Source organism: Nomascus leucogenys, chromosome 1a (genome assembly GCF_006542625.1).
Source record: "Nomascus leucogenys isolate Asia chromosome 1a, Asia_NLE_v1, whole genome shotgun sequence".
Lineage (NCBI taxonomy): Eukaryota > Metazoa > Chordata > Mammalia > Primates > Hylobatidae > Nomascus > Nomascus leucogenys.
Window position 1 is genome coordinate 84,218,724 of NC_044381.1, and position 246,627 is coordinate 84,465,350.

Here is a 246,627-nt window from a genome sequence, read left to right on the forward strand (position 1 = left end):
CATATAAATTATACCTCAATAGGCCGAGCTCAGTGGCTCACGCCTGTAATCCCAGCACTTTGGGAGGCCGAGGTGGGCAGATCACTTGAGGTCAGAGTTAGAGACCAGCCTGGCCAACATGGTGAAATCCTGTCTCTATTAAAAACACAAAAAAATTAACTGGGCATGGTGGCGGGTGCCTGTAATCCCAGCTACTAGGGAGGCTGAGATAGGAGAATTGCTTGAACCTGGAGGCAGAGGTTGCAGTGAGCCGAGATCATGCCACTGTACTCCAGCCTGGGTGACAGGGTGAGACTGTGTCTTAAAAAAAGAAAAAAAATTAACTTCATAATTTGTGTCTGTAGTACTTATCACACATTAGATTATCTGGTGGTTTTAAAAATATGTCTACAAATGCTTTATTCTCCTCCCTTCAAGGGATGGAGCCTATTCCTTCCTTTGGGTACAGATTGGACTTAGCGACTTGCTTCTAGACAATAAGATGGCAGTGGTGGTGTGTGGTTTTGGAGACTAGGTCATAAAACAGCCCATGGTTTCTGTCTTTGTTGCTCCGTCTCTTAAGTCATTTGCCCTGGTGGAAGCCAGCTGTCACATCCTTAGATCATTTGCCCTGGGGGAAACCAGCTGTTCCTTATGACAAGAAACAGAGGCCAAGTCTTACGACAAGGAACAAGGCCAAATGACAAGGACAGAGACCTCTAGCTAACAGACATGTGAGTGAGACTCCTGGAAGCAGATCCTTTAGTTCCAGTCATGCTTTCAGGTGACTGCAGTCCAGAGCCGACATCCTGCTTGTAACCTCAGAGCCACCCAGCTAAGCTGCTTCTGGCTTCCTGACCTGCAGCAAGGGAGAAATTACATTTGCATGTAATTTTGTATCACAAAATCTCATTTATCTCTACTTCTACTATTAAAAGAGCTTGTCCTTCTGTGTATATTTTAGATGAGAACTTATGAAATGTTGACTAAAGTGCTGAACACCCTTGGAAATCGCTCAATTTTCTTCATTAAAGTGAATTCTCACATTTTACCAAGATCCTAGGTATATTCATAGCCTATATTCAGTCTAAACTTAAAAGGAAAAAAAAAATCAGTGCATTTTTATGCCTGTTGCCATACTGTTCTCAGCTCTCCAGTGTGCTGAGCTGAGATAACAAGGCTTAGGAGACTTGTTTGCTGTTCTGCTTTCCTGCATTTGCTTGAAGTGTTACCCAGAGGCCATGAGGCCTGAAAGCTTTCAGTCTAAATACTTATTTAGTCAGGTCCTGGCACCAGCTACAGATTTACACAGCTAAAAATTTAAAACCATTTATATTCCCAAATATGGTTTTAAAAATTCTTCTAAAATTATTCTGGAAAATAGAAAAAAAAGAAAACAGTATCTATTTTCTCCAAGAGCCCTAAAAGGGATCCACTGTGTTGTTCCCATGTCTCCCATTCCACCAACACATTTTTTTTTATTATATTTTATTTTTTTGGAGATATAATCTCACTCTGTCACCCAGGCGGGAGTGCAGTGGTGCAATCGCACCTCACTGCAACCTTTGCCTCCCAGGTTCAAGTGATTCTCCTGCCTCAGCCTCCCAAGTAGCTGGGACTACAGGCATGCGCCACCACGCCCGGCTAAATTTTGTATTTTTTGTAGAGACAGGGTTTTACCATGTTGCCCAGGCTGGTCATGAACTCATGAGTTCAGGCAATCTGCCCACCTTGGCTTCCCAACACACTTTTAAAAACCTGGTGGAATACCAATACCTATTCCAATTCTGCCATAGTCTATCACATGAGAAGGTAGGGCTTTTCCGTGAGAAAGGAATTTGCAAAGCCTCAGATATCTGCTTCTACTGACAGGTTTCACAAGTTTCTAGTTAGCACTACCTCCTGTACCTGATCTGTAATTTCCATCTGAAACTCCCTTCCTCTGGCTGACTTCCCCCAGTCTGTCTCATGACAGGTGGGAAGAAACCTAGTGCAACAATCCAGGCAAAAGATGATGATGGCCTGGAGTAGGGTGGTAGCAGTGGGGATGGGGAGAAGTGGTTAGATTCTGGATATATTTTGAAGGTAGATAAACAGGATTTCCTGATAGGTTGAATGTGCCATGTGAAAGAACACCTGGATAACTGGAAACTGTGTCAAAATCAATAGTTCTGCCATGTAAAATTTGCAATACTCATTAGAAATCTAAATCAAGATTCCGGCGGATAGTTGAATACAGGATTCTGGAATTTAGGGCAGAAGTTCAGACTAAAGATAAATTTGGAGTAAACAGTATATAGATGAAATTTGAAGCCATGAGACCAGATGAAAGGGAGTGAGTGACAAAGAACATCATGATAAAAATAAAGACAAATAGTTAATACATACTATGTCCAGCACTGTTCTAAGCAGTCATATATAAATTCAGTTTGTCTTCACAAGCACTGTAGGAGGTAGCTACTTTTATTATACTCATTTTATAAATAAGGAAGCTGAATTTCAGAGAAATTAACTGACTTCTAATCAGACAGCTAGCAAGTGACAGAGCTGGGATTCAAACCCAGGCAAAGAGAGAAGTAAAATATTCCATTTTAGAGCTTTGGGACACTCCAAATATTAGCATACAAAGAGATAAATAAGAGCCAGCAAAGGGTTCTGAGGAGGAGGTTCCAGTGAGATGGGAAGGGAAGTAAGAATGGTGTTTCAGAAGCCCAGAGAAGAAAATGGAGAAAATTATCAGCTTCATCAGATACTGCAGACAGGTCACATAAGATGACTGAAAACTGACTTTTGCATTTAACGAAGTGGCTGAAATCAGTGACTTTACATGTCAAGTTGAGTGAGTTCAAGAGAGAATATAGGAGAAGAGACATTAGAGTTCCACTCTTTGCTTGTTTGTTTTGAAACAGAATCTCACTCTGTCCCCCAGGCTGGAGTGCAGTGGTGCGATCTCGGCTCACTGCAACCTCCTCCCACTGGGTTCAAGCAATTCTCCTGCCTCAGCCTCCCTAGTAGCTGGGATTATAGGCTTGCACTACCAAGCCCAGCTAATTTTTGTATTTTTCATAGAGATGGGGTTTTGCCATGTTGGCCAGGCTGGTCTCGAACTCCTGACCTCAGGTGATCCACCCGCCTCAGCCTCCCAAAGTGCTGGGCTAACAGGCGGGAGCCACTGCACCCGGCCTGCAGTTCCACACTTTAAAGTTCAGGCCAGGTGCGGTGACTCATGCCTGTAATCCCAGCAATTTAGGAGGCTGAGATGGGTGGATCACCTGAGGTCAGGAGCTGGAGACCAGCCTGGCCAACATGGCAAAACCCCGCCTCTACTAAAAATACAAAAATTTTCTGAGCGTGGTGGCACGCACCTGTAATCACAGCTACTAGGGAGGCTGAGACAGGAGAATCTCTGGAACCCAGCAGGGAGAGGTTGCAGTGAGCTGAGATCATGCCACTGCATGCCAGCCTGGGTGACAAGAGCAAAACTCCGTCTCAAAAAAAAAAAAAAGTTCAAGCCAGATACCATCCAGACCCAGTCAGTCACAGGTATTCACATGTAAATATTAATTAAAGTAGCACTGAAATTTTTCACACAAAACAAAAGTGTGATTGGGAGCTTGGTGAGGAAAAGATATAGGTAATTTTATAGCCCATTTCAAGCAGAACAAACTTCGTCTCCTCTTTCTTAACATTTGGGCTTGATCTTTCCTTCATTATAAATTTTTCCGAGCCCTAAATTTACCTACCTCCTCTCTCGGAAATAAAATTTCTCAGGGCCAGGTGCGGTGGCTCACGCTTGTAATCCCAGCACTTTGGGAGGCCGAGGCGGGGGGATCATGAGGTTAGGAGATCGAGACAATCCTGGCTAACACAGTGAAACCCCATCTCTACTAAAAATACAAAAAATTAACCAGGCATGGTGGCAGTGGCCTGTAGTCCCAGCTACTCAGGAGGCTGAGGCAGCAGAATGGCGTGAACCCACGATGCAGAGCTTGCAGTGAGTCGAGATCGCGCCACTGCACTCCAGCCTGGGTGACAGAGTGAGACTCCATCTCAAAAAAAAAAAAAATTCTCATGGACCCTGTTTTATTCTTGACACATCTCCAGACTGGCAAAGGACCACCCAGATGGGTACAAATAAAAGAATCATAAATGATTGACATTCTAAATATTGAATATCCTACCCTGAGGCTTTCGTTGACTCTTGTTTCCATATTAAGCTCATGCTTCTTTTCTCTGTTTATATCACTCAGTCATTCACATTAGAAAAAGTTTTATGTGTATCTTTTTAAGATTTTTAAGTTAAATTGATAAAAATTAGATATATTTATGACAAACATAGTATTCTGAAATATGTTTACATCGTGGAATGGCTAAATCAAGCTAATTAACATTACCTGCATACCATTTGTTTTGTGGTGAGAACATTTAAAATCTAGTCTCTTAAGTATACTAAAGTATACTATACATTGTTATTAACTATATACTCACCATGTTTTACAAATAGAGCTCTTGAACTTATTCCTCCTAACTGAAATTTTGTATCCTTTGACCAACATCTCCCCACTCCTCCCCCTAACTCATGTCTATTTTTTTTTTTTTTTTTTTTTTTTTGAGATGGAGTCTTGCTCTGTGCCCCAGGCTGGAGTGCAGTGGCGCGATCTCGGCTCACTGCAAGCTCCGCCTCCCGGGTTCACGCCATTCTCCTGCCTCAGCCTCCCGAGTAGCTGGGACTACAGGCGCCCGCCAACACACCCGGCTAATTTTTTGTATTTTTAGTAGAGACGGGGTTTCACTGTGTTAGCCAGGATGGTCTCCATCTCCTGACCTCGTGATCCTCCCGCCTCGGCCTCCCAAAGTGCTGGGATTACAGGCTTGAGCCACCGCGCCCGGCCTCATGTCTATTTTTTTAAAGCCATGTATAAGATCTTGATTTTTCCTCTTATTGTGAGTACTTTCAGAGCAGTTTATTCACTGTTCCCACCCGCACCTTCATTAGATAGTAAAGCTCCTCCTGGTATAAGACCTTTTCTTTCTTTGAGTCTAGCACACTTAATGTTCATTCACCACGCTTTTCCTTGTATTTTATTTGTCTTATCGTGTCCTTTTTCCTACCTTTCCTGTTCCTCTAGGATAAGGACTGTCACACAGATTTCAGTGCCTACAGCACAATGCTTAGCCCATGAAATCAGTGAATATTTGTTAAAGTCAATTAGGTTGAATAATACTGACCTGTACTGAATTACACTGATGCAGACAGTGGGACCTTCCATTCCATATGACAACTGTATAATGTTCTTAGCTTAGGGATATACTATATTTAGCTAGATTTATGAAAGTTTAAATTCTGCTATAAAACATCTACATAAGAATAACCCAATTGAATTAGAAAAGTTCATTGTTTGTTGGCTTGCTTTTTGTTATTTTATTATTTTATTTTAGATATTTGGCCAGGCACGGTGGCTCATGCCTGTAATCCCAGCACTTTGGGAGGCCAAGGTGGGCAAATCATTTTAGGTCAGGGGTTCGAGACCAGCCTGGCCAACATGGTGAAACCCTGTCTTTACTAAAAATTCAAAAAAATTAGCCGGGCGTGGTGGCAGGTGCCTGTAATCCCAGCTACTGGGGGGCTGAGGCAGGAAAACCACTTGAACCCGGGAGGCGGAGGTTGCAGTGAGCCAAGATCACACCACTGCACTCCAGCCTGGGTGACTGAGCAAGACTCCATCTCAAAAAAAAATATATATATATATATATATTTATTTACTAGTATTACTATTCATATGTAATTTTTGTTTCATAATTTCTCTTTTATCTGAGTCAGTGAGTATTCTGCTTTTATTATACATTATCTCTGATCATCTGGTTCATACAATTATGTGATTAGGCTACTAATTCACTTATGAAAATTCTAAGTACTAATTCACTGAGGTACTAGTGAAAGCCAAGTTATGAAAACTATACTAGTGAAGACCTGATTTTCACTAGTACAAAGAGGAGATATAATGGCCTTAGTTAAGGCTACATAATTTGATATATAATATGGAATAATAAATCTTGAAAACCAAAATTTCAGACCTTTTTACAAGTGGCTGAAATGCAACATGAATATGTTTCCCCCAAAACTTTTTTTTTTTAAATTTTTAGGGAAAGGGGTCTTGCTGTGTTGCCCAGGTTGGACTTGAATTCCTGGGCTCAAACAATCCTCCCATCTTAGCCCCCTGATTAGCTGGGCCTACAGGCACACTCCACCATGACTGGCTTCCCAAAACTTTTTAATGAAATAAAATAGTGTGGTATTTTATTACATAAACATTTAATAAGGGATATTGACAGACAATGGGCTAAGCAGATGACAAGATGAGGGAGAAGGCAGGGTATTTACTATGGTGACTGTCCACCTTACTCCTGGTTTTACAGTTAGGCTTTCACTACTCACCCATAATATTTAGTTACACATTTGTTAGAGTGACTCAGCAGGTGAACTGCTTTCTGACAAGGATGAACAGCCCTTCTGACAGGGGGGTTTAAACCACATATTATCCATTTCATTCTATTTTGGGGGGAATATTATATTCTCTTAACCTCCTATGCTATCTATGTTAGACTGTATATGCAGAGGCTACCAGAATCCTAAAACTAGGAGGAAAAAAGGAGTAGTTAGCCCTTTTACATTATAGATGAGAAAATTTAGGCCCAGGAAGCTTGTCACACATTTAAACCACAGAACTAGCTAGCAGCAAAGCTAAAACTTAAATCTAATTACCGTGCCTCCAGTTTCTATACCTTTCACTCTTTTAGCTACCCTTCAGTTTTTGCATATACACCAGTAATTTGTATGACTTGGAGATTCTGGGATTGGCTCAATTCACCAGAAAATATATTTCTTTTTTCTTTTCTTTCTCTTTTTTCTTTTTTCTTTTGAGACATGGTCTTGCTCTGTTGCTCAGACTAGAGCGCAGTGACACAATCACAGCTCACTGCAGCCTAGATCTCCTAGGCTCAAGGGATCCTCCCACCTCAGCTTCCCAAGTAGCTAGGACTACAGGAGCATACCACCACACCTAGCTAATTGTTAAATTTTTTTGTAGAGACGGGATCTCCCCATGTTGCCCAGGCTAATTTTGAATTCTTGGGCTTAAGCAATCCTCCCGCTTTGGCATCCCAAACTGTCGGGATCACAGGTGTGAGTCACTGCACCTGACCCACTAGAGAGTAGATTTGTTATTTGCTGTAGGATCTGCCCTCTTTTAACATGAAAATATCTTTAGGAGGTAAAATAATAACTTTTTTTTTGAGAAAGTGTCTCACTCTATTACCCAGGCTGGAGTGCAGTGGTGTGATCTCAGCTCACTGCAGCTTCGACCTCCCAGGCTTAGATGATCCTCCTGCCTCAGCCTCCCAAGTAGCTGGGACTATAAGCACACATCATCATGCCCAGCTAATTTTGTATTTTTTTGTAGAGATGGGTTTTTGCCATGTTGCCAAGGCTGGTCTTGAACTCCTGGGCTCAAGGGATCCATACACCTTGGCATCCCAAAGTGCTGGGATTACAGCTGTAAGACACCATGCCAGGCCATAACAACTAACATTTTTATAGCACTTCTTTTCCTGAAAAAAAAAATGCCCTTCTGAATTGTTACAGCACTTTAAAAAGGAATTTCACATATTTTGAGATAAGCAGCTGGTCTGCTATCTCACACTCATACTAATAATCATTTTATTAGGGTGGGGTCCTGTATGGGAATCTAAGCAGCTGAGGAAGCAAGGCTAGGTACTTGGCGGGTTCATTTGGGTGGAGGCTTTTTTTGTGTGTTTTTTGTTGTTTTGTAAAACTGCCTGGGGTCAAGAGATAGGAAGTTACGGATAAAGATATACTATCTTTCCAAAGAGGTCATTTCTTTGAACAGCTAGATCTGCAGTCCTTACCTGAAGATGATTTTGCCCATCCCTCCCCATGACCTTTGTCTGGAGACATTTTTGATTGTCACATTGGGGAGGGTGATGCTACTGGCACCTAGTGGGTAGAGGCTGGGGATGCTCCTAAACATCCTATGATGCACAGGACAGTCCCCACAAGAATTATCCAGCCCAAATGTCAATAGTGCCAAAGACGAGAAATTATAAGCTAGAGAAAGAAGAATTCATTGATGAGCTGGAGGAAGCTTCTTGAATTGTTATTTATATATATTTAAGAACTTAGAGGCCGAGCACGGTGGCTCACGCCTGTAATCCTAGCACTTTGGAAGGCTGAGAAAGGTGGATCACCTGAGGTCAGGTGTTCAAGACCAGCTTGGCCAATGTGGCGAAACCCCGTCTCTACTAACAATACAAAAATTAGCCAGGCGTGGTGGCGGGCACCTGTAATCCCAGATACTGGGGAGGCGGAGGGAGGAGTATCGCTTGAACCCGGGGAGCAGAGGTTGCAGTGAGCCAAGATTGCGCCACTTTACTCCAGCCTGGACAAAAGAGCGAAACTCCGTCTCAAACAAAAACAAAAACAAAAGAACTTAGAAAAGGAAGTAAGTCACACACAGTAACCGTTTTTTCTTTTGGGGTATGGCTAATAGTTTCTAGGAATCCTGGAGACTTTATCTGGATTTCAGTTAGGCATTTCACCAGTTCTCATGGCATCTTTGTGGAGAAATATGGGCCAAGAAGACAGTTTGGTTGTGTCGTCCATCTGTATTCGAAGCCTACTGAGAAATTTTTGATGGCAGGAGCATTAAGGTCTTTAGTGGCATGCAGCAGAGTTCTGTCCTTGGCTCTGTCTTATTAAACACTTGGACAGAATGCTCATCAGATTTGAGAAGGATAACAAATCTGGGAAGGGTAGGCATCCCCAAAGATCTTCACCACCTGGAACAACGGTTTGCTTCGTTCAGGCCATCAGTGTCCTTAGTGAGGGACACTAACAACCCATAGGCTGTCCAGAGGAGAGTAATGGGGAAGAATGTGAAAGAACTTGAAAATCAGGACCTGAGGACATTGCGAGATGGAAAAACACGGTGGGACAAAATGAGGAAAACTGAGAGAAATGGAAATGGCATATATGAAGGCTTTGAGGGAGGACTGTGCCCCTAGGGGAAACTGTGCCCCGGGGCTGGAGTCACAGGCATATTTTGGTCTCATAGAAGGAGAGGTCGATTAACAAACCTTGCAAGTGTTCAAAGGTGGAAAGGGCTTCCTCGGAAGGTACTGTCAAGACAGAGACCATCCGAGGGCTTTTATTGCAAGTGTCGAGAAACACTTGCTGGTATTTCTCCTTAGAACGTACTCCAATCTGCTCTGACTTCCGCCCGCACCCGCCTGAGTCCTGCCCCATTCCAAGGGTGGCACATCCAGGTCCCGAGGGCGCCAGCCATGCCCAGGGCATGGGCTGGTCTGCGTAACTCTGTCCCTTCGGGAGACTTCTGGGAAATAGTTCTAGTCCTTGCCATCCTTGCTTTCTGGTTTTCAGAAGTCAGTGCAGCTGCTGGCTTTATGGAGTCTTCTGCGGGACACTGCACACATCCAGGTGTTTACGTAATTTTTTTAAAAAAACAAATGTTAGATTGTGTGACTAACTTGACAGGACATGAGGAATCTCTTCAAGAGGAATCAGATTTTCTTCAGGAGCCGTCATCCAGAGACAAGAGCCAAGGGACGTAGAAACCCAGGGAAGCCTCGCGTCCCCACAAAGCCCGCCGGCCAAACCCCGAAGCGGCTCCACAGTGCCAGCTAGCCCCGAGCAGTACGCGTTTTAGACTTAGAGGCGCGCGACTGCGCGCACCCGGCGGGAGCTGCGGAGACGACCAATGAGCGGGCGCTCTCTCCGCGCCGGCTCGGGATTGGGCAAGCCGCGCCAGCCTCTCACGGGCGGGGTGGGACTGGGATCCGCGCGCCCACTGCGCCAGAGTCCCGGGGGCGCGTGCGCGGTCTCGCGGCGGCCGCAGGGGCCGGTCTCGCGCGGTCTGGAAGTGGAGTTGCTGGCGGCTGTGGCGGTGACGGCGGCGACGGAGGAGGCTGGCGGTGGGGCGGGGGCGGGGACTAAGGATTCTGAGGTAGGGAGTCGGGAGTTTCTGGATTCTTTATCCGGTATTTCAAGGGCCGCCGGAGGGCTGTCGCTTCTGCAGTGCTTAAGCGCGGCCGGGGCGGGAGGCTCCGCGGAGCCGAGGCGCCGAGGTAAGAGGCGGATCGGCGGCGGCTGGGCTGTGGAGATCTTAATCAACAGGTCCCCGGGAGCGCGGCGGGGGAGGGGCGGGCGGGCTCCCCTTCCCCCACACGCCGCGCAAACTCCGGCCAGCGGGAGACCCCTGGCAGCCAGGCGGGCTTCCTCAGGCGCGGGAGCTGCGGCCGTGGAGGGCGTGAGCCCAACCTTTGTCCCTCGGAGCAACGCTGCCTGCGCGGTGCCCGCTCCTTTTGCTTGGCTGGGCATGCACCTTGGCGCGGGCCACAGCCAGCCGGGCCCGAGGTGCAGGGGGCGCGGCGGGGAGTCGTCTGCCCCCTGCGCCCCCGCTCCGAGGTCGCGACGCGCGGGACTCCCTCCCGGCCGGGTCTGGGAAATCGGCGAGGGAACGCTTTCCATTAGAAGTCAGAATGTAGTCAGCGTTCCTCTGCCTGACTCAGCTGCTGGTATTCTGCTGCTCATTGCGTTCTTAAACACGCAAACAGTTCCTGCTTCCTTGTGACCACTTTTAAAGAAAAGCCTAGTTTTGTTCATGGTTTCTGATAATTTAAGGTTGCACGTTGAACTTTGAAGCCTGTAAATTGTTATAACCTACGTTTAATGAAGGTTGCTTTAAACGATCTTTGTAGTAAATTATGTAACTTTCTAATGATCATAACTCACCTTCTGTTGATTGACATACAGTAATGTGTACGGAATGTAGGTTTCGGTCGAAAGGTTTTTCTTGGCAGTTTATGCTAAAATTAAAATCTGATGACTAGGAAGTTTTTAGATGTAGTGTGGAGTGTGTGTTTTGTCTCCACACTCGTTTAGAATAGTAAGAATTTAGATTTGGAAAGTCAGTTGAACAAAAATTTTGAAATTTTGATTTGACTGACGCAGTGAAAGGTGTTAATATTTCTGATTTTTAAAAAAAGCAATATCATGTTTTAATGATAGTTTACTAATTATGCTTTTGGATTATACCAGAAGTTAATAACCTGTTAAATTATGCAATAGGAACAAATGACGTGTTGGTTATTGGTGTCTTTGAAGTATTGGTGGTAATGAAACTTATTAAATAAGCTTCCTTGAATTAACTACCGATTTTTTTTTTTTTACTAGATCCGTGTGGACATAGCGTATTGTGGATAGGTTTTATAGGCTTTCTATTTGCAGCAGGATGAGCTATTAAACTATAATGTAAGAGATTTGTAGATACAACAGGCAAAAATAGGAAAAGCAATTCATTATTTTATCTTTAAAAATCGAGTAAATTTTACCATGTACCTGAATTACTTTTGGCTAGACGGACTTGAACTTGACAAATTAAGGTGGATTGATTAACATTAACTTGTTTTAGAATGTTAAAACGGGAGAGAATATATAAGTTCTACCTGAGGGTGACCCAAGTCAGTACAGTGGGTTTAGCTTTTACATGATCTTGAATTATGATTTTGATTAAAAATCTCATCACAGGGGCACGTGTTTTCAGGATCTCCTGAGGGCTGTGTCATGGAAAAAATTTTAAAAATAAAATTTTATCACCCATTCCAAGAAATTTGATCAATTTTATATAATATTATACTGAAATGCCCTATTTCTCTGATATTTTCTGATTTCAGAGTGTCGAGAAAAAAATAGTATCTTGACATATGTGCTTATATAGAATATAATTGTCTTTTCTTTCTTTCTTTTTTTTTTTTTTTTGTGAGACAGAGTCTCGCTCTTGCCCAGGCTGGAGTGCAGTGGCACGATCTTGGCTCACTGCAGTCTCCACTTCCCGGGTTCAAGTGATTCTTCTGCCCTCAGCCTCCCGACTAGCTGGGACTACAGGTGCTCGCCACCACACCTGGCTAATTTTTGTATTTTTAGTAGAGATGGGGTTTCACCATGTTGGCCAGGCTGGCCTCGAACTCCTGACCTCAGGTGATCCACCCGACTCGGCCTCCCAAAATGTTGGGATTACCGTCGTGAGCCACCGCCAGAATATAATTTTTTTTTTTTTTTTTTTTTGAGACAGAGTCTTGCTCTGTCGCCCAGGCTGGAGTGCAGTGGTCCAATCTCGGCTTACTGCAAGCTCTGCCTCCCGGGTTCACGCTATTCTCCTGCCTCAGCCTCCCGAGAAGCTGGGACTACAGGCGCCCGCCACCACGCCCGCTAATTTTTTGTATTTTTTTTTTAGTAGAGACGGGTTTTCACCGTGTTAGGCAGGATGGTCTCAATCTCCTGACCTTGTGATCCACCCGCCTCGCCCTCCCAAAGTGCTGGGATTACAGGCGTGAGCCACCACGCCCGGCCCTTATATTTTTTGATCATATACTTACTGAATCGTAGGATCGTTGAGTTGGAAGTAATCTTACTGGTTATATAGTCTAACCTCTTCATTTTCCACGAAAAAGAAAGTGAGGCTTGCAGGAGTTAAGTAATCCGTAGTCTGACTGCTAGTTAGTGACAGACTTGGAACTACATGAATGCTAAAATGCTGTTCTCCATATTCTAAGCTTCCATATTCTAAGTTCAGTGCTCTTCTCAGGATGTCTTATTGTTAAATAAACCAATAAGTTGCCTTCTCCAAGTCACTTAACTGGCAGGATTCTTTCTGTCATGCATTTTTTCCCTTTTCTTTTTTAGTAACTACTAACTGCAATTCATTCCTCTACTGAAGAATTTTCAGTTTTCTAATATTTCAAACAATGTTTAATGAATATCTTTGTGCATGTCTTCTTGAGCGCATGTGTGGACGCTTTCCTAGAATGTATGTATACCTACCTATAAGTGGAATTGCTGATAATAGGTTGATAAGCGTTTTCAACATTACTAGCTACAGCCAAATTACCCTTTTTAATGCTGTAACCATTTACATTCCTGCAAACAGTATGAGTGACAGTGGCTTCACATCCTTGCCCACACTTGGCATTGTAAGATTTTAAAATTTTTGCTAATCTGGTGGATGAGAAATGATATAATTGCTTCCTTTCTTTAAAAAATATTTAACTCTAATTTACATGAAATGAAATTAACTCTTTTCATTGTACAGTTCCAACTCAGAGAGCTGTGCAACTACCACAATCAAGATAAAGAACAGTTCCATCACCTATCCATTCACCAGTTGAAGGACATTTGAGTTGTTTTCAGGTTTTTGTGACTGAATAAAGTGGCTGTAAATCTTTGCAAATAGGTTTTTGTGTAAACCTAAGTTTTTGTTTCTCTTAAGTAGATGGAATATGGTAGATATAGTCTAATTTTATCTTAAAATAAAAAAAAGACCTATCTGTGGTAGACAGAATAAAGGTCTTCAAAGATATCCTAATCCCTGGAACCTGTGAATATGTTTGCTTACTTGGCAAAGACTTATTAAGGTTGCTAATCAGATGACGTTAGGGAGATTATTGTGGATTATTCAGGTGGTCCCAGTGTATCACACAATCTTTAAAAAAGGAAAGAGAGGCAGAAGAGTAGAGTCAGGAAAAAAAAGATGCAACAATGGTCAGAGAAGCGCAAAGTTGCTGGCTTTGAAGATGGAGGAGAGTAGGCCACAAACTAAGGAATATGAGTGGTCTCTAGAATCTTGAAGAGGCTCCAGAAAAGAAAGCAGCCCTGCCAGTAATTTTAGCCAAGGGAGACATATGCCAGATTTCTAACCTATAGGACTGTAAAATAATTTCTGTTGTTTTAAGCCACTAAATTTGTGGCAATTTGTTACGTTGGCATAGGAAACTAATACACTGTCAAGCTGTGTTTGAAGTGGCTGAACCACTTTGCATTTCCACCAGCAATATATGAGAGGTCCAGTTGCTTTACATTCCTATCAGCACTTGGTATGGTCAGTCTTTAGATTTAGCCATTTTAAAAGTATCTCGTTGGGATTTTTCTTTGCATTTCCTCCATGACTGAGGATGTTGAGCATCTTTTCATGTGCTTATTTGCCATCTGTTTATCTTTGGTAAAGTGTCTGAACCTTTTGCCTATTTTTAAATTGGATTATTTTCTTATTGCTGAATTTATTATTATCTTATTATTTTTTCCTTTTTTTTTTTTAGGGATGGGGTCTCACTATGTTTCCCAGGCTGGTCTCAGAACTCCTGGGCTCAAGTGATTCTCCTGCCTCAGCCTCCCAAAGTGTTGGGATTACACGCATGAGCCACTGCCCCAAAAGTTTTTTATAGTCCTTTATCTTTGTCAGATAAGTGATTTATGAAGGTTTTCTTCCACTCTGGCTTGCCTTTTCATCCTCATAACTTCTATACTTCATTACTTTTGAAGTATAGAATTTTAAATTTTGAGAAAGTCCAAATTATTAATTTTTAAAATTTGAATATTATATCTAAGAACTCTTTGCTCAATCCATGGTCAGAGAGATTTTTCTCCTATTTTTTTTCTAAGTTTTATATTGTAATTTTATTTTTAGATCTATGTTCCATTTTGAGTTTATTTTTGTATAAAATGAGAGAAGTACAGGTTGTTTCACTTATTTATTTGTCCAGTTCCATGACCATTTGTTTAAAACATGATCTTTTTCCCATTGTATTCCCCTTGTCTCTTTGTCAAAAGCTATTTGACTACATTTGTTTGGGTTTGTTTATGGACTCTTGAATTGATCTATTTTGTCTATCCTTTTTATTTTTTATTTTTATTTTATTTTATTTACATTTTTATTTTTTATTTAGAGACAGGGTCTCTCTCTGTCTCTCAGGCTGGAGTGCAGTGGTGTGATCTCTGCTCACTGCAGCCTTGGCCTCCCAGGTTCAAGCAATCCTCCTAAGTAGCTGGGACCACAGGCGTGCCACCACACTTGGCTGATTTTTAAAACTATTTGTAGAGATGAGGTCTTGGCTATGTTGCCCAGGCTGTATTATTTAAAAAATTTTTCAGACAGGGTCTCACTCTGTCACCCAGGCTGGAGTACAGTGGTGTGAATATGGCTCACTGCAGCCTCAACCTTCAGGACTCAAGCCATCCTCCCACTTTTCCCAGTGGCTGGTACTATAGGTACATGCCACCATGCCAGGCCAATTTTTAAAATTTTTTGTAGAGAGAAGATCTCCCTACGTTGCCCAAGCTGGTCTTGAGCAGCTGAGCACAAGGGATCCTTCCACCTCAACCTCCAAAAGTGCTAGGATTACAGGTGTTAGCCACTGAGCCTGGCCTACTATAGCTTTTTTTTGTTTTTGTTTTTGTTTGAGATGAAGTCTTGCTCTATTGCCAGGCTGGAGTGCAGTGGTACGTTATCAGCTCACTGCAACTTCCGCCTCCAGGGTTCAAGTGATTCTCCTGCCTCAGCCTCCCAAGTAGCTGGGATTATAAGCACAAACCACCACGCCCAGCTAATTTTTGTATTTTTAGTAGAGGCGGGGTTTCACCGTGTTGGCCAGGATGGTCTTGATCTCCTGACCTCATGATCTGCTTGCCCCGGCTTCCCAAAGTGCTGGGATTACAGGCGTGAGCCACTGCACCCGGCCTGCTATAGCATTAAAATAAGTCTTCACATTAGGTAATGTGACTCTTCCACTGTATTCTTTCTCAAAATTGTTATGGCTATTTTTAGTTCCTTTGCTTTCTGTATGGTATTTAGAATCATCTTAATAATTCATACATTCTGTTGGGATTTTGATTGAGATTGTGTTTAATTTAGAGATCAACCTGAAGATAATTGACATCTTAATAATTTGAGTCTTCTAATCTATGAACATGCTATTTCTTTCCATTTATGTGAATATTGTAGTTTTCAATATGCAGATCTTGCAAATACTTTATTAAGTCTATACCTAATTATTTTAATTTTTTGGTCCTATTGTAAATGGTAATCTAAAAAAATCAGATTCCAATTGATCACTGATAGTATATAGAAATTAATTTTTGTATATTGACTGTTTCCTGACTTTCTGCTAAACTCCCTTATTAGCTCTAGGAGCTTTTTTATTTTAGTAATTTTTTTTGAAATTTTCTAAGTAGACAGTCATGCTCAAAACTTTTCTTTCCTTCTAGTCTGTATGCCTTTTATTTCTTTTCCTTAACTTACTATATTGGCTTGGCTAGGACTTCCACTGAGGTGTCAAATAGGAGAGATGAGAAGTAGCATCTTTATCTTGTTCACTTTTTTTTTTTTTTTTTTTTTTTTTTTTTTAAGATAGGGTCTCACTCTATCCCCAGACTAAAGTGTAGTGGTGCAGCAAGGCTCACGGCAGCCTCAACTTTCTGGGCTCAGTTGATTCTCCCATCTCAGCCTCTTGAGTAGCTGGGACCCACTGTGAGTGCCACCATGCCCAGCTAATTTTTTGTATTTTTAGTAGAGACAGGGCTTCACCATGTTGCAGGCTGGTCTCGAATTCCTGGGCTCAAGCGATCTGCCCACGTCAGCCTCCCAAAGTGCTGGGATTACAGGCAAGAGTCACAGTGCCTGGCCTCTTGCTCAGTTTCTTAAAGAAAAAGTATTCAGTTTTTCACCTTTAAAATATATTAGCTGTAGGTCATTTTGTGCATTCTCTTAAGGAGGTTAAGGAGGTTGTCTTCTGTTCCTAGGTTACTGAGGGTTTGTTTTTTAAATCATGAATGGACGTTGAATTTTATCGTATGCCTTTTCTGCGTGTATTGAGAAGATTGTGTGAACTTTTTTCTTTAATCTGTTATTATGGTGAATTACACTGATTTTTCAAATGTTGAACCACATTTGCATGTTTCTGGGACTATGGGGTTATTTTAAACAAAAATCATTTTGGATTTTTTAAAACTAATATACATTAACATTTATTCTTAAAAATGAAGGAGCAATGTCACATGCCTGTAGCCCCAGCCAATTGGGAGGCTGAGGTGGGAGGGTTGCTTGAGCCCAGGAGTTTGAGTCCAGCCTGAGCAACATAACAAGATCTCTTAAAAAAAAAAAAAAAAAGAAACCAAATATAAGATTTTGTGAACTAAAATACTTAATGAAGTCAGTAGAGGCAAGGTATTCATTAACAGTTACCTACCTACATTTTACATTTTAGTAGGACTTAAATTTTCTTGATTTATTCTAGAGTTTGTATATTGGAGGACTCTTATTTAAAATTACTAAATGAGAGCTGGGTATGGTGGTTCATGCTGTAGTCCCAGCTACTCAGGAGGCTGAAATGAGAGAATTGCTTGAACACAGGTGGCTGCAGTGCTCTCTGATCACACCTTTGAAATAGCCACTGCACTTCAGCCTGGGCAACACAGTGAGACCTGTTCTCTAAAAAAGTTTTTTTGAAAATTAGTAATAAAGAAAATGTTATTTGTGTCATTGTAACCAAACATTCCCCATTCTGGGTAGTTTAAGATAAGTTGTTTAAATGGACTTGGAGAAGTTAGGCATGGTGGTTTGCGCCTGTCATCCCAGCTACTCAGGAGGCTGAGGCAGGAGGATTGCATGAGCTCAGTTCTAGACCAGCCTGGGTGACAGAGCGAGACGAGTGAATGAATGGATAGTGAATTGTATTTTGAATGAAGATAAAATGATATGATTTGGAGGTTTTTACTTAGAATGAAAACCATGAATTAGAAAAAAAAAAAGCAGGCTGGGCGTGGTGGCTCACGCCTGTAATCCCAGTACTTTGGGAAGCCGAGGTGGGTGGATCACGAAGTCAGGAGATCGAGACTTTCCTGGCTAACATGGTGAAACCCCCGTCTCTACTAAAAATACAAAAAATTAGCCAGGTGTGGTGGCGGGCGCCTGTAGTCCCAGCTACTCGTGAGGCTGAGGCAGGAGAATGGCGTGAACCTGGGAGGCGGAGCTTGCGATGAGCCGAGATCCCCCCACTGCGCTGCAGCCTGGGCGACAGAGCAAGACTCTGTCTCAAAAAAAAAAGAAAAGAAAAAAGAAAAGCAAACTCCTTCTTCATACCAGAAAATCAAATATAGACTCCTGGTTAATCACATAAATGTTCAGCTTAAAGTACAGAGTAGAATGATTTCAGTGAATTTTTTTTTTTTTTTTTTTTTTTAAGTGGTAAGGCCTCACTCTGTTGACTAGGCTGGACTTGAACTCCTGGGCAGAAGTGATCCTCCTGCCTCAGTCTCCTCACTAACTGGGACTATAGACACATGCCACTCACACCTGGCTCCGTTAATGTATTAAATCAAAAAGTGTGAAGTGAAATAAAAAACAAAATGCTAGTAAGAAAAAGCCAGGTGCCATTTTGTTTTGAACCGAGTATGTTCCTTCATGAGAAATATGGGTGCATGACACATGCTCATTAAATATATTTTGAATTGTGAGATTTTTTTCCTTCATCAATTCAAGCTGCAGAGGCAGTTTATTTTTTATTTTAGTTAATTAATTATTTTATTTAGAGACGGGATCTTGCCCTGTCACCCAAGCTGGAGTACAGTGGTGTGATCATACCTCACTGCAGCCTCAAACTCCTAGGCTCAAGTAACTCTCCTACTTTAGCCTCCCAAGTCATTGGGATTACTGGTGGGAGTCACTGCACCTGGCCAGAAAACAGCTTAATTATGAAACAGTAACTTCATAATCAAGCTTTATAATTTTGTTGTTTTTATAAATTTGGGCTAATTATGATATAACATTATAAAAATTAAAACATTTGGCTTTCTGTCTCATATAATTTTATAGTTTCTTCTTCAGTTAATAGTCTCAAAGACCCTCAAAGACGTTGAAATTTTGAGGCCTCCAGGGTTCTTGGCATTTTGCTTCTTTAAGGCAGGGGTCAACAACTTTCTGCAAGTATTTTAGCTTCGTGGGCCATATTGTATCTGTTGCAAGTAGTACTCAGTTCTGCTGTTAGAGTGGCAGAGGTAGCCAAACAAATGAGCATGACTTTTCCAATAAAACTTTACTTATAAAAATAAGGTGTGCCTGATTTGACCTCTGGACTTAGTTTACATACCAACATTTTTATTTTTATTTTTTGAGATAGAGATGGGGTCTCACTATGCTCAGGCTGGTCTCGAACTCCATGACTCAAGTGATCCTCCCAAGTTGGCCTCCTAAGGTACTGGGATTACAGGCATGAGCCATCACGCCTGGCCTACATACCAATTTTGTTGTTGTTGTTGTTGTTGTTGTTTTTTGAGACCAAGTCTCACTCTGTCCCCCAGGCTGGAGTGCAATGGCATGATCTCGGCTCGCTGCAACCTCTGCCTCCTGGGTTCAAGTTATTTTCCCGCCTCAGCCTCCCGAGTAGCTGGGATTACAGGCACCCGCTATCATGCCCGGCTAATTTTCGTATTTTTGTGGAGACGGGGCTTCACCATGTTGGCCAGGCTGGTCTTGAACTCCTAACCTCAGGTGATTTGCCCATTTCGGCCTCCCAAAGTGCTGGGATTACAAGTGTGGGCCACCACGCTTGGCCTCATACCAATGTTTTAAGGCAAAAAATCAGTAGGAGAAATGACAGTAATTATAGTAATGTAGTAAAAGGAGCCTTGGGGTATTTATTTCATGCTGTAATTCTAGGCCAAGCCTCACTTTTCTCACCTGTGACATGTAGCCACCTTGAAAGATGATTGAAAAAATTAAGATAAGATATGGAAAGCACCCAGCAAAATATCTGACACATAGCAAATACTTAATAAATATTCATTTATTCACTTTTTGTTTCAAGACTGCACAGTGCTTTGTCACAAACCAACAGATGTGAAATAATTAAGGAGAGTCAGGTTTTTACAGTTTGTAGTATATCTAATAAGTTCAAATATTAGAAATTTTAATTACGTGTTTATAGTTATCTTTTGAGTTATGCTTTTTTGATATAAATCATAATTACTTGGCTTCACAATTTGAGAAACTTCACACAAAAAGTTGAGGATTTTGTGTCAAAACATTATATTTTGAGAGTTTTACATTGTCACAGAAAAGGTTTGAGAATGTCACTTAAAATACATTATTTTGTTTTGATGTAAGAAGTAGGCAATCTGTATTTTGCTTGTGTGTTTTAGAAGTGCCTTTAAGACTGCATTCATTTAACATGATTGCTTCCTATGAATGTAGTGAGCTAGGTGCTCTGCTAGGACTTGGTTGTACTTAGAGTATCCATATTTAGATACTCATTTTTGTGTTATGTTTGAAATGTAAGTAACGCTTCAGAAAGTCTTTTTTCTGAGTTTCTATCAAGATAAAGCTGTTCTATTTTGTTTTTTATGAAGCTGGTTGAGATCACTAGAGCCATTTTATGGCACACAAATGGGTCACATCCTACAACTTGAAAACCACTGATGTAGATAGATGAAAGTAACCCCTCTCCAAGAGGCTGTGTTCATAATTTCATTTAAAATTCAGCCACCCACTCTTCCTTCCTCTAGGAACGTTCCATACCCTCCTATTGGCAATTAAGTTTTAGTTCTTAAAATTTTAGGAAAGTATGCATTAACAATTTATTCTTTTTTTGTAACTCATCTGTAAGTTATTGAGGGCTGTGACTACTGTTTGATGTTCATTTATGCTCAGAATTACTAGACACTCAAATATTTACTGACCCAAAAAATCTGGAAGAAAATAAGTTATGCGTTAAACAGTGGTTCTGTCTTAGTACTGGAAATCACATTGCCTCACATTGAAAACGGTATAAACTCCAGTTTATGTGTACTGGACACGCAGATTTAACTGTCTAATATTAAACAAAAAAATCTAGTATTAAACAGGTTGTTTTGTGACTCTGATAGTCATCTGGGCCCTTCCTCTGAAACACACACACTGTTCATACAATATGCAGGGATTCATGGAAATAAGGTCATGAACCCCAGATACAAGTCTCTGATCCAGGTGATTCATCGACTTTACAAATGACCTGCCAATGTTTTTCACGATAATGATTTGCATAAGGATAATCAGTACATACTTAGAGTTAATGAAAATAAATTTCATAGTTTTTATAGGCATCTTAAAGGAATCTTATCCTTCTGTATTTTATACCTTATCCTTTTATACTTAAAATTTGTAGCAAGACCAAATCACAATACTTTCTGCTTTCCCCTCTTATCCAGAATTGTATCCCTTGCTGTGTCTCTTAATGTGTTATGCCATATGCTGTATCCTTTGTATGTATTTCTTAAATACTAACAACTACATTTCAAGTTCTTTGTCAGCATTCTGCTTTTTACAAATGAGGAAATTGAGACTCAGAGAGATTAAATATTTTATCCATAGTCCTATTATAAGTGATAGAAAGGAGTTGAATTCATTTTATTTGATCCCAAAGCCCTTGGCTTTTCTGCTTTGTCTATAATATAGCCTGCCTTAAGACTTATTTTAACATTGTCTTTTTGGTAAGATTAGAAACTTTTTGATGAAAGCCATTTTCCCCTTTACCTAGTGTTTAAAAATGTACATGAGGCTGGCACAGTGGCTCACGCCTGAAATCCCAGTATTTTGGAGGCCGAGGCAAGAGAACCGCTTGAGCCCAGGAGTTTGAGACCAACCTAGGCCACATAGCGGGACCCTGTCTCTACAAAAAATACAAAAATTAGCTGGACTTGGTGGTGTGTGCCTGTGGTCCCAGCTACTCGCGAGGCTAAAGTGAGAGGATTTCTTGAGCGTGGGAGGTTGAGGCTGCAGTGAACCATGATGGCCCCATTGCACTCCAGCCTGGGCAACAGAACGAGAACCTGTCTCAAAAAAAAAAGTAGTTGAATTAAAGTGAAGAACTTTGAGCCTGTAAGTTGTAAATAAGCTCCTTAAGGGTAGGGTAGGGGGTTGTATCTTTTTGTCTTAGTGTGTCAGCCCTTAATGTGGCTGCGATACAATAAGAAATATATATTTGGTCTTTGTCCCTGATAACTGACCTAGAGCTTCTAAATCCCTCGAGATTTTCTTAAGCATAAAAGTGATAAGAGAGTCTTTTGTTTGAATGAGGGTTATAAGAGCATCTTTTGTTTCAGTGAGTCAACTCTTGGCAGGCCCCTATAATAGCTTCAGGTTAGGGGGCTGGTTGCCGGAAAGATCAAGGCATGGGGCCCCACCTTCAACCTCTGGGAAGGCAAAGAGGGGCTAGAGATAGCCAGTCACCAATGGCCAGTAATTTAATCATGCCCATCTAATGAAACTCCTAAATGACAGTGTTTGGAGAGATTCTGGGTTGGTGAATATTTCAAGGTGCTGGGAGACTGGTTTGACTGGAGAAGGCATGGAAGCTCCACCCCACCTGCCTAAAGCTTGCTCTTTGCATCTCTTCCATTTGGCTATTCCTGAGTTGTATCCTTTATAATAAACCAGTAATAGTAAGTAAAGTGCCTTTCTGAGTTCTGGGGCCATTCAAGCAAATTATTTTTATTTATTTATTTATTTTTTTTTAGAGACAGGGTCTTGCTCTGTCACCCAGGCTGGAGTGCCGTGGCATGATCATAGCTCACTGCAGCCTTCAACTCCTGGGCTCAAATAGGCGTGCACCACCATGCCCAGCTAATTTTATTTTTATTTTTTGTAGAGATGAGGTCTTGCTGAGCTGCCCAGGCTGGTCTTAAACTCCTGGTCTCCAGCAATCCTCCAGCCTTGGCCTCCCAAAGTGCTGGTATTACGGGAGTGAGCCACCGTGCTCAGCATTTAGCAAACTATTGAACCTGAGGAGGGGGTCATGGGAACCCCTGTTGAATAGCTGGGTGGTGTGAAGTACAGGAGGCCCAAAACTTGTGGCTGGCATCTGAAGTCGGGGCAGTCTTTTGGGACTGAGCCATTAGCTTGTGGGATCTGATTCTAACTCCAGGTAGATAGTGTCAGAATGGAATTGAATTGTAGGACACCCAGTCGGTGTCCAGAGAATTGGTGTGAGGAAAAGACCCACACATTTGATGTCAGCAGTGTTGAGAATGAAAAAAAGCTCGGAATGGCACATAGTAGATGCTTGGTTTCAGTTTATACTTTTATCATTTATTTGTTTAAACTTTAGCCTTGCTGTGAGCTAAATATTAGAGACTGTTCTGTTCTAGTCATCTCCCATAAACAGATAATTTGACATTTGAAACACAATTTCATTTATTCTAGGTTGGCCATAAATGTGTTTACTGGGAGGAAATCTAACACTTTCACGTGTTCTTGATTAGCTTTTTCTACAAAGATGTAACCATAAATGTATTAATTTGCTGATGACTTTTTCTTGTTTTTCCATAGGCACATACTGACAGGCTTTACAGTGCAGTTACAGTACTATCACTGACTTACAGTACTTTTACAGATTATAGAGTCAAATGTCTTCAGAAATACTCTCTTGACTTGTGTGTGACAATGAAAAAGTTAACTTATCAAAGCCTAATTCCTTATCTGCAGAATGGGGATGCTTAATTCAGTAGGTTTTATTTTGAGGATTGAGATGGTACATCAAGAATGGTAGGCATGGTGTTAGTATATACAGTATTAAGCACTCTTTCAGTGTTAGATAAGAGATAGGAGTTGTGTGACTTGGTTGTTATAGTCTGAGTTAATGATGAATAATTATAATTGTATGTTGAGGTCGGCTTTCTAATCTCTGAAATAATAGTGAAAGTCAAATGAGAGAAAACAATTTGTTGTCCTAAACAGTTTACTTATATAGTGAGATTAAGTTCTGTTCAGCTTTATCAGTTTCTCTATTTGACTCAAGAATTACTCTGGGGTGTTTTTCAGTAGGTTGTTTTCACTACACATTTTTAAATAGGCTTTTAAAATGACGTAGTTAGGCCAGGCGCAGCAGCTTATGCCTGTAATCCCAGCACTTTGGGAGACTGAGGCAAGAGGACTGCTTGAGCCCAGGAGTTCCAGACCTGCCTGGACAACATAGTGGGACCCTGTACCTACAAAAAATACAAAAAAATTAGCTGGGTTTGTATTCCTGTAGCCCCAGCTACTTGGGAGGCTGAGGTGGGAGGATTACCTAAGCCCAGGAAGTCAAGGCTGTGGTGAACCATGATTGTGCTGCTGCTCTTCATTCTGGGCAACAGTGAGACCCTGTCTCAAAAAGAAAAAAAAAAAAGACATCATTTCCAGAGTTCAGTTTCATTATGGTGATTCAAAATCTTAGGCTTGGATAGAGCATTTGTTTACTGATATCAGTGTGTTTGTGTTAATATTTTGTTTTCCTTTTTTTTTTTTTCCATTTTGAGTAATGGATGTCTTTTGTGTCTTTTTGGGGCCTTATATTCTTTCCCCCCCTTACAAGTTTTTTTTTAGGATGCTCTTCTTCTACAAGTAACTCCTGTGACATTTTCTACAGTTCTAGTGTGGCATTTACCAAATAGCACTGTATTGGTTTTTTATTTGTTTACTTATCTGATATCTATACTAGATTTTAAGTTTCTTTTTGTTTTTTTTTTTTTGTTTTTTTTTTAGATTTTAAGTTTCTTAAGGATAAGGATTCTGCCTCGGCAGCCTTTTTCTTGACAATGACTATCCAAGTTTTTGGTACCAAGTGGGTACTTGCCTTGTTGAATGAAAAGGTAGTTTTAGCTTAACTCTTTTTCCTGTTAGATTTGCAGTATAGTTATCTTATAGATTGACCTTTTATTCTTATTTCTTGTTTATAAGAATATCCTCATATGCTTTCCTCCCCTGTAAGACTGTCTTGTCAAAATCAGAGCATTACTCATACCCTCAGTCAGCAGTACTACCATAATAAAAGTTAATTGTACTCTAAACCTGTTGACATTTGTATTCTCATTAGCCTTCCTTTCTTATCAGATTTTTCTTTTTTCCTTTTCTACTGATAACAGTCTTACTTGTCCTGAAATACTCTCTATTGTCACTGCTTCAGTTTAATTTATAGATAGCACCAGATATGAGTCCTTATTAGTTCTGATAACTCTGAAATGGTTATTTGGTATTTCTTCAGTGACAAGCAACCTATCCCCCCACCCGCCTTTAATGGCCAGTGTTTTTGATTTGCATACCAATAAGCGATCTAGGTAGAGGTAATTATCTACTAATTTGCTAACCTTTGGAACATACTTTTTTCTCTAGTGAGCTGTAAATCACTTGAAGTTAGAAGTTGGAATTTCTGGCCGGGCGCAGTGGCTCACGCCTGTAATCCCAGCACTTTGGGAGGCCGAGGCGGGCAGATCACGAGGTCAAGAGATCGAGACCATCCTAGCCAACATGGTGAAACCCCTTCTCTACTAAAAATACAAAAATTAGCTGGGTGTGATGGCGCACGCCTGTAGTCCCAGCTCACGAGGCTGAGGCAGGAGAATCACTTGAACCTGGGAGGCGGAGGTTGCAGTGAGCCGAGATCATGCCACTGCACTCCAGCCTGGCGACAGAGCGAGACTCCATCTCTCAAAAAAAAAAAAGTTCGAATCTCTTAGAATGCTTTTTTAGAAGCCTAACACTTCAGACACATTTTTCAGGGAAGGTAATTGATTAAGGGAATGGAGAAAATCTGCATGGAGTACATTGAGAGCAAAGCAATAGCCATGTGAGTTTGGTAATTAGGATTCTTTGAGTTTGTCATTGTGAGTTATTTACATGATGAAAGAATAAATGTAATCAGAACCATGAACTTGACATATTTGAAAGTATTAGAGATCCCTTTTGGAATTTTTCATATAATTAATGCTTTTATTCCTTTGGTAAACTGCTTTCTTACATATTAAAATTAAAAATGTAATATATATTTTATTTGTGTGGTAGAGGAATTCCTAAATACTAAAGAGCCATGACCCTAATGATTGCATAAGTGATTTATTTAGAAATTCTTATTGTTGCACTGCTTATGAAATTGCTTGGGGCTTGAGAGATAACACTTCGATTACTTTTCTTGATTTAAAGGTTCCAGAACTCTTGAAAAGTTTTGTTCCTGCTATTTTGTTTTGTTTTGTTTTGTTTTTGAGACGGAGTCTCGCTCTGTCGCCCAGGCTGTAGTGCAACAGTGCAATCTGGGCTCACTGCAACCTCTGCTGCCACCCACCGGGGTTCAAACAGTTCTGCCTCAGCCTCCCTAGTAGCTGGGATTGCAGGCACCTGCCACTACACCCGGCTAATTTTGTATTTTTAGTAGAGACGGGGTTTCACCATGTTGGCCAGGCTGATCTGGAACTCCTGACCTCAAGTGATCCACATACTTTGGCCTCCATAGTGCTGGGATTACAGACAGTTGTGAGCCTCTGTGCCCGGCCAACTGACTTTAATAAGTAATTGTAATTTAAAGTTTCAATATTTGTTTGTTTTCAGAAAAGTAATATCTTTGTGTTTTTTCCTCAGATTATAAAAGCAACGCATACTTTTTTTGTGTGAATATTTTGTAAGATATCCAAATAGTATAGAGGTGGAAAGTGGGGACTATTTGGTCTATTATCCTCATTTTTCAGAGATATTAGTTGAAAACAATATTGTATATATTCTTCTGAATATTTTGTTAATAACTTTATAAACATGTCTTCTATGTATATTTGTAAAAATGGGATGATAGATAAACACTGTTCTGAAGCTTGCCTTTTTCACTTGCCTTTGTTTCGTGTCAGTTCATAAAGAGCTTCATGCTCTAGTAGTCACATTAAAAAGTAGAAAGATCAGACTAGTCTGGGTATTATATATTTTAAAAAAACAGGTGAAAAGAAACCATGAAATTAATTTTAACAGTGTATTTTATTTAATACAATAAAGGTATATCAAAATTATTACCATTTCAACATGTAGTAAATATAAATAAATGAGATACTTTATATCCTTTTTTCTTTTTCTTTTTTTGTTTTTTGAGATTGAGTCTCGCTCTGTTGCCCAGGCTGTTGTGCAATGGTGTGATCTTGGCTCATTGCAACCTTTGCCTCCCAGATTCAAGTGATTCTCGTGCCTCAGCCTCCCAAGTAGCTGGGATTACAGTCACGTGCCACCACACCTGACTAATTTTTGTATTTTAGTAGAGACAGGGTTTCACCTTGTTGGCCAAGCTGATCTCGAACTCCTGACTTCAAATGATCTGCCTGCCTCAGCCTCCCAAAATGCTGGGATTACAGGCGTGAGCCACCGGCCTGGCCTACATGTTTTTTTTAATACTGAATCTTTGAAATTCATTGTATGTTTTATACTCACGGCATATCTCAATTAGAATAAATTTTCATTAGAAATACTTGAACTGTATTTAGATTTTATTAAGTTTACAGCTGAAAAAGTAGTTTCACTTACCCAAATTGTTCCAAAAATATGTGCAAGTTTTCTAATAATGGATGGAATATGTTTTTAAATTTAAATTAATTAAAATTAAATAAAACTTAAAATTCAGTTACTCTAGCCACATTTCAAGTGCTCACTATCCACGTGTGGCTGGTATCTTTCTTGTTTGACAGTGTAGCTTTAACAGCTTCACAGTATTCCATTATATGGATTTTACTACAATTTATTCAGTTTTTCTACTGATGGGCATTTAGGCACCCCCATACTCTACTTTTGGAGTTTGGAGCATTCTGAATTTTGGATATTTAGATTAGGGATACTCTACCCATATAAATAATGTGACAGTGGACATCCTTATAGAAATAGATAGTATAGGATAAATTTCTGGACGAGGGATAAAGGTTTGTTTATTTATTTATTTATTTGTTTTTGAGATGGAGTCTTGCTGTTGTTGGCCCGGGCTGGAGTGCAATGGCACAATCTCGGCTCACTGCAACTTCCGCCTCCTGGGTTCCAGCAATTCTCCTGCCTCTGCCTCCCGAGCAGCTGAGATTACAGGCGCTCACCACCACACCCGGATAATTTTTGTATTTTTAGTAGAGACGAGGTTTCACCGTGTTGGCCAGGCTGGTCTCAAACTCCTGACCTCAGCTGATCCACCCGCCCTCGGCCTCCCAAAGTGCTGGGATTACAGGCATGAGCCACCACGCCCAGCCACCGCGCCCAGCCCAAAGGTTTATTTTTAAATTTTGGTAGATAATGCAAAATTACCTTTCAAAAACATTATACTGTTTTATAGAGTCAGCAATACACAATGTCTGTTTTTCTGTGTCGTTCCCAACACTGGACTTCATTGTTTACTTACACAGATACACATAACCTTATACCAAAAAAACAAACAAAAAATCCCTTATGCCAAAGTAGCAATTTTTATGTATTTATGCTATGGTGTTTTTTTCCCCTACTCTAATTGGAAGAAAAGGGTCACTCTTACTGTAAATATTTCCTTGGGGAGAACAACAAAAAGGCAAAACCAGAAGTCATTAGAAGCTGTGAGAAATTTAGGTTGGAGGCAAAGAAGCAAAAGAATATGTGATCCTCAAATGGATGTAATCTGCCCTGGTGCCAAGTAGATCAAGGTATCAAAAAATTTACCTCCTTCTACCTTTTCTCAGGAAGTTATTGGAGGACTCCCAGGAAGAGAGGAGTAGATGAAGAAAGAGGAGAGAGGTGAGGGGAATTTCCCACGGTCAGGATGAAGGAATGATGATGGCTCTAGTGCTAGCTACACATTTAGAGAGTTTAGTTGGAACATGGTTCTGTCAGATTCCATCCAGGAAACAATGGCAAAATCATCCCCAGCAATGGAAGAGAGTTTAATGAAAGGCCTGCTCTCAAAGTTATGGGCAGGGATAAGTGAATAAACAAGGGATGGTGAAGCACCCCAAGGCTTAACAGCAAGAAGCCCACTAAACCTAGGACTGAGGGAGCAAGAGAGAGAGTTGATACTGGAATTTACCAGAGCTGTAGCTATATAACTGGGGCCACCTGATGTGAATTGTGACCTTAGAGGAACATAACCTATGCTAAACAATAAGAAGAAGCCAAAAGAATACAGAACCCATCCAATCTTTCCTTCTTCCCCAGTGGTTAATTTCCATCGACTGGAAGCTGGAGGACAAGAGAATATAGGTAATGCAATCTATAGAGTCAGCCTTCTAGGACATGGAGCAGACGGAGAAGGATGATGGGTGGATGTGGGCAGAAAGAAAAAAATCTAACAGAGTAAGTAGGAGGACGAAGGGTTCCAGAAACTATTGACACACACACACACGCACACACACACTTGAAACTGATAGGTTACCTGATTTGTTTGAATGTATACATTTAAAAATATATTGATTCTTTTACCAAAGAATGTGGGCATTGTGAACCCAAAATATCTGACAGGTCTCAGTCAATTTAGAAAGTTTATTTTGCCAAGGCTAAGGACGTGGCTGTGACACAGCCTCAGGAGGTCCTGACGACAGGTGCCCAAGGTGATCAGGGTACAGCTTTTTTTTAATACATTTTAGGGAGACATGAGACATCAATATGTACCTTGGTTTGATCCGGTAAGGCGGAACAACTTGAGGCGGGGGCTTTCAGTTGATAAGAGTTAGCGGGGGTCATAAGTAGGTAAGAGACAAATGGTTGCATTTCTTCGAGTCCTTGATCAGTCTTTCACTGAATACACGGTTTAGTCTGGCCCAGTAAATCTTCATTTTTACATAAACCATAGGGCAGAGGAAGCAATCAGATACACATTTGTCTCAGGTGAACCTCAGAGGGATGACTGAGTTCTGTCTATCCTTTATCCACAAGGAATTTCCTTGTGGGCATATGGTGAGGGAGCTATGTAGCTTTTTATCCTTGTAGCTGTCTTATTTAGGAAAAAACCAGGAGACAGGTTTGTCTGACATAGTTCCCAGCTTGACTTTTCCCTTGGCTTAGTGGTTTTGGGGTCCTGATACTTACTTTGCTTTCACAGGATGTATTAGTGATTTAAATAAAAAGTGAGACACAACTTGTGGAGAGAGGGAATGTACTATGAGAGAGAGCTAAATATTCATCTTCCATAATAAATGCTCAACAGATAACTAAAAAAAAAAGAAATGGCATGTATGTATATATAGAACATACACACGTATTTTATATATGTATATATGTATGTATATATAACATACAGCCTATTTCTATACACGTCACTAGAAATATGAAGGTAAGTTTAAGAAGAAACTGAAGAGTTAAAAGTGGTCTCTAGGCAGAACTCAGGTAGAGGAGGTGAGACATTGAATTGTTCTTCATATTTGGTTTAATGGAACTGTTTGCTTTTTAAAAAAATTATACACACATAATTTTGTGTTACACAACTATATGTACAACACATATGCAACACAAAAGTTGTATATTAGGGGCCCCTTATATGGAGTGTGTAAAAACATTGCTGTCACCAAGGTAGTGATTATTTGCATCATTTCTTAACTACTTCATTCTGATTGTCACTAAATAATTTGGGAAAAATCTCTCTCCTCTTGAGTTATTAAATGTTTGGCAATAGGTAGGTGTGGTTTTTCTCTTCCTGTCTTATCTAGTATTTAAATATTCAAATTTAATGCAGCACGTATTGAGTTTCTAATATGAGCATACATAGATAGCAGTGTGCAGGGTTCTCAGAGCCACTACCAGTGGATTGGAAGTCTATAGAATATTTGCAGTCTAGTTGAGAAGATAAGGTACTCATCCATAAAAATTTGATAATAGGCCAGGCACCGTGACTCACTCCTGTTAATTCTAGCACTTTGGGAGCCCAAGGTGGGTGGATCGCATGAGCTCAGGAGTTCGAGACCAGTCTGGGCAACGTGGCGAAACCCCATCTCTACCACAAATACAAAAGCTTAGCCGGCTATGGTGGTGGGTGCCTGTAGTCCCAGCTACTTGGGGGGTTGAGGCAGGAGGATTGCTTAAACCTGGGAGGTCGAGGTTGCAGTGAACCAAGTTGCGCCACTGTACTACAGCCTCGGTGACAAAGTGAGACATTGTCTTAAAAATAAAATTAATGCGGCAGGTATTGAGTTTCTGATATGAACATAAATAGCACTGTACAGGGCTCTCAGAGCCACTACCAGTAGATTGGAGTTCTGTAGAATATTTACAGTCTAGTTGGGAAGATAAGGTACTCATATTAATACATGAATATTTGATAAAAGGGCAGGCCTGGTGGCTCATGCCTGAAAGTCCAACACTTTGGGAGACCAAAGCGGGAGGATCACTTGAGCCCATGAGTTCACGAGACCAGCCTGGGCAACATGGTGAAACCTCGTATCTACAAAAATAGAAAAATTAGCTGGGCATGATGGCGTGTGCCTGTAGTCCCAGCTACTTGGGAGGCTGAACGTGGTAGGATTGCTTCAGCCTGGGAAGTAGAGGTTGCAGTAGGCTGAAATTGCACTATTGCACTCCAGTCTGGGCCACAGAGTCAGACCCTATCTCTAAAAAAAAAAAAAAAAAATTGATAATAGATGGCAGTGCCAGGCAGAACAGATTAGCAGCAAAATAAGCAGTACAGAAAATAAGTGCTTTAAGGGTTGATTACTGGCTGGCTGTGGTGGATCAGGCCGTAATCCCAGCACTTTGGGAGGCTAAGGTGGGTGGATTGCCTGAGCTCAGGAGTTCGAGACCAGCCTGGGCAACATGACAAAACCCCATCTCTCTCTCTCTTTTTTTTTTTTAAAGAGTTATTAAGTTAGAGCCATCAATATATCCCTCTGGGGCTTGAGCTGTTCATAGCAGTAGGGAAAAGATTTTGATGAGGATAGGTAGGAGGCTAGGCATGGAACCTTAAATTTTCATGGTTTGTTTCAGACTGCCTTGATATTTGTGTTTTGTTGTATGTTTCTGTATTTTGAGACAGAGTCTTACTCTGTTGCCCAGGCTGGAGTGTCGTGGTGTGATCACAGCTCACTTCAGCCTTGACCTTCCCAGGCTCAGGTGATCCTCTTGCCTCAGCCTCCCAAGTAGCTGGGACTATAGGCACACGCCACCACAACTGCCTGTATTTTGTACTTTATGTAGAAATGGGGTCTCACTGTCTTGCCCAGGCTGGTCTTGAACTCCTGGACTCAAGTGATCCACCCGCCTCGGCCTCCCAAAGTGCTGGGATTACAGGCATGAGCCACCATGCCCAGCCGTCAGACTGCCTTGATACCGTTAACTCCTTAATAACAAAGTAATAGTTCTTAATAAGTTATTTTGTTATGCATTACTTGCTTTAATCATTCTTTTTTTTTTTTTTTTTTTTTTTGAGATGGAGTCTTGCTTTGTCTCCCAAGCTGGAGTGCAGTGGTGCGATCTCTGCTCACTGCAAGCTCTGCCTCCCGGGTTCACACCATTCTCCTGCCTCAGCCTCCTGAGTAGCTGGGACTACAGGCACCCGCCACTACGCCTGGCTAAGTTTTTGTATTTTTAGTAGAGACGGGGTTTCACTGTGTTAGCCAGGATGGTCTCGATCTCCTGACCTTGTGATCCGCCCGCCTCAGCCTCCCAAAGTGCTGGCATTACAGGCATGAGCCACCGCGCCCGGCCTGCTTTAATCATTCCCTTCTTTTTTTAAGGAAATATGTTTGGATGATTTTAACCTTCTTTTGAGATGGAGTCTCACTCTGTTTCCCAGGCTAGAGTGCAGTGGTGTGATCTCTGCTCACTGCAACCTCCCATCTCCCGGGTTCAAGTGATTTTCCTGCCTCACCCTCCCGAGTAGCGGGGACTACAGGCGCGTGCCACCAGGCCTGGCTAATTTTTGTATTTTTAGTAGAGACAGGCTTTCACTATGTTGGTCAGGCTGGTCTCGAACTGCTGACCTCAAGTGATCCGCCTGCCTCAGCTTCCCAAAGTGCTGGGATTACAGATGTGAGCCACTGTGCCTGGCCAATTTTAACTTTTAACATTGTCATAAATGGTACCCTGGATGTTCTATATATGTATATATAACATAAACATATGCCCTATTTCTTTACATGTATACCCTATTTCTGTTTGCTATATTTTAATTTTTACTTTAGCCCAAAGTGAATGAAAGTAAAAAATAATGGACTACTTTTAAGTAAGTAAGGCCAGGCTGGGGGCAGTGGCTCACACCTGTAATCCTAGCACTTTGGGAGGCCAAGGCGGGCGGATCACTTGAGGTTAGGACTTTGAGACCAGCCTGGCCAACATGGTGAAACCCCGTCTCTACTAAAAATATAAAAAATCAGCCAGGTGTAGTGTTGGGCGCCTGTAATCCCAGTTACCCAAGAGGCTGAGGCAGGAGAATTGCGTGAACTCAGGAGGCAGAGGTTGCAGTGAACCAAGATTGAGCCACTGCACTCCAGCTTGGGCAACAGAGCAAGACGGTCTCTAAATAAATAAATGAATGCTTGCATGCATGCCGGCTCATGCCTGTAATCCCAGTGCCCTGAGAGGCTGAGGTAGGAGGATCCCTTTGCCCAGGAATTTGAGACCAGCCTGGGCAACATAGGAAGACTCCATCTATATAAAAAATAAAATAAAATTAGCCAGGCATGGTGCCATGCACCTGTAGTCCCAGCTACTTGGGAGGCTGAAGCAGGAGGATTGCTTGAGCCCAGGAGTTTGAGGCTGCAGTGAGCTATGATTGTGCTCCATCTAAGTAAAAAAAAAAAAAAAAAAAAAAAAAAAAAATATATATATATATATATATATATATATATATGTATGTATTTTGTAAATGTATTTGTCTTAAGGTTCTTCTACTTTAACTTTCTGTTTATTATTTCTTCGTTCTACCAGAATTTATAGTTTTTCCAGTCTTGGAAACATTGTCCGCAAGAGAGAGATTTAAACAGAAACTATTACTCTTCCTCATTTATTTAAAAGAAAGTATTAGTTTAATAGAAGAATGACCAGAACCCAGCCTCTTATGCATCTCTCTGATAAGTGATACTCTGTTCTTAGAATGAATTTTAGGTTTAAGCACCAGCTGTCCATCTTCCAGCAATCCATATTGATTTAACTGTATTTGTAAAATTATGAATGAGGACATTCCTCTACGGCCATACCACCCTGACTGTGCCTGATCTTGTCTGATCTTGGAAGCTAAGCAGGGTCAGGCCTGGTTAGTACTTGGATGGGAGGACCTTCATGGTAAGAAGGCACAACTCTCCTCTCTCCCAATAAGTAGTTCTTTGGTCAAAGAGATTAAAAAGATTTTCATTCAAAAAATATTTGTATATAGCACAATATATTTTGTATGTTACGAACTCATCAAATATGAGTTACAAACTCTGCCTCGGGGGCTTGCAATTAATAAACATTCTGATTTCAAGGTAGACAATAAATGCTACAGCAAAGGCGTAGGTTAAGTACTCTAGAAGGGTCGTTTGTAGAGGAGAGAGAGGGCAGGCAAAATTAAGATTTCATAGGATACTTGATGGAAGAGGAAAATCTTAACAGATAAAAACCTGAAGAGAGGATTTTTTTCTTGGTATAAGAATATGTCAAAAGTTTAATGACAAAATATAAGCAATATGTCAAAGTTTAATGACAAAATATAAGCAGTACACAAAATAAGTGCTGTAAGAGTTGACTATTAATAAACTTCCTTTGGGAATGTGGACACTTCCCAAAGGAGGTGGGAAATTGCAGGGCTTATATGGGAAACAGCAACTAGTTTGATTCAGAAGACGGGAGGGAGAAAGAAAGTGGGAAAAGTATTCTAGGACTAAGTCAAGTGGAGCCATATGAATGTCAGGCTAAGGTGTTCTACAGAATAGTTATTAAAATGTCCTGGAGTCAGACAGACTCCAGGCCCTAGCTGTGCCATTTAGCTTTTGACATTGAACAAGTTATTTATTTTGCTAAGTTAAGGTACAAAATTGAACAAGGAGACTGTTGTGAGGGTTAAATGAGATAATGTATGTCACGTGCTTAGCATAGTGAATGAATGGTACATAGTAAATTCTCAGTAAACAATAGCTTAAAGAAAAGACAACAAAAACTTGAAAAGGGACACTGTTGTGGTGGTAGGAGTGCTTCAGGAAAGTTAATCTGGCAATACTGTGTAAAATGATTGGCAACTAGAAAGACAGGTTGGAGAGAAACTCATAGAAAAGTTAAGATGCTCATAGAAAAACCCATGCAAGAGATAATGTATATTATGATTTAAGGTAGTGGCATGAGAAGGGAGAAGCTAAGAATGTGAGATACAGAGGTAGAATTGATGGGAGTTGGTGTAGTTATAAGTATATTTAGGGATATTACAGTTACGATTTTGAAAATACTTAAATTTTACCCCAGGAGGATAGCTAATTTGTATAACAGGAGTTAGTTATATTTTTAGGATATTCATTTTTAAGCTATAAATAAATACTATTAAAAACAGTTTGTCAAGTTATGACATGTGGCTCACTTTGCCAGCACATACTGAAATTGGAGCAATGCAGAATAGAGAATAAAATTTTTTATATTGTAGGAAGCTGGAATGTTGGTAGCCTAGTATCACTTTACATATGTAGTAGGAAAATTCACACACATATCTACTGTTTCTCTACTTGATTGCCTTTGCTGCTTGGTAAACTGAGTTTTTTTAGGTACTTTGAGCAATAGATATCTTGTTACCACAATCAGGTACTAAAATAAACTTGTAGTCTGTTAGCACATGTAACAGTGAAATTAATGATTGTGTTAAAATTTATTTTACGAAGCAGTCAATTGAAGGAAAAAGATAAATTTTCTCTGAGCATATTTTAAAGGCAAAAAAATGATGTGATTTTGAAGGAAGCATGTAGTCAGTATGGTATCTTACAGACATGTAACTTAACACAGCACTGTGGATGCACATTAGGATTTACCCATCTGAATTTTAGTTAATGTTCTATTGCTTCTAGCTATATGACAACTTCAGTGCCTACATATGTGGAAAACAGATATCTGACCTGTCTACCTTTCAGGGAAATTGTAGAGATCAAATGAGATAATATACTTGAAATCGGCTGTAAAAACAAAAACATTTTACAAATATAAGATATAAGTATGTAAATTATTTATAAATTTGCCCTTCTAGCCTATCCCTTTTGTGTCCTATCTAGCAGTTAACAACCTGCTAAAACTCCCAGTATAAATGCAATAATTAAAAAATAGAATTTATCGTCTCTTTTCCAATTCTTACCTCTATCCCCGCCTCGAATCCAGAGACCTTATTCTATGCATTTTCCTATTTTAAGGTTCCATAATTCTCCCAGACTCAGTTGACATACTCAGTATTTTAAAATTCTGTTTGGCTCCTGGTCTCCAAATCCCGTGAAATCATTCTTTATAATAACCGTTGTTTGAAGTGATCACTTTTCATTCCTTCTGCTACTTCCCTTTATCCTGACATGTGTAAAGTATTAAAACATTGTCTTTATTGGCCACTTCACTTACGTTGTCCCCTAGTCAACTCTGGTTACAGTATAGAGTAGACTTAGCTTTCAGAAAATCTGTTTTGTTCTTTTCTAACTCAGAAACCTTTAGTCTCCCATTATTTGCAGGAGAAAATTCAAACAATTTAACTTAGCATTCAGAGTCAACTCTGTCTTTATCTTCTATCTCTTACGGTGGCTCTGTTTCTTAACTAGACTGGTCTTATTCTCCAACTAGGCCATATATATTCTTCATTATTAGCCATATACGGCAAAACCATATTGCAGATAATTTTAAACCACATGTTTAAAAACCCATTTCTAGCCAGTTTGAAAATGTTATAAATTACCTTTTATCCTAGTGCCTTTAAAAAAAACTTTCCTAGCCTTTTAGATACATTTAATCTTTTATTGCTAAGGAGTTGAAGGTGATAATAGAGCAGTTCAGGTAACCAACCATTTGATATCCTTGATACTCCTTGGCTTCTAACCAGTTTCTGCCATGAGTGTGCAGTCTTGAATATTTCCAAAGGCCTTCAATTTTGTGTTTATTAGGAGCAAATAGGGAATTTTCTATTGATGAAAAATGAAACACTTTTTACTTCAGGAAATGTTATGTATAATATGTAGGGTCCCTAATTTGTCTAACTGAAAAGAAAAGAATCATGATGCTCTCTTGTCCTCCTCCCACCCCTCTTTATATTGCAAGGTAAACAGGAATATTCAGATTTGTAAAGGAAAATGGTGAAGTATGCAGTCCCCTTGTGCCCTGGGAGTACTTAAGGTCAGAGCTCAACTTTAGGGATAAAAAAGCAAGAAGAGACTATTAGGTATTTGAATCTGCAAATATACTTCATAGAATTTCATTGTTTAAAAGAGAATCTCTATGAACAAGTGAAGGAAAATCTTACGAAGGTACCCTTCAAAACACTGAACTAAGAATCTTTAAAGATTTTCCCTCTCTTCTCTTAGTATAGGAAAAGACTAAAGAAAAATAATGGCAAGAGTTAAGAGCTTCTGTTCTGATGTCATACAGACTTGGTGTGTGTTTTGGCTCTACCACTTAGATTTCTGACCTCGAAAAGCAACTTAACCTCTCCCTATTTGTTTTTCTCATTTGTAAACTGATGATAACTTTGAGGAGTTGGAAGGATTAAGTGAGAAGATATATGGGAAACTCCTTGGCACTGTGTCTGGCAAGTAGTGTTGCTGCTTTTACTTCTACTGTGACCTCCTCCATCACTGCTTACTCAACCATTTAAATGATTGTTCTGCTCTTGTCCTCTGTAAAATAGGGATAGTAATTTTTTTTATTTTTTTAGAGATGTGGTCTCACTGTATTGCCCAGGCTGGTGTACACTATTCACAGGTATGATGATAGCCCCGCTATAGCCGTGAACTCCTGGGCTTAAGTGATCCTCCCACCTCGGGCTCCCATGCAAGCACCTGGGACTACAGGTGCATGCCATAGCACCCGGCAATAATTCCTTTAAATGAACATACAAGGATGGTGTAAGGATTAGATGATGTCATGGACATGCAACCATATGTACAAGAGTACCTGTTACAATTGTAGGATGTTTATTTTAAAGTGTTTGTTAGGCCAAATACTGTTTTTTAAAACCTGTCTCCTCGTTTGTCATTGGGGATGATAGTGGTATTGAAATTTGTAGAATTGTTTAAAGATTAAGTATATTTAACATTCATAGCACAGTGTTGAGTACATAGCGAGAATCAGTAAATATTAATAGTATTAGCTATGATCACTAAATATGTTTTGGCTATACCTTTTTTTTTTTGTCTTGCCTTGTTTGGACCACTCTTGATGTAACTATTTATCATTTTATATGCATGTTTTGTCTTTCCAGCTAGATTGTAAGCTGTTGATAGTGGGGGAATGAATCACGTATTAGAATACTAAAAATGTTTACTTTCCTACTCAGGCCCCAATATTTGTGTAAAGCAATTGACAGTACTTTTTATTCCATTTGCTCTCTTACTATTCTGTTGGTAATCATTACCTTGTTGAATTTCTCATTTTTCTTTTAATCTTTGTCATTGTTTGTATAATCTTGGTAAGTGATTTACATTTTCTGGACCTTCCTTTATCGTTTGTAAAATAATAGAAATAATGGAAAATAATGCATCACATCAGAGTTTTGCTGTATTTTTTTAAACATTTAAGTCAGCAGAACTTTTTTTATTGAGCTTTAGAAAGATAAAAGATAAAAAGATGACCCTTGAAGTCCCTTTCTGAGCATTTTGGAAAGCACTGGATTAAATGATGTGAAAACACTGGATTAAATGATGTGAAATAATTTTAGCTTCAGTATTAGTTATTTGGAAACCACCAGTACTTGAAAAAAAAAGTTGAGACACAGTAAGCTAAAATATTCCTCTCAGATGGTTAACAAGGAAGCTTGCTAAAGGTTTGCATGTGTGGGAAATGTACTGAATGAGTGAATGCTTCAAATTTTGAGTTATGTTAGAGAATATTAGTTAATATTTCAGTGTTTCTTTGTCTAATGAGGGTTTCTCGGCTTTGGTATTATTGACATTTTGAATGGAATAATTCTTTGTCGTGGGAGGGCTGTCCTGTGCATGTTTAACAGCATCCCTGCCTCTACTAAGCAGATGACAGTAGATGTCCGCCCTCCCTGCTGAGTCATGGCAGTCAAAGTTGTATCTAGACATTTTCAGATTTCCCTGGGGATGAGGAGCGGTAGAAGACAATATCACCCTTGGTTGAGAACCATTGGCATCCAAAAATGTTTAGAAGAGTCAAGGTATTATTTGGAAATAAATCTGCCTTTTTTATTTTTAGCTCTTAATACTCTGTGTTTTTAAAATTAGGAATTGACAGTTTGTAATTATGTATATTTATGGGGTAGAAAGTGGTGTTATGACTCATGAATACAAAATTGAATAATTAAATCAGGCTAGTTAACATATTACCTTAAATAGTAGCCTTTTTTTTGTGGTGAGAACTTTTGAAATTTACTCTCTTGGCAGTTTTGAAATGTATAATACTCTATTATTGACTGTATTCACCATGCTATGTAGTAGATCTCAAAAAACAAACATATTCCTGTCTAACTGAAATTTTGTATCATCTCCCCATTCCCCACCCCAGCCTCTGTAAACACCGTGCTACCCACTGCTTCTGTGAGTTCAATTGTTTTAGATTCCTCATGTGTGAAAACTTGCAGTATTTATCTTTCTGTGCCTGGCTTATTTCACTTAGAATAATGTTTTTCAGGTCGGGAGGGGTGACTCACGCCTATAATCCCAGCACTTTGGGAGGCCGAGGCAGGTGGATCACGAGGTCAGGAGTTCAAAACCAGCCTGGCCAAAGTGGTGAAACCCCATCTCTACTAAAAATACAAAATTAGGCCAGGCGCGGTGGCTCACGCCTGTAATCGCAGCACTTTGGGAGGTTGAGGCGGGCGGATCATGAGGTCAAGAGATCAAGACCATCCTGGCCAACATGATGAAACCCTGTCTCTACTAAAAATACAAAAATTATCTGGGCATGGTGGCACATGCCTATAGTCCCAGCTACTCGGGAGGCTGAGGCAGGAGAATCGTTTGAACCCGAGAGGCGGAGGTTGCAGTGAGCCACTTCGTGCCACTGCACTCCAGTCTGGTGACAGAGCGAGACTCTGTCTCAAAAAAAAAAACCAAAAAATTAGCCAGGTGTGGTGGCAAGCACCTGTAATCCCAGCTACTCAGGAGGCTAAGGCAGAAGAATCGCTTGAACCTGGGAGGCAGAGATTGCAGTGAGTCGAGATCGCACCACCGCACTCCAGCCTGGGTGACAAGAGTGAGACTCCATCTCAAAAAAATAAATAAATAAATAAAATAAATAAATGATGTTTTCAGTTCCATTCATATTGTTGCAAATGATGGATTTTCTTCTTTATAAAGGCTAAATAGTATTCCATGATATATGTGTGTATGCACACACATTCTACATTTTCTTTATCCATTCATCTGTTGATGGACACTTAGGTTGATTTCATAATTTGACTATTGTGAATGTGAACATGAGAATGCAGACATCTCTTCAACAAACTGATTTCAAATCTTTTGGGTAAATACCCAGAAGTGAGATTGCTGGATTATAGGATAATTTTATTTTTAATTTTTTTCTCTCCTATTTATTTACTTATTTATTTTTTATTATTTTAAGTTCCAGAGTACATGTACAGGATGTGCAGGTTTGTTATATAGGTAAATGTGTGCCATGGTGGTTTGCTGCACCTATTTTTTGTTTTTTTGAGGAACCTCCATAGAGTTTTCCATATGGCTATGCTAATTTATATTCCCATCAACAACATACAGGGTCCCTTTTCGCCATACTCTTGCCAACATGTCTTTTTGATAGTAGCCATTCTGATAGATGCGAGATGATATCTTATCATGGTTTTAATTTGCATTTCCCTAATGATGAGTGATGTCGAACATTTTTTCATATATCTATTGGCTATTTGCATATCTTAACTTTTTTTTCGTGACATAGCCTCAGGAGGTTCTGAGAACATGTGCCCCCATTTGTATATCTTTTGAGAAATGCTTTCTCAGTTCTCTAGTCCGTTTTTAAATTGAGTTTTTTGTTTCTTGCAATTGAGTTGTTTGAGTGCCATTTATGCAGCTGGTCTTTCATATCTGTGGGCTTGGAAATCCATGGATTCAACCAACCATGAGAAAAAAACTGTACAAAAAATAAAAAGTAATACAAATTTTAAAAATATAGCATAACAGCTATTTATATAGCATTTATATTGTGTTAGATATTATAAATGAAGATGATTTAAAGTATATGGGAGAACGTCGATAGGTTATATGCAAATACTTTGCCTTTTTTTTTTTTGAGACAGAATCTTGCTCTGTCACCCAAGCTGGAGTGCAGTGGCACAATCTTGGCTCACTGCAACCTCTGCCGCCTGGGTTAAGCAATTCTGCCTCAGCCTCCTGAATAGCTGGGATTATAGGTGCATGCCACCATGCTTAGCTAATTCTTGTATTTTTAGTAGAGACGGGGTTTTACCATGTTGGTCAGGCTGGTCTCAAACTCCTGACTTTGTGATCCGCCCGCCTCAGCCTCCCAAAGTGCTGGGATTACAGGCGTGAGCCACTGCACCCGGCCTACCTTGCCATTTTTAACAAGAGACTTGAGCATCTGCAGATTTTGATACGCATGAGAGTCCTGGAACCAATTCCCCTGTGGGTGCTGGCAGGATGACTGTATTTTAGATATTAACCTCTTATCAGATGTATGGCTTGCAGATATTTTCTCCCAATCCATAGGTCGTCTCAGCACACTTTTTTTTTTTGTGGGGGGAGGGGGAAGGGGTCTCACTCTGTCACCCAGGTTGGAGTGCAGTGGCTTGATTTCTGCTCATTGCAACCTCCATCTCCCAGGCTCAAGCAATCCTCTCACCTTCACTTCTTGAAAAGCTGGGACCACGGATGCGTGCCACCACACCCAGCTAATTTTTTTATATTTTTGGTGGATACGGGGTTTCACCATGTTGGCCAGGCTGGTCCTGAACTCCTGAGCTCAGGTGATCCACCCACCTCGACCTCCCAAAGTGCCTGGATTACAGGCATGAGCCACCATGCCCAGCCTGGCATACTGTTAATTGTTTCTTTTGCTGTACAGGAGCTTTTTAGTTCGATGTAATCTCATTCGTCTATTTTTGCCTTTGTTGCCTGTGCTTTTGGGGTCAAATTCAAAAAAATCGTTGCCCAGACCCATGTTGTGTTATTTTTTCATGTGTTTTCTTGTAGCAGTTTTGCACTTTCTGATCTCATGTTTAAGTTTTTGAATCCATTTTGAGTTGATTTTTGTACTGTAAATGGTATGAGTAAAGGTCCATTTTCATTGTTCTGCATGTAGATATCCAGTTTGGAAATAAATTTTTAATAAAATTTGTAAGTGAATATTTTAGGATCTAGATGGTTAGTAAATTGTAAATGCAACAGTGTTTTTTTCCAGCTCTTTTGTCCATATTACCTTGTTTTAATTTTTATCCCAAAGCCATTGTATGGCCTAGAATCATGGGGTGAGAATAGGAAGTTATAAACTAAATCTTTCAGTTACAGATGTGTTATATATATGCTTTTTGCCAGAAATGCAAAAGCTGTTAAGTCTCTTCAAGTTGACATCTGAGAAAGATGTATCTTCTAAGCTAATGATACTGCCTTATTGATATCCAACAGAATTGTCAGGAATCATATTTTTTTTTCCATCCATGAGGGCAGATGATTTATATGGTTTTAAGTTATAATATATGTTACTCTTTATTCCCCTTTGAAATCTTACTGGGTTTTTACTTTGAAGATTTTTTAAATTGGGATTTTGCTTCCATTCCTTACAAATTTTGTCTGGTATAGTATATTCTAAATACAGTTTGTTTTTAAGCTACGAAAATAGCAGTTGTTTCTTTGGAATGCAATTATCTGGATGACAAATGAAGGTACTTCGATCAGAAACCTAAACCATGAACTATGTGGAATTTTAGAAACGCCTTTTATTATAGGAATTGTTAGGGTGTTCTACTAAACAGTAAACCCAGAACCTGGGCATGGTGACTCATGCCTATAATCTCAGTGATTCGGGAGGCTGAGATGGGAGGACTCTTGAGCCAAGGAGTTCAAGACCAGACTGGGCAACATACTGAGACTCTGTCCCTAAGAAAACAAACAAAAAGTAGCTGGGCATGGTGGCATGTGCCTGTAGTCCCAGCTACACAGGAGGCTGAGGTGGGAGGGTTGCATGAGCCAGGAGTTTGAGGCTATAGTGAGCTATGATTATGCCATTGCACTCCAGCCTGGGCAACAGAGTGGGACCCTATCCCTATTTAAAAGAAAAATTAAAAAGCCAGTGCAGTGGCTCATGCCTGTAATCCCAGCACTTTGGGAGGCCAAGGTAGATGGATCACCTGAGGTCAGAAGTTCAAGACCAGCCTGGCCAACATGGTAAAACCCTGTCTCTACTAAAAATACAAAAATTAGCCGGGTGCAGTGACACACGCCTGTAATCCCAGCTGCTCTGGAGGCTGAGGCATGAGAATCACTTGAACCAGGTAAGTGGCAGTTGCAGCGAGCCAAAATCGCGCCACTGCACTCCAGCCTGGGTGACAGAGTGAGACTCCATCTCAAAAAAAACAAAAGAAGAAAGAAAAAAGAAGTAAACCCAGGACATTTGCACTTGGTCTTGTAATTTAAAGGACTTTATCTGTCCATTAAAAAACTTTTTAAATCTGTAAAAATACTATTTATTTTTTGTAAAGACAAGGTCTCACTATGTTGCCAAGACTGGTCTCAAACTCCTGGTCTCAGTGATACTCCTGTCTCTGCTTCCCAAAGTGTTGGGATTACAAGTGTAAACTGCCATCCCTGGTGTAAAAACTTCTTTTATATTGTGCCCATTGAGTTAAACAAGTTCAGTTTACTTTGAATATATGTTTAAAATTAAATAAATATATATTTATTTAAAAGTCTTTTTAGTTCTGTAATGTAAGAACTCATTTTTCAGTTAGATCTTGGGGACTTTATTTTTAAGTTGTGCCTTTTTTACTGAATAATAATTTCAGAGCTAATCCACTGCATGAGTAACTCAAATATTTCAATTTTTTTTGAGGAGTCTCACTCTGTTGCCCTGTCTGAAGTGCAGTGGCATGATCTCAGCTCACTGCAGCCTCTGCCTCCCAGGTTCAAGCAATTCTCATGCCTCAGCCTGCCGAGTATCTGGGATTACAGGTGTCTCTCACCACGCCTGGCTAATTTTTGTATTTTTAGTAGAGACAGGGTTTCACCGTGTTGGCCAGGCTGGTCTCAAATTGCTGACCTCAAGTGATCCACGCGCCTCAGCCTCCCAAAGTGTTGGGATTACAGGCGTGAGCCCCATTGCCCAGCTGAAATATTTCACTTTTGACTTGTGTTTACTTAGTTTTGGACATAGCTAAGTTTCTTCTGTAAAGATAGGTCATTCATTGTTGGAAACTTAAATTCATACAAGAAGTGAAACAGTTATCAAGTAAATAGAGTCTTTGATGTCAGTATACGACTTGTTTTTGGAATATACAGTTATCTTTTAAAAAAACTTCGTTTCTTGGCCGGGCACAGTGGCTCACGCCTGTAATCCCAGCACTTTGGGAGGCCAAGGTGGACAGATCACTTGAGCCTAGGAGTTTGAGACCAGCCTGGGCAACATGGTGAATCCCTATCTCTACTAAAAATACAAAATTAGCCAGGCGTGGTGGCCCATTCCTGTACCCACCTACTCAGGAGGCTGAAGTGGGAAGATCACTTGAGCCTGGGGAGGCAGAGTTTGCAGTGAGCCAAGATTGTGCCACTGCACTCCAGCCTGGCTCACAGAGCAAGACCCTGTCTCAAACAAACAAACAAATAAATAAATAAATAAACAAATAAAAATAAATGTGGTTTCTTTGAGATATAATTTACATGCAACAAGATGTCATTTTAAGTGTATAATTTGAGGTTTTGTTTTCTTTTAAAATCAGCTGAATAGGTATAACTTCAATTAAAATTCAGTTTTTTGTTTTTTTGTTTTTTTAAATGAGACGGAATTTCACTCTTGTCGCCCAGGCTGGAGTGCAATGGCACAATCTTGGCTCACTGCAGCCTCCGCCTACCAGGTTCAAGCAATTCTCCTGCCTCACCCTCCCAAGTAGCTGGGATTACAGGCATGCACCACCATGCCTGGCTAATTTTTGTATTATTAGTAGAGATGGGGGTTTCACCATGTTGGCCAGGCTGGTCTCGAACTGCTGAGCTCGGGTGATCCACCCACCTTGGCCTCCCAAAGTGCTGGGATTACAGGCATGAGCCACTGCACCCAGCAAAATTCAGTAATTTTAAGTGTTCAATTTAATGAATTTTCAAAATGGGTTTATTGAGGTATAATTTATATTTTATAAGATTTAGGTTTTATGGGGACAGTTTAAATTTTAGTAAATTTATGTAGCCATGCAGACTATCACTGAAATCTAATATTAGGACGCTTTTATCACATGAAAAAATTTCCTCCTTGCCTTTTTCAGTCAGAATCTGCTTCCATCTCCAGGAAACTACCAAACTGCTTTTTGTAATACCACTAGTTTTGCATTTTCCAGAAATTTTGCACAAATGGAATCATACTCTTGTGTCTGGCATTGTGTTTTTGAGACTGTCTGTGTTGTTGGATATTCAGTAGTTTGTCCTTTCTTATTGCATTTTTTATCCATTTTATTTCATTTTATCCATTGTATTCCATTTTTTGTTCATTCCCAGCTGAAGGATAATGTATGGTTTTAGACTATTATTAATATTGCTCCTATGCATACTCATTACAAATCTTTCTTTGTGATTTTTACAGATAAAAATATGTTTATTTCTTTCTCTTGTGTGGACTATCTCAGTCATATGGAAACTGTATGTTTAACTTTTTAAGAAACTGCCAGACTCTACAATTTTACGTTCTCATCAGCATTGTATAGGGGTTCCCCTTCCTTCACATTCTCTCCAGTGCTTAATATTGTCACTTTTTAATTTTAGCCATTTTCTTGTTTGTAGTGTTATTTCATTGTGTATTTTTTAAACAGCATTATTGAGATAGAACTCTCATACGATACAATTCATCTGTTACCAGAAGGGGGTCCCCCCGATCCAGATCCCAGAGAGGGTTCTTGGATCTTGCATGAGAAAGAATTTGGGGCAAGTCCATAGAGTAAAGTGAAAGCCAAGTTTATTATGACAGTAAAGGAATGAAAGAATGGCTACTCCATAGGCAGAACACCGACATGTTACTTCTTGATTATATGCTAAGCAAGGTGTGGATTCATGAGTTTTCCGGGGGAAAGGGATGGGCAATTCGCAGAACTGAGGGTTCCTCCCCTTTTTAGACCATATAGGGTAACTTCCTGACATTGCCATGGCATTTGTAAACTGTCTTGGCACTGGCAGGAGCGTCTTTTAGCATGCTAACGCATTATAATTAGCATATAATGAGCAGTGAGCACAACCAGAGGTCGGGATTTGCCTGGCTTCTTTACCCCAACCTGTTTTGTCAGCAGGGCCTTTGTGACCTGACTTTGTGCTGACCTCCCATCTCATCCTGTGACTTAGAATGCCTAACCTCCTGGGAATGCAGCTCAGTACGTCTCAGCCTTATTTTACCCAGCCCCTATTCAAGATGGAGTTGCTCTTGTTCAAACGCCTCTGACACATCCCTTTCAAGTGTGCAAATTCAATGGATTTTAGTATATTTAGAGTTGTACAACCATCACCACAATTAATTTGCATCATTCCCCAAGAGAAACCTGCATGTCTTGGCCATAATTCTCCCACCCATTCACCCCCAGTTTTAAGCAACCATTGATCTACTTTTTGTCTCTCTATATTTGCCTCTTCTGGATATTTCATAAATAGAATCATACAGTATATGGTCCTTTGCTGCTGGCTTCTTTAAATCCTGTTTGTAGGGTTGATCTATGTTGTAGCATGTATCACTACTTCATTTTTATTTTCCAATAATGTTTCATATAGGATTATACAAGTTTTAATAAATTCATCCGTTGAACATTTGGATTTTTTCTACTTTTTTTGCTATTATGAATATTTTTGTACAAGTTTTTTTGCGTGTGTGTGTAGATGTATGTTTTTATTTCTCTTGGTTTATACCTAGGAGTAGAATTGCTGATATGGTAACCCTATGTTTAGCCTTTTGAGGAATTGCCAGACTGTTTACAATGTGTTATTGGAAAGTTTCCATTTGACATTCCTAACAGCACTAATATACAACAACATAGATTTTTAAATTGATATCCATTGGATACAGGGGTCATGGTGCATTTTTATGATGTCTTACTAAGAAATCCTAGCTATCTGCAGACAGAATTGCTTATCATATTGAATTAGTCTTTCTCTTCCTCCTTTACCCCCTCAAAAACACTGCAGACATTTACATTTGATCAATTGTCTCATTTTTCTTTTTTATAGAATAAGAAAGCCTGAGTTGTGTGAAAAACTGGAGAAGAGAAACTAAAAGGACAGTAGAAAAGGTTTTTCCAGTTTGCATAATGTAAGTTCTTTTCACTTTTCTTGGCTTGAATCCTGCGTTAGCTGACAAAGCTGTTTCTATGGAAACAAATAGTTTAACCTCTTAGAATGTCAGAGGAATGCTGATCACTTAAAATGAGACTTCCCAGCTGCTGGTCAAAGGGCATTACTTGCTGGAGAAAGAGGGGAAGGATGAATTCAAAAAATTCTAGAGTTCTGGACACTAGACTGAACATGTTTATGCATATGAAGTATAGCTCTTCTATTTTACTCTGCCTAAAAATTAAGATACTGGTAATATAGGAAATTGGATTTCTGCTCACCTGTCTTGATTCTCAGCTCTTAAACAAACCATTCTATTTGTTGGTACCCTTTTCAGTGGGCCTGTACCCTTTAGGCTATTTCAGTCCCTCCAGTCTCAATCATTTGTGCTTGTTGTGAAGCTTATTTAGCTTCCCTTTGCCCCCTTCTCCCGCATCTAAAACTCATTTCTCCCTTACTAGTTTGAGGTTAGCATTGAAACAGCTTCGGCATGCCAGCCTGAAAATTTTTCTTGCTTTGTGGACTATGTAAAGATTTTTGTATGTGTTCGTTTTCTGGCAGGGATGGGAACAGGGATTCTGATGAGGATTTGAAATGTAGTCCTTTGAAGCTTTCTTTCTTTTTTTTTTTTTTAACTTATAATTGGAAAGTTGAGAAGAAAAGAATTAGGGCCAGTAACTGGTAACTCTGCTGTCTTCATAAGATGGCCTGTTATTTACACACGATGAGGTAGTTCTCTAGTTCAGTCATTTACCAGCTTCTGAATTGTCAAAGGACTTTTTTTTAAGAGAGGGAGAGTGCAATTGCTTTGGTCTGGGAGGACTTTTTCACTTTTATGATGTGTATAGACTACATGTATGGGCTAGAGTATTTGTGGAGTGCCTGCTTAAAAATTATAATCTAAATGCTAAAACTATAGGATACAGTATAATGTTTTTTTAAATTCTGGAAGAACTTTAGGATCTTTCATTGCCTTCATTAAATTAACTTGTGAGCATTATAGAGTTTTTGGAGTGTTAAATGGTGAAGTAATTATTTAACAAGGTAGTATGGAAGATTTCTTGTAGAACTGGGGACTTGAGGGAGATCTTGAAGGTAGAAATCAATGGAAAAGTAGTTCACCAGTCATTTGGGCAGAAAGATGGGATAGACACAAATGAGGAAGGTAAATTAGAAAGCTCATGCAGGCAAGTAGTAAAAGATATAGCTAGAAATCTTGGATTCATTTTTTGAGTTTGGACTTTATTCTCCCGGTAGTGTGAAAGCCATCAGAAGTTCTGAACAGAGGAGTGGTTTGCTCATATACTTAATTAAGCAAACACTTAGCAGGTATCACGGCTATAGAGGTCAACAAGACAGATCCCTGCCAATTAGATAATTTACCTGTGTGATCTACAGTTACCTTGAAATTAATGTGTCTAAACCCATATTTCCCTTTACTTCTGATTCTCCTATATTTTCCAATGTGTCTAAACCCATATTTCCCTTTACTTCTGATTTTCTTATATTCTCCATCATAATTAGTGACATTGTCATCTACCTAATAAGCCAGGGATAGTGGTTAAGAGTGATGGTTCTGGAGTTACACTGCCTAGGTTCATATTCCGAAGCCTTCTGTTGTTTGGCCTTCTGCTGGGCAATGTTACGGATCCAGAGATGGGTCAGCCTGGTTCCTGGCTTCAAGGAGCTTCTAGTCTAATGAGATAGAAAGGCAGAGATAAAAATAGCAGTAGTCCAACTTGATCAAGAATGTGACAGGGATTATAGGATTCCAGAGGACAATGTATTTGAGCTCAGACTTAAAAGAGTAGGCAAAGATTAGATCCTAGGCAGTCTGATTCTGGAGGCTGTTCTCTTAAACATGCCATCTTGGGCGACTGGATGGATATAGTAACAGTTAGAATTGAAAATGGGGAGAGGATTAAAGAGAATAGGAGGAGATTAAAGGGAGATATGAGTTTAATTTTGGACATATTTCTAGATTCTTGTGGGAAATTCTGATAGATAGAATAATGGTCAGCTGGGCGCGGTGGCTCACGCCTGTAATCCCAGCACTTTGGGAGGCCGAGGCTGGCGGATCACAAGGTCAGGAGTTTGAGACCAGCCTGGCCAACACGGTGAAGCCTCGTCTCTACTAAAAATACAAAAATTAGCTAGGCGTGGTGGTGGGTGCCTGTAATCTCAGCTCAGGAGGCTGAGGCAGGAGAATCGTTTGAACCTGGGAAGTGGAGTTTGCAGTGAGCCAGAATCATGCCGTTGCACTCAAACTGGACGACAGAGTCTCAAAAAAAAAAAAAGAATAATGTTCAAGGATCTTGTCTCAATAACCATAGTATCTAGCCAGGGGTAAATAATTAAATTTGCGTACATATCACTCCTCTTTTTTAAATCTTTGATGATTCTCCTATTCTATGGAATTAAGGATTTGTATTTAAGACCTTTAATAAGATGGACCCAATCAAACTTTCTAGTCATATCTTCCACTACTCTCTTGACTATTTTAGTTCAACTAGCCTTATTTGTACTTTCCCCTCACATCTTTCATCGTCCCACCTTTGGTTCATATGGCCCCTTTCTTATTTCTCCATCTTGTCTTTAAGGCCTACTTCCAACCTCGTTTTTCATCTACAAAATGGGCATATTTGGATCTACTTCTGGAGTTGTAATGAGGAATAAATGAGTGAATACTATGTGAAGTGCTTGCAGTGTTGGCTGGCACATAAAGAAGTGCTCAGTAAATGTTAGCTATAGTTGGAGTTGTTACTACTACTACCACTATTCCTACTCCTACGACTTCTTTCTCCTCCTCCTCCTTAAACTCTTTCTCTTATTCACTTTTTGCCCTCCTATATGAAATAGATACTAAGTTCTACTGATTCTGTAATCTACATATTGCTTTTTTTTTTGAGACAGAGTCTTGCGCTGTCTCCCAGGTTGGAGTGCAGTGGCACGTTCTTGGCTCACTACAACCTCTGCCTCCTGGGTTCAAGTGATTCTCATGCCTCAGCTTCCCGAGTAGCTGGGACTACAGGCACAAGCCACCATGCCTGGATAATTTTTAAATTTTTTGCATGTTTTTGTAGAGGTGGGATATCAGCATATTGCCCAGGCTGGTCTCAAACTGCTAGTCTTAAGTGATCCACAGCCTCAGCCTCCCCAAATGCTGGAATTACAGGCGTGAGCCACCACGCCTGGCCTGTAACCTTCCTATTTCTTGAATACAACTTCTTCATTCTCACTGTCTTAGTTGAGGACCCCATTTCTAATAGGTGCTTTCAGTCTGTTCTCATTGCCACCCTTCAGTCAGCCCTCTACACTTCAATAGGAGTGATATTTCTTTTTTTTTTTTTTTATACTTTGAGTTCTAGGGTACATGTGCACAACATGCAGGTTGGTTACATATGTATGCATGTGCCATGTTGGTGTGCTGCACCCATTAACTCGTCATTTACATTAGGTATATCTCCTAATGCTATCGCTCCCCGCTCCCACCTCCCCAACCCCACGACAGGCCCTGATGTGTGATGTTCCCCACCCTGTGTCCAAGTGTTCTCATTTTTCAATTCCCACCTATGAGTGAGAACATGCAGTGTTTGGTTTTCTGTCCTTGTGATAATTTGCTCAGAATGGTGGTTTCCAGCTTCATCCTTGTCCCTACAAAGGACATGAACTCATCCTTTTTTATGGCTGCATAGTATTCCATGGTGTATATGTGCCACATTTTCTTAATCCAATCTATCATTGATGGACATTTGGGTTGGTTCCAAGTCTTTGCTATTGTGAATAGTGCCGCAGTCAACATACGTGTGCATGTGTCTTTAGAGCAGCATGATTTATAATCCTTTGGGTATATACCCAGTAATGGGATGGCTGGGTCAAATGGTATTTCTGGTTCTAGATCCTTGAGGAATTGCCACACTGTCTTCCATAATGGTTGAACTAGTTTACAGTCCCACCAACAGTGTAAAAGTGTTCCTATTTCTCCACATCCTCTCCAGCACCTGTTGTTTCCGACTTTTTAATGATCGCCATTCTAACTGGTATGAGATGGTATCTCATTGTGGTTTTGATTTGCATTTCTTTGATGGCCAGTGATGATGAGCATTTTTTCATGTGTCTGTTGGCTGCATGAATGTCTTCTTTTGAGAAGTGTCTGTTCATATCCTTCGCCCACTTTTTGATGGGGTTGTTTGATTTTTTTCTTGTAAATTTGTTTAAGTTCTTTGTAGATTCTGGATATTAGCCCTTTGTCAGATGGGTAGATGGTAAAAATTTTCTCCCATTCTGTTGGTTGCCTGTTCACTCTGATGGTAGTTTCTTTTGCTGTGCTGAAGCTCTTTAGTTTAATTAGATCCCATTTGTCAATTCTGGCTTTTGTTGCCATTGCTTTTGGTGTTTTAGTCATGAAGTCCTTGCCCATGCCTATGTCCTGAATAGTATTGCCTAGGTTTTCTTCTAGGGTTTTTATGGTTTTAGGTCTAACATGTAAGTCTTTAATCCATCTTGAATTAATTTTTGTATAAGGTGTAAGGAAGGGATCCAGTTTCAGCTTTCTACATATGGCTAGCCAGTTTTCCCAGCACCGTTTATTAAATAGGGCATCCTTTCCCCATTTCTTGTTTTTGTCAGATTTGTTGAAGATCAGATGGTTGTAGATGTGTGCTATTATTTCTGAGGGCTCTGTTCTGTTCCAGTGGTCTATATCTCTGTTTTGGTACCAGTACCATGCTGTTTTGATTACTGTAGCCTTGTAGTATAGTTTGAAGTCAGATAGGGTGATGCCTTCAGCTTTATTCTTTTGGCTTAGGATTGTCTTGGCAATGCAGGCTCTTTTTTGGTTCCATATGAACTTTAAAGTAGTTTTTTCCAATTCTGTGAAGAAAGTCATTGGTAGCTTGATGGGGATGGCATTGAATCTATAAATTACCTTAGGCAGTATGGCCATTTTCACAATATTGATTCTTCCCATCCATGAGCATGGAATGTTCTTCCATTTGTTTGTGTCCTCCTTTATTTGGTTGAGCAGTGGTTTGTAGTTCTCCTTGAAGAGGTCCTTCACATCCCTTGTAAGTTGGATTCCTAGGTATTTTATTCTCTTTGAAGCAATTGTGAATGGGAGTTCACTCATGATTTGGCTGTTTGTCTGTTATTGGTGTGTAGGAATACTTGTGATTTTTGCACATTGATTTTGTATCCTGAGACTTTGCTGAAGTTGCTTATCAGCTTAAGGAGATTTTGGGCTGAGACAATGGGGTTTTCTAAATAGACAATCATGTCATCTGCAAACAGGGACAATTTGACTTCCTCTTTTCCTAATTGAATACCCTTTATTTCCTTCTCCTGCCCGATTGCCCTGGCCAAAACTTCCAGCACTATGTTGAATAGGAGTGGTGAGAGAGGGCATCCCTGTCTTGTGCCAGTTTTCAAAGGGAATGCTTCCAGTTTTTGCCCATTCGGTATGATATTGGCTGTGGATTTGTCATAAATAGCTCTTATTATTTTGAGATACATTCCATCAATACCTAGTTTATTGAGAGTTTTTAGCGTGAAGGATTGTTGAATTTTGTTAAAGGCCTTTTCTGCATCTATTGATATAATCATGTGGTTTTTGTGTTTGGTTCTGTTTATATGCTGGATTATGTTTATTGATTTGCGTATGTTGAACCAGCCTTGCATCCCAGGGATGAAGCCAACTTGATCGTGGTGGATAAGCTTTTCGATGTGCTGCTGGATTTGGTTTGCCAGTATTTTACTGAGGATTTTCGCATCCATGTTCATCAGGGCTGTTGGCCTAAAATTCTCTTTTTTGGTTGTGTCTCTGCCAGGCTTTGGTATCAGGATGATGCTGGCCTCATAAAATGAGTTAGGGAGGATTCCCTCTTTTTCTGTTGCTTGGAATAGTTTCAGAAGGAATGGTACCATCTCCTCTTTTTACCTCTGGTAGAATTCAGCTGTGAATCCATCTGGTCCTGGACTTTTTTTGGTTGGTAGGCTATTAATTATTGCCTCAATTTCAGAGCTATTATTGGTCTATTCAGGGATTCAACTTCTTCCTGGTTTAGTCTTGGGAGGGTGTATGTGTCCAGGAATTTATCCATTTCTTCTAGATTTTCTAGTTTATTTGCATAGAGGTGTTTATAGTATTCTCTGATGGTAGTTTGTATTTCTGTGGGATCGGTGATGATATCCCCTTTATCATTTTTTATTGCATCTATTTGATTCTTCTCTTTTTTCTTCATTAGTCTTGCTAGTAGTCTATCAATTTTGTTGATCTTTTCAAAAAATCAGCTGCTGGATTCATTGATTTTTTGAAGGGTTTTTTGTGTCTCTATCCAATAGGAGTGATATTTGTATAAAAATGAATGTGATCCTGTCATCCTCTGCTTAAAACCTTTTAATTATTCTTACTATTTTCAGGGTAAAGATCTAAAACTCTTCTCAGTATGGCTTCCTGCTTGTCTTTCCAGTTTTTTCATTATTCATGTACAGCATGTTCCCATTGTCCCATTCAGCTTTATTGTATTCTATTCTGTTTTCTGAAAGTGCCATTCTGTCATACTCTTCCTTCCTATTGGTCATGTGAGCCTGTCTGCCTGGAATAGACCTTTCTACTATCTGGCTAATTTTTAGTTGCCCGTTGAAATCTAGCTCAAAGAAATGTATCCTTATGTTTTGAGTGTTTCCTATCACCTTTTACCACAGACCAAGTTTTATAGTTCATTGTGACATTCCAAGTTGAGTTGAACAGATGTTTATTGGGCATTTCTTATGATATGTATTAGGCTAAGCACTGGAGCTATAAAAGTAAGACATGACTCCTGTCTCTAACAAATTTAGAATCTGTTGAGGAGATTGAGGAAAAATAATCATTTATTTTCTTTGCTTTCTCTCCCAGTAGACTGAACATTCCTGGGGAGATAACCAAAATGAAATTTAAAGCAGATTACTACCAGGTTATAGAAATTTTTCTGAGAGCAAAGATTGGATCCAGATATATAAGTATCATAGTAAATAGTACAAGCATGAGAATTTTGACCTGGATGACCTGGATGACCTGGCCCTGTCTCTCTTGCATGACTTCTAATTTTCCCTCATAATGTAGTGAATATGGACACAGATATAGAGCTTTTAAGCTGAGTTTTAAATTTCAGATCATAATTTATATATATATTAGTTAAAAACACATCATTTAATATTAAATTTGATTTTTAATATCCAGTAATTGTTATAGAGAGGGTTGAGAGTTTTAATTTTCTGAAAATACTAAATCCACTCCTGGATTTTAAAAATTAAGCATAGCACTGTAGTAACTCCTACATAATTTTTCTGCTTACTTGTAATGAAAACATTTAAAAAGCTGAATTTGCATTTGCATATAATCAGTGCCTAAAATAACTTAAGAATTGCCTAACATAAATCAAATAGCTGTCATGTTAATGAAAATGAAGGCAATCTAATGGTAAATAAGGTGCTTACGTGTAGATCACAGTTAGAAAGAAGACAAAATTTGGATGAAAGACAGAAAAATCTACCAAAAATTTTGTGCAAATGTAGTTTTAATAATAGCTCATGTAACTGGCATCCATTTTCCTGATTGTTGGACTAATGGTTTTCCTGATAGCCTAGTTGGGTTTGTATTAAGCATTTTGTCTTCTCTCCCTGTTTGCATTATGACCCAAGATGTTTGAGAAAAGATTGGCTGGTATTAGGAATATTATCTGAAAACCTGGCTTTTGCTTAGTTGGCATTGTGCTCTAACCAACTTGTTTACTAAAATGATGCCCAACTCAAGGAGGTAGTAGGTTTATTATTGTAAATATTATTGCTCTTGAGTGGAAAAAAAAGGCTAATTAGATTTAATATGTGGGTTTACACGTATGTAAACAACTTGCCTATGTATGCCTGAGAAATAGCTTGATGAAAAGCCAGAGTTATCTGGTAAAATATTTTTATTTTCTAAAATATGTTGAAAGATTTTTAAAATAGAATCAAATTAATACTGGTAATTAATGTAAGTATACATTAACTCATGTGAAACTCAGAACAGTCAGTCCTGTGAATAAAGCTTCCAAGTGAATCTAAGGGTCAAAGAAAGAAAATGACTGGTCTTAAGTCATAAAACTAGAGGATTAAAAGTTGAATTTTCTTATCTACCTGTTTACTGTGATCTTTTTGCTGTACAGTATGACTCTCAAAAGTTTTTGAGTGGTAACAGATACTACCGTTTTCTCTAAGTGAATCCTTGTAATTCTTGTAGAGTTAACCCCAATTCTTTTTTTTTTTTTTTTTTTTTTTTTGAGATGGAGTCTCGCTCTGTCACCCAGGCTGGAGTGCAGTGGTGTGATCTCAGCTCACAGCGGCCTCTGCCTCCCAGGTTCAAGCGATTCTCCTGCCTCAGCCTTCTGAATAGCTGGGATTACAGGCGCCTGCCACCACACCTGGCTAATTTTTGTATTTTTCTTAGTAGAGACGGGGTTTTGCCATGTTGGCCAGGTCTCGAACTCCCGACCTCAGGTGATCTGCCTGCCTTGGCCTCCCAAAGTGCTGGGATTACAGGCGTGAGCCACTGCACCCTGCCCAATTCTTTTTTTTTTTTTTTTTTTCAGTGGGACCAGTTATAAAGACTGATAACCCATGTAATCCTTGTCTCAATGTAGTTTTGTCTTGTAGCTGCCTCAGCTGCTAATTGAAGTTTCTTATTCGTTGGCCATGTTCTTCATCTCAAAAACTCCTAAAGATGAATTAATTATCCCCCAGAATACTGCTTGTATTTCAAGTGATGTACAAACAAGGCTGCTATATGCCAAATCAGTTGATCATTCATCAATTTCTTTAGCAGTTATTCTTTAGCAGTAAGTTATTTCAATCCCATGTTAATTGTTGAGCATAAAGTACAGTGTTGAGACAACTACTAAAAGATGATTAAAACACCTTTTATGTTTGAAGCAAGCAACATGTTCTCTACCAAACTAGTACCCCAAACTTTACTTTCCTACTTTGCTAAACTTTCCAGTACTGTATATCATTTTTCTTAGCTTTAAAATTGAATAGTATGTTTCACATTTTTGGAAGGGGACTTTTTGGGGGAGAGGGGGAATCTTGATTTCCTCACCATTACCTGTAAAGTGAAAGTACTTAATCTACTTAGCAAAATAATATTATATACTTACTATTTTCTATGTTGTATGGAGATTAGAAGTGGGCTGTGTAAAAACCTGCTTTTATATTGTAATTCTTATACTTTTTTTTCCCCCATCTTTCCCCTTAGATTTCCTTCATGGATACTTTTTCATAGCATTATTATGTGATGTGAGAAGTTTTTTTTTTTTTTGAAGTAACATGGATTTTATACTACAGAATCAAGAGAATTGGCTTATGGGAAAAATTGATTTATAAAAAGTGGTACAGGTTTTTATAGATAACCATGACAACATCCCATATGAATGGGCATGTTACAGAGGAATCAGACAGCGAAGTAAAAAATGTTGATCTTGCATCACCAGAGGAACATCAGAAGCACCGAGAGATGGCTGTTGACTGCCCTGGAGATTTGGGCACCAGAATGATGCCAATACGTCGAAGTGCACAGTTGGAGCGTATTCGGCAACAACAGGAAGACATGAGGCGTAGGAGAGAGGAAGAAGGGAAAAAGCAAGAACTTGACCTTAATTCTTCCATGAGACTTAAGAAACTAGCCCAAATTCCTCCAAAGACCGGAATAGATAACCCTATGTTTGATACAGAGGAAGGAATTGTCTTAGAAAGTCCTCATTATGCTGTGAAAATATTAGGTAAGTAAAAATAGAGGTATAACAGAAAACATTTTGCTTTAATTTGTCTGTGCCTTATAATGTATATGGGAAGGAAGAGGGTTTAAGAGAATATAAGTAATGACAGTTTGAATTCCAGACTAAGATCCTTTGTTTTCTTGGAAACGCCGTATAACTATTGTTTACTGTTATCAACATAGAGCTAAAAGCATGCGGCTTAAATGTTAAGTCACTATAACATGTTTTTTTAGATATTAAAGAGTTCTGCATGGACCCTAACATTTAAAGCCTTGAAATTTACCTTTTATATCAAACCACAAACTTTATGCAAAATACTAAAAAACAATTTTCAGATTTTGAATTTCTGATTTCCTGAAAGTTTGTAAAATAGTAATGAAATTAGTAACGACAGTTTAAATTCTTCAATTTTTTAAATTAATGATTGTCAATAAAAAGAACTGGTATTGTTCATATGGTATCATAAACATAAAATAATGGTATTTTCTATATCCCCAAATTCTGTTCTGTGGGGAAAAAAAAAAAAAGTCCTATGAGATATAAGTAGATACAACCAAACCAAAAGAATTCTGTGACCAAATGGATTTTGAGAACTCTGGGCTAAATAAGTTAAATAGCTTCTTATCACGGGACTTCTCATATCTGTTAGAATTTACTAGGCATTGTGAATCTACAAGAGAGATTGATATCAAATGCATGTTTCCAAACTTAGAATATTTAATCATTGAATTTACTGCCTGCCCTTCTTGCACGTGCACATACACCCAAGTGCTCACTGAACTAGTGTTAGGAGAGCATTTTATTTTTTGGTGGTTTGCTATTTTTTAGGTGTGAAAAAAGATATATTTCTACTTTTTTGTAGAACGAGAAAGTTTTTATTGTCATTGTCATCATTTTGCCATTCATTTAAGGGTCTGTTGAGCCTGTACTAAGTGTTTTAGCAAACATCGTTCATGTAATAAAATAATCCTGTTAACAGTACTCTGTAATCTCCATTTTCGAGATAAAGAAATTGAACCTTAGTTAAACAACTTTTTAAAGACACCAGTGGTAGAGCCAAGTTTGAATTTGCCAGATTGGATATTGACGTACTGCACAAAATGGAAGGTTTGAATGGAAACCGGTATCCAGCCTGCACTTCACTCACCAGGCCAGAGCTGTGGCTACCCACAATAGAGAACCTTTTTCTAATTTGGCCAAAGGTACCATGTATATGCCAGATTTGTTTCTCATTAAGTCTCTTTATTCCAACTCTGGAGCAATTTCTTTCTTTCTTTTTTTATTTATTTATTTATTTTTGAGGTGGAGTCTTGCTCTGTTGCCCAGGCTGGAGTGCAGTGGTGCAGTCTCGGCTCAATGCAATCTCCGCCTTTCCAGGTTCAAGCAATTCTCCTGTCTCAGCCTCCCGAGTGGCTGGGATTACAGACATGTGCCACCACACCCAGCTAATTTTTGTATTTTTAGTAGAGTCGGGGTTTCACCATGTTGGTCTGGCTGGTCTTCAACTCCTGACCTCATGATCTGCCCTCCTCGGCCTCCTAAAGTGCTGGGATTACAGGTGTGAGCCACCGTGCCCGTCTCAAGTCTGGAGCAGTTTCTACTACATCATGTCATCTTCTTTTCTTTGTTATACATTTTTATTCAGGATCCACATTTCATATGTATGTACGTGCTTCTCTGTGTTTTAAGAAATCATAGATATGTGTTCAGTCATAGTGAAGTCTGCTAAATTCCTGCCTTCAGATATTTTAATTACAGTGAAAGCTAAAAGATTACATTTTAAAAATACATTTATGTGAAAGAATTTTATGCTCTTTTTTCCTGAGGGTTTTATTAGAGTAAAAATACTTCATTCCTGATTGCTTCTTACTAGCCTTCATTTCCCACCACTCTATTATTATTTATTTATTAAAATATTCTGAAAATATTTTAGTGGAGAAAGTTTGTTATATCCAGTGCAAACCTGGATTGATTCTTCTGTTTTTCTGTTTACATTCCCTTAAGATTAATGTATTTGTCCATTTGGTTTACTTAGAATCAGGTGTAAGTATCCATCTGATAGGTAATATTCATGTAATCACAGTAAAGAAACAAATATAGCTTCAGCCGGATTCACTTAGTAAGAGAACAGTTGTGAGTTCATGGTTTTGTTTGTTTTGCCTAAGCACACAAAATTGGACATCATTTCTCTTAAATTTTTTTTTTTTTTTTGCTCTTCCTGTTTCTGTTTGTATGTTCTATTGCTGACTTTTTTACAAATTCAGATTAAAGGATACCTCTATTCCAATGTGTAATCTGCTGTGGTTTTTAAAAGTACCTATGTGTGGTCCTTGAATTTAAGGCAGTTTTATGTATTTTATTTTAAAGTAATTTGAAATGTCATAACAGGTATTTGTAATTCATTTCTTGGATAAGAAAAGATGTATTTTGAGAAATAAATGATATATTTTATGTTAATATAGTCAACACAAATATCTGTTATGTAAGAATCATGAGAAATTAGCATAAGGTATAGTTTGCTATTGTCAGTCATAGCCTCAGGTTTTTAAGTTTTTGTTTAAAATGAAGTGTAATAGCTTTTTGCCAAACTTTTTTTTCTTGTTCATAATCTGCTAACACATCAAACTGTAAGAGAAGTACTCCCTGAACATTGTGTGTGTCTCCTTGCTAGTATTTGATTAATACCCATATGACAGGAGACAACTTGTCAGCCTTTTTCACATCTAGAAACAGCAACCTTGTTTTAAATGAGGGAAGAATGGGCAACTGATTTATTTCTTTGAGAGGAAGCCTTCAGTTTCTAAACAATACATCATCATTTATCTGTGAGTAGACAAAGTATTCTTTTAAGAATCAAAAATATGATTGGCAAGATTAAGTAATTGGGTGGTTTTTAATGAAAAGCATTTGTAAATTTGACAATGTATGATAATAAAAGTACAGGGATGGAATTGATAGAAAATACTCAGAAAGGATGAACTGAATTTTCTTGTTTAAAAGCAGTTAGAATTTTTTTGAAAGATAAGAAATAGTGATATGGGAACTAGATTTCAAATGAATAATTAGTATTATAAATGGTAAAAAAAATTGATATTAGGGAGGCTTTCCTTAAAATTGGCATTAGTTTTTAAAGCTTGCTTTGTTACAAATATTATTCTCTTTGTTCTCTTTCATAATCAGAGCAAACTACCTTGTGAGAGAAATCCTCGGAAAAGAAAATAATGCAGGTTAGAGTGGGTTAAGCTAGAGCAGGGTAATTTTCATATATTTCTGTATTATAGATTTCACTGTTTTTGTGTTCTCAGATAAGTAATTTTGGGCCAGGGATGTGGACAAGGAAATATATAGATAGAATACTTGAATAAACTAGGGATGACTGCCATCTATCATATATGTGACTATAAAATTGTTGTCTTTGAAGCAGTGTCAGGAAAGGGAACATACACACACCCGTATATATCTGTGGTGAGCTGTTTAGTGGTTAATGAAAAGACTCCTGGAATTTGTGATTAGGGGCTTTCTAATCTATGAGATACTATTAGTGTGAAGAAGGAAAAACACACCATGGGGAAGAAAACTGGGATGAATAAAGCTAAAGAACAAAATATTTTCATAGAATTAATAGCATTGTTTCAGTCTTAATTAGTGTCTGCATATTTTTTGTCAGATGGCTCTGGATATTCAAACTATTAAGTCAAAAGATTATTGACATTTTAAAGTAAAATAGCTCTTTCAGATTTCATTCTGGCATTTAACTGACTTTTGATTGATCATGGGGCATACTGGAATTTTGTCTGATTTTAAACTTTTTAAAGGTTGGCTTTAAGATAAAGTTTATTTCAAGCCAACAGACAAAATCCCAGTGCCAGTAAGTCTTGAGTCTTAGTTCAGCCTGTTTCTGAGAAGTTGATTATTTTTACTATCAAATTTTTGTTTAGCTATTGTTACAGATATTTCCAAATAAATGTTATTAGCCATTCCTTCAGGGAATTTTTTTTACCTTCCTGGAATTGAAATAATTAAATCTGTTGTTGCTAGATTTAATGTTTGAAGTGTTGGGATCATTTGAGAATTCTGTGATTTAGTCAAGTTGCTAAAATTAGACCTAAAGATGTAAAAATTCATTAGAGTATATGTATAGTAATGTAGATTTTGTTTATTAAATACACATAATTCTATAGAAAAGTAACTGCTACATCATTTAGTCATTGACACAATACGTTAAAACTTCATTCCACTTATTAAGCAGTAGTAGGTTTTAAAACTTATTTCTGCCTGCAAAGATTTGCTTCGTTGTCTTACAGCACATTCAGAAATGTATGCAGTAGCTGCATATTGGAAAGTGCAGGGATATTAGAGTCAAAACTGAGTTTAAATACTTTTTAATGTCACTAAATTGCACTATTGACTTTGGGCATGTTACTTAATTTTTCTGAGCCTCGGTTTCAAGATTTTCTTGAGGACCAAATGAAAAAAGCATTTGAGTAAATGGCACACTACAGGTTTGAATGAAATTTAATTTTTGTGAGAACCAGAAGCTACAGAGAGATCATCTAACCCTGTAGTCCATAAAATTAATTTGTGGATCTTAACTACTAATTTCTTATTTCATTTTTAAAATAACAGCTTTATTAAGATATAATTCACATACCATAAAATTTTGTCTTTTAAACTGTAGAATTCATTAGTTTTTAGTATACTCACAAGGTTGTGCAGGCAGGCATGGTGGTTCACGCCCGTATTAGTAGCACCTTTGGAGGCCAAGGCAGGAAGATCTCTTGAGCCCAGGAGTTTGAGACCAGCTTGGGCAACATAGACCCTATGTCTTAAAAACAAACAAACAAAAAAAACAAAAAAAAAAGCTGGGCATGGTGGCATGCTTCTGTAGTCCCAGCATACTAGGGAGGCTGAGGCAGGAGGATTTTTTGAGCCCAGAAGATCGAGGCTGCAGTGCTAAAAAAAAAACCAAGGTTGTGCAACCATCTCTACTATATAATTCCAAAGTATGTACCCATTAATGGTCACTCCCTATTCTTTCCATCACCTGGCCCCTGACAGCCACGAATATACTTTCTGTCTTTTTGGATTTGCTTATTCTAGACATTTTATATGAATGAAATTACATAACATAGGCTCTTTTGTGACTGGCCTCTTTTCACTTACCATTATGTTTTCAGGGTTCATCCATATTGTACCATGAATCAGTACTTCATTTCTTTTTTATGGATGAATTAATATTCCACTGTACAAATATACCACATCTTGTTTTTCCATTCATCTAGGTTAAAAAAATTTTATTTTTATTTTTATTTTTTTGTAGAGATGGGGTCTTACTATGTTGCCCAGGCTGGTCTTGACCTCCCGGTCTCAAGTGATCCTCCCACCTTGGCCTTCCAAAGTGTTAGGATTAGAGGCATGAGCCACCACAATTTTAATTCCATAGGTAGATATACTGGAAACAGATGTAATTTCCTCCTACTTAGTAATATTAAGTTCCCCATCTGAGTATCATATTTGACCCTACAGTTTAGAGGAAAAGAAATCTTAAAAGTTTCAGAAAAAAAGTCATGAAGTTGGTTGGACTTGAAATTTCTGAGGACAGGTTAAAAGAATCAGAATTATTTACACAATGAAATGGAGAAGCTTAATGCTGAGTATAGGTCCCTAGAAGCTATCTGTTTTCATATGGGGCAAATGAGAATAATATATAAAAATAAATGATGCCAATCCAGATGGAGATTCCTTAGGTAATTTTTTGTTTTTTTTTTTCTGAGACAGGGTCTCACTCTGTCATCCAGGCTAGAGTGCAGTGGTGTGATACTGGGTCACTGCAACCTCCACCACCCAGGTTCAAGTGATTCTCCTGCCTCGGCCTCCCAAGTAGCTGGGACTACAGGAGCATGCCGCCATACCTGGTTAATTTTTGTATTTTTTTAGTAGAGATGGAGTTTCGCCATGTTGGCCAGGCTGGTCTCAAACTCCTGACTTCATGTGATCCACCTGCCTCAGCCTCCCAAAGTGCTGGGATCACAGGCATGAGCCACCATCGCACGTGGCCGACTTTTTATAAGTCTTTATAAAAAAGACTTTTTTCCCTGTCATCATTCTCTGAACAATACAACAGCTATTTACATTGTATTAAGTATTACAAGTAATCTAGAGCTAATTTTAGGTAACTGGAGGATGTGTATACCTTACATGCAAATACTCCACCATTTTATGTAAGGGACTTGAGCATCTGCAGATTTTTCTGTCTGTGGGACGTCTTGGAACCAATCTCCCACTGATACCGAGGGACAACTATATATATAAAATAAGGAAGATTAAACATATATATGTTTAAAAGGAAGACTAAAGTTGTTTTGATTTGGGGCAGGAAAGATAGCGAACCTCAAGAATCAACTGAAGAACTGTTAAAATCTATTTAAAAATTTAACTGCTGTTCAAATTGTGGGATACAAAATAAGTTCAGTCAGTGTCAGAAGAGAGCTGACAAAAAGGCACATTGGGAAGATTTTTTTTCCTTTTTTTTTTTTTTTTGAGACAGAGTCTGTCTCTGTCGCCCAAGCTGGAGTGCAGTGGCACTATCTCGGCTCACTGCAAGAGCTCTGCCTCCCAGGTTCACGCCATTCTCCTGGCTCAGCCTCCCGAGTATCTGGGACTACAGGTGCCCGCCACCACGCCCGGCTAATTTTTTTGTATTTTTAGTAGAGACGGGGTTTCACCATGTTCGCCAGGATGGTCTCCATCTCCTGACCTCATGATCCGCCCACCTCGGTCTCCCAAAGTGCTGGGATTACAGGCGTGAGCCACCGTGCCCGGCCTCCCTGTCTTTTTTATACTGCCTTTGACTGTGTAAGTCCTAGTATGTGCTCTAAGTTTTTCCTAGACTCATTTACAGGTTTAATTTTAGTCAAAATCTCAACAGGACTTTTCTTTTTGGAAGACTAGGAAAGAGGGAATGGGAGGTAACGAAAAAGTGACTTATAACTAATTTACAATAGTCAAGAAACTTTTAAAGATCAGGTACTTGTCATATTAATATGAACAAACATTATAATGCTACTCTAATAAAACAGTATAGTTCTGATAGACCAGTGAAATAAAGACAGACTCTGATATGTGTAAGAATTTGGTGGCATTGTTAATCAGTGGAAAAGGAATTATTATTTGATGAGGTCTCACTCAGTTGCCCAGGCTAGAGTGCAGTAGCGTGATCATGGCCCCAGTGGATTCTCCCACCTCAGCCTCATGAGTAGCTGGGACTAAGGCGCATGCCACAATGCCTGGCTAATATTTTGTATTTTTAAAAATTATTGTTATTTTAAAAAGAGACAGGATCTCACCATGTTGCCCAGGCTGGTCTCGAACGCCTGAGCTCAAGCAATCTGTCCACCTCAGCCTCCCAAAGTGCTGGGAACACGGGCATGAGCCACTGTGCCTAGACATTTTTTATTATTTCTTTAGTAGAGACGGGGCTTCACCATATTGCCCAGGCTGGTCTCGACCTCCTGGACTCAAGCAATCCACCCGCTTCAGCTTCCCAAAGTGCTGGGGTTACAGACCTGAGCCACTGCGCCTGGCCAGGAATGATTATTTAATAAATGGTACTAGAATCATTGGTTATTTGGAAGAAAAAGTTAAATTTTTTCAGATCTATGCCAAAATAAATTCTAGATGAATTAAAATTAAATAGAAGTTAAATAAAGTAGAAATTATAAGAAGCTAGAAGAAATCTAGATAAATATTTTTTAATGACCTACAAGAAGTTTATAAGTATACAAACAGTGAAAGAAATCACACAGGAAAAGCGGGGGGATCAGAGTTGACAAATTCTATAATAAGAGCAACCACAAATATAATTAAGAGGTAAATGGAAATATTGGAAAACGATTCCCAACAAATATGACAGAGTATATGCGCATGCGCATGTACACTCACACAGCCTATTTGGGAGCAGGGAAGAGACTACCAGTGCTTTTTTTTTTTTTTTTTTTTTTTTTTTTTGAGATGGAGTCTTGCTCTGTTGCCCAGGCTAGAGTGCAATGGTGTGATCTCGGCTCACTGCAACCTCCGCCTCCTGGGTTCAAGTGATTCTCCTGTCTCGCCTCCCGAGTAGCTGGGATTACAGGCGCCCGCCACTGTGCCCGGTTCTCCTGCCTCACCTCCCAAGTAGCTAGGATTACAGGTGCCCGCCACTGCACCCAGCTAATTTTTGTATTTTTAATAGAGACAGGGTTTCACCATCTTGGCCAGGCTGGTCTCGAACTCCTGACCGCATGATCTACCCGTCTGGGCCTCCCAGAGTGCTGGGATTACAAGGCGTGAGCCACTGTGTCCGGCCTACCAGTGCTTCTTAACCATTTTGGAATAACATTTTCCAGAAAAATGCCTGTGCTATTTATGCACACTAACAGGCAGACACAATGCACATACATATGCCCACAACTTTCAATACAACTTAGGAGACTCACATATTCATTAGAGTTTTATAGACCACAAAAGAAGTGCCTGGTAAATGTGAATAAACCTCAACTTCCTTACTAGTCAAATAAATGGAAAATTTTTAAAAATAATAATATCAAATATTGCTGAAAATATTGCTAATGGAATGCAAATTAGTAAAGCCTCCCTAGAAAAGCTGTTTGACTTTTTAAAAAATGTCAGAATCTTATCTAAAAGTTCTATTTCTGGGACTTACCTTATGAAGACATCAGAATCTCAGACAAATTTGTATGTAGCACTGATTATTATGTACTGAAATGCTTGTTTTTATGGTAGCAAAAAATTGGAAGCAATCTAAATGTTCAACTTTAGTTTAATGGTTACTATAAATTATGGTTTAGCCATGTAATAGAATATCATGGAATCATTAAATATTTAAAAAGACTAGTGATATGGGAAAACATTTACAATGTACTGTTAAAAAGGAAATAGGATGTTAAGAAAAAAATATTTTTAGGTGATGGGATTATTGGTGGTTTTAAATTTCTTTATTTTTTGCATTCCTCCCCCCACTTGTTTTTATATTGAATGTGTATTATTTTTATAATTAAAACACCTTTGTAAAAATGCAAGTTATTCTGTTGTGTAATTTTTTAAAAAGTTTTACTTAAAAACCTATGAAATGACCGTGATTGACAATAATATATGCAGAATTTGGTATTTTTCTGAAAACTTAAATTGTTAACTGGTTCAAAGAAATGTTCTCTGAAAATGCATGTTGAATTAATACTGAAACAGTTAACTTTTGGATACCTTTTCTTCTTCTACTAGAAATAGAAGACTTGTTTTCTTCACTTAAACATATCCAACATACTTTGGTAGATTCTCAGAGCCAGCAGGATATTTCACTGCTTTTACAACTTGTTCAAAATAAGGATTTCCAGAATGCATTTAAGATACACAATGCCATCACAGTACACATGAACAAGGCCAGTCCTCCATTTCCTCTTATCTCCAACGCACAAGATCTTGCTCAAGAGGTATGTATTCTAAACATCTTGTTGATGTCTACAAGGTAATTAGTGGCAGGAAGGCAGGATTATTGGAAAACACTAATGTGACTATAAGATTTGTTTGAATTAATTACTGTTAATTACATGTTAATAATGTATTGTGACAGATTACTACATGCATTTTATCCTAAAAAAAGTTTACTTCAGAGTCAGAACATTGTTTCATGAAGTTAATTTTTTATATAAAATCATAAATTTGGATAGTAACAAATATTTGAATTACTAGAGAGCAATTTTTTAATGTTTTTAGTATAGTTTTATGAATTTTAAGCATTATACCTTATAAACTGAGATAGTGAATACTGATGAGATATAATTATAACTGATAATCAGGTATTATATAACTCCTAAGATTTATTATGTCTAGGTATTTTGAAGTTTTCCTCCTATAAAAACTGTAGACATTTCAAATTATTAAATCTTAATATACTGTGGGAGTTTTTATTGTTAACATGATGACTTAAATTCTTGTTTCTGATGCTAACCGATGTTCAGTGTTTGATCTGTTATGCAAACATCGTTTAAATTTAAGATTTAAAAAGGGTATAAACAAACTCTTCTGTTTTGGGGAGTAGACAGTCTCTCATTATTCTAGCGTTTTAAGTTATTTTGGTATTATTAGAATGAATAATTCTGGAATCCCATGAAGTGAATGTATTTCATTGAATGCCAACATGAGCAGAAAATGGGCTATTGGGGAGGGAGGACATCTAGAGCTACAGAACCTATAAAATAGGTTAGAAGGTACTTTGTTGATTAGCACATAATTGTCCCCAAGGGAGATATTTTTCTCACTTGTCATATCTTCTTATGGTTTAAATGGTTTTCTGAAATTTCTTAAAATTACTTTTCTTACAGAGATTGAAATAGCGGTACCTTGATCTTACACTATTCACACACATAGGCAATTCTGGACTCACTTCCAGGATAGAAGGAAAAGACGAGTACCAATATATTTGGTAAAAATATGACATATTTGAGAGCACACAGGCAAGTGAAGCTGGTTTCAAATCCAGTTGGAAAGAATACAAAATAAATCATTATAATCATTCCTGTCCCTGTTAGGAGGAAGGTTTGTCCAGCTGGCTACTGGGTCCTTGTTTTGCTAAATACAACAATGGGTGAAGAAGAGAGTGAGAGAAGCAAGACAGATCACAATTGCTCCAATTGAAAAAAGCTGACACACACAATGGAAAGGTGGGAAGAAGGGAGAAAAGAAACAACTTAGCTTAAAGGGTTTTAGGAGTTGAGAAAAGCAAAGAACTAGAAGTGGCTTAAAGAGTAAATGCCTTGGGAAGAAAGAAGTCGTTAAAAAGGACTTTTAAAAAAATCAATTTTGAATATTAGTTTTAGGATAGTTCACATATTCACATATGTGAATATAGGATAGTTCACTATTGTAAAAGTCCGTATAAAGGAGATTTTCTGAAAGTTTGCTTTCACATCCTTACAGTAACTATAGTGTCTTCAGTGATAGAACGTGAATGGTTTCCCCTGGAGTGTGCATGACTGTGAAGTTGCCCTTTCAGTACATTATACTTGTGAAAAAAGCACATAGAACTCAACGAGGAGAGGAGTGTTAAATCTGATAACAAAATCGTAAAGGTTAAATGGACCCATTGCCTTTATTTTACAGCTGGAAAAAAATATCAGCAATCGCCAGTCCAACTCCCCTGTTTCACATTCTGAATATTGAGGCCTAGTGAGGTTAAGTTTAAAAAAAAAATCTCAAGAAATTTAGTGAAACACTCAGAAGTATTCTTTGTTTACATGGCTTAAAATATCAGTTAAACATTAGGTATCATATAATAATAAAGCCTATGAAAACCTCAACTTTTAAGGTCTAGATTAAATCTTTGATGATCTAGCATATTTACTAATAAATACAAACCAAATTTCTTAGATATTATAGTGCTTTTTTTTTTTTTTTGAGATGGAGTCTTGCACTGTTGCCCAGGCTGGAGTGCAGTGGCACGATCTCGGCTCACTGCAAGCTCCGCCTCCTGGGTTCACGCCATTCTCCTGCCTCAGCCTCTGGAGTAGCTGGGGCTACAGGTGCCCGCCACCACACCCAGCTAATTTTTTGTGCTTTTAGTAGAGATGGGGTTTCACCGTGTTAGCCAGGATGGTCTCGATCTCCTGACCTCGTGATCCACCCAACTCGGCCTCCCAAAGTGCTGGAATTACAGGCGTGAGCCACTGTGCCTGGCCCTAGGATATTATAGTTCTTTTATAAAGAAAATTTAGAACTTGGACTTCATTAGATGAACTTATAAACACCTTTAAGAGTAAAAATGAAAGCCAACACACTGAGAAATGGTATTTGATTTTGAGATATTGAAGTGTGTGTGTGTGTGTGTGTGTGTGTGTGTGTGTAAATATATGACAAAAACTTGTCTATGAAATATATAAAGAACTCTTGTTGGCCGGGTGTGTTCTGTAATCCCAGCACTTTGGGAGGCTCACGCCTGTAATCCCAGCATTTTGGGAGGCCAAGGCGGGTGGATCATTTGAGGTCAGGAGTTCAAGACCAGCCTGGCCAGCATGGTGAAACCCGGTCTCTACTAAAAAAAAAAAAAAAACAAAAACAAAAATTAGCTGGCTGTAGTGGTGTGCACCTGTAATTCTAGCTGCTTGGGAGGCTGAGGCAGGAGAATCACTTGAACCCGGGAGGCGAAGGTTGCAGTGAGCTGAGATTGCACCACTGCATTCCAGTCTGGGTGACAGAGTAAGACCCTGTCTTTAAAAAAAAAAAAAAAAAAAAAAGACTTGGAAATTAATAAGAAAAGAGACTACTCAGTTAAAAAAAAATTGACAAAGAACAGTCACTTCACAAAAAAGAGGAAATCCAAATGGCCAATAGCAATGAAAAGATACTAGGCATCATTAGCCAACAGAGAAATGCAAATTAAAACATAATGAGATACTGTTACACTGACACCAGAATGACAATGATTACAATTTAAAAGACTGTCAGTATTGTTTGTGAACTTACGAAACAACTGAAACTCTCATCCATCACTGGTGGAGTATAAATTGGTACTACCACTTTGGAAAAATGTTTGGCAGTATCTGCTAAAGCTAATGTACCTATATACTGTGACCCAGCAATTTCACTTGTAGGTATATAGCCAAGAGAAATGAAAATGTATCCACAGAAAAGCTTAAAAACAGATGTTCATAGCAACCAGATAATAGAAACTGAAAAAAACCTAGATGTTTATCAACCTGTGAAAGTTGAATTAGGCTTTTGCTGTGGAGGAACAATGAGTAAACAATTACAGTCCAATGAGAAGTGCTATGATGGCAGTATGAGAAGAGTGCCAACAGCACCGAGATATGCCTCATTCTGTTTTGGGAGGATGGGAAGGATGAGGGGAATGATGGGAAGAAGGAAAAAACAGAAGGAAATTTAATTTGCTGAGTCTTGAGGGGTGACCGGGAATATACCAGGAAGCGTAAGAAAGAGGAAAAGGCATTCCATGCTCAAAGGGTACAGAAGTGGTAGTGAGAGAGAAAGCCTGGCATATTTCTTGAATGCTAAGTAAGTATAGGACTTAATGTTAAAAGATGGTGTCCAGAGGCCAGGTGCAGTGGCTCACGCCTGTAATCCCAGCATTTTGGGAGGCCAAGGCGGGCAGATCACGAGGTCAGGAGATTGAGACCATCCTGGCTAACACGGTGAAACCCTGTCTCTACTAAAAATACAAAAAAATTAGCTGGGTGTGGTGGTACTCAGGAGGCTGAGGCAGGAGAATGGCATGAACCCGGGGAGGCGGAGCTTGCAGTGAGCCGAGATTGTGCCACTGCTCTCCAGCCTGGGCAACAGAGTGAGACTCTGTCTCAAAAAAAAAAAAAAAAAAAAAAAAAGATGGTGTCTAGATCCTGCAGGCCATTAATAAATTTAAATTTATCTTATGATGGATTACTTTGGTAAATATTTAAAATATTTTAAAAGAATTAATAGGTGAAAGGAGAAAACCATATGATCTTTGTTTTGAGAGAGTCTCGCTCTGTCACCCAGGCTGCTGTGCAGTGGCATAATTACGGCTCACTGCAACCTCAACCTCCTGGGTTCAAGCAGTCCTCCCACCTCAGCCTCCTGAGTAGCTGGAACTCAAACTCCTGGGCTCAAACAATCCTTCCATCTCAGCCTCCCAGAGTACTGGGATTACAGGCGTGAGCCACAGCACCTGGCCTCCTATGATCATTTTGATGCAGAGAAGGCATCTGAAAAAAATTCAGTATTTTTTCTTTGTTGATAGAAATTCTTAGAAAGCCAGGCACATTATTTTAACTTGATAATAGTCAAAAATAATACCAGATGTGTGACAAAGCACTTTGGGGGAAAAAAATGGGGAAAAAAAAGAAAAAGAATAATACCAGAAACCAATAGCATCTTCCTTAATGGTGAAACACCCACACATTGCCATTTAAGTCTTGAATGGGATAAAGAAACTCTAGATGCCCACCACTAGTATTCAACATTTTTTGGCAGTACCAGTCAGTGCAATAAAACAGGAAGAAGTAATGAATTATGAAGTTGTATAGGAACAGGGAAAATATGAATTAATTTATACAGATGTACACACATATCTCATTTAAACTGCATGTAAGAGGTAATGGAAGAATTAATAAACTATTAAAAAGGCTATCTCTGGGTGTTAGATAAATAGGTAATTTTACTAGTTTTTTTGTGTTTCTCAAATTTAACAGGAAAAGGTCACTTCATAAAACATTTAAAACAAGAAATTTATTCTCTACATGATTGCGAATCTACTGAAGAATTTTAAACATATCTATATAAACAGGCTTCTAATTTAAAGTATTACTTTGATAACATTGTGGAAAGTCGGTGGAAACATAGAGTAATGTGGAGGCTATTGTAATTGTCCAGATGTAAAATTTTGAATAGCAGTTGCACGTGGATTATAGAAATATTTAAATAGAAAATTAATAGGACATAGTGTCTCTACGTGGGTAATAAAGGTAAAGGAGACATCAAGGATGACTTCCTACCCTCTCTTCCTTTCATTGAATTCATTAAATATTTCAGTGCTGTTTGTCAGACATTCTGCCAATAGCCAGATATGAAGCTGAGTAAGATACAATTTTATCTTCATTGAGCTCAGTCTAGTGGGGAAATAGCCCTATTGATAATTTTAAATCGAATGTGTTCAGTCTTATGAGTACATGTTATCTAGGCAAGTAGAATAAGGCAATTCAGGTAGCTGAGACAGCTAGTATAATCACAGTCGTTGTGGGGAGACAGCATGGTTTGTGCAGGGAACAAGTAGTTTAATGCTGAATCAAAAAGGTTAAGGCATAAGCAATGCCAGGAGATAGGGCTGGAAAAGATGAAAGAATCAGATGGTGATGGTCCTTAGATTTAATACTAAGGAGCTTAGACTTAATCTTGTGACAGAGAGCCACTCAGAACTAGAATGATCATATTTCTGTTTTAAAAAGGACATTTAGTGACATAGAAAAATAAAATATTTTAGTAATTTATTAGTATCAAGTCAAAATAGTTATACTGTTATTAGGGGCTGGGCGTGGTGGCTCACGCCTGTCATCCCAGCACTTTGGGAGGCCAAGGTGGGCGGACCGCCTGAGGTCAGGAATTCGAGACCAGTCTGGCCAACATGGTGAAACCCTGTCTCTACTAAAAATAAAAAAAAAACTAGCTGGGTGTGGTGGCGGGCGCCTGTAATCCCAGCTACTCGGGAGTCTGAGGCAGGAGAATCACTTGAACCCGGGAGGCAGAGGTTGCAGTGAGCCAAGATCATGCCATTGTACTCCAGCCTGGGCGACGAGCGAAACTCCGTCTCAAAAAAAAAAAAATACTATTATAAAAACTATGAGTAGCATGATCTCATTTTGGTAAAAACAAATGTCAAGAATAAAGAAGGGATATATACATAGAAATTTTCTCAAAGTTTAGATGCTATGGGTACATTTCTGGAGTAACTGACTTTATTGAGATATAATTTACATGCACTTAAAATGAGTGTGTTTTATTGTATAGTTCAGTGTATTTTGACATATATGTACATCTGTAAAACATACAACTGCCATCAAGTTGTAGAAGCATCCATCACGCCACAGAGCTTCTCTCCCATGGCCCTTTGCGACGACAATCACCTCTTTCAATCCTCAGGCCCTATGAATATCCACTGATTTGCTTTCTGTTTTACAAATTTGTCATTTGTGGACATTTCATATAAATGTAATAAGACAATAGGTAGTTTTTTCTGTCAGACTTCTTTTGCTTAGTATAATGTTTTTGAGATTCGTCCATGTTGTTCTTGTATCAGTAGTTTGTAAATTGCTGAGTATCATTTCATTCTTTGAATATCCCACAATTTGACCACTTACCTATTGATGGATATTTGGGTTGTTTCCTGTTTATGATTCTAGTAGGTAGGTAATGGCATCTTGTTTTGATTTGCATTTACATAGTGACTAATGATATTGGGCATTATTCTATATGTATATTGGCTATTTTTCTATCTTTTGTTAAATATCTGGTCAGATCTTATTTCCATTTTAATCGTCTTGAGTTGTAAGAGTTCTTAATATATTCTGGCTACAAGTTCTTTGTCAGATGCATATATCAAGGTGAATATTTTGGTAAAAACAAGTAGAAAAATGTAGGAAGGATATATACCAAAGTGATTATCCCTAAGTATAATAAAAGTCCATTCTTTTACTTCCTTCCTTTTGGTTATCAATTTTCTGATTTTTCACATTTAACATACATTATTTTTATAATTAAAAAAATAATTAGTTTTAAAATACAAAAGGATCTTGCCTCTGAAGGAAAACAAGGAAAAGTGGTATAGCTAAAGAAGAGTACAAGGTCAGGAAAGGGTATTTTTAAAGATAAGGGATTAGAGCATTTTTATAGGCCAATGGAAAGGAGCAGTAGAATAAAAGAATAGCCTTTTAATTCCTTAACACCGTTGTAGAAGTAGCTGATGATATGTGTTGACACTAGAATAAGCAACATATAGGTTAGTAGGGCAGTGGATAAACACGGGAGTTCTAAATTTCTTTAGAAAGGAAGATCTCAGAGATGTTTAGGAACTGACTTAAAAGTGGGAATAGGGAAAAAATCTCTAATACAGAGAATTATTATTGAGCTGACTCAGTGTATTTTGTACACCCTTGGTACATTTTTAATCCAGAATTATCTTTCCATCCTCAGAGTTTCTTCAGCGATCAAAAGGTGTATGATCAACACTACAAATTTCATTTAAAATTAATGTAGACTTGATAAACTTTAAAAGGGAAAATACCCTCTTTTAAAAACAACTTTTAGTTACCCACAGTCTTAAATCCTGGGTCTTAAAGCCTTAAAGGCTTGTCCATTGTAAGATTTTAGTTGCGTTCTTGAAGAAGATAATATTTACTCTGCCATCCTGTTTATACATATAGAACTCTACAATTAGAAATATAATTTTCTAAGTACCAAAACCTGAGGACAGACTGGTTTTGGTACTGTCATTGCTTTGATCCACTTACTGTGGTAAAATTAATTAATCCCAAAATTATCATCTCTTGGGTTTCATAGGGAAATTACTGATAAAATGATTTAAAATAGCCATAAAAGGTATAGAATTACTGGGTTCCTGTATTAATTATGAATTACCTTTTTTTTTTTTTTTGAGAAAGTCTCATTCCAGGCTGGAATGAAAGTCTCATCATCCAGGCTGGAATGCAGTGGCGCCATCTCGGCTCACTGCAATCTCTACCTCCTGGGTTCAAGCCATTCTCATGCCTCAGCCTCTTGAGTAGCTGGAATTACAGGCACATGCCACCACACCTGGCTAATTTTTGTATTTTTAGTAGAGACAGTATTTTGCCATGTTGGCCAGGCTGGTCTCGAACTCCTGACCTCAAGTGATCTGCCTGCTTTGGCTTCCCAAAGTGCTGGGATTACTGGTGTGAGCCATTGCATCTGGCCTGTTTTAAGATTTTCTTAATCAGTCTTTGAAGCACCATAAATAGTAGGTGCCATTCCAAAGATAAGGAAACAGGCTAAAAAAATTTATAACCAAGGGGAGTTTATCCTAGGAAGACAAAGATTTCTCGACTGTGGGAAATTTAATGTAATCCATTATATTATGGTGATTGTTCCATTACACTCATATAAATTCATCTTGTTAGACTGTCACTCTTTTTTTTAATTATATAAAAAAATTTATAAAATAGAGACAGGGTCTCACTGTGTTGCCCAGGCTGGTCTCAAACCCTTGGGCTTAAGCAATCCGCTTGCCTCAGCCTCTCAAAGTGCTGGGATTACAGGTGTGAGCCACTGCGCCCAGCCTGATTATAACTCTTTAAGTTGTCATCTCTGATTTTAAATAGTCACATAAATGATTTAAAAACTATAAAATAGCAAGGTAACTGTTAGGACAGTTTTTCTTATGTAATTATTATTAGTGAATTTTATGGTATGTTGGGAGAAACTTTCAAGATGGAAGTATTTTGTCTATAGGCATAAGTACCAAAATCTTATTTAGTGTTTTTTAATAAGAAATACTGTTGTTTTATCCATAATAACAAGATTGAAAACTCTCATAATTCTTTTTAGTGATTTTCTTTCTTACAAGTATTTTTATTATTTTAATTTGTATTTAAAAAAATATGATGCTGCATACAGGTGCTACTGATACTTCCTATAATCTAGGAAGAATAATCTTTATTTTTGTTTCTTAGGTACAAACTGTTTTGAAGCCAGTTCATCATAAGGAAGGACAAGAACTAACTGCTTTGCTGAATACTCCACATATTCAGGTAGAAAATGGACAGAATACTATATGTGTGGTTTTTCCAGCATTCTTCTTTTATTTTTTTTTTTAAATCAAAGACTCCAGGGCTGGAAGAGATGTCAGACATTCTCTAGCCTATTTTGATGATTACAGCCCCATCTATAACATAGTAGTTATTGTTGGATTATATATTTTCAGATTTAAAATGAACCAAATTATTTTTGAAACAACTTTTTCTTTAAAAATTAGGCAAAAATTCTTCCCCCCTTTGGTTGTATTTTCTGTAACTTTTAATTATCTAGGGTGTTTAGACCTTTACATTGATGTTATCTTATGAAGTTTAATAAGCATTTTAGACTTTCATAACCCATTCCAGAGTATGCCCTTAGTATACTTAACACATCTTTATTATTAGCTCTAATTAATTATAGCACTTTTAAAGATTTAATGGTCAGAATACTATGTACATAGGTTAAAAATCACTCTGCAGAAATAAATCATGCTGTTACTTAAAATGCCATGGATTTCTTTGAAACAGGCACTTTTACTGGCCCACGATAAGGTTGCTGAGCAGGAAATGCAGCTAGAGCCCATTACAGATGAGAGAGTTTATGAAAGTATTGGCCAGTATGGAGGAGAAACTGTAAAAATAGTTCGTATAGAAAAGGCTCGTGATATTCCCTTGGTAAGTGTCCCACATACTGTTTTTAAACAAGTGCATTTTTCTGCTGTTGTGTGCTTGAAAAGTCTGGTTAATTTCAGAATTCTAATGAGTAGAGTATTTCTGAAGCAGAAAATGTGGGGGAAATGGTCAACTTTTAAATCTAATTATGATTACTCTAGTTGTGTAAACAAATTTTTTCTTAAGATAACTGAAGGTTAGTATTGTCGAATAGAAAAAATAGAATTTAAAAATAAATGTTTAACAAAAACTGTATTATTTTTATTTTTAAATTATACATACATATATATATATTTTAGGGTGCTACAGTTCGTAATGAAATGGACTCTGTCATCATTAGCCGGATAGTAAAAGGGGGTGCTGCAGAGAAAAGTGGTCTGTTGCATGAAGGAGATGAAGTTCTAGAGATTAATGGCATTGAAATTCGGGGGAAAGATGTCAATGAAGTTTTTGACTTGTTGGTAAGTTGACACAGCTAGAAGAATAATTGATAGCTTTTAGAAAGCTCTTATTAGACTTTAGAATAAAATATTTTTAAAATAACTGTTAAGAGCACTAGATGATTTCTAGCCTGATTTTTCCATGATGTAACTGTTCCACAGTATTTGTTAGCAGTTTTATTTTTGGGTGGTACCACTGATACTTTTTTACTTTCTGATGTATCACTATCACATATATTTTATTTTTCTGGAATCAGTAATATAACTCATTAATTCACTCGGTACATATTTATTGAGTGCCTAATATGCACTAGCCACTTGGGAAACAGTAACAAAACAAAGTCTGTGTCCTCATGATTTTTTGTGTTCTTTTATTATCTGTAATTGATTGTTGTTTTCCTAATAATATTAGATAATAACAGCGCTATAGATCTGCAGTGTCTGGTATAATAATCACTAGCTGCATGTAGCTATTTCTGTTTGAATTAAGTAAAATTTAAAATTCAGTTCCTTATTCACACTAGCTGCATTTCAAGTGCTGAGAAGCATTATGTAGCTAATGGCTACCATTATTAAGATACAGAAATAGCACATTTCCATCACTGGAGAAAGTTCTGTTGGATAGTGCTAGTATAATCAAAAAATCATTTCTAGACATCTTTTGAGGGCAATTTATGATCACTTTGTACACACCCGCAGACTAGATTTACGGTCCTAGTTATTCAGCATCTGTTATTACAGTGGAATCTCTACTATCTACTGATTCTGTTGTAAAATCTAGAGACATCTTCACACACTTATTTTCATCCAGCCCCATTCATTGCTTTGGTAGAGCAAAGTGCTGCTGGTCATTTAAGTCTGTGGAGGGGTTCTGAAATAGTCCAGTTTAGGGAATATAGATCATAAAATCATGGAATGATTTTCATAAATGCAAATTTAAAAAATAACCTGATCTTTCTATTACAGTCTGATATGCATGGTACTTTGACTTTTGTTCTGATTCCCAGTCAACAGATCAAGCCGCCTCCTGCAAAGGAAACAGTAGTAAGTGATTTTTAAATGTTCATTATTTATGTGTTCCATGGCTGATGTTTACTTCTGTTACTGTTTACTGTTACAGAAATGTCACTAAGTGTTTCGTGTACTCAAATAGAGATAAATTCAATCATTTTTATTTAAATAAATATGAAATATCAATGTTTTAAATTAGTAAACTCTGCACCTTTTTTTTTGGAAGGTGGAAGATGGAGTTTCCATCTATTGCACATGGTAGAGTGCAGTGGTGTGATCTTGGCTCACTGCAACCTATGCCTTCCAGGTTCAAATGATTCTCCTGCCTCAGCCTCTTGAGTAGCTGGGATTCCAGGCGCATGCCACCACACCCAGCTAATTTTTGTATTTTTGGTAGAGACGGGGTTTTGCCATGTTGGCCAGGCTGATCCTGAACTCCTGGCTTCATGTGATCTGCCTGCCTCGGCCTCCCAAAGTGCTGGGATTACAGGTGTGAGCCATCACATCCAGCCAACTCTGTACCTTTTTAAAATAAAAAGTAGAAAATAATTTCAGTTTCAGAGTTTTTTTTTATAGTTATAGGTGGGTTTACTTAACTTATACTTAGTATGGAGTAGGGCAAGTGCTTTTAAAAAATATGTGCAACCCTTATTTTAGAGTATATTGTTCTGTTAGACATTTACTCAGCTAGATCTATTAAAAGTTAGGCTCCATCACCATACAGTCAAGCAATCACATTCCAAAGTATATATCCAAGAGGACTGAAAACATATATTCACGTAAGAACGTCTACATGAATGTTCATAGCAGCAGCATTCATAGTAGCTAGAAAATAGTAACAACCCAAATATCTATCAGGTGATGAATGAAAGACAAAATATGTATGTATGATGGGATATTATTTGATAATTTTAAAAGACTAAAATACTGATATATGCTACAACATGGATGAACCTTGAAGAAATTATGCTGAGCAAAGGAAGCCAGTCACAAAAGGCCATGTATTGGTTCATTTATATAAAATGTCCAGAATAGGTAAATCCATAGGAGAGAAAGCAGATTAGTAATTCCTTAGATGTGGAGATGAGGAGTTATGAGGGAATGGTGATTGCTAATCAGTACCAAGTTTCTTTTTGAGGGGATAAATATGTTTTAAAATTGTTTGTGGTGATAATTGTACAAATCTGTGAATATACTAAAACCATCCAATTGTGTACACGAGTGAATTGTATATGAATTATATATCAATAAAGCTATTTAAAAATGATAGACTTTAAAGTGTTGAATTAACATGGAAGCTTGATGTATTGCATCTGTTATTCTTATAGCAGTTTGAGAAAGAACACAGTTTCATTTTTCTCTCAATATTTCATCACAGGTATGCTTTATAGTTTGGCTATCATTCCATGTTTTCCCTTCATTTTTTACAGAACATAAGTTGATATTGTGTCTGCAACCTACTTTATGTTTACAATTTTTTGCAGGAAGAGAAATGAGGAAATATAGTTTGTCTTTGAATTTAAACAGCTTGATTCTCTGTGCATTGTGCTGTTCCCTGTATCTCTTCTGTGTATAAGCCCTGAACTTCAAAAGTAGCTCTGCAAACTGAGGAAACAACAGAGGAGGGTTGGAATATACTCCTACTTACTTATCTACAATAATCCATCCCTCTTGAGTAAATGACTTGTCTTTTGAGAACGAATGTCAGAAGTTAAGGCATTTTTTTTTTGAGGTGGGATCTGGCTCTATTGCCCAGGCTGGAGTGCAGTGGTGTGATCACGACTCACTGCAGCCTTGACTGCCTGGGCTCAAGCAGTCCTCCTACCTCAGCCTCCCTAGTAGCTGGAAACACAGAAGCATACTACCACATCTGGCTAATTTTTTGTACTTTTGGTAGAGATGGGTTTCACTGTGTTGCCCAGGCTGGTCTCGAACTCCTGAGCTCAAGTGGTCCACCTGCCTCGGCCTCCCAAAGTGTTGGGATTACAGACGTGAGCCACAATGCCCAGCCAAGACATGTTTTCTCAACATTTTTTTTCCTGCTATTCATGCAGAATCTGGAATTCGGTAAAAGAAAAGCCATTTTTTTCATGGATAGAATTAATCGAAGTGTTACATTGAAACTTGTTGATTCTCGTTGTATGCAAAACAGAATATCAAAGCAATTAACTTACACAGATTGTTTCAACCTAAGAATGAAATAACTTACCCTTTAGTGGTTATTTAACCACCACCTTTCATTATTGATTAAGAATAAAAGGCTGGTTTAATCTGAAGACCAAAGGAATGTAGGTTCATGGTGAACAATCTCAGGAACTACTTAACTGGAAAATGAAGTAGCTTAAAAAGGAAGAAAGTGGGAGAAAGAGCAAAATGCCACGTCTATCCCTTTTAAAATGCAGCTTTTTCTTTTGTTTTTACTTGGAGTCTCAAATCTCAGGAACTACTTAACTGGAAAATGAAGTAGCTTAAAAAGGAAGAAAGTGGGAGAAAGAGCAAAATGCCACATCTATCCCTTTTAAAATGCAGCTTTTTCTTTTGTTTTTACTTGGAGTCTCACTCTGTCACCGAGGCAAGCAGTGGCACCATCTGGGCTCACTGCAACCTCTGCCTCCCAGATTCAAGCAGTTCTCCTGCTTCAGCCTCCCTAGTAACTGAGACTACAAGTGCATGCCACCACATCCAGCTGATTTTTGTATTTTTAGCAGAGATGGGGTTTCACTATGTTGGCCACGCTGGTCTCGAAATCCTGACCTCCGGTGATCTGCCCGCCTTGGCCTCCCAAAGTGCTGGGATTACAGGCGTGAGCCACCGAACCCGGCCTATTTTCGTATTTAAAGTAGGGATCTTTTCAGAATAGAATGATGTGCAGTATTTTTCTTTTCCTTTTCTCTTTTGTTTTTTGGTTTTTTTTTGAGACGGAGTCTTGCTCTGTCGCCCAGGCTGGAGTACAGTGGTGCGATCTTGGCTCACTTGTAACCTCCGCCTCCTGGGTTCAAGCATTCTCCTGACTCAGCCTCCCAAGTAGCTGGGATTACAGGCGCCTGCCACCACGCCTGGCTGAATTGTGTGTGTGTGTGTGTGTGTGTGTGTGTATTTTTAGTAGAGACAGAGTTTCACCATGTTGGCCAGGCTGGTCATGAACTCCTGACCTCTGATGATCTGCCCACCTTGGCCTCCCAAAGTGCTGGGATTACAGATGTGAGCCACCGTGCCCAGCCCCTTCTTTTCTCTTTTTATTATGAATAACTTTCAATTGCAATGTATCTTGCCAAGTTTTATCAAACCTAACTGGCTTAAAATGAACTGCTGTTATTAAAGCTCATTGAGGCTGTCCAGAAAGGAAACAGTAATAGGAAATCATAATCTTGGTTGACATATGCAGAATAATTATTTATGGAATTAATAATCTAAAGAAATTAGAACCAATTTATTGAGTATCATTATGGTACAGGTCAGCGTCTGTTGAGAGCAGCAGCAGATATCTTTCTGATTTATGTTTTGTGATGTTAGAAATGTGTTTAAGACAGATACACAAAATAAGTGTTATCTGAAACCCCTATATAATCACTTGTTGAATTGTAATGTCATGTATGGCAATAAGCTGTGTCAGGAGAAGTGCTCTCTTGAGTTCTTAAATTTCTTTTGTATCACACATAGCAATCAGTGGCTGCTCTTTCAGTAGCAGAGGGCAAAAGTCTTGGCACCTTTGTATTTCACTTCCTGAGTAACTGGCACATTTGATCTAGGAAACGGATACATTATTCAAACTGCGCAGTTTCCTTCTCTTGGCCTTTTTAAAAAAAGGAAGGATTGGATTTCCCAGACTAGTTTGTAAAACTTTAGATTATTCTATACTATAATAATATGTAGGGAGGACATAATAGACTTTTATCTGAATGGGATTTTTTCATTTAGTCTAATGCCATAGTCTAACAAGGAATGTATTTAAATGAAGAAGGATCACATTGCTTATTAGTCATGGTACAGAATATGTACCAGAAAATTAACAGATTATTGATTGTTTAATATATATAAGCTATTACGATTATGTACTCTGTGCCAGGCACTACAGAGATAACTGTGTTGTAAAGAAAAGTTGAGAACCACTGCTATCAAATACATTGCTTTCCCATTATAGGTATAAAAATGTATTAACAGACATTTATTTCTTGGTGGATGTGGGGAAAGGAGGAATTCTGGTGTTGTGTGGAGATACTTAAAAACTTGCTTGGTGCTGTAAAGGCTTTCCTTGACTCACTTTCACTATTTTCTCTTCTACAATGAACTTTAAGAGTTAAAGATAAATCTGCGATAGTAAGAGTTACAGAAATAAAAATTACAAAGAAAAAATATTTTGGTAGCAGAGATGTGGAATCAACCTAAATGCCCATCGATGATAGATTCGATAAAGAAAATGTGGTGTATGTACACCATGGAATATGAATGCAGCCATAAAAAAATGAGATCATATCCTTTGCCAGGGACATGGATGGAGTTGGAGGCCATTGTCCTTAGCAAACTAACACAGGAACAGAAAACCAAATACCACATGTTCTCTTATATGTGGGAGCTAAATAATGAGAACACATGGACACATAAAGGGGAACAACACACACTAGGGTCTTTCGGAGGGTAGAGGGTAGGGGTAGGGAGAGGATCAGGAAATGTAACCAATGGGTACTAGGCTTAATACCTGGGTGATGAAGTAATCTGTACAACAAACCTCCAACACACAAGTTTACCTGCGTAACAAACCTGCAGTTGTATCCCTGAACTTAACAGTTAAAAAAAAAAAAAGTCAGTATAGAAAGTATAAAAGCCAACCCAATACTTAGACATAATAGAAAAGGGAAAAACCAAACTTCCCTTTTTGTTTGTCTTTTTCTTCTCTGATTTTGAGGGTGTCACCAATGTGATAGCCTTACCTTCACAGGTACTAACTTGTCCATTAAGCTAATCCCAAAGTTGTCTCCCAAGTACACTGCCCAGGTGGTTGTGGCAAATTTATACTTTTCCAAAGGAGTGTCCATTGAGCAAGTGGAATATAGATCCTGAGTTTTAGATCAGTACTCTCCGAATATTTTTTTCTTTTTTTCTTTTTTTTTTTTGGAGACGGAGTTTCACTCTGTTGTCCAGGCTGGAGTGCAATGGTGCCATCTTGGCTCACTGCAACCTCCGCCTCCCGGGTTCAAGTGATTCTCCTGCCTCAGCCTCCCAAGTAGCTGGGATTATAGCTACCCTGTACCGTGTACAAGTACCATCTACTGTGCCACCAGCTAATTTTGTTTTGTACCTTTATCAATTAAAAAACATTGAACATGCCCCCTCCCATATTTTATATATGTACTACTCTACTTACTATCCCAAATTACAATATAGGACAAGTTTTATTAATAAGTAATTCTAATAGCCTTCTTGATTGGTTGAAAAACAATATTTTGGAACACTGGATTCCTAAAAAACATGTAAATAAACTGATGAGTCATCCCTGTACCCTATCCCCATTTCATCATTAGGACTTCAAATGCGAATAGCTTATAGATATTTTAAAAAGGGTTGCCGGGCGCGGTGGCTGACGCTTGTAATCCCAGCACTTTGGGAGGCCGAGGCGGGTGGATCACGAGGTCAGGAGATCGAGACCACGGTGAAACCCTGTCTCTACTAAAAATACAAAAAACTAGCCGGGCGTGGTGGCGGGTGCCTGTAGTCCCAGCTACTCGGAGAGGCTGAGGCAGGAGAATGGCGTGAACCCGGGAGGCAGAGCTTGCAGTGAGCCAAGATTGCGCCACTGCACTCCAGCCTGGGTGACAGAGCGAGACTCCGTCTCAAAAAAAAAAAAAAAAAAAAGGAACAAGAAAATGTTGGGCTGGAAGATAATTGTGTCCAAACAGTTCTACAATTTGAAATGTAAACAGAAGATTTTGTTTTGTTCAGAAGCCAAATACTGTTTTGATCAGATATACTGTTCTAACATTATTATAGCATTATGAGGCCCTGGACCTTTCCTATGAAGGTCAGCTTATCTCTTTCATTTTAAAGGGGCTTTTTTTGTTGCTGTATGAGAAACAAAATAATTTCGCCACTAACAGGAAAGATTGGTGGAGATAACTTCTAGAACTGGTAAGAATTAATCAGTGGAATATATGGATAGAAGTCATATAGTATCTTTTAAGGCAATACCCAGACTTTAACTCATTCAAATCATTTATTTTTCTGATGTGAAATTTTCCTTAGGAAAAATTAATAAGAGCTTTTTCCTCTTAATTTTAGGAAAGTAAGAGCTTTTTCTCTTAATTTTAGGGTATATTTTAGATGGGACTAGATAAACTTGTCACATAAGTAAAGCGTGTTCTCTTCCCAGCCTACACAAAGAGGGGCCCTATTCAAAGCCAGTTAAATCAGAATAGTTGGGCCGGGCACGGTGGCTCACGCTTGTAATCCCAGCACTTTGGGAGGCCGAGGTGGGCGGATCACGAGGTCAGGAGATCGAGACCACGGTGAAACCCCATCTCTACTAAAAATACAAAAAATTAGCCGGGCGTGGTGGCGGGCGCCTGTAGTCCCAGCTACTCGGAGAGGCTGAGGCAGGAGAATGGTGTGAACCCAGGAGGCAGAGCTTGCAGTGAGCCGAGATTGCGCCACTGCACTCCAGCCTGGGCGACAGAGCAAGACTCCGTCTCAAAAAAAAAAAAAATCAGAATAGTTAAGGAATGAGAACTGCATAGGCAAGACTACATGGAAAAGCATCTCCGGGTGATTTTGTTAGCCTATGGCAATGGTCATAAATGTAGATATTCCCTCCTCACGGGTCTTAATTTCTCTCAGGGTGGTAGTTCCCTAAGATTGCTGTACCTAATAATTACCCAAGGAACCTAATTAAAATTCAGAGTCTGAGAGTCTGAGGTGTGGCATGAGAATTCAGCATTTTAATAAACATCCTAGGCAGGTGATCTAAGCAAAAACACTTTGAAAAATAACATGCTGGGTAGGCTTTCAGAAAGTGATTTGATAAAATTGTCAATCAAAATTGACAAGCACTTTGATTTGATCTTTGAAAAATCTGGTAAAATTGATCTCTCCCACTACTCCAAGTGATTCCTAAAATTCCATTTTTAGATTCTCAAGGTTTTTTTTTTGGCAAAAAAGTAACAGATTCTAGAAGTATTATTAATTGATAGGATGGTGCTCAAGCACATATTTTAAAAAAAATTTCTAGATAATACTACATATGAGATTTTTCCTCATGCCAAGATTATAAATTTGTGTAATCTTTTTGCTCAATCTCTTAACTGTGTTTTGATTCACAGCTATCCCACACAACTTTCTAAAATTCATTTTTAGTGCTGACTGACAAAGATTTCAAGATTTTAATAAAAACTATTTTTTCACATCTAGAACAAGGCTCTTTAGGGCACTTTGCATTTAGGATGAGGCACGACACTTTCAAATTTGGTGTGGTATCTTAACTATATTTGGTACAAGATTATGTACTATGCTATTCCATGTATATGAATTAAGATACAGGGGAAAATAATCAGTGTTTCTAGAAATCAGGATGATGTTTATCCTTGGAGGGGATGGGATGGGTAGTGACTGAGAGACCAGGTGGGGCCTCTGAGGTGTTGGTGATATGATGGTTGTTGATTTGGATGCTAGTTACACAGGTCTGTTTAGTTAGTGAAAATTCACTATGCTATACACTTATGATAATGTGTATTTTTTGTATATCAAAAGTTATTCCCAAAAGGCATAATAACATTTAAGTTTTACTGGTAGCTGTTTAACTTTTATATCTTTGTATTTTTAACTAGATCATTTTTTAACCTTAGTTTCAGTTTGTGTATTAGGACTCAGCTTTATTTCCTATTTACAGAAGTTAATAAAATATTTCTTTGAAATTAAAAAATATTCTTTAATTACAAGCCAAATTTTTTTTAAAAAGCCATTTATCTGTCTGTCTATCTATGTATCTATCTATCTATGTCTATCTTTATCACTTAGCATTTTATCCAATTTCATATAGTCTGTCATCGACAGTACTCAGTCAGTGTCTCAAGTGCTTAAAGAGCCCTTAAAGAGTGCCCCTTTTGGGGCAGACTGGTATTATCTTTATTACATATAACCTCAATTATGGTGAGAGTAAAACACTTAAAGCTAAGGCTGAGCGTGGTGGCTCGCGTCTGTAATCCCAGCACTTTGGGAGGCCAAGGCAGGTGGATCACCTGAGGTCAGGAGTTCAAGACCAGTGTGGCCAACTGGCGAAATCCTGTTTCTACTAAAAATTAGCTGGGCGTTGTGGTGAGTGCCTGTAATCCCAGCTACTCGGGAGGCTGCGACAGGATAACTTGAATCCGGGAGATGGAGTTTGCAGTGCACCAAGATTGTGCCACTGAACTCCAGCCTGGGCAAAAGAGCAAGACTCCATCTCAAAAAAAAAAAAAAAAAAAAGCCAAAGCCAAATAACATTTGGATAGAAATGGACCTTGAATTCTTAGGCTGTTCGTCTTTGGCTTGGTTCATTGAGCCTGAACTTGGAATTTAACCTATGTGTGACAGAAATGCTCACTGCAAATATGTGGGCAGAAATGCTTATTACAAATTTGTGTGAGATCTCATTAGATGAAGTAGGTTTCTTATAGATTTTGGAAGTGTCACATGCAACTTGCCCAGGTTAGGTAAAAATTAGACATGGAGAAGTTAAAGAGAATATTAATTCCTTTATAACTTCTTAGAAGTAAGAATAGTCTGTCATATCTTACAGAGGCATATTGGAAGAAATGGCATATGAAATAGCTTATAAAGTTCATGAGAGTTACTACCTGCCCTTAATGCTAAGTAGAATAGCACAATTCTTTGATTTATTCTGATTTCCAAAAACACATTAGCAAAAATTATAACTTGTACCATTAATGTCAAAGCCTACACAGCATACAAATAAGAATTGATTATAAACTTTAGTTAATTTTAGTCGTTTGTAGTGTGCTTGTTTCATGAACATATCCTTTAAAAGAAACGCCAAGAGAGTTTAAGGCATAGTTGGACTGACAGTGGGGTCAAGAGACAATGACAGCCCCAGGGAAGCTCATATTTACCTGTTTAGATGAAGAGATGTGGTAAGGTAAAGTGTACCTTTTCTAGTAGCTGTGGTTTGGAAATTGCATACCTTATTGCAGAGTCATTGTTTTCACAGGTCAGGATTCTATTATATTTCTGCTTCTCTCAAGCTTTTGAGGTACCTTGTACCTCAGCTTGTAGCTGTGAACAGTGTTGTGGATATCCTTGTACATATTTGCAAGTCAACAGAGAAGACAACAGATCAGCCTGAAAAAATATTGCCCAAAAACACTGTTACTTAACACCGTTCTTCCAACTACAATTATTGTGGCCAAGTGCAGTGGCTCACACCTATAATCCTGCCACTTTGGGAGGCTGAGGGAGGAGGATCGCTTGAGGCTAGAAATTTGAGATTATCCTGGACAACATACTGAGATGCTGTCTCTCTTAAATTTTTTAAAAATTAAGTAATAATAAAAAATTTGTAGCATTTAAATTGTATTCATATGAAACATTTTGTATTGCCATTTATTGTTGTTTTTATTTTTGCCATTTTTATCTTTTAGATCCATGTAAAAGCTCATTTTGACTATGACCCCTCAGATGACCCTTATGTTCCATGTCGAGAGTTAGGTCTGTCTTTTCAAAAAGGTGATATACTTCATGTGATCAGTCAAGAAGATCCAAACTGGTGGCAGGCCTACAGGGAAGGGGACGAAGATAATCAGCCTCTAGCCGGGCTTGTTCCAGGTAAGACACGATATGGTAGAAAGTACATAATATTAAAAGAACATTGAAAATGCAAGCCTTCACAAAGAAAAACTCACTTTTTCATGACTCTGTTTAATAAAGCATTCCAGTTACTTTTTCGTGTAGTTGGGTTTTTATGTTGTACCTGCAGCATAAGTATCTTAAATAGAATGTAGCCAATTCTTTGGCCTTTAGAATGAAATTATGTATAACTTCAGCCAATCCCATATTGTAGTACATTTCCTGTATACATATTAAGATGACCGTATTATCGAGGCGATACAACTTGTATTATACTATATACTATATACTATGACATTAATTGGAGCATCAACATGATTTTTGAGAAGAAAAGACGCATAACTTTATAAGGAATCAGGAAAAGTAACATCATAGAATTTATTATACCAAATGTGATGTTAGGGCAGAAATAGGATGCTCCAAATTTTTTGTTGATGAAACTATCCCTAATTTAGACTAAACTAAAACTTTAGCTTACATTATAGATTAAGATTATTAAGGGGACATGTTTCTGAGAGTTAAGATGATACAAAATAGAACAAAGTACAGTCACGCATCACTTAACGACAGGGATAAGTTCTGAGAAATGTGCCGTTAGGTGATTTCATTGTTGTGCAAACGTCTTTGAGTGTATTTACACAAATCTAGATGATATAGCCTGCTGTACACCTAGGCTATGTGGTATAGCCTATTCCTCCAACCACCATCATATATATGGTTTGTTGTTGACTGAAATGTTGTTATGCAGTGCATGACTGTATGTAGATATAATTATTTTCTAACAAATGGCTCTTAGAGTTCCCAGGATGGCAGTGGAATGGAGAAAGGAGAGCAGAACTAAGGGAAGCATAATAAGCTATTGGAGAAGGCAAAGGAATACATACAGGATGATAAAAATAGGGATATAGGGTAAAGGGATATTATTTCATCAATTTATTTGTTAATAAATGCTGTTATGTCTGCACCATGTAAAGCAGTTTGCCTGGTGCTGAGATAAACTTCGCTTCCATACTTTACTTGAAAGCATATCCGTTAACACTTAGGTATATTTTTTTCTTCTGTGTCCCCTACTTTATAATATTTTCATGATACTGTCTCTGTTATAATTCTTTCTACTGTATATTCTCAGTTTATAAACTTCTTGAGGTCAGAAGCCAAGTCTTTTTTGTTTTAAATCCAGATAATGTATGTTAAATTAATGAATAAAAGGTGATTTTAAAAGTTCTCAGAAAACAAACAAACAAAAATTTAAAAAAAATAGTTCTGCCAGAACTGCTGTTTCTGAATTAGACCTTTCAATGCTTTGCTGTAATGTTTTTCTGGCCTTATCTTTTACCTACAACATTTTTTAGCGATCATCCCTCCTACTCACACCTGAAGATTTTAAGCATAACAGATTTGGCTATAAACTTAGCCTTACACTGGATTTGACAACAAGCAATAGTTTAGGGGAAAAGAAGAAAAGGAAGGCATGAAAAAAAAGACTGAGAAATATTGACTATCAGATACATAATAGGAACAGAGGAAGTTGTCCAAAGATTTTAGAATAAGTTATAAGGAATCTCTTATATCTCTGTAACTAAGCCAGAGACTTTTCTGGGTAACAAGAGATTTCAACATAATATTTACATTTATTCTTCTTGAGTATAAGGTCACAGAAAGCTTCAAATTCTCACTTTAAAACTCAAAAGCTAGAAACAGATTTTGTCTATATCAGTCATATTTTAAGGCAGGAGGGATGGACTTCTTACATTTATTTTAGAGGATGATGCTAAAACCCTTGATTCTTCAGAGTAACAGTTACAGGACGTTTCTCTAGAATCTTGGAGTGTTGGGTAGCCATTGTGGTTCTGCCTCAGGCTTGTGCCAAATATCAGTATGGTGTCTTATTACCATGCCAAACTTTAGCCCATAAATGTTTAGAACTAGTGTTTGTTGATAGATTGATTTTCTGAAAGTATATAGATTCCAGTGATGACATTTCTGAGTCTTTTTATAAGACTAAAGATCTGCCTTAGAGTTTGACGATGGCTTTCCATCAGAATTAGACGGATTTTTTAAGAGGTCATTATGAGGCTGGCCCTGGTGGCTCACACCTGTAATCTCAGCACCTGGGGAGGCTGAGGTGGGAGGACTGCTTGAGCCCAGGAGTTTGAGACTAGCCTGGGCCACATAGTGGCATAGCTGACATAATGAGACTTTGTCTCTACAAAAAATTTAAAAATTAGGTGGGCATGGTGGCACATACCTGTAGTCCCAGCTACTCAGGAGGCTGAGGTGAAAGGATCGCATGAGCCTGGAAGTTTGAGGCTGCAGTGAGCTTTGATCACACCAGTGTAACAGAGCAGTTTCAGAAAAAGAAAGAAAATCGTTTCCATCTCTCATTAATTTCTGCCTCTATTTCAGAATAGCCTATAGTTCATACTATAAAAAGTGCCACAGAAGTACATCATTGTAATGTTTTAAATTTTTAATATGTAAATGATTAAAATTACTTTGTTCTTGATTTTTAAAAATTGGTTACTTATTTTTAATTTTTTTTTTTTTTTTTTTTTTTGAGACAAAATCTCGCTCTGTCTCCCAGGCTGGAGTGCAGTGGCATGATCTCAGCTCACTGCAAGCTGCGCCTCCCGGGCTCATGCCCTTCTTCTGCCTCAGTCTCCTGAGCAGCTGGGACTACAGGTGCCCGCCACCACGCCCAGCTAATGTTTTGTATTTTTAGTAGAGACGGGGCTTCACCGTGTTAGCCAGGATGGTCTTGATCTCCTGACCTCATGATCCGCCCGCCTTGGCCTCTCAAAGTGTTGGGATTACAGGCATGAGCCACTGCGCCCGACCCCTTTAAATTTTAATACTCTTAAAATTTTCCTTCTAGTAATAGTTACTTGTACTAGAATACAGTCTTGGCCATGCACAGTGGCTCATGCCCCTAATCCTGGCACTTTGGGAGGCCAAGCAGGGAGGATCACCTGAGATCAGGAGCTCAAGACCAGCCTGGCCAACATGGTGAAACCGCGCCTCTACTAAAAATACAAAAATTAGCTGGGCGTGGTGGCAGGCCCCTGTAATACCAGCTGCTCGGGAGGCTGAGGCATGAGAATCCCTTGAACCTGGAAGGCGGAGGTTGCAGTGAGCCGAGATTGCGCCACTGCACTCCAGCCTGGGTGACAGAGCGAGACTTCGTCTCAAAAGATAACCAGGCTTCCTTTAATGCTTCTTATGTGTATCAAACTCAGTATTAATCTTTTTGTTAGTACACTTACGAAATGCACTAAGTTCTACAGATTATCCCCACCTATGTAGAATTTGCTTATTGATTTTTAAGAATCTCTGGTTTTACACTGAAAAAAATAGATTTAAAAATAAAATATAAAAGTGGAACCTCAACGTAACTCAGAATCTTCTAAGTGAAGCCACTTGTATCCTATAGGAGAAGACATATTTGATTTTAAGGTAGAGGTCTGAAAAGAAAACCTCTTTCAAGGTCAGGAACCTTGAAAGCCTCCTATATTAAAATATTAATTTTGTAAGGAAAAGCACGTTTTCCATTTATATGATTGGTAACTTAAGGGTGGAAATAAAAAATGGCTAACACATATACATACGCAAAAGAAGAGGGATTGAGAGTGATGCATGCAAGGGAATATACTGAATGGTTTCTTGGAATTGAATATGGAATTGAATATGTGATGAATGCCCACATGTTGTTTTGGAAAAGTTAACTCCTAGAACTGATATGCTTAATTTGAGATAATTCCAAAGGACCTAGAACCATTGTAAGATCCAGGATAGTACTTTTCCACAAAGTAAATGCTCAATGAAACCTTTTAAAAAGTTGAACTATTAAATTTTTAAATATTCTAGTAGATGATACATATTCCAATAATACATATAGGATTGATTGAGCAGAGTTAATATTTTAAAAATTTGGAGGCTTACACATCATAGCTGACATTACTCCTGTGTTGGCAAAAGGATTTGGAAGGGAATATAAATGAAGAGATACGTCTAGTGTTTTCCCTTCTTGATTAAAAAAAAAATTCTTATCCTTTTATCTTAAATATTTTACCCTTCTTTTTCTTTCTGCTATTAAGGGAAAAGCTTTCAGCAGCAAAGGGAAGCCATGAAGCAAACTATAGAAGAAGATAAGGAGCCAGAAAAATCAGGTTAGACACTTGTATTTGACATTAGTAAGAGGTTTCTTGGGTCTTCATCTGGAGCCATGTGTAAATCTGCATATTAGAACTGTGAAGAAAGAAGTACTCATGGAAAGAGTGATACAAGAGGCAAAACTGATTATCTCAGAACTGTAAAGAAAGGATAAGATTTAAGTATTAAAGATTATCTGTCTATACTGTGTAGTTAATTGAAAATTGTAAATGCTTTCCTGAAAAACAGTCTTTATACAAACAGTGTAATAAGTATTTATAAAAGTAAGTTAAAAACAAGTTGAGTATGGTGGTTCGCACCTGTAATCTCCGCACTTTGGGAGGCTAAGGCAGGAGGATCGCTTGAGGCCAGGAGTTCAAGACAAGCATGGCCAACATATGGAGACCTCGTTTCTGCAAAAAAATTTAAAGAATGAATGAATGAATAAGTAGAGGTCTTCAATTTGAGTTATGTGGCTTTGTTCAAGGGAACACATTTATAGTTATATCTATGATTGCTCAACAGGAAAACTGTGGTGTGCAAAGAAGAATAAAAAGAAGAGGAAAAAGGTCTTATATAATGCCAATAAAAATGATGGTAAGTTCTACTCTCAGGGATAGGTGGAATTATATCTGAAAGGAGTCTAAATCTAGTCCTGTTTTGCACCTTAATGTTAAATATGTGCTTGAGAAAATCATTTAGTAGAAAATATTTTCTTTTGGAATCCTGTGAGTAAGGCAGTGTTTTGAATTCTGGGGAAAACTGATATAAAAATTCAAGTACTATTTAGCGTATGTAGTATTAAATTGATAGTTTCCTGTAGTTTTTTTCTACTTAAACTCTTTGCAAAAATTATACTTCTAACAAATTCTTACAGAACATACTTGAAGTAAAAAATATGTCCTCTACAATAGCTCATGTCACAGAAGCAACTCATTCCTGAGAACCCACTACCTGCTGGCTAAGTCAGACACACGAGAGAATTTTAGTTTTATTTTGATTGATTGCTAAGATTAAAAAGCTCGAAAGTTGTAGCTTCTCGTAAAATCAAAAGCTCTAATAATGTTGGGCTAGTATTCCCAAGTGACAACAGTCTGCTGGACCTGAGTGATGACTGTTGCACTTATATCAAGCACCTGGTGTCTGGTTTAACAGTTTCTACCACTCCCAGTGTTTTATTAACCCAACCTGATATACTGATTTTATTACCTCCTTAGTTTGTTTTTATGGGCATTTGAGTTTGCTACTTCTGTTTGGTTCACATTAGAAGCAAGCCAAATAATAAAGCAAAGGCATTCCTTCTTATGTAATTTATAAGGCTGTTCTGTCAAGAATTTGAAATATTTGGGAGCAGCATACATTAAACTAATAAAGATATTATAGATCATTATAATATTCCATAAAAGCTAAATGAGATTTGATCAACTTTAATAAATTTTTTTCTAAAATAAATATCCTTTAGTGCTATTTGACAGATTATGTAACTAAAAAGATTTAATGAGTTTTAAATTTTATCCTCTATATTTGTGATTAATATCTCTTTTATTTTTTGAAACAGACTAAAGTTAACGAGTCCAGCTCTAAGAGCTACTGTACTGTAGAAAACGTGGCACATCTGAACCTTATGGATATACACACTAAGACTATAAATGAAAATGCTACCACAGTCTTGATTATACATGTTAGAATGAACTCATTCAGAGAAAATCATTTTGAGAGGAGAAGGAATTACATTTGCTGTTTATGATGATGTCATCATCATGAATATTTTTAAATAAATAACTACAATTCATAATAACTGCTGTATTCCGGGGCAGTAACTATATGATGTTGTTCTCACAAACTCCTTGAGGTTACAGAGTAATAGATTCAAGTTTAGATATTAGGCCAGGCATGGTGGCTCATGCCTGTAATCCCAGCACTTTGGGAGGCCGAGGCGGGCAGATCACGAGGTCAGGAGATCGAGACCATCCTGGCTAACGTGGTGAAACCCCATCTCTACTAAAAAATACAAAAAATTAGCCAGGCGTGGTGGCGGGCGCCTGTAGTCCCAGCTACTCGGGAGGCTGAGGCAGGAGAATGACGTGAACCCAGGAGGCAGAGCTTGCAGTGAGTCGAGATCGCGCCACTGCCCTCCCGCCTGGGCGACAGAGTGAGACTGTCTCAAAAAAAAAAAAAAAAAAAAAAAAGTTTAGATATTAAAGTGATTTGCTGAAATTCTTAACAACTAATACATGATTGGTTGAGCTGCAATTTAAACAAATGTAGTTTGAGCTCCTGCTCTGTGCCAGGCTCTGTGCTGAGTATTGACAAGCCTAAGATGATCCCCTAACCTCATGGAAATAGAGCTGAGGGAGTCTGACTCCACATCTGATGCTCCTTCACAGTCAGGAGAAGTAATATGAGTGAGGACTTGGCAGGCTACTAGTTATCTGCTTTTGTTCTTACCACTTGACAGCTCTGGTTTCATCTGGATTATGGGCTTTAGGAATGTTACCCCACCTGTCATAATTTATACCTCATTTTGATTCATGACTCTGGCTTAGCATTCCAGAGTAAAGTAAACATAAATGCAGAAAGTGGAGATAGCATGCCTGTTTTCAAGTTATACAACTACAGCAGGGGTATCCAATCTTGTGGTTACCCTGGGCCACATTAGAAGAATAGACTGGGTCCACACATAAAATACACTTAACACTAGAGATAGCTGAGCTAAAAAAAAAAAAAGAAAAATTGCAAAACAATCTCACAGTGTTTTAAGAAAGTTTACAAATTTGCATTGGGCCACATTCAAAGCTGTCCTGGGCCGCATGCGGCTCATGGGCCACGGGTTGGACAAGCTTGAACTATAGGAAAGTACTCCAGCTTTCTCTGAAAACACTGGTTATAGCCACTATATGTAAATGTCGGTCTATGCTAGCCGTTGTATTCAGTGTATACATTATGTCTGATTCTTAAAACAACCTTCTTAAGTAGAATATTAATATCTGCATTTTACAAAAATGATGGATATTACTCTTACTAGTTCATTCCCTGGTACCCCATCCTTATGCAAAGTATGGACTGCAAATTAGCTGTTTAATGTAAGGATCAGTATAATTATATTGTATCAGACATTCAAGCATGAATTTTTTATTTCAAATATGAAATAAGATAAAAATTAATAGAAGGAGTATTATATTGTTGTCTGATTCATTTTCATGATACCCTAGCAAGGATATAATGACAATAAATTGTGCTTTTTTCTAATTTTGGGTAAAGATCTATGAGTATTTATATCTTTAATACATGGCCATAATTTTGTCTGAAGGGCTTAACTTTTTTTTCCCAAAGATTATGACAACGAGGAGATCTTAACCTATGAGGAAATGTCACTTTATCATCAGCCAGCAAATAGGAAGAGACCTATCATCTTGATTGGTCCACAGAACTGTGGCCAGAATGAATTGCGTCAGAGGCTCATGAACAAAGAAAAGGACCGCTTTGCATCTGCAGTTCCTCGTAAGTTTGAATGCATTCCCATTTTCCTGTGCTTTTCAATTTACCAGCTCAGAACCTAACTATATCATGTAGGGAAATTTTTTATTCATTTCATTAAAACAGTGTTGTCAGTGAAAGAGGAACTTTGTTTAACCAAATATTTTGACAATTTTTAAATTAAAAATAGTCATTATTAAGAAATTTAAATTTGTCCTTCGAGTATGTGCTAATTATTTTCTAAACAAATTTCATTTTGGGCTCCTTATAATTTCCTGTTCCATAGAGAATCAGTTCCTGCTGCTTTAAAGTGATACGGAAGATAGAAACTTAGGCATAATCTGAAAACAGAAGTTACAAGATTATATAGTACCTAATCTTATGGAAATAAACTTTAGGAGAAGATGAGTAGTAGTGTTTTAAATGCAGGATGAAGTAACTTGAAGTGTAAGCATTAAATGTATTAAGATAATTAAATATAACTATTACTGAGATACTACAAACTCATTTTTGTTCATTTTTCAATCTACAAAAAATAAAAACAATGTTAAACATGTAGGCGCTTAGCATTTTCTCAGTTTATTATTTTATAATCTGTGTTACAAAATAAAAATTCTTTCTGACTAGCAGAATTATCCCCTGTCCTCACTCTAAGCCATGCCCATTATTTTTATCTGATTTTGTTTGCCTAGATACAACCCGGAGTAGGCGAGACCAAGAAGTAGCCGGTAGAGATTACCACTTTGTTTCGCGGCAAGCATTCGAGGCAGACATAGCAGCTGGAAAGTTCATTGAGCATGGTGAATTTGAGAAGAATTTGTATGGAACTAGCATAGATTCTGTACGGCAAGTGATCAACTCTGGCAAAATATGTCTTTTAAGTCTTCGTACACAGGTAAAGCTAGAATTTTGTTTTAGGGTTTGAACTTAGAAGGAATGTCATATAGAGTAACCTAGTGGAAGCTGTATTTTGGTCCAAGAACAGCATGACCTAAGTTCTCATATGGTTTTTCCCACTGATTTGCTATCTGAAATCACACAGGTTGCTAAATCTCTTTCAGTTTCCTCAGAGGGAAAACATATACATACTTACATATACAGGTTGACTATCTCTTACTCAAAATGCTTGAGACCAGAATGTTTTGAATTTCAGAATTTCTCAGATTTTAGAATATTTGCATATATATAATGAGCTATCTTGAGGATAGACCCAAGTCTGAAATGAAATTCATTTATCTTTTATATACACCTTATTTACTTAGCCTGAAGGTAATTTTATTTTTCCTGGGGATATTGAATAAACTGTCGGTTCCTGTGTTTTGACTATGACCCGTCACATGAGGCCAGGGGTGACATTTTCCACTTGTGCCATCATGTCACTGCTCAGAAAGTTTCAGATTTTGCATTTCAGATTTTTGGATTAAAGATGTTCAGCTTGTATATATACTTGTATGTATGTTCTGAAACTTAAAATACAGTAAATATAGTATTGGTAGTACTTTAATTTGAGTCTATAAAAGAATTTCCCTTTTCTGATTCTGATATGAGAAAAATTAGAAAATTTCAAGATTATTTTTTTATTTTTTATTTTTTATTTTTTTTTTGAGACAGAGTCTCGCTCTGTCACCCAGGCTGGAGTGCAGTGGCGCAATCTTGGCTCACTGCAAGCTCCGCCTCCCGGGTTCACGCCATTCTCCTGCCTCAGCCTCCGGAGTAGCTGGGACTACAGGTGCCTGCCACTGCGCCCGGCTAATTTTTTTTTTGTATTTTTAGTACAGATGGGGTTTCACCATGGTCTCGATCTCCTGACCTCGTGATCCACCCGCCTCAGCCTCCCAAAGTGCTGGGATTAGAGGCGTGAGCCACCGTGCCTGGCCTCAAGATTATTTTTATGGTTTAGATGCCATTGTTCAAATATTATCAAGTATCACAGTGAATGCTTGGTTGTAGGAAAATAATGAAACCTCAGTTTCACTTATTTGGCAGACTAAGCAAAAGCGTAAAATTACTAACTAGTGCCTCTTAGCTTTCTATTTAAAATGATAATTTTAGGACGCCAATGTGGGTGGATCACTTGCGTTCAGGAGTTCCTGACCAGCCTGGGCAACATGGCAAAGCCCCATCTTTACCAAAAATTAAAAAAAAATTAGCCAGGTGTGGTGGCATGCACCTGTGGTCCCAGCTACTTGGGAGGCTGGGGTGGGAGAATCGCCTGAGCCAGGGAGGTGGAGATTGCAGTGAGCTGCACTGCACTCCAACCTGGGTGACAGAGTGAGTAGAGTGAGACTCTGTCTGAAAAACAAAAACAAAAAAACAAAACCTAATTTTAGAAACTTGGAGTTTTTAAGAAACTCCAAATGTTATGGAAAATTGTTTAATTTTTGTAGACCATACAGCTTTAGCATACGACTTTCCTTAATGTGGTAGAATCTGCTGCTCATGTCAAATCAGGCAACATAGTCCATGGTCATTAAAGAGATGTACATAAAGGAGAATTGAATCTAAAATGGCTATTCTAAAATAGCAATTAGAGATTTTTGTTTGTGTTTTAGTGGACAAATGCACTTATGCTCTACTATTTCAATTGTAAATTTTTGATTTAGGAGAAGTATACATGTTTTTACTAAATTTCTTTAGAATTCTTTATATTATTTGGGCAAACAGGTTTCTAAAATTCTTATTTCTCCAAAAAAAAGGGCTAACAGATTTTAACAAAGAACTCAGCATATTGTTTTAATCATCTTAATGTTTTTAGATAGCAATGGCATATTCCTATAATCTCCATTTTGATAGCGTGCTTCAGTTTGAGCATACACAGTGATGCATTGGTAACCAAATGAAAACTGCAATCTCCAGATTCAAACATAGTCTACTTTTTCTTAGATGTGCTTTTCTTGAATTGTCTTGCACATGTGAAGTTATGTTCTCTGATTTTGCTTATATTTAGTGTCTGGCACATAGTAAGGCAACTTGTATGATTCTAATTGCTCCAAAACTGATTTTTAATATGGTTATTGTAATCTGTATGTGATCTTATTAGCAAGGTGTTTTAATATCACAGTTGTCATCCTTCAGTATCATTCACTTATATTTCATTACATAAAAGAGCAAGCTAAAATCATATATGTATATAATATATATTATATGTGTATATATACATATATATATATATATATCTTCACGGTATATTCTTACAGTGAATGGTAGGATCTTAAAAATATTGTGGATTGGGCCAGGTGCAGTGGCTCATGCCTATAATCCCAGCACTTTGGGAGACCAAGGCAGGAGCATTGCTTGAGGCCAGGGGTTCAGACCAGCCTGGGCAAAAAAGTAAAAACTTAGCCGGACATGGTGGTGCATGCCTATAGTCCTAGCTATTGGAGATGCTGAGGTGAGAGGGTCACTTGAGTGCAGCAGATTGAGGTTGCAGAGAGCTGTGATCACACCACTGCACTCCAGCCTAGGCAACAGAGCAAGTCCCTTAATCTAATATATATATATCTCCAATCAGTATTATTAGGAAGTAATTAAATGATGCAAATTATTTTAAAAATCAAAATGTCTTTACAGTCATTGAAGACTCTCCGGAATTCAGATTTGAAACCATATATTATCTTCATTGCACCCCCTTCACAAGAAAGACTTCGGGCATTGTTGGCCAAAGAAGGCAAGAATCCAAAGGTAAAGTTTTCACACTATTGTACTATTCCATTGAAGGTAAACATGAAACAGTCCTGGTCTAATTTGTCCTGGTGCTTAAAAGCTACATTAGCTTGAGCTTTCAAACTGATTATTCTTTCTGTAATACTACTTGCCCGAAAATTGCCATGGTTGCCACTGGGTTGGACGATGGCAGCTTTCCAAAGTTGGGGCGTCTACATATGGTAACCTTTGAGCGTCTTCACATGGGTCTATGACATTTCTAGGGAGATGTGACTGCCACCAAAGTTATCAGCCAACTCTTCCGGATTACTGACTTTTCTCTGTAGATACTCCACATTTTCAGGGAGCCAAATTTGAGTGCTCTTGCTTTTCTCTTCTTTTTATCCCACTGAAACTTTATGTTCTGCTTTTTTTCTCCCTTTGGTCTTCTCACATGGTTTGGAACAGAAAAATTTTTTTAAATTATTTTAGATCTATGCTAGATATGATTGAGGTAGTCCATGTCATATTAAACATTAATAATTGACTGGTAACATATGTTATTAATAAGAAAGCATTGACTTTTTATTTAAGTATGTAAGATGATAACTGTCAAGTGACTTACTATATGAGTAACATGTTCTTCCTTGTTTTTTTGCTTATTTATTAAATAGAGCTACTTTTGAGAGTACTCACTCAGATTGCCTCATTTCATTGACTATACCTTTAAGTCTCCTTAAAGATAGTCATTAAAAGCATATTTACACTCCTTTCTTTTGATTCTGTTTTTTGTTTTTTTGTTTTGTTTTGTTTTGGTCGTTGTTGTTTTGAGATAGGGTCTTACTCTATTGCCCAGGCTGGAGTGTAGTGGCATGTTCATGGCTCACTGCAGGTGCAGACTCTGGGCCCACGCGATCCTCTTACCCCAGCCTGTCCAAGTGGCTGGGACTATAGCCATGCACCACCATGCCTGGCTAATTTTTTATGTATTTTGTAGAGACAGGGTCTTGTTATGTTGCCAGGTTGGTATTGAACTCCTGGCCTCAAGAAACCCTCATTTCTGCCTCGGCCTCCCAAAATGCTTGGATTGCAGGTGTAAGCTACCACGCCCAGCCTTCCTTTCATTTTTTTTTTTTTTTTTTTTTTTTTTTTTTTTTTTTTTTTTTGAGACTGAGTCTTGCTCTGTCGCCCAGGCTGGAGTGCAGTAGCGCAATCTCGGCTGACTGCAAACTTCGCCTCCCAGGTTCATGCCATTCTCCTGCCTCAGCCTCTCGAGCAGCTGGGACTACAGGCACCCACCATCACGCCTGGCTAATTTTTTTGTATTTTTAGTAGAGACAGGATTTCACCATGTTAGCCAGGATGGGCTTGATCTCCTGACCTTGTGATCTGCCCGCCTTGGCCTCCCAAAGTGCTGGGATTACAGGCGTGAGCCACCGGACCCAGCCTCCTTTCATTCTTGACTGTCCACCACAACACCTTAACCCTTCCTCTTCCTCTTCACCCTCCAAAATATCTTTTTTCACTCATGTCTACTTAACATTTCTTAATCTACATGTGAGGTAGTAATTTTTAATGTCTTAGGCTACAGACATCAGGGGCTTTCACATCCTACATGATGAGCATAATTCTGGTTGCTTTGTCTAGGCTAAGTAGGCTAGCTGGTTAAAGTAGAGCTGCACCGCTTTTTCATTTCCGCCATATACCTACAAATTCATAAGTAACTGGGGTCAGAGTATTTGTTGTCCATAGCACTTAGAATGATACAAAGGAAATAGGCAGCATGGTCACTGGCTGTTCTTGAGGAGGATCACGATATAACAAAAGAAACGAGATTAATACTGTGTAAAATTTAGTGTCCAATAACTACTTTGGTAGAACAGAAATTCCATGGTTGTTCAAGGAAAAGGATGAACACTAAGGACCACAGTGTACTCCATTCTTCCTGTTCAGCCTAATTTTCTACTTCCTAACATGCACACTTATTTCTTTTTAGGCTATCTTTTTTTCCAACAAGGATTTGCTATCACATGAAGGGCCAGAGACCATTCCAAAACATGTTAAGCATCTTTTTTTTTTTTTGAGACGGAGTCTCACTCTGTCACCCAGGCTGGAATGCAGTGGCGCAATCTTGGCTCACTGCAACCTCCACCTCCTGGGTTCGAGCTATTCTCCTGGCTCAGCCTCCCGAGTAGCTGGGATTACAGGCGCCTGCCACCACGCCTGGCACTTTTTTTTTCTTTTTTTTTTATATTTTTAGTAGAGACCGGGTTTCACCGTGTTAGCCAGGATGGTCTCGATCTCGTGACCTCGTGATCCGGCCTCCTCGGCCTCCCAAAGTACTGGGATTACAGGCGTGAGCCACCGTGCCTGGCCAGCATCTTTCTTTTGGTTGGTCTCTGGCAGTGTTCTAATGGAATTTTTATCTACTTCACTTTGAATTGGCCATCCTAAATTTTCAATTTAGGTCTGATTTTTTTTTTTTTTTTTTTTTTTTTTTTTTTGAGAGGAGATTCTATATGTCACCCAGACTAGAGTGCTGTGGCATGATCATAGTCACTGCAAGCCTTGAACTCCTGGACTCAAGTGACCCTCCCATCTCAGTCCTATAAGCTGGGACTTTAGGCATGTGCCACAGGTCCTAGCTTATACATATTTTTAAAGCAGTAAGTTGATCAGTACCAAAATGTTTTAACAATATGCAATATATTTGATTTTTTTAATTAGAACTTTATGGTTCTTTTACTTTGCTGAAGTATATTTTACATACAATAAATAACATGCATTTTAGTTGTATAATTCAGCAAGTTTTGGAAATGTATACCTGTGTAACCACCATGCCAATCAAGATTTAGAACATTTCTATCACTCTAGATAGTTTTCTTATGCCCCTTTGAAGTTAATATCCCTCCATTCTTTCTTTCTGGCAACCACTAATCTGCTTTCTGTCACTATAGATTTGTTTGATCTGTTCTAGAAGTTCATATAAATAGAAGCATACCGTTTGTTAAAGTTTGTGTCTGGCTTTTGATCAACATGTTTTTGAGATTGATCTGTGTTGCATCTAACAGCAGTTCATTCCCTCTTAATGCTGAGTAATATACCACAATTTATCCATTCTTCAGTTAAAAAATATTTGGATAAAATTTTGAGGGCCGGGCACAGTGGCTCATGCCTGTAATCCCAGCACTTTGGGAGGCTGAGGTGGGCAGATCACTTGAGGTCAGGAGTTCAAGACCAGCCTGGCTAACATAGTGAAACCCCGTCTCTACTAAAAATACAAAAATTAGCCGGGTGTGGTGGCATGCACCTGTAATCCCAGCTACTTGGGAGGCTGAGGCCGGAGAATAACTTGAACCCGGGAGGTGGAGGTTGCAGTGAGCCGGGATTGTGCCACTGCACTCCTGCCTGGGCAACAGAGTGAGACTCAGAAAAAAAGAAAAAAAATTTTTTGAGCTAGTATGACTAAAGCTGCTCTAAACAATCATATAGCCTTTTTGTGGACATATGTTTTCATTTCTTTCGAATGAACACCTAGGAGTAGAATTGCTGGATCAAGTGAGATAAATGTATGCTTTAACTGTATAAAAAACTGCTAAACTGTTTTTAGTTTACTAAATTGATACAAAAGGTGGGATGCAGTGGCTCACACCTGTAATCCCAGCATTTTGAGAGGCCAAGGAGGACGGATCATATTTTTTTTTTTCTGGGGTTAGGTGGGGGGAGGTTTTAAATGTATTTTTATTTTATTTTTTTTCTTATTTTTTTATTATACTTTAAGTTCTAGGGTACATGTGCACAACATGCAGGTTGGTTACGTATGTATACATGTGCCATGTTGGTGTGCTGCACCCGTTAACTTGTCATTTACATTAGGTATATCTCCTAATGCTATCCCTCTCCCCTCCCCCCTCCCCATACCCCACAACAGGCCCCAGTGTGTGATGTTCCCCACCCTGTGTCCTGGTGTTCTCATTGTTCAATTCCCACCTATGAGTGAGAACATGCGGTGTTTGGTTTTCTGTCCTTGTGATAGTTTGCTCAGAATGATGGTTTCCAGCTTCATCCATGTCCCTACAAAAGACATGAACTCATCCTTTTTTATGGTTGCATAGTATTCCATGGTGTATATGTGCCACATTTTCTTAATCCAGTCTATCATTATTTTGGGTTGGTTCCAAGTCTTTGCTATTGTGAATAGTGCTGCAATCAACATACGTGTGCATGTGTCTTTATAGCAGCATGATTTATAATCCTTTGGGTATATACCCAGTAATGGGATGGCTGGGTCAAATGGTATTTCTAGTTCTAGATCCTTGAGGAATCACCACACTGTCTTCCACAATGGTTGAACTAGTTTACAGTCCCACCAACAGTGTAAAAGTGTTCCTATTTCTCCACATCCTTTCCAGCACCTGTTGTTTCTGACTTTTTAATGATTGCCATTCTAACTGGTGTGAGATGGTATCTCATTGTGGTTTTGATTTGCATTTCTTTGATGGCCAGTGATGATGAGCATTTTTTCATGTGTCTGTTGGCTGCATGAATGTCTTCTTTTGAGAAGTGTCTGTTCTTATCCTTTGCCCACTTTTTGATGGGGTTGTTTGATTTTTTCTTGTAGATTTGTTTAAGTTCTTTGTAGATTCTGGATATTAGCCCTTTGTCAGATGGGTAGATGGTAAAAATTTTCTCCCATTCTGTAGGTTGCCTGTTCACTCTGATGGTAGTTTCTTTTGCTGTGCAGAAGCTCTTTAATTAGATCCCATTTGTCAATTTTGGGTTTTTTTTACCATTGCTTTTGGTGTTTTAGTCATGAAGTCCTTGCCCATGCCTATGTCCTGAATAGTATTGCCTAGGTTTTCTTCTAGGGTTTTTATGGTTTTAGGTCTAACATTTAAGTCTTTAATCCATCTTGAATTAATTTTTGCATAAGGTGTAAGGAAGGGATCCAGTTTCAGCTTTCTACATATGGCTAGCCAGTTTTGTCAGCACCGTTTATTAAATAGGGCATCCTTTCCCCATTTCTTGTTTTTGTCTGGCTTGTCAAAGATCAGATGGTTGTAGATGTGTGGTATTATTTCTGAGGGCTCTGTTCTGTTCCATTGGTCTATATCTCTGTTTTGGTTACTGTAGCCTTGTAGTATAGTTTGAAGTCAGGTAGCATGATGCCTCCAGCTTTGTTCTTTTGGCTTAGGATTGTCTTGGCAATGTGGGCTTTTTTGGTTCCATATGAATTTTAAAGTAGTTTTTTCCAATTCTGTGAAGAAAGTCATTGGTAGCTTGATGGGGATGGCATTGAATCTACAAATTACCTTGGGCAGTATGGCCATTTTCACAATATTGATTCTTCCCATCCATGAGCATGGAATGTTCTTCCATTTGTTTATATCCTCTTTTATTTGGTTGAGCAGTGGTTTGTAGTTCTCCTTGAAGAGGTCCTTCACATCCCTTGTAAGTTGGATTCCTAGGTATTTTATTCTCTTTGAAGCAATTGTGAATGGGAGTTCACTCATGTTTGGCTCTCTGTTTGTTATTGGTATATAGGAATGCTTGTGATTTTTGCACATTGATTTTGTATCCCGAGACTTTGCTGAAGTTGCTTATCAACTTAAGGAGATTTTGGGCTGAGACGGTGGAGTTTTCTAAATGCACAATCATGTCATCTGCAAACAGGGACAATTTGACTTCCTCTTTTCCTAATTGAATACCCTTTATTTCTTTCTCCTGCCTGATTGCCCTGGCCAGAACTTCCAACACTATGTTGAATAGGAGTGGTGAGAGAGGGCATCCCTGTCTTGTGCCAGTTTTCAAAGGGAATGCTTCCAGTTTTTGCCCATTCAGTATGATATTGGCTGTGGGTTTGTCATCAATAGCTCTTATTATTTTGAGATATGGCGGACGGATCACTGGAGGCCAGGAGTTCGAGACCAGCCTGGGCAACATAGTGAACTCCTGTCTCTACTAAAAATATAAAAAAAATTAGCCGGGCATGGTGTGCACGCCTGTGGTACTGGCTACTCAAGAGGCTGAGTTCGTGCCACTGCACTCCAGCCTGGGCAACACAGCAAGACTTGGTCTCAAAAAATAAATAAATAAATAAATAAATAAATAAATAAATAAATAAAGATAGATAGATAGAAACTAAGAAGGTGATGGTGTTACTCACTGGATGCAAAGTGTAACCAACCAGTTAATGTAATTGTACTCTGAATCTGTTCTTCTAGTATTGTGAAAGAATGGGTATTGGCATAAAGATGTGATTTTTTTCTTGTATGTATTGTTAAAGTCACAGAAAATCATCTATATTGTGGTAAGAGAGAATATATGCCAGACAAATGCTCTGCTGTCTGTCAGAAAGAGAAAGACACAATCTGGAACCAGGAAAGAAATAATAATAATAATAATTATTATTATTATCAAAAGGAATAATCAAACACTTTAGCAAAAGAAATAAGTCAGAGGGCATTTGTCTTTATTGTCTCTTTTCTATTTAATTCATTTCTTTTTATGCTTTCTTTGACTATAATTTGCACTTGCTGTAGTTTCTGAAGATGAATGCTTAATTTTTAAACTCTTCTTCTTTTCAAATATAGGCATCGGAAATTATAAATTTCCCTCGAAACAGTTCTTTAGTTGCATCCCATAAGTTTTGAGATTGTATTTTTGTTACCGTTTTGTTAGAAATATTTTCTAATTTCCCTTCATTTTTTTTTTGAGACGGAGTTTCGCTCTTACTGCCCAGGCTGGCGTGCAGTGGAACTATGTCTGCTCACTGCAACCTCCGCCTCCCGGGTTCAAGCAATTCTCTTGCCTCAGCCTCCCTAGTAGCTGGGATTATAGGCATGCACCACCACGCCCAGCTAATTTTGTATTTTTAGTAGAGACAGGGTTTCTCCATGTTGGTCTGGCTGGTCTCGAACTCCCGACCTCAGGTGATCCACCTGCCTCAGCCTTCCAAAGTGCTGGGATTACAGGCATGAGCCCCTGCACCCAGCTCCCTTGTTTTTTTCTTTAACACGAGTTATTTAGAAGTATGTTATGTAATTTCCACCTATTTGGAGATGGAAAAAAAATTTTAACTGATTTATAATTCCAGGTGGTCAGACCCTGAAAGATGTCAGTCTTTTCAAATTTGTTGAGCCTTATTTTATGGCCCAACATCTGTTCTTTCTTGGTAAATGTTCCGTGCACACCGGTTAGGATGTGTATTCCACAGTTTTTGGTGTAGAGGATGGTGTATCTGATTGTATTTATTCCACTTAAGTTTTTTTCTCCTTTGATACTTCTTTTTCTTTTTTTTGAGACAGAGTCTTGCTCTGTCGCCCAGGCTGGAGTGCAGTGGCACAATCTTGGTTCACTGCAACCTCCGCTTCCTGGGTTCAAGTGATTGTCATGCCTCGGCCTCCTGAGTAGCTGGGATTACAGATGTGCACCATCACGCCCGGCTAATTTTTGTATTTTTAATAGAGATGGGGTTTTGCCCTGTTGGCCAGGCTGGTCTCAAGCTCCTGGCCTCATGTGATCTGCCTACCTCGGCCTCCCAACGTGCTGAGATTACAGGTGGGAGCCCCTGCGCTGGTATTGGTATTTCTAATAGTGCTTTATTACTCAATGATAGAAGTGCTGAAGTAAAAACAAATTTTCAATTTTAACTCTGTAAAATTGTGCTAGCTAAGAAAATGATGGTTTTACAAAATGTAACCAACCAGTTATCTAATTGCATTCTGAATCTCTGAATCTGTTCTGCTAGTATGGAGGCCTGAGAGTGGCTATCTAGCAGTATGAACTTATTGTCAGTTTTGCCGAGTTCAGCTAAAAATTTTGAGCTAAAACATTTTGTTTCATCTTAGTTGTGGATTGTAATTTGAAAGAGAACTTCAGACATGAAGTACTAAATAAGTGATATAAGCCATTTTGGCACAAAATGAAATAACAATGCCTTAAATTTGATAAAAACTAGGTGGATTGGGGCTTTAGCATTTTCATTTCAACTACAATACCACAAAGTTTCAGTTCTCTGTGGAGTCCTAGAATGTTCTTCCAATAATCTGGAGCTTATGATAGACATAAGTTTTAGCAAAAATGTGTGTTCAGTTACAGCGGTGAAGTAGATTCCCTGATGGGAACAAAGGATTCTGTGTGCCATATGCAGATGTACAACATTCCAGAATGAGAATTAGAGAGTCATGCAAGAAACTGCCTCAGGACAAGCCAGAGTTGTCATATTTTTAATATGTTTTCTTACTGTTACAGAAGTTCAAACAGTTGAATGATATAAACTGTTTTGTACTATGGGTCCAATATAGTATTGATGTGTGACTTTTATATCTGAGACATTTTGTCTTGAGTTTGAGTTAGTTGTCTTCATTGGCAGGGGTGAGTTGAGGTGAGTTTCACTTTCTTGAACACATGTGCCTGATAGTTAGAGGGTTCAGGATAAGTTTTGCACATAGCCTTGCTGCCTGCTTATCTTTGTAAAATGGCCCTTTCCTTCAGTCAGTATTTTAAAGCAGGCTGCTCTATAGTTTCCCAAACTCTGGTAGGATACTTTTAACTCTCTGCAGCAGATAGTATAGGGCAAGGGCTCTTTACTAGAGCCAAAAGTAAATGGCATTTTAGGTCCTTGCTCCAACCAGAAAGGTTCACTCCATATTACAGAAGATGTTACTATTAGGAAGAGGTATAACTAGTGTCCTAGAATGTTTGAAAACAAATGTTTGTAGGGAACAGTGTTGTGTTCTTGAAGCTTGTAGTTTTGTTGGTGAGATAAGACAAAATATGTGAAAACCTAAATAGTGGTATAAAACAGGATATATTGAGTCCCAGATGGTTCATAATGTGAGTCCTGAAGATGCCAAAGCAAAGGAAACCATTGTGGCCGTGACAGGGTTGGAAAGGAGCTCCTGAGGTTGAGAGAGACAGAAGGAAAGCTTTGAAGGTCACTCCTTGTTCTTTGGCCATCTCTGACTCATCCTATATTATTTGGTTAGGAAAGGAATTGTCTCACAGTTTTTATCTTCTGTTTGCAGCCTGAAGAGTTGAGAGAAATCATTGAGAAGACAAGAGAGATGGAGCAGAACAATGGCCACTACTTTGATACGGCAATTGTGAATTCCGATCTTGATAAAGCCTATCAGGAATTGCTTAGGTTAATTAACAAACTTGATACTGAACCTCAGTGGGTACCATCCACTTGGCTGAGGTGAAAGAAACATCCATTCTGTGGCATGTTGGACTTGATCTGGCAAAAACTGCCAATAGGAAGATTGCCCGACATTGCAGCAAGATTGAGGATAAGATGGAAGGCAGCAGTATAAACTGTAGATCTGTTCTTAGATCTCTTGATTAGTGAGAGGACGGTTCCCTTAGGCAGTTTGTGCACAGCATCCTTTATTCTCTATACATGGCTTTAGCGGTTCTTGCCTCATTTTGGGATTCTAAACGGAAGCTTTCAACAGAGCATTCCATTTTATCCTGTTAAAACCTTTTGTTTTCACCTAAACCCTTTCTGCTTAGTTGTATCTCTGTGAAAAACTTGTATACACAAGTGTCTATGTCTCGCACAAATATGAATGTGATTACACTTAAGTGTTAAATCATTAACACTTAAATGACTTCATTGGGAATATCGAGCAGAGGGACTGTGTTTTGCACTGGGAAAGGCAGTATTTGCTTAGGAGACTAATTTAGTCATCAGAGATACTTTCCTAAAAAGGAAAAATAAAAAACAAAATGGTGCCACTTTGGGTTGAAGCTACTTTGTTAGGCTTGAATTCATTTATATGTCTTTTGATTCTTAAAAAAACAAAAAACATTCCATTAGAAGCACCAGTTTTTTTGCTCAAACTTTGTGGATCAGACTCTACACTCAACATACGCTAATCTACTTAAAGGTATACAGAATATGCTGATCTTTTTAAAATTACGATTTCCTGAATTTTTTTCTTAAGTCGTCTCAACTGATTTACTAACTTAGCTTCCCTTCCCTCATCTGCATAGTATAATAGAATGTATGTTACACTTTTATGAATGGCAGGTGTTCATTATAATCTGTATTGACTGTTAAAAAGTTTCTTCCTCATGATGCTAATAGTTTTTTGTATACATGGGAGGATAGCACATTTGACAGTTTTTGCATTTTTATGTATGAGCACAGTATCCTATGACTGTGCTACATATATATAGGTGATAAACTGGAATTCTGTTGATGAATATAGCTGCTGTACTATATATTACTATTTAATAGATCAACAAATGGTCATTGAAAATACTTGTTTAGCATTAGAATAAAATTATATATGTCCTTGGGAAATATTATGACAATTGACTTTAAGATCAAAAGGAAAGGAAGACCTGAAAGTCATTTGAACATTTTAGGAAAAGAATATTGGAGAGAAAAAGGTATTAAATATATAGAAATAGGTTTTTAACCTAACAAGGTCTGCCTCTTATGACCAGAATGCAACAGCTTGGTAAATAATAAAAGAAACATTTAAGCTAATAGCATTTTTGTACTGTCTCTATAGCTGTAGCTTTAAAATTCAACGTGTGTAACTGGCATGGAAACTTAATTTGCAGTCTTTTCAAGCCTTTAGGATAGTGTGATGTGTAACAAACAACCTCAAATGTGAATGCCTTGATTTTATTTTTATGGTGACTTTAGCTACAGCATTTCCTATTCCCAGAGCTAAACACTGGAGTAATACTGACATCATTTAATTTAACATAAGCAATTATGTTTAAGGAGTAATTTGTGTCATGTATATATTTGATTTTTTTCCTCTTCTACATAATTTTATTTGAACAAATGTAGACAGTTTATATGTCGCCTTTTTCTGTTCAAATTTGCATGGCCTATTAAGTTGGCTGGAGAGTGTTTTATATGGAAATATTTTCAAGATAATGTTCCTTAGGAAGAAAGAGGGAAGGAATGCCATACATACTGTCTCTTCAGATCTGAAATACTCCAGTTTAGAGCCAGGAAAATTCACATGTCACAACAATTTTTAGCATTAAAAAATAAGGAATATACTTAGCACTTAATCTTATCAGTTTTCCAGTTTACTTCTCAGGAATGAAGTGTAGTCTGTGGTTAACAATGGAGTTTTGTGATCTGCTTATTGTAACTGACAACTGTTTTCAACTCCAAGAGCTAAACTAAACTATTGGCAGTTCATGTTAAGTTACAGTGAGGGTATAGGTAGTGTCAGTGAGTGGCTCTTGTGCCCGCTGTAGACATTAGGCCTGCACTAGGGCCATGTGCTGTCAAGATTCAGGAACATGGCTTTAACAAGCAGATCTTGTATCAAGGCAGAGGCCATGCCATGCCATACTTTTAGGAAGACTGAGATGATAAATATTTCAAGGTCAGTGAAGTCCTATCACTCTCCCCTTCCTCATCAGCAATGGTAGATAGAAATGTCCCAAACTTTTCTAAATCCTAGTGATGAGGATGTGCTGATATTCAACATAGTCCTTAAAGTGAAAACTGAGGCGGACGTTGTTGCTGACCTCCACAAAAGAATATGGAAAAAAGCCTTGCTGTACACCTAGTTGTACAGCCAATCTGGCCAATTCCATTTCCTGTCCTTCTGTGGTTCTGACTGGAGACCCCAGTGTGGGGGAGGTCTTACCCATTTAATATAGAAATGATATCAATAACTAATGCTATGTACTTGGAAAATCCAAATAAGTAAGTGTTAGGTTGGTGCGTATCTTTATTTCTCAAATTTTCGTTGTCAGAACAAATGGAAGGAGATTATTATTTAGACTAATCCAGATTTGCTTTCTATGAAAATCTAATGTCTGGATCATCTTCCTTTTCTCATGGCCTAAGAAATAAATATCGAGAAGGAATGATTTGAATGTAATTTTGTGAATGTGTGGAAAATATAAAGCAGGGATTTAGCCTTAATAAAGGTAACCTTCTGACATCTGTTGTTAATCCCCCTTTGTACTCTTATCCTGTGTCTGCACTCTGTTATTTTGAGATGTCATACTGTACACTGTATTGTAAAAATAAAAAGTAAAATTATATTTCAACTTTTAAAAGCCACTGAGCAATTTCTCTTGCTATTTGCTCGGCCACTCAAGGTTTCCACACATGCAAAGACCACCCTCCTCTTCAAGTTTTTGCCAAAAGCAAGACCATTGGATCCTCCAGGTACAACACAAAATACCTTTTGATTTGTTCTTTACAGAGGGGTAGTGCCCCCTGTTGGTGCAGATATAGGTAGGTCCTGTTTCCTTAATTATTAAAACCAACAACTAAGTGTATTAAAGATGCACAACTCAAGGCTGTGAACTTGAAAGTTTTCTGGAGAAGGAGGTATGTAATACTCAGGCAAATGGACCTTATGTGCAGCCTGGGATTTGAGGACACTGAGGCAGCATGTGAATTGTTGGCAAATATATAACATACTTTGTTTCTCCATTCTTCATTTTTTTTCTGCTGTACATCTCCCAAAGGTCATAAATCATACACCAACAAAAAGTTTCTTACATATATACACCTGCCACCGCAGTTCAGCTTTCCATTCCTATTCCTGATCTATATTCTTCTCCTATGTTTCAGATAACTCTGACTCCACATAACAAATTATGTGTCGTTTTCTTGATTTCTTTTTAACAAATGCTAAACTATAAAATCATCTGCACTTTTGTAAGTATTTTAACCAAGGCCAGTACATTCCAGGACTTTAAGAAGCCATAAGAGAAATCTAGGATCCTTTGGCTTGTTGCTTTGTATTTAATTTACCTCGATGTGGAAAACCACTAATCTGGATCCCCACTTCAAACTAATTTTTGCCTCCTAGAAAGGCAGTACGTAATTCTTAAAATATAAAGAGCAAATTAAATCAAATCATACTTGACTTGCATTCCAGCTGTGCGCTTTGACTTGTCAAAGTCTCAATTTCCTCATCTGCAAAGTGGAGATGGTAGAAGTTAACAGTTCAGCAGGATGCTGGGAAGACGAAATGTTAAAGTTACCTATTTTTAAAGTACTTGTTGTTGGTTTTCCAGTCATTACTGAATTTACACTGTACCTAAGATTTTATCCTGTGAGCAGCAACCAGATTTCCTAAGTATCAGCTTCTCCAGAACAGTCCCAATGTCTTTAAATACCCAAAGTTTGAAATATAGATGAAACAGAAAGGAAAAGTTAGGGTGTAAAAACTCTGAAGGTAGACTGCTTAGACTTAAATTCTGGATTTGCTACTTTCTAGCTTTTTAACTTAAGACTACTCAAGTTTCCTGTGTCTCCCATTTTTCCTCTGTAAAATAGGGGGTTAAAATAATATGTGCCTCTTATGGTTGTTGTAATGAAGTAATATAAACAAAATACTTAATACCAGTGCCTGGCACATAACTAAGACCTGCTATTTTATAGGAGATGTTAAATGCTTGCAAAATCATTTAGTACTTTAAAACTGCCTAGACTGGCTGGGCACGGTGGCTTATGCCTGTAATCCCAGCACTTTGGGGGGCCGAGGCGGGCAGATTACTTGAGGTCAGGAGTTCAAGACCAGCCTGGCCAACATGGTGAAACCCCATCTCCACTAAAAATATAAAAATTAGCCAGGCATGGTGGCGCATACCTGTAATCCCAGCTACTCAGGAAGACTGAAGCAGGAGACTCTCTTGAATTGAGGAGGCGGACGTTGCAGTGAACTGATGTTGCTGCCACTGCACTCTAGCCTGGGCTACAGAATGAGTGAGACTCTGTTTCAAAAAAAAAAAAAGAAAAACTACCTGGACTGTGATGTCACTTGATTAAAATACAATATTAATAAAGACAGTGTCACAATTTCAGAACTAAGCATTATTCCATGGCTAATCATGTCAAAAATGCCTGGAAATGGTTGCAAGAAAGACTGAGTAATCATGGATGGTTCATGCCAAATCGAACAGTACTAAAAACCTCAGACACCTGATGTGGCCATTCAAATGCTTCATTTTCATATATGAAAGCAAGTTTTTATCGCTTATAAATAGTAAAAAGTTACCTTATTTCTTACTCTAAAATAGGAACTAGTTATTTTTCTTAATTAGCAAATAAGGAAGTATTATAATGCCCTCATAACTCATCGGCAATCATTTATTAGTACCCCAAAATGCAACAGTTGTCTCAAAAGCAAGCCTTTTTGTAAAACTCTAATACATGGAGGGGGAAAAATAGCTACCCACTTCCTACATGTCTGCAGAGAAAGCTCTGGCTGACACTACTGATCTGAGCATGAGAACATGACTTAACAGTAAATTAATAAAAACAGAATGACTTATTTTTAAATCATTTTACTCTGTTTATACCACAGTCGCATTTAAATTGGCAGAACTGCTCCCATGACAGACAAGACAGGAACCTGTCATGCAAGGAAAAGTGCAGGTTTTCACAAAGTTAGAGAAGTACCATGGTAACAAGAATGCCTGCAGCAATCTCAGACAACAGCGCCAAGGTTTGCAAGTGGGTAGGAATGAAAGCTGCTCCACAGTAATTGGCCTGAGACCACTAATGCTTCCTAAGAGTTATTTCCTAATATGCTTGGTAAGCAGATCACATGTAACACAGATGTAAATGGAGTAGGATAACGCTTCTGCAAAGTAAATTCTGTAAGTTCCTGGGCAGGTTTTACAGATCTCTTTCATCTGTGATAAATGGTTGCTAAATTATGATTCTGCAAAAGTAATCCCATAAATAGACATCCAGGTAAATTTTACAACCAGTGAAATTCTTAGGCCAAAAAATAAATAGCCACACAAATCAAACCTACGCACTGTGAATTAAAATGAAACCAGTGTTAGGGTTTCTAAAAGAACCAGAACAGGAAAGATTATTCAAATAGAAGATCCTCGTCCTTCTCTTCAGCCAGAAGATTAGCAGGCTCCAACACCTCTCCAGCTGCTCTCCTTTGTTCCAAGTCCTTCTCAGATTTTTCCTTTAGAATCTTTTTCTTCTCTTGTATTTTCTTTAACCTATAAAATACAGGTGGCGGTAGTTTTTAAAACACTTTCAATATTAAGTAGATTTGATTTCTTTTAGTTTTGTAACAAGGATAATAAACACCTATACCTAGAAAAAAACTTGGTACTTTTATTAATTTCATTTTCAGTAATTTATTTATTATCCTTTTTAAAAAATACATAAGCTAAAAATACATGATTTTAAGCTAATAACTGACTTAACCTGAAATAGAAGCTTTTTTTTTGAGATGGAGTCTCGCTTTGTCGCGAGTGCAGTGGAGTGCAGTGGCGCAATCTTGGCTCACTGCAACCTCCACCTCTGGGTTCAAGCAATTCCTTGCCTCAGCCTCCCAAGTAGCTGGGATTACAGGCGCACGCCGCCACGCCTGGCTAATTTTTTTTATTTTTAGTAGAGACGGAGGGTTTCACCACCTTGGCCAGGCTGGTCTTGAACTCCTGACCTTGTGATCCACCCGCCTCGGCCTCCCAAAGTGCTGGGATTACAGGCATGAGCCACCGAGCCTGGCCTAGAAGCCTTTATTAGGTTAAATTTTGAAATCCATTCTCTAATGGAACAGATTTTGAGCATTCAGGCATTTTTTTAAAATTTTGGCTCAAAACAACCCTGAGTATCATGGAAGCACAGAAACTAACCTTTGATAATTAAGATTATAGACCATAATTAGATGCTAACTCCAGGTATAAGACCCCCATGCCTTTCCTAAATACTCCTGCCTTTACCTACCTCCCATTTCTCTGAACTGAATGTACAGATCCCTGTACACCACCAGTTTAGTATTTATCCCTGTTGACTCTAAATGTTCATAACCAATTCATGGACATGCATAATTTCTCTCCAAGTGCTGTGCTAATTCTCTAATGGCGTGATTTATATACTATTTGGTAATGCCTCCGGGTGCTTTATACCTTCTCCTGAACATGAAATACATATTTGTTAAATAACAGCTGAATTCTAGTTTCATCTCTCAGTTTTTATGTAGGAGACACCCAATCTAAATCATCATTTCATTTTAAAGAATAATCAAGGGCCAGGTGCGGTGGCTCACGCCTGTAATCCCAGCACTTTGGGAGGCCAAGATGGGTGGATTGCTTGAGGCCAGGAGTTTTGAGACCAGCCTGGCCAACATGGTGAAACACCATCTCTACTAAAAGTACAAAAAAATTATCCAGGCATGGTGGCACATGAGCCAAGATTGCACCATTGCACTCCAGCCTGGGTGACAGAGCAAGACTCTGTCTCACACACAAAAAAATAATTCAGTCTTGGCTGGTCCGAAGGTAGTGAGTTCTCTCTATTACACACAATCAGTTACAGATCAAACTCCTTGTTCTACTCTTTCCCCACTTTTCACTACTGCATTTGACTATCTTAAAACATATATATTTTTAAAAATCAAATCTAAATAGTTTCTCTGAAAGGCCTAAGTTTTTAGAAATGCCATGTTATAGGTACATGTAAAATTTGACAGATTTGTTTCCACAACTTTTGGTAATAATATTTGTTGCTTCTTATTTATCAGAATAAAACACAAACTATGCTCATTCTAAAGAACATAAACCAACAAGTCATTCAGCAAATACAGCCTTTGGAACATGGAAAACAAAAAACGATCAATAACTGCCAATTTCAACAAACCTATAGAACTCTTCTCGCTCTCTCTCATCCAGCTCTGTGATGATATAAGCAAGAGTACGTTCAATCCGGGGAATGATGACTAGAATCAAAAAAAATAATATGTGTGAGAACTTCAAACCCCTTTTTTCAAACTGTCAGTGCTCATTTGTATAATAGTTATTTTTTCCTAATTGTAAAATTAATGTGCATTTAATGCAGAGAACTTAGAAAATAAAAACACAAAGAAAAAAAGTAAAATGGAGTATAATCCAACCACCCAAAAGAGTAACTACTGTAAACATGTAAACATGTATACCCTTCTAGTGTCTTTTCTATGCATAGATAACCTATTGGACCATAACAAATACAACACTGAATGTGCTGAATTCTATGAATATGTAACATTGAAGCACAGATGTTATTTTAAATATAGTAGCAATCAACTGTTAAAAAATTGAGCAGAGAGAATGCTCGATTGAGTTTATGTCATTAGGCTCGACTTTACATAGTTTACCTGTTCAGCTTCTAGAATGTGAACTCTGAGGGTAAGAACTACGAACTATCCTTTTTTTTTTTTTTCTTTGCTTCCACTTTCATGTACAAGGCCTGGCACTAGCAAGCAGTCAAAAAAGTTTTTTAAAAAATGAGATAACTTTCTCACTAACATTAATATAGTTATCATATTATATATAGTTAATATAATACAGTTAATATATTATAGTTAATATAATAGTTAATATATTTGTCACTAACAATATAGTTAATATAATATATAGTTAATATATTTTCTCACTAACACTAATATAGAAACTCCCAAGCAAAGGAATTTCTTTACTTCAAATTTTGCTTTCTTACCTAAAATTGAGTGTTTCTTTAATAAAAACTAAGTTTATTGAGCAAAAAGCACCATCAATACTAAGCAGTCATATTTTTTAAATAGTGAAATAAAAGAGATGGAAAATAAGTGCATCAAATGGGAAAATTTTTTAGAAATCAAGGAGAATGGCTTATACTGATTTAAAGTTAAATATTTAATGTACTCAAAAAGTTACATCACTCAACCACATTAGAAAGAACTAAAGAAAACACTAAGGATCTTGAGAAATATTCCTACCCTTAAATAACTGCATGAATAACTGGAAATGAAGAAAACATTCCATAATTTTTAAGTCACCCCTTTCCTATGTGTGTAACTCCCCCAGATCATACAAGTACTTCGTAACACTTCTTTGTACTATAGACACACTTCTCTCTTTGCACTGTGGGCAGGGGCAGCATCTTATTCATCTTTCAGTCTTCAGTACAGTCCCGAATTCTAGCAGTTTCATGACAAGTGGGGGGTATGCACAAGTGACAAAGCACCTCACAGTACGTAATACTCACCATGTTCAATGGCATTTACACGCCTGTTGGTTATCTTAATAGCTTCATCCAAAGTAACAAAAGAAGTCTAAAATAAGAACAAATTAATAATGTAAGCACAAAGTCTTCCTAATCATTCCCTGATCACTTGACTCCACTAAGACTGCACTTGTAGAAAACATTTGAGAACCAAGACAACTTTTCAGCATGCTTAAAAAACAAAATTCTTAGGCTGGGTGCATGGCTCATGCCTATAACCCCAACACTTCGGGAGGCTGAGGTGGGAGAATCACTTGAAGCTGGGAGCTCAAGACCAGCCTGGGCAACACAATGAGACCTTGCCTCTACAAGAAATAAATTTTAAAAATTAGCTGGGTGTAGTAGCATGCACCTGTAGTCCCAGCTGCTTGGCAATCTGCGGTGGGAGGATCGTGAGGCTGCAGTGAGCTATGACTGTGCCACTGTACTCCAGCTTGGGTGACAGAGTAAGACCCTGTCTCTTCACAACAAAACAAAAACAAAATTCTTGTGAGATTTCCATAGGGCTAACACTACTTCCATGCTATTGATAACCTACATGTCACATTTGGTAGGTTTCCAAATTAACCTGCCTGGGCAGATTGAGGGATCTTATGATTCATGGTTTACATCCTGTCCCGTAGTAAGGAAATCTTAAGTTTCTCAGACTGTTGACATACTGATTAATATGCAACCTATTGACGCTGAAAATGACACTGATTTGTTTCTGAATCATGAAGTTTTACTTCATGATTTACTTGCATGTAGAACATTTTAGCTTGTATTTGTAATCTGTAGCCAATGATTGTGACCTCTGTATTGTACTCGCCAATGAAAAGGACAACTTGGGTATGAGGAGTCCTCCCTTCTCCTAAACTTTCCCATAAAAGCCTTCCAACTTGTAGCAGACTCTAGAACACACCCAACTTTCTTGGTGTCTTCCCGGGTCAATCCTCACATTTGGCTTTCAATAAACCTTTATCAAATCATTTCTGCTTCAACAGGCTTTACTTGAGTTGACACTATTATAATTTGTTTACTACAGTCTCACCTAAATAACAACATAAAAATGACAAGAAAGAAGCATTAATAACCTAGATATATACTAACCGGCCATATAGAGGAAAAAATGGTCTTCCATGCACAAACGATGTTTATTTACATTTACATTTAAATCTAGTATCAACTTGCTGTTCTCACTTAGCAAAGAGTGAAACTGGGCTGGGTGAGGTGGCTCACACTTACAATTCCAGCACTTTGGGAGGCTGAGATGGCAGGATTTCTTGAGGCCAGGAGTTTGAGACCAGCCTGGGCAACGTAGCAAGACCTCATCTCAACTAAAAAATTCAAAAAAATTATCCAGGCGAGGTGGCACAAACTTGTAGTCCCAGCTACTTGGGAGGCTGAGGCGGGAGACTGCTTGAGCCCAGGAGATCCAGGCTGCAGTTAGCCAAGATTGCAACACTGCACTCCAGCCTGGGCAACAGAGCAAGATTCTGTCTCAAAGAAAAAAACAAAAACAAAAAAACAAGAGCGTACCATACACATACATTTTGTTAAGAAGAAGAAGCAGGGGCCGGGTGTGGTGGCTCATACCTATAATCCCAGCACTTTGGAAGGACGAGGCAGGCTAATTACTTGAGCCCAGGAGTTTGAGACCAGCCTGGACGACATGGTGAAACCCCATCTCTACAAAAAAACAAAAATTAGCTAGGTGTGATGGGGCATGCCTATAGTCCCAGCTACTCAGGAGGCTGAGGTGGGCATCACTTAAGCCCAGGAGGTTGAGGTTGCAGTGAGCTGGGATTATGCCACTGCACTCCAGCCTGGGTGACAGAGACCCCATCTCAAAAAATAAATAATTTTTTTAATTAAAAAAAGTAGGGGCCAGGTGCAGTGGCTCATGCCTGTAATCCCAGCACTTTGGGAGGCCAAGGTGGGTGGATCACCTGAGGTCAGGAGTTCGAGACCAGCCTGACCAACATGGCGAAACCCCGTCTCTACTAAAAATACAAAAGTTAGCCAGGCATGGTGGCACATGCCTGTAATCCCAGCTACTTGGGAGGCTGAGGCAGGAGAATCACTTGAACCCAGGAGGCAGAGGTTGCAGTGAGCCGAGGTCACACCATTGCACTCCAGCCTGGGCAACAAGAGTAAAACTCCGTCTCAAAAAAATAAAAAATAAATACATAAATTTTAAAAAGTAGGGACAATGGTACAAAAGCCATCACTTCAGAAATCAAAATATTATGTTTGCTTTACGTAGGATCATGGGAACAGTTAAAAGTACAAAGCACAGTATATGCTGACTCAAGACCTGACTCTCCTCCACTTGACTGTTAGAAATAAAACTACAGGAGTTCTCCAGGTCTTTTGCTACTTACCTGCAGAGAAGCTAGTTCCACCAGTAGTTCCACTGCTTTGGCATAATTCCTCTTTAATTTAGCCAACTGTTCCCCACCTCTGGCTAAACCAGTCAGTTCATAACCTGAAAGAACCAGTCAGACAACATTTTTAATTAGAGAGTAAAATATCTTCCCTATAAAATTCCCCAAAAGGAGATAATTCAGAATAATAACAAATATGGAAAGATGAATTCACTAATCTTCATTGAATGTAAACATGAAGTGCCTATCTCACTCCCCAAACACTATAGGAGCATGCTACTAAATACAGTTTTCCACAAGAATACTATTCTAAATATAACTACAAGAGAAGCTTTTAACCAACCTTTCCTTCACTAGCTTGATGCCCCTTATTCCCTTTGAAAATCATACTGCCTGATGCCCAGAGTACAATGACACTCTGTGAACAGGTGACTCTCTAGAATGCTCTACTTCTTTGTATGAAATGTACTTAATATTCTATATGATTTAATTAAATATCACATGAAACAAGGAAATATAAGTGCCAAAAGAAAGAATATTGTTTGTTTATTTATTTATTGAGATGGGGTCTCACTCTGCCACCCAGGCTGGAGTGCAGTGGTGCGATCTCAGCTCACTGTAAGCTCCACTTCTCAGGCTCAAGCAATCCTCCCACCTCGGCCTCCCGAGTAGCTGGGACCACAGGCGCACACCACCAGGCCCAGCTAATTTTTGTAACTTTTTGGGTAGAGACGGGGTTTCATCATGTTGCCCAGGCTGGTCTCAAACGCCTGGGCTAAGGTGATCCACCTGCCTCAGCCTCCCAAAGTGCTGAGATTGCAGGTGTGAGCCACTGTGCCTGGCCAAGAATATTGTTTCTATGAAAAAAGTTAATACTTTACTTTGGAAAGAAAATATGCTGTCAAACTAGGAATGGAATGAATACGACAGTTATTTAAAAAGTGGAAGTGGGCTATACAAATCTAGAATCAGCATTCAGGTTGCATCACAGTGTCTAAGATCTTATTTGACTTTAAAGAGACCCAAACTGGGAATTATAAGCAGTGCATTGTGGGTGTAGGATATGCAGAAAAACAACACAGAGGTCTAATCGGTGAATTCATATTCAAAAGGCCTTATATTTTTAAAATAGCAAATGATTCTACATTGATATATTTCTGATAAAATATTGAAATATTTTAAGATATGTATAATGTTTTATGACTTCCTAGCATAAGACCTTTTTCTTTTTTGAGACAAGGTTTTGCTCTGTAGCCCAGGCTGGAGTGCAGTGGTGTGATCAGAACTTGCTGCAACTACCTCCCCAGCTCAAGCAATCCTCCCTCCTCAGCCCTGGAAGTAGCTGAAACTACAGGCATGTGCCACCACACCCGGCTGATTTTTTATATTTTTTGTAGAGACGGAGATTTGCCTGCCTCAGCCTCCCAAAGTGCCAGTATTACAGGCATGGGCCATTGTGCCCGGCTTTAAGACCTTTTGATTAACTGATCAACTATTGTCCTGACTATATCAAATAAGAGGATTTCTAACTCAGGAACCTTTCAACATCTAGCGCCATTTTCCAGAACTTAGTTCATTTAAAGAGGAAACAGGAAATCCCAGAGACACAAAGTAATACAAAAAGTTTCACACTTACTGTCAGTTCCTTCATGGTAGTGTTCAAATACTGGCAAAGTAACACCTGTTAAACAAAGAAGCATATACGGATTCACAAACCTTTAAGTTTTTTGTTTTTTTTTTGTTTTTTTTTTTTTTGAGTGGAGTTTTGCTCTTGTCGCCAAGGCTGGAGTGCAATGGCGTGATCTCACCTCACCGCAACCTCTGCCTCCCAGGTTCAAGCAATTCTCCTGGTCAGCCTCCTGAATAGGTGGGAATACAGGCATGTGCCACCACACCCGGCTAATTTTGTATTTTTAATAGAGACAGGGTTTCTCCACGTTGGTAAGGTTGGTCTCGAACTCCCAACCTCAGGTGATCCACCCGTCTCAACCTCCCAAAGTGCTGGGATTACACGTATGAGCCACCGTGCTGGCCTGAGTTCTGTTTCTCAATCACTGTTTTCTGTGTTTCTTTCTCATCAAACTCAAAAATCAAGAGCTTAAGTCTGGAATTGTAATTGGTTTCAATTAATGAATTTAGGAACTTGTCTTTTTTTTTTTTTTTTTTTTTTTTGAGACAGGGTCTCACTGTGTCGCCCAGGCTGCAGTGCAGTGGTGTGGTCTTCAGCTCACTGCAACCACACCTCCTGGGGTCAAGTGATTCTCCCACCTCAGCTTCCTGAGTAGCTGGGACAACAGGCACACGCCATGCCCAGCTAAATTTTTTTTTTTTTTTTTTAAGACGAGTTTTGCTCTTGTTGCCTGAACTGGAGTGCAATGGCACAATCTTGGCTCACCACAACCTCTGCCTCCTGGGTCCAAGTGAGTCTCCTGCCCCAGCCTCTCGAGTAGCTGGGATTACAGGCATGCGCTACCACATCTGGTTTATTTTGTATTTTTAGTAGAGACAGGATTTCTCCATATTAGGCTGGTCTCGAACTCCCGACCTCAGGTGATCTGCCCACCTCGGCTTCCCAAAGTGCTGGGATTACACGTGTGAGCCATCAAACCCGACCTAATTTTTGTATTCTTTGGTAAAGATGGGGTTTCACCATGTTGGCCAGGCTGGTCTCAAACTCCTGACCTCAGGTGATCCACCTGTCTCACCCTCCCAAAGTGCTGGGATTACAGGTGTGAGCCACCACATCCAGCGGAACCTGCCTTCTTAATTTTTTCATTTTTTATTTTTAGACGGAGTCTCGCTCTGTCACCCAGGCTGGAGTGCAGTGGTGCAATCTCGGCTCACTGCAACCTCCGCTTCCCAGGTTCAAGTGATTCTCCTGCCTCAGCCTCCCAAGTAGCTGGAGCTACAGGTGCGTGCCACCAAACCCGGCTAATTTTTATATTATTAGTAGAGATGGGGTTTTACCATGTTGGCCAGGCTGGTCTCGAACTCCTGACTTTGTGATCCGCCCACCTCGGCCTCCCAAAGTGCTGGAATTACAGGTGTGAGCCACCGTGCCCAGCTGGAACCTGCCTTCTTAAGTGTTCATTTCTATACAAAAGTCAAATTATCCTGAGTAATTAGAAATCTGGTTGTTAATGATTTTAACATGTAAAGCCAATCAACTTGTTCTAAGTAGAAGGAAGAAACTAGGACATTAAGATCTTGCTGTACAAACAGGTTAATTTTAAAATGTCACCTCTTTTCTCCCCAAAGCGTTTCTAAAAGGTTGAAACGTTACCTGCTACATTATCTTTCTTCGCTCGAATCTTCACTTGCGCTTTATTTACATTTTGGATAACTGTAGTGCTGCAGAAAAAGAGAAAGCCTTTATTTAGCAGACTCTTCAGAAATAAACCTACAGGGACCCACTGGATAGCTTTAACATTAAATGAGACCAAGAGTGAGATGTCACAATTAAGTATGTTTTGATAACTGTCCTTTTTTTCAAAAGGGAGAAAAGTCATTACTGCTAGAGGAGGGCCTCTGAAAGCAGAGAATGAACAATATTCAAAACATTAGTAAGAAAACAACAAAGAATGATTTTAAAGTTCGTGGATTGCTTATGTTTTCAGTCAGAGGTGTGCTACATGGATATAACTTTAAGGGTTCTTCTGCTAGTGTAAGATGGAGAAAACTCCTTCTTTCTAGGTTTGCTGTTGAATTGGTTAAGCTGGTGTTCAATTCCTTTACCCCTTTTACCCTGGAAACTATCTTCCATCTGGCTTTGTGTGATTTCTCAAATGTTACCAGAAAGTGCCTTCCTGGCAGGGTGCGATAGCTCACGCCTGTAATCCCGGCACTTTGGGAGGCCGAGGCAGGAGGATTGTTTGAGGCCAGGAGTTCAAAACCAGCCTGGGCAATGTGGCGAAACCCAAAAATACAAAAATTAGCCAGTCTCATAACCCAATCTCAAAACAAAACAAAAATAAATATTATAGAAAGTATCTTCCCCATAACCACCCTAAAACACTCACATACCACTTATACACTATTGATCTCCACCCTCTGCTAGAAAATTCAATGCAAGCTGTGATCTTACCAGCACTGGCAAAAATGAAAGCCTACCACTTCGAAGGGCCTTATTAAGGCTTAAGAGCAGTGAAAGCTCCTAGATAATAGGCATCATGTCATTAGGAAAAGACTAAAATCAGAAACCTTGAAAACAACTTCTGCCTCTGCCCCTAATTAGCCAAGTGACCTCAGGAAGGCATTTAATTAAAACTGAGAATAACAATGCTTGCCTTACCTGTCTTACAGTGTTATTTGGAGAATTACATAACATATGTCAATTAGCATAACACATTTGCAAGCCATTTTGTATGCTTTGTAAAGGATTTACTGATGTCACCAAAGCCATGAAGTTCATGCCTTTTAAATAATCCAATTCTCAAAAATTTATCCTAAGGGAATAATTCAGTAGAAACAAAAATACATATGTGTAAAAATGTTCACTGCACTTTCCATAATATTCCAAAAAACTGAGAATTAACCCAAATACCCAGCATTAGGAGAAAAAAAAATACATCTTGAGAAAGATCATACAGCCATGTTGAAAATAAGGAAAAATGTTTATGATACAACGTTAAATGAAAATGGACTCTAAAATATTAAGTATCCTGTGCTTGCAACTATGTAAGAATACATGTGGAGGATGACAGTGGAGTTAAGGTGATGGGGTTAAAAGAATTCTTCCTTATTATTACTATAACATTTGTCCTTAATGCTTATTTCTAAATTAAAAAATGCTTTTTAAATGAAATTATGAGCCTGATATCACTTTGTTTTGTTTCAAAACACCCCGTTTAGTCCCCTTACCTGAAGTCACCTGCTGTGAACTTGGCTTCAGCTAGTGAAAAGGCAGCTTCTCTCATTACTTCGCCCATCAACATTTTAGTCTGGAAAAGCATAAACCAACAACAGATTCAACCAAGCCTTTTACAAGGAAAAATTCCATCATAATTATGTTCCTTTAATAACCATCAGTATTTTATGCTGGCTGTGCATGTAAATATTGGTTTGATAATGATAAACAGAAATTTCCAATTTTTAACAGTTTTGGTTATGATCACTAACAATATTACAAACTATGAGTTTTATAATTAAAATAGAATAAATGCATTGAGAAACAGAAAACTGAATCTTTACTGGAGGACCTATATTATTCCTGAATGGGTACATGCTGATTTACTCAAACTAATCTCTTAAATTCACTGCAGTTGCAGTCAAAACCCTAATGGTGTATTAATTTTAAAGTACATCTGGAATATTTAATGTTTGAGAATATTCAATAATGTTTCAGAAAGAGAAGAAAAACTGGGTCAGCTGGGTAGGGAGTTGCCTTCCCAAGTATTAAAAAGGTACAGCTACAATAAGGAAATATTAATATATCTGGTTTGGGACAGTTAAGTCAATGAAATAGACTAGAGGATTCAGAAACAACCCCAGGTCTACATGGAAATTTAGTAAAGAGACCACTCAACTGTCTATACAGTACAAAACGATAAAGCTACCTATCTCACATCACACTGCCCCCAAAATTCAGACATAATTAAGATAAAGGTTTAAAGAAAAAAAAACCGTAAAGTAACAAAAGAAAATGTGGCATAATATTTTCCTAATCATTTTAGGTATTTTCTAAGCCTTATATGTAACTCAGAAGCTATATAAAGAAAAAGACCAACAGATCTGACCAAAGGAAAAACATTTTTAACTTTTTTAAATTTTTCTTTTTATTTTTTGAGACAAGGTCTTACTTTGTTGCCTGGGCTAGAGTATAGTGGTGTAATCATAGCTCACTGCAGCTTCAAACTCATAGGCTCAGGCAATCCTCCTGCCTCAGGCTCCCAAGTAGCTGGGACTACAGGTGCATGCCACCACACTCTGCTAATTTTCTTCTTATTTTTTTTTGTAGAGACAAGGTCTCACTGTGTTACCCAGGCTGGTCTCAAATTCCTGGGCTCAAATCATCCTCCCACCTCAGCCTCCCAAAGTGCTGGGATTACAGGCATGAGTCACCACACCTAGTACTAACTTTTTTATTTTTTTAAGTTAAAAGATAAGAAAAGACGTGGAGAAAATATTTTTAACATTTTACGCATTAGGCAGAATACACATAGAACCTCTACCAAAAAAAAAATAAGACATTTACCAAGAAAATCAAATTGGAAATAAGCATGAAAAGCTCCTCAACTTCACAAATAATCAAAAGTAGTACAGGGCCAGGCATGGTGACTAACGCCTGTAATCCCAGTGCTTTGGAAGGCTGAGGTGGAATGATCACTTGAGCCCAGGTGTTTGAGACCACCCTGGGTAATAAAGCAAGACCCCATCTCCACAAAAAATAAAAAAATAAAAATAAAAACAGCACTCATAGAAAATGCTTTTGCTCAGTACATACAGATTTAAAAATAAAACACAAAAAACTGTAAACTTAGCACTTTGGGAGGCCAAGATGGAAAGACTGAGCCCGGGAGTCAAAAAGACTAGCCTGGGCAAACATAGTGAGACCTCGTCTCTACTAAAAATAAAAAAAATGAGCTGAGATGGTAGCATGCACCTGTCGTCCCGGCTACTCAAGAGGCTGAGGTGGGAGGATCACTGGAGCCCAGTCTGAGGCTGTAGAGTAAGACCTTGTCTCAAAAAAAAAAAAGGAAGAAAAAGACTAGAAATAAAATGTCATATCATGCAGTAGTACATGCTACAATAAAATTAAAATAAGGAATTGTGAGAGAAGCAAACATGGTGTTCACTTTAGATTGGGTGATCAGGAACAGCCTCTCTTAAGAGACTAGAACAGCCAAAGAAGCCAGTTATAAGTTCTGGGGAAAGAGTATTTCAGGCAGGAAAAAGAGCTAATGAAAAGTACCTGGAGGACCTTAGGAAGAATGCTCTAAATAAGGTAAGAGAGGCAGGCGAGGGGCCAATCAGATCAAGTGGAGCTTTGCAGGCAAGATTAAAGAGTTTGGATTTTATTAAATGAACTGTTTGATATTTGACACTTGTTAAACTTATAATGGTATTTTTACTTTTGAAAGAAAAAAATTAATTAAAATAACGACAACAAAAAAATGCCAAGGGCCAAGCTGGATTTTCCTAAAATAAATACTATTTTAAGAAAAGTTCATTCTACCTCTATTATCTTCTTTAGGATCTGTCGAAATCGAAGAGTTAAGGCATCAGATTTTTTCTTCAGGAGGTTTCGACCTGTCTGTGCTCCCTTTAAACGAGCCTTCATGATGGTCTGTGCCCTATATAAACATAAACAAAGTTAAAGACATCCATTCTCATTGTTTAAAAGACAAAAAAACCCTCCCCACCAGTTGTTAAAGTTATCCTTTATCCTTTGATGTGATGAAAGTGAGACTATATAGAGAATTTGTAGCTGACAGGTTTAACTGATGCTATGGTTTGAATATGTCCCCAGTCTTCATGTGTTGGAAACAATCTCCAATGCAACAATGTTGGGAGGTGGGACCATCAAGAGATGACTGGGTCATCTGGGATCTGCCCTCCGTGAATGGATCAACGTCATTATGGTAAGACTGGGTTCCTTATTGCAGGAGTGGGTTGGTTTTAAATGTGAGTTCATCTGGGCACACCTGTAATCCCAGCTACAGGTGTAAGTGGGAGGATCCCTTGAGCCTGGGAGTTCAAGTCCAGCACGGGTAAGATAGTAGCAAAACTCTCTTTTTTTTTTTTTTTTTTTTTTTGAGATGGAGTCTCACTGTGAGAGGCCCAGGCTGGAGTGCAATGGCGCAATCTCAACTCATTGCAACCTCCACCTCCCAGGTTCAAGCAATTCTCCCACCCCAGCCTCCCAAGTAGCTAGAACTACTGGTGTGTGCCACCAAGCCCAGCTATTTTTTTTTGTATTTTCAGTAGAGACAGGGTTTCACCATATTGACCAGGCTGATCTCGGACTCCTAACTTTAAGTGATCTGCCCGCCTCAACCTCCCAAAGTACTGGGATTACAGGGATGAGCCACCGTGCCCGGCCCAACTCCTTATTTTTTGAGATGGGGTCTTGCTCTGTAACCCAGGCTGGATTGCAGTGGTATGATCGTAGCTTGCTGCAGCCTCTAACTCCTGGTCTCATGCAATCCTCCAGCCTCAGCTTCCCAAAGTGCTGGGATTATGGGCATGAACCACTGCACCTGACCCTGTCCCTTTAGCAAAAAAAAAGGCATGTTTGACCCTTTCTTGCTCTCTCTCTCACCCTCGCCTTCTGCCATGGGATGACACAGCAAGAAGGCCCTCACCCTTCTCAGCCTCCAGAACCATGAACCAAATAAATTTTTTTCTTTATAAATTACCCAGTCTCAAGTATTGTTATGGCAGCAGAAAATGGACTAAGACAACTGGTTTTTCAATAATGCAGATTTCTACCATCAGTGTTCCATAAATGAAAAGTTTATTTACAACAGAAACAATTTTATAATCAATCTAATCATAATAAATGTTATCAGGAGCATTATTTTATGATGCCAACATAAATACTTATTTGATTTGTAAGTTAAAATAATATCTTTGTTTTAGTTTCCACTGGAGGTATATTAAGGATTTAAAAATCTATCCACTAATATATGTCAAAATTTTAAATGCAATTACTTTCAAGACCAACAATTCCACTTTGAGGAATTTATCCTACAAATTTATTCCCACATGTGTACAAAAACACGTGCAAGGTTGAAAAGATGGGTACTCCAGCCTTATGGTAATAGCAAAAGGGAGAAACAAGCTAAATGCTAAATACATCAGAGTTCACCTATGATGGAATGATACACAGTCATTAAAAAAGACGAAGGTGTATAGGCACGTGCTGTCTATATAAGTCTTACTTATGCAAAGTAAGGAAAAAATGTGCTTATATAGATGCAGAGAATAGTTATAGAAAGGATTCACAAAAACTGGCAAGAGTTACCTTTGATAAATGGGACTGGATGAAAAATATGGATTTACTTTTTACTACTATATTCTTTTGTACCTTTTGCATTTTATTTTATTTTTTGAGGTGGAGTTTCACTCTTGTTGCCCAGGCTAGAGTGCAATGGTGCGATCTCGGCTCACTGCAACCTCTGCCTCCCGGGTTCAAGCGATTCTCCTGCCTCAGCATCCCGAGTAGCTGGGATTACAGGCATGCGTCACCATGCCTGGCTAATTTTTTATTTTTAGTAGAGACGGGGGTTTCTCCATGTTGGTCAGGCTGGTCTCGAACTCCTGACCTCAGGTGATCTGCCCACCTCGGCCTCACAAAGTGCTAGGATTACAGGTGTGAGCCACCGCACCTGGCCTGCATTTTTTATACCACAATAATTTACCACATTTTCTATTAAAAGTGTGGTATTAACATGTTTTGATATCATCAATCAAGATCCTAACACCAACCATTTTATTAATTTGTAAAAGACTAGGTAACAAATGACATACATAAGATTCCTGAGAAGTGACAAGTAAATTTACACTGAAGTCTCCTCACTTCCTTGTTTCAATTTTTTTCCCTATCAGAAGCCCCAATACCAAAGTTGAGCAGAAACTGACATTTCTGTTCTTGCTGCCATATGCCAGATAAAATTTAATAATGAAAAAAAGTGGAGCCCAGTTTGAGGCTGTAGAGTAAGACCCTGTCTCAAAAAAAAAAAAAAAAAAAAGAAAAAGACTAGAAATAAAATGTCATACCATGCATAGTACATGCTACAATAAAATTAAAATAAGGAATTGTGAGAGAAGCAAATATGGTGTTCACTTTAGATTGGGTGATCAGGAACAGCCTCTCTTAAGAGACTAGAACAGCCAAAGGAGCCAGTTATAAGTTCTGGGGAAAGAGTATTTCAGGCAGGAAAAAGAGCTAATGAAAAGTACCTGGAGGACCTTAGGAAGAATGCTCTAAATAAGGTAAGTGGTACAGTGGCTTATGCCTGTAATCAGCACTTTGGGAGGCTGAGGTGGGTAGACTGCTTGAGTTCAAGACCAGCCTGGGCAACATGGTGAAACCCTGTCTCCACAAAAAAAAAAAAACAAAAAAAAAAAACCAAAATTACCTGGGCATGGTAGGGCACACCTGTAGTCCCATATACAAAGAAGGCTGAGGTGAGAGGACTGATTGAGCCCAGGAGGTTGAGGCTGCAGTGTGCTGTGATCATGCCACTGCACTGCAGCCTGGACAACAGAGCAAGACTCGGTCTCAAAAACACAAGTGTTTGGGTAATAAAATTCAACAATAAGATTGTATAACCTAGACACAGTATAACCTAGACACAGTGATTTAAGGGGATATAATTTCATATGACTGGTGTTTTAAAATCGCATGTACTAATAAACCTTTTTTAGCCAGGTGCAGTGGCTCACACCTGTAATACCAACACTTTGGGAGGCTGAGGCAGGTGGATAACTTGAGGTCAGGAGTTCGAGACCACCCTGGCCAACATAGTGAAACCCCATCTCTACCAAAAAATACAAAAATTAGCTGGGTATAGTGCTGCATCCCTGTGGTCCCGGCTACTCGGGAGTCTGAGGCACAAAAATCACTTGAACCTGGCAGGCAGAGGTTGCAGTGAGCCAAGATTGGGTCACTGCACTCCAGCCTGGGCAACAGAGTGAAATCCTGTCTCAAAAAAACAAAACAAACAAAAAAACAAAAACAAACAAACACCATTTGGCCAAATTCTTAAATTATACTTGAATTTTTTTACCATAGGGCTAAGATCACTAAGACAATTCCATAGCTGAAAGAGACTTTAGACATTAACTTAAAGATTAGAAAAATGAGGCTTAGAAAAGTAAAACAACTTTCTCAGAGTTACTCAGTGAAGAAAAGGCGGGGCAGGAACTTGAACCAGACTTTTGATTCCACTGACTTTCCCAGTGCTCAAACTAAGGCTCCAACCTAGGTTCACTGTACCCCAACCATGTGCCTCTCCTTAAAGACAATTATCACTGGCTGACTCTGCACTGACTGGTCTCACAAGAGGTCTTATCAAGTGAAGGTCGTTTAGTTTCCAGCCTGAGAAGGAGCTATCCAGCTCAATGTGTGCATTTAACATAATGTATTGTTGACAGTAAATACTAGAACTTGGGTTCAAAGAGCTGGATCAAATTTAAGTCAAATTGTAGTACTGCATATTCCAGCCAGTTTATAGTAAAAGGTAAACTGGTTGGTAAAATTGAATTTACCATGTTAATTTTATTTTCCTCCTAGGGAATGACATCTCTGTGAAATGGGCAATTTTAATTCCTGAAACTCTAAGAGCAGCTTGCACACTTACAGCTAATATGTAGCAGAACCTGGATTTAATGGACTTCTGTTGACTCCAAATTTTTCATGCATCTTTTCCACTCTAAAGTATTTTTTTTTTTTTTTTTTTGTAGAGACAGGGTTTCACCATGTTGCCCAGGCTGGTCTTGAACTCAAGCAATCTACCCACCTCAGCCTCCCAAAGTGCTAATTACAGGCATAAGCCACTGTACCACTTACCTTATTTAGAGCATTCTTCCTAAGGTCCTCCAGGTACTTTTCATTAGCTCTTTTTCCTGCCTGAAATACTCTTTCCCCAGAACTTGTAACTGGCTTTCTCTGGTACAAAAGTGGGTGAAAGTAACATCACAGAATAATACTGTTGAATGGAACTGTGTGCGAAACAAGCTGCCAGTATATTTTCTGGCCTATGGCTTTTAAAACTTGCTCCTTTACATGTTTCAGAGCTGCTCAGTCCTACTCAAAAAGTTTGACCTTTAGCTAGGATGATGACTTTTCTTCCAGCTGAATCAAAGACATCTGACTACATGACAAAAAGCCTGCTGCCAGCCATGGGGAAAATATTTAGAGAAGAGATTTCCTGCACCTGATTTTCCTCTCAATCAGCAAGCTGAGAGCTTTCAAACAGTAGTTTTCACCTTCATGAGCCTATCATTTTCTTACCTAAGCCCAAAGATGTCTATTTTTGCCTCTTAGTCTCAAAGTAAAAGTTCCAAAGTAAAAACAAAAAAGTTATTCTGACTGCTGTCAAAGATAAACCCAGCCAGACATTTGTTAAAGTAGTGAAAACATTTTATTTAGTAAACCACTGATAGTAGGGGAAAGGGCTGAGCTCAATTCTCATTTGTGCAGAGGTGACCGGCCATTTTAAAAAGAGAGTAAGGGAGTGGCAGGGAGACAGCCACAAGAAGAGTCACAGAAGAGAAACCTTAAAGTGTTGGTCAGTGTAAACGCAATACTACCTGGCAATTAGTTACTATTCTATCATCCCATACAGACTGGGAGACAAAGGCCCTATCCCTCCCGATGATTACGTTTCAAAGAAATGGCTCTCAAAGATACTTGAAGGGACAGTCCAGAGTTGGAAGAGATACATATTCACAATTGTAAGCCTGTTTCGTAAATGCTCTAAAAAAGGAACGAGAGGGGTCTATCAATTAGGTGTTGACTAGAACAAACAGTACATTCTCCTCCTAGCTTTGAGCTTTTTCAGGCAGGCATTTTAATGGGGGCGGGGGGCTGGGGTCACCCTAGGGGCAGGCCTTACACTGCTAGAAGATAAACTAGTGTCGATGTCTTTCAGTACAGAAGTTTTGACTAAGTCATCAGTCCTAGGAGTTCTGCAGTTGTCACTACCCCGGGATAGTCCTCATCTTTATTTCCCCACAACTAGTTTGCTGCCTACTTAGTGCAAACAGCTATTAGAAAGTCAATAGGTGAAGGTAAAAAATTTAAAAACTTCATTTCATTAAGCTATTTAGTCACCGGGCAGAAACAAATCTGGGCTTCAGGTTTGAATATAACTTTTATTTTAAGCATCCTCAGATTCAAAGGACAGAATGAGGAAAAACAACAAAACGCCCCCACAGAGATAGGACCACAATAAAAGGGTCTAAATGTCAGAGTCAAAACTGATTTTCTGCTTCCTCACTGAAAAGAAAAAGGGAAAGCCAGGCGCGGTGGCTCCCATCTGTAATCCCAGCCGCCAGGCAGGCTGAGGCGGGAGGATCACTTGAGCGCAGGAGTTTGAGGCGGCTGTGAGCTATGATCACACCACTGCACCCCAGCCTGGGAGACCCTGTCTCCCATTAAAACAAGCAAACAAGAAACTAAATAAAAAATAAACAGGATGAGGAGGAGAAAGGGAGCAAGTTGTTAGGCATATTTGAGAAAACGTCAAAATTTTCCTTACAAACTAGCCAAACACCTACAGTGATATGCCATTTTCCTGACAAAGAATTCAGGCCCCAAAAGAAAGGCAGCCCACAACTGAGCGTATTCCCAAGCATGAGTTCTTTCAAGAAATATTTTTTTGTGGACCTTCTACGGATTGTTAAGACACTCTTTCATCCTGGAGAGAGCCCACAGCCTAGTGGGAGAGAAAGACACATAAATACCTACTTTACAGCGTGATGACTGGTATTAACACAGGTCTGAACAAGACGCAGCGGTGAGAGAGCAAAAGCAGTGCCTCAGAAACACAGGGATATCCTCTCACAGCAGGTGACATTTGGCGGGAACTTGTTAAATGAGTAAGGGGATCCAAGATCGAATCCGAGGGCTATGCTAGGGCGATTCGATTCCATCCCCACTTTGGCTTAGGGACCTCTTCTATATCCTCAGTAAACTTCCCTTCTCAGAGCATTTATTAAAACCTCCTTGGCCTTTCCAGACGAATGTCTGGCTACGTATACTGTGAGCTCTGTGAGGGCAGAGGTGGCGACGGTTCAGTTATGTAAATCCAGTGCCCGGCTCAATAAGGGTATGTGGAATGGATGAATCCATTAATTAATAAAGACAGCGGACCTCCACAAAAGCCTGCCGGCCGAGCGCCTTTTCCTACCAGCTGGGATCGCTCAGCCTGATTTACTCAGGAGGAATGCGCGAAGAGGCCGTCAGGAAGCCTCGCCCTAGACTCAAGAAAAGAGCCTGGGAAAAGCTCAGGATCCGCCCAGGAAACAAGGAACCTCACTGTGGCCCAGGGTCTGAAGGGACCGCGCTCCGGGTTGCTAAACCTGTGAAAGCGGCTTATCCCATTCCTTTACTTACATTCGCGAGGGGAAGATTTCAATTCGGTCTTTGCCCGACATTCTGACGATAACTTTTCGGCTCGGGTCCCCGGCCGGGCAACCGAGGCTACAACAGCTCCAGAACTGGCCTCCACAGTGCCTTCCTCTACGGGAGTCAGCTGGTTGTGTCACTTGACCCCTCTCGTTGCTAAGAGGCAGCAGAGACACCCATTTTCACTTCCGCTTCCGGTTGTCACAGGCGAGGAAAGGGGAGGACAGAACAGAGGCGTCGCCCGGATGTCGAGGCGCTGCGCACCGCGGAACCACACCTCAATTCCGGTTCGCCTCCCAACCCCTCCCCATCCAGCTTCCCTGCGGCTGCGCAATACGCGGCACGCGCCCGGCCAAAGACTAGGAGCGAAGTGTGCACGCCTTGTCTTTCTCCACCTTTCGTCTTTGGTCACAGCGCCATCTCATGGTTAGCTGAAACTTTGAAAGAGGATTCATTCTTCAGAGGCAAGGAATCAGAGTCCTATGTCTTTCTCGCGCCTTGAAGGTTACTTAGCTAAAGCTAAGATAGCAAGAAACAGTACTTTTCAGGTCCTTCCATGATCTACATTCGCCCTTGTTCTCGGAGGACCCAGACTCTATGGTTAATGATGAAGAGGGCCTCTATTCGTTCAGCGCTTGCGCAATGCGAGGAGGTTCCGCATGCGCGGTAGAGTGAGCGAAGCGCACGCTGAGGAGTATCGGCGGCCGGTGAGGGAGAAGCAAGTCTGGTCTCTGTGATTGAAGAAGGCGGCTCTGGGCTCCAGTGCGGGAATCACACACGTACCTCAGGTGACTAATCCCAAGCTCGGTTTCTCCAGGAACTCACTTTGGTTTGTGTCCAGTGACATGGGTGTTCGAGAGCGGGTAGGCCCCGGGCTAACACCTCCCTTTCCCGTCCCTGCGCGGGAAGTGGCTGGACACCACCGCCACCACCCGCGCTGTCGTGGGCCTCCTCGCCGGCTCCGTGTAGGTCATCCTGTGTTCCAGAGGCATCGTTGTTCGAGCAGAGGAATCTCGTGAAGGAAAGTGGGCCGAGTGGATTGTACAGCCTCTACAATATGCCGAAAGTGAGAATGCCATGACGATGGGGCGGCCTCGGGAGAACGCTGTGACACCGTAACTCTTAACCCCAGCTCAGGACGCTGAGCACTTTGCTTTTTCCAGGCCTGAGAATTCCATCTTTTCTTCCGCCCCAACAGTTCTACCAAAAATTTCCCCTGCTTCTCAGTGGAAACCAAACTGGACTCTTACCTGAGAAACCTGTGGGACGGGCACCGTGTTGGAAAGAGCGGGGTCCGAGTAGTTTTTCATCTGATGATTGAATGAGTCACCCCTTGAATCAAAACTAAATGAGACTTGAGTTTATTACTGTTACTATCAGTTTGTCGTATTTTGGCGACAATGAGAATAGAACTGTGTTAAGCATATGTTAGGTTAACTATGTTAAACATAACTAAAACCTAAGATAAGGAAATATTTTCGGGTTAAATACACAGTCATCCTGAGGTCTCTTTATCCTCAAAACTTAGGCTTTTTAAATTTTTATTAAGCAAAAAACATGGTTTCTTCGAGAAAAAGTATGGCAGAGAATTCTTTATTTCCCCTCAATTGAGTTGTTATTCAAGGAACAATCTCTGTGTCAATAGTTTGGGGGTGACTTGTACAGAACTTTACTACCTATTCTTAGTTCATCTGGTGCCAAAAGATGTAGTTGTCTCATGCACAGTAACGTTTGTAGAGATTTGGTGATAACTTTCTTTTTCAACTATAATGATGAAATAAAAGCTTTACTTATGTAGCACTCCTATACCAAGAACTAGCATTCAGAGAGCATTCCTAATGTGTTAGATCCAAATTAGAATTATCACGAGAGTTGTCCCCATCACATAATATATTTTGGAAAGGAATGTGAACTTCTGTATCCATTATAGCAGTTTGACCATACACTGTTTTGAGAAAGAAGTCCTACCTGCCATTTGTCCTGCAAAATAACTGACTATGCAGGGTATTTGAAATTAGCCTGGAATTTGGTTGATATATTTTGAAAGGTGGCTGATACTTTTTACGTCAGAACACATAAGAGTATTATAGCGTGTTGTGATATTGAGGTTCTGTGGGTTAAAGACATTCTGGATTTGATGTTGGATTACTTGAGTTTAGCTCCTGCGCTAGTACTTATTAAGCATTTGTTCTTAAGTATTATAATTTAGTATTTCTCTTCCTCCTTTTCCTGTTCATTGCTTCACTGTGCCCTTTCATAGTACTTTATATTGTAATTATTTGCTTGCTAGTTTGTTTCCCACTCTGTACTTAATTACTTAGGTAAGAGTCTTTTTTTTCTTTTTTTTTTTTTGAGACGGAGTCTCTGTTGCCCAGGCTGGAGTGTAGTGGCACGATCTCAGTTCACTGTAGCCTCTGCCCCTGGGTTCAAGGGATTCTCCTGCCTCAGCCACTATAGTAGTGGGATTACAGGTGCCTGCCACCACACTCAGCTAATTTTTGTATTTTTAGTAGAAATGGGGTTTCACCATGTTGACCAGGCTGGCCTCGAACTCCTGGCCTCAAGTGATCCACCCTCCTCGGCCTCCCAAAGTGCTGGGATTACAGGTGTGAGCCACCGCGCCTGGCCTGGTAAGAGTCTTTCTTGTTGTATCATTAGTGCTTAGTACATAGTAGCTACTGAAAAAAAAAATTAACAAATTATTATATTACAAAATGGAAATACTTCCTTTTTCTTTTAGTATTTTATGTTTGACTAGCACATTATGGTTTTCAAAATGTTTTTACGTATACATGTGATACCCTCAGTAAACCTGTGATGTACATGGCACAGATGAGAAACTACAGTTCAAAGGAGGTTATCTTTCCCAAGCAGCCACTTCTAGGAAGTAGCAGAGCAAGGACTGGAACACAAGGCTAGAGTTGTTCCCTGAGTTTACTATGTTAATTGCCTGATTTGACACTTCTTGAGGACCAAATAAAATAAGTCAGAATGCTGTGAAAAAGATAAAGAGGTGAAGTCACCTAATGTGACTTCGATATTGCCGAATGATTTTTTTAAGTTAAAAAAAATTTATTAGCATTTCATTAGGCAATATGTTCAAAATTTGTCAACCAATGTGCAGTTTTTGTGGTATGGATTCTTTTTGTACTTAACTACTGTCTGTCTTTACTATGAATAACATACCATCAACAGTATTCCTTTACTTACCCTTTATGTTGCAAAGAGACTTGTGCCTCCTGAAGAAATAGTATTCATAGTCATATCCCTCCAGGATTCTCTTACATGATTGCCCATGTTTTTTAACCATCAAATTAAGCCTTGCTTCCCCTAAAAGCATCACCTTTACTATTTGGAGAAACTTGGTAAGTAAATGTGGTTTTCACCTGTTAAATGTCTTAAAACTGTTCCACACATTTCTGTAACATAGTTTATTTTGATGCCCAATTTGAAACTTTTTAGCTCTCAAATTTGAGAGCTTTACATACACATACTCAGCAACAGTTTCCCCACCCCCATCCCCCGAAAAGCCCTGTTTAAAAACGAAACAACCAGTCAGCTGTTTCTTGGTGGGTAATTCTGGCCATTGAATGTCTACTTCTCTTTATTTGCTAAATCCCTATTTTGTAGGGATTTTGTATTCCCTACAAAGAAATACATCTCTGCTACTGTCATTAATATGCTGCTTTTTGTTATTAAACAGATGAGTACTAATAGTTTGCACTTATTGGTGTTATGTACTCTAGCACTGAATATATATATTAATGTTGCTTTTTAAGTAAAATATTTCTAATTTAAGTAAAATATTTCTAACTATAATATATTTATGAATAGTTTTGAGAGAATATAGTCTTACTGATAAGAGGACAGACTCTGGATCCAGACTTCATGGATTCAAATCCTGACTCATCACCTGTTAGCAGTATGTGAAAGAACAAGTAACTTAACCTGTGCTTCACTTTTTTAATCTATAAAATGAGGAGAACTAGGGAGAAAGTTGTACTACAACGAGATAGGCAGTGGCCAGATCATACAGGATTCTGTAGGTAGTGAAAAGATACGTAAGTCAGTAGGAAGCCACTGAGAAGATACAGGCAGGTGCCAATTTATAAGTTATTAAATGAGTTTTCACAAGATTTTCTTAGGCCTTTAAGTTCTGTTACTACCTATGTTTTGAGCAGTGACAACAGTTAAGGTTAACAGAAAAACATGAAAATCATCAGCCATTAGTTTGAGAGCTTCCTTTTTTAAATATGCTTCTACCCAGGTTATGATTTCAGGCTTGTGGATCATAAAAGGAGTAGTGCTGAAAGTAGGTTGGGTGGATCAAAGGGAATAATTGTAAATATCTTTAATGCTTGGAGGTTAAGAGAAACTTGAACTTTGTAGTAATGGAGATTAAAGCTATTCTCAAGATTAGGTATACCTATTCAATAAAAGAAAGGAATATTTGGGAGTATTTGGAATAAGAGAAGCTAGACATTGTGAATTCAAGGAAAAAGAATTATGAGAGGAGGATGCATTTTAGTTTATTTTGTGATTAAAATTTTTTTAGTTTTTGTTACTTTGACATGTGACACTGTAATTTTGGCTATAATAAATGACAGAATGTATCATTTGGTATATTGGTTAGGATTTAGGTAGAAAACTTTTTCCTTTATATAGTGAGCGGTAGCGTATAAAATATTTGCGCACTTTAGCAAAGAGTAGCTTTAGTTTTCTGATTAGTTATAATAGTGATGCTTCCCATCATTTGATATGCCTTAAAGTAGTATTTTACTCTTGAGGTATTCCTTTAATCCTTAGGTCTTGGAGTACTTTATAGATGGTCATTATTTTTTATGATTCCTCTGAAACTAAAGGGAGAGAATCACCCAAGCATTACAAAAATTGTCGAGCAAAATAAAAATTAAAGCTTGGTTCCTGAACATTAACTTTTCTGGTACCACTTAAGAAGTTTCAAAGGATGAGAAGACTAAGACTAATAACTATTTTTTTCTTCATCTTTTCTTTCAGTGGCAGGATGTGGAAATTGATTTTATTTTCACCGTAACTGGACACTTATTTAATTCTTTTGTTTAAATTGCAGAATGCCGGGTCTAAGTTGTAGATTTTATCAACACAAATTTCCTGAGGTGGAAGATGTAGTGATGGTGAATGTCAGATCCATTGCTGAAATGGGGGCTTATGTCAGCTTGCTGGAATACAACAACATTGAAGGCATGATTCTTCTTAGTGAATTATCCAGAAGGCGTATCCGTTCTATCAACAAACTCATCCGAATTGGCAGGAATGAGTGTGTGGTTGTCATTAGGGTGGACAAAGAAAAAGGTAAGTGAGAAAAATATCAATAATATAAATTTCAGACTTAAAATGGTTTATTTAAAAATACATTTTTTGTAAAATGCATGCTGCAGCTTAAAAAAAAAAAGCTCCTTTTATACTTAAACCTTTTACATACAAAATTATTAGAAAAGGATGCCAATTAGCTATCTAAGCAAGATCTCTTAAGTTAGTAGTAGTTTAGTTAGTACATCCTAGGATTTTATGGATCAGATAACTTGAATTTTATTTCTAGTGTTTATCAGGATCTTGGTAATTGACTGATGGTAACCAAACTTAGAGACAGATAAGTAAACCAGAGTACTAGTTCATTTATATTGGTAGGCCTGAATATGTTGGATGCCTTTTTCTTGATTTAAAGCTAAAATAGTAATGAGATCATTGGGTAAGCATGAAAATGGGGCAAATGGATTTTAGGAATCTTTTATATAAGCTTTGAAAAAGCAATATACTATGTGTGCATATACACACCTGAAATCCAACATTGTGTATCTTGCTGGTAATTAGAATGTTTGCATCTACCAGATCCTGTGGTATCTTTCAGACAGTTTTGGATGAGCATTCATTTTTTACTTATTGGATGCCTTTTCTGGGCCCCATGTAAATCATCATCTTTGTAAATACTGTTTTTTTAAACATGGTATACAATACCATTACATAGGTTTTAGTTTCAGCCATCTTACTATAATTTGTTAGGTGTTAGTTTTAGGTCATTAGTTACCATCATGTCTGAAAGGCAGCATATCAGTCACCTTGATTCAGCTTATCCTTCTGAATCTCCTCAGCCGTCTAGTTTACTGATACTTTCTCACTTCTGCAAGTGATTAATTTTATACATACTGACATTTTAATTTTTTTTCTTATAGCCTTAGATGATACATAGATTCTGAGGATGTCTTATGCCTTAGGTAGTGACTGTTACTTAGCACATGGATTGTTTTAAATGTTTTGCTATGACTTAGCTATAGCCCCGCCCAAAATTATTAAACTACTTTGAGACTATTTGTTAAACTTAGGTAAGTCTTCACATCACTGTCCTAGTAGTACCTAAAGTAGTGTCTAATCTTGTACTTCCTTTTTTTTTTTTTTTAAGAGTTGGGGTCTTGCTCTGTCACCCAGGCTACAGTGTACTGGTGTGATCATAGGTCGCTGCAGCCTTGAACTCCTGTGTTCAAGTGTTCCTCAAGCAGTCCTCCCAAGTAGCTGGAACTACAGGCATGTGCCACCCTGCCCAGCTAACTTTCTTGGTAGAGATGGGGTCTTGCTCTGTTGCCCAGGCTAGTCTTGAACTGGGCTCAAGTGATTCTCCTGCCTTGGCCTCACAAAGTACTGGGATTACAGGTGTGAGCCACTGTGCTCAGCCTTCTTTTTCTATTGTATAAAATATACACAAAAGGAGAAATCAAATATGTTTTTAGTTGCAATCAGAAAAAATATGGAATGGCATACTTGCTTACGTACAGTAGATACATATAAAGATATTTCCATAGCATTTGTTTGTATGGCATTAACTAAAACCAGAAAATGACCAAAATGGGGACTGGTTAAATAAATCAGTACAAATGCGTGCAATGCAATTTTATGCAGAATGAGATCTGAATATTCTGATATGGAAGATCTCCAGGACAGGATGAGACAAAAAGCAAAGTGCAAAAGAGCCTGTAGAGAGGATTCATTTTGATACTAGAGAATTATGTCCTCCTAGACAAGCCTTTCAACATAAATGCCATAAACCCTGAACAAGTATGAAAAATAACTACCTAAAGACAATGAGAAGCAGCCAAAAGCAGGCCAAAATTGAAAATTTGAAGGTGAGTCGACACTTATAAGAAAGGATATGTTTTCTGTTTTACACCTTTTTTGTTTTTTTTTTTTTTGACCTAAGTACATGTTGAAGACAGCTTCAAGCCAGGCAGCTAAGGTTCTAGCAGAAAATTTATGGTCTTATTGGCTTTAGAACTGGAGGCGAGAGTTCTAGACAACCATAGTAGATGGAAACTGGTGGTGATAGTGGTGAGGGTTAGAGAAAGGAGGCGGCAGGCACAAAGGGAGATCCCCTAAGTCTGTATATAAATTCCCAAATCTCTCGTTTGTCCCTGAACTACTGAAACACAGGGTGGACTCCAAGTAGCCTAACTGGGAAAAAATCTGAACAGATTTCAGTTGCTTACCATCTGGGGAGACAGAGCTTATAGTTTTGAGTTCAGATTCTGACTGCCTGCTAAAACAAAAAATCTGTATTCTTTTTTTGGGATGGAGTCTTGCTCTGTCGCCAGGCTGGAGTGCGGTGGCACGATCTTGGCTCACTGCAACCTCCGACTCCCTGGTTCAAGCGATTCTCCTGCCTCAGCCTCCAGAGTAGCTGGGATTACAGGCACACACCACCATGCCCAGCTAATTTTTGTATTTTTGGTAGAGACGGGGTTTCACCATGTTGGCCAGGATGGTCTTGATCTCCTGACCTTGTGATCCACCCGCCTGGGCCTCCCAAAGTGCTGGGATTACAGGTGTGAGCCACCACGCCCAGCCAAAATCTATTCTGAAGCGGAATATATGGGAATCCAGAGTCTTTGCCACAGGCCCAGGATACAATGCAAAATTGCTAACCATACAAATAAGTGGGAAAATATGACTCATACAGAAGAGAAAAGCAACCAATGGAGACTGACTGAGAGATGATCCAGGTGTTGGGACTACCAGACATGGATTTTAAGGCAGACATAACTGCTCAAGCACATTAGGGAAATATGCTTGTAAGGAATGAACAAAGTGAAATCTCAGAGAAATTAGAAACTTCCAGAAAGAACCACAGTCAAGTGTCGCTTAATGACAGGAATACATTCTGAGATAACGTATCATTAGGCAATTTTGTTGTGCAAGCTTCATAAGAGTGTACTTACACAAACCTAGATGTATAGCCTATTGCTCCTAAGCTACAAACCTGTACAGCCTGTTACTGTATTGAATACTGTTGGCAGTTGACACAATGGTATTTGTGTATCTAAACACAGAAAGGGTACAGTAAAAGTACAGTAGAAAAGATAAAAAATAGTATACCTATGTAGGGCACGTACCATGAATGGAGCTTGCAGGACTGAAAGTTGCTCTGGGTGATTCAGTGAGTGAATGATGAGTAGGTGTGAAGGCCTAGGACATTACACTACTGTAGACTTTAGAAACACTGTACACTTAAGTGACACTAAATTTATAAAAACTAAATGCGCTACATCACTAGGCAATAGGAATTTTGCAACTCCATTATAGTCTTATGGAACCACCATTGTATATGCAGTTCAGTGTTGAACAAAATATCATTATGCAGTTGCATGACTAAATATAAATTCTAAGGCCAGGCGCGGTGGCTCATGTCTGTAATCCCAGCACAGTACTTTGGGAGGCCAAGGCAGGCGGATCACTTGAGATCAGGAGTTCAAGACCAGCCTGGCCGACATGGCAAAAACCCATCTCTACCAAAAATACAAAAATTAGCCGGGTGTGGTGGCATGCACCTGTAATCCCAGCTACTCAGGAGTCTGAGGCAGGAGAATCACTTGAACCAGGGAGGCAGAGGTTGCAGTGAGCTGAGGTCGTGCCACTGCACTCCAGCTTGGGCAAGAGTGAGACTCTTTATCTCAAAAAAAAAAAAAAAAAAAATATATATATATATATATATTCTAGAAATGAAAGAGGAGAGAGAACAGAAAATTGATTTGAAGAAATAATGGCTAAAAGTTTCCCTTATTTGTTGGAGAAAAACACAAATTTACAAATTGAAGAAGCTCCACAGCTCTTAAGCAGGATAAATGCTATTAAGATCATATCCAGGCACATCAGACTATTAACACTAAAGAAAAAAGGTAAAGAGAAAATCTTGAAAGTAGCCCGAGGAAAAGAACATACTACCTACAGAAGAACAGTGATACAAATTACTATGGTGTTCATACTAGAAATAATGGAGGCCAGAGCATTGAATGATATCTTTAAAGCACTCAAACCAGAATTGTGTATCTAAAGGTAATATTCAACAATAAAGGACAAAATGAAGACATTTTTAGGTAAATAGAAACTAAAGACATGGCTGGGCGTGGTGGCTCACACCTGTAATCCCAACACTTTGGGAGGCCAAGGTGGGCATGTTGCCTGAACTCACAAATTCAAGACCAGCTGGGGCAACATGGCAAAACCTCATCTCTACAAAAAATACAAAAATTAGCTGGGCGTGGTGGTACGCCCTGTAGTCCCAGCTACTCGGGGGGCTGAGGTAGGGGGATGGTTTGAGCCCAGGAGGTGAAGACTGCAGTGAGCCAAGATTGCACCACTGCACTCCAGCCTGGGCGATAGAACCGGACCTTGTCTCAAAAAAAAAAAAAAAAAAAAAGAGAGGTAAAGGAAGTTCTTTAAGCTGAAGAGATGTGATGACCTCACATGGAAAATACATAGGTAAATGTAAAAGACTGTTTTTGCCCTTCTTAGTTTCTTTAAAAATGTATTTTAACTATTTGTCTCATTTGTGCCCATGGGATTGTAATCTACAGAGGTGACCGAGTGATGACACAGGCCAATGCCCTTGAAAGAAAACTTTTACTACTTACATTGCCTGAGAGAAGGGGGCCTGATGTGCCATGCAGGGCCACGTGGGGAAGCACCAGTTTTAGTCAGGAGTCACAAGGAACTAGGGGAAAAAGTAGGTCAGAGCTTTTATTGGAGTTTCTGCAGGAAAAGCAAGGCAGAGCAGCGTAAACGGCTTGCAGTTGGCTAGTTTGAATGCTTTTGGAGGGCCTTGGGGCATAAGGACTGCCCTGCTTGTCTAATACCTGGCCCTTGACTTACAGCAGGGAGAATTTTGGCTTGGTGTGTGAGTTTATGGGCTCCAGATTGGCTGCTCTGCGTAAGAAAGGCATGCTCCCAAGCAAGCCCTTTGCTGACTCCTCCCCACCTGACAGAGAGGCAGTCTCTCCACAAATGTCAGAGCCTCAAGAATACAGAAAATAAGAAAATATTTAGTTACTGCTAATAATATTAATAATAAAATATATAGTTAATACAGTTGGCTCTGTGATTAATGGATGCCAAATAGTTAAATATAGAAGCTAAGAAAACAGAATACTGTTTAAAGCAGACTTAGTACACTTGACAACTTAATCACAAAGGCCAGGAGGTGTGGGGTAAATAGATCTATATGATTCTTAATGATTCTTACATTTTATGTGCAGTAGTAAAAAGGTTAAGGATGTGTATTGTAAATTCTAGAACAACCATTAAAATAAATAAGCCAGTTGCAGTGGTCTGTGCTTGTAGTCACAGCTGTTAGGGAGGCTGAGGTGGGAGAGTCACTTGAGGTCAGTAGTTCAAGACCAGCCTGGGCAACATAGTGAAACTATCTCTAGAAATAAGTAAGTAAAATACAAAGATACACTATTGTACAAGCCAAAGATATATTAAAATGGAATTCTAGAAAACATTAACCTAAAAGAAAACTCAAACAAAAACCAGAAAGAACAAATAGAAAACAAATACCTAAAATGTAGGTATTCAGTTATTCAGTTAATCAATTATTCAGTTATTGATATAACTGAATTCATTTATATCAGTAATTAAATATAAATCAAGTAAATATTCCAGCTAAAAGGCAGAGATTGTTAGGATGAATTAAAAAGCAAGACTCAACGATAATGCTGTCTACAAGAGATATACTTGGTTGAAAATAAATGGATATAAAACGATATGCTATGCAGACAATACCTTAAGGAGACAGTGTCTATTAATATTAGATAAAGTAGATTTAAAGACACAGTATTTTCAGATTTAAACAGGGATATTTTGTAATGATAAAGGGTCAATTTGTTAGAAGGAAAACAATAGTCATCACTGTGTATGTGCCTAATAATAGAGTTCAAAATATAAAGCAGAAATTGAAAAAATTCAAGAGAGAAATAGACAAATCTATAATCATAGTTGGAAGTTTGAACAAGCTCTGAACAATTGGTGAAACAATTAGACAGATCAATGAAGACCTTGACTTGTTTGATACTTAGAACACTGCACCCAGAAAAGGCAAAATACACATTATTTTCAAGTGTGCATGACATTCACCAAGATAGACAATAAGGTGAGCTATAATATTAATACAACTCTAAATAAATTTCAAAGGATTGGAATACAAATATGTTCTCTGATCACACTGGAACTAATTTTGAAATCAGTGTCATATCTTGGGAGAGAAGAGTTTGCAGTATTAAATAAGCCCTTCCAAGTAATTCATATATTAAAGCCTTAGGGGAAAATTTATAGCTTTAATTACTTATATTAGAAAAGAATAGATATCTAAAACAGTTACCTAGGCTTTCGTTTTAGAGGATAAAAGAAGGAAAGGGTAAACTCAGAGTTGCCGAGACCAGCTCCGTCGGGGAGACCCTAACCCAGCAGCGCTAGAGGAATTAAAGACACACACACAGAAATACAGAGGTGTGAAGTGGGAAATCAGGGGTCTCACAGCCTTCAGAGCTGAAAGCTCCAAACAGAGATTTACCCACATATTTATTAACAGCAAACCAGTCATTAGCATTGTTTCTATAGAAACTAAATTAACTAAAAGTATCCCTTATGGGAAACGAAGGGGTGGGCCGAATTAATTGCAGCAGGAACACGTCCTTAAGACACAGATCACTCATGCTTTTGTTTTTGGCTTAGGAATGCCTTTAAGCAGTTTTCTGCCCTGGGCGGGCCAGGTGTTCCTTGCCCTCATTCCTGTAAACCCACAACCTTCCAGCTTGGGCGTTAGGGCCAATATGGACATGTCGCAGTGCTGCAGAGATTTTGTTTATGGCCAGTCTTGGGGCCAGTTTATGGCTAGATTTTGGGGGGCTTGCTCCCAACACAAAGTAACTAGAAGAAAAGAAATAATAAGGATAAGATAATCGGTGAAATAGAGTACCAGAAAATCAGAGAACAGTATCAAAGTTAAAAACTTGTTTTTTGTTTTTTTAAAAAAGAGCAAAATTGGTAAACCCCTAGTTAGGCTGATGAAGAAAAGGAAAGAACACAAATTACCCATCTCTGGAATGAGAATGGGGCTATCCCTGCAGATGCTACAGACATTGAAAGGCTAATGAGGGAATATCATTACCAATTTTATGCCAATCATCTCAACAAATTAGGTGAAATTAGTGAATTCCTTGCAAAATTTTACTTACTGAAACTGACCAATATAAAATAGAAATTTCGAGTGTCCTATGTGTTAGAGAAATTGAATTTATTGTAAAAAAATCTTTTCATCAAGAAAATTCAGTCCTGACCAGGCACAGTGGTTCATGTCTAATTCCAGCACTTTGGGAGGTTGAGGTGGGCAGATTGCTTGAGCCCAGGAGTTCAAGACTAGCCTGGAAACATGACGAAACCTCGTCTCTACAGAAAATAGAAAAATTACCCAGGCATGGTGTTGTGCACCTCTAGTCAGTTCCAGCTACTAGAGAAGCTGAGGTTGAAGGATTGCTTGAGCCCAGGAGAACAAGTCTGCAGTAAGCCAAGATCACACCACTACACACCAGCCTGGGTGACTAAGACCCTGTCTCAAAAAAAAAGAAAACTCTAGGCCAGATGGTTAAATTGATGAGTTGTATCAGACATTTAAGGCAGAAATAATAGGAGTCATAATAAAATTTCAGAAAGTTAAGGAGGTAGGCCAGGCACGGTGGCTCACACTTGTAATTCCAGCAATTTCGGATGCTGAGACAGGAGGATCGCTTGAGGTCAGGAGTTCAAGACCAGCCTGGCAATATAGGGAGACCCCATCTCTATAAAAATTTTTAAAAATTAGCTGGGTGTGGTTGTGTGTACCTGTAAGGTAGTTCCAGCTACTTGGAAGGCTGAGGTGGGAGGACAGCTTGAGCCCAGGAGTTTGAGGCTGTAGTGAGCTGTGGTCACACTGCTGTACTACAGCCCTCATGAGCAACAGAGCAAGACTGTGTCTCCCACAAAAAAAAAAAAAAAAAAAAAAAAAAAAGAGGAGGTGAGAACACTTCCGAAATACAGTCCTGTGGTGCTTAATGACAAGGATACATTCTGAAAAATGTCTCATCCTGCAAATATCATAGAGTATGCTGCTTACATAGACCTTGATAGTACAGCCCATACACACATGGGTTGTTTAGTATAGTCTATTATTCCTAGGCTACAAACCTGTACAGCATGTTACTATACTGATTAGGTAGTTGTAACACAATGGTAAATATTTGTGTACCTAAACACAGAAAAGGTACAGTAAAAATACAGTATTATAATCTTACAGCACTACTGCTATATATGCAATCCATTGTTTACTGAAATGTTATGTAGTGCATGACTAATTTTATGAGGCCATCATAACCCTGATAAGAAAACCTAACAAAGACATGTTTTTGTAAAAAAGCAAATTACTGACCAAATATGTGATTAGCATAAATAAAACAGTTGATAAAATATGTTTTTCAAATCCAACAATGTATAAAAAGGATAATAAAGCATTACCAAGTGGAGTGTATGGAATGCCAGTTTGGTTTAACAGTCATAACTTTATGTTGGCTGGGCATAGTAGCTCAGGCCTATAATTTCAGCACTTTGGGAGGCCTAGGTGGGAGGATCACTTGAGCCCAGGGGTTCGAGACCAGCCTGGGCAACATAGCAGGACCCCACCTCTTTTGTTGTTTCTCACTTCTTTTTATTTAAAAAAATTTTTTAAAAATTTATGTGTGCTTTTATATGATCAGTTAATTAACAAAAGTACAAAGGCAGCTGATCAAAGAAAAAATTATCTTTTTAACAAATGGTGCTGGGACAACTGGATGTCCATATGCCAAAAAGAACCTCAATTCAAACACCTCACCTTATACAAAAGTTAGCTTAAAATGAATCATAGATGTAAATGTAAAATGTAAACTTCTAAGTATCTCTAGAAGAAAACAGGAATCTTTCTGACCTTGGATTAGGCAAAGATTTCTTAGATAGCACACTAAAAGCGTTATCCATGAAAGGAAAAATTGATCAATTGGACCTTATCAAAATTAAGAACTTATGTTCTTTAAAGACACTATAAAGAGAATAAAAAGACAAACCAGCATATTTTAAAAACTCCTGAACAACCTAAAAGATCCTGTATCTAGGCTGGGAGCGGTGGCTCACGCCTGTTATCCCAGCACTTTGGGAGGTCGAGGTGGGCAGATCATGAGGTCAGGAGATCGAGACCATCCTGGCCAACATGGTGAAACCCCATCTCTACTAAAATACAAAAAATTAGCGGACGTGGTGGTGCGTGCCTGTAGTCCCAGCTACTCAAGAGGCTGAGGCAGGAGAATCACTTGAACCCGGGAGGCAGAGGTTGCAGTGAGCGGAGATTGCGCCACTGTACTCTAGCCTGGTGACAGAGCGAGACCCCATCTCAAAACAAAAAACAAAAAACAAAACCTGTATCTAAACCATCAATTTTTAAAGGAGCGAAAGTTTTGAATAGACACTTTGCCAAAGAAGATAATTGGATAGCAAATATGCACATGAAAAGATGTTGAACATCATTAGTCATTAGGAAAATGCAAATTAAAACCACGGTGAGATGCCACTGCACAATCAATAGATTGACTTTTTAAAAATCATTTGAGAGACATGGAGCAGTTCTAACTGCTCCACATTGCTTGTGGGAATGCAGAGTGCCACATTCACTTTGGGAAAGTTTGGCAGTTAAAATTAATATGTGCTTAATATATAACCCAGCTGTGCCATTTCTAGGAAAATTTATGTTCACAAAGAAACTTGTATCCAGTTTTTAGTGGCTTCAGGGGTGATGGAACTTGATTTTGGTGGTGGTTAAATGACTGTTCTTTTTTTAAAAACACAAAGAACTTAACACTAAAAGTGAATTTTGCTATATGTAAGTCATAGCATTTTTAATGAAGAAGAATTCTCAGAATCTGAAATAAAATCAGTGTATACGAACAGAATATACGAGGAAAACTATAACCATTTTAATAGATGTGAAAGAGCATTTGACGAAATTTATCACCCATTCATAATAAGTCAGCAAACAAGAACTAAAAGGGAATTTGCTAATCTGATAGAGTGTCTAGAAAAATGCCACAGACATGCGGAGAACATAGTCCTCCAGTATTGAGAACAAGACATTCACTCTCACCACTGTTACTCAGCATTGTACTGGAAGTCATTGCCAGGCACAGGTTTGTAGGTTTCAGCCATTTTTGGCTATTTGACGTTGACAAGTTACTTAACCTCTCATGGGTTTTAGTTTCTTCAGGTGGGGGGCTGTGGGAAAGAGGGTGATAATCTACCATGCAGGATTGTTGTGAGGGTTCAAGGAGATGTTTAAGCACCTAACATAGTTACTTGTATATGGTAGTCATACAGTAGATTAGATAGTTTTAATTTGTTCAGTGTGTGTGTGTGTGTTTGTGTGTGTGTGTGTGTGTGTGTCTGTGTGTGTGCGTGTGTATGTGTATCTTCTGTGACGATAGCCTCTTTCCTTAAACTAAATGAACATCTTAGTGAATTCCTATTCTGGAGAAGGAAAAGGAAGAAATAGGGGAAAGATAGGCATTTGACTAGCTTTCATTTGGATAATTGAAAATTATTAGTTCTCTCCAGTAAGGTAATGGAGAATATATAATTACCTGATAATAAAAGTTTATTTCTGAAAACAATTCAGAATCTCTCATCTTGTACAGATTGAGTATCCCTTATCCCCAAATCCAAAATGCTCCAAAATCTGAAACTTTTTGAGCACCAGCATGACACTCAAAGAAAATGTTCATTGGAGCATTTCAGATTTTGGATTTTCAGATTCGGGATGTTCTAACTAGTAAATACATTGCAAATATTCCAAAATCTGAAATCCAAAACACTTCTGGTCCCAAGCATTTCTGATGAGGGATACTCAGCCTTGTAATACTTACGCAGTATTTTGTTGATATGATTTTAGTAGAAAATAATTATAAGTATGCCAATCAAACACTTAATTTGGTCTTCAAAGCTGGTTACAATAGTACAGTGGTACCTGGACAGAGATAATTTTTTCACAATTTTTTTGTACAGGATATATTGATTTGTCAAAAAGAAGAGTTTCTCCAGAGGAAGCAATCAAATGTGAAGACAAATTCACAAAATCCAAAACTGTAAGTTGATCTTTGAGCCAAATTAGTCCACTATGTGTGTGTTTAATAAATAATTTGAAATCTTAATTTCATACTGCTACTATCTTAAAGTATTGCTTATGATCTGATATTCTCAAATTAGTACTAGAAGTGTTTTGAAGCCATTTTAGGTTAAATTAACTGTGGGTGACTTCAACTGGTTTAACTTGTTTCCAATTGGAATGCCTCATAAAATACGGGGTTTTTTTGTTTGTTTGTTTAAATAGAAATGAGGTCTTGCTGTTTTGTCCAGGTTGGTCTCAGACCCTGAGCTTCAAGTGATACTTGAACCTCAGCCCCCCAAAGTGCTGGGATTACAGAAGTGAGCCAGTGCACTTGGCCAAAATACAGTTCTTGATTTTCAACCCTGTTCTGGGATAAGGGTAACAGAGACAAGCAGCTGTTATATGTTAAGAATGAACAGGGGTTTATAAAATGTCTGTGAATCCAGGAAAGCAAGGCAGAGGCCTGTTACTAGTTTTGGTTTTTTTTTCCCCCTCCACTGGCGTGTTAGGATTATTTCTTTTTACTTTCTTATTTTTGCTGTTACTTCCTACTTGTCATCCACAGTAAGCACCAGCAAAGCAAAGATAGCCATTTAATTTCTTCACATTTCTTCTGTCAGTATTTCTCTTTTCTCAGGTTCTGTTTAAGTTATCCTTCATCCTCTACATCCTCAGTTCTGTGTGTGTGTGTGTGTGTGTGTGACAAAGTCTTGCCCAGACTGGAGTGCAGTGGCACAATCTCAGCTTACTGCAACCACCTCCTCCTGGGCTCAAGCGATCCCTTCGCCTCTGCCTCCCGGAATGTTTGAGATTACAGGCGTAAGCCAGTGTGCCCAGCCTATCCTCAGTTCTTAGTGGTACTGTTTGTATTGCTTCTGTTTTCTTTGCCCTTCTCTGGTGTCCTTTTCTGCCATGAGTGTTTCTGTCCTCAAGATAAAATATCAAAAAAAAAAAATTTCAATGAAGAGATTTTAAAAAATCTTGCTTAATCCCAGTAAGAGAGAAAATAAAGGTCTAAAAGCCATCAGTTACCCAAATCATTTCCTTTGTTTTACTGATGTATTTACAGTTATGCAGTGTGGTTTACACATTTGAAAACACTGTCAGTAAAATATCTTCTTAATAAACTCTAGGACCTTACCACTTAGAATGTAATCTCTAAACTAGCAGCATTGACATCACCTGACTGTTTTTTAGAAATACAGACTCTCAGGTCCCACTAATTTTTTTTTTTTTTTTTTTTTTTTTTTTTTTTTTTTTTTTTTTTTTTTGAGACGGAGTCTTGCCCTGTCACCCAGGCTGGAGTGCAGTGGTGCAATCTCGGCTCACTGCAAGCTCCGCCTCCCGGGTTCACGCCATTCTCCTGCCTCAGCCTCCTGAGTAGCTGGGACTACAGGCGCCCGCCACCACGCCTGGCTAATTTTTTGTATTTTTTAGTAGAGACGGGGTTTCACCGTGGTCTTGATCTCCTGACCTCGTGATCCGCCCGCCTCGGCCTCCCAAAGTGCTGGGATTACAAGCGTGAGCCACCGCGCCCGGCCAGGTCCCACTAACTTTTGAGAAGCACTTTTCTGGGAAAATTCCATATTTTTTTGTCTCCTTAGGATATTGTTAAAATGAGTGTGTTAATAGTTCTTATTGAGATATTGAAATGGAAGAGTTATTCAGTGTCAGTACCTTTTCTCACTCAATTTTTATGTGTAACTATGATGAAGACCTTAATACTTTTTATCTACACCCTATGTTAATTTTAGGAGGTAAGAAAAAGTTTGGCAGGTGGGTAAGATGACAGCAAAAAAAAAAAAAAAATCGTGATTCTGTCCTCATGGAGTAATAATAACAACTTGTATTTGTATAACCGTTTTCCATTTATAGTGTGTGGTTTCTATATATTTGATCTATGCGAGCACTCTCTGTAGTAAGGAGAGATACTAGTTTCTTCTTTTCCCAGAGGAGGAAACAAGTTCAGAGATACTGTGTTATTGTCAAGACTTGACCCAGGTCTTAGGACCCTAAATTGTATACTATCTCTACTTTTTATACCCACTTAAAGTGAGTATTTCCCTATGGAGAAAGAACTTGCATGGAGATCTTTTATTGTTAAGGAATTATTGTAGTCAAATTATGTTATTTACTAAAATGTAAAAATATTTTTTATAGATCTCTTATCTTTGAATTGTTGAGCTTTTCATTTTATTTCTAGGTTTATAGCATTCTTCGTCATGTTGCTGAGGTGTTAGAATACACCAAGGATGAGCAGCTGGAAAGCCTATTCCAGAGGACTGCCTGGGTCTTTGATGACAAGTACAAGAGACCTGGATATGGTGCCTATGATGCATTTAAGCATGCAGTCTCGTAAGAATACCTTCTTGACTCTCTTCTACTTTGATATCAAAACTCTTGGCATGATATTTAACAGCATAGCATCCATGTATAAAATACTTGCCAAATTTAGATTAAAATACTCTGTATTGGCCAATAAATGGGCCAATCCTATATGGTCAAGTCTGTGTAGTTTTATATATCATAGTTATGTAGATTCATAAACCATATGGTTTATCTCACACATTTTCCTTTCCTAGTTATTGTCCTAAGTGGCTATAGGACTAAAGAGCATGTCTCACCACAAACTATAACCTCTTGTTTTCTCTACCTCTTTTGACTTTCAGCCCATACCACTTTAGCCAGTCTTCCATGTAGCCTTAGCCTGGGCCTTACTGTCACCAGGATTTGCTGTGCCACTAAAATCTTTAATTCACACTTTCTGTTCTTTTGCCCCTGCCTCCTATTCATCTAGCTCCCAGTTGGTCCTTTTATTTGTCATCTTAATTCTGTATGTTAGGCTCTGATTCCAAACCTTTTTTCTCCCTGTCTTTTCGCCATTTCCTGCCTTCTCTTTCTTATCCAACATAGGCACACCATGATCCATCATTTCAACAACTTTCTTGCCATTATTGTGAGCTTTTGCCTTGTTTTTCCTTCTGATACATCCAGCCTTGGATCGATGTTCCTGCCATCTCTGTACTTGTAGACTGCTGGGTGCTGCTAGGAAAAATCACAGTCTTGCAGGTTGGTCCACTGCATATTCATGGTCTCCACCCTCAGCTGTTCCACATTCTCTCTGCTCCTGGTCAGTTCTTCTATAATGGCTATTTTAGAGCTTTTCCACGTTCTTCCTCAGAAAACCACTCTATCCCTGTTCCCTGCCTCTTGGCTGGTATGCTCACTACCTGTTTTATTTTATAAAGAAAATAGAAACCATTGCACAAGAACTACTTTTCCACTGTCTCAGCAAACTTACATATCTCCGTCCTACCTGTTATTTCTTCCTATGCTGCTGTCACTGGAATTTGTGTCCTAATTGCTCACAAACTAGTCTTGCCACCTATGCCCAGCTGCTGCTCAGAGATCTCTATCAGTTACTTTTTCTCTTGGGTCACCTTTCCCTTTATTGGTTTTGCTCCATCAGCATAAAAATATCTATAGTTTCTTCCATTTATACTATAAAACACACTTCTCAACTTCTCCTGTACTTTCTCTTGCAGCAAACACTGCGTCCTCTGCTTTTAACAGCCACAGTTGGCTGTGCGTGGTGGCTCATGCCTGTAATCCCAGCACTATGGGAGGCTGAGGTGGGAGGATTGCTTGAAGCCAGGAGTTGGAGACCATCCCGGGCAGCATAGCAAGACCGCCATCTCTAAAAAAAAAAAAAATTAAAAGCATGTGCCTGTAGTCCCAGCAACTTGGGAGGCTGAGGCAGGAGGATCACTTGAGTCCAGTGGTTTGAGGTTTCTGTGAGCTGTGATTTGTGATTGCACCATTGCACTCTAGCCTGGATGACAGAGTTGAGACCTTGTCTCTTAAAAAAAAAAAAAAGCCAGACTCTTCCAGTTCTGTACACTTGCTGTCTCTTTACCTCCCACTCCTTCCTAAATGTTAAGGGTTAGAGGGGGGAAAAAAAAAGAATGAGTAGGACCCAGTACCATTAAGAGTCCCCCAGAAAGCCAACTCTTCTGGGGTTCCAAATCCCTTCAAGTTTATTCTCATGTGACTTTTTTTTTTTGGGGGGGGGGTATATCACGTGGTAGAAAAGGTGGGAATAGTAATAATGATAACTACATTTATATAATTCTAACAACAACCTATGGTATAAATGCTGTTATTATCCTTTTCTTACAGTTGAAGAAATTGAAGCTGAGATAATTTGTTCAAGGTCACACAGCTAACAAATCATAGAGCCAGGCAGTATTCAAACGCATGCATTCTGGCTCCATCCAGAGTTTGCACTATTAGCTATTAAACACAACTTTATGTTTCTGTCCTGCAGTCCTCAGTACATTTCTTAACTTGTCTCAACTGTCATCATCTGGCCTCTTTAGTTACCCGTTTAACTTCTAGCTCCAGCAACCCCTTGTTACCACTAAGGCTTGGCATGTGTTATTCCCTTTTCCTTAGCACTCTTTTCTTGCTTCATTCATGTGGAGACTGTCCAGATTTAACTAATGCTAGTTCTTTGCATTTTAATTACATAAAATTTCTGACATAGTTGGAAACAATGTTTTACCTTTCCAGACCTATTTTCCTCACTTATCAGTGATAACCACTATTCTGAAATTATTATGTGTCAATATCATTTGTTTTTATTGTTTTACTACATATATGTGTCTATAATCATTTTTTATTTAAAATGTAACCTATTGTATCTTTTTGTAGCTTGCATTTTTACATATAAGGCTATTATTAAGCAAGATTCCCCCACATTGATAGATGTATACTTGATCCATATTAATCTCTATATAGTATTTCATTGTGAGAATATGCTTTATCTGTTCCTCTATTAAGAGTTGTTTAGGTAATTTTCCCTTTTGTCCCATTTGTCAAACAGGGCTGTGATGAATAGTGTATGTGTCTCTATATGTAGTTGTTTGAGAGTTTCTAATATATATGCCTAGGAGTGGAATTGTTGGGTCATAGGATTGATTATATATCTTTAAAATGACTGTGCTTCACCAAATTATTCTTTAATTGATTCTACAATTTATATTCCCTTTAGCATTTGTGTAAGTATTCCTGTTTCCCCTCATCCTCGCCACAATTTGGTATATATCTGATTTTTTTTCTCCTTTTTCTAGTCTAATGAATTCACAGTAGTATCTTTTGATTTGCATACTCCTGATTGTTGGAGAGGTCAACAGTTTTTCATGTTTATTGACCATTTGTATTTCTTCTATGAAACATCTGTTCACCTCATTTGCCCATTTTCTGTTTGTCATCTTGTTTCTTAGACATTTATGTTGGTTGTCTTCTCGTTACTTTATGTTAGCTGAGTAAAAGTTCCCTCCACCCAAATTCTCTTGCCTTTTATTCCCAGTAAGACCCCTTGCTTATTAAGCCTGATGCTTGCTCATGCTATTCCTTTTTTATATGACATAACTTTCTTTTTTTCTTTTTAATAGAGATGGAGGTCTTGCTGTGTTGCCTAGACTGGTCTATGAACTCCTGGTCTCCAGTGATCCTCCTGCCTCAGCCTCCCAAAGTGCTGGGATTACAGGCATGAGCCACTGGTGCCCAGCCTTATGTATCATAACTTTTTTACAATAGTTCTACATTTACTTTTTACAGTGCTACTCCTCTTTTAGTCTTTATTTCACATTTTCATTTGCTCACTCATTCAACAAACATGCCAGTTAGTAAGACCCTGGTCCCTGTCCTGTGGCATTTAGGAGGGTCAGATGAAATGCCACTTTTTGCATGAAGCCCTTCCTGACCTCATTAACTGGAAGTAATAGCTTTCTGTCCTGATGCGCACAGATGTACTGTTAAATTTAAAAATTTTTCCATGTTTTTTTCTATTCAATCTAGATTATAAACTCCTTGAGCCAGGGACAGCTAATTGCATGGAAGTAATCAATTATAGTAGAATATCAGATGTATTAGGCATTAAATTGCTTGTTTTAGATCACTAAAATTTTGATTTCACTAATAATCAGGTGGGGTGTAAGTGCAAAGCTAAGATTTGAATTCTAATTGTGACACTAAAGCCTGTGCTTAACTATTATATGCATTGTTCCATGGTGTTTGGTTTCAAATTTATCAGTAATATAACCTTGACCTTTTGTTATTTATTCATGTTTTTGACCAGAGACCCATCTATTTTGGATAGTTTAGATTTGAATGAAGATGAACGGGAAGTACTCATTAATAATATTAATAGGCGCTTGACCCCACAGGCTGTCAAAATTCGAGCAGGTAAATGATTTTTTAAATGATTTTTACAATATTTTGCATGCATCAAAAAAGCTATTAAATAATGAGACTTACCAAAGAATATGTTGCTACATCAACATCTATAAATTTTTCTAAATGTTTATTTTTTATAACAAAAGCTTAAGAAATTATTTTGGCTTCTGAATCATAAAATTTATATATTGACACAAGTAGAAACAGTCTTGTGAGTTCAGCTAACCTAAAGGTAGCCCATTTTTTAAAAAGAGGGGTTTGATTGTTTTGTTTTAGTGCATACTGTAAAATATTCCAAATTTTTACAAAGATGGGACATACCATGCAGAATTTTCTCCAACTAGCCTTTTCCACCCAGTGTATCATAGGTACCCTTCCATTGCAGAACATAGGAATCTTTCTCATTCTTTTTTATGCTGGGTAATGTTTCATAGAACAGATAAATCTTAACATAAACCAGTCCCCTCTTGATGAACATTTAGGTTGTGCCAGTTTTCTCACAGTTACAAAAAAGAAAGGTACAAATTAGCACCCTTATGTTATACATACTTACCCATTTATACAAATGTTCTTCAAGACAGATTCCTAAAAGTAGAATTTCTGAGTCAAAGGGTAATGCAATTTCTAAACCGTTTTAGATAAGTTGCAGTTATTGTTATATTCCATCTTTACCACACTCCACCTTACCTCCATTTTATAAATAAGGAATTGCAGTATAGAGAGGTTGGATTCAGGATAAGTATTTGAATACTAGTATATCTGCCACGTGTTTGATTTCCTTTAAACTTTCAAATATTTTTTGCATTTTTTGGTATCAACTTTTGAATTTTTGTAATTGTAGATATTGAAGTGGCTTGTTATGGTTATGAAGGCATTGATGCTGTAAAAGAAGCCCTAAGAGCAGGTTTGAATTGTTCTACAGAAAACATGCCCATTAAGGTGAGTCGTCAGTTGTCTCCCTCCCTGCTGAAATGCTCACCTAAACCAAATAGGATCTTTGATCTTTGTTTCGATTTTTTTAATCACATTTCATAACAAAAGTGGGTTTTTTACTCTTAAAATTGAGCAGTGGTTCTTGGTAATATTTCTAGATGTTTGTGATTTATGTTTAGGCTTTTTTGGTTTCTACTGTTACTATCACAGTGGATGGAGATTCCTATTGGTAGAAAGCCAGCGATGCCAAACCTCCTTTACAATAAAGAGTTGCTGTGCCCAAAATACTGATAGCAGTTTAAAAAAGAGTAACACTTTCTTCCATCTGAACACATACAAATTTTATGAGGTTTGATCAGAATCTTTCATTAGTGATAAAATTAACTGGATGGCTGTAACTCAGAATGTCGTAGAAGGATTCTTCCATCAGTTTAGTTCAGAGACAAATTATCCATTATACTGATGATAATTGCAGTTAATTTAGCCACCAAAAATACACAGAAATGATCATTCTTTCTATTCAGTATTGCAGTGGACTGTTTATACTACTGCATTAGATCCCGTATTGATTTGCTTTTGCTACATTAACAAATCACCCCAAAACATAATTGCCAATTCTGTAGGACCCTAAATTACTGTCTGTAGAATTGGCAATTACATTTTGGGGTGATTTGTTAATACAGCAGATTAATAAAATCTGAAGCATCCTAATAGTTGTGGGTTCTGTAGGTACATTCATAATTGAATTTTTGTCTTTCTCTTTTAGATTAATCTAATAGCTCCTCCTCGGTATGTAATGACTACGACAACCCTGGAGAGAACAGAAGGCCTTTCTGTCCTCAGTCAAGCTATGGCTGTTATCAAAGAAAAGATTGAGGAAAAGAGGGGTGTGTTCAATGTTCAAATGGAGGTGAGATCAATAGATTCATTTTTAATAATGACTCAGGAGGTTCCTAAAAGGAGTTCTTGTAGGTAAATAAGAGCTATCAGCCTTGGAATGTCATATCGTAGGATGGTCATTCAGGCCTTTGATCACTAATGGTGTTAGGGGTCACCCCCGCCCCCAGCCAGGGGCAAGAGAATAAACAATATAAATGAGAAGTTTTTTTATGGTTTGAATTTGGATGTGGCGTGTCTAAAATTTGATCTCAGAATTGGAAAAAAAAAAAAAAAAAAAACAGTTGTCTCCTGTCTTTTCCTTGTCCAACAAGAAAGAAACGTGTGTGTGTGTGTGTGTGTGTGTGTGTGTGTGTGTGTGTGTGTGTGTGTTATGGTTCCTTCTATGGAAAGGATTAGTAAGCTAGTAAGTAGTAGTTTGAGCCTGGAAGACGGGTTTTTTTTAACAGGACATCTATTTGTGATCTTGAAAGATACAGCCACTGGGGTTATTTCATGTTTTCAGTTTTAGCTTATAAAAATGACAGAAAATGATTTTCCATTTTAATACATAAATCCTTTTTCTATACTATGCTCATAAGTTTCACCTATTATTTATGTAATGGAATTTATTAGTGATAAGTCACTCAAAAGTGAACAGATATGACAGAGTTGTTAGAAAAGTGTTAAAGAGAGAAAACATTAGGCAGTAATAGTATTGAAATTAAATTTGTATAGTATTTACTACTTCAGTTTGAAATTATACCTCTGCTTCCACAGCCCAAAGTGGTCACAGATACAGATGAGACTGAACTTGCGAGGCAGATGGAGAGGCTTGAAAGAGAAAATGCCGAAGTGGATGGAGATGATGATGCAGAAGAAATGGAAGCCAAAGCTGAAGATTAACTTTGTGGGAAACAGAGTCCAATTTAAGGAACACAGAGCAGCCCTTCCTGGCTGTAAATCCTAGACTTGAAAGTTTTCCAGTATTGAAAACTTCAAAGCTGAATATTTTTTATTTCTAAGTATTTAAATGTTCTAACAGATCAGAACATGAAATGCCCTCCTAAATGTCAGCTGTTGTCACACAGTAGCTCCAATACTTTGAGCATTTTTAAGGGAGTGGCCTCATTTCACTAGAGACAAATCTTTAAGAATAGTCCTAAAATTGGGCTTGTAATTTCCATTTCTGATGTCTCCAGATTGGCACCCCTTTCTAGTTCAATGCCTCACGAGATTTACCAGGGGCATCCAAGGCAAACAATCCCAATCTTTCTATATAAAATGTATTCAAGCAAACATCAAATAAATTTCTGGGATATTTAACTATAGGCTTCTTCCTTCTTGTCATCAGTTAAAAGCATTTTGAATACTAAGACCCTCATTCTTTTATCTTTATTTTAGTCTTGATGTAGAACTGTAGGAGCAGGTGAATAAAGGATCTCTATAACAGATCCTTTCAAAAGAAGAGTTTAGAGAAAATAAATTTAACTTTAACCACAGTGAAAGTTGACCCTTAGCGGGACAAAGCCTTAAAATGCAATGAAAGAATTAGATTGGTTCTGTGCCTTTTATCTATTTGAGATTGATGACAACTTGTGTGAGAGAATTTATCACACCACGTCCTTATTGGTATAGTAAGCTACTTGCCTTGAGTTTATAATTCAGGGTGGTAAAGTATGTTTTTAAAATTTAAAAAGCAGCTGCATTTTTTATTTAGTTGGAGTATCACCCAATTTTTGATTTTTATTCCTATTAAAATATCCACTAGGTGCCACCTAGAGCTCCAGTTCTTTATAACAAAACGGGGATCTGTTTGAACACTTACTGTTGTTATTGTGTTTTTCTTTTTTTTAACATGTTTCCATCAATTCTGTCTTAAGAACTAATTTGTACATAATAAGTTTCATAGGTAACATATTATCTGAAGTTACAGCTACAGTAGTCAGGTGTAGAAAATCTTGAGTTGCTTTGGTCTGCTTGTCTTCATAAATTTATTCTCTTACAATACTTGAGGTACCAGTTGTATTTAATTTTATTCATTATCCCTAGATAGCTATTAAGATACTTAGATTAGACCTAACCCACTATAGTCAATCCAAGACTAGACTACTCAATATTAAAGGGTCTGGAAAATAGAAGAGTGTGTTGGGCAGATAGTTTGTACCATTTATGAAGGTTTGTTCCTTTGTTAAATTTAGCAGCCTGTACTAGCTTTTGAAATCCAGAAGTTTTAACTTCCATTGGCTGGTTTCTGAGAGAGTGCCATGATTGCTAGCCAGCATTCCACATTGAGAATATGTAGAGGAGAACCTGGATGTACTTAAGAGTGGCACATAATTTTCACTTCTGTCTGTTGAGGCATCAAAAAAACCTGTTTAGAAAGCTGGCAACATGAAGAATGCATTCAAAATATAACAGGTGCTCCTTTATTGTGCACAGAGGAATTTTTTCTTTTGATTTTGTTTACTGAAATTTGTTATACTTCAAAAGCCATAACTTGAAAAACACTGGTGGCATCGATGGTGAGTGATTTTTATCCCATGTGGGCCTTTTGCTCAGTTTCATGGCAATTTTGTAAATTGTCCCTAGCCAGAGAATAGATCAGTATTTCACTGATACCATGAGGAAAAGAACAAACAAAACTTAAAGTATTCATACACCTTGCTAAGCTAAAAGACAGCAGGGACAAGATACACCCAACATTGGGTGTATGAGGACAAGTTATACACCCAGTTCTGAATAACTTGAAGAATGGGCTTGGCAAAGAAGTGAGTTTATCCAAATCTTGAATTTCTGCCAGGCATGGTAGCTCATGCCTTTGTAACCCTGGCACTTAAGGGGCCAAAGCAGGAGGATCACTTGAGGCCAGTGAGCTGTGATCACTCCAGTGCGCTCCAGCCTGGGTGACAGGGCAAGACCCTCTCTCAAAAAAAAAAACCAAAAATCTTGGATCTCCCATCAAAGCCTTTTCATTAAATACACAATTTCATCTACTCCCTACTGTACCTTTCATTGACGTCAAGTGGCTATCAATTCATATAGCTGAAAATTAGTGATAGTTTGGGTCTCATTTATGCATAAATAATAATTGAAAATCAGTAATGGCCAGGAAGAAATATGAATATTCAAACCACTTTTTTTCTTTTTCTTTTTTTTGGCAATTGGTGTTATATTGCTCGGGCAGGTCTCGGAATCCTGGGCTCAAGCTATCCTTCTGCTTCTGTAAGAATGTGAGCCACCATGCCCCACCCAAACCATTTTTCATATCAGTTATAGCAAAACAAGACAAACTAGTTCTTAATAATGTTCAAAGATGGACCCATAGAGACATGCTAAGCACTACATCATGCTAAGCAGAACAGTTACTACTCAGCTGCCGTACTCCAGCCATTCTACTTTTACACCAAGAACAAAATGGCTAGAGATTTTTTTAAAAATACAAATACCAGTACCTTGCTGAGACTTGTTCACTGATTTGCCCCAACCCCAAGGTAATGGTCATCTACTTTGCAACCTATGGAGATCCTGATAGCTCCCATACAAAGTGAGGCACACTTGCCAATTTGGAGGCAGGAAGCCATCAAACTAAAAGTAGTTTAATTCAGATAAACCCCTATTGAGATTCAAAAGGCAAAACAAAAAAACTAATTCCAGGGACATTAGACCTTGGTGAAATGCCAAATGGAAAATGGTGCTTTAAAAGGTAGTCTCTTACCATATAAGGAATAAGTAAAATGCTTGTGATTTCTCATTATTCAGGTCAATGTTTTAGACGCAACTAACAAGGGACAGTTCAAACTATTTAAGAGAACAAGTTTTTACTTAAGCACTTTGAATATCCACTCCCCTTAAATGTAAGTTACGTATTTTATCTGTTGATTAAGGGGAGGTCCAAGCATTTGTACTTGGCAAGAATGCTGGCAATAGCTTGTGCCAGATTACTGTATAAACTTGAAAGTAATAAAAATGTTCTTTAAAAGTATTGTATGATACAGACTTTTCACTACAGATTAACCTCCCAACTGGTGAAGTTTCTTGGTACCTATTTGTCTCAGCTTATGTTCATTTTAAAACCAAAATTTAATGCCTTGATATAAATCTTCCCCATTTACATCTTTTTCTGTCCTTTAGAGCGCTCTTACTCTGCATTGCTAAATGCCCATTTTTCATAGATGTATGTATGTATTTTTCGTTTATGTGATTAAGTTATCCGACAGAGTCCATGACTTCTAATGTATAATATTTATGCGGGCTTGTTTTCTAAAGCAAAACAATATTCTCTGAATGTACAAAGTTTGGCCACCATCCCCACTTTAAGATGAAGTATGTCTTAATGACAGAGATACTTGAAATGTTGCTCGAAAACTATAAAACTTTGTATGGGATTCTAATAGCCAGAAACAAATGTCAGCTTTTACTAATTCCAAAGAAGAGAGAACCGCATAAGAAGAGAGTTTTATTCAACATTATGGCATGGCCAGTGTAATTGTTCCAACAAAGGGAACCTACTTTGGTGCCCGAGGAAATGGCTGTTTGTGATGCTGGGGAAAAGTCAAGATGCTGACGCCTGATGGCTGTTCTAGCCTTTCCAGGTTTGTAACATCAAGATGGGGAAGGAAATGGCACCACTGCTGTTTGTAATCTGAGGAACTCTTCAGCATTCACTCTCCAAAGCAGTACAAAACTTACAAAGAAGTGAAAAGTCTTAACATACTCCCATTCTCCAGGAACTCCTGTCTGTGTCATCTGGTAGGAGGGAGGAATCCTGATTCCCTCAGGTCCTTGTCATGTTAGCTTTTTGATAGCTTCAATCCACTCAGCTCGCTCAGCCTTGCTGCTGGCCTGAATGTAATAGTGTGTGTCATCCTTAGTAATCACTTTGAAGAGGTTTCCCTGGACATTCCCTTTAACCCCTAGGCAGAAAAAAGGGGGGAAAAATCAGTGATTGAATAGCCATGTGTACTTTCACCTTGAACCAGCAGAAAGTCAACTGAGACATGGACAAAAACATACAACGACATATTTATTAAATAAAAGGTATACAGTTAGAGAATCCTATCAGATGAGGTCCCCTTTTCCTCCCATTCCCTGTCCCTCACCAGTGCCCTAAGGCCTGCCAATGGTTATGTCTGGATATTCCTGGAAGCCCTCTTGCCTGCTCCCTATGCTCAAGATGGTAGCATGCCATAGATCTACCATTTCATTCACATCAAAGAATCCAGTATGTTTATGTTAAAAGCAAGCACAGAATTTGGAGTTTGATCTCAAATTGTTTAACTTATTGGAACCCCAGTTTCCACAGCCATAAGATGGGAATAATATCTTCTTACCATGGCTGGCTATTGTGAAATTAGTATTATGATACATATTAAGGTATGTTGTTAACCCTAAAGCATTGTGTAAGCCTCAGCTATTATTTTTAGGTGGAAGCTTACAGGCCATCAGCACAGAAACTGAGGGGAAAGATTATTAACATAAGGATTACTTAGTTATATTCTTAAAATGCCAAGAACATACCCTTTGTTCAATTCTGAAATTCGCTTCAAAACTCACACCACTCTGTCTCATGGAGAAAGCCCTGCTCAGCTCCTAAAGCTGTCGTTTCATTAGTGGGACATTACTGAGGTGCAGGAGGGAGGCCCCTGAGATCTTCAGGCCAGGGCTGAAGTTGCACCTTACCAGTGGGAACGCCATTATCCTCCAGAGCAGACACGAGTGAACCACGAAGAGAAAACCCACCTACTGGCCTGTTCTCATCCTGCAGAGGAAAAGAGACCCAATTAGGAATTTGTGAATGCACAAAAGGGAAGAGTTGCACTCCCCTTACAACTCAGGCCAGCTAAAGAAGTCAATGCAAATCATTTGTAATAGAAGATGAAGCTGAACTTGGACATCACATGGCCAAAGCTGCATGCATCAGTAAGGAAGCTTGGGCCTCTTCGTTTCACAGTCAGCAGCAGTAGTGCCCGTCAATGTTGCAGTTACCAAGTCTGGCAGACTTGCAAATCTGCTTTTCATTCCTGGAGATGTCTCAAACAGAGCCTCTGATCCAATATGCTACCCGGAAAAACATTCACTGGCTTCCTTAACCCTTGTGTGCATCTTACAAAGCAATCAGAAATATATATTTATAGTAATCATTTCTTTTTTTTTTTTTGAGGCGGAGTCTCACTCTGTCTTCCAGGCTGGAGTGCAGTGGCACAATCTCAGCTCACTGCAACCTCTGCCTCCCAGGTTCAAGCGATTCTCCTGCCTCAGCCTCCCGAGGAACTGGGATTACAAGCACACGCCACCACACCTGGCTAATTTTGTATTTTTAGTAGAGGCGGGGGTTCATCACATTGGCCAGGCTGGTCTCAAACTCCTGACCTCAAGTGATCTGCCCTCTTCAGCCTCCCAAAGTGCTGGGATTACAGACATGAGCCACCGCACCCAGCTATAGTAATTATTTCTGCAAAGTTGATAGATTCCTGCACATAGGATATCGTTACACAGTCTGGCATGTGCCTAGCATGAAACTTCGTGTGATACAAAACTGCGATTGGTGGTATCCCTGGACGATTCAGGGCAATTTTACACACCACGTGCCTCAGGCCCTAGGAGCCCTTCAATTAATCAATAATCAACTTCATACTGCATGTTGGGCCCAGCAAGAGGTAGGGCAAAAAATAAAATGGTTAAATTAAATACTGGAAATATTTGTACTACTAAATGCCAATGGGAGGAAAGTTCAGAGAAGGAAGGGATCTGCCCCAGCCTGGAGGGTTCAAGGGCAGTCTCAGGGAGGACAGGAGACTTGAATTGGGCCTGGATAGGAGGGTAGGTCCCCAGGACAGGAGAGGGGCATTCAGCCTAAACAGGAGGAGTGGGAGTAAAGTGCGGAACAAATTAATTACAGAATGCCTTTGAGATGGTTCCTTATCTTGTACCTACAGCCCAGAAATTTGGCAATTCTTTTATTTCCTTTGCACACTTGCTTTGAGTAATCTCTTCTGCACTGTTTCCATCTACGTACGTATGTGAGCATTTGTGCGTGTGTACATATATATGTATGCATATTTACATGTATATGTATTTATAGATAGGTGTGTATAGGCACATATGTGTGTATATATATTTTCTCAGTTTCCTATTTTAAAAGCCGAGACAGCAGACTCATCAGGGGCACAAAGAAAGTAGGTTAGGCTAGACCACGGTGAGAGTTAAATACAAAACTAAAGTGTTTTTTCATTTGTTTATTTTTTCCTTGCTTCAAACAGGATTTGGGGTAGCCAGGAAGGAAGGAGTTTGAACTCCATCCTGTAGCCAGGCCACCATGACCCACAGAGAGGTCAACTGGAGCTTTTTGGAGGCTCCTCCTGCCACATCCCTCCCTGGCCCTGGGCCCTCCTGTGGCCTAGCTGGGTCCAGGCGGTTCCTGATTGAAGCTCAGTGAGGAAGGAACTGCCCACTCTTCACTGTTTCAACAAAAACTAATGAAAGTCATACATCGCCCAAGACAAGGCTGAACAGCTAACTAAAGGGCCCTTTTTCTTTGCTTTTGACTGGAATTAGATCCACTCAGCATGTGGTAATACCTAGTATCAGAAACAGAAAAATGATTTTTTTTAATTTGCCATCAAAGTTTTTTAAAAAGCAAATTAGTAAATTATGGCTTAAATATTATATGGTAACAGAAACTTTTCAAAACATAGGTGGGGAAAAGTGGAGGGAGGCAGAATTAATGGGATCTTTGAATGGAAAGTGTGGAGAGGCTGGGAAGTGCCAGTAGGAGTCTCTGTCAGCCTACCTCATCCTCCCTATTCACAAAGCAGGCTTTGGGGAAGACCAAAAGATGCTTTTCCTCTGAAAATGATAAAGATGCCCTCCCATAAAAAAGTGGGGGATTAGGCATAGAAGAAACCGCTCCAGAAGCAGGCACCTATGTGATGACAGGGCAGAGCAGCTTGGACTGTGGAAGGAAAGGCATGGTGCAGCAGACCTTACGACGGGTGCCAGGGGAAGGCAGGATGTCCAGCCAGCTGCCCGCTGTGCCAGGAGAGGAGTGTCTGGGGGCATCACGACATGGGACCAGCACGGAGCCAGCATGCGCACTCACTTTGGAAGGGTCGTAGTAATGCAGGAAAGCTGGATCCTTCCTTAGGACAAAGCGACGCACCTTCCAGTTTTTCCTCTTGTGCCCCTGAGGCAAAGAAATGGTTCAAAGCTCATTGGTGATAGCTGCATGTCCCTCTCTCCTGCATCTATGCATGTAATGCCAAACCCCCCACAAGCCAGCCCGCTCCAATGGGACTACATTCTAAAACCAATCCGCAGGAAACCTGAGGATAGCAATGACATGTCACAGACCTCCCTGCCTGCACCCCCACTCAATGACACTGTAGCAAAAACGCCATCACCTTAAGTCAAGTCGGCAGAGCCAAAGAGAGTCCATGCAGAAGGAAAGGGGACACACAATACTCAGGGCATAAAGGAGGACAGGGAGGCAGCAGGTGTCAGCTGGGCTGGGAGCACACAGGCAAACTTGAACCCAAGGGCACCAGCTAAGGGCCAAGTCAGTCCAAAAACAAACCTTCCGCTACATGTATATTTGTCAGTCTACACGTGTGCCCACATGTGCAGTAAAACCACTTTCACATTGTGCATTAGGAAAAAAGCAAGAAACGATCAATTATATGATAAAATCTAAATGTGTAAGAAGCTGACGTGTGTGTGTGTATGTGTGTGAGGCTTTCTTTGGCCTCACTGACCAGGAGGGCTAAGGTTAGATCACAAACCTTAGCCCTCCTAGTCAGGAACACCCTCAGAGTCCCTCCCACACCCTTCTCAAGCTCCCCTAGGGGCCTCTCTTCCTCCCCTCGGGAAGGACTCCTATCAGGCCCAGCAGAAGCAGGGCCTTGGTGTAGACAGGCAGCAGTGGGGATGATAAGAATCTAAGAGCAGATGAGGATCCTGACGTGCAGGAAGCAGGTGACAGCAACAGCACATGCTCTGAATAATGATGGGAGTGGTGCCGAGCCGTGTACGTGCCCTCTGTGCAGACACACACATTCACATGGTATACAATATGTGCACAAACACGAAGGCTGTGCAAAATGTCTGCTACACTTCCTGTGCCAAGGACAGGTGATTTTGTTCACAGAATACCCTTTTTGTTAGGCACAGGTAGGAATGCTGCAGGACACGGCTTGCCTCTGGTTCAACACAGCTGCTCTCCCAAACACGGTTTAGGAGTAGTGGCCGTGGCCAGGCTTTGAACACTGAGCCTTACAGTGGAGAATCTGATCTTCAACCTACCAACATGGTGGAGAAAATTGTTTTTAGCTCAGAAAGTGTATCAAGGGGGTGTACAGAATCTCACAAGGGAAGGCAGAGACCCCAGGACACCCCAAGGAACAGAAGGCCAGCAAATGCAAAACCTCAAGCCAGTCAGCAAAAGCCTCCAAGACAAATACATGAAGCTGGGCGACTCTGTAGAAGTTGTTTTTTGATGTTGTGATAATTGTGTGTGTGTATAGTACATTTTTCCTGAACAGCCCTTGTGTCTGGTACACATGTGTGTGTGAGTGTGGGCATATGCCTGTTCTTTGACTTGCTCCTGGTGGCTGGCGCTGGGCTCTTGCTTTCGTAGATTTTGCTGTAATTGGTGCCCTCCAGCAGCCTCAGCCCTTCCCTTCTTCTGGGCTCACTGCTCCCTCCCCTAAGCTTGAGAACTGTCCATCTCTCTTCCCTGCTCATAGCAGCCATACCTGCTTGGCCAGGTAGCCTTGTTTCACCACCGTGCCACTTAACTCCACAGTGCTCAGGCTAATTTCTTCCTTGGGGCTTATCTTCTTTTTGTAGCTCTCAGCCTAGGGGGAAGGAGGGAGCAAGGATTCTGCTATAGAAAAGACCCAGGCCCAGGCTATGGCAGCTGTCAGAGGGGAAAGGAAATTCCTCAGGACAGGAACCTCATTCTGCATCAGGATGAAGGCGTCCCCAAAGCCCAAGGTCTCCTCCCATGACTGTGGCCCCCAGGCCCCCACTCTGTTGTGTGTTCCTTAACTTTTGCCCTGGTGGCAAGAAGAACCCACTCTCCAACTTACAAAAGTATACAGGGCTGTGGAGTCATCCAGGAACTGCTCGGCCAGATCCCCAGAGCGAATGGCTCCCATGCTTCGGACACCCACGGGCCTGAGGAAGTTCTCCTCCATGAGCATGGAGGCCAGGGTCACCGCCTCCAGACGGTTGGCCGTGAAGCTGTTGGAGATGAGCCAGTCCACCAGGGAGGAGCCTGGCCAAGGGCGCACCAGTCAGATGATGGGTGATGGACCAGCGTCCTTGGGGTGTGTGGCCAATGACCTCACTGACTTTGGCCCTCTGGGCAGCCTCCGGGCTCTACCCAAGAACAGACTGAAGGCCACACCTGCTGCATAGAGCCGTGGCTGCACACCCACACATGGCCATCTCAGGCCAGCCTGTTGCCCAGCAGGCAGCTCTGACCTCAATACAGGGTGGTCAAGCACACAGCTGAGCCTTGCATCACCATGTCCCAGGTTGACTGCCCAGCATGGCCCTGGGGGACAGGCTCACCGAGGAAGGTCTTTTTATAGGTGCTTCCCTGCTCCATGTTGGGGCTTGAACGGATTCCGGTGCTGCTATCGTGCATCTTGTCCACGATGCGACTACATGGAAGGGAAGGCAAAGGAGAGAGAACCCTCATCACGCTGGCAGGTATAAGGGAGGGTACTGAATCACTGCTAAAGGTATAAAGCAAGTGGCAAATGGTGTGACACACATCACAAAGCAAGGGGGTGTAGGAAAGCAGCCTTTTGCATGGCAAGAGCAATGCCATCTTGAAGTGAAGCACCATGATGATTGATTTTGTTGTTGTTGTTTTTTGTTTGTTTTGTTTTTGAGACAGAGTCTCGCTCTGTCACTCAGGCTGGAGTGCGGTAGCGCGATCTCGGCTCACTGTGACCTCCACCTCCCAGGTTCAAGTGTCTCCTGCCTCAACCTCCAGAGCAGCTGGGATTACAGGTGTGTGCCACCACACCCAGCTAATTTTTGTAGTTTTAGTAGAGACGGGTTTTCACCATGTTGACCAGGCTGGTCTTGAACTCCTGACCTCAAGTGATCCGCCTGCCTTGGCCTCCCAAAGTACTAGGATTACAGGTGTGAGAGCCACCGTGCCTGGCCTGATGATGGATGTTTGACTCCTGCATACCACGGTGTTCCCATAGCACAGCTCACCCAGCAGTCACAGGTTTCACAAGAAAGTCTGAGGCACGACTAGCTGCACATTTTCCCAAAAAAGCTTGCTATATAAAGGATATTTTCTGGAGGACAAGTGTGGTGATTCACTGTCTCTAGGCCAGCAGGGACATCACTTCTGTTTTTAAGTCCCTATTAAATGCCTCTTTGTGAGAAACTGGATTTGTCAGCCTCTTTCTCCTGCCTCTCAGCTCCCCTTGTAGGTAGGTTTGTTTATACCTCCTCACCACAGAACGGGGTGTTCAGTTACGCATCAAAATTTGAGAGGCAGGATTTTCAGACATTTCTTTTCTTCTTCTTGCTTATCTAAATGCTCTTATATTTCTATGCCAGACACACACTGCTTTTGTAGTAAAACCAAAAAGGTGTGACTTTTAACTTACAAACAAGAGTGTATGCTGGGCACAGTGGCTCACACCTGTCATCCCAGTGCTTTGGGATACTGACGGGGGAGGATCACGAGCCCAGGAGGTCAAGGCTGCAGTGAGCTATGATCGAGCCACTGCACTCCAGCCTGGGCAACTGAGTGAGACCCTGTCCCCAGAAAAGAAGAACAAGCCCCAAGAGTGCACAGTAGCCCACATGATTCTCTGTGATCCCCTGCATTAAGTCCAAACCCCCTCAGCTACTTTTTGAACTATCTTTAAACTCAGCTGCCTATCCACCCTTATCTGCAGCTGATCCTCCCTGCACCCACCAGTGTTCAGCAGCTCCCTAGACCCATAGGAGGTGTACAGTCAAGATTTCAGTGCCTGGTAGGGAGTTTTTGTGAGCCCAGGAATGGATTCATACATCTTTGATGGGTGTTAACAGTTCTGTTGCCTGGGAGGTTGGTGGAGATTTACTGTGGTTTGAATGTTTATCCCAAAACTCATGTTGAAAATCCCCAATGTTGCAATATTGAGAGGTGATGCCTTTAAGAGGTGATTGGGTCATGGGGGCTCTGCCCTTGTGAATGGATTAATCCATTCATGGATTAATGGGTTAAATGAGTTAATGAATTATCATGGGAATGGGACTGGTGGCTTTATAAGAGGAAGGGAGATTGGAGCAAGCATATTAGCAGGCTCAGCCCCCTCACTGTGTGATGCCCTGCACTGCCTCAGGACTCTGCAGAGAGCTCCCACCAGCAAGAAGGCCCTCACCAGATGCAGCCCCTCAACCTTGGACTTCCCAGCCTCTATAATGATAAGAAATCCCTCCTTATGAGTTACCCAATTTCAGGTATTCTGTTATAAGTAACAGAAAACAGACTAAGACGAGATTTGGGGGGAGCTGTGACACAGCCCTGAGCACCCTGGCTGAAATGGAATGGGGGTCTTGTGTCATGGAGGTGTGCAGAGGTGGCAAGAGCCACAAGAGATCCCATAGGAATGGGGCAGGTAGGTAGGGCCACTCCCAAGCAGAGAAAATAATATACACAGGACAGGAACAGCTGAAGGCCCTGAAGCACCGTGGTGGCACCAGCCAGGCTGTGCAGCAAGCACAGAGCCCCCACAAGGGGCAGGGTCCCCTGCCCACCAAACACAGGCAGGAGAGGCTGCCACAGAGCCCGGCAAGCGGGGCACTCACTGCAGGCTGATGTGCGGGGGCAGCTTGAAGGAGTTTCTCAGGCTGTGCAGCTGCTGGACCTTCCCCGGCTGCCCTGCATGAATAGCCCCGGTTATCTCAAAGGCCCAGGCATCCCGCTCCTCTCGAGAACAGGCCTCCAGGAAGTACTCTGTGGATGTTTGAGTCTTCAGCTTAATGAGGAGCTGTGGGAAGAGAGAGCCAGTCAGGCCAGCACTCAGGCAGAGCAAGAGGACTCTGGGCAGCAAAAATGAGGGGGCCCCCGGAGAATCTAGGTGACAGTGACTGCCAAATGCCCAGAGCCCTCGGCCACACAGCAGGTGGTCTTTAAAGATTCACTTGGACACCTCCAGTGGCAGGAAGCTGGTGGCCTCACACTGCAGCCTTTCCCTTGTGGACAAAGTAGTTACTGTAGGGCCTGCTTCCTGGACACGCTAGTTCTGTTCTCTCTTCTAGAACCACACAGATGAAGACTCACCTCCTATGACAGCCCCTACACTGAAGAGGGAAATGCCCAGGCTTTAAAGTCAGACCCATCTGAACACAAACCCCAGCTCTGCCACTTGGCTGTGGACTCCCGGGCTCATTAGGAAATGACAGGATATTAATGCCTACCTCAAACGGACGGTTAGTCATGCTCCCTTCCGTCCTCTTTCCTGTGTCTAAGCATCACGTCTTTCACACATTTCTCATAGGATATAGTTTCAGCTCCTTCCCATCCAGGTCGCTTTGTTTTGTTTTTTGTTTTTTGTTCTTTGTTTTTCTCTTGAGATGGAGTCTTGCTCTGTCGCCCAGGCTGGAGTGCAATGGCGCGATCTCAGCTCACTGCAACCTCCGGCTCCCGGGTTTAAGCGATTCTCCCACCTCAGCCTCCGGAGCAGCTGGGATTACAGGCGCCCACCACCACACCTGGCTAATTGTTGTATTTTTAGTAGAGATGAGGTTTCACCATGTTGGCCAGGCTAGTCTCGAACTACTGATCTCAGGTGATCAGCCTGCCTTAGCCTCCCAAAGTGCTGGGATTACAGGCGTGAGCCACCGTGCCCGACCCCATCCAGGTCACTTTGTGCTAAGTGTCCTACACTTGGTCAACATTCTCATAAATACGGTGCATGGAATGGAACACGCAGCTCCAGGAGAAGCCTGAGCCCACTGGCTGTGGGCAGCTGCAGGGCACTGTAGACTCACTCAGTGCTGTCAGAAGAGAATCTTTTTCATGTAGGCCACTTCTCTATCTTTTAAGTGCACATTTATGTTTTTTTTTTTTTTAATCAATTGTGGGATTGATAGGAGACTATCAATCGGGTGGTAGGCTGGATCCATCACTTCTGCTGGAAAACAAGCATTTTATTTCATTCTGAATCTATTTTCCAAAGGATTCTCTTGGCTTATTATTTTGTTTACAAACTTAGTCAATGTCCCTCATCTAAACTAAATGGTGAATAAGACATGGCTGGGCCGGGCGCGGTGGCTCACGCCTGTAATCCCAACACTTTGGGAGGCTGAGGTGGGTGGATCACGAGGTCAGGAGTTCAAGACCAGCCTGGCCAATATGGTGAAACCCCGCCTCTACTAAAAATACAAAAATTAGCCGGGCGTGGTGGTGGGCACCTGTAGTCCCAGCTGCTCAGGGGGCTGAGGCAGAAGAATCGCTTGAACCCGGGAGGCAGAGTTTGCAGTGAGCCGAGATCGCGCCACTGCACTCTAACCTGGGTGACAGAGAGAGACTCTGTTTCAAAAAAAAAAAAGACATGACTGACTCATGGTCCTAAAGAACACCACAGGCAGGCCTCAGTGGCTCACGCCTATAACCCCAACACTTCGGGAGGCAGAAGCCACACCCACCTCTCTCCATGTATACTCTTCTTACTTTCACTCAAGACATTCTACCTGTCCAGAATGACTGCCTCTCTCCTTGTTCCATCTTTGCCCACATCTCTATTCCTGAAGTGTTGCCTGACCCAGCCTGAAATATCTTTTTCCTCTTCAGGGATAAAGGGTTTTCTGCAGCTCTTGATAGCTGTGGCATCATTGGAATGCCAAATGTTTTTCAATTAACCACTTGCTTTCCCAATAAAATGAGCAACTCTATGAAGAAACAATCTTACCATTTTCTTCCTTGATTCCTCCATGCCTTGCAAATGTCTTGGCACATAATGGGCCCTTGATAAATAATTTATTGGGAGACTTTTTTTTTTTTTTTCCAGGAGTCTCATTCTGTCGCCCAGGCTGGAGTGCAGTGGCATGATTTCAGCTCACTGCAAACTCCGCCTCCCAGGGTCAAGATCACTTGACGTCAGGAGTTCAAGACCAGCCTGGCCAACATGGTGAAACCCCTTCTCTACTAAAAATACAACAATTAGCTGGGCATGGTGCAAAATTGTGCCACTGAACTCCAGCCTGGGTGACAGAGTGAGACTCTATCTAAATTAAAACACACACACACACCACGGAGCTGCTCCTCCAGTAGTAGTAGCTTGGCAGTGATCTCATCACCACTGTGGAAGAACAGAGTTCAGCCAGCTTCCTGAACCCATGCTGTCAGCCTGTAGTTAACCATTTCAATGAACAGAATTTTAGGACACACTATAAAATTCCACACAAAATTCTGGCACTCTTTTTACACGTTCTCTAATTTTAAAAAGTATGTGTGTATATATTTCATGATTTGTTCTTAGGGAATCTATTGGCTCCTCTTGATCTAGCCCAAGTACGCATGAACCAGGCAGGTGACAATTTGAGAATTTTATGTAGATTTTTTTTTTTTTTTTTTTGAGTTAGGGTCTTGCTCTGTCTCCCAGGCTAGAGTGAAGTGGCATGGTCATAGCTCACTGCCTCAGGCTCCCAAAGTGTTGAGATAACAGGCGTGAGCCACTGCACCTGGCCGTGTCTGGTCTTAAGATACTAAAAGGAAGAGGATGCAGAGCCCATCTTTTCCCAGGCTCAGCATCCTCTAGTGGTCCTACAGCTACCCCAGCAGAAAGCTACCCCTGCCTGACTTCTCACTTTTAATCAGTGACACCTCCAAGCTTGCAGTGGAAATAATGGAATGACATTTCATTTGTGCAGCCTCCTAGGCTGGAATGATACTCAATGCCTCCTTTTCCCTTGCCCTCAACAGCCAGTCAGCCACCAAGTCCTGTTGACATTTCTTTCATAATGCTTTCTCCTGTTCATCCCTTCTTCTTGCCTTATTTCATGGCTAGATTATTTTAATAGCTCCTTTTGTTTTTTGAGAAAAATTTGAAATTACAGAAGAATACAGAGGTAAACATAACAAATGCCAGTAAACCCACCACCCAGAATGAACCATCATTAATATTTTCTTATACTTAGAAGATTCCTTAATTGACCTCATTTGTCTTCAGTCTTTTCCTCTCCTGAACACGGCAAGCATAGGAGAGTCAAAGAAGAAAAACATGATAAGAAAGAAAATGGTGAGATTCCTTTTTATGGACCTAGAAATCTTATTAGTAACTGAACTAAAACTAGTTCTTCCTTTTATTCTTTCTACACGTTTTTTTTTTTTTTTTTTTCAGAGACAGAGTCTCACTCTGTCACCCAGGCTACAGTGCAATGGCATAATCATAGCTCACTGTAGTCTTGGACTCCTGGGTTCAAGTGATCCTCCTGCCTCAGCCTCCAAAGTTGCTGGGACTACCAACACCTGCCAACACGCCCATCCAATTTTTTTTTTTTTTTTAGAGATGGGGTCTCACTGTGTTGCCCAGGCAGGTCTTGAACTCCTGGGCTCAAGCTATCTTTCCATCTTGGCCTTCTGAAATGCTGGCATTACAGGCATGAGCCACTGTGCCAGGCCTACATTTTTGTTTTTCTGAGATGTAGTCTTGCTATGTTGCCCAGGCTAGTCTCAAACTCCTGGGCTTGAGTGATCCTCCCACCTCAGCCTCCTGAGCAGCTAGAATCACAGGTGTGTACCACCACACCCAGCCTTCATTTTGGTCTTTCTAAGAGAGTTTTCTTTTCTTTTTCTTGTTTTTTTGAGACAGGGTCTCGCTCTGTCACCCAGGCTGGAGTGTAATGGCATGATCTCGGCTCGGTGGTGACCTCCACCTCCTGGGTTCGAGCAATTCTCCTGCCTCAGCCTCTTGAGTAGCTGGGACTACAGATGCCCGCCACCCCGCCTGGCTAATTTTTGTATTTTTAGTAGAGACGGGGTTTCACCATGTTGGCCAGGCTGGTCTTGAACTCCTGACCTCAGGTGATCCACCAGCCTTGGCCTCCCAAAGTGCTGAGATTACAGGTGTGAGCCAATGCGCCTGGCCTCTAAGAGAATTCTCATCAGACCATGCTCTCACTCAAAATCTTCAATGGCTCTCCATTACCTCCATCTGGCCCAAACCAAACTCCTATCACTGATTTGGTGAACATTCCCCTTTGACCACACTGGAGGCCCTACTCCCCAGAAGCCACACCCACCTCTCTGCATGCATTCTCTTCTTACTTTTACTCAAGACATTCTACCTGTCCAGAATGACTGCCTCTCTCCTTGTTCCATCTTTGCCCACATCTCTATTCCTGAGGCGTTGCCTGACCCAGCCTGAAATATCTTTTTCCTCTTCAGGGATAAAGGGTTTTCTGCAGCTCCTGATAGCTGTGGCATTGGAATGCCAAATGTTTTTCAATTAACCACTTGCTTTCCCAATAAAATGAGCAACTCTATGAAGAAACAATCTTACCATATTCTTCCTTGATTCCTCCATGCCTTGCAAATTTCTTGGCACATGATGGGCCCTTGATAAATAATTTATTGGGAGAAACTTTTTTTTTTTTTTCTTGAGGAGTCTCATTCTGTCGCCCAGGCTGGAGTGCAGTGGCGTGATCTCGGCTCACTGCAAACTCTGCCTCCCAGGGTCAAGCGATTCTCCTGCCTCAACCTCCCAAGTAGCTGGGATTACAGGCCGCTGCGACCACACTCAGCTAATTTTTGTGTTTTTAGTACAAATACTAAAAATATTGGCCAGGCTGGTCTCAAACTCCTCACCTCAAGCAATCTGCCCATCTCGGCCTCCCAAAGTGGTGGGATTACAGGTGTGTGCCACCACGCCCAGCCTAGACTTTTTTAATTGTAGGGTTGAAGCCACCCCTTACTTCTGGAACACAGACCCCTCAGGGGATGAAAGCCATCATAGTGAACCCCAAGATAGCAGTAATTACTCACATTTGTGTGGTGCCTGCCTCCCAGCCCATACAGTACTCTAATACACTGTGACCTTCATGGTCCTCACCACAACCATGTGAGACACTCAGGGGTAATTATTTCATCCCATTTTACAGATGAGGAACGAAGGCTCAGAGAGGTTTAGCTACTTGTCCAAGCTCACATACCTGGTACGTGGCGGAGCCAGGATTTGAATCCAAGTTCTTCAATTCTAACTCTGAGCTCTTCCTCCTACCCACACCACTTTCCCAAAGAGGCCAGAGGTGGGAAGACTGTGGAACAGAGAGGAGCTGGACAGCAGGGGCCGTCACTTACTGGTCGGTTTTCATACTCCAGGCAGGGGCAGGTGATGGTGCAGCCATCGAGGAGGATCCGGCCCTTGGGAGGGGTCACTCTCCGACCCCCCTCAAGCTTGTAGTACACCAGCGTGTTCTGCCGAAGGATGAACCATCGCGCCTTCCAGTTGTGGACAATGTGGCCCTATGGACAGACAAGAAAGCCCTGAGGTGAGGTGGTCAAGGAGAGGGTGTGGTGTTCAGGGAGGGGTGTCCGGTGGCACAGGTAACCAGACTGTGCTGTGGAAATCACTCTCCAAGGAAGACAGCAGGATTTGTGTCTGGATCTCTTTTGAGTACATAGCAAAGACCTTTGGCACTGACCTTCTAGTTCCTATTTGGCCATTTCTTGGGTTATAAACCTTGAAAAAAACTACAAAGTAAAAAGAAGAGAAAAATCACTCGCCTGTAATCCTACTGCTAGGAGACAGCCATTGCTAACATATTGTATTTCCTTCCAGTCTTTTTTCCTTTCAGTTTTTGCCTTCTGGTTTTTTTTAAAAATTAAGATTATTTTACATATAGTTTTATTTTCTAGTTTTTTTGTTTTTGTTCTTGTTTTATAGACAAGGTCTCAAAAGAGACAGGCTGGAGTACAGTGGCATGACCTCAGCTCACTGCAGCCTCCCTTTCCTGGACTCAAGTGATCCTCCCACCTCAGCTTCCTGAGTGGCTGGGACTACAAGCATGTGCCACCACACCTGGCTAATTTTTAAATTTTTTTGTAAAGACGAGGTCTCACTGTACTCCCTAGGCTGGTCTTGAAGAACTCCTGGGCTTCTGTGATCCTCTCACCTTGGCCTCCCAGAATGCTAGGATTACATGCATAAGCCACCATGCCCGGTCCCTGTTTTGTTTGGCCTTGCTGAGCATCTTCTCACACCATTAAATTTCTGTAAAACATATTTTTAATGACAATTATGTGGATACATAGTTTACTTGCCAACTTCTATTGTTTGCAACTGAGGTTGTTCCATTTTTTCCACTGTTCTGTAATGAATATCCTTACATGTAAATTTTGACCTGCATCTATTTTTTTTCCTTTGGATATATTCCTAGAAAGAATATTACTAGTCAAAGGATGTGTGCAATATGAGGCCACTTACAGTCTCCCAGAGCTAAGGACTCTGACAGTCTTACCTAGCCAGGTGTGGCAGGCTTAAAAAGAAGGGTAGTTTAGGTGGCTGTCAGGTGGCAGGAATAAAGAGAAGGGTAGTTTAGGTGGTTCTCAGGTGGCAGGAATAAAGAGAAGGGTAGTTTAGGTGGTTCTCAGGTGGAAGGAATAAAGAGAAGGGTGGTTTAGGTGGTTCTCAGGTGGCAGGAATAAAGAGAAGGGCGGTTTAGGTGGTTCTCAGGTGGCAGGAATAAAGAGAAGGGCGGTTTAGGTGGTTCTCAGGTGGCAGGAATAAAGAGAAGTTAGTTTAGGTGGTTCTCAGGTGGCAGGAATAAAGAGAAGTGTAATTTAGGTGGTTCTCAGGTGACAGGAATAAAGAGAAGGGTAGTTTAGGTGGCTCTCAGGTGTGTGGTAGAGCCAATGGGCAGAATAGTCAGGTGAACATGGAGAGCCTGTTTCTAGAAAGATCAGTGGATGGGGAAATGTCTGCTGAGGGATCAGAAAGGAATGAGTTTAGTACACAGTCACAAAAGCACCTTCCTGGGATATTTCCAAAGCCCAGCTTAGGGCTAGGTTCTAACCGACAGAGGTGCTTTACCTGAATCAAAGTCCGTTGCTCCAACTCACTCATTTCCTTGCCTAGCACGGATTCATATCAAAGGCCCTTTTAGTTCTCAATCTCTGGTGCTATGATTCTATTCCACACTCAGCATGTAGTAAGAGCTGTTAGAGAGCCAAAAGTTGTAGAAGGAATCGTCTGCACCAAAGTTATTTGTGCATATAACTGAGCTTTGTGAGCACTGACTTGAGCCCAAACAGAATTTACTGTGACAACTAAATAAGACTTACAACACAGCTAATCTGACAAGAGTTTATTAACATGTCCCAGTGTTATTATGCTACGTGATGATCACTCTGTTTCCATGAGAGGGTTCGTGCAGTCCAGCAGAATTGCACATTTTTGCTCTCTTTGTTCCTTACTTACATCCACACGTAGTATGGGCATTGACAGTTTTACCTGACACAAGCAGACATGTTTAAAGAAACAAAAAGATTTGTCTTTGACTTCGCAGCTATTGGGGTTCTCTACTGCTCTGCACATAGCCCAGCCTCAGGTCCCCATTTCCTATGACCACCCCCCGCCCCAACTGCAGGGGTCCTGGGGCAGCACTAGCAGGACTGGTCTGGGACATCTGGGTGCTTCCGAATCCAAGGCAGTAAACTGCTGGCACCCAAGGCTGTAGCTGGAAGGGAGTGGAGAAGGCAATTAAGTTAATGGTATGTGGACTGGTGGGAGGTGGAGTAGAGGAGAGGGCAAAAGAATCTTAGGACTGAGCTCGGTGGTTCACGCCTGTAATCCCGGCACTTCGGGAGGGCAAGGTAGGAGGATCACTTGAGACCAGGAGTTTGAGACTAGCCTGGGCAACATAGTGAAATGCCATCTCTACAAGTAAAAATTAAAGATTAGCCAGGCATGGTGGCACACATCTGCAGCCCCAGCTACTTGGGAGGCTGAGGAGGGACAATCATTTAAACCCAGGAGTTTGAGGCTACAGTGAGCTATGATCACACCACAGCACTCCAACCTGGGTGACAGAGCAAGACTCTGCCTCTTAAAAAAAAAAATAATAATAGTATGGGATGAGCCGTGTGCCTGTGTGCCTCCAAAATTCGTATGTTGAATGCCTAGCCCCAGTGCCTGAGACTGGGAATGTATTTGGAGATACATCCCCTTTAAAGAGGGAATTAAATTAAAATGGGGTCATTAGGATGGGCCTTAATCCAATCTGACTAGAGTCTTTATAAGAAAAGGAGATTTAGGTTGGCTGCGGTGGCTCAGGCCTGTAATCCCAGGAATTTGGGAGGCTGAGGCAGAAGGATTGCTTGAGCCCAGGAGTTTGAGGCCAGCCTCAGCAACATAGGGAGACCCCATCTCGATCAATAAAAATAAGTAAACAAACAAACAAATAAATAAAAATTAGCCAGGCGCGGTGGCACGTGCCTGTAGTCCAAGCTACTTGGGAGGCTGAGGTGGGAGGATTGCTGGGGCCCAGGAGGTTAATGGTACAGTGAACCAAGATCATGCCACTACACTGCAGCCTGGGCAACAGAGTGAGTCCCTGTCTCTAAAACAACAATAATAATTTTAAAAAGAAGAGGAGATTTGGACACACAGAGAGCTCACAGAGAGGAAAGACCACTGAGGACACAGTGAGGAGGTGCCATCTGCAAGCCAAGGAGAGAGAGGCCTTAGAAGAAACCAAACTGCTGGTACCTTGATATTGGACTTCTAACATACAGAACCATGAGAAATAAATCTCAGTTGTTTCAACCACCTATTCTGTGATATTTAGTTATAGCAGCCCTCATAAACTAATATGATAGGGAAAGGAAGGAGACTAGTGATATAAAAGGAGAAAAATGCAACCAACAGATATTGGGCAGAAAATACAAATACAGGCCGGCGCGGTGGCTCACGCTTGTAATCCCAACATTTTGGGAGGCCGAGGTGGGCGGATCACCCAACTCCTGAGGTCAGGAGTTCGAGAGCAGTCTGGCCAACATGGTGAGACCCTGTCTCTGCTAAAAATATAAAAATTAGCTGGGCATGGTGGCACATGCCTGTAATCCCAGCTACTCAGGAGGCTGAGGCAGAAGAATCACTTGAACTCAGGAGGTGGAGTTTGCAGTGAGCCAAGATGACGGTGCCACTGCACTCCAGCCTGGGTGACAGAGGAAGAGTCCATCTCAAACAACAACAACAACAACAACAAAAATACAGAGATGTTATACTTTCCTGGACGAAATGTTACATTTCCCAGAGTACCTTCCACTTAAGGAAGTTTCTGTCAATTCCATGCATGGGGCATTGATGTATTTTTTTACTTTAAATTTTTTTATTTTTAATTTTTGTGGGTACATAGTAAGTATATATACATGGGATACATGAGATGTTTTGATACAGGCATACATTGCATAATAATCACATTATGGAGAATGGGGTATCCATCCCCTCAAGCATTTATCCTTTGTGTTACAAACAATCCGATTATACTCTTTTAGTTATTTTAAAATGTACAATTAAGTTGTTATTGACTATAGTCACCCTGTGGTGCTATTAAATGGTAGGTCTTTCTCATTCTTTCTAATTATTTTTTTTGTACCCATTAACCATTCCCACCTCCCCTGCAGCCCCTCACCCACCCTTCCCAGCCTCTGGTAACAACCATCCTTCTACTCTCTAAGTCTATGAGTTCAATTGTTTTGATTTTTAGAGCCGGCAAATAAGTGAGAACATGTGATATTTGTCTTTCTGTGCCTGGCTTATTTCATTTAACATAATGACCTCCAGTTCCATCCACATTGTTGCAAATGACAGGATCTCATTCTTTTTTATGGCTGAATAGTATTCCATTGTACATATGTACCACATTTTCTTTATTCATTCATGTGTTGGAGGACACAGGTTGCTTCCAATCTTGGCTATTGTAAACAGTGCTGCAACAAACATGGGTGTGCAGATATCCCTTCAATATACTGATTTCCTTTGTTTTGGGTATATACCCAGCAGTGGAATTGCTGGATCACATGGTAGCTCTGTTTATATTTTTTTTGAGGAACCTCTAAATTGTTCTGCATAGTGGTTGTACTAATTTACATACTCACCAACAGTGTATAAGGGTTCCCTTTTCTCCATATCCTCACCAGCATTTGTGTTTGCCTGTCTTTTGAATAAAAGCTATTTTAACTGGGGTGAGATGATATCCCATTGTAGTTTTGATTTGCATTTCCCTGATAATCAATGGTGTTGAGCACTTTTTCACAGACCTTTTTGCCATTTGTATGTCTTCTTTCGAGAAATGTCTATTTAAATTTTTTGTCCATTTTGCACTGATGCATGTTTGATGGTAGTCCAACATGGGAAAACAAGAAATTTTGGCAAAGACAGTAGCAAAAGAGCAGATCGTTCTGATACCCAGACTCAGAGTTATCAGGGACAGGTGGCAGTGTCAGCAGTGATGCTTCCAATAGAAACATCTTCCAACAGAAATTACACCAACCTAGTACTGTGGGGGTTTTTGTCTGACTGTATGGTCCCCGGCTTTATGGCATCCCAGCCAAATATTCTCTGGCCTGTCAAATATTCCCGAGTTCGTATATGTCCTCCAAGAAATCCCTTCTGTTCAAAGTCACTAGAGTGGAATGTGTTACAAGCAACTGAGAATCCTAACTGATAGCAAAGGAGAGAAGTCTGAGGAGAAAAACTGATGACAAAAGATGTACTATGTAGGCAAGAAATTCAAAGAAGCTGGTGGCCCTCATGAAAATGTTCAAATCCTTTGACCCAATAATACCACTTTAGGGATCTCTGTTAACTAAATAATTTAGAATATGAGGCTGGGTGCAGTGGCTCACGCCTATAATCTCAGCACTTTGGGAGGCCAAGGAGAGAGAATCACCTGAGCCTAGGAGTTCAAGACCAGTCTGGGCGCTATAGTGAAAAGTCATCTCTACAAAAGAATTAAAAATTAGCTGGACGTGGTGGCACACTCCTGTAGTCTCAGCTAACTCAAGAGGCTGAGGTGGGAGGATCACTTGAGCCTGGGAAGTCAAGGCTGCAACAAGCTGTGATTGTGCTACCACACTCTAGCCTGGGCAACACAGTGAGACTGCCAAAAAGATTTTTGAAAGAAAATAATATAGATTATAGAAAAGGTTTTATGTATTGACACTTATAGGAACACCGCTTATAATAATGAAAAAATGAAAAATAATCTAAATGTATATGGTAACAACGTAGTGCCTGGTGTAGCTGCAGTGCAAGAATTCCAATCCTAAGAGATGGTAGGCCACTGGCACAGCCTTCAAGGTCAGACTCAGCAGTCTAAAGCACCAAGAATAGGTGGCAATGTCTTTGACATGAGCAAAGCACTTTTACTCATATTACTTCGTATGATACCTAAAAAAAATCTGGTAGCCACATGCAGCTGTAGTCTCAGCTACTCAGGAGGCTGAGGCAGGAGGATTGCCCAAGCCTTAAAGTCCAAGTCTAGCCTGGGCAACATAGTGAGACCCTGTCTCAAAAACAAAACTAAACAACAAACCTCTAGTAGTAGTATTTTAGAAAATACTTCTAAATATTTAAAATTTCGAGTTGGGTGTGGTGATTCACACCTGTAATCCCAGCACTTTGGAATGCTAAGATGGGAGGATCACTTGAGCCTAGGACTTCAAGACCAGCTTGGACAACATAGCAAGACCTAGTCTCTACAAATAATAAAAAACATTAGTCAGGTGTGGTGACATGCACCTGTGGTCCCAGCCACTCAGGAGGCTGAGGTGGGAGGGTCATTTGAGCCTGGGAGGTCGAGGCTGCAGTAAGCTCGGCCGGGCGCGGTGGCTCACGCTTGTAATCCCAGCACTTTGGGAGGCCGAGGCGGGTGGATCACGAGGTCAGGAGATCGAGACCACGGTGAAACCCCGTCTCTACTAAAAATATAAAAAAATCAGCCGGGCGTGGTGGCGGGCGCCTGTAGTCCCAGCTACTCGGAGAGGCTGAGGCAGGAGAATGGCGTGAACCCGGGAGGCGGAGCTTGCAGTGAGGCGAGATCGCGCCACTGCACTCCAGCCTGGGCGACAGAGCGAGATCCGTCTCAAAAAAAAAAAAAAAAAAAAAAAAAAAAAAAAGAGGCTGCAGTAAGCTATGATCACACCAATGAACTCCATCCTGGGCAACAGAGTGAGACCCCATCTCAGAAAAAATATATATAGTACATAAGTATTTATAATACTTAAGTATTTCTTGTAGTTTAGAAAATTTCTGGAGGGATACCCCAAATATGTAAACAATGGTCACCCCTAAGGAGTAAGAGTGGATACAGAGTAATAAGAATGGTGGCCAGGTGCGGTGGCTCACACCTGTAATCCCAGAACTTTGGGAGACCAAAGTAGGCGGGTCACCTGAGGTCAGAAGTTCAAGACCACCGTGGCCAATGGCCAACACGGCGAAACCCCATCTCTACTAAAAATATAAAACTAGCCAGGTGCGGTGGCAGGCGCCTGTAATCCCAACTACTCAGGAGGCTGAGGCAGGAGAATTGCTTGAATCCTGAAAGTGGAGGTTGCAGTGAGCCAAGACTGAGCTCCAGCCTGGGCGACAGAGCAAGAGTCCATCTCAAAAAAAAAAGAAAAAAAAGAATAGAAACTTATTTTCATTTTCATTTCCTTGAGTACTGTTTGAGTTTGTTTACTAATACAAATGTATTATTTTTACCATGAAAAAAATGCATTTAAATTTAAATACACAAAAATCCTGATGAGATGATTAGGGAAATCATTCATTCATTTAATAATCAATGATTAATAATATGGCACCAAGGCAAAGATGAACAAGACTCTGTCCTAATCCAGTGGGGAAGACAGACACCTACCCCACCCAGTATGAAAAGTTCCAGGACAGATGACTGGCATGGCCTCAGTGATCCCCTCCTTCTAGTGTTCACACTCTTGCATAGTCTCTTTCCACATTTTACTAGGGTTGGTCTGTATGGCAATATGGCAGAGTGATGGTATCCCAATTCTGACATTAGGTTATAAAGGTCTTCTGAGGCTTCTTATTGGCATTCTCTCTCTTTCTCCCTCTGCCTCTCTCTCTCCCTCTCTCTGATTATTTGCTGTGAGAAAAGCTAGCTGCCATATCCTAAGCAGCCTGATTGAGAGGTGAGGAGCCAAGGCCTCCAGCCAACAGCCATGTAGGTGAGCTCAGAATTGGACCCTACAGCCAGTCAAGCCTTCAGGTGACTGTCACTCTTGGCTGCAGCCTCAAGAGAGACCCTGAGCCAGTCTTGCAGCTACGCTGTTACTGGATATCTGACCCTCAGAAACAGTGAGATGACAAATCTTGTTGTTTTAAGATGCTTGGCCAGGCGCGGTGGCTCACGTCTGTAATCCCAGCACTTTGGTAGGCTGAGGGCGGGTAGATCACTTAAAGTCAGGAGTTTGAGACCAACCTGGCCAACATGGTGAAACCCCGTCTCTACTAAAAATTCAAAAATTAGCTGGGCGTGGTGGTGGGTGCCTGTAGTCCCAGCTACTCAGGAGGCTGAGGCACAAGAATCACTTGAACCCAGGAGGAGGGGGTTGCAGTGAGCCAAGATGGCGCCACTGCACTTCAGCCTCGGTGAAAGAGCAAGATTCCATCTCAAAAAAAAAAAAAAAAAGATGCTAACTTTTGGGATAATTTGTTATACAGCAATCAATAATTAACATAGGGCATGATACAAACCCCAAGGAGGAGCTCAGGAGAGGCTGAGGTGGGGGTAGGTACATTCCCAGGAGTGATATTGGGGCTCAGTCTTTCTGGTTGTGTGGAGTTAGGCAGGTCAGGAAGTCAAGAAGGGGTGAGCATAGGATTCCTGCCACTTTGGGGAAACTCCCCGTGGTTCTATATGGCTTGGGCTCCATAGGGGAGGTGATGGGGACCAAGTTAACAAGGGCTTCAGGTTCTCTGCCACAAAGTTTGATCTTCAAGGGGAGTCCTTGAAGGATTTTAAGCAGAAAGACAGCAAGCTTACGTTTTCATGTTAAACCTATCACTCCGAACACAGGAATAGCCAAAGGAAGCAGGTGAGACTGGAGTGAGGAGCTCAGCTGGAGGCTGCTGGAATACTCATGAACCTGGCAGGAAAGCACCACTGGTTCTGCTCTACAGATAAACCACACCATGCACAGAGGGCATAGTGACTGGTCTAAAACCACCAGGCAAAGTGAGTCACAGGCCGATAACACAATGGTATGCTAAGAAGAACCCAGGCCTCCCTCCACCTGGACACTTGTCCCTGGGCAGAGAGTAGCCTCTCTCTTAGGTTTCTTGTCTGTAATCAGCTAGCTAGAGGCAGAGGCCAGCTGAAGCAGGGGGTGCTTGGAGTTCCCTGGATCCCTTTTGGAGGGAAGGATGAGGGGCCCATAAGCTGGAATGGCACCTCAGGGATGGGCTTACGAGACACAGAATGTCACAGCTGGAGAGACCTTAGGAAAAAGCCTCCTCTATTCCTTAACCTTATTACTGTTACTTTTTTTTGAGATGGAGTCTTGCACTGTCGCCCGGGCTGGAGTGCAGTGGCACAATCTCAGCTCACTGCAACCTCCGCCTCCTGGATTCAAGCAATTCTCCTGCCTCAGCCTCCTGACTAGCTGGGATTAGAGGCACCCGCCACCACACCTGGCTAATTTTTTGTATTTTTAGTAGAGATGGGGTTTCACTATGTCGGCTAGGCTGGTCTCGAACTGCTGACCTTGTGATCTGCCAGCCTCGGCCTCCTAAAATGCTGGGATTACAGGCATGAGCCACCACGCCTGGCCCCTAACCTTATTTTTTTTAATTAAAAAAAAAATAATGTTTTGAGGCAGGGTCTCATTTGGTTGCCAAGGCTGGAGTGCAGTGGCATGATCATAGCTCACTGCAGCCTCAAACCCCTGGGCTCAAGCGATTCTCCCACCTCAGCCTCCCAAGCAGCTGGGACTACAAGTGAGTACCACCATGACTGGCTAATTATTTTATTTTTTGTAGAGATGAGTTCTCATTTTGTTGCCTAGGCTGCTCTCGAACTCCTGGCCTCAAGCAATCCTCCCACTTTTGCCTCCCACATTGTTGGGATTACAGGTGTGAGCCACCACACCCGGCAGACCCCTAACTTTAAAGATAAGGAAACAGAGGCACAGAAAGGTCTTGCCCATAACCCTGAGAAAAGCAGAGATGCCAGCTGGGCCCAGTGGTGTGGACTTGTAGTCCCAGCTACTTGGAGGCTGAGCCAGGAAGTTCGCTTGAGCACAAGAGCTCAACATTGCAATGCACTATGATCATGCCTGTGAATAGTCCCTGTGCTCCAGCCTGGGTAACATGGTGAGACACTGTCTCTTGAAAATAAAATAAAATAGAGGGCCAGGCATGGTGGCTCATGCCTGTAATCCCAGTACTTTGGAAGGCCAGGTGGGTGGATCACCTGAGGTCAGGAGTTCAAGATCAGCCTGACCAACACGGAAAACCCCGTCTCTACTAAAAATACAAAATTAGCCAGGCGTGGTGGCACATGCTTGTAATCCCAGCTACTCAGGAGGCTGAGGCATGAGAATCACTTGAACCTGGGAGGCAGAGGTTGCAGTCAGCCGAGATTGCACCATTGCACTGCAGCCTGGGCAACAAGAGCAAAACTCGGTCTCAAAATAAATAAATAAAATAAAATACGAAAAACAAAGATGGGATGGTACTTGCTATGGGTTGAATTGTATTTCCCCAAAAAAGATATGTTGAAGTCCTAACCTCTGGACCTGTAAGTGTGATGTTATTTGGAAATAGGGTCTTTGCAGAGGTAATCAAGTTAAAATGAAGTCACCCCAGACTAGAATGGGCACTAATCCAATATGACTGGTGTCCTTATAGGAAGAGGAAAATTTGGACACCAAGAGACACATAGGGAGAGGATGGTCACGTGACAACAGAGACAGTGGTTGCAGTGAAGTATTTAGAAGCCAGGGAATGCCAAGGGTTGCCTGCAAACACCAGAAGCTAGGACGGATCCTCCTCCACAAGTTTCAGAGGCAGCACGGCCCTGGCAACACCTTAATTTTGCACCTCTAGTCTCCAGAACTCCTTCTGGTCTTTTTCTTCTACGCATATTTTTTCTTTACTCATACATTTTACCACTTTACTCTTCGGATTTTAATACTATAAACATTTTCAACATCTGCGTAACCATAATTTAATTAGTAATTTGGTGGGGACAGACAGGTAGTTTTCAGTTTTTTCACCACATAAATGATTCTTTATTGGCGCCCATAATCCCAGCACTTAGAGAGGCCAAGGTGGGAGGATTGCTTGAGCCCAGGAGTTCAAAACCAGCCTGGGCAACATGGTGAGACCCTGATGCTATAAAAAAAAAAAAAAAAAAGAAATTTAAAAAAAGAAAGCAAAAAACAAAACATTAGCTGGGTGTGGTAACATGTACCTGTAGTCCCAGCTACTAGGGAGGCTGAGGTAGGAGGATTGTTTGAGCCTGGGAGGTTGAGGCTGCAGTGAGCCTTGCTGATGCCACTGTATTCCAGCCTGGGCAACAGAGTGAGACCCTCTCTAAACAAAATAAATAAATAACAGGGGGGTGTGATGACTCACACCTCTAATCTCAGCACTCTGGGAGGCGGAGGCCAGAGGATCACTTGAGCCAGGAGTTTGAGACCAGCCTGGGCAACAGAGTGAGACCTCATCTCTACAAAAATACAAAATAAAATAAAAATAACTCTTTGTTATAAAGCTTTTACAGAGCTTTACAACAAAGGATAGAGCCCTACACATAAAATTTCTAGGCCAGAGCATGTTCTCATTGCAATGTTATTCACAATATGAGCCGGGCAGGAACGCCTAGCAGTGCTGCTGCCTCTTCTCCCAGGAAAAGCACTCCTGCTCCCGGCTCATCCCCCACTTTCCTCCCCCTACTCCCCTGAGAGCCAGGCCCAATGAGCTCCCTGCATTTTGCCTGGAACTCTGCTTCTTTCTCATCTGGGCGGGATTAAGAGCCAACTCTATCATGTCCCTGCCTGTCTCTGGCTTCGCCTTCACTGGTGATGACTGCTCTGCACTCTGGCTTCCAGCTCAGGGCCTGCCCCACCTCTGAGCTCTTAACTCTCCTAAGACTACGGAATCCCCCTGCCACAGCCTGCAACTTCTCCAGTGGACATAGGGACTGCTATTGCCATCTAAGAGGAAAGGGGATATGGAGGGTTGAAAAAGTTGGGATTACTCAGCAGGCTGGGACCACGACAGGGGTTCTGGGGCTCTATCCTTCACCCTGCAGGGAGGGGTGTGATTTCCGCTTGCCTCAGGGTCAGGCTCCATCCCAGTCTTTGGGTTTGGCTGGAATGAGCTCTAGGTATTTCAGCCAAGCCCCGTCTTTTCCAAGGGCTTATAGGCACCAGATCTGTTGACTCTCCTCATTTTCTGCACCCTGGATTCCCTAATCAGGCCACCCAGAAGAGAAGTCCCATCCTTCTCCTGGCGATATCCTGGGGGCTCTGTGGCTCTGCGCTTAGCCCTCCTCTGACTCTTGAGGTGGTGGGGGCGACAGGGAATGATGGAAGGTAACCCCCAGGAACAGGAGGAGGCCCCCAAAACTCCCAAAGTTCTATCAGAAGGATCTGTCTCCATGTTAACTCCATCCTTCCACAGGCCCTACCAGGGCCCAGCTATCAACAGTGCCAAGCAAAAGCCCCGTGCCCAGCTCTCACTCTCCCTCCCACCTCCCAAGCTGCAGTTAAATGTGAGATTAGGACGACGGAAGCTCCCCATGTGTAGCCTCTCTGAGGTGCAGCCACCTCCACATGCTGCGAGAAACCGGCCTATCAGTTCAGCCACAGTGGCAAGTGGGCGTGGCGCTTCGTACTGCTCTATCCAGTCTGACCCTTGATCTGGCATCAGCTTCTACCCTCCTTGCTTACTGTTTACAACAAACAGCCACCGCTCTCCCGAACAAATAACGTGCAACATCATGTGGACACATTTTGTGGGGAAAATGAAAGTGATCTGAGACTTTAGGGCTGATCCAGCCACCCTAGGAGGCAATGAAAGGAAGGGCCCCTCATCCCTCTTCATTCCCCTCTCAAAGCTGAAAACTCAGTAGAAGAACCAGAAAGCTCAGCCCTGGATTTATATGTCTCTTTGCTATGCCATCATGGCAGTATAAATGGTTAGTGTTAATGTCATTGTTCAAATTATGCTCTGTGTGGTGGCTCACGCCTGTTATCCCAGCACTTTGGGAGGCTAAGGTGGGCAGATCACTTAAACCCGGGAGTTCGAGACCTGCCTGGGAAACATGGGGAAACCCTGTCTCCACAAAAAAATACAAAAATTAGCTGGGCATAGTAGTGGACACCTGTAGTCCCAGCTACTCGGGAAGCTGAGGTGAGAGGATCACCTGAGTCTGGGAAGTCGAGGCTGTGGTGAGCCAGGATTGTGCCACTGCACTCCAGCCTGGGTGACCCCGTCTCAAAAAAAAAAAAAAAGGTCAAATCAGGAAAAAAATTTGAAATAACAAACTTCCTTTTGCAGCTGCTCTTTTGTTCATCTTCTACCGTAATCCCAGGCACCGAGTTTTTGTTTGCACTCTTGTTTGCCCTGGGCCAGCTGGGGTGGGTGGTGGGGAAGGACTGAGGAGGGAAGGTCAGAACATGCAGTTCCTGTCCCAGCTATTACTGGCTCTGGAGCTCTGGGCAAGCCACTTCATCTTTCTGGTCCTCAGTTTCCCCATCTGTAATAGAGTGATGTCAATACCCACCGTGTATGGCACTCGGGAGGCAGGAAAAGGTTTGGGTCAACCTGAGTGGGTCTGATCCCGATCCTGGCTCCACCACCCACTGCCTTCACCACCCCGAGCAAGTTCCCTAACTCCTCTGGGCTTCGTTTTCCCCCCTTGATGAAAGGGGGGCAATTAGGTACCACTGACCCGCAGGGCTGCAGGGAGGATGACATGAGACAATATCCAGGGCTGGCCAACAATAAGTGCTTAAGACACATAGTAGCATTCCTCCTTCTTCACAGGTTGTAAATTACAGAGCACGCCTATATTATCTTAGTAAATTTTATTTATATATATTTTTTTTTTTTTTTTTTTTTTTTTTTTTTTTTACAGTGGACAGTGGCGCGATTCGTCATCTTAGCCATTTTCATAGTATACAGCCTCACCCAATTTTATTTAGAGACGTTCACGTTACCAGATGGTCTCAATTAACTAAGGCTTTAATAAACAAGTTTTAATTAAGACACAGGCTTCGCTTGCAGTGAGCCGAGATTGCGCCACTGCACTCCAGCCTGGGCGACAGAGTGAGACTCCGTCTCAAAAAAAAAAAAAAAGGGCACAGGCTTCAGTACTCCTGCCCCGACTCCATACTGCGCTAACCAAGTGGGATTCTCCTCCTTGCCTGTGCGCAGAGCCACCGCTCACCCCGCGTCCCCTCGGACATGCAGCTCTGCCCATTAGGGCCACAGGCAGCCCGGTCCCACCATGGGGGTTGGGGATGGGGACCAGACGCACGCCCGTTCCGGGGCGCGCGTCTGGCTCCGCTCTAAGGAGCCGCGTCGGCGGGGCCCCACCCGGGCACTGTCCCGAGGCTCGGACGCGCACTCACCCTCTTGACCAGGAAGCCCTCCTTGAGCACGCCGTCCTCCATGTTGCCGCCCGCACGCCAGGGCCACCCCAGGTGCGCCGTCTCCGCGCCTCGCGCTCCTCGGCACCCGCGTAGCCCGCGCAGTCCGCGCCCACGGCGCCCAGGAAGCAGCTCCGACGCGGCAGGGCGACGCCTCCCTGGCGCGTGTCCAGAGCCTGAGGCCCCGGGGCAGGAAGTCAGACCAGGTCGGGATTTCTGACGTGACGTTTCCACCAAAAGGTGCTCCAGGGTCGGTAGTTGGTCCTCCAGGTACAGAGCGGCCAGCCCCGCCCCTCACTGTTCCAATCTGCTCAGCGTCCTTCGCCAGGTGCTTCCCGGGCACTTAGCGCGTTGCCCTCGAGGAACGCTTATCGAATTGAACATAACCGACAGGACTCCAGGATTTGGAGCCATTCCTGAGCTCATTGGAAGTAGGAGATGGGACAGTGGGTGAGCCGAAACTGGTTTGGGAATTTTATCCTGGCCTCTGATGGGGGCAGAGAAGACCTCTCAGTAACAGGAAGGTCACAGTTTTAAGGCGGCAGGCACATTTGCAGGGCCCCCTGTCCCCAAGATATACCCCGCTCCCTCAAAAAAGATGAAGCCAAAAATGCCATCATTAAGGACAAAATTTAAGGGGACACCAAGGAGTCCAGTAATCTAGATAAATTATATATAGAGAGAGATGATAGGTTTTTTGTTTTTTTGTTTCTTTTTTGAGACAGGGTCTTTCTCTGTCACCCAGGCTGGAGTGCAGTGGTGTGATCATAGCTCACTGCAGCCTTAAACTCTTGGCTTAAGATCCTCCTGCCTCAGCTCCCCAAGTAGCTAGGACTACAGGAGTGCACCACCAGGCCTGGCTGGTTTATTTTTATTTTTTGTAGAGATAGGGTGTTGCTGTGTTGCCCGGGTTGGTCTTCACTCCTGGCCTCAAGCAATCCTCTGGCCTGGGCTTCCCAAAGTGCTGGGATTACAGGCAAGAGCCACCATGTAAGACCTAGAAAAATAATATTTTAATGCATTTTTAAAATCAAAATTAATGTCAAAAAATCCACGATGAACAAAATGCTAACATTTTAAATAGATAGGATCAACAACAATGTTCTATTAGGCCATATTGGAGCCTGGAACAGAAGGAAACTCAGTACAATAGTACTGATTCTGTCTAGCAATCCTTAGAACACAGTCACACATTTTTTAAAATTTATTTTTATTTATAGAGACAGGGTCTCACTATATTGTCCAGGCTGGTCTCGAACTCCTGGGCTCAAGCAGTCCTCCTGCCTCAGCCTCCCAAAGTGCTGGGATTGTGGGCGTGAGTCATGGGGCAGGCCCATATTATTTGTGCTCCAGTTTGAAGGGCCTGTCAGGACTCTTCACCAGGCATGGGAAAGGCCCTCAGATGCCTGTAAGGGAAGAGAAGGTTCTAGAGAGGAAGAAGGTGAACCAGCTTGTGGAAGGCAGGGGGTGCCTTTCAGAACCAGACTGAAGCCAGCTCCCAGGCCAGTCCCTGCCCTGGAGCTCTGGACACAGTGCTGCTTCTACATGTCTGTAGTAGACATATTACTTCCCCCCAACCCCCCTCCCACCTGCCAGCCCCAAGGAAAACTTGCAGGGTCTGGGTCACTGCGTGCCAGCCCAATGGGCCACTCTAGCCTTCTGCACTAACTGGCCTTCAGACTTCCCAGGAAGCCCCAAAGCAGTGGGGCTTCCATTCTGATTCAGAATGAACATTGGCTGGTCACCTTCTGAAGCCAGGCCTGTAGTAGTAGGTGCTAGGTTTTATCTAATGCACAGCAACCCCATGAGGTGTTTATTATGTCATTTTCCAGTCAAGGAAACTGAAGCTCCAAGCAGTTAAATAACTTGCCCAAGGTTACGCAGCTCCAGGGCATTGCAAATACTCTTGCCTCCTAAGGAATTGTCCCAGCTCTGAAACCTAGCTGGGCTGAAAGCCAGGACTTGAGAGGTTGAGCTGGGAAGTTCTCATCCTCTTCGGCTCTAACAGTGGTCTATCCATCTCCTTCCTCAAAGAGGCTGTCTTGGCCCCACCCAGACACAATCTTCTGAGGCTTAGAAGAGGTGGCATTTTCTTTGGCAGGAGGGGTTCTTGAATGAATTCACAGAAATGGGAATGGGAGAAAGATGGATACCCTCTCCTGGCAGGGCCCCTGCCAGGAAGAAGTTAAGGCACACCTAGAACCTGCTTCCTGTCCTAGGAAACCCCTGGTCCAGCCCACCCTGCCTGACTCACTGGATCTGGGGCATGAGTCATACCCCTTCCTTCCCCAGGCTGTGGTGGCTGAGCCACCAACCCACCAGGGAACCATGATGACATAAGCCCAACTCACCTATAGGGAAGAGGATGGAGACAGAAGGAAGCAGACAGTAGTAAACAGCTGGGGGAGGGGGCAGGGACGAGAAAGAAGCTTTCAGAGAGACACCCCTCCTCTCCCTCTCAGGCCTGGAGGCTGATGTGGAAGGGTCCCTGGCCCTCTCAGCTCTTCCTCTTTTTGTCCTGAAGGGGCAGGGACAGATAATGCCTAGGATGCTGAGTTGCAGAAAACTATTAGGTCTGTGTTTATTTAAGTATAGGTGACTCACAGCCTGATATGAGAATCTATCATTAGAGATTCATTCTTTTAGCTTCAGATAAGAATCCCCTGTTTAAGATACATGGAGTGGAAAAGGATAAATCATGGAAACTTATTCACAAAAAATGCCTGGACTTCTTGAGTTTATCGGAATCACAGAATCAGAATCTAACCCCTGAAGATCATCAAATCCAGATGCTTTGTTTTATAAATGAGGACCCTCAAAGCCCAGGGAAATAAAATGACTTGTCCAAGGTCTTGCAGCCAGTTAGTGGTAAAACCAGGGCCAGAATACAGGCTAACAGAGCTCAAGGCTGGCTCCTGGCAAATACAGGGCAATGCCCCCAGCAGCGACCTGCATCAGAGCATCCTGCAGTGAGAGGGGGGCTGCAGGCCTGGAAGGGCTCTGTCTGCAGAACTGGAAAAGACTTCAAAAAATCCTTCTACATTTTTTTCTGAACATAAAAATACATTTGTGCATATTATAGAATATTTAGAAAATACCAAAAGGGATAAAACCATCCCGAATCTATCTCTCAGACAGATGATCAGTATGTTTATATGCACATACTTTTTAATTAAATTTTATTTAAAATTTTTGAACCCTGCCTTTTTTTTTTAACTTATAATAGCTAATAAGCATCTTACCAGGTCATTAAAAGTAATTTAAAAACATAATTTAAATAACTGCATCAAATTTCATGGTGACTGAATTTAATCATTCCCATGTAGGTTGAATTTCCTTTTTCACGTGTAAATAATGTTATGATAAATATCTCTGTACATACACATTTTGCCAGATCTCTGATTATTTCAGATAAACATCTAAGGTATAATTTTAGGTTAAATGGTGTAAATTTTTAAAATTCTTGAAGCATATCACAAAACTGCTTTCTAGAAATGTATCACATGCTATCCTCACCAGCAGCGTATGACAATGCCAGTCTCACTGCGTCTATGCCAGCATTCAGTATAGTATTTTAAGGAATATAAATCATTCTATTATAAAGATACATGCATGTGTATGTCCATCACGGCACCATTCACAATAGCAAAGACATGGAATCAACCCAAATGCCCATCAATGTTAGACTGGATAAAGAAAATGTGGTACATATACACCATGGAATACTATGCAGCCAAAAACAGGAATGAGATCATGTCCTTTGCAGAGACTTGGATGAAGCTGGAAGCCATTATCCTCAGCAAACTAACACAGGAACAGAAAACCAAACATCGCATGGTCTCACTTGTACGTAGGAGCTGAATATTGAGATCACATGGACTCAGGGAGGGGAACAACACACACTGGGGCCTGTCAGGGGATGTGGCGGGAGGGAGAGCATCAGGAAAAATAGCTAGTGTATGCTGGGCTTAATACCTAGGTGATAGATAGGCCGGGTGCGGTGGCTCACGCTTGTAATCCCAGCACTTTGGGAGGCCGAGGCGGGCGGATCACGAGGTCAGGAGATCAAGACCACGGTGAAACCCCGTCTCTACTAAAAAATACAAAAAATTAGCCAGGCGTGGTGGCGGGCGCCTGTAGTCCCAGCTACTCAGGAGGCTGAGGCAGGAGAATGGCGTGAACCCGGGAGGCGGAGCTTGCAGTGAGCCGAGATTGCGCCACTGCACTCCAGCCTGGACGACAGAGTGAGACTCCGTCTCAAAAAAAAAAAAAAAAAGAAAAAATACCTAGGTGATAGGTTGATAGGTGCAGCAAACCACCATGGCACACATTTAGCTATGTAACAAACGTGCACATCCCGCACATGTACCCTGAAACTTAAAATAACTAAACAAGAAGCTTAGCTGATTTTTAAAATGTATTTGCTTATTTATTTTTTATCAGCCCACATCATGCTTTGAGTAGAAAGCTTTGCTGATTTTCTCAGAACCAGCAGGGACAACCCCCACTTGCGTTAAGTTGTGTGTTATCTCAGTCAAGGCTGAGCCCTGCTACCTGCGGGACAGTCAGCTAGAGGGACGTCCCCTGGAAGAGACTCAGAACTGAGAAGTTGCTGGAAAACTGCTAGAGAACTGGGCAGTGAAGTCCCAGAGTAGGGCATCACTTGTAGGAAAAGGAGGGCGTGTGGGGTCCCCGGCAGCCAGGAGAGCACCCTGAAGGCACTGAAAAGCTTGGGCAGAGGCAAAAAGCCAGAGGAGAAAGGAGCTAGAAGTACAGGCAGGAAAAGACTAAAGAGAAATTTTGCCTAATTCATGGCTATGCCCAAGGCCATCCAGCTAGTTGCTGTGCTACAGCAGAAATGTATATTCATTCATCTGTCAATTCATTCATTCATTCACTGAAGCAGGGAGACGGATACTGAGTATGTCCTGTGTACAAAACATAGACAGTGCCATGGGCGACACACAGACCTGTCCTGGGGCCTCATATGTCACTGTAAAGGTATCTTTTCCATTAACAGCAGCATTGTTGATTAACAGCATCTTTTGTACTAATTCCGGGGACACTACAGTTCACAGGGCAGATGCTCCACCGTAAAGGTGAGGCTTCTCACACTATCTGTGGTGAAGACTGGACTTCTGAGCTGTGACCATTGAGTGGTCCTACTGTGCATGACCAGAAAACAGCCTCTGCCACAAGTGATTTATTGGAGACGTCTACGTCACCCAAACTGGTCTATATTCTGTTCAGTGAATCAAGGACACGAACTGTGTGCTTGAATGTTGTAGTAATGCCCAGCTGCTATAAAAGTTTCCAAGCATTTACTCTCAGTTCCTGTTCTTTCATCATAGAGCAGTACCAGATCACTCTTGAACAGCACTGCTCTTGAGCATGGGTTCTGGAATCTATAGCATGGGTTCAAACCCTTCCTATGCCACCCATGTTACTGATGGCAAGTTACTTATCCTCTCTGATCCTCAAGTTCCTCATCTCTAATATGGGCTAATAGCATACAAGGAGTTGTTTGGGGAAAATAAATGAGATTATGACAACAAATTATGTAGTGCGGTGCCTGGGACACAGTAAACACACAATAGGTTTTTTCATTTCCATTCAATCCCATGTTGTGAGGTTGGTAGAAGGAGTGAGCATTGGTAATCAACACCTCTAGAGTTATGGATAAAATATTTTTATTTTTGAGACAGGTTCTTACTCTGTTGCCCAGGCTGGACAGCAATGGTGGCATCATAACTCACTGCAGCCTCCACCTCCCAGGCATAAGCAATCCTCCCACCTCAGCGTCCTGAGTAGCTGAGACTATATGCATGCACCACCACACTTGGTTAATTAAAAAAAATTTTTTTTGTAGAGATGGCCTATGTTGCTCAGGCTGGTCTTGAACTCATGGGCTCAAGTGAGCCTCCTGCCTTGGCCTCCCAAAGTGTTGGGATTACAGGCATGAGCCACATTTTTGTTTTGTTTGGATTTTTTGCTGTTGCTCTGTTTTTTGAGATGGGGTTTCACTCTGTTGCCCAGGCTGGAATGCAGTGCCACAATCACGGCTCACTGCAGCCTCAACCTCCCAGGCTTAAGCAATCTTCCCACTTTAGATTCTTGAGTAGCTGGGACTACAGGCATGCATCACCATGCCTGGCTAATTATTTAATGTTTTTGTAGAGACAGAGGTCTCCCTATGTTGCCCAGGCTGGACTTGAACTCCTGGGCACAAGTGATCCTCCTGTCTTGGCTTCCCAAAGTGCTGGGTGTATAGGAGTGAGCCACCATGCCCAGCCTGGATAAAATGTTAAAGCTGGGGAGTGGGTGGAGTAGCGTGGTCATATTTATTGCGTTCCTACTATGTGCCAAAGACTTAACATCTACTATGTAATTGATTCTCAAAATCGCCCTTTGAATTAGTTATTATTCCCATTCTGTAGATGGAAATGAAAATTTGGAGAAGTTAAATAACTTGGCCAACATCACACAGCTAGCATATGGTCGAGTCCAGGTTAAAATCCAGGCCTGTCCAGGTCCAAGCCTTGCTCTTTCCACTACTCCACACAGTCTTCTTTGGCTAAATTATGTTCTCTCTTCCTGTGACGAAATCCTTTCAGCCTAAGTCAGGGGTCCATGGCGGTAGATTGCATTACTATTCCCAATTATTCATTCCCCTATCCCCTGTGATAGAATTATACATCCCTGCCCCATTGACTCAGGTTTGGTCTTGTGACTCGATTTGGACAATGCAACCTCACATGCATATCTCAGCAGAAGCTTTGAGCACCATTGCTTGGTGCCACAAGCCCCACATGGCCCAGATAGGGGCTGCTCCTACTCTGGGTCCAGGAGTGAAGGTGACTGGGAGAGAGCGCTGCAGCCAATGTGAGTGCGAAGTCAGCCTCTGTTGTAAACACTGAGATCTGGGGTGGAGTGAGGGGGTAGAGGATACTGTCACCACCATGGAAGTTAGTCAAAGTTGATCGACACACTTGTCACACTGTGATGCTACAAAGCAATGCCAAAGGGACTACGTGACTTGGAGCCTTTCCCTGCCATGGAGGGGTGGGTGCCCTCTCCCTGTCATTAACACCCTGAAACCTACCTCCCTGTTCCACTGAAAAAGCTGGAACGCCTTGAGAGGTCAGTCACTCTCCCCAGGGTGCTCTGCAAGGCTTTGTTGGGGATGAGAGCCCAGACCCATTGCTTCCCCACCAGTGCCATCCAGCTTGCCACCCCCCAGAACTCAGCCTGGAAGGAGAAATGCCCCTTGGCAGATGTCTCAGGGCCATCAGGGCTGGGGTGGAGCAGGACGTGAGGTGTGACTCAGCTGTGTGCACAGGCAGGGCTGGACCTGCTGGATATAGATAAGAGCTCCTCCCCTCCCCTCCTTCCATTCTCCTTTCCTCACTGCCTTCCCTAAATGTTATTCCTGGAGGCTAGGCTTTTGTTTTTGCTTATTTTGAGTGGGTAAACAAGAGGGGGCAGAACCTTGGCCTAGGGATGTCTGAGGACCCCCCAGCACAGGAAGGGAGTATCCGTGGTGTTATGCTCACCCCTGCGTGGCCCCTGTAGTTACAGCTGCTCTCCAGGCCTCAAGGGCTCCCACCTGGCTGGTCATCAAAATCACCTGCACTGTTTTTCCCAACCCTACCTAAGAGCACCATTTACAACAATGCAGGCTATTTACTGCACAAAAGGAACCTGGCTAAGAAGGCAAATGGGGGCCCGGAGGTGCAGTCTGCATTCAACTACCAAAGGCATGCCTCCACACAGGGCTGCCTTCCCCAAAGAAAGCAGGGGGGTTCTCATCTCATAAAGGCTGCATCCAGGCCGGGGGCGGTGGCTCACGCCTATAATCCCAGCATTTTGGGAGGCCGAGGCCGGCGGATCACGAGATCAGGAGATCGCAACCACGGTGAAACCCCGTCTCTACTAAAAATACAAAAAATTAGCCGGGCGTGGTGGCGGGTTCCTGTAGTCCCAGCTACTCGGGAGGCTGAGGCAGGAGAATGGCATGAACCTGGAAGGCGGAGCTTACAGTGAGCCGAGATCACGCCACTGCACTCCAGCCTGGGCGACAGAGCAAGACTCCGCCTCCAAAAAAAAAAAAAAGAGGCTACATCCATTCGCTAAGCCACATGGCAGTGGGTCTGCATCTCCCCAGAGCGGGTGCTTTTTTCTATTTCATGGAAAAGTAGTAGGAATCATGTCCATACCCAGGAGACTCTGATTCTTGGGTTGGGAAATCTTCATTTTAAGAAATCTCTCACTTCCAGGTGGTTCTGGGAACCAGGGCCCTGGAAAATCCCTGAACCTCTCAGCCCTCCTTAGGGAAGGGCCCTCTCAGTGCCAACAACCATGGCATGCCTGCTGAAAGCCCCCAGCTGAAGCCAGGTGCCAGGCAGACACTGCCCAGAAAGTCTCTGCCACTCTCAGGTGATGTGACTGGCCAGGCTCCATCCTGGCCTCCCACCTGTCCTCTGAGGCTGGCATTGAAGAGACCCTCTGTCTCCATACACCCAGCTCGGCCTCTGGGAGATGCTGCCCGCCGCTAGGTGGAGCAGTTTGCTAGGGAGATTAAAAGGGGGGTGACGCCAGCCCTAACAATATCCAAGGCAGAGCTGTGAACAAAGGGACGTGTGACAGGTAGCAGGTGACTGCTGACTTCCTGAGGTTAATGATAGGAAGCGATAGTGGGAAGATTGAATTCTGATTTTGACCAATCATGCTCCTTTCTGGAGTTCCCTGTAGAGAAACTGCCCTAATCAGAAATTCCCAAGACTGGAAGCCTGGCACTTCTAAAGGCCCTGAATCTCAGGACAGCGTGGACAGACACTCCATAGGCAGTCAGAAGAGCCAGCTAACTGAGGTATCCCACCCTCGCCAGCGCCGAGACTCTCAAGCGAGGAACTTAGGGTGCAACATTTCAGGAGGGTAGGATGTCTCAATTAGCTGGCACTTCTGACCGCCTGTGGGGCACCCACCCACACTGTCCTGCAGTTTGGGGCCCTTAGAAACTCACCTTCCACAGTAGGGTGAAGGCGAATCATCTCTAACTGAAGATCCGGAATTGAGGTCTTTTCCTGTGCAATTGAGAATGTTTCCAATAAATGCAGAAATAGAAGAAAATAGCAAACAATGATTGAGAGAGCAGGCTCTGGATCTGATCTAGGTAAAGTACAGATCTGACTCTGTCAGGCCTGGGAATCTACATTTCTAACAAGCTCTGAGATGAGGATGCAGTTGGTCAGGGACTACATCTTGAGTGGCAGGGAGTTAGTTGACCTTGGGCAAGTTACTCAGTTCCTCTAAAAGGGAGACCTTGAACCCAGGACTGATCACATAATTTTTTAGTCCTGGCGCAAAATGAAAATGCCAGGCCCCTGATTCAAAACTAGTATGAATTTTAAGACCTCGACAGTAGAGAATTAAAACAGGCACAGGGCCTTTCAAATTGCAGGGGACCCTATGCAACTGCCTAAGCCTCAGGGGGTTGGAAGACTCAACAAAGTTAACCACGTAAAGCACTTAGAAAGCACCTGGGCATGGTAAATCCACGAAAATGTCCCTGATCATTATTGCCCAGCCCGGAACAGCCTCTCCTTGAACATCGGGATTGTCAGACTGAGCTTGTGTGGACCGACCTCCACTTTACAAGGGAGGAAGTTGAGCCCCAGAGCAGGAGTTTGAAGAATAAAGGTTGGGTGAATGGGGTGACTTGTGGAGGCCAAGCTCAGGCCACCAGACACCCAGGCCAGGGCTCCTCCTTCTGGGCTGTCTCTTCAATGGACAAAAAGAAAAGGTGATGAGGGTAGCAAGGTAACACTACCACCATCGCTCATAAATACTGAAGAGAGTGTGAGCTTGTCTGGATGGATGAATGAAGGTGGGCCTGTCGGAACGATCCTAGCCATCAACTCACCTGTTGAGCTTCTAGAGATGTGCATTCGGAGCCATTGGTAAGAGCATAGAATTACGTGGAAACTGCAGAGGGGCCCTGCAACACTTTGCTTCTGAAATGGACCTAGGCTATTGCACTTTGCGGGTTCTCGGTCTGCTTTCCCTAGTTTTGCTATCTCTACCCTTATCTCCACTGCCACTTCTCATTGCTGTTAGGCTGTCTATCTCCCGCAGCTACTCCATAAATTGCTGGCAGTCTGATAGACAAATAACCCGAGTTATTAGGATGGTGCTTAAAATAAGGATAAATGGCATCTGACTGGTATCCGGTCAGTCATGAATGTTATAATGTTTTGACATCTTAGAATACCTTCTAGCTGGGGAGAGACTGCCTCTCCCAGGGCCTAGCCAATTCCTAGAAATAGCAAGGGCTCAGCTGAGAGCATGCTTTTGACGTACAAACTAACCAATTTTGCATTATCTGGCCTATACACCCAGGGAGACAATGTTCCTCATCTTAATCATCCCAGAGCAAGGTATCAGGCAACTAGGGACCACCTCTATAGCTTAGAGCACCCTCCATAACATTCAAACTAGCCAATCCAAAACTGTTCACCTTGTCCTGCCTTGCCTTCCCCTTGAAAGCCCCAATAAAGGCTCTGACCTAACGCTTTCCCCTGGCTCCTCTCTTCTGTCCCCTGACCACCCTGGTGTCCTCCCCCTGTGTGGTATGACAAGTCTTACACAGCTAGCATATGGCCGAGGACCTGTGAGTGTAATACACTCTATGTGAATTTGCTCTTGATTTTAGCCACGCAACTCACCGTGATGCCTGGCACATGGGTGCTACGCCATAAACATGGGCTGAGTAAGTTAAATGAGTAAAGGTAGAGGAGGTCTATCCACCACAGGTCTTTCTATTCATTTCCACAAAGAAGTTAGGCCTGCCCAGACTGATCACCAGAACTGTAATTTGTGCATCCCAGTTCACCCCTAACTTCTCTCATACATGGAAGAAAATGCATATCGGTTAGAATGCTTTGGGCTGCAAGTAACTGAAAAGTCAACCAGCAGTGGCTTAAACCCAACACAGATGTTGTTAGTTACTTAATGAGTAGGTGATTCCAGAGTAGATTCAATGGCTCAGTGCTGCCATCAAACCTAGGCTTTCCCCATCCATCTCTTTTTTTTTTTTTTTTTTTTGAGAGGGAGTTTTGCTCTTGTTGCCCAGGCGCGATCTTGGCTCACTGCAACCTCTGCCTCCCAGGTTCAAGCGATTATCCTGCCTCAGCCTCCCAAGTAGCTGGGATTACAGGCATGCACCACCATGCCTGGCTAATTTTGTATTTTTTTTAGTAGAGACGGGTTTCTCCATATTGTTCAGGCTGGTCTCAAACTCCCAACCTTAGGTGATCTGCCTGCCTCAGCCTCCCAAAGTGCTGGGATTACAGGCGGTTTTCCCCATCTTTCTGCCCTGTCATCATCAGCGTTTTCTGCTATAGCAACAAACATTCTCTCAAAACTGTTTCAAGTAGAAAGCGCCAAAAAAGGGGTTGGGGGAGGGCGTTTGTTTGCAAGATTGAATTTTTAAAATTAAGTGGCTGTCTGTAGTGACCTCTAAGAGAGTACTCATGACATAATTTTGTAATTATTTTTTTTACCTGTGACCACACCTCCCCTCCACCCTCCGCAGCCAGCTTCTTCATGACAGAAACTGTATTTTAGGACTCTGTTTCCCCAGCCCCTGGCACAGTCTAGGCACCCACAGTGTTGACAGAAGAGGGGGCTCTGAACGGGGCCAAGAGTGAAAGGTGGGGAGGGACCACAGGTGAGGGATGGGAGGGGTCCTTTGCTAGAACCAGGGAACTCAAAGGGAAAGTGGGCATCAGGGTGCCCATAGCATAGGAAAGGGGAAGCGGTAAGTCTGAGAAAAGGTGGGAGAGGGTTGCGGCAAACCTTGGCACAGTCTGGAGAGAACTGCAGAGAGGAAAGGAAGGGTGTAGAGCCTGAGGTTTATGCCGACACAGCTTCTTCCTTTAGGCTTCGTAATATTTCTCTCATCTCACAGGGCATTGTTTCCTCCCAGCAAGGTGAGTGTGTGGCTGTCACAATATCCAGAAGTGTCCAAGTGCAAGTGAGCCCTGGGGTGGGTGTCACTGATGGCTCCTGGAATAGCTGGAGGAACGAAAGACTTTTAAATCCACTTCTTTTTCCCACCCATATGGTCTAATGCAATTGAATGCTTAACACCAGGCACTTTTTTAAAAAGTGGGGAGGAGTCCGGGTGCAGTGGCTCATGCCTGTAATCCCAGCACTTTGGGACGCCAAGGCAGGCAGATCACCTGAGGTTGGGAGTTCGAGACCAGCCTGACCAACAAGGATAAACCCCATTTCTACTAAAAATACAAAAAAATTAGCGAAACGTGGTGGTAGGTGCCTGTAATCCCAGCTACTCGGGAGGCTGAGGCAGGAGAATCACTTGAACCCGGGAGATGGAGTTTGTGGTGAGCTGAGATCATGCCATTGCACTCCAGCCTGGGCAATAAGAGCAAAAAACTCTGTCTCAAAAATAAATAAATAAATAAGTAAATAAATAAATAAAATAAAAAATAAAAAGGGGAGAGGAGAAGCTAAAATATTGGGGGTGATTAAGAAAGAATGAAGCGTGCCAGGCACAGTGACCGAAGCCTACAGTCCTAGCACTCTGGGAAGCTAAGGCAGGCAGATCACTTGAACTCAAGAGTTCCAGACCAGCCTGGACAACATGATGAAACCACATCTCTACGAAAAATACAGGTGTGTGCTTGTAGTCCCAGCTACTTGGGAGGCTGAGATCGGGGGAGTACTTGAGCCTGGGAGGTTGAAGCTGCAGTGAGCCAAGATTGTGCCACTGCACTCCAGGGTGGATGACAGAAAAAGTCGCTATTTCAAAAAAAAAGGAAGCAGATCCAAGCCCCTGCCCACCCCTAGTCTTCCTTCCTATACTCCCAGTCTCAGCATCCGGCATTCTCCCTGGTCTTGGGTCATGACCTGTCTGAGCAGGGTCCTGCTGAGACTTCCACTGGGTGTGGGGTGGGGAGGAAGCCCAAAGGATTGGGCTGCCCCCAGAACCCCTTCAGATAAGCAGAGACATGCCCACGGCTGTGCTTCTACCCTGTCTGGAAGTGGGTTCTCTTGTAGTCCTATTCCAGCTCTTGTCAATCAGAGCAGACCCAGTTATCCTCAGTTCCTTCCTCCCCAAGGCTGGTCCCTGGGAGGCAGGTCTCCCTTCTCATTGTCTTAATTCTTCTCAGTCTCCTTTGGAAAGAAAGGATGTCATTCCAACTGGTTCACTTGCTTTGTCTTGCCGGGAGAAACAAAGTTTAGCTCATACTAGGAATGAAAATTTTTTGTTTGTTTGCTTTGTTTTGGTTTGGTTTCAGAGGCAGGGTCTCACTCTGTTGCCCAGGCTGGAATACAGTGGTGTGATCACAGCTCTCTACAGCCTCAAACTCCTGGGCTCAAGTGATCCTCCTGCCTCAGCTTCCTGAGCAGCTAGGACTACAGGCACACACCACCATGCCTGCCTAATTTTTAAAAATTTTTGTAGGCCAGATACAGTGGCTCATGCCTATAATCCCAACACTTTGGGAGGCCAAGGTGGGAGAATCGCTTGAGGTCAGGAGTTCAAGACCAGTCTGGACAACATGATGAAACTCCATCTCTACAAAAAATTAGCCTGATGTGGTGGCACACGCCTATAGTCCCAGCTACTCCAGAGGCTGAGGTGGGAGGATTGCTTGAGCCCAGAAGGTGGAGGTTGCAGTGAGCTGAGATAGCAGCACTGCATTCCAGCCTGGGCAACAGAGTCTCTAAAACCAAACCAAAAAACAAAACAAACAAAAAGTTTTCTTTCCTAGTATGAGCTAAACTGTTTCTCCCGGCAAGACAAAGCAGGTGAACCAGTTGGGATGATGTCCTTCCTTTCCAAAGGGGACTGGGAAGAACTAAGGCAATGAGAGGGGAGCCCTGCCTCGGGGAGGAATAACAGAGGGGAACCGGACCTGCTCTGATGGACAGGAGCTAGAATAGGACCACAGGAGCACCCACTTCCAGACACAGGGTAGAAGCACGGCGGTGGACATGTCTCTGCTGATCTTATGGGGTCCTGAGAGCCAGCCTGATCCTGTGGGCTCCCTCCCTGCCCCATACCCCACATCTTGTCTCAAAAAAAAATTTTTTTTTGTGGAGACATGGTCTTGCTATGTTGCCCATTGGTCTGGAACTTGTGGGCTCAAGTGATCCTCCTGCCTCAGCCTCCCAAAGTGCTGGGATTACAGGCATGAGCCACCATGCCTGGCCAATGAAAAAATTTAATAACCGGCTCGTCCTGCCTGAAAAAAAAAATCTCTAAGTGGTTTACTAAACACATAAAAACCCAAAACACACCAGTATCTAACATTTAAAATATTCAGTATGACTCTCAGATTACCTTTTCCTGTGGAGAGACAAGCAGAACAACAGTCTCGAAAAGATTCCCCACACAAAGGAGACTTGTGTGGTCTGACAGGATCTCTGGGCTGAGTTGGGTAGTTGCTGAGGAGGGTAGAGGGTTTGAGCTTCACCCTTGGGGTTTTCAGTGGTGACCTCAGCAAGGGAGTTAAGAATCAAAGCCCTGGGACCATGGCTGTGAAACCTTTGAAAGTAGGAGAACTGCTGTCATGTGCCCTGTGGGAGTTTCACTATCTGCTGCCTCTTCGCTGTCAGCACAGTCAGTGTGCCTCTTAAAACACAAGTGGCCAGTGCGATTGCCTTCAGCAGCAGCAGACTGAAACAGTAGGCTGCCGGGTTCGGGGGACAGTGTGGATAATGTCCATTTTGTTTTGTTTTGTTTTGTTTGAGACAGAGTTTCGCTCTTGTTGCCCAGGCTGGAGTGCAATGGCGTGATCTTGGCCTCACGGCAACCTCCGCCTCCTGGATTCAAGCGATTCTCCTGCCTCAGCCTTCCAAGTAGCTGGGGTTACAGGCATGTGCCATCATGCCTGGCTAATTTTGTATTTTTAGTACAGACGGCATTTCTCCATGTTGAGCAGGCTGGTTTCGAACTCCTGACCTCAGGTGATCCACCCAGCTCGGCCTTGCAAAGTACTGGGATTACAGGCGTGAGCCACCGTGCCTGGCCTAATGTCCAGTTTTAAGAGACAACGTCTGCAGATTCCTAGGGCTTATAGCTCGGGAGCAGAGGAGTCAGAAGTCACCCAGTCCTCCCCAGGCTTCTGCAGGCTCCAGGACCCTTTCCTCTGCCCACTGGGAAAAACTTGATGAGCCAAAGCAATGGGAAAGCTGGAGTGTTGGAGGTAGCCAGGGTGTATTGTGTCGCGCCGGGGAGGGAGGGATGTTTCAGGCGGCTGATGACAATAGGGATGTGGGTGGCGTACTCCAGTAGAAAAGCTACACTGTAATATTTGTGACGGTCCCGTTAACTGTAAAGCACTATCCAAATGCCATTATAAAATCATCCTGTTGTCGACAATTTTAAGAGAAAAACTTCTGCCCAGTTGCCACTAGAGGGCGGCCGAGTCCCGCATAGTTGAGAAGGTCCCGGGCAGGGAAGGGCCCTTGGTCTGCAAAGGGAGAGGATGTGAGAGGGCAGCCCTGGCTGGCTGTGGCCGTGGAAATGCGGCCATCGGCGGGCCCTGGGTTCCAACGCGAAGTTGAAGCAGGCCACCTTTGTCAGGGGCTTCCGTCGTTGTTCTCTGGAATCCCCACACCCTGCCGCGAACACACTCAGGTGGAACCCCAGGTCGGCGGCCCAGGGCTGTACCCACCCGCTTCCCGCGAGAGCTCCGTCTTAAGACTTACCGTCGCCATTCATTTTCAGTTCCTATTCCCTGGGCTCCACTAAATACCACCTGCTCTGAGAAACTCATTTACGCTAAGGAGCTAATAATGGCAGACCACAATTTAGTTTTTAGCCCTTTGGGGGACACTCATACTTAGGAGATTTGGTTTCTTTTAAGGGTGTGTAAGCTTAGTTCTCCTCAGGGCCCCCTGCACTGGGGGTGATAGTAACTGTAAGGCACTGTGTTTTTCTAGCATGTTCTGGCACTGTCATGAGACCATCCCCAAAAGCCACTCGCACACATTTCCGAGACACCCAGGGATGTTTACAGGAGCTCGACAATGCCTTTTTTTTTTTTTTTTTTTTTGAGACAGAGTCTCACTCTGCTGCCCAGGCTGGAGTACAGTGGCGCGATCCTGGCTCACTGCAACCTCTGCCTCCCGGGTTCAAGCAATTCTCCTACCTCAGCCTCCTGAGTAGCTGGGATTATAGGCGCACACCACCACACCCAGCTAATTTTTGTATTTTAGTAGAGACGGGGTTTTGCCATGTTGGCCAGGCTGGTGTCAAACACCTGACCTCAAGCGATCCACCCGCCTCAGCCTCCCAAAGTGCTGGAATTACAGGCATGAGCCACCGTGCCCAGCTGACAATGCCTTTTTAGCCTCCACCTATGCCCCAGACCCCCATGGTCAGCTGGGCACACCTCTGACTGCTTCCAATGCAGCATCAGAGGACCCACCCACACCCACATACAAGGATGCCCCTGGTGCACCAGCCCAAAGCTCTATCCTGCTCTCCAAGATTGGAATAATATTCACAGCTAACACTTACAGCACTTCTGTGCCTAGCACTTTTCCAAGTGCTTGTACACATTTAATCTTCACTACACAGTAGGGGAGAACTATTACTATTGCATTACCTTGTTTCACAAAGGAGGAATTTGAGGCCCAGAAAAGTTAAGTACTTTGTCCAAGTCACACAGCTGGTACGTGGAAGAGCCAAGATTCAAACTCAGGCCATCTGACTCATCAGCCAGGTTTCTCACCAGCACACGCACTGCCTCTGCAGAGAGCGGGTGAAACTGCATTGTCAGTCTGTCCTCACCAGCTCTTCCCTCACCAGAACTCAAGGCCAGACCCTCACCCTCCTCAACACTGCCCCTTCCTTCCAACCTCAGGCTTGAGGGCCTGGCCTCCTTCCTTTAGTATTAGTTATCGTCTGCCAGCTGCTCCTGAAGCTCTCCCCACTGCTGCCCTGGGCTGTAGGGGGCCTGCTGGAGACAGAGGCAGGCATTGGTTTGGAGGAGCCGGGTGGACTTTCTGCAGCCTCTCTTATCACACTCTGTAAGCAGCCAGCCACCTCATCTGATTAGCTGATGTTGGTCCCCATTGCAGATGGAATTTTCCCATTAGAGTCAAATGAGAGCAGGATCACAGAGTTAGAAGGAATGTGAAGGCTCAAGACCCATATTCTCTTGTTTTATACAAAATAAGAGCCCACAGAGATTAAATAACTTGCTCAAGTTCACAAAGTTCAGTTGGGCTGAAGCCATGACTAAAATGGGATCACTGTGTTAATAACGGCAATAACAATGATGAGGCCCGGTGTGGTGGCTCATGCCTGTAGTCCCAGCACTTTGGGAGGCCGAAGCAAGTGGACAATTTTTTTTTTTTTTTTGAGACAGAGTCTCACACTGTCACCCAGGCTGGAGTGCAGTGGCGTGATCTTGGCTCACTGCAACCTCTGCCTCCCAGGTTCAAGCCATTCTCCTGTCTCAGCCTCCCAAGTAGCTAGGATTACAGGCACCCACCACCATGCCTGGTCAATTTTTGTATTTTTAGTAGAGACGGGGTTTCACTGTGTTGGCCAGGCTGGTCTCAAACTCCTGACCTCATGATTCGCCCACCTTGGCCTCCCAAAGTGGCTCACAGCCACAAGTGGATCTTTTGAGGTCAGGAGTTTGAGACCAGCCTGGCCAACATGGTGAAACCCCATCTCTACTAAAAATATAAAAATTGGCCAGGTGCGATAGTGGGCGCCTGTAATCCCAGCTACTTGGGAGGCTGAGGCAGGAGAATTGCTTGAACCTGAGAGGCAAAGTTTGCGGTGAGTTGAGATTGTGCCGTTGCACTCCAGCCTGGGTGACAGAGCAAGACTGCGTTTCAAAACAAACAAACAACAACAACAACAAAAATGATGACAACTAAGATTCCTTAAGGTTTTACCACATGCCACATACAGTACCAGCACCAAGCTGGTACTTAGATGCATTATCTCAGTTAATTCTTTCAACAGCGCTATAAGTAACAGCTTTAAGAGCTCTGTTACTTTCCTCATTTTACAAATGAAGAAAGATTCCAAGAGATTAAGTAACTTCCTCAAGATCACGTGGCTCATAAACTGTGGGGCAGATGGTACCCAGGTTTGTCTTTGACTCCAAAGTCGCTGCTCTTAATGATTAAGGCACACAAGGGAATCACAAGCACTCTGATAAAACTCCTGCGAGAGGAGCCTGAACCTGGCTATGCCTTGTTTGGAGCTGAGGCACAGGTACAATGGGACATGGAGACAGGCCACAGTCATGCATTCCAGTCCCCTCCACAAAACCACAGAGCTTGGATGACATGGACCCAGATTTCCCTGGGACAGAGCTTGAACCCTGTATACTCAGGTTCATCTATGCAGAGTCAGGCTGGGAAGGGTAGATTATAGGGAATAACATACGGGCCCAGGGAGGAAAAACATCCACTGTAAGTGAGGAAGGATCCAGGCCTAGTGGACAAGGTGGCTGTGGTTCCCGTGCAAGCCTGTGCCGGATCCATGCCTGGTCCCCTGGAATGCCTGGGTGCTCTCAAGGGGAGGGCTGTATGGTAAAGCAGAAAGAGCCTTCCCACGTGGGCTCACGTGACTTTGCTATAAGCCCTCCATCCCAAGGAAAGAAGAAGCAGGAGGGCTTTCTCAACTGGCAGAGTGATGACGGAGTGGAGTGTCACATCAACTGGTGTCAATGGCATCACGGGGATAAGATCTGGAGGAGGCAGGTGGCAATGGGGCCTGTGGAGTGGAGTCTTGGTGGAGGGGCTGGGCAGTGAGTGACCGGTGCAATATCAGGCACTGCCCCAGGACACTGACTCGATGAAAGGCCCAGAGACCTCAGGACTTTGGAGGGCCTGCTCATCACTAAGGGGCAGAGAGCTCCTCATTATGTGGACCACAAAGCTTAACGTCCGATTCTGATTCCCTGAGGATTCTGTGATCAAAGCAGTCCCTTCTTGCTGTGCCTTTGGTATAAGCATAAAGCCTCAAAGTTGCAGGGCTGGGGGTGGGGGCACCAGCTTCCCAAATACACCTTTGTGTTTACCTACAAACCTATAGGTGCCCCAGCAACCTGGCAAGAGGGTCCCTATTCTCTCTAAATTTCAGAAAGATAAATCAAACCATGGGGAATCCATGGCAGGCATGAACAGCTAATTCTAGTTCACCAAATCTGGGCTAACAACAGCAGATAAAAAGGGTTCAGCATAGGCTGGGCATGGTGACTCACGCCTGTAATCCCAGCACTTCAGAGGCTGAGGCAGGTGGATCACGAGGTCAGTAGTTCGAGACCAGCCTGACCAATATAGTGAAACCCCATCTCTACTAAAAATACAAAAATTAGCTGGGCGTGGTGGCGCTTGCCTGTGATCCCAGCTACTCAGGAGGCTGAGGCAGGAGAATTGCTTGAACCTGGGAGGCGGAGGTTGCAGTGAGCCAAGATCACGCCACTGCACTCCAGCCTGGGCGACAGAGTGAGACTCCGTCTCAAAAAGCAAACAAACAAACAAACAAAAAACGGTTTAGTGTAATCCCAGCATTTTGGGAGGCCAAAGTAGGAGAATAGCTTGAGCCCAGGAGTTTGAGACCAGCCTGGGCAACATTATGAGACCCCATCCCTACCCAAAACATTTTAAAAATTAGCCCAGTGTTGTGGCACACATCTGTGGTCCCAGCTACTCTGGAGGCTGAGGTGGGAGGATTGCTTGAGCCCAGGAGGTCCAGGCTGCAGTGAGCCAAGATGCCACCACTGCACTCCAGCTGGGGTTACAGAGTGAGACCCCATCTCAACAACAGCAGCAGCAGCAGCAGCAGCAGACCAAAACAGCGGCAAAAAAGGTTGGGGAAATGTGAGCTGGGTTGTGTCCCAGAAGCTCCCACATGGAAACTGGGGTGGGGGAAGGAAACAGAGGTTTCTGCAAGGGGCAATCAGTGCCCATACTCTAGATGTCATCTTTGATTGAGCTTGGAACTGGAGCATAATTTTATCTACTTTTTCTTCTTCATTTTGTATATTAAAATGTTTTAATAGGAGAAAAAGCAAACACCTTTGTTTAATGTATTCGTGCTGTGCTCACAGTGATTACCCTTAAATTTTTTAACATATTATTTTCAATACATACATGAAAATGTCACATAGAACAAAATGGAATATAGTGAGAAGTGTGTCTCTCCTGCCCAACAGGCAGCCACTATGAATTGGTAACATCTGCCCAGTGCTTTCCAGCTTAAAGAATGTGTGCTCATAAATTATCTCGTCGGATCCCAGCAACAACTCCCTAAGATATGTTGGCCCTAAATCATTATTGTCTCCATTTACAGATGGGAAGTCCAGCTCCAAGAGGTTAAATGATCTGCCCAGAGTTAGGCATCTAAAGAATGGCAGAACCAAGATTTAGACCCTGGTGGTCAGAGCCCAACTTCTGAAGCCTTCAAATTACACCACACTGCCTTCCTTGGCGAAAGAGCCCTGGTTCTTAGAACCTGGAATGTGCCATAAATAGTTCGCCTTCTACAAAGAGAGACTTGCGGTTGGTCAGAAAACAGAAAAATATCTCCTTTCTTGATATTTACATTCCAGAACGGACTGTTCATTCTCTGCTCTGAGACACGTTTACAAGGACACCTCTCTTCTGTGTTTTAGAGCATCGTACCTTTAAAAGTCAGCAGCGGGCAAGCTCTCAGGAGAGACTATGTGAAGAGCTAGTGTTCTAGGGCTGCCATGATAAATTGCCACAAACCGTGGGGCTGAAATAAACAGAAATGTATTCTCTCACGTTCAGGAGGACAGAAGTCCAAAACCAAGGTGCTGGCAGAGTTGGTTCCTTCTGGAAGCTCTGAGGGAGAATCTCGGGCTTCTCTGCTGCCTTATGGTGGTTGCTGGCAACCCTGGGTGGTCCTGGATTTGTAGGGGCATCACTCCAATCTCTGTCTTGGTGGTTGCATATGGTGTTTTCCCTGTCTGTGTGTCTTTGTTTTCTCTTTTATAAAGTTCCCAGTCATTTGATTTAGGGCCCACCCTCATCTAGGTATGACTTCATTTTAAGTAATTATGTCTGCAGAGACCCTGTTGCCACATAAGGTCACATTCTGAGCTTCTTGGTGAGCTTGAATGTTAAGGAGACACCATTCAACATAGTCTTGTCTGTTTTTCTGTTTTGTTCAATAAATAGGGAGGGCACTTTTAGAACATTCTGACTCTTCCTTAACCAGCCATGTCCCAACTCAGGAAGTCGATGCCCATCTTACAAGGAGGGCCAGAAAAAGGGAAGAAGGCACATGGAGGTATCCTCAGAGCTGATGGATGGCTGCTGGCAGATGCCCAGAAACAGGTGCTGGGCCTGGAGAGTGGAAGTATATACCATGGTAGCTGCATGGTTTGGTGTCAAAATACTTGTATTTTAGTGAGCATGAGAATGACAGTAAGAGTGGGACAGAGGGAAGAGAAAAGGGAGGGAGAAAGATGGCTTATTCACACACAAAAAGTTAGTGGTTCAGAATTAATTTAACTTGGAATAAATGATTTTTTTTTCAAAGAAAATTTTAAAGTTGGAGGTATAGAGAAAAACGTGAAAGAATTATGTTCGGCCGGGCGCGGTGGCTCACGCTTGTAATCCCAGCACTTTGGGAGGCCGAGGCGGGCGGATCACGAGGTCAGGAGATCAAGACCACGGTGAAACCCCGTCTCTACTAAAAATACAAAAAATTAGCCGGGCGTAGTGGCGGGCGCCTGTAGTCCCAGCTACTCGGAGAGGCTGAGGCAGGAGAATGGCGTGAACCCGGGAGGCGGAGCTTGCAGTGAGCCGAGATCGCGCCGCTGCACTCCAGCCTGGGTGACAGAGCGAGACTCCGTCTCAAAAAAAAAAAAAAAAAAAAAAAAAGAATTATGTTCACAGGACTTGGAGGATCAGAGTATCCTCTAAGCCAGAGAAGCATGAACTTGGACCCCAAGTCAGTTAGCTTGATCTACAGCAGCAGCAGCCACAGCTGGGAAATCTCTTTTCAGTTGAATTTTTCTTTTAAAGAAGTTCATCTAAATGTTGCATTCTACTCCATATTATATTCATATTTATTTCTCCCCAAAAGATTTAAGGAAAAGTTGATGCTCCATTTTTATCCCATGGCTTGACTATTCCTGGAATATTGGCCCTCTGCTTGGAGAAAAGTGGATTTAGAGACAAGACAAGCTTGTCTCTGATCCTAATTGTGAAGTCTAAATAGTTAAAACGAAAATGGAATATAAATTAAAGACAAATGAGATACATCCCATAATTCAACAACAACAACAACAACAACAACAACAACAACAACAAATGATTAAAATTTATCTGGAGTATGAATGGACAAAATATCAAAAAAAATTTTGTGGGGGAAAAAGAAGGAGGGGGGTAAACTTGAAAAAGCAATCATCACTATATTTCATTGGGGTAAAGACAAGAAACGTTGGCCAGGGTAATAGAAGAGACATACTCTACAGAAACAGATTCAAGCTATTTAAAGACTTGATATAAGATGAATAAGCATCAACACAATGCTACAAGAAAGAATCACTGTTTAACAAATATTGTCTAAGTGGGTCATAAAAAGCCAGAGCAAATGGGAAAGCAAATGTGTTTCCACTGTGATGAGAAGAAAACATTTTGACTATTGACGAAATTAGATATCAGAGACAGGATGGACGGATCTAAATGTGTTTTTAAAAGCCTTTTGTGCCACAGAATGTAATAAAGCAAACACAAAAATGAAAGCCACAGATGGGGGAGAAATATATGTGGCAAATTAAGCTTTCTATCCAAAATAGCTAAAGAACTGACCTAACTATAAAAGGCCAGTATCCTGCCCCTTTTTGATAAGTACTCGAAGGAAATGAGCAGAGAGTTTACACACAATACTTTACATAGAAAAATAGGCAGCCCCACCATGAATCTTGAATTTGCAATTTCAGTGAATTTTATAGTGTTATAAAAATTAATATAAATGATAAAACAACGTTTGATTGTTCAAATTCCCTGGATACTAATTTGGCAAAACCTACAAAACAATTCCTATCCTTTGATTCCATAATCCTAATTCTAAGGAAGTAGCTAAAGAAAACAGTTAGAACAAAGTCATTTCTACAAAGTGTTCGTTGCAGTATTATTCAAATAGAAAAAAACAGAAACTAACCACTTGCACAGTGATTTCTAAATCAGTGTTTCTTAAAATGGGGCTGAAGGACGCTGATGGGAGCCTGGGAGTATTCATTTTATCAAGAAGGTCAGTTTATGAAACCACAGTAAAGTTCGAGAGCCACTAGACTCTAAGCAGACCACAGACCATGAGAACATTTGGAGGACTAAAGAATGTTTCAGGTAACAGACATATTCATGCATAGAAGTGGGAAGAAGGAATAATGATGACAGCAGAGAGAACACCAAACCCTACAGGCAGTGTCTTGGTCCATGTTTTGTTGCTTATAACAGAATATCTGAAACTGGGTAATTTATAAAGAAAAGGGATTTATTTTGTACGTTATTGAGTTGAGAAGTCAAGGTCCAGGGGGTGCATCTGGTGAGGGCCTTCTTGCTGGTGGGAACTCTCTGCAGAGTCCTGAGTTGGTGCAGGGCATCACATGCTGAGGGGCTGAGCATGCTAATGTGCTAGCTCAGGTCTCTCTTCCTCTTCTCTCTCTCTTTTTTTTTGAGATGGAGTCTCACTCTGTCACCCAGGCTGGAGTGCAGTGGCGCCATTTCGGCTCACTGCAGCCTCCTCCTCCTGGGTTCAAGCAATTCTTCTGCCTCAGCCTCCTAAGTAGCTGGGATTACAGGCACCCGCCACCATGCCTGGCTAATTTTTGTATTTTTAGTGGAGATGGGGTTTCACCAAGTTGGCCAGGCTGGTCTCAAACTCCTGACCTCAGGTGATCCACCTGCCTCAGCAGCCCAAAGTGCTGGGATTACAGGCATGAGCCATCACGCCCAGCCTTTTCCTCTTCTTATAAAGCTACCAGCTCCACTCCCATGATAGCCCATTAGTCCATTAACCCATTAATCTATGAATGGATTAACCCATTCATGAGGGCAAAGCTCTCATGATCCAATCACCTTTTAAAAGTCCCTCCTCTCAATACTGCCACATTGGGGATCAAGTTTCAACATGAGTTTTGGAGGGAACATTTGAACCATAGCAGGCAGCAACAGCACCGGTCTGAGATGCCCACAGGGCAGTGGCCACAACAGGGTATGGTGGCTAAAGTCATTGGAGTTTTGTAACACTGTGCTTTGTTTAAAAACTCATTATGGTCATACAAGTTTTCATTTATTTATCGAAGTCCCAGGGAGGTCACTGGAAGCAATACCAGAACACCTACAAAGAATCTCCAAGACCCTTGCCTCAAGACATCCTTTTCTGGATGTCACCCCTTCCCTTTCTCTGTCTTGCACTCCCAGTCCCTGGGTGACTAACAGGCCTTTTCTGCCTTCAACTCTGCCCAAGGCCTCCCATCCCATAAGCATCACCCCGCTGTGTCCTTGGCCACGTCCATTGGTGGTGCCAGTGGGTGGAGGTGTTGTCCTCTCATTAGGACAGTTCACTGACCACACATTTTTGCATCAAATAAGGGGGAAAAAGAGCTTAGCAGGCAGTCTACTGGAGACTGCAGATGGTTAAGTATTTGCTTTTGAGGATGGGGAAGCAAGGCAGGTCTGATGGGATGTGTTGCTAAAGCAATTGTGAGCTTCTCTGGCTCCCAGAGGGCTTACTTCCCTTAGGGCTGATTCCCGAGGCACAGAAATGCCACCGTAGCTCTACTTCCCACGTAAGCCTCTTTACTGGAACCTACTGATCCATTCTTGCCCGGAGTCTTGGGGCTTCTTGCCAGTATCTGTGAATGTCACAAGATACTACTGTCCAGCCAAGGTTGGCCAACCTCCTCCAAGAAGGCTGGGCAAATGCCCAGGATGCCAGGCCAGTAGGTGCCTGTGTGGGAGGGGAGAGTTCACTCTCTACCATGTATCTACCCCAGCAGCTGGGGGATATTGGGGTAGCCAGGACTAGCCCAGCAACATATCAAGGTTTTATTCGTTGCTTTCTGCAGCTGTAAGGGAGAATACAAACTCCTCCTTTCAAATTAGCACATCTGTTCCCTGGCCCTGCAATACCAGCTCTCACCCCTTCCTGGCTCTCTCGCAGCTGCCCCCCTAGGTGGTACCCAGTCTTCTGCAGCCTTGCATGGTCCAGCAGAGGGAGCCCCTTTCCCTATGGAGACCAGGCTGGGTAGCGTTTCTTCAGGACACCAGAGTGGGCATTAGGGAACTAATGCTCCCAGCCTCCATCTGGCACTCGATAATCTCATTGCTACCCCCAGTCCTTCCACAAGTTCCTCTCACAGGGTCAGAAACCAGCCCAGAGAACAGGTTCCCAGAACTCTGTGCAGTGAGCTGCCCTCTGGAGGGACAGAGGAGAGAAGAGAAATGGCAGAGAGGACACCAGGCAGGCCAGGCACTGTGGCTCACACTAGTCATCCCAGCACTTTGGGAGGCCGAGGTGGGAGGATCACATGAGTCCGGGAATTTGAGACCAGCCTAGGCGACAGAATGAGACCCCATCTCTACAAAAAATTAAAAATATTAGCCAGGCTTGGTGGCACACACTTGTAGTCCCAGCTACATGGGAGGTTGAGGTGGGAGAATCACTTGAACCCGGAGGTCAAGGCTGCAGTGAGCCATGATTGCACCACTGCACTCCAGCCTGGGTGACGGAGCCAGACCCTGTCTCAAAACAAACAAACAAACAAACAAAAAAAACAAGCAAAAAAGACACCTGGCAGATGGCTGGCGTCCTGTTGTGACTTACATAATAGACCTTTCTTTTATCTTTAATCCCAAAGTACTTCTTGAGTGCCTACCTATGTGCGAAATGCTGTGCTGGGAAGCTACAATTATGAACAGACAGACATGATCCTGCCTTCATGGAACTTGCAGTCTATGGCGGGGAGGCAAAAAATAAACAAGTGAACAAAGTCACAAAATGATGTGAAATTGTAGTGAGTACGCAGAAGGAAATACACAGGTACAGCGATGGGAAATAAGTGGGCTTCTGCTTCAGATAAGATGGTCAGGGAAGGCTGAGCTGAGCCTGGTTGGAGGGGTGGGCAGGGGCCAGATCAGGCAGACCAAGTTAGGAGATTTCCATTTTTGTCTGAGTCTAATGGGAAGTGATTGGAGGGCTCTAAGCAAGTGACACGGTCTGATTTCAATGTCCAAACCTCACGGCGGCTGTACGTCTGAGAATAGGCTGTGCGGGCAGCGGTGGGAGGAAGGAGAGCAGACAGGAGCCTCTGTAGCATCTGGGGGGAAGAGGATGCTGGCTGGGACTTGCTGGAGGAGTGGGGAGAGAGAGCTGGGAGGAAATGAGATGTATTTGGGAGGTTGTACCTAGAGGACTTACTGATGGGCTGGAGTGAGGAAGAGGAAACAGGGCTGAATCCCAGGTTTCTAGCTTGAGCAACCCAAAGACGGGTGGTACCATTTACCACGGTGGAGGAGACTGGTGGGAGGGAGGCAGACAAAGAAGGGGGGTTGGGAGGAGGTTTTGCTGGTCTTTAGGCTTGTCCTGATTCCAAAGTCAAGAAAGTCATTATTTATGTGCCTTTCCTATCAGCCTATTAGACCTCATTTTTATATGTGGTTAAACTGTGGTTGAGCCCAGTGAGTCAAGAAGGCTGAGAGATAGTACCAAGGAGCCAGTTTGCTATTTGGGGCCCTCTGCTCCTGGGACAAAGGGCTCCCAGTCTAGTGCCCATGCTCCCCAGCTGTCATCCCCCTCCCAAACATCTCCCAAGGTCCTTCAAGCCATGTTGGCAAAGCTCCCAGGACAGTATGCTCTGGCTCCAAGATGTTTTGTCTCATCCCTAATCTCCCCTGAGCCTCCCTCCTCTTCTCAAAATGCCTTTTCCAGTGCCCTGGCTTGGGTCAGTGTCTAGAAGGTGGGGTGATCAGGGGCAGGACCAGGAACCTGGCAAGCAGGGAGATTTGAGCCTGATGCTGGTTTCAGCTCCCAGCTGATGTGGGCTTATCAGTTCCCTTCTCTGAGAACTGTAGATTTCTGACTACAAAATGGGACACAATCCTTCCTTTCTTTATGGGGTTAGAGGTAGGAGCTCTGGAGTCAGGAAGATCTCAGTTCAAATCCTAGCCAGCTATGTGACCTTGGGCAGGTCACCTCTCTAAACTACAGTTATATCACCTATGAAACAGGAATAATAACCCCCTTCCTAGAGGACTCTGGTGAGTATAAAGCAAGATTATGGCTGGGTGTGGTGGCTCACACCTGTAATCCCAGCATTTTGGGAGGTCGAGGTGGGCGGATCACTTGAAGTCAGGAGTTCGAGACCGGCTTGGCCAACATGGCGAAACCCCATCTCTACTAAAAAAAAGTAGCCGGGCATGGTAGCATACACCTGTAATCTCAGCTACTTGGGAGGCTGAGGCAGGAGAATTGCTTGAACCCAGGGGGCAGAGGTTGCAGTGAGCTGAGATGGTGCCACTGCACTCTAGCCTAGGTAACAGAGTAAGACTCCGTCTCAAAAAAAAAAAAACATCTAGATTATGAAGTTTTGGTTGCTCACAGCCAGAGGGTCAAGATACATGGCAGCTAGTGCTACTGTTCTTGCACATATAAGGAGACCATCCATCCGTAAGGGGACAGGCAACAGGCATCAGTTCCTAAAGCAAGTGGGAAATGATAGGATGTGGGACCATGAGCCTTGGTCTACATGTCACAAGCCAACACACACACAGACTTCAGGCTGGCCTCTGCAGAGCTAGGAAAGTCCAAAGCACACTGGATATTGTTTTGTGACTTCATTATTTTGTCTCTGTGCCTCAGTGTCCCCATCTGTGAAATGGGGATAATACTTGTGCCTAGCTCATAGGTTGTTGTGAAGTTTCAGTGAGCTAGCTTTTTAATTGCTAAATATGTAAGGTGTTTAGAATAGTATCAGGAATGGGCTCATGTTCCTCTTGCAGTAGTTGTAGGTTTTCATCAGTATGTGTCCTCTAGAAGGAAACTTTTCTTTAGTGCAGTAGACACTTCTGTTCTCTCAGCTGCAGAAGGAGGGAAGAATGGATAAGCACTGGGCTAATGACAATTTACAGACTGACAATTTGGGGAAAAGGTGCAAGGTTGAAAGATTCATCCTAGCATATTAGAGCTTGAAAATGGACCTAGGAGTTCCATGAAATTCAGTAGTTTCTTTCTTTCTTCTTTCTTTCTTCTTTCTTTCTTTCTTTCTTTCTTTCTTTCTTTCTTTCTTTCTTTCTTTCTTCTTTCTTTCTTTCTTCTTCCTTCCTTCCTTCCCTCCTTCCTTCCTTCTTTCTTTCTTTTTCTTTCTTTCTTGTTTTTCTTTCTTTCCTTCTTTCTTTCTTTTTTGCATCAGAATTACTCACAAAAGTTTCAATAGTTTCTGAACTCCAGACATCAGAGCAGTACATGTCTACAGTGATGTTTTCTCCAGTTTAGCGCAATATAGAAAAACAACATACACAATGTAGTAGATTTTTCTTAACTCCAAATTTGTTCCATTTTGAGATTTTGAGGTTTTGTTCTTTATGCTTTTAGTGTTAAAATATCCTTTCTTCTCTCCTCTTCTCTCTTTTCTTTTTTCTTTTCTTTTCTTTTCTTTTCTTTTGAAACAGGGTGTCACTCTGTCCACCCAGGCTGGGGTGCAGTGGCGTGATCTCGGCTTGCTGCAGCCTCAACTTCCCAGGCTCAACCGATCCTCCTACCTCAGCCTCCCGAGTAGCTGGGACAACAGGTGTGTGCCAGCCCCAGCTAATTTTTGTATTTTTGATAGAGACAGGGTTTCACCATGTTGGCCAGGCTGGTCTTGAACTCCTGGCCTCAAGTGATCCACCTGCCTCAGCCTCCCAAAGTGCTGGGATTACAGGCGTGAGCTACCACTCCCGGCCTTAGCTGGGTAATTATGAGAAGCATCTGCGTTTTCTTTATTGTGTTGGTGATGATCTGCACATACCCAAAGAACTAAAAATAAATGGCAGGAAGTCTGACTTCTTTGAAGCTGGGTAAATATTTATTTTCCCAAAGATCGAACCTCCTTGATACGGATGTAAAGTTACATGAAATGTGCCTTAGGTCTGCAGACTGTGGTCTATGGCTCGAATATACAGGTGGTCAGGATTTACACTGAAACTGTTAGCTGTAAAATTACTGTCCCCCCCACCAAAAAAAAATTTCTGTCCCACTCACCTTGATCCACTGCTGGATCATGGCCAGGGCATAAAAGACACTCCGGACCGGGCACGTGGCTCACACCTGTAATCCTGGCACCCGAGGTGGCCAGATCACTTGAAGCCAGGAGTTTGAGACCAACCTGGCGAACAGGGTGAAAACCCATCTCTACTAAAAATACGAAAATCAGGTGGGCATGGTGGTGCACATCTGTAGTCTCAGCTACTTGGGTGGCTGAGGCGCGAGAATCACTTGAACCTGGGAGCCAAAGTTGCAGTGAGCTGAGATCGTGCCACTGCACTCCAGCCTGGGTGACAAAGTGGTTTTTTCCTGTCTCAGGATGAAAAAAAAAAAAGACACTCCCAGTTTGCCCTGATGCTGCCCTGATTCTATTTCACCTCCAGCCTTGACACACTGAGCAAATGGGCTCCCTTCCCTAAGGCCTACTTCCTCCATCTGGCAAATGGGCAGGAGCAAGAGAAGGCAGGGAAAGAAGGCTAAATATTGATCCTAACTGTTGTAGTGTCATTAATCCCTGACAAAGGGCCTCAGAGCTCGGCTTGTCTCTAAGTCCACTTTTCTCCAAGCAGAGGGCCAATATTCCAGGAATAGTCAAGCCATGGGATAAAAATGGAGCATCAACTTTTCCTTAAATCTTTTGGGGAGAAATAAATATGAATATAATATGGAGTAGAATGCAACATTTAGATGAAGTTTTTTAAAAGAAAAATTCAACTGAAAAGAGATTTCCCAGCTGTGGCTGCTGCTCTAGATCAAGCTAACTGACTTGGGGTCCAAGTTCATGCTTCTCTGTCTTAGAGGATGCTCTGATCCTCCAGGTCCTGTGAGGCAAATGTCATTTCCTAGGGGCTCAGCATAGGCCAGAGACATTTGGTCAGGGATGAAGATGATTTGTGACAGACAGCAGAGGAAAAGTCAGTCCTCCAAGGCCCTGGCACCCTTCCTTTCCCATTTTCCCCCTCCAGAGATAAAAATGCACCAGGCTCTGGTCTCCAAGCTCAAGACCTTTTGCAGTGAGCCCAGTGAACCACTGTGTGGAGAGTTACTTACAAAGCGTAACTCCAAGAAAAGGACCCTATGTCAGCTACTCCCTCAAACTCAGGCCGACTTCTCCAGTGGGCTCAGTAGACACAGGGCCCTGTGGTGGTTAATTTTATGTGTCAACTTGACCTCCCAGGTGCTTGGCTAAACATTATTTGGGGTATCCTGTGAGGGTGTTTCTGGCTGAGATTACTATTTGAATCAATAGACTGAGTGAAGCAGACTGCCCTCTCCATGATGGGTGGGCCTCATCTGATCTGTTGGAGGCCTGAATAGAACCAAGAAAGTGGAATAAGGGAAAAATCAGGCTCTCTCTACCTGACTGTCCTTGAGCGGGATGTCAGCCTTCTCCTGCCTTCGGACTCGGACTGGAACTCACAGCATTGGCTCTCCTGAGTCTCCAGCTTGCCAAGTGCGGATCATGGGACTTCTCAGCCTTCATATACATATGGGGCTGAGACAGTCCCATGATCTGCAGTTGGCTATAAATATCTATTTCCTTCCTATTGGTTCTGTCTCTCTGGAAATTCCAGACTAATATAGGCCCTCTACTTTTAGGGGACCACGAAAGTGTTTTAATTTTAATTTCTTTTAAAATTAGAAGAAGATGACTATAATAGTAATGAATACATACAAATGAATCAAGGTTGGATTCAATTTGTCTTTATGCCAATGTAGTCACAAAATATAATTTTTAATATATTTTTTATGGAAGAATGGGCCCACAGAGGCATAAGTGCCTAAGTGCCAAGAAAGCCATGATGTGGCCCTGCTGACACTCTGCAGCACCCCATCCTTGAGGGTTAGGAGGTCAACCCACTGAACCAAGGGGCACACATTGCCTCCTTGTACCTGGGAGCCTACATGCACCCATTGGTTCAGTGGGTTGGCCAGAATGGTGTTTCTACTGCCTTCCACTGACCTTGAAGAAGAGGTTATTTTTGGAGCTATTGTCTTGAGTTTTATCTATTAATAGAAAAATCGTGTGTGTGCGTGTGTGTGTGTGTGTGTGTGTACTTCTACCGAGCGGTGCAGAAGGCAGAGTGAACCAGAAGCAGGCCTAAGATAAGGAACAGCTTCTCCTTCCAAAGAAGGTGACTAGCAAGGAGCACTTGTCCCTGCCTCCACAACCAGTTTTCCTCTGTGTCCTGTCCTGGTTCTTGTCTAATTAGGTTGACCTCTCTCTCCTGTAGACCAGGACCAAGTATTCAGTGAGCATACATGACGTGTCAGATACTGTTCAGGGACAGCAAAGATAAACAACAGGACACCTGCAGCCTTCAGAGGCAAACAGCCTTGTAAACAAGCAGTCAGAGCTGAGTACAAGTGCTGTGGGAAGACACAGCTTAATTCTGCCTGGATACCCTGTGAAGGGTGTGGGAGGACGAACATGTGACCTTAGGGAGAACAGGCAGGTGTATCCTTCCAACCTCCCAAAGGGAAGATTTTGTTCTGTGTGAGGAGTGTCAGAAATGTAATAAAGCCAACAATGTTATATTAAATGAGTTCTGGGCTGGGTGAGGTGGTTCAACCTGTAATCCCAGCACTTTGGGAGGCTGAGGCAGGAGGATTGCTTGAGCCCAGGGGCTCAAGACCAGTCTGAGCAACAATGGCAAAACGCTGTCTCTACAAAAAATACAGAAATGATCCAGGCGTGGTGGCACCTGCCTGTAGTCCCAGCTACTTGGGAGGCTGAGGTGGGAGGATTGCTTGAGCCCAGGAGGCAGAGGATACAGTGAGCTATGATTGCGCCACTGCACTCCAGCCTGGGCAACAGAGCCAGACCCTGTCTCAAAAGAAAGAAAGAAAAAAAATTGAGTTCTGTATATTGTGACCCCCAAATTACAAATCCGTTTTATGACTGCATAAGACCTCTTTTTCCAGCTAAGAAGTAAAAACAAGTGTAAATTAAGAGTGCCATGTTACAGAACACCTACCACTACCACAAAGTATGCTTGCCCCACAACCTTTTCAATCACCTGCAATTTTGACAGGAAAAGAAAGGAAAGAAGGCATTTCAAGCAAGGCACAAAGGGTAGGAGGACCAGTGTTCTGGGAATGACAGGTAGTCCTGTACAGTCAGAAGGAGGGATGCATTCCAAAGTACAGTGGAGGCATAGGATAGACATTTAGAAAAAAAAAAAGAAAGAAAGAAAAGAGAAATAGAAATGTAGGTGCCAGACACAGTAGTGCACACCTCCAGTCCCAGGTACTCAGGAGGCTGAGATAGGATGATCTCTGGAGGCCAGGGGTTCAAGTCTGCAGTGGGCTATGATCATGCCTGTGAATAGCCATTGCACTCCACCCTGGGCAACATAGTGAGATACCATCTCTAAAAAACAAAAAGAAAAAAATAGATGCAGGAATAGCATGCCCCCAGTTAAGCCTCTCGTCCTGGATGAGGAAACAGGTACAGAGAAATGTGAAAGGAAAATAAATCTTGGGGCCCCTAAATCACTAAGCTAAAGGGAAAAGTCAATCTGGGAACTGCTCAGGGCAAACCCCCCCCATTCTATTCAGAGTCACCCCTGTGCTCACTGAGATAAGTGCATATCTGATTGCCCCCTTTGGAGAGGCTAATCAGAAACTCAAAAGAATGCAACCATTTGTCTCTTATCCACCTATGATCTGGAAGCCCACTCCCCACTTCCCCTTCGTCTTGAGTTGTCCCAGCTTTCCGGACTGAACTAATGTATATCTTACACATATGGATTGATGTCTTATGTCTCCCTAAAATGTATAAAACCAAGCTGTGCCCCGACCACCTTGAGCATATATTGTCAGGACCTCCTGAGGCTGTGTCACAGGCACGCATCCTCAACTTTTTGCTAAGGTTTATTGGCAAAATAAACTTTCTAAATTAACTGAGACTTGCTCAGATTTTTGGAGTTCACAGAAAGGAGCATTCTTGCTTTTCAGAGGAGGAGAATGGCCCCTTTCTTGTAAGTGTGATGAAGTATGTATTCCGAACATGTTTTTCAGTCTCTGAGCTATAATCATCCCAGCCGATTTAGGAACCATATAGTATGATAGAGGAAAAATATATGTTGGGACTTTGTTCTTGACTTCTGACTCAGAGCTCATAAGACCCTTGGAATTTCCTGAGTGATAGGAATGTCTCTTGTTATTCATCATAAGCCCCTTCCTTACACACCTGAGTTTATGCTAATGAGGTGACTCAGGATAGAACCCCTAGATAGCATCAAGATGGGGGCTGGCCACCAGAAAGACCAAATACGTGATTAGAAGGTGGGAACTTTCAGTCCTCTGTCCTGACCTCCAGGGAGGGAAGCCCGGCTAGAGACTGAATTACACAAACTCTTTTTTTGTTTTTTTTTTTTGAGACAGAGTATCGCTTTGTCACCCAGCCTGGAGTGCAGTGGCATGATCTTGGCTCACTGCAACCTCCGCCTCCTGGGTTCAAGCAATTCTCCTGCCTCAGCCTCCTGAGTAGCAGGGACTACAGGCAGGTGCCACCACACCTGGCTAATTTGTGTATTTTTAGTAGAGACGGGGATTCCACCATGTTGGCCTAGTTTCTCTCGAACTCCTGACCTTAAGTGATCTGCCCACCTTGTCCTCCCAAAGTGCTGGGATTACAGGCATGAGCTACCATGCCTGGCCAAGTTACACAAATTCTTGAACAATGAGTTTCCAAGAACCTCTGGGTTGCTGAACACATGTCTTGCCCTTGGCATCCCTCCTTGGCTGTCCTGACTTGTATCCTCTATAATGAAGCAGTGATCATAAGTAGAGCAATTTCCTGAGTTGTCTTCTACAAATTATCAAACCTGAGAAGGAGGGTCGTGGGAACACCCAAATTTGTAGTCAGCAAGGCAAAAGTGTGGGTGTCCTGGGGACCCATTACAGCTGGCATCTGAAGTGGTGGTAGTCTTGTGGGACTGAGCCCTTAACTTGTGGAATCTGATACTAACTCCAGGTAGATAGTGTCAGAATGGAACTGAACTGGGGGACACCCAGTTCGTGTTGGAGAACTGGAGAATTGATGTGGAAAACTGACACATATTTGGTGTCAGTAAAAAAGCACATATTTGGTTCAGAAGCGGTGTTAGGAAAAAACGTGCAGAGAGAAATCGTAATTCACTAGAAACAGCCTCAACCTGGTTTAAGAGAGGCAATTCTTTTTTTTTTTTTTTTTTGAGATAGGGTCTTGCTCTGTCACCCAGGCTGGAGTGCAGTGACAGGATCATGTTAGAAAAAAACGTGCAGAGGGAAATGATAATTCATTAGAAACAGCCTCAACCTGGTTTAAGAGAGGCAATTCTTCTTCTTTTTTTTTTTTTTTTTTTTTTTGAGATGGGGTCTTGCTCTGTCACCCAGGCTGGAGTGCAATGACATGATCAGGGCTCACTGCAGCCTTGACTTCCAGGCTCAAATGATCCTCCCACCTCAATCTGCCTAAGTAGCTGGTACTATAGATGAGTGCCACTACACCTGGCTAATTTTTGTATTTTTTTTGTAGAGATGGGATTTTGCCATGTTGCCCGGGCTGGTCTTGAACTCCTGAACTCAAGTGATCCATCGTCCTTGGCCTCCCAAAGTGCTGGCATTAGAGGCATGAGCCTCCCTGCTCTGCCTAAGGGTGGAGCAATTCACACAGCAGCTCATGTACTTCACAGTTTGCTTGTGGCTAATGTCAAGTCCTTTGTCTTTGGAGTCAAGCCTGTAAGAAACAGTTCAAAAAATAGGGCTTCCCTGGAAAACTAGATCTTTTGTTCATTTTAATGGCAAGCTGGGAGGCCCAGATAGAGGGTCTGGAATATACAAGCTCTCCCAGCTCTCATGGGAGGCAGATCCTCTAGGAGGATGTGAAAAAGAAGAGGCAGGACCAGTTTTAGCTTGGCTTTTTCCCTGATGCCCTCGGCGCCTTTGGGCAAATTGCTCCCCTCTTGGGCTTCAGTTTTCTCATCTGTAAAATAAACAGCACCAGACTTGATGATTGCTTAGGTCCACCCACCCCAAGAGCAGAATTCCGTGGCTCTAAACTCAGGGAGAGTGTCCCCAGAGATTGTTAGGAGACTTAGTAAATAGCCGGACACAAAGTTCATCTCATTGAATGACTATGAGTGTTGAATAAAGGAATACTTCAGGGAAGCCAACAGCCTCCAAATTACTCCTGCCCTGCCCCTGAGCCAGATGCATTCCATGAAACCAAAATCAGAGAAACAGAGTGATGAGGTGCTGACCTCCGGGTCAGCAGAGGCTGTGCTCCTGGTAGTTAGAAGGGTGTCCTGCCAAGCATGCCAGCCACTGCAGTCCTGGCTTCTCCCCAGAATGTCCTTTCCCAGGAGGGGCAGCACAGTCACCACCTACCCTTCTTGATGAGCCATTAGGACATTGAAGCCCATTCAACGTGACATGGCGCAAAGCAGGCAGGGAGAGCCGCTATGCTGGGTGACAGAATCAGGATTCAAAAACATGCTGCTGACTTGAAAGATGGGCTGAAGCTAACAGGGTTATATTTAATAGGGAGAAATGAGGATCCTAAGCTCAGATCCAAAAAGATCAACTAGACCAGGGGTTGGCAAACTACCAGCTCCAGCCTGCTGCCTGTCTTTGTAAAATAAAGTTTTTTTTGGATCACAGCCACGTCCATTTGTTTGTAGGCTCTCTATGGCTGCTTTTATGCTGCAGTGGCAGGGTTGGATAGTCACACAGGGACTACAGAGCCTAAAATATTTACTACCTGGCTGACCCCTAAATTAGACAAGGAAGTCCATATGGGGAGTGTCTTAGTCTGTTTACGCTGCTTTAATGCAATACTACAAACTAGGTGGTTTATAAACAACAGAAATTTATTTCTCACAGTTCTGGAGACTGGGAAGGACAAGATCGAGGTGTCGGCAGGTTCAGTGTCTGGCAAGGGCTCACTTCCTGGTTCAAAGATAGCACCTTCTGCTGTGTCCTTACATGGTGAGATGAGGGGATCTCTCTCAGGCCTAATTCACAAGGGCACTAATCTCATTCTCAAATGTTCCACCCTTACGACCTAATCACCCCCCCAAGCCCCACTTCCTAATACCATCAGCTTGGAGGTTAAAGTTTAAACATAAATTTGGGGGGAACGCAAACATTCACACTATAGCAGGAAGATTTGAACTTAAAGCAATTCAAGTGAAAAAGATAAAGAAAAAAAGAAGATGAAAGATTATTATTTAGCTTGCATTAATAGCATTATGATATTAGGACAAAGATTGTGTTAGATAGGTAGGTCTCTTTTAGATGTAAGTGACAAAAAGCAATAGAAAACTAGCTCAGCACAGGAGGGATATATTGGGAGGGTGACCAGGAGAAGGCAGGTGAGCCTCAGGACCACTTTTCCTATAGCCACTTCTCACTTGGTACAGACCGGCTTCTGTGAGTGGCAAAAAACATGGCTATGGCAAGGTTCTCATCACTAGTTTGCTCGTTTTCACCAATCTTGGTCTTTTCTATTTTTTCTCAGCACATGGAAAGATGATATGTCCTAGCCTGCCCTACAGTTAAGTGAGGCTATGGATTGAAATCTGGCGAATGTGGATGGAAGTGAGCTGCATCACTTTCAGGCAGCGGCCGTTAGAGCTGGGGAGCCTTCTTCATGCCCTCGCCCACCCCTTCATTCCTTCCACTCTCTTCCTTGCGACTGGAAGTGAAAGAGTAAGACGACAGAGCCTCAGAATAGCAGCATCTTAGATCCCTGAATCACCACTTGGGGGAGAGCTTCCCAGGAAACCTGCCCAACCCCATCAAACTTTGCATGAGAAAGAAATACATTTTTATTGGATTAAGCCACTAACATTTCAGGTTTGATTTGTTTCTTATCATAACCCATTCTTTTTTTTTTTTTTTTTTTGAGACGGAGTCTTGCTCTGTCACCCAGGCTGGAGTGCAATGGTGCAATCTCGACTCACTGCAACCTCTGCCTCCTGGGTTCAAGCGATTCTCCTGCCTCAGCCTCCTGAGTAGCTGGGATTACAGGTGTGTGCCACCATGCCTGGCTAATTTTTTTTGTATTTTTAGTAGAGACAGGGTTTCACCGTGTTAGTCAGGATGGATATCATAGCCTATTCTATATTGATCAATGTAGCTACCAATTGCTGCTGAATTTTATATTTTACCATTTCAGTCAACAGAGAGGTATTCAAAAACAAACATCCGTATAAACGAATTGATTGGAGCAGCTTAAATTTGGTGCCAACCTCTTAGCCAACCAACTGGCCTTGGGAGCAGAATCATAGGTGAGTGTGGCAGCCCCTACAAGGACTGCATGGATAAAGTTTGGGGAAGGGGGATGGTTTGCAGTTTCCAGAAGGAAGTCTGGAGGGGTTGTGGGGGGCTGTGGAGGGGAAAGAGAGCAAAGGGAGACGACAGACAATAATGCTGCCCTACTGATCACAAACACTTCCGTGTCACGCTCTCAGCATAGTATTTTAAATGGAATCCTGAGTCAGGATTCCTGACAAATCCATTAGAACAGACTGGAAACAGAGGGAGTAGGGCAATGAGGAAGAGGCCTTAAGAAGCCTTAAAGAACCTTGACCTAAGAGGTAGAATTGGAGGAACTGGGGCTATTTAATCTTGAAAATAGAAGACTTGGCAGGAACACAGTGGCTCTCTTCATGGCTGTGAAATACCATCCCATGAGAGGAATACTGTGACACTCCAAAGGGCCAAACTAGGCGTAGAAGGTGTCATGACAGAAAAGTCAGATTGTAGCCCAACTTTAGGAGGAGCTTCTGTCCATGATAGCCAACCAGGAAGGGCCCAGACTCTTTTAGGAGGGGAGAAGCTGGCATCATGAGGACACACCAGCCAATTCTGCTCAAACTGCTGAAGATGGGATTCCTGCATTTTTGGACTGCTTGTTCTATCTGCACAATCCTCTCCAATACTAAGAGTCTGAAAATTAACTTAAATTGGTCATTCAGTCTGGCCAAGAGGATCCAGGAGGCACTAACTGCAGCCCAGGCCGAATGAGCTCTACTGTGAAGAAGGATACAGGCTGCATTGGACATGATCCACTTGTCCAGAAGCCAGCCTCTGCCCTCTCAGAGCCCAGAAGCTTTAGAAGAGGGTTGTGGTAGGCACTTGGGAGGGCCTGGGAAAGATGCTCTTTCATGGCACTCTTGTCACTGATCCTTGAACCCAAGGCTAGAAGGCAGGGCATGGGGAAGTGGGGTGGCGAGGAGGAGGGAGTCTCCTGACAATGGTCCCCTGTACCTTGTAGGCTGACAGCCAGGGACAACACACACTCAGAAACAATGCAGAGGCTCAGATAGTGCTACGTGGTATAGCATCAAGGCCTTCTCCCCTCATTTGCCAGTTGAGGCCTAATACGGTTTGGCTCTGTGTTCTCACCCAAATCTCATCTTGTAGCTCCCATAATTCCCATGTATTGTGGGAGGAACCCAGTGGGAGATGATTGAATCATGGGGGCGGGTCTTTCTGATGCTGTTCTTGTGATAGTGAATGGGTCTCACGAGATCTGACGGTTTTAAAAAACAGGAGTTTTGGCCCAGCGTGGTGGCTCATGCCTGTAATCCCAGCACTTTGGGAGGCAGGCAGATCACCTGAATTCAGGGGTTCAAGACCAGCCTGACCAATATGGAGAAACCTCTTGTGGAGGCACATACCTGTAATCCCAGCTACTTGGGAGGCTGAGGCAGGAGAATTGCTTGAACCCAGGAGGTGGAGGTTGCAGTAAGCTGAGATTGTGCCATTGCACTCCAGCCTGAGCAACAAGAGCAAAAACTCTGTCTCAAACAAACAAACAAATAAACAAACAAAATGGGAGTTGTTCTGCACAATCTCTTTTTTTTTTTGCTTGCTGCCATTCATGTAAGACATGACTTGCTTCTCCTTGCCTTCCGCCATGATTGTGAGGCGTTCCCAGCCATATGGAACTGTAAGTCATTAAACCTCTTTCTTTTGTAAATTGCCCAGTCTCAGATATGTCTTTATCAGCAGCATGAAAATGGACTAAATACAGTAAATTGGTACCAGTAGAGTGGGGCACTGCTGAAAAGATACCCAAAAATGTGGAAGCAACTTTGGAACTAGGTAACAGGCAGAGGTTGGAACAGTTTGGAGGGCTCAGAAGACAGAAAAAATGTGGGAAAGTTTGGAACTTCCTAGAGACTTGTTGAATGGCTTTGCCTAAAATGATGATAGTGATATGGACAATAAAGTCAGGCTGAGGTGGTCTCAGATGGAAATGAGGAACTTGTTGGGAATTGGAACAAACATGACTCTTCTTATGTCTTAGTAAAGAGAATGGTGGCATTTTGCCCCTGCCCTAGAGATTTGTGGAACTTTGAACTTGAGAGAGTTGATTTAGGGTATCTGGCGGAAGAAACTTCTAAGTAGCAAAGCGTTCAAGAGGTGACTTGAGTGCTGTTAAAGGCATTCAGTTTTATAAGGGAAGCAGAGCATAAAAGTTCAGAAAATTTTCAGACTGACAATGCAATAAAAAAGAAAATCCCATTCTCTGAGGAGAAATTCAAGCTGGCTGCAGAAATCTGCATAAGTAACGAGGAGTTGAATGTTAACCCCCAAGACAATGGGGAAAATGTCTCCAGGGCATGTCAGAGCTCTTCATGACAGCCCCTCCCATCACAGGCCCAGAGGCCTAGGAAGAAAAAGTGGTTTTGTGAGCCAGGCCTAGGGTTCCCGTGCTGTGTGCAGCCTAGGGCCTTGGTGCCTTATGTCCCAGCCGCTTTAGCCATAGCTGAAAGGGGCCAACATAGAGCTCAGGCTGTGGCTTCATAGGGTGCAAGTCTCAAGCCTTGGCAGCTTCCACATGGTGTTGAGCCTGTAAGTACACAGAAGACAAGAACTGGGGTTTGGGAACCTCCTCCTAGATTTCAGAAGATATAGGGAAATGGCTGGATGCACAGAAAGAAGTTTGCTGCAGGGGCAGGGCGCTTATGGAAAACCTCTGCTAGGGCAGGGTGGAAGGGAAATGTGGGGTCAGATCCTCCACAGAGAGTCCCTACTGGGGTATCGCCTAGTGGAGCTGTGAGAAGAGGACCACCATCCTCCAGGCCGCAGAATGGTAGATCCAACAACAGCTTGCACCCATCATCTGGAAAAGCCACAAACACTCAATGTCAGTCTGTGAAAGCAGCCAGGAGAGGGGCTATACATGCAAAGCCACAAGGCCAGAGCTGCTCAAGACCATGAGAACCTTCCTCTTGCATCAGTGTGATCTGGATGTGAGACATGGAATCAAAAGAGATCATTTTGGAGCTTTAAGCTTTGACTGCCCCACTGGATTTCAGACTTGCATGGGGCCTGTAGCCCTTTTGCTTTGGCCAATTTCTCCCATTTGGAATGGCTGTATTTACCCAATGCCTGTACCCCCATTGTATCTAGGAAGTAACTAACTTGCTTTTGATTTTACAGGCTCATAGGTAGAAGGGGCTTGCCTTGTCTTGGATGAGACTTTGGACTGTGGACTTTTGAGTTAATGCTGAAATGAGTTAGGACTTTGAGGGACTGTTGGGAAGGCATGATTGATTTTGAAATGCGAAGATAGGAGATTCGGGAGGGGCCGGGGGTTGAATGATATGGTTTGGCTCTCTGTCTCCACCCAATTCTTATCTTGTAGCTCCCATAATTCCCATGTGTTGTGGGAGGAACCTAGTGAGAGATGATTGAATCATCAGGGTGGGTCTTTCCCATGCTGTTCTCATGATAGAGAATGGGTCTCATGAGATCTGATGGTTTTTGGCCGGGCATGGTGACTCCCGCCTGTAATCCCAGCACTTTGGGAGGCTGAGGTGCGTGGATCACCTGAGGTCAGGAGTTTGAGACCAGTCTGGCCAACATGGTGAAACCCTGTCTCTACTAAAAATATAAAAATTAGCCAGGTGTGATGGTGCACACCAGCTACTCATGAGGCTGAGGCAAGAGAATCGCTTGAACCCAGGAGACAGAGGTTGTAGTGAGCTGAGATCACACCACTGCACTCCAGCCTGCTGGGTGACAGAGTGAGACTCTGTCTCAAAAAAAAAAAAAAAAAGAAAAAGAAATGAGAGTTTCTCTGTACAAGCTTTTTTTTTGCCTGTCGCCATCCATGTAAGTTGTGACTTGCTTCTCCTTGCCTTCTGTCAGATTGTGAGGCTTTCCCAGCCATGTGGAACTGTAAGTCATTAAACCTCTTTCTTTTGTAAATTGCCCAGTCTCTGCTATGTCTTTATCAGCAGCATGAAAACGGACTAATACAAGGTCCAAGTGGCCCTGTGCCTTAACCTACTGGCAGGACTAGGATCAGAACTCTCTTCCAGGTTTTATAGGAAACAGGGCGGTGTGGGGTAATGGTTAGGAGCAAAGAGGAGGGCCAGGCCATCTAGGTTTGAATCCTGACTCTTGTTACTTATCAGCTGTGTGACCTGGAGCAAGTTAATTTCTCTCTCTGTGCCCAGTTTCTCGATTATAAGATGTGGCTAGAGACAGCATCTACCTCAGAGGCCTGTTTTAAGTATTGGAATGGTTATTATTTCCAGGGCTCAGATATGGTAAGTATTTGCCCAAGATCACATAGACAGGAAGAGGCAGATCCAGAAATGGAACCCAAATCTGCTGGATCCTGAAACCTGAGCTTTTCCTGCCCCCACCCTAGCCATGCTACCTCCCTCAGCCCACACAAGGAAATTTTTTCTGCTATTGTCTAGAGCATAGCGGTCTCCCTTGGTCAAACCTGTGTGTGCTAGACACTTGAGACTTTTCTGTCTTCGCACATGGGGAAATGGAGGCACAGTACGGTCACAGTAACATGTCGCCCCAGAAAGGGGTACTGAGTAGCTGAGCCTGTGCCAGATGTCTTTTGGGTCAAGCGCTTGAGATGAAAGTAACCAAATAGTGTGCTCAAAAGCTGCTCCAATTTTCCCCCGGGGGGTCAGCATGGCCCTAGGGTTCTGTCAAGGAGGCTGGGTTGACCAGTCAAAGTGCCCCTTTTCCTGGCTTCAGAAGCTTCCTGAGCCTGCCGGCCATTGTGCAAATGAAGCCCCTGAGGGAAGGAGCAGGAAAGCCGGGGTGAAGGAGAGCCAGGAAAAGTATCCTGCCCTCCAAGCTGAGACAGAGGACCTGCCTGGGGCTCCCTGTCCTGCGCACACCTCCCATCAGCCTGCTCAAGTACCCGGGATGCTGACATGCTGAATCCTTGAACAACCTTTCCTTAGGTCTGGCTATCACCTTCCTGCCCATTGGGAATGTATAAATAGATTTTAGCTGCACCTATTTTTGCCCCCAAAAGATGCTGATGGCCTGAGCTGTTCCTAATCTCATGCCAGGTCAGGATGGTGTCCCTGTCTCAGAAACTACGGTAGGTTAGAGGTTCAGAGCTGGGATGAGAAGCAACGGGTGGAGAGGGGGCGGCTGAGTCAGAAATGTGCATGGAGAGCCACCATCTGCTGGGCCTTGGCTGAGGTTCCAGAGCTGTGGAGAGAGGGGCAGAGGAGGTGACCCAGGCTTAGAGCTCAGCCATGAGCGTCAGGAAGACACAGGACACAGTAAGCGTGGCTATGATTGTAGATCCTGGCTCTGCCGCTTGTCAGCTAGCTGAACTTTGGCAACCTCTTTGAGCCTCAGCTTTCTTATCTGAAAATGGAGGAGAATCATACCTCCTTCTCAGGAGGGCCTTAAAAAAGGTATCAAATCCTTAGGTTAGCACCAGCAGCAGAGCAAGGGCTGGCTTGAAGGCAGCAAGCCAGACTTCTGGAACCAAACTCCTTGGGTTAAAAGCCTCACGGTGTCACTTACTGGTTGTGTCCCCTGGGGGGCAGGGTAGGGGTGTACTTAACCTCTCCGCTCCTCAGTTTCCTCATCTGCAAAATAGACATAGTAATGGGTAAATGTTTCATGCAATTGTTATAAGAATTTAAATGGCTTATTGCTTACAAAGCACTTAGAACAATGCTTGACACAAATCATGAGCACCTGCTAAATACATAGCTGACATGCTTGTTCATGCTTATAAACCTATGCAGTTTTACCTGTTGAAATTCCTTCCCAGCATCTAATGAACAAATCCTCCTTGAAACTGTCATCCCTCCATCTTCTAAGGATGACACCTTAAATTTTGTTCTTCTTCATACGACGCTGACTGCACGGCATCCCCTCACCTTTGTGTCTCCTTCATCTCCAAATGTCAGCTGGGGCTTCCTGAGTATGTAGAACTCCAAACACTCATCCCATGTACTCTGATCTCCAGGCACTCATTCATTCATTTATTCACTCATTCATTCATCAAACACGAATGGGCATCTCTCATGCCCTTGCATTAGGGACTGGAGGCATAGGAAGAGAAGCCAAGTGTTCTCTGCCTTCAAGGAGCTCACAAATGGAGAGATGGAAACTAAAAATAAGAAAATATATCATCAAAGTTGGCTTTAATAAGTTATATAATAAGGGGGAATACTCTGGGTCCCACGGGAACACAAAGGCAGGGCCCTAACCTAGGCTAGGGAGTTGAGAAGAGTCCTCTGGAAGAGGTGACATCCCCTGAGGGGCGCCCTGTCCCAGCCAGGGCAGCATTCTTTCTTTCTTTTTTATTTTTTCTTTTTTGAGACGGAGTCTCGCTCTGTCACCCAGGCTGGAGTGCAACCTCTGCCTCCTGGGTTTGAGTGATTCGTGTGCCTCAGCCTCCCAAGTAACTGGGATTACAGGCATGCACCACCATGGCTGGCTAATTTTTGGATTTTTAGTAGAGACGGGGTTTCACCATGTTGGCCAGGCTGGCCTTGAACTCCTGACCTCAAGTGATCCACCCGCCTTGGCCTGCCAAACTGCTAGGATTATAGGCGTGAGCCAACGTGCAGGGCAGCTTTCTTATTGAGCATGGTCAGATGCTGCCAGCCTGTCTGCTGCTGCCCAGCCTCACCAAGGTGCTGGCCAGGTCTGGCTGTAGCCCTGCGGCCCACCCTCGTTCTCACCTTCCTCACATTTGTCTGCCCCTCAGTTTCTCATCCCCACCTGTTCCCTCTCACCCGAAGGCCTTTCCTGTGCCATCCCCTCTGTCTGCGGTATTCTTTCTCCCCCACCGTGGCTCGCAGTTAATGACCTCTCCTTTTAGATCTTGATGCAATTGTGACTTCCTCCACGGAGCCTTCCCTGACCACCCTGACTAGGTTAAATCCCCCACTACAGAAGCTCCTAGAACTATGTGCTCCTATCTTGTAGCTCTGACATACACATCATGTGATTATCTAATTCTCATCTCTCCTATGGATCAAAAACAGGATTTAAAAAATAACAGAATTAATAAATAATAAATGAAAAGCTAGGACCATGTGCACGTTAATCCTGAGACACTATGGAAATTTCTGCTTCCCTTTAAAGTCATTTAAAATAGTCATTTATTTGTAATTATTTACAACTATCATTTATCATATATAATAAATTGATAAAGGGTTCATTTGTTTCTTTATTCAATCATTCCACACATATTAATTAAGCACCTGCTTTGGGTCAGGTGCAGTTTCCAGCACTAGGAGCAGAAAGCAGTGAAAGATATGATCCCTACCCTCTGGAGCTTACATTTGGGTAGAGAAGACAGAACAAAGAAACAAACACCATTTTGGACATAGGCCCTGGCAATGATTTCTTGCAAAGCAACTGCGACAATCACAAATTGACAAATGGGACCTAATTAAACTAAAGAGCTCCTACACAGCAAAAGAAGCTATCAACAGAGTAAACAGACATCTACAGAATGGGAGAAAATATTTGCAAACTATGCATCTGACACAGGTCTAATATCCAGAATCTATAAGGAACTTAAATTAACAAACAACCAAACAACCCCATGAAAAAGTAGGCAAAAGACATGAAGAGACACTTCTCAAAAGACGACATCCATGTGGCCCACAAGCATATGAAAAAATGGTCAACATCACTAATCATAAGAGAAATACAAATCAAAACCACAATGAGATACCATCTCATACGAGTCAGAATGACTATCATTAAAAAGTCAAAAAATAAGGCCAGGCACAGTGGCTCATGCCTGAAATCCCCAGCGCTTTGGGAGGCTGAGGTGGGTGGGTCACCTGAGGTCACAAGTTTGAGACCAGCCTGGCCAACATGGTGAAACCCCATCTCTACTAAAAATACAAAAAATTAGCTGGGCGTGGTGGTAGGCACCTGCAATCCCAGCCACCCGGGAGGCTGAGGCAGGAGAATCACTTGAACTTGGGAGGAGGAGTTTGCAGTGAGCTGAGATTGCACCATTGCACTCTAGCCTGGGCAAGAAGAGCAAAACTCCATCTCAAAAAAAAGTCAAAAAATAACACATGCTGCAAGGCTGCAGGAAAAGGAATGCTTACACATTGCTGATGGAAATGCAAATTAGTTCAGTCACTGTGGAAAGTAGTCTGAAGATTTCTCAAAGAACTTAAAACAGAACTACCATTTGACCTACTAATCCCATTACTGGGTTATATACACAAAGGCATATAAATTGTTCTACCCTAAAGAGGCATGCATATGTATGTTCATTACAGCACTATTCACAATAGAAAAGACATGGAATCAACCTAAATGCTCATTTATGGTGGAGTGGATAAAGAAAATGTGGTACATATATACCATAGAATACTATACAGCCATGAAAAAGAACGAGATCACGTCCTTCGAGCAACATGGATGAAGCTGGAAGCCATTATCCTGAGTGAATTAATGCAGGAACAGAAAACCAAATACAGCATCTTCTGGTGTATAAGTGGGAACTAAACACTGAGTACACATGGACATAAAGATGGGAACAATAGACACTGGGGCCTACTTGAGGGTGGAGGGTAGGAGGAGGGTCAGGATTGAAAAACTACCTATAGGGTACTATGCTTATTAGCTGGGTGACAAAATAATCTATACACCAAACCCTCAGACACTCAATTTACCTATATAAGAAACCTGCACATATACCCTTAAACAGTTTGAAAAGCTAGAAAGAAAAGAAAAAAGAAACAAACAGCAGGGCATGCTGGCTCACACCTGTAATCCCAACAGCTTGGGAGGCTAAAGTGGGAGGATGGCTTGAGGCCAGGAGTTGGGAGTTAGAAACCACCTTGGGCAACAAAGTGAGACCCTGTCTCTGCAAAAAATGTTTTAAAAATTTAGCCAGGTGTGGTGGCATGTGCCTGTGGTCCCAGCTACTTACGAGGCTGAGGCAGGAGGATCATTTGAGCCCAGGAGTTTGGAGGCTGCAGTGAGCTAGGATGGCACCACTGCACTCCTGGCTGAGCAACAGAGAGAGACCTTATCTCTAAAACCAAACCAAACAAACAAATGCCTTAAGAAGGAAGCCACAGACTTTGGAAAGCAGCCGCTTGTCACGGCCCCCCAGCTATGGGACTTTATTACAAAAGTCCCACTAGGGGCTTACTAGGAGCTCTCAGTGAGGATGACATTGGCTCTAGAAAAACAGGAAATTTCTTTGGAAAAGTCCAGCCAGTGGACTGGGCTCTAGCCACTCTGAAGTGACTCCCCTGCTGTAGGCTGTCTTCTCTTATTGGTAACCAGATGCTCCAGGAGCAGCAGGCTGGCTGGCCTCTGAGGTGACAGAACACCTGAGGCCCCAGCTGGCGGGGGCTGAGGGCAGGGCCGCTCTCCGGTGCCAAGTGTCCTTCTTAGCTGGTCAGAGTGCTGCTGTTGGCTAAGGATCCCTGTGGCCTGACATTCCCCTGCTTCAGCAGCCAGGAGCGGGAATTGAAGGTGGAGCTGGCCAATCCGTTGTGACAGGGGGTGCTGCAGCCCTTGAAACCTGAGGAGAGCTGAGCCTTTGCCTTGCTCACCCGTCCCAGGGTGAACTTTCAGCTTCGGATCTTTGCTGTACTGAATGGGGGACCCATTAGAGTGTGTACAGGGTGACAGGGAAAGGCTGAGACTGCCCTGTGGAAGATGGATTTGTGGGGTGGAGCTGGAGTTGGGGGGTGAGGAGCCTTCTCCTCAGATTTGATGAATTGATGTGCGCTACACTGTCCTTTATGGACTCATAATAACCCCTGCCAACTCTCTGGTTCGTTCAAGAAATGTTTATTGAGCTCCTACTACCTGCCAGACCCGCAGTGTGCCGGGTGCTCGGGATACCACAGTGAAGGAGATGTGGTCCCCAGCATCCCCAGTGGGTAACAGTTATCCCCATTTGGGTAACATATTGTTCTTTCTAAGCATTTGTCAGGATCTCGCTTGATAACTAGTCAAAAGCCTGTGAATCCCATAGAGCATTACCGTTGTTCACATTTGAAGGATGGAGAGGGGAGACAGAGAGAGGCCTTGCTTAAGGGAAGCTAGGTAGAACCAGGTCCTGTTTAGTCTGTTCACTGACCCCCTACCAAGGGGAGTCAGGAAACTGATACTTTACATGCTATTTTTTTCCTTACTTTTTTTTTGGTTTGGTTTGAAGCAGGGTCTCGTTCTGTCACCCAGGCTAGAGTGCAGTGGCCTGATCTCAGCTCACTGCAGCCTCGATCTCCTGGGCTCAAGCCTCCCACCTCAGCCTCCTATGTAGCTGGGACTACCAAAGTGCACCACCATGCCTGGCTAATTTTTTTTTTTTTTTTTTTTTTTTTGAGACGGAGTCTTGCTCTTGTCGCCCAGGCTGGAGTGCAATGGCATGATCTTGGCCCACTGCAACCTCTGCCTGCTGGGTTCAAGTGATTCTCCTGCCTCAGTCTCCTGAGTAGCTGGGATTACAGGCACCCGCCACCATGCCAGGCTAATTTTTTTGTATTTTTAGTAGAGATGGGGTTTCGCCATGTTGGCCAGGCTGGTCTCGAACTCCTGACCTCATGATTCACCCGCCTCGGCCTCCCAAAGTGCTGGGATTACAGGCATGAGCCACCACAGCCAGCCACTTGGCTAATTTTTTAAAATTTTTTTGCAGAAATGAGGTCTCATTATGTTGCCCAGGCTGGTCTTGAACTCCTGGCTTCAAGCAAACCTCCCACCTTGGCCTCCCAAAGTGCTGGGATTACAGGTATGAGCCACTGCACCTGGCCTATACTATTGGTTTTTAATGATTTACCCTAACCATTAGAGTCTGATAGGAAAACCTGATGAATCAGGGAAGGCTTCATGGAACTCCTGAGCTTGTTTTCTCTATTCACTATTTCATTTTTGGCACCTTCTTGTTGAATGAAACTGATGCCCTTCACAGGCGAGAGGATAGATTAGAGACCTATTTAAAGTTCTTGCTTTCACCATGCATGTCACACCCTGATACCCATCTTGAAAAGCCCTGCTTAGAAGGTCTTACTGGCTGGACACAAACACAGCTTGATGTGAAGCTGAAAGGCCCCACATAAGCTTCTTGAGGGTCAGAGACATCGCTTAGGGCTTCTGTGCCTCCCAGTACCAAAGAGCGCACACGCTGTTCCTCACGTAGGCGCTCAATTAAACCCTAATTGATTCGTTGATTGGGAACAACAATTATATCATTGAAGTGCCTGGAAAGACAATCTCCCAGGGCTGCCAGCCAGCTGGGGGCTCAAGGGACAGGTGATTTCAAATCAATGTGCTTGCTCATCCCCAAGGCAAAGTTTAAAACGGATGACTGAAGCATTCTTTTAGAACAGTGCAAAACTGCAAACATGCAAATAGCCAGGAGGAGGGGGATAGCTAAGCTAATTGGGTTATATTAAGATTCTGGAAGACTCTACAGTTATTTTAAAAAGCAAGTATGTTGTCTATTTTAATACAGAGAAATGTGTATCAGGTACCAAAATGGGAGAAGCAGAATCTGAAAATAATGTAGAAATAAACATACACTTAGAAAGACAAGAAGAAAAGGTGACCATGTAGTAGCTCCCCACACCCCCTTCCCTTTTTTTGTAAAGTTCATTCAGCAAAAGGGATGGTTATAACAGGGTCATGTCTCTCATACTGTGTGGTGCCATGGGAGGAGTCCCTGGGCCAGATCACCAGATGACCCAGGGATCCCGGTGCTGCTAATTATGGACCACGTGGCCTTGAACAACCTACTCTCCCTATCCTCAGTTTGTTATCTGTGAGATGTGAATTGTAACACTTGCCTTGCCTGTCTTCCCAGGTAAGGCTGTAAGGAAAATAAGAGTCTTTATCGGCCAGGCGCAGTGGCTCACACCTGTGATCCCAGCACTTTGGGAGGCCGAGGCAGGCAAATCATGAGGTCAAGAGTTCGAGATCAGCCTGGCCAACACAGTGAAACCCCCGTCTGTATTAAAAGTACAAAAATTAGCCGGGCATGATGGCGCACACCTATAGTCCCAGGTACTCGGGAGGCTGAGGCAGGAGAATTGCTTGACCCCGGGAGGCAGAGGTTGTGGTGAGCCAAGATTGCGCCACTGCATTCCAGCCTGCGCAAAAGTGAGACTCTGTCTCAAAAAAAAAAAAAAAAAAAAAAAAAAAAAAAAAAAAAGGCTCTTTACTCCATGTAGTAGGATATTCATAGATTTCTGTGTAGAAATAATGATGTGTTTGACTATGGGGTGCTGACTGACACGTGGCTTATACAGCATATAAATGTTTTACCTTTCCAGAATCCAAAAAGTCTTGCAAAATCCCACGGGTTTGCGGTAAGGGATCACGGTCCTGTATAAAGCATTTTAGACATTTTTTATTTAACTCAACCTTCACAATAATCCTATAGAGTAGGTTTTACCATCTCCATTTTACAGATGAGAAAACTTGTGTGCAGACAGGTTAAGTAATTTGCCTTCCTATTCATTATAAATAGTACAGGCTAGATGAGAACCATTCTAAAGCCCATAATTTTGGTCATTATGACCTCACCAGCGGGATTCCAGAAATGCTTGCTGGAGTGGCATCTCCTTGCATTTTCCTTGTGAAACGAATGAAGGAGAGTGTCTCTCCTAATAGTTGACATTGATTGGGTGCTAAGCACTCGACAATCATTGCCTCTTTTAATCTCCACCACTCTGGGAGGTCTAGACTATTATTGGCCCCATTTTCAGATAAGGAAACTGAGTCTCAGGTTACATAGCATGCCCACGTCAGTCAGGAACCTGGAATTCAAACTCCAGTCTAATGACTCCAAAGCCTGGGGTATTGAATCTTTGTTGGGCAATCAGGAAGTTCCCAGGGGTACATGGAGCATAAACAGCCACATTCCAGAAAGGCTGAGAAAGAGGGTGGTTGCAATCAGAGTTATGAACCTGGAGCAATCTAGCCCCTTCCATTTTCTGGTACTTTCCCTTCCCTCCCCCTCCCTTACCCTCACTCTCCCTCCTTCTGGACAACAAAGTCAGCTGTCATCTCAAGGATATGAAATGTAAGCCAGAATTGGGTGTCACGTGCCCTCAGCAGAGTCATAGGAAGAAAAAAAAAAAAACTAGAAACAGTGCACAGTCAGAAGAAGAAAAATTGTTTCTTAGGCTGCTCAGGGCACATGCAAAGGCAGAAACAATGAGATAGTCCTGCAAAAGGTGCCATCTGGTCCTGCTGGTCAGCAAATCTGAGATCCTGGGAGAACAGATTGAGTGAAAGTCAGCAAAATAACACTAAATAACACCTGATGTCATTTTGTTTTTATTTCTGAAGGGATCCAAGGAACAGGCTTTCCCTTGGAGTTTGAAGAGGGCCAGGTGAAGTTCTGTCTCCTGTTCTGACCTTTGGCTTTGATTGGGCAGGTCAGGTTGCCCCTGGAGCTGCCCAGTGGGCAAGACAGGGAGGCTCTGGGCACCAGCTGTCCTTGACTTCCTGTCCCTAAAGAACTCCTGGGGACTCTACTGCAGAAAAGGACAACAGCTAAATCAGGCACAGGCTGTAACAGGCGAGGTCTTCCGGAGGTGGGGTAGGGGTTAGATGAGAGATACTAGCTCAGAGCATGAGCACCATTTCATGAAGGTTAGGATGGGGGAGTGTGAGGGTTAAAGATATGATCACAGGTGATGGTCGCATGTTTACAAAGAAGTCAGGGGTGTGGCAGGGATCTGGATTGTCCACACGCAGAAAGTTCTCACTGCTGTATAGAGAATGCGGAAAGGGACTGGTTGCAACTAAGTGAAGTAATTTTCGTTTTTGTTTTTTTTTTTTTCAATTTTTAGAGAGCCAGGTTCTTACTCTATCACCCAGGCTGGAGTGCAGTGATCATAGCTCACTGCAGCCTCGTACTACCGGGGTCAAGCAATCCTCCTGCCTCAGCCTCCCAAGTAGCTAGGCCTACAGCCATGAGCCACCACACCTGGCTAATTTCTTTAAAAAACAGAGATAGGATCTTGCTATGTTGCCCAAGCTAGCCTCAAACTCATGAGCTCAAGCAATCCTCCCACCTCAGCCTCCCAAAGCTCTGGGATTGCAGGTGTGAGCCACCACGCCTGGCCAACAAAAAAATTTACTGGAAAGCTGTGAGGGGCACCTCATGGAGTCAAAGGAAAGGCTGAAGAACAAACTGAGAGGACAACAGAAAGCCAAACACCTCCAAGGATCCAGGTAGCAGGAGTTATTGGACAGTCTGTTTAGGTTTTGTGTTGAGATTCAAATCAAGGGAAAGAGGTTGAGTGTTCTGGTTTGGGTTAGAAGGTCCATCCTTGGCCTGGGGAGAAGAGGACCCACCAATACCATAGCCAATGGGAAAGGGGTCATTTGGCAAAGCAGGAAATAACTGTATTGCAATTAGTAAGGATGCTGTAAGCTTCCACTAGCTAGCATTACTAATTCATCTTGATTTGCCTGGTTTTGCCAGTGAAAGTTCCATGTCCTGGGAAACCCCTCAGTCCCAAGCAAACCAAGTCAGCTGGTCATCCTACAACCAACAGGGTGGTGATCCTGAGTTGGCTGTGAAAAATCCCTGTGGCAATGCCCAGAGGCAATGCCCGACTGGACATGGTGGCTCACACTTGTAATCCCAGCACTTTGGGAGGCTGAGGTGGGAGGATCACTTGAGCTCAGGAGTTCAAAACCAGCCTGGGCAATATAGTGAGACCTCATCTCTATTTTTAATTAAAAATTTTTTTTCAAATATATTAAAAACCAAAGGCAATGCCCACAAGACTTAAACGTGGATGTCTAATATTCCATTTTATGATGTTTGCTGGAGCCGGGTGCGGTGGCTCACACCTGTAATCCCAGTACTTTGGGAGGCTGAGGTGGGTGGATCACGAGGTCAGGAGATTGAGACCATCCTGACTAACACGATGAAACCCTGTCTCTACTAAAAATACAAAAAATTAGCTGGGCGTGGTGGCACACACCTGTAGTCCCAGCTACTAGGGAGGCTAAGGCAGGAGAATCGCTTGAACCTGGGAGGCGGAGGTTGCAGTGAGGCAAGATTGCGCCACTGCACTCTAGCCTGGGAGACAGAGAGAGACTCTGTCTCAAAAAAAAAAAAAAAAAAAGATTGCTGTGCCGAGCTAGCATCTAATGCTGGCTGCTCTAGACCATCAGCAGAGTTAACTTTTGCACTCAGCCTAGGGGGAGGCTAGAATGTGCTCCCAGTGAACTCAACTAACTACATCTGAGCTAAATACACCGAACTAAGTCTCAGAGAGGCTCAGTCTCTTGTCCAAAGTCATATAGACAGTAAGTGGTAGAGACAGGGTTAGAACTAAAGTCTGTCTGAGTCAATACCTCTGCTACCTCTTCCCTACCTTTGCCCTACTCTGGGAAGGTCCAATACTGTCAACAACCTTGAGACTCCAAGGATCTGTGGGACTTGAGCTCCCAGGTAGCTTCAGGAGGGCCTCAACAGGCCCAGCTCACAGAGATTAGGGTGCATGAGGTGGCACAGGGTGTGTGTGGGTGTGTGTGTGTGTGTGTGAGAGAGAGAGAGAGAGAGAGCAGCCCTGCATCTGCACCACCTGGCCTGGTGCAATCTACCCCAGGGTAGGAGTGCTTATGTAGCAGGTACAGAGAAAGTTTTGCCAAAACAAAACAGATCCGTATTTCCAGTCCCGCTGACCCCAATCTATGACCTCTGAGAGAACAGGATGGAGGCTAAGGGTACCTGGGACCCCAGGCTCTCCCTGCAGCCTACCCTGGCCTGTGCCCCCCTCCTCAGACTGGGGTTTCCTGGAAGGGGCTGGGTGAGGCCCCACAGGTCTTCCTTAAAAGCACTCCATCACCCTCTGTCCATCACATCCATCACCCTCTGTCCCCCTGTGCCCACCCTCCAGAGCCCTACAGGCTCTGACCCCTGCCTGCTTCTCTCACCCACATCCTGTACTCTTCCTCACCACGCTCCAGCTACACTAGCCTTTTATCTGTACCTCAGACTCCTCGAGCTCATTCCCGTCTTTGGCTCTTGTATCAGCTGTTTCCTCTGCACAAAACACTCTCCCCATACCTTCACAGGGGGACTCTCATCACGATCCAGACTTCAGACTAAATAGCATCTCTTCTGGCAGTCCTTTTGGGGCTACCCAGTCTAGAGAAGCTCCCTATTCATTTGCACACCACCCTGTTTTAATGTATCACGATCTGTTATTTTTGCAAGTTCTGTTCTCTGTGTGTTCTCAGCCTTCACACATGCTGTGCTTTCAACCTGGAGTGCCTGCTCTTCACCTCACCTCAAGCTTCACCCCGTCCTGGCTAAATCAGACACAGAAATATTTCCTGATCTCCCCTCCTAGATCTGGGTTAATCCCTCTTTCCCTAACAGTGAGCCATCGGAGTTGTCGGCACCCTGTAATTCCACTGAAGGCATCCTACAGCAAGGACACAAGAGTCTGTCTTGCTCCCTGCTGTGCCGCAGGCCTAGCGCAGGGAGGCCCTGGTGCACAGCAGGTGAATGGATGACCAAAGTCAGCTGCGTTGACAACACTGGAAGAACATAGCCACTCTGCTGGTGACCGGCACACAGAGGGCTTCCAGGCGCCAGGGCTGGGTTTGTAAACTGAAGGCAGAGCGAGGGGAAGCTCCGCCGAGACAGAAACCAATGTTGCCAGCTTTAAGTGAGCTCATCAGTCTCCAGTTGGGCTAAGAGGAGAAAGAGTGTTCCAGGGAGAGGTAACATAGGGGCTGAAGGCCCAGAGGCAGTGAGCGGGAGCTGCAGGGAGAACTACAAGTCAGTCTCCCTGGATGGCACAGGGCTGGGGCAGAGGCGAGAAATGAGGCCAAACCACAAAGGGTTTGTAAGCCTCGCTAAGGTGTCGAGCTTGATCCTTAGGGTAATGGGAAATCATTAAAGAGTCTGAAGTAGGGAGTGAAATGGTCAGATCTGCATCTAAACAGAAACTTCACAACAGGTAGAGGTATATCTTGGGATGCCTAAATCCTTGCGTTCCCTCCCAGATGACCACACACTGTGCTTCCAGCTCTCACTCCTCATGGAATTCCTAAGTGAGCACAAAATACAAGGGCTTCAGCAGAAATCTGCTCCTCGACCCCTATACTGGGTTGAATGGTGGCCCACCCAAAAGATGTAGCCATGTCCAAGCCCCCAGAAGCTGTGAATGTTACCTTATTTTGAAAAGGGGTCTTTGCAGATGTAATTAAGGATCTTAAGATGAGATCATCCTGGATTACCTGGGTGGGCCCTACATGCAATGGCAAGTGTCTTTTTAAGAGACAAAAGAGGAGGAGGCCATGTGACCACAGTGGCAGAAATGGGAGTGATGCCGCCACAAGCCTAGGAAGCCAAGGATTGCCGGCAGCCACCAGGGACTGGAAGAGGCAAGGCCAGATCCTCCCCTAAAGCCTCAGAGGAGATGCAGCCTGCTGATGCCTTGATTTGACTTCTGCCTTCCAGAAGTGTGACAGAGCACAGTTCCATTATTTCGAGCTACTCATTTTGTGGTAATTTGTTACAGCAGTCCTAGGACACTAACACAACCCCATACTCTAACTAAGAAGCTTCAGCCCCAGGACCCTTCGCCATCTGGTAGACCCTTCTAAACCAGAAAACTTCCTCTCTGTTTAGAAGCTGTAATTGTGACAGAGGCAAAGAGCCAGACCATATCATCTGCGAATCTCCTTCTCTACTGTTTGGCACTAAAAGGCTACCTTTGCCCAAACCAAGAAAGTGTATTACCAGAATGAAACAATGGACGGATCAGTGGAGCTGGGTCTTTGGCCAAGGCCAGAAGACTCTAAGAGGGAAATGCTGGCAGGGCTCTGCAGGGATTAATGGTTTGGAAAGAGGGAGGAGGACAGTGAGCTGCTCTATGGTGGTGGGCACAGAAATGGCATGGATGGTTGTTGTCTAAATAGATTCCTAGCTTCAAGTTCCCAAAAGAGCCTGGGAACTGGTGTTCTGGAACACTCAGCCTGGCCTTTAGGGTGGGTTCACTAAGACTCCTCTTGTCAAGAGTTTCTTAAAGCACTCACTACGTGCTTGCTTTATTTGGCACTGTACCCAGCTAGGCACCTTGCAGGGCACAGTAAATGTCTGCATTTCTGGACAATAAGATTCCAGCCTGGGCCGGGCACAGTGGCTCACCCCTGTAATCTCAACACTTTGGGAGGCCAAGGTAGGTGGATCACCTGAGGTCAGGAGTTCAAGACTAGCCTGGCCAACATGGCAAAACCCCATCTCTACTAAAAATACAAAATAATTAGCCGAGCATGGTGGCACAGGCCTGTAATCCCAGCTACTCAGGAGGCTGAGACAGGAGAATCACCTGAACTCAGGAGGTGGAGGTTGCAGTGAGCCGAGATCGCGCCACTGCACTCCAGCCTGGGCGACAGAGGGGGCCCAATCTCAAAAAAAAAAAAAAGAGATTCCAGCCTATCTCTGAAAGTATCAGAAATCAACCTATCAACCTTTGAGTGTGTGATAAGTGTCTCTTCCTAGAAGAATCCTTACCCAACCCTGTAGACAGCCAGGGTCCTCTGTTAGAGCTGCTTTTTTGGAGGATTGGTCAACGTTGTAATGTTATGGGCTTCCCTTCAACATCTTCAGCATCACAGGAACTAGCCTGGTCCTTGGCTCACTGCAGGTATCTAATAAGGAGTTGATGAGTTAAACAAGTCAGTTCTCAGTCCCATCTGGGTTTTCAGAAGGCACCGGCAGAAGGTTCTTATCTTGTTAGGAGAAAGGTTTCAGCTAGTAGTTTCAAACACTCTGAGGGCACTGACAGCCAGGGGCCCAGGTTTCATGCCAAGACAAGGAAATAGGATCAAAGAGAAAAGGCCCAGGGCAAAAAGAAGGCTGTGGGTG

At 41.6% G+C, this 246,627-nt stretch overlaps 4 protein-coding genes across 8 annotated transcripts; 2 read left to right on the forward strand and 2 right to left on the reverse strand.

The window, feature by feature from the left end:
• The first annotated feature begins 9,715 nt into the window (after window positions 1–9,715).
• Window positions 9,716–110,603, forward strand: MPP5 (membrane palmitoylated protein 5). 4 transcript variants are annotated; one of them, XM_003263590.2, is made up of 15 exons: window positions 9,716–10,140; window positions 47,135–47,216; window positions 56,505–57,027; window positions 66,301–66,509; window positions 75,267–75,344; window positions 75,858–76,004; window positions 76,301–76,462; window positions 77,408–77,485; window positions 87,076–87,259; window positions 91,375–91,446; window positions 91,955–92,026; window positions 94,763–94,930; window positions 95,599–95,801; window positions 98,477–98,587; window positions 107,578–110,603. In XM_003263590.2, the coding sequence occupies exons 3-15, from the start codon at window positions 56,661–56,663 to the stop codon at window positions 107,752–107,754; spliced, it is 2,028 nt and encodes a 675-aa protein (XP_003263638.1). In that variant the 5' UTR covers window positions 9,716–10,140; window positions 47,135–47,216; window positions 56,505–56,660; the 3' UTR covers window positions 107,755–110,603. The 4 variants fall into 4 exon arrangements, with proteins under 4 accessions (XP_003263638.1, XP_030668293.1, XP_030668292.1 ...); XM_030812433.1 differs by having other exon boundaries at window positions 9,902–10,140; window positions 56,740–57,027; window positions 107,578–110,599; XM_030812431.1 differs by lacking the exon at window positions 9,716–10,140 and adding an exon at window positions 43,870–43,894 and having other exon boundaries at window positions 107,578–110,599.
• Window positions 110,604–112,827: 2,224 nt separating this feature from the next.
• ATP6V1D (ATPase H+ transporting V1 subunit D) lies at window positions 112,828–133,324 on the reverse strand. Its single transcript, XM_030812434.1, has 9 exons — window positions 132,978–133,324; window positions 126,087–126,204; window positions 123,773–123,852; window positions 122,196–122,263; window positions 120,549–120,593; window positions 118,910–119,013; window positions 116,529–116,595; window positions 115,167–115,245; window positions 112,828–113,521 (listed from the first exon to the last, which is right to left on the reverse strand). The coding sequence occupies exons 1-9, from the start codon at window positions 133,016–133,018 to the stop codon at window positions 113,380–113,382; spliced, it is 744 nt and encodes a 247-aa protein (XP_030668294.1). The 5' UTR covers window positions 133,019–133,324; the 3' UTR covers window positions 112,828–113,379.
• Window positions 133,325–133,637: 313 nt separating this feature from the next.
• On the forward strand, window positions 133,638–161,542 carry EIF2S1 (eukaryotic translation initiation factor 2 subunit alpha). Of its 2 annotated transcripts, none has more exons than XM_030812435.1 (8): window positions 133,638–133,777; window positions 138,079–138,320; window positions 149,406–149,485; window positions 151,712–151,863; window positions 155,651–155,757; window positions 156,590–156,687; window positions 157,448–157,591; window positions 158,338–161,542. In XM_030812435.1, exons 2-8 carry the CDS (start codon window positions 138,080–138,082, stop codon window positions 158,461–158,463), a joined length of 948 nt encoding a protein of 315 aa, XP_030668295.1. In that variant the 5' UTR covers window positions 133,638–133,777; window position 138,079; the 3' UTR covers window positions 158,464–161,542. The 2 variants fall into 2 exon arrangements, with proteins under 2 accessions (XP_030668295.1, XP_030668296.1); XM_030812436.1 differs by lacking the exon at window positions 133,638–133,777 and adding an exon at window positions 135,626–136,354.
• Window positions 161,543–162,001: 459 nt separating this feature from the next.
• Window positions 162,002–190,328, reverse strand: PLEK2 (pleckstrin 2). The gene is made up of 9 exons (XM_003263591.4): window positions 190,187–190,328; window positions 175,880–176,044; window positions 170,386–170,567; window positions 168,133–168,224; window positions 167,646–167,833; window positions 167,310–167,411; window positions 165,659–165,742; window positions 163,240–163,318; window positions 162,002–162,473 (listed from the first exon to the last, which is right to left on the reverse strand). Exons 1-9 carry the CDS (start codon window positions 190,226–190,228, stop codon window positions 162,346–162,348), a joined length of 1,062 nt encoding a protein of 353 aa, XP_003263639.1. The 5' UTR covers window positions 190,229–190,328; the 3' UTR covers window positions 162,002–162,345.
• Between the last annotated feature and the right edge of the window lie 56,299 nt (window positions 190,329–246,627).

Excerpts from the sequence above, each read along its gene's own strand:
- PLEK2 (XM_003263591.4), bottom strand. The coding sequence starts at position 190,228 with ATGGAGGACGGCGTGCTCAAGGAGGGCTTCCTGGTCAAGAGG. Across the intron at positions 165,743-167,309 it reads AAGGCTACCTGGCCAAGCAG|GGGCACAAGAGGAAAAACTG; the intron begins GTATGGCTGCTA and ends TCTTTGCCTCAG. Across the intron at positions 162,474-163,239 it reads GGATAATGGCGTTCCCACTG|GGGTTAAAGGGAATGTCCAG; the intron begins GTAAGGTGCAAC and ends TTTTCTGCCTAG.
- EIF2S1 (XM_030812435.1), top strand. The coding sequence starts at position 138,080 with ATGCCGGGTCTAAGTTGTAGATTTTATCAACACAAATTTCCTGAGGTG. Across the intron at positions 149,486-151,711 it reads AATTCACAAAATCCAAAACT|GTTTATAGCATTCTTCGTCA; the intron begins GTAAGTTGATCT and ends TTTTATTTCTAG. Across the intron at positions 151,864-155,650 it reads GCATTTAAGCATGCAGTCTC|AGACCCATCTATTTTGGATA; the intron begins GTAAGAATACCT and ends GTTTTTGACCAG.
- ATP6V1D (XM_030812434.1), bottom strand. The coding sequence starts at position 133,018 with ATGTCGGGCAAAGACCGAATTGAAATCTTCCCCTCGCGAAT. Across the intron at positions 122,264-123,772 it reads TTCACAGCAGGTGACTTCAG|CACTACAGTTATCCAAAATG; the intron begins GTAAGGGGACTA and ends CTTTTTCTGCAG. Across the intron at positions 115,246-116,528 it reads TGTAAATGCCATTGAACATG|TCATCATTCCCCGGATTGAA; the intron begins GTGAGTATTACG and ends TTTTGATTCTAG.
- MPP5 (XM_003263590.2), top strand. The coding sequence starts at position 56,661 with ATGACAACATCCCATATGAATGGGCATGTTACAGAGGAATCAGACAGC. Across the intron at positions 76,463-77,407 it reads ATGAAGTTTTTGACTTGTTG|TCTGATATGCATGGTACTTT; the intron begins GTAAGTTGACAC and ends TTTCTATTACAG. Across the intron at positions 92,027-94,762 it reads TAATGCCAATAAAAATGATG|ATTATGACAACGAGGAGATC; the intron begins GTAAGTTCTACT and ends TTTTTCCCAAAG.